Source organism: Carcharodon carcharias, chromosome 10, assembly GCF_017639515.1.
Source record: "Carcharodon carcharias isolate sCarCar2 chromosome 10, sCarCar2.pri, whole genome shotgun sequence".
NCBI lineage: Eukaryota > Metazoa > Chordata > Chondrichthyes > Lamniformes > Lamnidae > Carcharodon > Carcharodon carcharias.
Window position 1 is genome coordinate 144509444 of NC_054476.1, and position 288358 is coordinate 144797801.

The following is a 288358-nucleotide window of genomic DNA, read 5'->3' on the forward strand; positions in this document are numbered from 1 at the left end:
ATACAAGTTGCACTGCAGCAGCTCACCAAAGCCCCTTCGACAGCACCTTCCAAACCCACAACCTCTACCAACTTGAAGGACAAGGGCGGCAGATATATGGGGACACCACCATCTGCAAGTTCCCCTCCAAGCCACTCACCATCCTGACTTGGAAATATATCGCAGTTCCTTCACTGTCGCTGGGTCAAAATCCTGGAACTCCCTCCCTAACAGCACTGTGGATGTACCTACACCACATGGACTGCAGCGGTTCAAGAAGGCATCTCACCTCCACCTTCTCAAGGGCTAACAGGGATGGGCAAAATATGCTGGCCCAGCCAGCGATGAGCACAACCCAAAGACTGATAATAAAATTTACACAATGTAGTGAATTATAGAATATTGAGAATCTCCTGTAGAGCTGCTAGTTGGTGACACAGTGATATATTTAAACAGGAATGTTATAATAAGTAGTGTAGTAGGAATGATTGAGCTGCTTACATACAAGCATGTTCCCCTTTAAGATTATGAAAAGGCAATTGTTCTGCATTCTGGATATCAAGGCGTAGATCAATTTGAGGTCAAGTTGACCTAGTTTCTCATTTTGATGGCTGATTGCAGACGTTAATCAGAGAACATATTGGTTGTTTTACTCACTGGTTGCAATGGTGGGTTTTCACGCTGTATCACCCCAAACTGGCCACATTACTTATGCGTTCCCGAGAAACATGCCATTTCCATGGCAGGCGGGCTCTCATTCGCCCGGCATACCATCACCCCACTACTTCATCACCAGGTGCCATGTTTAAAGTCCAGCCACATGTATACATCTCAGTGCTTCCAGCTCAGAGCTACTGCAGGGAAGATGTTCACGAAAGATGAAAAGACTGTAGCCCCCAGGTTTAATAACGCGTCACTGAATGCCATTTGGACACCGTGGAGTCCCGCCATGATGTCTTCTATCCCCGCTCTGGCTACAGGATGGGCAGCGGCATCACCAATCCAGCATGGCAGGTGGTGGCAGCGGTGGTTGGTTGTCCATCCACTGCAGGTAGAGGATGAATGATCCATGCAGCCAGGGTACGGTAACCATCACATCATTCTAAACTCACACACTCAAGCCCATCACACATTCACTGACATCTCACTCTCTGCGAGCTCAAGGGACACCACCACCGATTCTCTCTCACACATCCTCACATGTCCATCTGGCCTCATCTCCTCTGGAGACTGCCTCCTCAGCCCTCACCATCGTGAGGCCACTTCCACAGATCAACACGTGCCCCCACCCCCACCCTGGGATACCCCCCCTTCCCCAGTACAGCCTTAGCCCTGCAGCAGTTGGACAGCCATCCACACACGGCTGATCTGGTAGGTAGAGACCTGCCCATGAGCCCCCAATAAAAGTGATGTGGTGCTGCCTGTGAAGCCTGGCACTGATGGCCACAAGTGCTAACTGAAGCAAGGTAGGCGTGTGTTCCCGCCAACGTGAGTGGACAATCCAGCGGGGGTGGGGTGGGGTGAGGGATGAATCTGGCAGGCTGGCCTTATAATGATACGCTGATGTATTACAATGAAGTTCCTGATGTCCGATGGTGGAAAATGCAGCCCGCCATTGGCGTGCGGAGCAGATGATTGCAAACTGGTTTCATGCCGTAGTGAAACCGATCGTGCCATATTGTCCGCTCACGCCACCAGTCACGCCTGACGCCAGCGGGCAGGGAAAATCCCAGCCATTGTCGCTGGGGAGGTTTCCTCTGTAGTTCATTGACCCTTATTCCTTTGCGTTTTATTTGAGTTCCTCACATAATTCGCACATAGTGATATCTCTCAGATAATAGCCACAGTAAGTGAATCTCCTATATCCATGTTAGTGGGACTTTGGCAGGGGATAAACCACTCTGCCTGTGGGCTGGGATTGTGTTGCTTGGGCCTGACCCCGCTGGAGTCCGGGGCGGGGGATGGGTCAGTGAGACGGTGCCTTATTTGAATAGGGTGCCGGACATCAAAGGTCATGACGGGAACAGGCCGGTTCTCAGGCAGGTCCAAGGCCTGTCCAGCAAATTGAAGATAAAAGAAATGTGCAATTCTACAGCACCTTTCACTATTTTAGGAATTAATTCCAACCAATGAAGTACTTTTTGAACACCGTTCACCGTTGTAATGTAGGAAACACGGCTTCCAATTTAAGCACAATAAGATTCCAAAACCAGCAACATGACAAGAACCAGATAATCTCTTTTAGTGATTTTGGGTTCAGGGATAAATATTGGTCCCGGGACACTAGGAGACCTCTTCTGCTCTCCAATAGTGAATACATCCGGGTGGGTATCTTTCACATGAAAGATAACCTCTCCAACAGGGCAACATTCCCTCAGTACTGACCCTGCGACAGTGCAGCACTCCCTCATCCAGACCCGCGACCATGCAGCATTCCCTCAGTACTGACCCTACGACAGTGCAGCACTCCCTCTGTATTGACCCTCCGACAGTGCAGCACTCCCTCAGTACTGACCCTGCAACCGTGCAGCGCTCCCTCAGTACTGACCCTATGACAGTGCAGCACTCCCTCAGTACTGACCCTATGACAGTGCAGCACTCCCTCAGTACTGACCCTACGACAGTGCAGCACTCCCTCAGTACTGCATTGTGAATGTTGGACTAGATATTGTGCTCAAGCTTCTGAAGTGGGAATTTGACCCAGGCGCTGAGTGCTCACCTCTGATACATGGCCTAGATGTGCCTGATCCTGAGAGTTGCTCAGCTGTCCTCATTTTGAAGATGTTCTGGCCTCCAGTGGTATATAGGGTCGACTTGACGCCAGGGAGTCAGGAAACTTTCCCCTCACAAACCTGTGCAGGAACTCTCTGCTGTAATGGGGGTCATTGGTCTGTTAAAGGACAGAGCAAAATTATTGTTCAGAGAGATAAAAACAAAAAACTGCGGATGCTGGAAATCCAAAACAAAAACAGAATTACCTGGAAAAACTCAGCAGGTCTGCTATCATCGGCGGAGAAGAAAACAGTTGACATTTCGAGTCCTCATGACCCTTCAACAGAACTCTATTGTAGGATCATGAAGACCCGAAACGTCAACTCTTTTCTTCTCCGCCGATGCTGCCAGACCTGCTGAGTTTTTCCAGGTAATTCTGTTAAAATTATTGTTCATCCAGCTTCCCCTTCAATGAATCTATATTGTTCATCTCAACCGCTCCCTGTGGTCGTGAGTTCCACATTCTCACCACTCTCCGGGTAAAGAGGTTTCTCCTGAATTCCCCATTGGATTTGGTACACTATCTTATATTGATGGCCACCAGTACTGGTCTCTCCCACAAGTAGAAACATCCCTACTTTGACCTTAACAAACCCTTTTATAATCCTCAAACAGGTCACCACTCAGCCTTCTCTTTTCTATGAAAAGAGCCCCAGACTGTTTAATCTTTCCTGATAGTTCTAACCTCTCAGTTCTGGTATCATCCTAATCTTTGCATCTTCTCCAGTGCCTCTACATCCTTTTTATAATAGCGAGATCTGTACTGTGCACAGTGCTCCAAGCATGGTCTAATCAAGCTTTGATAGTCGTGTAACATATCTATTCTGCTTTTCAAGCCAATCCTTCTGGAAATGACCAGAGGGTCCTTGCTTTTTAATGGCTTGATGGAATAATATTGTAACATACTGGAGATATTGTAGTATATTAGAGTGACTATGTTATATTGTCTAGGTTATAGTATACAGTGTTTACATTTACATTTTTCACTACAGAACCACTAATTGTAAGATGATTCCCTGATGCATCATATTTTAAAGGTGGTTTTGGAACAGAGAGACCATTGGTTTGTACATATGCAAATCTTTGAAAGAGCAGGACAGGTTGTGAAGGCTTTAAAAAATCATATGGGATTCTTAGCTTTATTCAGAGGCTTAGGGTACAAAAGCAAGGAAGTTATTCTGTTATCATCGTTGTGGGGCTTAGATGGGTTGGAGGAAGTTGGTCTGGATTTACAGATACTGCTGGAGGCAAGGCTGTTGGTAAACTTTACCTTTCATTGAACATTCTTCTAACTATGTAGTTTTGTTGAAGGAAAATGATATCAACTTAGCACTGTTGAGCTACTATTCCACACCACTTCAGAAAGGTCCAGCTCCACCAAGGCTAAGCACAAGGCTTTACATAGAACTATCTGTCAGCATACTCTGTTGTCATGTGATCCTACATCACTGATGATGTATTCTGTCTATTTACATATTTAGCATTAGTCCTTCATTCTATTTCTCCCCCCAAGTCTCTGAATCCATTAGATGCATTATTTACATTGTCCTACATCTCCCCCTCCGAAGTCTCTATCTTCATCTCTGGTTCAGAGAGATAACTGATGTGGTGTTTCACCAATCTCCCCAATTTTGTTCTCTCAGAGGTTGTATAGGATTCAAGTTCTCCATGTTCTCTTCTGAACTCTGTACAGTAGTATACAAATCATCAGAGACTATTGGTTCTCTGTTTAATTTGTCTTCCTGATCCTCTGGGTAGTTAGTCCGTTCCATTCTTGTAGATATTAGTGTGCTTCTGTTTCTTCTACTATTCCATTTTCAGTCTCTACAAGGTAAAATCATGGATTTTGTGTTTTTTCCAGTATTTGGCCTTTTCAATTCTGGTCACGAATCCAGAATGATTCAGCTGGCTGGAATTCTGGTAAATCGCACTCTCTTTGGTTTTGATTGTAGTTTCTGTTTTGATTTGCACAAACTCATCCATCACCTCCGTTACTCTCTCCATATCTGCTGCTTTGAGACATTGCATAAGTGTGTGTAGAAGAACAGGAAGATGAGTCTGATGGAGCCAGATCTTTCTGGGGAAGTGTGGAATGGTGAATCGGCAGTGTTAGGTTGATATCATGTTTCTTCAACAAAGCTTTTATAGTTCTTACTCCTCTTTCAGCCTCTCCATTAGCTCATGGGTATCTGGTAGACTAGTCATATGGACAAACTGTGGGCCATGGTCTGAAGTGACTAGGCCTAGAATGCCGTGTGTGGCAAAAATTCCTTTTAGTAATTTACTGAATGATTAACTTAGTAATTTACTAATTTGCGGAGCAGGCTCGAGGGACCGAGTGGCCTACTGCTGCTCCTAATTCGTGTGACAGCTTCCGAGATGGGACCACGAAGATGTTTAACCTCAATCCATCTGGAGTAATAGTCAGCAACTATGAGGAATGTCTTCTCTTTGAGCTCGAAAAGATGCATTCCAAAATGTTCTCACGGTCTTAGTGGAAATGAGGATACCGTCAGCCATTCCCATTGCTCCTGGCGATGCAACTCGAAATCATTCACTCTAATGACTCTGAGATGCCGGGCCACCAGACTGAGTCAGAGACTTGGGGGGAGATATAGAATGAAGGGCTAATGCTAAATATGTAAATAGACAGAATACATCATCAGTGATGTAGGATCACATTACAACAGAGTATGCTGACAGATAGTTCTATGTAAAGCCTTGTGCTTAGCCTTGGTGGAGCTGGACCTGATAACGCTCTAGTGTGAACCTTTGTAAATCCCAGGCATCCATGGTGTATCTCTGAAGGATCTTGAGCTTGAGGACTCTGGGTATGACCAATCTCTCATCGTAAATCAGCAGGTCGCCCGTGACACTGATTCGTCTTTGTTGTTCAAAGCATTGTTTATGGATGAGATTATTTGGAATATATTTTGGCCATCCATTTTTGCAGTATTCCAGAATGTTAGCACATTCTTCATCTACTTTTTGGGCCTCCCCAATTTCAGTTAGCCTCTGTTAGTGCTGGTAGAAATTCAGTTGTCAATGAGGTATAGGACTCTACATCCTCAAAAAAATGTATGTCCCACTGTTCAGGCTTTTCAACAAGAATGTGTGACAACGTGTCCGCTGGTGTTTGTTGTTTCCTTGCTCAGGCTCGTCCGTTCATTTCTTGCTTGATGCCAGCTGCCCTGACAGGTACTGAACTTGTGGTCCCTTCACTTGCTGTTCATGGGAAATCTTCTATCTGGTTTTCACATGGCTCTGGTGTTCCTGATTCAAAGTAATTGTTTTAGTCTGCTCGAGAACTCTGAATAGTCCTGGAAGTCCTGTCCTGAATCCTGTCATTTTTCCTTGCTTTCTCAGTTCTTCTACTTTATAGATGAGTTGTAGATTTGTACAAGCTTTTCAGCTTAACAGTAAACACCCTGGGTTGTGGATCATATACTAAGTTTCTGTGATTTCTCTTCCTTTGTACTGTAGTTTAGCAGTCAACTGTCCCTTGACCTTCAGTTGAATAACTCCTGGGCCATGGAGTTGTATGGCTGATGGCTGGAAGAAGTCTTGTTTGAGCAACTAATTCTGTGATGGAAAGAATTGAAACTCCTGCTCCAATGTATATTTTGAAGTTTATTTTCTGTCCGTTGACCTAAATGTCTGCTTTTCAATAGTTCCCATTCGATTCTGTAATTTCTCCCAGTAATGGCACTTCATTGTATCTTTTGTCTTCAACTTCTTGAATGCTACATGATTTTAGTTCTTTCTTTTTACATTTTTATGTTAGTAGCTTTTTGTTGTGATGTACAGATTTAAAATATCCTCCCCTCTAACAAGAATGGCATTCCACGTTTTTGGCTGGACATTCATCTTGCCAACCCAGCCTTTTCCCACCACTGCAAGAACACTCAGTAATAGCAGCTACCATGTCCACTTCACTACTTCCCTGATTTGGATTAGCTGTGCTGCTATAAAATGCACTGTATCAGCTGTTTTTCCACAAGATCTCTTTGTCACCTCAAATGCATATCTGATTTTGTTTTCTCACTTCTGCCTGTCTTGTTAACTGCAAAGCCTTCGCTAGCATCAAACCTTCCCTCAACTACAAAAAATCTCCTCTAATACTCTTACAACAGTACAATTCCAAATTAATTTGTCTTTCAAGGCCCCATATTCACAATTCTCAACTAGTTGATTTAATTGTTAATGAAGGAATCTACGGCCTCTTCCAACCTTTAGGTATGTCTATTGAACTTTACCCTTTCTAGGCTGGTGTTCTGCCTGAGACTAAAATCGGTGTCAAAGGTTTTTATAACCTCTTCGTATGTCGCCAAGTCTTCTTTTATGCCCTGCCTGATTGTTACATCATCTGCACTACTGCCTATGGCGTAGGGAAGGGTACTCACCTGTTCCTTGCTAGGCTTCTCTGCAGGTAAACCTGCAATGCTAATTCTGTCACTTCTTGGCTTGGTTCGGGCCTTCCACATACTTAAGTCACTCTGGTAAAGGTAGGAATTTCTCTGTGGCTTTTCTGCACTCTTGCCTTTCTTTGAGTTCTGTTGGCGAATTTCCCATGCTGTTCTTGTCCCACATTTGTTCCTCTTGTTGCTTTTTCCAGTTGCTAGGCTCAATACTTGGTGCTTTTGGCTTTGTGTATTGCACTGCCACCATCTGTTATCATCGTTGTGGGTCTTAGATGAGTCCTTAGTCAGGATTTATAAAGACTGCTGGAGGCAAGGCTGATGGTAAACATTCAACCCTGCACAGTACAAGGCTTAGCAGTAGCTTTAATTGAAGCGTTCAAAATCATGAAGAGTTTAGATAAAATAACTAAGGAGAAACTGTTTCCAATGGTTGGAGGATCAGTAACCAGAGGGACACAGATTGAAGATAATTGGCAGCAGAACCCAGGGGGCAGAGGGGATACACCTGAGTGATACCAGGAATGAAAGGTTTCAGTTTTGTGATGAGATGAGAGAACAAGAGGAGGAGACGAGGATATTTGTAGGCAACAAGTTGTTGTGATCTGGAATGCGCTGCCTGAAAGGGCGGTCGAAACAGATTCAATAACAACTGTCAAAAAAGAATTGGATAAATTAAAAATTGCAGGGGTGGGGAAAGAGTGAGGTGAAGTGGGACTAAATGGATAGTTCTCTCAAAGGGCCAGCACAGATACGATGGTTTCTTTCTGTGTTAAAAGATTCCAGATATAATTCTAAAGGGTTGCAGAAACTCACCAAAGCTCCGTAGACAGCACCTTCCAAACTCGTGACCTCTACCATCTAGAAGGACAAGGGCAGCAGACACATGAGAATATCAGCATCTGCAAGTCACCCCAAGTCACTCACCATCCTGACTTGGAAATATATCGCCATTCCTCCACTGTTGCTGGGTGAAAATCCTGGAACTCCCTTCCTAACAGCACTGTGGGTGTACCTACACCACAGGGACTGCAGAAGTTCAAGAAGGCAGATCATCACCACCTTCTCAAGGGCAATTAGGGATGGGCAATTGCCCACATACTGGGAATGAGTGGAAAAAACTTTACTGCTATGAGGAGGATTCAGGGAGACTGACAGTGGCAAGGATACACATCTGAGGACATCCCTTGTGACGTTGCTGACGTCAATGAATTAGGAACAGGAGGAGGCCATTCAGCCCCTCCAACTTGTTGCACCAGTTAATCAGTGCACAGCAGATGTGCATCTTAGCTCCATCTGTCCACAGAGGGGAAGGAGCAATACTTTTACTTAGGAATGGCCATGAGACTGGGTTCACATCCACCTCATGGAGTCCAACGAGTTTCACTCTACTTGTTCCAGCTGTGGCTGAGGTGGGGTGAAGAGATTGTGGCATCTCCCAGTGAAGTTGGGGGGTGGGGGTGGTGAAGGGACAGTTCAGGAGCTGGGCAGCAAGCCTCAAGGGAACCCCACAGGCAAATATGGGGTCAAAGAGCAAGCTCAGCTAATGATAGTCTTAAATTTAAAAACTTCAAGTCATTATGAGACTGGATAACTTGAAAATAAAAGCCAACTTGGAGAACTTTGGGTTCTGCAGTCAGAGTGAGGGATTGCCAGGCTGTCCAATGTCCTTGCACAGCTGCTGCATCTCCAATTCGGGCTTAACGGATTGAAAAATGAAATGCAACTATTGGCGAGGGAAAAGGGCCAAAAATGAATTCTCCGAGTAATCACAGGTAAGGAAAGATTTAAGGGAAGAGAGAAAATAGACAATAACATTCCATTCATGTTCTCAGGATGTGCCAAAATGCTTTGCATCAATTTAAAGATTTATTAAGAGTGTTGTCACTGTTATGTAGAAAACTATTTGCACAGTAATCTCCCGCAAATAGCAGTGTGAGAAATGACCAGATAATCTAATTATTGACATACTTTGAGAGATAGCTATTGACCAAGATAATGAGAGGTTTCCCCTCCTCTTCGGATAGTGTCACAGAATCATTTGCACTTGAGATACAGGGCCCTAGTTTAATGTCTCGACTGAAAGACAGCCCTCATGGCAGTACAGCACTGTCTCAGTACAGACCCTCTGACAGTGCAGCATTCCCTTGGTACGGACCCTCTGACAGTGCAGCACTCCCTCGGTACCGACCCTCTGACAGTGCTGCACTCCCTCGGTACCGACCCTCTGACAGTGCTGCAATCCCTCAGTACCGACCCTCTGACAGTGCTGCACTCCCTCGGTACCGACCCTCTGACAGTGCTGCACTCCCTCGGTACCGACCCTCTGACAGTGCAGAGCTCCCTCAGGTCTTACCCTCTGACAGTGCAGAGCTTCCTCAGGTCTTACCCTCTGACATAGAGATCAGAATCTGGGCCATGGCTGACTCCTCAGATTGATCCATAAGGCACCATTCCCTGAAAGTAATGCCATTGTGGAAATATTCCCACTTCAGTCAACTGATAATAAAACAATTTAGTTACTATCTCATGTTCTTCTGTTATCACTTTCCAAATATAACAGTATTAGTGGGTGAATGTTTAACCCATTTGCATAAGATTTATCTCTTTCTTTTTTAACACATGAGGATTCACAACTCCAAAACAGCAGAGTCAGAAATCAGACAACTAACAATTTGTTTATAAATGTCGTATTTCCAGTTTCAGTGAGTGGATCTCACACAAACTTGTATAAATACACACATTCAGTCTTACAACACAACAAACACACCTTTATACTGCATCACTGAGATGTTGTGTTGCTGTGTGCTTTTTGTTCCAGGTGTGTATGCAGTACCTGAAGGACACCAACATGCTGCTTATTGGGGGGTTGATGGTGGCAATAGCAATGGAACACTGGAATCTTCACAAACGCACTGCACTGAGGGTGCTGCTCATTGTCGGAGTCAAACCAGCTCTGTGAGGCTCCGTGAATAATTCATCTGTTGTAAGGAGATGGGCATTGGGTAGGGTGAGGGCCTTTTAGTCATTTGAATTCCCGATTGGATTTATTGGTGACCACCTTTTATTTATGGTGTCTAATTTTGGATTCACACACAAGTGATAGCATTTTTGAGTCTTTCACGGAATGTGGGTGTTGCTGGCTGGGCCAGCATTTATTGCCCAACCCTAATTGCCCTTGAGGAGGTGGTGATGAGCTGCCTTCTTGAACTGCTGCAGTCCATGTGGTGTAGATACACCCAGTGCTGTTAGGGAGGGAGTTCCAGGATTTTGACCCAGCGACAGTGAAGGAACGGCAATAGCAGAGTAGGCTCATTTGATTGATACCTGAGGTAGAGGGGGGCTATCTTATGAGGAAAGGTTGGACCAGCAGGGCCTGTATCCATTGGATTTTAGATGAATGAGAGGTGATCTTGTTGAGACAGATAAGATCTTGAGGGGACTTGACAGGTTGGATGCTGAGAGGATGTTTCTCATTGTGGGAGAGTCTAGAAATAGCGGACACAGTTTAAATTTAAGATGGAGATGAGGGGAATTTTTTTCTCAGGAATCGTGAGTCCTTGGAACTCTGTTCCCCAGAGAGTGGTGGAGACTGGGTGGATGAATATTTTTAAGTTAAAAGTAGATGGATTCTTGACTATGTTAGAGTCATATCTTTAAATGCTTGGGCGGGATTTTCTACACCGGGATCTTCCGATCCCGTCACAAGTCAATGGGCGTCTGGCTGGGGTGCTGCCTCGCCCACAGCGGCAGGTCCCACCCGCAACAGGGCCAGAAAAACCCGGCCTGTATTTTTCTTTTAAAATATGGGAAGACATTGCATTATCTAGAGATTTGGATGTTGACCTGGAGGTTGTTTAAAGGAGGTCACAAGTCTACCTTTGGAGTGGGAGCAAGCCTGCCTTTTTCCAGAAATCCCCTGACCAGCAGAGTACTTGCTGGGAAAGAAGTTTTGTTTGTTTGAACTGCAATCACTTTAATTGATTGGGAGAAAACTGGCAAAGGCTAGTAATTGACTGGAAATCACATGACAGGGACAAGCTTTAAGTTTTGGATCTGTGGTTTTTGAAATCAATGTGTTTTAGGGAATAAGCTGAGAAGAAAGGCTGCCCAGGCTCACTCTCTCCCTGCCTTGCCTGAAATTCCATGTGTGGTTATCAACGAACAGCCAAAGAATCCTTGTCTGTTTATACCTTGTCTGCATTTGGAAAATTGATAAGCTGTGACGAGAAGAATTGATCCAGTTCTATATTCTCCTCCACGCCAAAATTCCATTGGTGAGAATCTCCAAACATCAGGTCCAGTGGCCCATCTTCACACAAGGGGGTTCCAGATCGACAGCATCAAAACCCTGTGAACTTTGGCCTTTATGTTATTAAGCCTATCCTCCATAGCCTTTTGCTGCAGAAACCCTATTTCTTCGTCGTTTGTGTGTATCTGTGTGCATGTGTGTGTGTGTGTGTGTGTGTATAATATATATATATATTCTGGGGAAAGGGGTAGATAGTCATACTTCCAGAGTACAATTGTGTGTAAATCAGTTCTTGCAACTTGTTTCAAAAAAGAAATTTTGTTTATAATAAATCAATCATTCTGAGTTCATTGAAAGAAGCCTGTTTAAAGTCGCTTTCATTCTGGGTCTAACTGTAGCGAAAGTAAACAATTTATACTTTATTCATAAAATATCTGAAAGAACATCACAAAACATTTCTAAATGGCATCACAAAAAGTGCAATCAGATTCAACTTTTACACATGGATCACGAGGTGCATTGGCCATTTGGTGAGTGAATGAAACTTTTACACTCATGGTAAGGCCTGTGAAGTAGTGGGGCTAGATCGACTACGCACTCCTCCTGTCCTGGTCAAAGCAACTAACAAGGGCGTCAAGGGTTATCGGTGGGTGGGCGAAATGTGGAGTTGAGACCACAATCAGATCAACCATGATCTTATTGAATGGCGGAGCAGGCTCGAGGGGCCGAGTGGCCTATTCCTGCTCCTAAATCAAATATTTGTATGTAGTTCCAAGTGAGGATGGTGTGTGGCTTGGAGGGGAACTTGCAGGTGGCGATGCTCCCATGCACCTGCTGCCCTTCCTAATGTCAACCCAATCAAATTGCGTCATACTTTTAAAAGCATCTATCATGTCACCTCCTCATCCTTCTCTTTTCCAGAGAAAAGAGCCCCAGACTGTTCAGTATTTCCATCTTGCAAAGTAAGAAAAGTCTTGCATTTATTTAGTGCCTTCTCACACCCCAAAGTGTGTCAGCCATGGCTCAGTCGGTTGTACTCTTGCTGAAGACAGAAGGTTGTGGGTTCAAGTCCCACTCCAGAACTTAAGCACAAAAATCAAAGCTGACACTCCAATGCACTGCTGTGGGAATGCTGCATGGTCAATGGTGCTGTTTTTTGGATGAGATGTTAAACCAAGGCCCTGACTGCTGTTTCGGAGAAATGTAAAAGATCACATGGCATCTTTTCGAAGAGGAGTTGGTGAGTTCTCCCCAGGGCCAATATTTACCCCTCAAACAACATCAGCAAAACAGGTTATTTGGCCATTATCACATTGCTGTTTGTGAGATCTGGCCACGTGCAAATTAACTACCAGGTGTCTCCTACATAACAGCCGTGATTACATTTCAATAATTGCTCATTGAATGGATAAGGACACGCAAGGACACTCTCGAACTCGGAGTTACATTAAAGCAAGTGGTTATGGTACTGGGCTTGTAACCCCAAGATCAAGAGTTCAAATCTCACAATGGCAAACTATGTAACTTCATCTGAAACAGATGGAAACAGGTTTGTACTCGAAAGAGTTACATCTTCTGGCTTGGCCTGAATAGCCAAGTGGTTATGGTACTGGGTTTGTAACCCCAAGATCAAGAGTTCAAATCTCACAATGGCAAACTATGAAACAATGTAACTTCATCTGAAACAGATGGAAACGGGTTTGTACTCGAAAGAGTTACTTAGCGTTCCCCTGTTCGGACGGAATTCCACATTGGCCCCAAGCCCCGAACCCTCCCTCGGGTGCTGGTGCCCCGCAATATGAGCCGCCTCGGGGACATGCCCTCTGTGCCTTTTAGCACGGCAAAGAGGGGCTTTTTGTATGGACTGCTGCTGCACACCTTCCATTTTCTCGCCCTTGTCCGTCGACCGGACACGCCCTGGCGTGCCTTGTTGCCGTCCGGCGGCGGAGGCCCTCGATGGGAGGCCCTCTACGGAGGTGTCCTCCCCCTTTCTATCGGGGACCTGGGTTGGAGGGTGTTGCATGCAGCAGTCCCTTATAATAAGAGGATGCATAGGTTCACGGACTCTCAGGACACATGCCCTTTTTGCGGTCTTGTGGAGTCCGTGGACCATGTATACATAGGGTGTTGTAGGCTGCACTCCCTTTTTAGTTATTTGAAAAACCTTTTATTGATGTTTTGTTTGCACTTCAGCCCCACGCTCCTGATCTATGGGCACCCGGTGCGGAAGGGGGTCGGGAAGGAGGAGGACCTCCTCGTGAACCTGCTCCTGGGCCTGGCCAAGTTGGCCATTAACAGGTCCAGGCAGCGGGCGATCGACGGGGGAGTCCCGCCCGATTGTTTGTCCCTCTTCCGCGGCTACGTTCGCTGCCGGATGTCCCTGGAGAAGGAGCACGCGGTGTCTGCTGGCACTCTCGAGGCCTTCCGTGCTCGGTGGGCACCGCGGGGACTGGGGTGTTTTGTTGACCCCTTTAATCACATTTTGATTTAAAGTTTGTAAGTTTCCTTTAAACTTTGTTCTTGGTTTTACAGCTGACCTGAATTAGGGGCTGTGCCTGATTTATCCCAATTTTGTTGATTTGGTTTTCATTTAAAAGATTATCAAGAATTCAATATCCCAATTTTGTTGATTTGGTTTTCATTTAAAAGATTATCAAGAATTCAAATCTCACAATGGCAAACTATGAAACAATATAACTTCATCTGAAACAGATGGAAACATGCTTATACTTGAAAGAGGTACTCCCAGCTCCTATATTTGGGTCGAGGAGTTGGGGAAGGAGGTGCTCGACCTGGAGGCACGTCTCCGTCAGCCCGACGCAGACCCGGCCCTGCGGTCGGTGTACGATGAGAAGAAGGGCGCACTGCGGGACCTGCAATTGGTCGGGTCTCGGGGCGCGTTCGTGAGGTCGCGGATCTGTTTCCTTAAGGAGATGGACCGTGGCTCTCCCTTCTTCTACTCACTGGAAAAAAGGCACGGGGTCCGTAAGCAGCTCTTTACGCTGCTGGCCGACGACGGATCACTTGTCTCGGATCCGGAGGGCATCAGGGCCATTGCCCGAGATTACTACACTGCCCTTTTCTCTCCGGATCCGTCCAGTGAGGAAGCTTGCAGAGTTTTGTGGGAGGACCTGCCGCAGGTCGGCCCGGAGTGCGCCGGAAAGCTCGACTCCCCTATAAGTCTGGGGGAACTGACCGGCGCACTCGACGGTCTTTCTAGGGGCAAAACCCCGGGACTAGACGGGCTGACCGTGGAGTTCTTCAGGGCGTTCTGGGACGTCATGGGGAGCGACTTCGCGGGGGTCCTGGGGGAGAGCATTGCTACCGGGGAGATGCCCCTTTCGTGGCGCAGGGCCGTGATTGCCCTGCTACCGAAGAAGGGGGATCTCCGCCTTCTTCAAAACTGGCACCCGGTCTCCCTCCTCAGCACGGACTACAAAATCTTCGCCCGAACCATGTCTTCTTGGCACGGCACCGTGCTGGACCACATGATCCACCCTGACCAGTCCTACACCGACCCGGACCGAACCATTTATGACAACATCCATCTGGTCCGGGACATCATCCACCATTCCCAGAGGGCTGGTCTGTCGAGCGCCTTCCTGTCTCTCGATCAGGAGAAGGCGTTCGACAGGGTGGATCATGAATACTTACTCGGAACTCTGCGAGCTTTCGGGTTCGGGACGCATTTTGTCGCCCGGATCCGACTTCTGTACACTGCCGCGGAGTGTCTAGTGAAGGTTAACGGGTCCCTGACGGCGCCCCTTCGCTTTGGGAGAGGGGTACGTCAGGGCTGCCCCCTGTCTGGCCAGTTGTATTCTATTTGCGTGGAGCCTTTCCTGCGCCTCTTGCGGAGGAGGTTGTCGGGATTGGTTCTGCGCGGGCCGGGCATCGGGGTGGTCCTTTCGGCTTACGCCGATGACGTGCTCCTTATGTTTAGTGACCCGGCTGACCTGCGGAGGATGCGCGAGTGCCAGGAGGTCTACTCTGCCGCTTCTTCTGCCAGGATCAACTGGGGTAAGTGTTCTGGACTCCTGGTCGGTCAGTGGCAGATGGATCCCCTACCCGAGGAGCTCAGGCCTTTCACCTGGAGCAGGACCAGCCTCCTCTACCTGGGGGTCCATCTCTGCCCCGCTGAGGAATCCTGGCCGGCAAACTGGCAGGAACTGGAGACGAAAGTCACCGCTCGCCTGCGGCGCTGGACAGGACTGCTCCGAGTGCTATCTTACCGGGGTCGAGTTCTGGTCATAAACCAGCTGATCGCCGCCATGTTGTGGTATCGGCTGGTCACTTTGACCCCTCCCCCGGACTTTGTCACAAGAATCCAGAGATTGTTAGTCGACTTCTTCTGGGACAAAAGATTGCACTGGGTCGCTGCCGAGGTTCTGAGTCTCCCGCTTAGGGAGGGTGGTCAGGCGCTAGTGTGCCTACGCACACAGGTGGCGACTTTCCGCCTTCAGACCCTGCAGCGATACCTCTACGTTGAGCCTCCTCCTAGATGGTGTGCCCTGATGACGTATTTCTTCCGTCAGGTGCACGGCCTGAATTATGACGTGCAGCTCCTGTTTATAGAACAGCTGGGCCTCGGTGGCTCCTTGCAGGCGTTGCCCGTCTTTTACCAGGACCTGATCAAAGTCTGGAAAGTGGTCGCCTCGCGACGCAGCTCTCCCCCGTCAGGAGTAGCGGCTATCGTCAGAGAGCCGCTGCTCAGGAATCCGCCCCTCCGTCCTTTTCAGTGGTTGGCGGAGAGGAGGGCTGTGGCCGCAGGGGTGACCAGGATCGGGGACGTGCTGGGTGGCGGAGGACTGGGCTGGATGCTCCCGCAGGAGTTGGCGCGACGCGCGTCTGTGAGTGTCCAGGTCGCAGCCGATGCCATCCAAGACCTGAGAACGGTCGTGCTCGGACCCGACGTTATTTTGGGTCTTGAGGTGGCCCAGGTGCGCGGTGGTCTTCCGTCTGAGCGTTCCCCTGTTCGGACGGAATTCCACATTGGCCCCAAGCCCCGAACCCTCCCTCGGGTGCTGGTGCCCCGCAATATGAGCCGCCTCGGGGACATGCCCTCTGTGCCTTTTGGCACAGCAAAGAGGGGCTTTTTGTATGGACTGCTGCTGCACACCTTCCATTTTCTCGCCCTTGTCCGTCGACCGGACACGCCCTGGTGTGCCTTGTTGCCGTCCGGCGGCGGAGGCCCTCGATGGGAGGCCCTCTACGGAGGTGTCCTCCCCCTTTCTATCGGGGACCTGGGTTGGAGGGTGTTGCATGCGGCAGTCCCTTATAATAAGAGGATGCATAGGTTCACGGACTCTCAGGACACATGCCCTTTTTGCGGTCTTGTGGAGTCCGTGGACCATGTATACATAGGGTGTTGTAGGCTGCACTCCCTTTTTAGTTATTTGAAAAACCTTTTATTGATGTTTTGTTTGCACTTCAGCCCCACGCTCCTGATCTATGGGCACCCGGTGCGGAAGGGGGTCGGGAAGGAGGAGGACCTCCTCGTGAACCTGCTCCTGGGCCTGGCCAAGTTGGCCATTAACAGGTCCAGGCAGCGGGCGATCGACGGGGGAGTCCCGCCTGATTGTTTGTCCCTCTTCCGCGGCTACGTTCGCTGCCGGATGTCCCTGGAGAAGGAGCACGCGGTGTCTGCTGGCACTCTCGAGGCCTTCCGTGCTCGGTGGGCACCGCGGGGACTGGGGTGTTTTGTTGACCCCTTTAATCACATTTTGATTTAAAGTTTGTAAGTTTCCTTTAAACTTTGTTCTTGGTTTTACAGCTGACCTGAATTAGGGGCTGTGCCTGATTTATCCCAATTTTGTTGATTTGGTTTTCATTTAAAAGATTATCAAGAGTTCAAATCTCACAATGGCAAACTATGAAACAATGTAACTTCATCTGAAACAGATGGAAACGGGTTTGTACTCGAAAGAGTTACTTAGCGTTCCCCTGTTCGGACGGAATTCCACATTGGCCCCAAGCCCCGAACCCTCCCTCGGGTGCTGGTGCCCCGCAATATGAGCCGCCTCGGGGACATGCCCTCTGTGCCTTTTAGCACGGCAAAGAGGGGCTTTTTGTATGGACTGCTGCTGCACACCTTCCATTTTCTCGCCCTTGTCCGTCGACCGGACACGCCCTGGCGTGCCTTGTTGCCGTCCGGCGGCGGAGGCCCTCGATGGGAGGCCCTCTACGGAGGTGTCCTCCCCCTTTCTATCGGGGACCTGGGTTGGAGGGTGTTGCATGCAGCAGTCCCTTATAATAAGAGGATGCATAGGTTCACGGACTCTCAGGACACATGCCCTTTTTGCGGTCTTGTGGAGTCCGTGGACCATGTATACATAGGGTGTTGTAGGCTGCACTCCCTTTTTAGTTATTTGAAAAACCTTTTATTGATGTTTTGTTTGCACTTCAGCCCCACGCTCCTGATCTATGGGCACCCGGTGCGGAAGGGGGTCGGGAAGGAGGAGGACCTCCTCGTGAACCTGCTCCTGGGCCTGGCCAAGTTGGCCATTAACAGGTCCAGGCAGCGGGCGATCGACGGGGGAGTCCCGCCCGATTGTTTGTCCCTCTTCCGCGGCTACGTTCGCTGCCGGATGTCCCTGGAGAAGGAGCACGCGGTGTCTGCTGGCACTCTCGAGGCCTTCCGTGCTCGGTGGGCACCGCGGGGACTGGGGTGTTTTGTTGACCCCTTTAATCACATTTTGATTTAAAGTTTGTAAGTTTCCTTTAAACTTTGTTCTTGGTTTTACAGCTGACCTGAATTAGGGGCTGTGCCTGATTTATCCCAATTTTGTTGATTTGGTTTTCATTTAAAAGATTATCAAGAATTCAATATCCCAATTTTGTTGATTTGGTTTTCATTTAAAAGATTATCAAGAATTCAAATCTCACAATGGCAAACTATGAAACAATATAACTTCATCTGAAACAGATGGAAACATGCTTATACTTGAAAGAGGTACTCCCAGCTCCTATATTTGGGTCGAGGAGTTGGGGAAGGAGGTGCTCGACCTGGAGGCACGTCTCCGTCAGCCCGACGCAGACCCGGCCCTGCGGTCGGTGTACGATGAGAAGAAGGGCGCACTGCGGGACCTGCAATTGGTCGGGTCTCGGGGCGCGTTCGTGAGGTCGCGGATCTGTTTCCTTAAGGAGATGGACCGTGGCTCCCCCTTCTTCTACTCGCTGGAAAAAAGGCACGGGGTCCGTAAGCAGCTCCTTATGCTGCTGACCGACGACGGATCCCTTGTCTCGGATCCGGAGGGCATCAGGGCCATTGCCCGAGATTACTACACTGCCCTTTTCTCTCCGGATCCGTCCAGTGAGGAAGCTTGCAGAGTTTTGTGGGAGGACCTGCCGCAGGTCGGCCCGGAGTGCGCCGGAAAGCTCGACTCCCCTATAAGTCTGGGGGAGCTGACCGGCGCACTCGACGGTCTTTCTAGGGGCAAAACCCCGGGACTAGACGGGCTGACCGTGGAGTTCTTCAGGGTGTTCTGGGACGTCTTGGGGAGCGACTTCGCGGGGGTCCTGGGGGAGAGCATTGCTACCGGGGAGATGCCCCTTTCGTGGCGCAGGGCCGTGATTGCCCTGCTACCGAAGAAGGGGGATCTCCGCCTTCTTCAAAACTGGCGCCCGGTCTCCCTCCTCAGCACGGACTACAAAATCTTCGTCCGAGCCATGTCTTCTCAGCTCGGCACCGTGCTGGACCACATGATCCACCCTGACCAGTCCTACACCGTCCCGGACCGAACCATTTATGATAATATCCATCTGGTCCGGGACATCATCCACCATTCCCAGAGGGCTGGTCTGTCGAGCGCCTTCCTGTCTCTCGATCAGGAGAAGGCGTTCGACAGGGTGGATCACGAATACTTACTCGGAACTCTGCGAGCTTTCGGGTTCGGGACGCATTTTGTCGCCCGGATCCGACTTCTGTACACTGCCGCGGAGTGTCTAGTGAAGGTTAACGGGTCCCTGACGGCGCCCCTTCGCTTTGGGAGAGGGGTACGTCAGGGCTGCCCCCTGTCTGGCCAGTTGTATTCTATTTGCGTGGAGCCTTTCCTGCGCCTCTTGCGGAGGAGGTTGTCGGGATTGGTTCTGCGCGGGCCGGGCATCGGGGTGGTCCTTTCGGCTTACGCCGATGACGTGCTCCTTATGTTTAGTGACCCGGCTGACCTGCGGAGGATGCGCGAGTGCCAGGAGGTCTACTCTGCCGCTTCTTCTGCCAGGATCAACTGGGGTAAGTGTTCTGGACTCCTGGTCGGTCAGTGGCAGATGGATCCCCTACCCGAGGAGCTCAGGCCTTTCACCTGGAGCAGGACCAGCCTCCTCTACCTGGGGGTCCATCTCTGCCCCGCTGAGGAATCCTGGCCGGCAAACTGGCAGGAACTGGAGATGAAAGTCACCGCTCGCCTGCGGCGCTGGACAGGACTGCTCCGAGTGCTATCTTACCGGGGTCGAGTTCTGGTCATAAACCAGCTGATCGCCGCCATGTTGTGGTATCGGCTGGTCACTTTGACCCCTCCCCCGGACTTTGTCACAAGAATCCAGAGATTGTTAGTCGACTTCTTCTGGGACAAAAGATTGCACTGGGTCGCTGCCGAGGTTCTGAGTCTCCCGCTTAGGGAGGGTGGTCAGGCGCTAGTGTGCCTACGCACACAGGTGGCGACTTTCCGCCTTCAGACCCTGCAGCGATACCTCTACGTTGAGCCTCCTCCTAGATGGTGTGCCCTGATGACGTATTTCTTCCGTCAGGTGCACGGCCTGAATTATGACGTGCAGCTCCTGTTTATAGAACAGCTGGGCCTCAGTGGCTCCTTGCAGGCGTTGCCCGTCTTTTACCAGGACCTGATCAAAGTCTGGAAAGTGGTCGCCTCGCGACGCAGCTCTCCCCCGTCAGGAGTAGCGGCTATCGTCAGAGAGCCGCTGCTCAGGAATCCGCCCCTCCGTCCTTTTCAGTGGTTGGCGGAGAGGAGGGCTGTGGCCGCAGGGGTGACCAGGATTGGGGACGTGCTGGGTGGCGGAGGACTGGGCTGGATGCTCCCGCAGGAGTTGGCGCGACGCGCGTCTGTGAGTGTCCAGGTCGCAGCCGATGCCATCCAAGACCTGAGAACGGTCGTGCTCGGACCCGACGTTATTTTGGGTCTTGAGGTGGCCCAGGTGCGCGGTGGTCTTCCGTCTGAGCGTTCCCCTGTTCGGACGGAATTCCACATTGGCCCCAAGCCCCGAACCCTCCCTCGGGTGCTGGTGCCCCGCAATATGAGCCGCCTCGGGGACATGCCCTCTGTGCCTTTTGGCACAGCAAAGAGGGGCTTTTTGTATGGACTGCTGCTGCACACCTTCCATTTTCTCGCCCTTGTCCGTCGACCGGACACGCCCTGGCGTGCCTTGTTGCCGTCTGGCGGCGGAGGCCCTCGATGGGAGGCCCTCTACGGAGGTGTCCTCCCCCTTTCTATCGGGGACCTGGGTTGGAGGGTGTTGCATGCAGCAGTCCCTTATAATAAGAGGATGCATAGGTTCACGGACTCTCAGGACACATGCCCTTTTTGCGGTCTTGTGGAGTCCGTGGACCATGTATACATAGGGTGTTGTAGGCTGCACTCCCTTTTTAGTTATTTGAAAAACCTTTTATTGATGTTTTGTTTGCACTTCAGCCCCACGCTCCTGATCTATGGGCACCCGGTGCGGAAGGGGGTCGGGAAGGAGGAGGACCTCCTCGTGAACCTGCTCCTGGGCCTGGCCAAGTTGGCCATTAACAGGTCCAGGCAGCGGGCGATCGACGGGGGAGTCCCGCCTGATTGTTTGTCCCTCTTCCGCGGCTACGTTCGCTGCCGGATGTCCCTGGAGAAGGAGCACGCGGTGTCTGCTGGCACTCTCGAGGCCTTCCGTGCTCGGTGGGCACCGCGGGGACCGGGGTGTTTTGTTGACCCCTTTAATCACATTTTGATTTAAAGTTTGTAAGTTTCCTTTAAACTTTGTTCTTGGTTTTACAGCTGACCTGAATTAGGGGCTGTGCCTGATTTATCCCAATTTTGTTGATTTGGTTTTCATTTAAAAGATTATCAAGAGTTCAAATCTCACAATGGCAAACTATGAAACAATGTAACTTCATCTGAAACAGATGGAAACAGGTTTACTCAAAAGAGTATCAAGAATTCAATATCCCAATTTTGTTGATTTGGTTTTCATTTAAAAGATTATCAAGAATTCAAATCTCACAATGGCAAACTATGAAACAATATAACTTCATCTGAAACAGATGGAAACATGCTTGTACTTGAAAGAGGTACTCCCAGCTCCTATATTTGGGTCGAGGAGTTGGGGAAGGAGGTGCTCGACCTGGAGGCACGTCTCCGTCAGCCCGACGCAGACCCGGCCCTGCGGTCGGTGTACGATGAGAAGAAGGGCGCACTGCGGGACCTGCAATTGGTCGGGTCTCGGGGCGCGTTCGTGAGGTCGCGGATCTGTTTCCTTAAGGAGATGGACCGTGGCTCCCCCTTCTTCTACTCGCTGGAAAAAAGGCACGGGGTCCGTAAGCAGCTCCTTATGCTGCTGACCGACGACGGATCCCTTGTCTCGGATCCGGAGGGCATCAGGGCCATCGCCCGAGATTACTACACTGCCCTGTTCTCTCCGGATCCGTCCAGTGAGGAAGCTTGCAGAGTTTTGTGGGAGGACCTGCCGCAGGTTGGCCCGGAGTGCGCCGGAAAGCTCGACTCCCCTATAAGTCTGGGGGAGCTGACCGGCGCACTCGACGGTCTTTCTAGGGGCAAAACCCCGGGACTAGACGGGCTGACCGTGGAGTTCTTCAGGGCGTTCTGGGACGTCTTGGGGAGCTACTTCGCGGGGGTCCTGGGGGAGAGCATTGCTACCGGGGAGATGCCCCTTTCGTGGCGCAGGGCCGTGATTGCCCTGCTGCCGAAGAAGGAGGATCTCCGCCTTCTTAAAAACTGGCGCCCGGTCTCCCTCCTCAGCACGGACTACAAAATCTTCGCCCGAGCCATGTCTTCTCGGCTTGGCACCGTGCTGGACCACATGATCCACCCTGACCAGTCCTACACCGTCCCGGACCGAACCATTTATGATAACATCCATCTGGTCCGGGACATCATCCACCATTCCCAGAGGGCTGGTCTGTCGAGCGCCTTCCTGTCTCTCGATCAGGAGAAGGCGTTCGACAGGGTGGATCACGAATACTTACTCGGAACTCTGCGAGCGTTCGGGTTCGGGACGCATTTTGTCGCCCGGATCCGACTTCTGTACACCGCCACGGAGCGTCTAGTGAAGGTTAACGGGTCCCTGATGGCGCCCCTTCGCTTTGGGAGAGGGGTACGTCAGGGCTGCCCCCCTGTCTGGCCAGTTGTATTCTATTTGCGTGGAGCCTTTCCTGCGCCTCTTGCGGAGGAGGTTGTCGGGATTGGTTCTGCGCGGGCCGGGCATCGGGGTGGTCCTTTCGGCTTACGCCGACGACGTGCTCCTTATGTTTAGTGACCCGGCTGACCTGCGGAGGATGCGCGAGTGCCAGGAGGTCTACTCTGCCGCTTCTTCTGCCAGGATCAACTGGGGTAAATGTTCTGGACTCCTGGTCGGTCAGTGGCAGATGGATCTCCTACCCGAGGAGCTCAGGCCTTTCACCTGGAGCAGGACCAGCCTCCTCTACCTGGGGGTCCATCTCTGCCCTGCTGAGGAATCCTGGCCGGCAAACTGGCAGGAACTGGAGACGAAAGTCACCGCTCGCCTGCGGCACTGGACAGGACTGCTCCGAGTGCTATCTTACCGAGGTCGAGTTCTGGTCATAAACCAGCTGATCGCCGCCATGTTGTGGTATCGGCTGGTCACTTTGACCCCTCCCCCGGACTTTGTCACAAGAATCCAGAGATTGTTAGTCGACTTCTTCTGGGACAAAAGATTGCACTGGGTCGCTGCCGAGGTTCTGAGTCTCCCGCTTAGGGAGGGTGGTCAGGCGCTAGTGTGCCTACGCACACAGGTGGCGACATTCCGCCTTCAGACCCTGCAGCGATACCTCTACGTCGAGCCTCCTCCTAGATGGTGTGACCTGATGACGTATTTCTTCCGTCAGGTGCACGGCCTGAATTATGACGTGCAGCTCCTGTTTATAGAACAGCTGTGCCTCGGTGGCTCCTTGCAGGCGTTGCCCGTCTTTTACCAGGACCTGATCAAAGTCTGGAAAGTGGTCGCCTCGCGACGCAGCTCTCCCCCGTCAGGAGTAGCGGCTATCATCAGAGAGCCGCTGCTCAGGAATTCGCCCCTCCGTCCTTTTCAGTGGTTGGCGGAGAGGAGGGCTGTGGCCGCAGGGGTGACCAGGATTGGGGACGTGCTGGGTGGCGGAGGACTGGGCTGGATGCTCCCGCAGGAGTTGGCGCGACGCGTGTCTGTGAGTGTCCAGGTCGCAGCCGATGCCATCCAAGATCTGAGAACGGTCGTGCTCGGACCCGACGTTATTTTGGGTTTTGAGGTGGCCCAGGTGCGTGGTGGTCTTCCGTCTGAACGTTCCCCTGTTCGGACAGAAGTCCACATTGGCTCCAAGCCCCGAACCCTCCCTCGGGTGCTGGTGCCCCGCAATATGAGCCGCCTCGGGGACATGCCCTCCGTACCTTTTGGCACGGCAAAGAGGGGCTTTTTGTATGGACTGCTGCTGCACACCTTCCATTTTCTTGCCCTTGTCCGTCGACCGGACATGCCCTGGCGTGCCTTGTTGCCGTCCGGCAGCGGAGGCCCCCAATGGGAGGCCCTCTACGGAGGTGTCCTCCCCCTTTCTATCGGGGACCCGGGTTGGAGGGTGTTGCATGCAGCAGTCCCCTATAATAAGAGGATGCATAGGTTCACGGACTCTCAGGACACGTGCCCTTTTTGCGGTCTTGTGGAGTCCGTGGACCATGTATACATAGGGTGTTGTAGGCTGCACTCCCTTTTTAGTTACTTGAAAAACCTTTTATTGATGTTTTGTTTGCACTTCAGCCCCACGCTCCTGATCTATGGGCACCCGGTGCGGAAGGGGGTCGGGAAGGAGGAGGACCTCCTCGTGAACCTGCTCCTGGGCCTGGCCAAGTTGGCCATTAACAGGTCCAGGCAGCGGGCGATCGACGGGGGAGTCCCGCCCGATTGTTTGTCCCTCTTCCGTGGCTACGTTCGCTGCCGGATGTCCCTGGAGAGGGAGCACGCGGTGTCTGCAGGCACTCTCGAGGCCTTCCGTGCTCGGTGGGCACCGCGGGGACTGGGGTGTTTTGTTGACCCCTTTAATCACATTTTGATTTAAAGTTTGTAAGGTTCCTTTAAATTTTTGTCCTTGGTTTTACAGCTGACCTGAATTAGGGGCTGTGCCTGATTTATCCCAATTTTGTTGATTTGGTTTTCATTTAAAAGATTATCAAGAGTTCATTTTCTTAACGATCTCGTGGAGGTAATTGTGGATTCAGTTGTTTTCCTGATACTGAGGAGAGAAGGTGTGTGGTGTTGGTGTTGCTGCTCCTCAGTGTTTCAACTGTTTCTGCTGCTGCCTTTGGGGTTGTTGCTTCTGCTGTGTGCTGCTGCTGCTTCTGCTGCTGCTCCTCCAGTGCTGCCAAAGGAGAGAGAGGGAGAGAAGAGAACAGTTGCTGCTGTTGATACAGGACAGGAAGGCCAGGAGGCCAGGACTGAGTTAAAAAACAACATCCTAGGTGGGTGTCTGAACTGTGTATTTTTGTTTAAGGTGGGGGCAATTAAGGACTGTGTTTTTGTAGGGGGAGGCAAGAAGACTGCCAGAGGAGTTGGGGAAGGAAGAGAGGGAGGGTGTGTGTGTGTGCTGAAACCATCTTTCTGCCACCCCTCCCCCCAACCCAGCCCTTTTCCCAGTAAGGCCAGCAATAGCTGGTGAAGACATCGCCTCCCCCTGCCTGAAGAACATCAGGCCCCCACCCACCGTCCATCCACCATCGAGGACACCCACCAGGACATTTACCTCTTTCCCGCCTGTGCCTCCCTGTCTTTTACACCTCTCCCTCCTCTCCTCTCCTGCCTAAAAGAGGGGAGGTTGTTTCTACCTCTCTCCCCCACCCCCTTTCCTCCCTATATTTCTAAAAAAAAAAATAATATAAAAAGAAAAAAACAAAATGGCCAATCCTTCCCGGGGTGGGCGTGGCTCTGGCCCTAAGGCCAATTCACCATCACCTGTGGCCGGGCCCTCGAGGGCTAATGTGGAGGCGGTTTTGTCACCGGTGGCAGGGCCTCAAAAAAAGAAAACTTATGCGGGGGTGGTTGCTTCTGCGGCTCCAGCTGCTCCCGCTGCCCTGTCACCTTTCCGCCTCCTGACCAGGGCCCTTGGGGTAAAGAGCTATGCTCACCCTGAAATGACAATAGAGGCCTGCGTAAAGGCTATGGCTGGGGTCGTCGGCCCCTCAGCCATTGTCGCGGCCTCTAAAATGTATGGGAAGGCCATATTCTTCTTGAGGTCCGAGCGGGCGGTGCACCTCGCCCTGCAAAAAGGACTCACTGTGGGCGGGACTTTTCTGGCGGTGGACCCCCTTGAGGCCACCGCCCAGAGAATTATTATTTCGAACATCCCGCCTTTTCTATCCAGTGAGCTCCTCCTCCCCCACCTTAATAAATTGGGGGAGGTCAGGTCGGGGGTTGCACCAATCCCGCTCGGCCTCAAAGACTCGGCCCTCCGCCATGTGTACTCCTTCCGGCGCCAGGTATTTGTCCGCTTGGCCCAGGAGGAGTGCCTGGAGGGGGCCTTCGTTATCAATTTTGAGGGGACCGCCTATCGGGTCTTCTGGACCGTGGAGGGCGTGCGGTGCCATGCTTGTAAGGAGGCGGGGCACGTGAGGAAGAACTGCCCCGCCTCCAAGGCTACGAGCCCCACCCAAGCGGCCACGGCTGGCACCGCCCCTCCTCCCCCCGCCACCACTCCATCTCCCTCCCAGCAAGGGGAAGCGACGCCGGCGGCCACTGCCATCTCGGCTGCCGGTGAGGCGGGGGGAGAGCCCCCACGCCGTAAGAAGGCGCAGAGGAAGACCCGCAACCTGGAGGCGGCCCCTGAAACGCCCCAAAACCCCCAAACACCTGCAAGCACCGGCTCGGGGGAAAAGACAACATCCGGCCCCGGCGTCGTGTCCGCGTGTGCTCCCGGGCCCGTGGGTGCTAAGGCGCCGAGTGCTGGGCCTGGCGTCGTCCCTGCGCGTGCTCCCGGGGCCGGCGGGGAAGGGACGCGGGACCCCGAGCCGGGGTATCTAACACCCAAAACCCAGAGGGTGGAGTGTCCGGGAGGGCTGGACAAGGAGGAGGGGGCCTCGGAAATGGAGGTCTCCCTAGCCCCCAGCCTGACCCGGAAGAGACGTCACGCTTCGGAGGAGGAGGTGGGTGATGCCCAAACTGAAGAAGTTGGGTGTGTCCCTTCCCCCGATGAAGAGGTGGTGGCGTCTCCACCAAGTAAAATCTCGCCCTGTCCTCTGGGGGAACTCAAAACCCCTGCACCGACTCCCACCACTATTACCCCTGTCAACCTGCTGCAGTCCCCTGAACAGGGCCCCTCGGGGGTCACTGAAGGCACCTCCCTTGAGGTGGTGCCCGACTCAGAGACCCTCGATACCCCCGAGGTACCTTCTGGCTCATCGGGGGACTGCAACTTTCAAAATTTAAAAAATGTCAACGGGTCATTGGGTGGCGGCGAAAAGGAGGGCCTTCCCGCTCCCTCCCAAACCTTAGCACCGGGCGTCCTAGTTTTAGGTCAGGAGCTTGTCCTGAGCTCCCCGGACGACCCGGTGCCGGGAGGAGAGCGGGCATCAGAACTGCCACTGCCCTCTGACCCAAAACGTTTAGAGGAGACCAGAGAGGACCCCTCTGGCCTTGATCCTGGGGGTGGGATCGAGGTACAGGTGGGGCCAGCTGGCAGCTCCGAATCAGCCCCTGTACTCAATGCGGGGGAGGGGTCGGAAGCTGGAGGCGACGACCTGGAGGAGGACGGGGTGTTCGTGGTGAGCGCTGGAGATTACGCTGAGTCGCTCTCAAGCGAGGCGGTGGATCCCCTGGTGCCCTCCACTGACTCCCCCCTCATCCCCCCAAGGGAACTCCGGGACTTTTTGGCGAGTCATCGCGGTCGCCGAGACAGGGTTCAGTTGGCCTTGGACCGGTGGCATTCTTTTCCGCTGGTGTTCTGGTCCACTCGCGAGGCTCTCAAGTCTCCTGAGTTGGATAGGAACGCGCGGCGGAGGGTCCAAACGTTTCTCGCTGGGCTCCTGAAGGAGAGGAAGGACTAAAAAGTCCTCTTCTTCTTTTTAATGACTTAAGGTGAAGATTTGATGTACCTTTGACAATGAAGACGACTATAGCCAGCCTCAACATCCGCGGCAGCAGGGCCGCACAGCGCAGGTTCCAGAACTTCTCGGTCCTCAGGGACGGGAAGTATGCGTTGTGCTTCCTGCAAGAAACCCATACCGTTCCGGGAGACGAAGCCACGTGGCTCCTGGAGTGGCGAGGGGGGGTCTACATGAGTCACCTAGCCTCCAATTCTGGCGGGGTGGCTATCTTGTTGGCCCCGCATTTTCAGCCGGAGATCTTGGGGGTCAAGGAGCCAGTGCCAGGCCGGTTGCTGCACCTGACTGTGCGTTTGGGGGGGGCGGTGCTTCACTTTGTGAATGTGTACGCTCCCCTGGGCACGCAGCAGCAAGCGAGATTCTTTGAAGAAGTGTCCACTCATCTCAGCTCCATCGACGCTGGCGAGTGCATCGTCCTCGGGGGGGATTTCAATTGCACCCTCGGGGTCCGGGACCGTCACGGTACCCCGCACTGCACGCGAGGTGTGAGTAAGTTGCGGGACCTGGTCAGGTCCTTCGACTTAGTGGACGTCTGGCGAAATCTCCATCCTGACTCCAGCGTGTTCACCTTTGTGTCACCTGGAGTCGGAGCGTCCAGACTCGACCGCCTTTATTTTTCGAAGGCGTACGTGTCCTGCGTTCCGGCTGCTTCTATACAGCAGGTTCCGTGCACGGACCACCGTCTGGTGTGGGCGGAGCTCACTTCGTTCTGCGCTCGGACGGGGTCCGCGTACTGGCATTTTAATAACCTGTTGTTGGAAGACCAGCGGTTCCTGGACTCGTTCCGTCGCTTCTGGGCCGGCTGGAGAAGGAAGCGGGGAGGCTTCCCCTCCTTGAGGCTATGGTGGGACGTGGGCAAGACTCACGTCCGAGTTTTCTGTCAAGAGTACGCGAAGGGGTCGACAAAGAGACGCAAATCCAGGGTCGAGGAGTTGGAGAAGGAGGTGCTCGACCTGGAGGCACGTCTCCGTCAGCCCGACGCGGACCCGGCCCTGCGGTCGGTGTACGATGAGAAGAAGGGCGCGCTGCGGGACCTGCAACTGGTCGGGTCTCGGGGCGCGTTCGTGAGGTCGCGGATCTGTTTCCTTAAGGAGATGGACCGTGGCTCTCCCTTCTTCTACTCACTGGAAAAAAGGCACGGGGTCCGTAAGCAGCTCTTTACGCTGCTGGCCGACGACGGATCACTTGTCTCGGATCCGGAGGGCATCAGGGCCATTGCCCGAGATTACTACACTGCCCTTTTCTCTCCGGATCCGTCCAGTGAGGAAGCTTGCAGAGTTTTGTGGGAGGACCTGCCGCAGGTCGGCCCGGAGTGCGCCGGAAAGCTCGACTCCCCTATAAGTCTGGGGGAGCTGACCGGCGCACTCGACGGTCTTTCTAGGGGCAAAACCCCGGGACTAGACGGGCTGACCGTGGAGTTCTTCAGGGCGTTCTGGGACGTCTTGGGGAGCGACTTCGCGGGGGTCCTGGGGGAGAGCATTGCTACCGGGGAGATGCCCCTTTCGTGGCGCAGGGCCGTGATTGCCCTGCTGCCGAAGAAGGGGGATCTCCGCCTTCTTAAAAACTGGCGCCCGGTCTCCCTCCTCAGCACGGACTACAAAATCTTCGCCCGAGCCATGTCTTCTCGGCTTGGCATCGTGCTGGACCACATGATCCACCCTGACCAGTCCTACACCGTCCCGGACCGAACCATTTATGATAACATCCATCTGGTCCGGGACATCATCCACCATTCCCAGAGGGCTGGTCTGTCGAGCGCCTTCCTGTCTCTCGATCAGGAGAAGGCGTTAGACAGGGTGGATCACGAATACTTACTCGGAACTCTGCGAGCTTTCGGGTTCGGGACGCATTTTGTCGCCCGGATCCGACTTCTGTACACTGCCGCGGAGTGTCTAGTGAAGGTTAACGGGTCCCTGACGGCGCCCCTTCGCTTTGGGAGAGGGGTACGTCAGGGCTGCCCCCTGTCTGGCCAGTTGTATTCTATTTGCGTGGAGCCTTTCCTGCGCCTCTTGCGGAGGAGGTTGTCGGGATTGGTTCTGCGCGGGCCGAGCATCGGGGTGGTCCTTTCGGCTTACGCCGATGACGTGCTCCTTATGTTTAGTGACCCGGCTGACCTGCGGAGGATGCGCGAGTGCCAGGAGGTCTACTCTGCCGCTTCTTCTGCCAGGATCAACTGGGGTAAGTGTTCTGGACTCCTGGTCGGTCAGTGGCAGATGGATCCCCTACCCGAGGAGCTCAGGCCTTTCACCTGGAGCAGGACCAGCCTCCTCTACCTGGGGGTCCATCTCTGCCCCGCTGAGGAATCCTGGCCGGCAAACTGGCAGGAACTGGAGACGAAAGTCACCGCTCGCCTGCGGCGCTGGACAGGACTGCTCCGAGTGCTATCTTACCGGGGTCGAGTTCTGGTCATAAACCAGCTGATCGCCGCCATGTTGTGGTATCGGCTGGTCACTTTGACCCCTCCCCCGGACTTTGTCACAAGAATCCAGAGATTGTTAGTCGACTTCTTCTGGGACAAAAGATTGCACTGGGTCGCTGCCGAGGTTCTGAGTCTCCCGCTTAGGGAGGGTGGTCAGGCGCTAGTGTGCCTACGCACACAGGTGGCGACTTTCCGCCTTCAGACCCTGCAGCGATACCTCTACGTTGAGCCTCCTCCTAGATGGTGTGCCCTGATGACGTATTTCTTCCGTCAGGTGCACGGCCTGAATTATGACGTGCAGCTCCTGTTTATAGAACAGCTGGGCCTCAGTGGCTCCTTGCAGGCGTTGCCCGTCTTTTACCAGGACCTGATCAAAGTCTGGAAAGTGGTCGCCTCGCGACGCAGTTCTCCCCCGTCAGGAGTAGCGGCTATCGTCAGAGAGCCGCTGCTCAGGAATCCGCCCCTCCGTCCTTTTTAGTGGTTGGCGGAGAGGAGGGCTGTGGCCGCAGGGGTGACCAGGATCGGGGACGTGCTGGGTGGCGGAGGACTGGGCTGGATGCTCCCGCAGGAGTTGGCGCGACGCGCGTCTGTGAGTGTCCAGGTCGCAGCCGATGCCATCCAAGACCTGAGAACGGTCGTGCTCGGACCCGACGTTATTTTGGGTCTTGAGGTGGCCCAGGTGCGCGGTGGTCTTCCGTCTGAGCGTTCCCCTGTTCGGACGGAATTCCACATTGGCCCCAAGCCCCGAACCCTCCCTCGGGTGCTGGTGCCCCGCAATATGAGCCGCCTCGGGGACATGCCCTCTGTGCCTTTTGGCACAGCAAAGAGGGGCTTTTTGTATGGACTGCTGCTGCACACCTTCCATTTTCTCGCCCTTGTCCGTCGACCGGACACGCCCTGGCGTGCCTTGTTGCCGTCCGGCGGCGGAGGCCCTCGATGGGATGCCCTCTACGGAGGTGTCCTCCCCCTTTCTATCGGGGACCTGGGTTGGAGGGTGTTGCATGCAGCAGTCCCCTATAATAAGAGGATGCATAGGTTCACGGACTCTCAGGACACATGCCCTTTTTGCGGTCTTGTGGAGTCCGTGGACCATGTATACATAGGGTGTTGTAGGCTGCACTCCCTTTTTAGTTATTTGAAAAACCTTTTATTGATGTTTTGTTTGCACTTCAGCCCCACGCTCCTGATCTACGGGCACCCGGTGCGGAAGGGGGTCGGGAAGGAGGAGGACCTCCTCGTGAACCTGCTCCTGGGCCTGGCCAAATTGGCCATTAACAGGTCCAGGCAGCGGGCGATCGACGGGGGAGTCCCGCCCGATTGTTTGTCCCTCTTCCGCGGCTACGTTCGCTGCCGGATGTCCCTGGAGAAGGAGCACGCGGTGTCTGCTGGCACTCTCGAGGCCTTCCGTGCTCGGTGGGCACCGCGGGGACTGGGGTGTTTTGTTGACCCCTTTAATCACATTTTGATTTAAAGTTTGTAAGTTTCCTTTAAACTTTGTTCTTGGTTTTACAGCTGACCTGAATTAGGGGCTGTGCCTGATTTATCCCAATTTTGTTGATTTGGTTTTCATTTAAAAGATTATCAAGAGTTCATTTTCTTAACGATCTCGTGGAGGTAATTGTGGATTCAGTTGTTTTCCTGATACTGAGGATAGAAGGTGTGTGGTGTTGCTGCTCCTCAGTGTTTCAACTGTTTCTGCTGCTGCCTTTGGGGTTGTTGCTTCTGCTGTGTGCTGCTGCTCCTCCAGTGCTGCCAAAGGAGAGAGAGGGAGAGAAGAGAACAGTTGCTGCTGTTGATACAGGACAGGAAGGCCAGGAGGCCAGGACTGAGTTAAAAAACAACATCCTAGGTGGGTGTCTGAACTGTGTATTTTTGTTTAAGGTGGGGGCAATTAAGGACTGTGTTTTTGTAGGGAGAGGCAAGAAGACTGCCAGAGGAGTTGGGGAAGGAAGAGAGAGAGGGTGTGTGTGTGTGCTGAAACCATCTTTCTGCCACCCCTCCCCCCAACCCAGCCCTTTTCCCAGTAAGGCCAGCAATAGCTGGTGAAGACATCGCCTCCCCCTGCCTGAAGAACATCAGGCCCCCACCCACCGTCCATCCACCATCGAGGACACCCACCTGGACATTTACCTCTTTCCCTCCTGTGCCTCCCTGTCTTTTACTCCTCTCCTCTCCTGCCTAAAAGAGGGGAGGTTCTTTCTACCTCTCTCCCCCACCCCCTTTCCTCCCTATATATATAAAAAAATATATAAAAAGAAAAAAAACAAAATGGCCAATCCTTCCCGGGGTGGGCGTGGCTCTGGCTCTAAGGCCAATTCACCATCGCCTGTGGCCGGGCCCTCGAGGGCTAATGTGGAGGCGGTTTTGTCACCGGTGGCAGGGCCTCAAAAAAAGAAAACTTATGCGGGGGTGGTTGCTTCTGCGGCTCCAGCTGCTCCCGCTGCCCTGTCACCTTTCCGCCTCCTCACCAGGGCCCTTGGGGTAAAGAGCTATGCTCACCCTGAAATGACAATAGAGGCCTGTGTAAAGGCTATGGCTGGGGTCGTCGGCCCCTCAGCCATTGTCGCGGCCTCTAAAATGTATGGGAAGGCCATATTCTTCTTGAGGTCCGAGCGGGCGGTGCACCTCGCCCTGCAAAAAGGACTCACTGTGGGCGGACTTTTCTGGCGGTGGACCCCCTTGAGGCCACCGCCCAGAGAATTATTATTTCGAACGTCCCGCCTATTCTATCCAGTGAGCTCCTCCTCCCCCACCTTAATAAATTGGGGGAGGTCAGGTCGGGGGTTGCACCAATCCCGCTCGGCCTCAAAGACTCGGCCCTCCGCCATGTGTACTCCTTCCGGCGCCAGGTATTTGTCCGCTTGGCCCGGGAGGAGTGCCTGGAGGAGGCCTTCTTTATCAATTTTGAGGGGACCGCCTATCGGGTCTTCTGGACTGTGGAGGGCGTGCGGTGCCATGCTTGTATGGAGGCGGGGCACGTGAGGAAGAACTGCCCCGCCTCCAAGGCCACGAGCCCCACCCAAGCAGCCACGGCTGGCACCGCCCCTCCTCCCCCCGCCACCACTCCATCTCCCTCCCCGCAAGGGGAAGCGACGCCGGCGGCCACTGCCATCTCGGCTGCCGGTGAGGCGGGCGGAGAGCCCCTGCGCCGTAAGAAGGCGCGGAGGAAGACCCGCAACCTGGAGGCGGCCCCTGAAACGCCCCAAAACCCCCAAACACCTGCAAGCACCGGCTCGGGGGAAAAGATATCATCCGGCCCCGGCGTCGTGTCCGCGTGTGCTCCCGGGCCCGTGGGTGCTAAGGCGCCGAGTGCTGGGCCCGGCGTCGTTTCTGCGCGTGCTCCCGGGGCCGGCAGGGAAAAGACGCGGGACCCCGAGCCGGGGTATCTGACACCCAAAACCCAGAGGGTGGAGTGTCCGGGAGGGCTGGACAAGGAGGAGGGGGCCTCGGAAATGGAGGTCTCCCTAGCCCCCAGCCTGACCCGGAAGAGACGTCACGCTTCGGAGGAGGAGGTGGGTGATGCCCAAACTGAAGAAGTTGGGTGTGTCCCTTCCCCCGATGAAGAGGTGGTGGCGTCTCCACCAAGTAAAATCTCACCCTGTCCTCTGGGGGAACTCAAAACCCCTGCACCGACTCCCACCACTGTTACCCCTGTCAACCTGCTGCAGTCCCCTGAACAGGGCCCCTCGGGGGTCACTGAAGGCACCTCCCTTGAGGTGGTGCCCGACTCAGAGACCCTCGATACCCCCGAGGTACCTTCTGGCTCATCGGGGGACTGCAACTTTCAAAATTTAAAAAATGTCAACGGGTCATTGGGTGGCGGCGAAAAGGAGGGCCTTCCCGCTCCCTCCCAAACCTTAGCACCGGGCGTCCTATGTTTAGGTCAGGAGCTTGTCCTGAGCTCCCCGGACGACCCGGTGCCGGGAGGAGAGCGGGCATCAGAACTGCCGCTGCCCTCTGACCCAAAACGTTTAGAGGAGACCAGAGAGGACCCCTCTGGCCTTGATCCTGGGGGTGGGATCGAGGTACAGGTGGGGCCAGCTGGCAGCTCCGAATCAGCCCCTGTACTCAATGCGGGAGAGGGGTCGGAAGCTGGAGGCGACGACCTGGAGGAGGACGGGGTGTCCGTGGTGAGCGCTGGAGATTACGCTGAGTCGCTCTCAAGCGAGGCGGTGGATCCCCTGGTGCCCTCCACTGACTCCCCCCTCATCCCCCCAAGGGAACTCCGGGACTTTTTGGCGAGTCATCGCGGTCGCCGAGACAGGGTTCAGTTGGCCTTGGACCGGTGGCATTCTTTTCCGCTGGTGTTCTGGTCCACTCGCGAGGCTCTCAAGTCTCCTGAGTTGGATAGGAACGCGCGGCGGAGGGTCCAAACGTTTCTCGCTGGGCTCCTGAAGGAGAGGAAGGACTAAAAAGTCCTCTTCTTCTTTTTAATGACTTAAGATTAAGATTTGATGTACCTTTGACAATGAAGATGACTATAGCCAGCCTCAACATCCGCGGCAGCAGGGCCGCACAGCGCAGGTTCCAGAACTTCTCGGTCCTCAGGGACGGGAAGTATGCGTTGTGCTTCCTGCAAGAAACCCATACCGTTCCGGGAGACGAAGCCACGTGGCTCCTGGAGTGGCGAGGGGGGGTCTACATGAGTCACCTAGCCTCCAATTCTGGCGGGGTGGCTATCTTGTTGGCCCCGCATTTTCAGTCGGAGATCTTGGGGGTCAAGGAGCCAGTGCCAGGCCGGTTGCTGCACCTGACTGTGCGTTTGGGGGGGGCGGTGCTTCACTTTGTGAATGTGTACGCTCCCCTGGGCACGCAGCAGCAAGCGAGCTTCTTTGAAGAAGTGTCCACTCATCTCGGCTCCATCGACGCTGGCGAGTGCATCGTCCTCGGGGGGGATTTCAATTGCACCCTCGGGGTCCGGGACCGCCACGGTACCCCGCACTGCACGCGAGGTGTGAGTAAGTTGCGGGACCTGGTCAGGTCCTTCGACTTAGTGGACGTCTGGCGAAATCTCCATCCTGACTCCAGCGTGTTCACCTTTGTGTCACCTGGAGTCGGAGCGTCCAGACTCGACCGCCATTACGTTTCGAAGGCGTACGTGTCCTGCGTTCCGGCTGCTTCTATACAGCAGGTTCCGTGCACGGACCACCGTCTGGTGTGGGCGGAGCTCACTTCGTTCTGCGCTCGGACGGGGTCCGCGTACTGGCATTTTAATAACCTGTTGTTGGAAGACCAACGGTTCCTGGACTCGTTCCGTCGCTTCTGGGCCGGCTGGAGAAGGAAGCGGGGAGGCTTCCCCTCCTTGAGGCTATGGTGGGATGTGGGCAAGACTCACGTCCGAGTTTTCTGTCAAGAGTACGCGAAGGGGTCGACAAAGAGACGCAAATCCAGGGTCGAGGAGTTGGAGAAGGAGGTGCTCGACCTGGAGGCACGTCTCCGTCAGCCCGACGCGGACCCGGCCCTGCGGTCGGTGTACGATGAGAAGAAGGGCGCGCTGCGGGACCTGCAACTGGTCGGGTCTCGGGGCGCGTTCGTGAGGTCGCGGATCTGTTTCCTTAAGGAGATGGACCGTGGCTCTCCCTTCTTCTACTCACTGGAAAAAAGGCACGGGGTCCGTAAGCAGCTCTTTACGCTGCTGGCCGACGACGGATCCCTTGTCTCGGATCCGGAGGGCATCAGGGCCATTGCCCGAGATTACTACACTGCCCTGTTCTCTCCGGATCCGTCCAGTGAGGAAGCTTGCAGAGTTTTGTGGGAGGACCTGCCGCAGGTCGGCCCGGAGTGCGCCGGAAAGCTCGACTCCCCTATAAGTCTGGGGGAGCTGACCGGCGCACTCGACGGTCTTTCTAGGGGCAAAACCCCGGGACTAGACGGGCTGACCGTGGAGTTCTTCAGGGCATTCTGGGACGTCTTGGGGAGCGACTTCGCGGGGGTCCTGGGGGAGAGCATTGCTACCGGGGAGATGCCCCTTTCGTGGCGCAGGGCCGTGATTGCCCTGCTGCAGAAGAAGGGGGATCTCCGCCTTCTTAAAAACTGGCGCCCGGTCTCCCTCCTCAGCACGGACTACAAAATCTTCGCCCGAGCCATGTCTTCTCGGCTCGGCACCGTGCTGGACCACGTGATCCACCCTGACCAGTCCTACACCGTCCCGGACCGAACCATTTATGATAACATCCATCTGGTCCGGGACATCATCCACCATTCCCAGAGGGCTGGTCTGTCGAGCGCCTTCCTGTCTCTCGATCAGGAGAAGGCGTTCGACAGGGTGGATCACGAATACTTACTCGGAACTCTGCGAGCGTTCGGGTTCGGGACGCATTTTGTCGCCCGGATCCGACTTCTGTACACCGCCGCGGAGTGTCTAGTGAAGGTTAACGGGTCCCTGACGGCGCCCCTTCGCTTTGGGAGAGGGGTACGTCAGGGCTGCCCCCTGTCTGGCCAGTTGTATTCTATTTGCGTGGAGCCTTTCCTGTGCCTCTTGCGGAGGAGGTTGTCGGGCTTGGTTCTGCGAGGGCCGGGCATCGGGGTGGTCCTTTCGGCTTACGCCGATGACGTGCTCTTTATGTTTAGTGACCCGGCTGACCTGCGGAGGATGCGCGAGTGCCAGGAGGTCTACTCTGCCGCTTCTTCTGCCAGGATCAACTGGGGTAAATGTTCTGGACTCCTGGTCGGTCAGTGGCAGATGGATCTCCTACCCGAGGAGCTCAGGCCTTTCACCTGGAGCAGGACCAGCCTCCTCTACCTGGGGGTCCATCTCTGCCCCGCTGAGGAATCCTGGCCGGCAAACTGGCAGGAACTGGAGACGAAAGTCACCGCTCGCCTGCGGCGCTGGACAGGACTGCTCCGAGTGCTATCTTACCGAGGTCGAGTTCTGGTCATAAACCAGCTGATCGCCGCCATGTTGTGGTATCGGCTGGTCACTTTGACCCCTCCCCCGGACTTTGTCACAAGACTCCAGAGATTGTTAGTCGACTTCTTCTGGGACAAAAGATTGCACTGGGTCGCTGCCGAGGTTCTGAGTCTCCCGCTTAGGGAGGGTGGTCAGGCGCTAGTGTGCCTACGCACACAGGTGGCGACTTTCCGCCTTCAGACCCTGCAGCGATACCTCTACGTCGAGCCTCCTCCTAGATGGTGTGCCCTGATGACGTATTTCTTCCGTCAGGTGCACGGCCTGAATTATGACGTGCAGCTCCTGTTTATAGAACAGCTGGGCCTCGGTGGCTCCTTGCAGGCGTTGCCCGTCTTTTACCAGGACCTGATCAAAGTTGGAAAGTGGTCGCCTCGCGACGCAGCTCTCCACCGTCAGGAGTAGCGGCTATCGTCAGAGAGCTGCTGCTCAGGAATCCGCCCCTCCGTCCTTTTCAGTGGTTGGCGGAGAGGAGGACTGTGGCCGCAGGGGTGACCAGGATCGGGGACGTGCTGGGTGGCGGAGGACTGGGCTGGATGCTCCCGCAGGAGTTGGCGCGACGCGCGTCTGTGAGTGTCCAGGTCGCAGCCGATGCCATCCAAGACCTGAGAACGGTCGTGCTCGGACCCGACGTTATTTTGGGTCTTGAGGCGGCCCAGGTGCGCGGTGGTCTTCCGTCTGAGCATTCCCCTGTTCGGACGGAATTCCACATTGGCCCCAAGCCCCGAACCCTCCCTCGGGTGCTGGTGCCCCGCAATATGAGCCGCCTCGGGGACATGCCCTCTGTGCCTTTTGGCACGGCAAAGAGGGGCTTTTTGTATGGACTGCTGCTGCACACCTTCCATTTTCTCGCCCTTGTCCGTCGACCGGACACGCCCTGGCGTGCCTTGTTGCCGTCCGGCGGCGGAGGCCCCCGATGGGGGGCCCTCTACGGAGGTGTCCTCCCCCTTTCTATCGGGGACCTGGGTTGGAGGGTGTTGCATGCAGCAGTCCCTTATAATAAGAGGATGCATTGGTTCGCGGTCTTTCAGGACACGTGCCCTTTTTGCGGTCTTGTGGAGTCCGTGGACCATGTATACATAGGGTGTTGTAGGCTGCACTCCCTTTTTAGTTATTTGAAAAACCTTTTATTGATGTTTTGTTTGCACTTCAGCCCCACGCTCCTGATCTATGGGCACCCGGTGCGGAAGGGGGTCGGGAAGGAGGAGGACCTCCTCGTGAACCTGCTCCTGGGCCTGGCCAAGTTGGCCATTAACAGGTCCAGGCAGCGGGCGATCGACGGGGGAGTCCCGCCCGATTGTTTGTCCCTCTTCCGTGACTACGTTCGCTGCCGGATGTCCCTGGAGAAGGAGCACACGGTGTCTGCTGGCACTCTCGAGGCCTTCCGTGCTCGGTGGGCACCTCGGGGACTGGGGTGTTTTGTTGACCCCTTTAATCACATTTTGATTTAAAGTTTGTAAGTTTCCTTTAAACTTTGTTCTTGGTTTTACAGCTGACCTGAATTAGGGGCTGTGCCTGATTTATCCCAATTTTGTTGATTTGGTTTTCATTTAAAAGATTATCAAGAGTTCAAATCTCACAATGGCAGACCATGAAACAATGTACAGATAGCTCTAGTGGAGGTGGGGTGAAATAAGACTAAAAGGGCATAAAAGGTATAGATTTAAAAATAATGGAAATAGATAGGAAAAGAAAAATCTATATAAATTATTGGAAAAAAACAAAAGGGAGGGGGAAGAAACAGAAAGGGGGTGGGGATGGAGGAGCAAGTTCAAGATCTAAAGTTGTTGAACTCAATATTCAGTCCGGAAGGCTGTAAAGTGCCTAGTCGGAAGATGAGGTGCTGTTCCTCCAGTTTGCGTTGCACTTCACTGGAACAATGCAGCAAGCCAAGGACAGACATGTGGGCAAGAGAGCAGGGTGGAGTGCTAAAATGGCAAGCGACAGGTAGGTCTGGGTCATTCTTGCGGACAGACCGAAGGTGTTCTGCAAAGCGGTCGTCCAGTCTGCGTTTGGTCTCTCCAATGTAGAGAAAACCACATTGGGAGCAACGAATGCAGTAGACTAAGTTGGGGGAAATGCAAGTGAAATGCTGCTTCACTTGAAAGGAGTGTTTGGGCCCTTGGACGGTGAGGAGGGAGGAAGTGAAGGGCCAGGTGTTGCATATTTTGCGTATGCATGGGGAGATGCTGTAGGTGGGGGTTGAGGAGTAGGGAGTGATGGAGGAGTGGACCAGGGTGTCACAGAAGGAACGATCCCTACGGAATGCCGCCAGGAGGACTGAAGGGAAGATGTGTTTGGTGGTGGCATCATGCTGGAGTTACAACAAACATTCCCAGGGCAGGTACAGCACGGGTTAGGTACTAATAAAACCCCCTTGACACAGTCCACATCAAACACTCTCAGGGCAGGAACAGCACAGGGTTAGATACAGAGTAAAGCTCCATCTACACTGTCCCCATCAAACACTCCCAGGACAGGTTGAGACATTTTGTGAGCTACAGCTCGGAAGTATAGGCCTGTTACTGAACTTTGACTTCAATAATTGAAAAGTGAATGGATTCAAGAAGTCAAGAGTGAGATGGAAAAACCGATATGAAATACAGAAATAAATGATGGGTATTTTGTTTTAGGAGAGGTGCCTTGTGCCTGAGCAACCTCTTGGACGTCTGTAAGGAGCAGATGACCGAACTGTCTGGGACAGTTCACAGATTGTTAGCCATCAAGAATTGCAGAAGGCATCTGATAAAGTGCTACATGAGAGACTTCTTTATCAAGTTTTGTCAGTGGGTTTCAAAGATGAAATATGACACATTAAGGGTTGGGTTTATCATTCGTCTTGCTGCAGAAGAACGGACTCTATATTGAATACGCCCCACTGTGCCCTTGGCATTCTGCTTTCTGTTCACACTGAAATGTTTGCTCATCACCTCTTGCAATTTGTGTTGTTAAAGTTTATTACCTGATACAAGCCCAAGGACAAAGGACAATTCAAAGGTCACTTCCCACAATATCCATCTCATAAAGCTGCGTAATGCCAGTCAGCTAAATTTATCTGAAAATATTATTACTCCTGGCTCGCCTCCCACCTCCACTCCCCCTAAACCTCAGCTCAACCAAAACTCTGCTGCCCATGTCTTAACGCACCAAGTCATGTTCACCCATGTCCAGATCTCTGAAGGCGGAGGGGCATGTTAGTGGGGTGGTGAAAAAGGCATTTGGACCCTTGCCTTTATCAATCAAGACATAGATTACAAAAGTAGGGAGGTCATGTCGGAGTTGTATAGAACCTTGGTGAGGCCACAGCTGGAGTACAGGGTGCAGTTCTGGTCACCACATTATAGGAAGGATGTGATTGCACTGGAGGGAGTGCAGAGGAGATTCACCAGGATGTTGCCTGGGATGAAACATTTAAGTTATGAAGAGAGGTTGGATAGACTTGGGTTGTTTTCATTGGAGCAGAGAAGACAGAGGAGCGACCTGATCGAGGTGTACAAGATTATGAGGGGCATGGACAGGGTGGATAGGGAGCAGCTGTTCCCCTTAGTTGAAGTGTCAATCACAAGGCGACATAAGTTCAAGGTGAGGGGCAGGAGGTTTAGGAGGGATGTGAGGAAATACTTTTTTACCCAGAGGGTGGTGATGGTCTGGAATGCACTGCCTGGGAAAGTGGTGGAGGCGGGTTGCCTCACATCCTTTAAAAATTACCTGGATGAGCACTTGGCACGTCATAACATTCAAGGCTATGGGCCAAGTGCTGGTTAATGGGGTTAGGTAGGGAGGTCAGGTGTTTCTCACGTGTCGGTGCAGACTCAATGGGCCGAAGGGCCTCTTCTGCACTGTGGGATTCTGTGATTCTGTGATGTGCTTGCTGACCTCCATTGTCACCTGGACGAGCAATGTCTCAATTTCAAAATTCTCATCCTTGTGTTCAAATCCCTCTATGGCTTCCATTATCTCTGTAATCTCCTCCAGACATACAGCACGGGGTTAGATACAGAGTAAAGCTCCCTCTACACTGTCCCCATCAAACACTCCCAGGACAGGTACAGCACGGGGTTAGACACAGAGTAAAGCTCCCTCTACACTGTCCCCATCAAACACTCCCAGGACAGGTACAGCACGGGGTTAGACACAGAGTAAAGCTCCCTCTACACTGTCTCCATCAAACACTCCCAGGACAGGTACAGCACGGGGTTAGACACCGAGTAAAGCTCCCTCTACACTGTCCCCATCAAACACTCCCAGGACAGGTACAGCACGGGGTTAGATACAGAGTAAAGCTCCCTCTACATTGTCCCCATCAAACATTCCCAAGATAGGTACAGCACGGGGTTAGATACAGCGTAAAGCTCCCTCTACATTGTCCCCATCAAACACTCCCAGGACAGGTATAGCAGGGGATTAGATACAGAGTAAATCTCCCTCTACACTGTTCCCATCAAATACTCCCAGGACAGGTACAGCACAGGGTTAGATACAGAGTAAAGCTCCCTCTACACTGTCCCCATCAAACACTCCCAGGACAGGTATAGCAGGGGATTAGATACAGAGTATATCTCCCTCTACACTGTTCCCATCAAACACTCCCAGGACAGGTACAGCACAGGGTTAGATACAGAGTAAAGCTCCGTCTACACTGTCCCCATCAAACACTCCCAGGACAGGTATAGCAGGGGATTAGATACAGAGTAAAGCTCCCTCTACACTGTCCCCATCAAATACTCCCAGGACAGTTACAGCATGGGGTTAGATGCAGAGTAAAGCCCCTTCTACACTTCCAGGTCCTGGAAATTGGGGGTCAATTCATCCACTTAAGGCCTAAGGTGCCCGCGATATTATTGGACCTCAGGCATGGACAATTAGAGGCATCTTGTTAGGTACTGGTGTCACAGCTTGGTGGGGGGGCGGGGGGTGGGGTGTACAGGTGGGTGGCGGGGAGGCAGGGGTGGGGGGTGGTGCGAGGTGTGCTAGCGAGACCATGTGGGGATGACCTGAGTGGGGGAGGAGTTTGTGATAGGAAGTGGGGCTGGGGGAAATCGGAGTGAATAAAGGTGAGGATGACCTCCTTCCTGGAGACTGGTGTTAGTATTTGACCCAGTTCACCAGCTGAGGCCTAAGCAGCGATTTGTACAAGTTGAACCTAACTTCCTTGGTTTGGTACTCTCGGCCTTAAAGCCCTGGGATCGCTGGCAGTCGCCCCAGAGAGTTGCTGAGAGACCCAGGAAAGAATATCCTTCATTCCCCAAAGCCAAGTTTCTCAAAGATACAAATCCACAAGAGCTCAATGATTGGAGCAGGAGTCGGCCTTTCAGCCCCTCAAGACTGCCCTGTTATTCAATAAGATCATGGCTGATCTGGTTGTGGTCTCAGCTCCATTTTCCCGCATGCGCAAACCCCACCCTCCCCACCCTCACCCACCCTGCCTCCCACCGTAACCTTTGACTCCCTTGTCAATGAAAAATCTGTGTAACTCAGCCTTGAATATATTCCCCAGCCACCATTGCTCGGAGAGGAAGAGAATTCCAGAGACTAACGACCCTCTGAGAGAAAAAAAAATCTTCATCTCCGTCTTAATTGGGAGACCCCTTATGCTGAAACTGTGTCCCCTTGTCCTAAATTCCCCCACGATGGGAAACATCCTCTCAGCATCTACCCCATCAAATCCTCTCAGAATATTATATGTTTCAACAATGCCACCTCTCATTTTTCTAAACTCCAATGAGCATAGGCCCAAACTGCTCAATCTTTCCTCATAAGAATAACAAAATAAAGGGTGGAATTTTGAAGGAAGTGCAGGAGCAGAAAGACTTGGGTATGTATGTGCATAGATCATTGAAGATGGCAGGGCAGGTGGAGAGAGCAGTTAATAAAGCATATAGTATCCTGGGCTTTATTAATAGGGGCATAGAGTACAAGACCAGGGAGGTTGTGCTGAATTTATATAAGACACTTGTTAGACCTCAGCTGGAATATTGTGTACAGTTCTGGGCGCCACATTATAGGAAGGATGAGAACACATTGGAGAGGGTGCAGAAGAGGTATACAAGAATGCTCCAGGGATGAGAAGCTTCAGCTATGAGGATAGATTGGAGAAGTTGGGACTGTTTTCCTTGGAGAGGAGAAGGCTAGGAGGAGGCTTGATAGAAGTTTTCAAAATCACGTGGGGGGCTGGACAGTGTGGATGGGGAGAAACTTTTCCTGCTCGTAAAAGGATCAAGAACGAGAGGGCACAGGTTTAAAGTGATTTGCAAAAGAAGCAAATGTGACATGAGAAAAAGCTTTGTCACACAGCGAGTGGTTAAGGTTTGGAACGCAGTGCCTGGAAGTGTGGTGGATGCAGGTTTGACTGAGGCATTCAAGAGGGAATTGGATGATTATTTGAATAGAAACAATATGCAGGGGTACGGGGAAAAGACAGGGGCAATGGCACTAAGTCATAATGCTCATTTGGAGAGCCGGCACAGACATGATGGGCCGAATGGCCTCCTTCCATGTCGTTAAGATTCTGCGATTCAGCACTCGAAGGAAAGAGGGTGATGGCAGGGTCCAGAGACGGGCCAAGGCTGGGAAACGTCACGGGTGGGACAGCAAATTTGGAGAGGCAGCCAAAGGTCCATTGACTTTTGACAGGAATTTCTGGTCCCGCCAGCAAGCCAGACCGGAAAATCCCAGCCCATGGCTCCAAGGATTTGATTCTAAGGAGAGCTTACATAAACCGGACTGGAATTCCTCAGAATATCAAAGGTCCAAAGGTGAATTAGTTGAGGGTTTTGGCATTTTGACAGGAATTGATAGGGTGGATAGGAAGAAACATTTCTCACTGGTAAGGCTGAGTCTAGGACAAGGGCACAGAACCTCACAGTCAGAGCCAGGCCACTCGGGAGAGAGGTTAGGAAACATTTCTTCACATAAAAGGTGGTAGGAGTGTAGGACTCTGTCCCACAGAAAACAGTCGATTCTGGGGCCCAATCATTTTAAAGCCTTTTCCTGCCAAGGGAGTTAGAGGATGTGGATCCAAGACAAGTCATGCACTTAGGATATAGACCAGCTATGAGCAGAGGGTCAAATTCCTGGAACTCCCTCCCTAACAGCACTGTGGATGTACCTACACCACATGGACTGCAGCCGTTCAAGAAGGCAGCTCACCACCACCTTCTCAAGGGCAACTAGGGCAATAAATGCTGGCCTAGCCAGCAATGCCCACATCCCACGAATGAATAATAAAATCTGGGATGTACTGGAATGTTCTGGGCTGTGCTAGCCATCTGGATTTCCCAGAAGTGAAACTTGAAACTGACTGGTACTGGTCCAAACTGGAGTTCCATTTTAAGGTATACAAGACCAGTTTGGACAAGTACCAGACATTTCCCAAGTTTTACTGGTTTTACCTTCTGAGGATACTGGGCTTTTCTGGGCAGTACTGGAGTACACTGGGGCTGTACTGGTGTGTACTGGGCTGTACTGGTGTGTACTGGGTTGTACTGTACTGTGCTGTAGTGTACTGTGCTATACTGGAATGTACTGGGCAATTCTGGGCTATACTGAGAAGGATTTTAAATTGATCAAAAATGTCACATAAAATATTTTTTCAGAAGTCAGTGAGCTCTCAAGGCTTCAAACAAATCTTGCTTTTGAATCTTGTTTTTCAAATTAAGTATCCATTCACTTGCATAGATGCAGTTTGACAGAAAATAATTGGGCCTGATTTTAACTCTGTGTGGGTTACGATCTGACTCAATGGGCGGAATTTCAAGCCATTCCCCATGATGCATTTGATGGCAGGGAGGGTGATTTAATCAGGCCGGACAGTGATGGGTGGGGACCCCATCACCTTCCTGACTCTGCCCAAGTGAATTCGGTGGCTGGGAGGCCCATGCATGTCTTTCCCATCCTTCGCTAATTGAGGCCCTTAAGTGGGCAGTTAATACCCACTTAACATCCAGCCACCTTCGGTCTGTCCACAAGCATGACCAGACCTCCCTGTTGCTTGCCATTTCAACACAGCACCCTGCTCTCCTGCCCACATGTCTGTCCTTGGCCTGCTGCAATGTTCCAGTGAAGCTCAACACAAACTGGAGGAACAGCACCTCATCTTCCGAATAGGCACTTTACAGCCTTCCGGACTTAACATTGAGTTCAACAACTTCAGATCATGACCTCTCTCTTCCATCCCCACCCCCTTTCTGATCCCCCTTTTTCCAATTATTTATAATTTCTTTAACAAGTATTTTTTTCTCTGCCCTCCTATTTTTAAATTTATTTTGATCTATTGTTTTATCTCTACCTTTTAGCCCATCTCGCTCCCTTTCCCCCACCCCACCCGCACTAGGGCCATCTACCACTAGCTTGCTTCCCTTAATGTCCCCATTAGCACATCCTTTAGATAATATCACCACCATCAACACCCCTTTGTCCTTTTGTCTATGACATTTTTGGCAATCTCTTCTCTCACCCCCTTCTACCAGCTTATATGTCATCTCATTTCTATAGTTCTGATGAAGAGTCATATGGACTCGAAACGTTAACTGCATCCCTCTCCACAGATGCTGCCAGACCTGTTGAGCTTTTCCAGGTATTTTTGTTTTTCATCCAGCCGCCGCTGGTATTAGCAGTGGTACCAGCAGTGGGCAAGGGACTCGCTGGGGCAAGTTGGGGTTGCTTGCAGGGTTCTGGGGGCAGTGGGTCGGGGGAGAGGTGGGGTGGAGGGGGGTAGTGGGTGGTGCGTGTTGTCCCTCATTCAAACGCTGTCAGTGCCTGATTAAGGGACCCAGCATCAGGAAGGGAGTGTGGAGGGGGATCCAGCTGCTGAAAGCCATCTGCTGCCCTTGCTGATGAACCCCCTCCACCCCTTCCCCATGATGCCCACCCCATGCTAACCTACCCTCATCAATCGTCTGCGCCTGGGCCCATCAGTAATCCTGAACCTTGGACATGTGTTGTACCAGCAGCATTCAGCACCTCCCTGGTGGTGCTACCAAACAATAAAGAGCTGCCTGTCTCTGATTGGCCAGCAGCTCTTGAGAGGGCGGGATTTCTTCCCCTGGGGTCCTTGATCCAAGTTGACCTGTCAAGTGCCTGAATGCGGTGGGGCTTTGTGAAAAGAGGCAATGTTAAGCCCCCACTGGCTCTCCAACCTCTGGGCAAGACTCCCATCACCTCCATTAAATACCACCGACTGTGTCTGTACATTAACATTCAGTCCATCTGATCATGTGACTGGAATGTTAACTGAATTCCCAGGACAAATATTACCACTGCTCAAGGAGCTGGTGTCCTGACCTGAAAATTACATTTTTGCTTCCTTGAGCTATAAATATGTGTTCAGAGATGAGACTGGGGCTGTGTCTCAATTAAATCTAAAAGTGGTAAGTAGCAAAACTTATGTCAGGCTACCAGCTCCTTGAGCGGTGATAATATATCTGTCCTGGGAATTCAGTTAACATTCCAGTCATATGATCGGATGGACTGAATGTTAATGTACAGACACAGTTGGTGGTATTTAATGCCTTGGGAGTGTTTGATGGGGACAGTGTAGAGGGAGCTGTACTCTGTGTCTAACATTACAGTATCTGCCCTGGGATTCTTTGATCAGCATTACCTGATGACCTTATCGCTCAGTCCAATTACAAAAAAGCACTTAAAACACAGATATTCAAAATTATCACTCGGTTCTTCCATCTCATTCCAGGCTTCTTGAATCCATTCACTTGCCAATTATTGAAGTCTAAGTTCAGTAACAGGCTTATATTTCCAAGCTGTGGTTCACAAAATGTCTCAACATGTCCTGGGAGTGTTTGATGGGGACAGTGTAGAAGTAGCTTTACTCTGTATCTAACCCCATGCTGTACCTGTCCTGGGAGTGTTTGATGGGGACAGTGTAGAGGGAGCTTTACTCTGTATCTAACCCTGTGCTGTACCTGTCCTGGGAGTGTTTGATGGGATGAAAGAAAAGAAAGAAGATCGTTCATTTATATAGCGACTTCCTTTGTGCTAGGTATGACTCCAAGCAGTGGAGAGTTTTCCCCAATTCCTATTCAATTTTGCTTGGGCTCCTTGATGCCACACTCAATCAAATGCTGCCTTAATATCTTCCCTCCCATATGCTTTTCTACTTACCACTTTTAGATTTAATTGAGACACAGCCCCAAAGACAGTCTCATCTCTGAACACATATTTATAGCTCAAGGAAGCAAAAATGTCATTTACGGGTCAGGACACCAGCTCTTTGAGCGGTGGTAATATCTACAGATAAATTCAGCTGACTGATATTAAGCAGTTTTACGAGATAGATATTGTTTGCAAGAGGTGAATTGTCTTACATTCTTTAGTTTGTATCAGGTAATAAACCTTAACAACACAAATTGCAAGAGGTGTGCTTTAATCGCAAGTGATGAGCAAACATTTCAGTGTGAACAGAAAGCAGAACGCCAAGGGCACAGTGGGGCGGGTTTGATACGGAGTCTGTTCTCCTGCAGCAACACCACTGACAAACCTATCCCTTAATGTGACATGTTGCACCTTTGAAACCCACTAACAAAACTTGATAAAGAAGTCTCTCATGCAGCACTTCATCAAGTGCCTTCTGCAATTCTTGATGGCTAACAATCCATGAACTGTCCCAGTCAGTTCAGTCATTCCCTCCTTACAGACGTCTATGAGGTTGCTCAGGCACAAGGCACCTCTCCAAAAGTAAATTACCCATCATTTATTTCTGTATTTCATATTGGTTCTTCCATCTCACTCCAGGCTTCTTAAATCCATTCACTTTCCAATTATTGAAGTCAAAGTTCAGTAACAGGCTTATACTTTCGAGCTGTGGTTCACAAAATGTCTCAACCTGTCCTGGGATTGTTTGATGGGAACAGTGTAGAGGGAGCTTTACTCTGTATCTAACCCCGTGCTGTACCTGTCCTGGGAGTGTTTGACGGGAACAGAGTAGAGAGAGGTTTACTCTGTATTTAACCCATGACGTACCTGTCCTAGGAGTGTTTGATGGGGTCAATGTACAGGGAGCTTTATTCTGTATCCAACTCTTTACTGTACCTGTCCTTGGAGTGATTGATGGGGACAGTATAGAGGGAGTTTTGCTCTGTATCTAATCCGGTGCTTTACCTGCCCTTAGAGTATTTGATGGGAACAGTGTAGAGGGAGCTTAACTCTGCATCTAACCCTATGCTGTACCTGTCCTGGGAGTGTTTGATAGGGACAGTGTAGAGGGAGCTTTACTCTGTATCTAACCCCGTGCTGTACCTGTCCTGGGAGTGTTTGAAGGGGACAGTGTAGAGGGAGCTTTACTCCGTGTCTAACCCTGTGCTATACCTATTCTGGGAGTGTTTGATGGGAACAGTGTAGAGGGAGCTTTACTCTGTATCTAACTCCGTGCTGTACTGTCCTGGGAGTGTTTGATGGGGGACAGTGTAGAGGGAGCTTTACTCTGTATCCAACCCTGTGCTGTACCTGCCCTGGGAGTGTTTGATGGGGACAGTGTAGAGGGAGCTTTACTCTGTATCTAATCCATGCTGTACCTGTCCTGGGAGTGTTTGATGGGGACAGTGTAGAGGGAGCTTTACTCTGTATCTAACCCCATGCTGTACCTGCCCTGGGAGTGTTTGATGGGGACAGTGTTCACCATCTCCTGCCCCTTTTCCAATTTGATCTGTTTTAAGAAGTGTTAAATTTATTATCGCGATTAAATTTAAAAGCATTGAACTTTTTGTATTCTGACGCAAGGTCATTGCCCTGAAACGCTGACTCTGTTTCTCCCCCTGTAGACACTGCCTGACCTGCTGAGTGTTTCCTGCCATTTTTCAATGTTTATTTAAGATTTTCAGCATCCAGGATGTTTTGCCATTGATGTGAATTATTTAATAGGAACTTTAAATCATTTGGGGAAAAAAGCTCTCATTCTGAGCCTGGAATCTTGTTGTGCACTCTTGATGTTTGCACTATTTAACGTTTGACAAGTCTCACTGATTAATGATTGGTCCCTTGCGTGCATTGGAACCACATACCTTGTTTCTGTCATAAGTCAGGGTTACAGTGCTTTGTGCAGAGTCTGTGCTGTCTGCTTCACTGAACATAATTATTGTTTCTCTCCCTCACTGCTGGAATTAACAGCGGCTGTTCTCAATGAGTTACCCAACGGAGACAGGTGAGGCTTGGGTGTTGCCTCGAACACATAATTAAACAGATGGGCACACCACACTGCTCCACGCAACCTTTTTCATTCTTGCGGTGCAGTCCTGTGCAAGACCAGACAGACCCCAGCTGGAGCCGTGTAATCTCCTGGAATAGACCAAAAACTGGATAACTGTTTTTGTTACAACAGTTGTTGATCCTGGGACCAAGAAACAAAAACAATCTGGAAAATATTCCCTGACTTTTTCCTTTATTCTTTCATGGCATGTGAGTGTGCCAGCTGCCACAGTGGGATTTGAACCTCTGCCCTAGAGCTATGGCCTGGATGGCTAGATTACTAGTCCAGTAACATGACCACAATGTCACTGTCTCAAGTCCCGTTCTCATAAATCCTGATTTACGTTACAGTATGCCCACCTCTTGTGTAAAGTGATCTTCATCACAGGCAGGAACAGGCCTGGCTCTCGTTTGAAGCAATTTAGGGAAACAACTTTCAAATCAGCGTTGGTAGAGAGACAATACTCACTGGGAAGGGAATCACCTCCTGATTTCTAATCTAGCCCAGCCCTTAACTTAAATTGTGACTCCTGATCCACCCTGACCGATCCATTTGCAATAATAGACCCACATCAACACAGTCCAGTCACTTCATTATTGTATAAGCATTGGTCAAAATGTCTAGTGTTGATCCCAGTAACTGAATGGGCAGAATTAGGGCAGTGAAACGTGGTGCAGAAAGTGTAAAATGCTGCACATTGAAAGGAGAAATTGCCAACACACCCACTGCACACAGGTTGTTGGAATGGCAAAGCTAAATGAGATCCTGAGCCTTAGTACACAATGCAGGTGAAATCTGACTTTAGGACGGTGCACACCTCAGATAGTAGTGGACTGATCACTCTGCAGCCTTCAACAGTCAGGAACAACTAGCTGAGGTGTATGATGGGCAAACAGTCTGTAACCACCCCACAACCCACGTGCACATATCCAGTGAGCTGCCATGTTTGGGGCCAGTGGAGGATTAAACAGCATCGGTTCCAATGTCGAGTACCTGTCAGCATCAAAACATGCTGCACTCTGGCCAGAACAAACTGGGTCCAATTAGGGGTCAGTATTGGGACCTTTGCTTTTCCTGATATATATAAATGATCTAGATCTTGGTGTGCAGGGGACAATTTCAAAGTTTGAGGATGACACAAAACTTGGGAGAATTGTAAACTGTGCGGAGGACAAAAAGGACATTGACACATTGGTGGAGTGGGCAAATAGGTGGCAGATGAAGTTCAATGTGGAGAAGTGTGAGGTGATAAACTTTGGTACAAAGAACATGGAGAGACACGGCAAAATAAAGGATACTATTCTGAAGGGTGTGCAGGAGCAGAGACCTGGGTGTATATGTACATAAGTCATTAAAGGTGGCAGGACAGGTAGAGAGAGCTGCTTCTAAAGCATACAGTATTCTAGGCTTCATTAATAGGGGCTTAGAGTTCAAGAGCAGGGAGGCTAGGATGAACTTATAAAAGACACTGGTTAGACCTCAGCTGGAGTATTGCATACAGTTTTGAGTGTCACACGATAGGAAGGATGTGAACGCACTGCAGAAAGCGCAGGAGAGGTTTACGCGAATGGTTCCAGGAATGAGAAACTTCAGTTATTAGGGAAGATTGGAGAAGTTTTCCTTGGGGAAGAGAAGGCTAAGAGAAGACTTGATAGAAGTTTTCAAAATCATGAGGGGTCTGGACAGAGTAGATAGGGAGAAACTTTCCGCTCGTAAGTGGATCGAGAACCAGAGGGCACAGTTTTAAAGCGTTTTGCAAAAGAAGCAAATATGAGGCGAGAGAAAACTTTTTCACACAGTGAGTAGCTAGGGTTTGGAATGCACAGCCTGGAAGTGTGACAAAGGCAGGTTCAGTTGAGGTATTCAAGAGGGCATTGGATGATTATTTAAATAGAAACAACGTGCTGGGTTAAAGGCAGGAGATTGGCACTAAGTTAAAATGTTCAGAGAACCAGTGCAGACATGATGGGCCGAATGGCCTCATTCTACACCATAACAATTCTATGATTCTGTGATCCTGGACACCAAGACACAAAGGAGACATTCAACCACAGCCAGCAGCACGGGAGCAGTCCCGGTGCCAGTCCCAGGGTCTGGGGTACAGGAAATGGAACAAACCTGGGGCTATCCAACCAGAAACAGGGGATTTTACAAAAGTTTATGAAATATTGAATGGAAAAGGGCAGTGGGGGGACATTCTGAACCTGACATTACATTGCTATGGCACAGGGCAAGCAGAGAGTGGGGGGGGGGGAGAGGCGGAGCCTATCCTTGGGGGCGGAGCAAGTGGTGGAGTCCCATTAGGGGGCGGGGTTTAAGATGGGGGCGAGGTTTAGCTGGATTCTGGGTCCCTCTTTCCTATCCCCGCCGCTCCTTCGATCCTGCCCCTCCACTGGCCACGCCCACACTATGGCCCCGCCCTGCCCCACCCCAGGCCCCCTCAACTGGCCGCGCCCTCTTCAGAGATGGCGGGCCTTGCCGAAGTTGATTCTGATTCCCCCTCGGCCCCGGCTCTCGGCCGCTCCCGGAGTCCCAGGGCTTGGCTGACTGTGGAGCCGGTCCTGTTCCTGACTATGTTGGCGCTAGCGCTGCAGGGCCCGCTCTCCACCCAGTATATCTTCCAGAGGGTCAGCGCCGAGCTCGGGTTCAACGGCAGTCGGAGCCGAGGCTGCAACAGCTCAGGAGGCGCCGAGGCTCAACTGGAGCAGGTGGGAGAATCAATCAATCAGCAGTTAATCGATTAGAATAATGAATAATCAATACAGAATCATGAATAATCAATACAGAATCATGAATAATCAATACAAAGTCATTAATTCAGAATCATCAATAATCAATATAGAATCATCTTTTAGCAATCAATAAGCATTACAGAATAATCAATATTGAATATATATCAACAGAATAATTAGCATAGAAGAGTAAATGCAGTATAATTAGTAAATAAGAACAGTATAACCCTTGAGTCAATACAACATAATCAATAAGTACAAATAATTCATCAGGAAATGCAGTGTTACATTCTCTGCCAATTTTGCCCCTTAGTCCTGTCTGGATTGAGCTGCATGTGGGAACAGTGCTGAATGAGCACCCCTTCTCGCTTCACCATATAACAGAGGGAAGATCATTGATGAAGCAGCAGGAGATTGTTGGGCCTAGGATGCTGCTGTTCTACTTTATTTTCTAAAAATATACTTTATTTCTAAATTTAAAAAGGAATATTACATAACATTTCAAAGTTGACATTACATAAAGTGCAATACAACTCAATTTCTTCTGATACAGTACGTATGTTGTCACGACTCTCTGTAATATCAAGCCCCACTGTTCCCCGAGCCGCAATAATGTGAAAAGTTTGACCAAACCACCAGATTGCCTCAATTCTACCTAACTGTTTAACTTAGGCTAACAGAATACGAGCACCAGTTTTGTAAAACTTAATAAGTAAATAACTGTTTATTGAACAAACTGTCATTAACCAGTGGCAAAAGAAAGAAATATAAACTCTTAATTTCTAGTTCTATAACCTAAACTCTACCCCTTCTTAAATCCCTATACACACACATACAAGACACATAAGACATACAAAAATATGGATTTTAAGGGTGGAATAAAACAGTTCAATAGCACTAATTCCGCAGTGCAGGATTTGATGGGTTGATTTTGATTTATGTCTTTCAAATTCCTTTCATTTCTTTTTGATGACACGAGATGGTCTTCCAGCACTTTCTGTATTTAGTTCACTGGTTGAGAACTTGCCTTACAATGTCTCTGACAGTGATTTTTCCCTTTGCCTTTTGACAGGGGTTTTCAGAGAGAGAACAGGTTATGGGGAAATGAGAAAAGGCCAGCTAGTTATTATTGTAGGATTACTAGAATCTTACACACAGGAGAGAGAGGATTGAGGTCTTTTTCCTTTCAGGTTATGACCTATTCTGCTGCATTGCTCTCACACAAAACCTGATCAGGAGCCAATTAAAACATTGTTGCCAGGCAGCTGTCTTCACCCAGGACTCCTTTCCAGCACCATCCTGTCTTTCATGGCACAACCTGTTGCGGGATGCAACATTGTATGTATCTCTCAACCTGTTCCAATGGACATATCTTTCAAACTACAGCCATTGTAATTTTAATCCACAGTTCAACAGAAATAAAATGATATGTTCCATTACAGTGGTGCCTCATTACACTCACCATTGCAGGTTATATTTACAATATTTATTTACATTTCATATTAAATATTATCAGGTATATATAGCCTGAGGGGTTTAGCACAGTTTCCAGCCCTTTGGTATACAATGGCAAGTGGGCCTTAAACAGTAGCCTTCCTCCCTTGACCTTCTGTGACAGCTACACCAAGCTTTAGTACAACCCTCAGCACGTAGCATTGGATCTTGGAATGTGCCAGCCTGCAACACTTGGCTGTTGACAGCTCTTTACGCTGGAAGACAAAAGAGCGTCTTTCACCGAGTTGATGGTCCTCCAGCAGCAGTTCATGTTTGTCTCAGTGTGCGTCCCTTGGAACAGCGCATAGAGTACACAGTCCTGTGTCAGATAAATGCACAGGATGAACCTCGACAAAAACCGCTGCGCCTCTCTCCAGATCTGTTTTGCGAAGGCGCATTCCACAAGGAGGTGGACGACAGTCTCTTCCCCACCACAGCCACCTCAAGGGCAACATGCGGAGGGGCTGAGACTCTGGGCTGCTGTTCTATTCCAGAAAGCTTGTGGATGAAGGACAGTACTATAACCAATTTGTTTGTACTTGTATGAGCATTTATTTATAGAGTTACATGTTACAGTCGCCTCCTAACCCGGCCACAGTTTCAGTCTGTTGCTATTTACAGGAGCACAAGTGAATCCCCAGTTAAATCCCACCACCCAGATACAATTAAACACAATTATTTTACAATTCACATTTTCCTGAGGATCTGCAGCAAATGAGGATCTGCAGTGTATAGAGATATCCTGAAGCTGCGAATATTGCCCACTGGGAACTACAACTATCATCCTCTGTGTATGGTATAAATCCAACCAGTAGGAGGCCTCCCCCGATTCCCATTGACTTCAATTTCCTAGGGCTGCTTGATGCCACGCTTGGCCACATGAACTCAAAGGCCAGTGACTCCCTTTTAAGGGAGTCACTGTCAAAATGGAAGCAAGTTTGGAATGGTAATGGATAGATACATATCCTCGGAGGCTAACTGCATTTTGATTGGCCAACACAAGTCCCAGAGCAAAATAATCAAGTTTGGATTGGTTAAGACCAGGTTCTCTTATAGAGCTAAGGATGTTGAGTTAAGATAGGATAGGGAAGATAGAGAGAAACTATTTCCGCTGGTTGGAGAGTCTAAGACTAAGGGGAGAGCGTAAAAATTAGAACCAGACCTTTCAGGAGTGAAACGAGGAAACATTTCTTCACACAAAGGGTGGTAGGAGTTTGGAACTTTCTTCCGCAAATGACAATTGATGCTAAATCAATTGCTAACTTTAAGTCAGACATTGATCGAATTTTGTTAAGCAAAAATATTAAGGATTTGGGGCAAAGGCCCATATATGGAGTATGGAGTTAAGTCACAGATCACCCATGATCTCATTGAATGGAAGAACAGACTCGAGGAGCTGAATGGCCCCCTTCTGTCCTAAGTTCTTATGATTGGTTGAGACCAAAATCTCTTGTGAGGTATGGGCTGTTGTATTAGGATTGGTTGATGCCAAAGATATATTGTACAAGAGCACAAGAATAAAGAAGCAAGAGTAGACCATTCAGCCCCTCAAGCCTGCTCTACCATTCAATATAATCATGGCTCATCTTGGGCTTCAACTCTATTTTCTCGCTCACTCCCCATATGCCTTGATTCCTAGAGAGACCAAAAATCTGCCTATCCCATCCTTAAATGTATTCAACGATGGAGAATCCACAACCCTCTGGGGTACAGAATTCCAAAGATTCACAACTCTGAGTGAAGAAATTTCTCCTCTTCTTAGTCTTAAATGATCGGCCCCTTATCTTGAGACTGTGCTCCCTTGTTTTAGATTCCCCAACCAGCGCAAACAATCTCTCAGCGTCCATCCTTTCAAGCTCCTTCAGAATCTTAAATAAAAAAGAAAATGCTGGAAAAACTCAGCAGGCCTGACAGTATCTTTGGAGAAAGAAACAAAGTTAATGTTTCAAGTCCAGTGATCGCCTCTCATTCTTCTATACTCCAGAAAATGTAAAACCCCTCAACCCAGGAACCAATTTAGTGACCCTTTGCTGTACTGCCTCCATTGCAAGTATATCTTAAATGTGGAGATCAAAACTCTACAGAGCATTCCAGATGTAGTCTCACCAAAACCCTGTACAATCATATCAAAACTTTTTCTTCCTGTACTCCAATCTCCTTGCAATAAAAGCCATTTGCCTTCCTAACTGCTTGCTGCACCTGCATGCTAACTTTCTGCATTTCTTCTATGAATACACTCAGGTCTCTTTGAACATTAACACTTAAAATTTTCACACTTTAAAAAAATATTCTTACATTATCCAGCAGGGTGGAGCTTAAGAAAGCAATTAGGAAAGCAAAGAGGGGATATGAGAAAGCTCTGGCTAGTAAAAGCAGGGAAAATCTCAAGATATTCTATAAGTATATCGATGGGAAGAGGATAACCAGGGAAAGACTAGGGCCCATAAGGGACCAAGGGGGCAATCTGTGGGTGGAGCCAGAGGATATCAGTAGAGTGTTGAACAAATCCTTCACATCCATCTTCACCCAAGAGAATGAGGATGAAGGTATGGAACTCAGGGAGAGAGACTGTGAGGTTCTTGAGCAACTTGATATAGAAAGTGACAAGGTATTGGAGGTGTTGGCAGGCTTAAAAGTGGACAAATCTCCAGGTCCGGATTATTTGTGTTCCAGACTGCTGAGGGAGGCAAGGGAGGAGATCGCAGGGGCTCTGACCCAAATTTTTAATTCCTCTCTGGGAGGTGCCAGAGGACTGGAGAACAGATAATGTGGTTCTGCTATTTAAGAAGGGTTGTAGAGATAAGCCAGGGAACTACAGACCAGTGAGTCTCACTTCAGTGGTAAGGAAACTATTGGAGAAAATTCTGAATGAGAGAATCTATCTCCATTTGGAGAGGCAAGGTTTGATCAGGGATAGTCAGCATGGCTTTGTCAGAGGGAGGTCATGCCTAACAAATTTGATTGAATTTTTTGAGGTGACCAGGTGTGTAGATGAGGGTAGTGCAGTTGATGCGGTTTACATGAATTTCAGCAAAGCCTTTGACAAGGTTCCACATGGGAGACTTATAAAGAAGGCAAAGGCACATGGAATATAGGATAATTTGATAAGGTGGATTCAAAATTGGCTTAGTTGTAGGAGACAGAGGGTGATGACAGAAGGCTGCTTTAGTGACTGGAAGCCAGTGTCCAGTGGCGTACCACAGGGATCTGTGCTGGGTCCCCTATTATTCAACATTTATGTAAACAACATAGATGACTGTGTGGGGGGTAGGATTAGTAAGTTTGTGGATGACACAAAGATTGGCCAGGTGGTTAACAGTGAGGTTGAGTGTCTTGGGCTACATGAAGATATAGACGGGATGGTCAAATGGGCAGATAAGTGACAGATGGAATTTAACCCTGAAAAGTGTGAGGTGATACACTTTGAAAGGAGTAATTTGACAAGGAAGTATTCAATGACACTAGGAAGTTCTGAGGAACAAAGGGACCGTGGCGTGTATGTCCATAGATCTCTGAAGGTGGAGGGGCATGTTAGTGGGGTGGTGAAAAAGGCATATGGGACAATTGCCTTTATCAATCGAGGCATAGATTGCAAAAGTAGGGAGGTCATGTTGGAGTTGTATAGAATCTTGGTGAGGCCACAGCTGGAGTACTGTGTGCAACTCTGGTTGCCACATTATAGGAAGGATGTGATTGCACTGGAGGGGATGCAGAGGAGATTCATCAGGATGTTGCCTGGGATGAAACATTTAAGTTATGAAGAGAGGTTGGATAGTCTTGGGTTGTTTTCGTTGGAGCAGAGAAGACTGAGGAGCGACCTGATCGAGGTGTACAAGATTATGAGGGGCATGGACAGGGTGGATAGGGAGCAGCTGTTTCCCTTAGTTGAAGGGTCAAACGCGAGGGGACACAAGTTCAAGGTGAGGGGCAGGAGGTTTAGGGGGGATGTGAGGAAAAACCTTTTTACCCAGAGGGTGGTGACAGTCTGGAATGCACTGCCTAGGAGGGTGATGGAGGTGGGTTGCCTCACATCCTTTAAAAAGTACCTGGAAGAGCACTTGACATGTCATAACACTCAAGGCTATGAGCCAAGTGCTGGTAAATGGGATTAGGTAGATAGGTCAGGTGTTTCTCACGTCAGTGCAGACTCATTGGGCCGAAGGGCCTTTTCTGCACTGTGTGATTTTGTGATTATCGAAAACCTTTTGAAATTCAGATATACTACATCTACTGTTTCCCCTTTATCTACCCTACTATTATATCTCAAAAAAAACCTCTAATAAATTTGTCAAACAGCATTTCCCCCTTTAGTAAAACCAGGTTGACTTGTTCTAATCATACAGTATTTTTCTAAGCGCAATATTTAAGGCTTTCTTAATGATAGAATCCAGCATTTTCCCAACAACTGTCGTTAGACTAACTGGCCAGTCACTGTTTTCTCTCTCTCTCCTTTCTTGATGAGTGGTGTAACATTTGACAGCTTGATAAGGAAGAATTTCTTCACTCAGAGGGTGGTGAATCTTTATACTTCTCTACCCCAGATGGCTGCGGAAGCTCAAACATTGAGTATGTTCAAGACCGAAATTAATCAATAGATTTCTGGATCCTAATGACATCAAGGGATATGGGAGAAAACAGCTTAAGAGGTAGTTGACCAGCTATGATCTGTTTGAATGGCGGAGCAAACTCAACGGGCCAAATGGCCTACTCCTGCTCCTATTTGCTATGTTCCAATCTAATGGGATCGTTACGAATCTAAGGAATTTTGGAAAATCATAGCCAGCGCATCCACTATCTCTGCAGCTATCCCTTTTAGAACCCTAGGGTGTAGGCCAATAGGTCCTGGGGATTTATTGGATTTTAGTCACTTATCTTACGCCAATACTTTTTCTCTGCTGATATTAATTTCTTTAATTTCCTCACTCATTTTAGCCGCTAGGTTACCTTCTATTTCTGGTATGAAATGTGTATTTTTTTACTGTGAAGACAGGCACAGAATATTTGCTGAATGCCTCTGCCATTTCCTCAATCTCCGTGATAATTTCCCCTGTTGTTCCTGCTAAAGGGCCAACGTTTACTTTAGCTACTCTCTTCCTTTTTATATACATATAAAAACTCTTTTAAACTGTTTTTATATTTCTGGCTAGTTTACTCTCATATTCTGTTTTTCTGCTTTTATCAGCTTTTTGTTGGGTTCCTAAAACACTCCCAATCTTCAGACTTGCTACTGTTTTATGCAACAATGTAAGCCCCTTCTTCTAAAATTTTTTTATTCGTTCATGGGATGTCGGTGTTGCTGGCTAGGCCAACATTTATTGCCCATCCCTAATTTCCCTTGAGAAGGTGGTGGTGAGCTGCCTTTTTGAACCGCTGCAGTCCATGTGGTGTAGGTACACCCACAGTGCTGCTAGGGAGGGAGTTCCAAGATTTTGACCCAATGACAGTGGAGGAACAGCAATATGTTTCCAAGTCATGATAGTGAGTGGCTTGGAGGGGAACTTCCAGGTGGTGGTGTTCCCATCTATCTGCTGCTCTTGTCCTTCTAGATGGTAGTGGTCAGGGGTTTGCAAGGTATTGTCTAAGGAGCCTTGGTGAATTCACACAGTGCACCTTGTGGATGGTACACACTGCTGGTACTTTTTGTCGATGGCGGAGGGAGTGAATGTTTATGGATGTGGTGACAATCAAACGGGCTGCTTTGTCCTGGACGGTGTCAAGCTTTTCCAGGGGATCTTTTACTACATCATTTCTAATTAACCCTTCTTCATTACACAATACTAGAACGAAGATAGTTTTATCCCGAGTGGATTCCACAATGTACTGCTTCAAGAAACTGTCACAAAAGCATTCTACAAACTTCTGGACCATTCTTGCCAATTTGAGTGTCCCAGTCCGTATGAATCATTACATTGCCTTTGTTACAAGCTCCAATAATTTCTTGTTTAATGCTCTGTCCATGAGTATAACTACTGTTAGGTGGCCTATAAACTACACCCACCAATGTTTTCTGACCCTTGGTATTCCTAATTTCCACCCATATTGATTCTACTTCATGACCTTCTGAGGCCAGGTCCTTTCTCACTAATGTCCTTATGATGTCATCCTTTACTATCAGGGTTACCCCCACTTTCTGAAATATTTTCTACCCTGAAATATTTATTTCCCACCCTTAATCACCTTGTAACCATGTTTCTGTAATAGTGATTAGATATAAATCATTTACCTCTATTTGCGTCACTAGTTCATCTATCTTATCGTGGATACTTTGTGCAGTCAGCCAAAGGACCTTTAGTTTCATTTGTTTACTTCTATTCCCTGCAATGACCTTCTTCACTGATGTACACTTTTTCTTAAACTCTCTGTCCCTTCCTGTCCTGCTTGTCTTTATCCACATCGCTGTTCTGCTCTGATGCTGCGACCTTTCTCTTTGGATTTTGTAAATCTCCCTTCACCCAAATCCTCGCTATTCCCCCCACCCTCACCCCCACCCCCACCCCCACCCATTAGATTAAAGCCCGGTCCACAGCCCTAGTTATACAATTGGCCAGGACACTGGTCCCTGCCCAGTGCAAGTGGAGCCCATCCCAACGGAATAGTTCACTCGTCCCTGAGTACTGATGTCAGTGCTCCATGAATCGAAACCCCTTCTTCCCACAATACTCTTTAAGTCGAGTGTTTAATTCGCTAATCTGCTTGACCCTATACCAGTTGGTTCAGGTAACAATCCAGAGATGAATACCTTTCACGTTCTGTGTTTTAATTTGGCCCCCGACTGCTCAAATTCTCTTAGCAGAAAATCACCCTGGTTTTACCTATGTCGTTAGTTCCCACGAGGACGACGACAATTGGATCCTTCCCCTCCCACTCCAAGTTCCTCTCCAACTGTGAGAAGATGTCCTTAACCCTGGCATCGGGCAGGCAATGCAACCTTTGGAGCTCCCAGTCGTAGCTGCAGAGAACAGTATCCATCCTCCTAACTATACTGTCTCCTATCGCTACCACCTTCGTCTTCACTCCCCCAACGTGAATGACATCTTTCACCATGGTGCCATGGCCAGTCTGCTCATCCACCTTGCCGTCCTTTTCCTCATCCACACAAGTGGCAAGGCAAAGTCGCATGTTGGATCCAAAATTGGCTGGGAGGCAGGAAGCAGAGGGTGATGATAGAGGGATGTTTCTGTGACTGGAAGTCTGTTTCTAGTAGGGTTCCGCAGGGCTCGGTGCTGGGGCCCTTGCTGTTTGTGGTGTACAAAAATTATTTGGACTTAAATGTAGGGAATATGATCAAGATGGGGATGCCATTAAATTGGTAGGATGGTAAGTAGTGAGGAGGATAGCTGTAAACTGCAGGAGGATGTCAATGGTTTGGTCAGGTGGGCAGAGCAATGGCAAATGGAATTCAATCTGGAAAAGTGTGAGGTAATGCACTTGGGGAGGGCTAACAAAGCAAGTTAGGACCCTGGGAAGTACTAAAGATCAGAGGGACCTTGGTTAAGGTGGTTAAGAAGGCATATGGGATACTTGTCTTTATTAGCCGAGGCATAGAATACAAGAGCAGGGAGTTTATGCTGGAACTGTATAAAACATATGCCACAACTGGAGTGCTGCATGTAGTTCTGGTCACCACATTATAGGAAGGATGTGAATGGACTGGAGTGGGTGCAGAGGAGATTTACTAGGATGCTGCCTGGGCTGGAGGGTCTGAGCTATGAGGAAAGACTGGATAGGCTGGGGTTGTTTTCCTTGGAGCGGTGAAGGTTGAGAGGGGACCTGATAGAGGTGTATAAGATTATGAGGGGCATAGATAGGGTGGATAGGTAGGCACTTTTTCCATTAGTAGACGGGTCAAGAACCAGTGGCATAGATTTAAGGTAAGAGGTAAAACACTAAGAGTGTGGTTGAGGAGAATTTTTTTCACCCAGAGGGTGGTGGGAGTCTGGAACTCACTGTCTGAAAGGGTGGTTGAGTCAGAAACTCTCATAATATTTAAGATGTGTTTAAATATTCACTTGCATTGCCATAGCCTCCATGGCTATGGGCCAAGTGCTGGAAAATGGGATTAGTGTAGTCAGATCTTTGTTGACCGGCGTGGACACGATGGGCCGAATGGCCTCCTTCAGTACTGTAGACGTCTATGGGATAGCAAGTACCTCATACCAGTTGTGTTGGGATTGGTTGCATTCAAGGATCTACTGTGAGGAATGCCTTGGAAATGATTTTCTTAATTCTCCTCTAGGCAGTCGAGGCGATGACCTCCCACTGGAACCTGTACATTAACCTGGGGGGTTTTGCTGTAGGACTCTTCTCTGTAACGCTGCTCGGACCGTGGAGTGACCGTGTTGGCCGCAAGCCTATCCTAATCTTGCCCAGCATCGGCCTATCGTTGCAGGCAGCGATCTACCTCATTGTCATGTACCAGAAGCTGCCGATCAGCTACTTTCTGATTGGTCGCTTGCTGAGTGGACTTCTGGGGGATTTCAACACCATCCTGGCTGGATGTTTCTCATACATCGCAGACATCAGCGACAAGCAGTCACGCACATTCCGCGTTGCAGTGCTGGAAGCTTGCCTAGGAATCGCAGGAATGTTTGGGAGTATTATCGGAGGCCAATGGAGTAAGGCACAAGGTTACATCAGTCCATTCTGGCTTGTGTTGGCATTGAACTTGGCCACTGTTGCGTACGCCTTCACTTTTGTTCAAGAGTCTGTGACCGTGAAAGAAGCCAGCAAACTGTTCACGACGAAGCATTACAGATCAGTGTACCAGCTATACTCCAGCAGGCAGGAGACTGGTCGAAGGTACCGTCTCTGCCTCTACGCACTCTCCCTCTTTGTTGTCGTGACAGTTCATTTTGGGGTCAAGGACATTCTCATCATCTTTGAGCTGAGCTCCCCACTGTGTTGGCAATCTGATCTGATTGGATACGGTTCAGCAGTCGAACACTTGACCTATCTGAGTAGCCTGCTGGGACTGAAGGTGATGCAACTCTGCCTGGAGGACAGCTGGATTGCAGAGATTGGGCTGGTGTCTAATGTGGCTGGTTTGGTCATCTTCTCAGTGGCAGCGACCAGCTCTGTCATGTTCTCAGGTACGTTGCTGGTTTGGGATCGATGCACTTTTAGTATCAGACTGATTATGTCCTGGCTTGTTCCTAACACACTCTGGGACTTGGCTTCGCTAGCAGGGTTGTGGGGGACAAACCAATCTATTCATTCTTGCACTAGCTGAACGAGTTGGAGAAAAGCAGTGGATATTGGTCCAGACATCTCACCTGGAGATCAATGCTTAGCATGAGCTCTGTTCACTAGCCATCAACTCTCTCTCCCTGGCAACTGCCTGGGTCTGAACCATTTGATCCCAAGATAAGCTTCTGCCATATCTATACAATTGCAGCCATCTTCATAAGATCACCTGCCCCTGTCCCTGCCTGAGCTCAACTGCTGCTGGAACCCTCATCCATCCCCTTATAAGGTCTAGTCTTGACCATTCCCTTGCATTCTGACCAGCCTCTCATCATAAATTTGCACTCATCCAAACTTTGCTGTCCATGTCTAACTCGCACTAAATCCTGTTCACCCATCACTTTGTGCTCTCTGACCGATGTTGGTTCCTGGTGCAACAACGTCTCGATATTAAAATTCTCATTCTTGTTTTCAAATTTCTTCATGGCCTCACACAACCCAATCTTTGTAAACTCTTCCAACCCCACAACCTCTTGAGATATCTGTGCCCTTCCTACATGGGCCTTTTCAGTATCCCTGATTCTATTGTTCCACCACTGAAGCCGTGCCTTCAGCTGTCTGAGCCTAGGCTCTAGAATTCCCTCCCTAAACTTCTCTACCTCTCTTTCCTCCTTTAAAACACTCATTAAAACCGACCACTTTGACCAAGCTTTTCAATACTTGTTTTATTAATCTATTTCTATCAGTAAGTTGCTCTACACTGCAGTCCAGTGATGTTCTGGCACAGAGCTGGTTACTGATGTAACACAGTTCCAGAAGAGTGACGGTGTTCATTGTCATAAAGTTCTAGATTAGTGGTGCTGTTTTAGTACACTAAAATAGTTTAGATTAGAAATGCATAATTTTTTTTTATTCATTCACGCGAATGTGAGCAGCGCTGGTTAGGCCAGCATTTATTGCACATCCCTATTTGCCCTTGAGAAGGCAGTGGTGAGCTGCCTTCTTGAGCCACTGCAGTCCATGTGGTGTAGATAAACCCACAGTGCTGTTAGGAAGGGGGTTCCAGCATTTTGACCCAGCAACAATGAAGGAACGGCGATATATTTCTAAGTCAGGATGGTGAGTGGCTTGGAGAGGAACTTCCAGGTGGTGGTGTTCCCATGTGTCTGCTGCCCTGGTCCTTCAAGATGGTAGCAGTCGTGGGTTTGGAAGGTGCTGTCTAAGGAGGTTTGGTGAGTTTCTGCAGTGCATCTTGTAGGTGGTACACACTGCTGCTGCTGTGCATTGGTGATTGCGGGAGCAAAATTTTGTGGATGGGCTTCCAGTCAAGCAGGTTGCTTTGTCCTGGATAGTGTCAAGCTTCTTGAGTGTTGTGGGAGCTGCACTCATCCAGGCAAGTGGTGAGTATTCCATCACACTCCTGACTTGTGCCTTGTAGATGGTGGACAGACTTTGGGGAGCAGGATTCCTAGCGTCTGATCTGCACTTGTAGCCACAGTAGTTATATGGCTAATCCAGTTCAGTTTCTGGTCAATGGTAATCTCCATGACGTTGATAATGGGGGATTCAGCGATGGTAATGCCGTTGAAGGTCAAGGAGTGATGGTTTGATTCTCACTTGATGGAGATGGTCATTGCCTGGCACTTCTGTGGTACGAATGTTACTTGCCACTTGTCAGCCCAAACCTGGATGTTGCCCAGGCCTTGCTGCATTTGGACATGGACTGCTTCAGTATCTGAGGAGCCATGAATAGTGCTGAACATTGTGCAATCATCAGCGAACATCCCCACTTCTGACTTTATGATGGGGGGGAAGCTCATTGATGAAGCAGCTGAATATGGTTGGCCCTGGGACACCATCCTGAGGAACTCTTGCAGTGATGTCCTGGAGCTGAGATGACTGATCTCCAACAGCTACAGCCATCTTCCTTTGTGTTAGGTATGACTCCAACCAATGGAGAGTTTCCCCCCGATTCCCATTGACTACAGTTTTGCTAAGGCTCCTTGATGCCACATTTAGTCAAATGCGGCCTTGATGTCAAGGGCAGTCACTCTCACCTCATCGCTGGAGTTCAGCTCTTTTGTCCACGTTTGAACCAAGGCTGTAATGAGGTCAAGAGCTGAATGGCCCTGGAGGAACCCAAACTGAGCATCAGTGAGCTGGTTATTGCTAAGCAAGTGCTGCTTGATAGCACAGTTGATGACCCTTCCATTAGTTTACTGATGATGAAGAGTAACTGATGATGCAATAATTGGCTGGTTGGATTTGTCCTGCTTTTTGTGTACAGGACATACCTGGGCAATTTTTCACATAGGCAGGTAGATGCCAGTGTTGTAGCTGTACTGGGACAGCTTCACTGGGGGTGCGGCAAGTTCTGGAGCACAAGTCTTCAGTACTATTCCTAGAATATTGTCAGGGCCCATAGCTTTTGCAGTATCCTGTGCCTTCAGCCATTTCTTGATATCGCATGGAATGGATCGAATTGGCTGAAGACTGGCATCTGTGATGCTGGGGACCTCCGGAGGAGGCCGAGATGTATCATCCACTCGGCACTTCTGGCTGAAGATTGTTGCAAATGCTTCAGCCTTATCTTTTGCACTGCTGTGCTGGGCTCTCCCATCATTGAGGATGGGGATATTTGTGGAGTCTCCTTCTCTAGTGAGTTGTTTAATTGTCAACCACCATTCACGACTGGATGTGTCAGGACTTCAGAGCTTAAATCTGATCCATTGATTGTGGAATTGCTTAGCCCTGTCTATCACTTGCTGCTTACGTGCAAGTAGTCCAGTGTTATAGCTTCAGCAGATTGACACCTTATTTTGAAGTATGCCTGGTGCTGCTCCTGGCACACCCTCCTGCACTCTTCATTGAACCAGGTTTGATCCCCTGGCTTGATGGTAATGGTAGAGTGCGGGATATGTCGGGCCATGAGGCTACAGATTGTGTTCGAGTATAATTCTGCTGCTGATGGCCCACAGTGCCTCATGGATACCTAGCCTTGAGTTGCTAGATCTGCTCGAAATCTATCCCATTTAGCATGGGGTGGTAGTGCCACACAACACGATGGAGGGTATCCTCAATGTGAAGACAGTCTCCACAAGGACTGTGAGGTGGTCACCCCTACTGATACTGTCAATGGACAGATGCCTCTGTGGCAGGCAAGTTGGTGAGGGTGAGGTCAAGTATGTTTTTCCCTCTTGTTGGTTCCCTCACTTCCTGCCGCAGACCCAGTCTAGCAACTATGCCCTGTCGAACTCAGCCAGCTCGGTCAGTAGTGGTGCCACCAAGCCGCTCTTAGTAATGGACATTGAAGTCCCCCACCCAGAGTACATTCTGCACCCTTGCCACCCTCGGTGCTTCCTCCAAGTGGTGTTCAACATGGAGAAGCACTGATTCATCAGCTGAGGGAGGGCGGTACATGGTAATCAGCAGGAGGTTTCCTTGCCCATGTTTGACCTGATGCCATGAGAATTTATGGGGTCCGGAGTCGATGTTGAAGACTCCCAGGGCAACCCCCTCCCGACTGTATACCACTGTGTTGGGTCTGTCCTGCCGATGGGACTAGACATACCCAGGGATGGTGCTGGTGGTGTCTGGGACATGATCTGTAAGATATGATTTTGTGAGGGTGATTATGTCAGGCTTTGGCTTGATTAGTCTGTAGGACAGCTCTCCCAATTTTGGCACAAGTCTCTAGATGTTAATAAGGAGGACTTTGCAGGGTCGACAGGGCTGAGTTTGCAGTTGTTGTTTCCGGTGCCTAGGTTGATGCTGGGTGGTCCGTCCAGTTTCTTTCTTTTGGGACTTTTTAGCGGTTTATTACAACTGAGCAGCTTGCTAGGCCATTTCAGGGGACATTTAAGAGCTAATCACATACCTGTGGGTCTGGAGTGACATGTAGGCCAGGCAAAGGTCATTAGTGAACCAGATGGGTTTTTAGGACAATTGTTAATGGCTTCATGGTCATCTTTAGACTTTTAATGCCAAATTTTTATTGAATTCAAATTTCAAGATCTGCCATGGTGGGATTTAGACACAGATCCCTGGAGCATTACCTTGGGTCTCTACGCCACCACCTCCCCCTAATTTAGTGATATTGCTCTGGATTAATCATGGTGCTCTATAGTATACATTATTCCAGAACAGTTCTAACGGCTATGTATTTCTACAGTGTTGTGCTACCATGCTGATATTATTCTAGATTAAGAGTATTCCAGTGACATTGACCATTGATCCAGTACAGTAATACAATTCTAGATCCGTGTTGAAGAAAGTGAAATCATTTTAGAAAAGTGGATTGGTGTGTTGATAAAATTCTAGCATAAGGTTAATGTTTTAGATTTGTAACATGCAAGTGTAGACACAGAGTTAAGCACAATTATTTTGTTTCAGCTTATGCACTGGCAGTGTGCTAGTGTACTATATTACTGAACATATTTTCTTTCTCCCTCCAGGTTATGGTGTGCGCTTCCTTGCAATGGCCACTACACCAGTGATAAGAGCCAAGTTATCAAAGTTAGCTGATGTGACTGAGCAAGGTAAGCTCAAGAGGGTGCAGTCACTTAGGGAGCCAATCTTTAAAATTTTGTTTTTGAAATTTGGGAACAATATTTCCCCAGTACTGACCCTCCAACAATGCAGCGTTCCCTCAGTATTGACTCTTCGACAATGTGGCTCTCCCTCATTACTGACCCTCTGACAATGCAGCGTTCCCTCTGTATTGACCCTCTGACAATGTGGCACTCCCTCAGTACTGACCCTCCGACAATGCAGCACTCCATCGATACTGACACTCCGACAGTGCAGTGCTCCCTCAGTACTGATCATCCAAAAGTGCAGCGCTCCCTCAGTACTGATCCTCCAACAGTGCAGTACTCCCTCAGTACTGACCCTCCGACAGTGCGGTGTTCCCTCAGTACTGACCCTCCTACAGTGCAGCATTCCCTCAATACTGAACTTCTGACAGCGCAGCACACAGTCAGTACTGACCCTCCGACAATGCAGCACTACCTCAGTACTGACATTCCCACAGTGCAGTGCTCCCTCAGTACTGACGTTCAAACACTGCAGCACTCCCTCAGTATTAACCCTCTGAATTGCAGCACTCACACAGTACTGATCCTCCAGTAATGCAGCACTCCTTCTGAGGTGCAGCACTCTCTGAGTACTGATATTCTGACAGCAAGGCACACAGTCACTACTAACCCTCTGACAGTGCAGTACTACCTCAGTACTGACACTCCAACAGCGCGGTACTCCTTCAGTACTAACCTTCTAACAGTGCAGCACTCCCTCAGTACTGACACTCCAACATTGCAGCACTCCCTTACTACTGACCCTCCAACAGTGTGGCACTCCATCAGCACTGACACTCTGATAGTGCAGCACTCCCTCAGTACTGACCCTCCAACAATGCAGTGGTCACTTAGTACTGACCGTCCGACAGTGTAGAACTCTCTCAATACTGACCATCTGCCAATGCGGCGCTTCCTCAGTACTAACTCTCTGACGGTGCGGCGCCCTCAGAACTGACCCACCTACAGTGCAGGACTCCCTCAGTACTGACTCTCTGACAGTGTGGCACTTCCTCAGTACTGATCTTCTGACAGTGCAGCACTCCCTCAGTACTGACCCACTGTCATTGTGGTACTCCCTCAGTACTGATGCTCCAACACTGCAGCACTCTCTTAGTGCTGACCCACCGACAGTGCAAGACTCTCTCAGTACTGACCCTCCGACAGTGCGGCGCTCCCTCAGTACTGACCCTCCGACAGTGCGGCGCTCCCTCAGTACTGACCCTCCAACAGTGCAGTACTCCCTCAATACTGACCCTCCGACAATGCAGCACACACTCAGTACTGACACTGCCACAGTGCAGTACTCCCTCAGTACTGACCCTCCTACAGTGTTGCACCCCCTCAGTACTGACCCGCTGACAGTGCAGCTCTCCCTCAGTACTGACCCTCCGACAGTGCAGAACTCCCTCAGTACTGACCCTCCGACAATGCAGAACTCCCTCAGTACTGACCTTCCGACAGTGCGGCGCTTCCTCAGTACTGACCCTACTACAGTGTGGCACCCCCTTAGTACTGACCCGCCGATAGTGCAGCACTCCCTCAGTACTGACCCTCCGACAGGGCAACATACACTCAGTACTGACCCTTCGACAGTGCAGCATACACTCAGTACTGACCCTCCGACAATGCAGCTCTACCTCAGTACTGACAATCTCTCAGTGCAGTACTCCCTCAGTACTGACCCTCTGTCAGTGTAGCAGTCCCTCAGTATTGACACTCCAACATTACAGCACTCCCTTACTACTGACCCTCCAAAAGTGTGGCACTCCATCAGCACTGACACTCTGATAGTGCAGCACTCCCTCAGTACTGACCCTCCAACAATGCAGCAGTCACTTAGTACTGACCGTCCGACAGTGTAGAACTCTCTCAATACTGACCATCCGTCAATGCGGCGCTTCCTCAGTACTAACTCTCCGACGGTGCGGCGCCCTCAGAACTGACCCACCTACAGTGCAGTACTCCCTCAGTACTGACCCTCTGTCAGTGTAGCAGTCCCTCAGTATTGACACTCTGACAGTGCAGTACTCCCTCAGTACTGACGCTCAAACACTGCAGTACTCCCTCAGTACTGACGCTCAAACACTGCAGCTCTCCCTCAGTACTGATCCTCTGAAGTGCAGCACTCCCTCGGTACTGACCCGCTGACAGTGCAGCACACACTCAGTACTGACCCACCGACAGTAAGGCACATAGTCACTACTAAGCCTCCGTCAGTGCAGCACTACCTCAGTACTGACCCTCTGTCAGTGTAGCAGTCCCTCAGTATTGACACTCTGACAGTGCAGTACTGCCTCAGTATGGACGCTCAAACACTGCAGCACTCCCTCAGTACTGATCCTCTGACAGTGCAGCAATCCCTCAGTACTGACCCTTCGACAGTGCAGCACTCCCTCAGTACTGATCCTCTGACAGTGCAGCAATCCCTCAGTACTGACTCTCCAACATTGCAGCACTCGCTTACTACTGACCCTCCGACAGTGTGGCACTCCCTCAGCACTGACCCTCTGACAGTGCAGCACACCCTCAGTACTGACCCACCCACAGGGCAGAATTCTCAGTACTGACCCGCCTATAGTGCAGGACTCCCTCAGTACTGACCTCCGACAGTGTGGCGCTCCCTCAGTACTGACTCTCTGACAGTGCGGCGCTCCATCAGTACTGACCCTTCGACACTGCAGCACACACTCAGTACTGACCCTCCGACATTGCAGCACACACTCAGTACTGACACTGCCACAGTGTAGTACTCCCTCAGTACTGACCCTCTGACAGTGCAGCAGTCACTCAGTACTAACCCACTGACAGTGTGGTATTCCCTCAGTACTGAGGCTCCAACACTGCAGCACTCCCTCAGTGCTGACCCTCCGACAGTGTGGCGCTCCCTCAGTACTGACTCTCTGACAATGCAGCAATCCCTCAGTACTGACCCTCTCACAGTGCAGCACTCCCTCAGTACTGACCCTCCAACATTGCAGCAATCCCTTACTACTGACCCTCCGAGATTGGTACTCCCTCAGCACTGACCCTCTGATAGTGCAGCACACCCTCAGTACTGACCCTCCGACAGGGCAACATACACTCAGTACTGACCCTTCGACAGTGCAGCATACACTCAGTACTGACCCTCCGACAATGCAGCTCTACCTCAGTACTGACAATCTCTCAGTGCAGTACTCCCTCAGTACTGACCCTCTGTCAGTGTAGCAGTCCCTCAGTATTGACACTCCAACATTGCAGCACTCCCTTACTACTGACCCTCCAAAAGTGTGGCACTCCATCAGCACTGACACTCTGATAGTGCAGCACTCCCTCAGTACTGACCCTCCAACAATGCAGCAGTCACTTAGTACTGACCGTCCGACAGTGTAGAACTCTCTCAATACTGACCATCCGTCAATGCGGCGCTTCCTCAGTACTAACTCTCCGACGGTGCGGCGCCCTCAGAACTGACCCACCTACAGTGCAGTACTCCCTCAGTACTGACCCTCTGTCAGTGTAGCAGTCCCTCAGTATTGACACTCTGACAGTGCAGTACTCCCTCAGTACTGACGCTCAAACACTGCAGTACTCCCTCAGTACTGACGCTCAAACACTGCAGCTCTCCCTCAGTACTGATCCTCTGAAGTGCAGCACTCCCTCGGTACTGACCCTCTGACAGTGCAGCACACACTCAGTACTGACCCACCGACAGTAAGGCACATAGTCACTACTAAGCCTCCGTCAGTGCAGCACTACCTCAGTACTGACCCTCTGTCAGTGTAGCAGTCCCTCAGTATTGACACTCTGACAGTGCAGTACTGCCTCAGTATGGACGCTCAAACACTGCAGCACTCCCTCAGTACTGATCCTCTGACAGTGCAGCAATCCCTCAGTACTGACTCTCCAACATTGCAGCACTCGCTTACTACTGACCCTCCGACAGTGTGGCACTCCCTCAGCACTGACCCTCTGACAGTGCAGCACACCCTCAGTACTGACCCACCCACAGGGCAGAATTCTCAGTACTGACCCGCCTATAGTGCAGGACTCCCTCAGTACTGACCTCCGACAGTGTGGCGCTCCCTCAGTACTGACTCTCTGACAGTGCGGCGCTCCATCAGTACTGACCCTTCGACACTGCAGCACATACTCAGTACTGACCTTCCGACATTGCAGCACACACTCAGTACTGACACTGCCACAGTGTAGTACTCCCTCAGTACTGACCCTCTGACAGTGCAGCAGTCACTCAGTACTAACCCACTGACAGTGTGGTATTCCCTCAGTACTGAGGCTCCAACACTGCAGCACTCCCTCAGTGCTGACCCTCCGACAGTGTGGCGCTCCCTCAGTACTGACTCTCTGACAATGCAGCAATCCCTCAGTACTGACCCTCTCACAGTGCAGCACTCCCTCAGTACTGACCCTCCAACATTGCAGCAATCCCTTACTACTGACCCTCCGAGATTGGTACTCCCTCAGCACTGACCCTCTGATAGTGCAGCACACCCTCAGTACTGACCCTCTGTCAGTGCGGCGCCTTCAGTACCGACCCGCCTACAGCGCAGGACTCCCTCAGTACTGACCCTCTGACTGTGCAGCACTCCCTCAGTACTGACCTCTGACAGTGCAGCACTCCCTCAGTACTGACCCTCTGACAGAGCGGCGCTCCCTCAGTACTGACCCTCCAACAGTACAGCACCCACTCAGTACTGAGCCTTCGACAATGCAGCACACACTCAGTACTGACACTGCCACAGTGCAAAATTCTCAGTAGTGACCCTCCGACAGTGCAGCGGTCACTCAGTACTGACCCTCCGACGGTGCGGCGCCCTCAGTACTGACCCACCTACAGTGCAGGATTCCCTCAGTACTGACCCTCTGACACTGCAGCACTCACTCAGTGCTGAGCCTGGGACAGTGTGGCACTCCCTCAGCACTGACCCTCTGACAGTGCAGCACACCCTCAGTACTGACCCACCCACAGTGCAGAATTCTCAGTACTGACCCTCTGACAATGCAGCAGTCACTCAGTACTGACCGTCCGACAGGGCAGCACACACTAAGTCCTGACCCTTCGACAGTGCAGCTCACACTCAGTACTGACCCTCTGACAATGCAGCACTACCTCAATACTGACCCTCCGACATCGCAGCGCTCCCACAGTTCTGTTCATCTAATAGTGCAGCACTCCGTCAGTACTGAACCTCCGACAGTGCAGCACACACTCAGTACTGACCCTCCGACAATGCAGCTCTACCTCAGTACTGACACTCCCTCAGTGCAGTACTCCCTCAGTACTGACCCTCTGTCAGTGCAGCAGTCCCTCAGTATTGACCCTCTGACAGTGCATTACTCCCTCAGTACTGATGCTTAAACACTGCAGTACTCCCTCATTACTGATGCTCAAACACTGCAGCACTCCCTCAGTACTGATCCTCTGAAGTGCAGCACTCCCTCGGTACTGACCCTCTGACAGTGCTGCACACACTCAGTACTGACCCTCTGACAGTAAGGCACACAGTCACTACTAAGTCTCCGACAGTGCAGCACTACCTCAGTACTGACACTCTGACAGCGTGGTACTCCATCAGTACTAACCCTCTGACAGTGCAGCAGTCCCTCAGTACTGAACCTCCAACAGTGTGGCACTCCCTCAGTACTGACCCATCCACAGTGCAGAACTCTCAGTACTGACCCTCCGACGGTGCAGCGCCCTCAATCATGACCCGCCTACAGTGTATGACTCCCACAGTACTGTCCCTCCGACAGTGCAGCACACCCTCAGTACTGATCCTCCGACAGTGCGGCGCTCCCTCAGTACTGATCCTCCGACAGTGCTGTGCTCCCCCAGTACTGACCCACCCACAGGGCAGAATTCTCAGTACTGACCCGCCTATAGTGCAGGACTCCCTCAGTACTGACCTCCGACAGTGTGGCGCTCCCTCAGTACTGACTCTCCGACAGTGCGGCGCTCCATCAGTACTGACCCTTCGACACTGCAGCACACACTCAGTACTGACCTTCCGACATTGCAGCACACACTCAGTACTGACACTGCCACAGTGTAGTACTCCCTCAGTACTGACCCTCTGACAGTGCAGCAGTCACTCAGTACTAACCCACTGACAGTGTGGTATTCCCTCAGTACTGAGGCTCCAACACTGCAGCACTCCCTCAGTGCTGACCCTCCGACAGTGTGGCGCTCCCTCAGAACTGACTCTCTGACAATGCAGCAATCCCTCAGTACTGACCCTCTCACAGTGCAGCACTCCCTCAGTACTGACCCTCCAACATTGCAGCAATCCCTTACTACTGACCCTCCGAGATTGGTACTCCCTCAGCACTGACCCTCTGATAGTGCAGCACACCCTCAGTACTGACCCTCTGTCAGTGCGGCGCCTTCAGTACCGACCCGCCTACAGCGCAGGACTCCCTCAGTACTGACCCTCTGACTGTGCAGCACTCCCTCAGTACTGACCTCTGACAGTGCAGCACTCCCTCAGTACTGATCCTCTGACAGAGCGGCGCTCTCTCAGTACTGACCCTCCAACAGTACAGCACCCACTCAGTACTGAGCCTTCGACAATGCAGCACACACTCAGTACTGACACTGCCACAGTGCAAAATTCTCAGTAGTGACCCTCCGACAGTGCAGCGGTCACTCAGTACTGACCCTCCGACGGTGCGGCGCCCTCAGTACTGACCCACCTACAGTGCAGGATTCCCTCAGTACTGACCCTCTGACACTGCAGCACTCACTCAGTGCTGAGCCTCGGACAGTGTGGCACTCCCTCAGCACTGACCCTCTGACAGTGCAGCACACCCTCAGTACTGTCCCACCCACAGTGCAGAATTCTCAGTACTGACCCTCTGACAATGCAGCAGTCACTCAGTACTGACCGTCCGACAGGGCAGCACACACTATGTCCTGACCCTTCGACAGTGCAGCTCACACTCAGTACTGACCCTCTGACAATGCAGCACTACCTCAATACTGACCCTCCGACATCACAGCACTCCCACAGTTCTGTTCATCCAATAGTGCAGCACTCCGTCAGTACTGAACCTCCGACAGTGCAGCACACACTCAGTACTGACCCTCCGACAATGCAGCTCTACCTCAGTACTGACACTCCCTCAGTGCAGTACTCCCTCAGTACTGACCCTCTGTCAGTGCAGCAGTCCCTCAGTATTGACCCTCTGACAGTGCATTACTCCCTCAGTACTGATGCTTAAACACTGCAGTACTCCCTCATTACTGATGCTCAAACACTGCAGCACTCCCTCAGTACTGATCCTCTGAAGTGCAGCACTTCCTCGATACTGACCCTCTGACAGTGCTGCACACACTCAGTACTGACCCTCTGACAGTAAGGCACACAGTCACTACTAAGTCTCCGACAGTGCAGCACTACCTCAGTACTGACACTCTGACAGCGTGGTACTCCATCAGTACTAACCCTCTGACAGTGCAGCAGTCCCTCAGTACTGAACCTCCAACAGTGTGGCACTCCCTCAGCACTGACCCTCTGACAGTGCAGCACACCCTCAGTACTGACCCATCCACAGTGCAGAACTCTCTGTACTGACCCTCCGACGGTGCAGCGCCCTCAATCATGACCCGCCTACAGTGTATGACTCCCACAGTACTGTCCCTCCGACAGTGCTGTGCTCCCTCAGTACTGATCCTCCGACAGTGCGGCGCTCCCTCAGTACTGATCCTCCGACAGTGCTGTGCTCCCTCAGTACTGACCCTCCGACAGTGCGGCGCTCCCTCAGTACTGACCCTCCGACAGTGCGGCGCTCCCTCAGTACTGATCCTCCGACAGTGCTGTGCTCCCTCAGTACTGACCCTCCGACGGTGCAGCGCCCTCAGTCATGACCCGCCCACAGTGCAGCATTCCCTCAGTGCTGACCCTCCGACAGTGCGGCGCTCCCTCAGTACTGATCCTCCGACAGTGCAGTACACACTCAGTACTGACCCTCCGACAGTGCAGGACACCTTCAGTACTTACCCTCCGACAGTGCGTCGCTCCCTAAGTACTGACCCTCCGACAATGCCGCACACACTCAGTACTGTGACTGCCACAGTGCAGTACTCCCAATATAGTGACAGTGCAGCAGTCACTCAGTACTGACCCATTGACAGTGCAGCACATACTCACTACTGACCCTTTGACAGTAAGGCACACAGTCACTACTAACTCTCCGACAGTGCAGCACTACCTCAGTACTGACACTCCGACAGTGCGGTACTCCTTCAGTACTAACCCTCTGACAGTGCAGCAATCCCTCAGTACTGACACTCTGACAGTGCAGCACTCCCTCAGTACTGAACCTTCAACATTGCAGCACTCCCTTACTACTGACCCTCCGACAGTGTGGCACACACTCAGCACTGACCCTCTGACGGTGCAGCACACCCTCTGTATTGACCCACCCACAGTGCAGAATTCTCAGTACTGACCCTCTGACATTGCAGCGGTCACTCAGTACCGACTCTCCGACGGTGCGGCACCCTCAGTACTGACCCGCCTACAGTGCAGTACTCCCTCGGTACTGACTCTCTGACGGTGCGGCACCCTCAATACTGACCCGCCTACAGTGCAGTACTCCCTCGGTACTGACTCTCCGACGGTGCGGCACCCTCAGTACTGACCCGCCTACAGTGCAGTACTCCCTCGGTACTGACCCTCTGACAGTGCGGCGCTCCCTCAGTACTGACCCTCCAACAGTGCAACACACACTCAGTACTAACCCTTCGACAATGCAGCACACACTCAGTACTGACATTGCCACAGTGCTGTACTCCCTCAGTACTGACCCTCTGACAGTGCAGCAGTCACTCAGTACTAACCCACTGACAGTGTGGTACTCCTTCAGTACTGATGCTCCAACACTGCAGCACTCACTCAGTGCTGCCCCTCCGATGGTGCGGCGCTCCCTCAGTACTGACCTTCTGATAATGCAGCACTTCCTCAGTACTGACCCTCCAACAGTGCAGAACTCTCTCAGTACTGACCCTCCGACAATGCAGAACTCCCTCAGTACGGACCTTCCGACAATGCAGCACTTCCTCAGTACTGACCCTCCTACAGTGTGGCACCCCCTCAGTACTGTCCCACTGACAGTGCAGAACTCCTTCAGTACTGACCTCCGACGGTGAGGCGCTCCCTTTGTGCTGACCCTCCGATAGTGCAGCACTCTTCAGTACTGCCAATCTGACAGTGCAGCACTCCCTCAGTACTGACCCTCCGACAATGCAGAACTCTCTCAGTACTGACCCTCCGACAGTGCAGCACTCCCTTAGTACTGCACCGGAGTGTTAACCTAGGCCCTTCTCAATTCCCTGGAGTGGGATTTGACTGCACAGCCCTCTGTCTCAGAGATGGGAGCGTAACCAGCTGAGCCATGGCTAACATTTAACATTGCAGTAACCGTTGGAGCTCTGTCCCCATTGCTGGTATAACTTCCCTGTGCCTGTCCTTAACCTAAGGATTCATGAACCAAACTAGGAAATCAGATGCCAATTGAGCCCACCCACCCTGATCTCTCAAACTAAGCCATTTGCCTGTAAATTGTTCCTGCAACAGGACATGGAGAGCTCTCGAGGGTTTTGGCTCTGTTTTGGAGATGGATGATCATCATTAGCCCTGTCGGGTGTAATGAACATCGTAAATATCTGTAAACACAGTATATAAATAAATATCTGTAAACACAGTATGTAAATAAATGTCTGTAAACACAGGCAATAGTCACCCTTATCCTTGGTTATAAAGTACTTGAAGCATAAAATGTTTTTTAGTAGGTGACACATCATGGGCAAAGGTTGTTTGCTGTGTGTCAGACTGATATATCATTGGCCAGAAGTTTGATTGCCAACTCATAAGGGTCAATGGCTGTGGAGAATCTGTAGCAAGATTTAGGGGGGGAAAGGAAGAGGAGATGACATAGGTACCCAGCCACTTGCGACACTAAGCAGATTGAGGTGGGGGGGGGTGCGGGTTTATATCAGGAATTGGTTTACATGCACCTGACTCCCCCACATTGGAGGAAGCTTTGAGCTCTAGTCAGATGAAGCATTGTCCCAGGCACAACCATCAATGCAACAAAGCCCTAGACTTCACCTGTCACCACTGATTCGATTGGATGGATGGGAGGCCGTGAAGGACCTGTGAGGATTCCGGCATGTGTGGACAGGATACATCCAGGGTCCTACAATCTGTGACACTACCCAGGAGGGGGCAAGGGCAAAGAATGGGTCAGGCACACAGACCAATTGTGATTAGGCAGCATCAAGGGTGTTTTACAAAACCCAATAAGTTGGAGGAGGTGAGGGGAGAGCAGGTGTTGGAGGGCTCCGAGATGCTGCTTGTGTTTGAGGCTTGATTTCAGCAGTGCATTGGGAGCTGCCTGTCAGTTAGCTTTAACTCAGGAAGGATCAGAGATTGCACTGTGCAATAAGAGAGATTCTGGATCACGTTTATGTTTTTAATTCAGATAAGAATTAGCTGTTGTCAAAACTCAAGGTCGTTTCAGCAAAAAGTGGAAGACAGACTCCCCTCCCGCCCCAAGCACATTTATCTTGTGAGTAATGGACCAGCACAAACTGGGAACTTCTCAACTCCCATGGCCAGATTTGCAGAGTTGAAAAGTGCATGAAGAGGTCTGACCGGTGATTGTTATTATCCAGAGGTGGGGGTGGAGGGGCAGGGCAGGGAGGGGTGAGAAGGAGTGGGATTAATTGAATAGCTCTTTCAAAGAGCCAGCAAAGGCATGACAGGCCTCCCTCTGTCCTGTCAGATTCTGAGAGATGCACAGGGATGGTTTCCTATGCGTTCCACCCACTAAAACTGTAAAGATATTTATAAAAGCTATTCCCCAGCAGCTTGCTGTGCCTTTCAGTTAGATCATGGCTGACCTGATCTAAATTCCTTCTACCGCTTACCCCCACATCCCCTGGCCCCCCCAGGTTTCCTTTAATCCCCTTACCAACAAAAAATTATCCATCTCATTTTGATATTTGCTATTGACTGCACTACACGCCCCCCACCCCCCACCACCCCCGGCCATTCAAACTCAAAGCGTTAACAGCTTCTTGGGGAGATGTCTTTGCCCTTTGTGGGAGGATGTGCTTCCGGACATCATCCCTGAACAAACTTTCTAATTTTATAACGTCCCCTGTTGTTCGGAGCTTGCGCACCAGGTGAGATAGTTTTAAATGTTAGGTTGACACATCTTCACTCTGAATCTATGGAGCTGTGCCTCAAGTGACACCTTCAGGAAGAAACAATTGACAAAGAGAATCTGTAACTGATACTGCTGTTCTGTCTCTGTCCAGGAGCGCTGTTTGCCTCAGTGGCTTGTGTGGAGAGTGCCTGCTCATTGGCATCGACAGTTATCTTCAGCTCTTTATATCCTGCAACATTGTACTTCATGAAAGGCTTTGCTTTTCTCTTTGGAGCTGCCATGCTCGTCATTCCAATGGGCATCATTGGGTAAGCAACCTAATCAATCACTGGGTTATTGGGTAGTCAAATTTCATCACTTTCAAGGTCCTCTATGCTGATATGGTTTACCTGTGTAACACCAGGCTAGTGGGTTAACCATGTATCCAGTTGTGTTGTAACCAGCTTCATATGCAGTATTCTCCCTGTTACACCTAGGTTTATAAGTTGCCTTTCCAAGAAAGCACAGGATGCTTTTTATCAGAACCTTTTGTTAAGCAACGATCATCAAGATTCTTATCTGAAATTTGCTACAGTGTTATCAAAGGAAGATCGTTCTGAAAATAGAGCACTGCTGTCAGCAGGTAGCAATAGCCTAGCATGGCGAGGTGCCACCTCCAATACCTAGAAGAGCAATTCCACCCTCGTAGCTTTGTGCACCAGAGATATTGCACATGAGAGGGTGACAGCACAGCCCAGATCAGAAGTTGCAGTCATTATAGCTGAGATCTTGGGAAAGAAGGGAGAGAGAGAGAGAGAGATGGATGGGAGAGGTTTTGGAGTGTGTCCCAGGAGTGGAGCGGTAGAGAGACACAGATGGCAGAAGGGCTTTGTGAACTTGAGTCCACAGTATAAACTGTTGGGCATAGCAGCAAGTTGGCAATGGGTGTGAACATCAAGAACAAAGTTCAGGCTCGTCCCCACCCCCGAGAAGGTTTTTGAAACACTTGTCCAAAAATTCAGTTGGGCCAGCCAATGGGGATATTGTTCCAGGTGAATTCAGACTTCATGGACATTGGGTAACACAAAGGATTAGTAATTCACCTCTGGGACCACAGTTAAAATGCAACATAGTCAAAGGGAATGAATGTTTAGATACTGCAGAGAACTCCCTCTACTCTGTCCCCATCAAACATTCCCAGGACAGGTACAGCAAGGTGTTAGATACAGAGTAAAGCTGCCTCTACACTGTCCCCATCAAACACTCCCAAGACAGGTACAGCACGGGGTTAGATACAGAGTAAAGCTGCCTCTACACTGTCCCCATCAAACACTCCCAAGACAGGTACAGCACAGGTTTAGATACAGAGTAAAGCTCCCTCTACACTGTCCCCATCAAACACTCCCAGAACAGGTACAGCACGGGGTTAGATACAGAATAAAGCCCCTTCCACATTGTCTCCATCAAATACTCCTAGGACAGGTACAGCACGGGGTTAGATACAGAATAAAGCTCCCTCTACATTGACCCCATCAAACACTCCCAGGACAGGTACAGCACGGGGTTAGATACAGAGTAAAGCTCCCTCTACACTGTCCCCATCAAACACTCCCAGGACAGGTACAGCACAGGGTTAGATACAGAGTAAATCTCCCTCTACACTGTCCCCATCAAACACTCCCAGGACAGGTACAGCACACGGTTAGATACAGAGTAAAGCTCCCTCTACCCTGTTCCCATCAAACACTCCCAGGACAGGTACAACACGGGGTTAGATCCTAAGTGCTGATTGCGGAGAATGTGACTTTTAACCAAAGGGTTTGACATTGTCCCTGGCAGGTGTGCCCTGATTTCCTTTACCAATTTGTTTTCTTTTTTAGAACCTTGGGTTGGGGCGAGAGGGAAAGGCCGTACAGCCAATTTGAAGACGGTCCACGAGGTTCCACCGTTGCCATCGATGCCGGTTCCACCGTTGCCATCGACGCTGATTCCTCCTCCAATCAGAATGAACAAATCTGTCAGGATGTGTCCGATTAACCTTGTAATTTTGTAATCAGTGAGCCAATCAGAATGAGTGTGTGCTGTCAGAGTGACCGATATAGCAGTTACAGTGACCTAATCACCCAACGCAGAGTATAGTCTGCTTCACTTGCTGCTCTGTCTGTTGCTGTAAGTTAATCAGTTTGCTTTTCCACGTGGAAGTTCAACCATCTGGAAGCAAGAAGAAGCTTAGAATTGTACAGCACAGATGGAGACCATTCGGCCCACCGTGCCTTTGCTGGCTCTTTGGAAGAGCTATCCAATTAGTCCCAGTCTCCTGTTCTTTCCCCACTTCCCCCTGCAAATTTTGAAAGTTATTGAACCTGCTGCCATTGCCCTTTCAGGCAGCATGTTCCCGATCACCACAACTCACTGCGTAAGTAGTTTTTCCTCAACTGCCTGCTAATTCTTTTGCCGTTTACATTAAATCTGTTTCCCTCCAGTTACCGACCCTCCTGCCACTGGAAGCAGTTCCTCCTTTTAGCACCATCCAAACCTGTCAGTATTTTGCTTTCTAGCCCCACGCTCGTACTATAGTTGGTCATCGTTGTCCATGTAGATTTCCTCTGACTTTCCTTAGGGATGAAAGGAACTGAACCATCTTTGACTTGGGTTACTTGTAAATTGAGCTTCAGACTTATGCGGAGATCCAGAGCTTGAACATTTATACTTAGGCCATTGCAGCTGAATTGTTAATCCTCAGAAATTGCAAAACTAACTTCAAGAATGATCAAAAATTATTACATCGTTATGATTTTTTAAAGTTTTAATTGATTTTAATATCATTGTCCATGCACTCTCACCACATCTTAAAGAGAGGTGGAAGATGTTGATGCATTGTAACAGAAAATGGTTGAAATAAAGTGATGGCTGCTCTGTTTCCCTGTGTCTCATTCTGTGATCAGGTGAGTTACCTGTTAATTCACCGGACACATGCCCACTCCTGGTTGGCAGAGTGAGAGGATGGAAGCAGTGCTTAATTGAGAATGTCCAACAGTGTCGGTCATGGCTCAGAGGCTAGCTGTCAGTCAGAGGGTCGTGGATTCAAGGCACACTCCAGAGGCTTGAGCATAGAATACAAACTGACACTCCATTGCATGTACTGAGGGAGCGCTGCACTGTGAGAGGGTCAGTAATGAGGGAGTACTGCACTGTCGGAGGGTCAGTACTGAGGGAGTGCTGCACTGTCGGAGGGTCAGTACTGAGGGAGTGCTGCACTGTCAGAGGGTCAGTACTGAGGGAGTACTGCACTGTTGGAGGGTCAGTACCAAGGGAGTGCTGCACTGTTGGAGGGTTAATACTGAGGGAGCGCTGTACTTTCGGAGGGTCAGTATTGAGGGAGCGCTGCACTGTTGGACGGTCAGTATTGAAGGAGTGCTGCACTGTTGGAGGGTCAGTACTGAGGGAGTGCTGCACTGTCGGAAGGTTAATACTGAGGGAGCGCTGAACTTTCGGAGGGTCAGTATTGAGGGAGCGCTGCACTGTTGGATGGTCAGTATTGAAGGAGTGCTGCACTGTTGGAGGGACAGTACTGAGGGAGTGCTGCACTGTGAGAGGGTCAGTAATGAGGGAGTACTGCACGGTTGGAGGGTCAGTACCAAGGGAGTGCTGCACTGTCGGAGGGTCAGTACTGAGGGAGTGCTGCACTATCGGAGGGTCAGTACTGAGGGAGTGCTGCACTGTAGGAAGGTCATTACTGAGGGAGTGCTGCACTGTCAGAGGGTCATTACTGAGGGAGTGCTGCACTGTCAGAGGGTCAATACTAAGGAAGCGCCGCACTAATGGACGGTCAGTTCTGAGCAATATCTGCATTGTTGGAGGAGCAGCATTGAGGGAATGCTGCACTGTTGGAGGTGCCATCTTTCGGATTAGATGTTAAACTGAGCCCTATTTGCCCCTGGGGGTTAGCAAGGGAGATTCTGTGGTCAGTAGTTGGAAAAAGAGCAGGAGAGTTCTCCCTGGTGTTCTGTGGCAAATATTTAGCCCTCAAACAACATCATTTAAATAAACAAAAACAAAAACAGAATTACCTGGAAAACCTCACCAGGTCTGGCAGCATCGGCAGAGAAGAAAAGAGTTGACGTTTCGAGTCCTCATGACCCTTCAACAGAACTAGGGTTGACGTTTCGAGTCCTCATGACCCTTCAACAGAACTAGTTGAGTTTTTCCAGGTAATTCTGTTTTTGTTTTTGTTTTGGATTTCCAGCATCCGCAGTTTTTTTTATTTTTATCATTTAAATAAAAACAGATTATTCTTTGTGGGAGCTTGTTGTGCTGCTATGTTTCCTACATTACAACAGTGACTACACTTCAAAACACTTCACTGGCTGATAAACACTTTTGACATGCCCTGAGTCATGAAAGGCACTATAGAAATGCCAAGTCCCTTCTTGTGAGTTGATTTGTGGATGAATATGAACGCTTGTTTTTTTCTGCATTTCACAAGCTGTTGACATGTTGCGAAACTACTCCATAGTCAGCACATTTAAAACAGCAAGAGATTCCTTTAGTTGCTTACAGGAGAAAGGAATAGTGAGGTGAGAAATTTTAGGATTGCTGTTGTGATGGAGATATTTTAATAAAGAGATTGCTTAACAAAATCAATTGCAAACAGATTTATTTAATCTAAATTATACTATTAATAGTTCAGCAGGATCTGCACTGCAGTGTTAGATTGATCACTTTAATATCATACACCTGAGGAAGAATTGGGGAAGGATTGAAGACAATGGGGAGTAAATTCAGGCAGGGTGCAGAATGGGTGTCTGATCAGTACTAAGCCGATTTCTGCCAAGAAGGTTCAGTTAAACTTATCCCCAGAGAGTTCATAAAGGCACAGTGAACATCAACTGCAAAAGAAAATCTACTGGGAGCTTATCCATAGATAAGTACTAAAGTTGCTGAGGTCAAGCCATGACCTTGAATTAGCAGACCAGGGACTGGCATCCAACTCCCCCAAAGGCTGCACTAAGTTATTGCATTAACCGGGGGCGGGGTGGTTGTAAGAGAGGGGAGTAAGGGATGGAGGGACCAAGATCCAGAGACAGGAGAGAGGAGGACAGACAAAGATCCTGTGAAGGATAAAGGGATAACAGAGAACCTGAGAATTGGGAAACCCTGAGGAAGACAAATGAGGCCGAGAGTCTGTTCGGGAGAGGGGGCAGAGAGATGGGGACCCTTTGAGAAGCTATGATCCAATGGGGTGACATAACAAATACAGTAATACAGTCAAGCCCACTCCACCATTCAATCAATCACTGAACCTCAACTCCACTCACCCACCATGTCCTTCAATTCCACTAGAATCCAAAAATTTATCGATCTATGTCCTTATTCAATGACTGAGCATCCACAGCCCTCTTGGGACGGTAGAGAATTCCAAAGATTCATAACCCTTAGTAAAGAAATTTCTCCTCATGTTAGTCCAAAATAACCTCTTCCCTGGTTGGGTTCACATGGTCCTGCGATGGGAGAATGGGAATGGGAAGGGGTGAGACCCTGTGAGGAGGAAAGGGGGTTAAGAACTTGCAAATGGGGGGAGATCCTGTGAGGGAGAGGGAGACTGTGAGGATGAGAGAGTCTGTGGTGGGGAAGAGCAGCTGAATTTGAGGGGGGAGCACCCAAATAAACACTGGTGATAGTGGGAATGGCAAGAAGTAAGGCAAGCATGACCGAGTGTGAATTACTGATTCACCACAATAAAACAAGCACCCTCTCCACTCTCAACCCCTCTAGGTTCAGTCACCCTTTGGGGATTGGCAATGGCATAGATGTGTGTGGGGGTGTCACTGTGGTTACCAGGAGCAGTCTGCACTCAGGATTACCAGCCCCCGCCCCGCGCATGGGTTGCCAGTTCTGTCATCAAAACCAGCCACGCCTGTCACCAGAGCATTTGAGGTTTACCCTGTTCGTCAAAAGTTGGGAAATCCACAGAAATCCCGTTCACATTATTGTCAGAATGAACAAAACAAAAACAAAAAAAAAGAGGCACTGTTGCTTCACTTTCTGATTCAGGCTCTCCAAGGAACACACAGTGCCAGCCTGACATGGAAACAGCTGCCTCCTAAACGTCACACCAACGCTAACCACTGAGGTTCAAGCATCTACTGGCTATTGCTGCCCATGGGCTCATCATTACACACAGCAGTGATGATTTCCATCACCAACGAGATTTGAAGATTGTGTTGCAGAGCAGGAGTCCGAGGGTTGTCCCATGCACGGGAGGCAGGTGAAGGGAGGGTTCGACGGTCGCTAAGGTTACTCGTGGTGTGGCATCACTGCTTTCTTGCCAGTGTCTGCTGGAACGGTCCAGACATTCTGGGAAGAAGTTTGGAGGAACCGCAGAATCTTCTCGATACTGGCGTCTTGGTACTCATGAGACCACCTGCATGGGGCAGAGGAAATAAGCAGGTGAAGCGAGCGCACAAATAAAAAGAGAAACAAAGCCTGACGTGTACAGACAGTAAATGGAGAGGCACTACAAATCCTAATAGGAACAACTGGCCATTCAGCCCATCAAACCCCTTCTGCCATTCAATGAACTTTAACCACCTGGTTTGGCTACAAATCTCTTCATCTCCTTGGCAGCTAAAAAAGACCTATTGATCTTTGATTTATTATAATTAAGCCTCAGAATCTACTGCTTTTTGTAGGACAGAGTTCCACACTTCTACCAGCCTTTGTGTTAGAAAGTTTCCTAACTTTCCTCCCGAGTAGCCTGGTTCTGAGTAGCCCAGTGAAAACATTTCTCTCTCTCTCACTCTCTCTACCCTATCCATTCTTTTCAAAATCCTAAAAAAAACTTCAATCAAATCACCCCTTCGACACTTCAAAACCAGGGGCCATCAATATAAGATAGTCACTGAATCCAATTTAGAATTCAGGAGGAACTTCTGGTGAGAATGTGGGACTCGCTACCACAGGGAGTGGCTGAGGTGAATAGAATGGATCCATTTAAGGGAAAGCTGGATAAACATAAGAGGGAGAAAGGAATATATGTTCTTAGATCAAAGATCAGTCTCAAGGTAAGGGGTCGGCCGTTTAGGGCTGATGGGGAGAAAGCCATGCTCACTTGATGTTGTTGAATTTGAGAATCCCCCTCATGTCCTCGGGCAGAGAATTCAGCTCGGGCCAGGTGAAATTATCAACCACAGGTACTATGTTCTTCTTGGAGTTCATTGCCATGACGATCTCCTTTCAACAAATTCAGAGAAACTTGAGTCAGTCCAAAAATCAGGAATTAGGGCAAGCAGCAATTCAGGGAAATGTTTTTACACATAAAACAAAGCATGTTAACATGGCTACAGTCCTCTTGGTACAGTCACAGCACCTCTGACACACACACATTCTTTCAGCCCTAACATACACTAGGTTTCAGTCAAACAGGACCCTGCACCATAACAGCATGACATTCCCACTTCCCTCATTATATTTCCAGTACAGAAACAGACCATTCAGCCCATCTGGTCTGAACGGGTGTTTATGCTCCATATGAGCCCCCTCCCACACGCTCTTTATGTCACCCCATCAACATAGCTTTCTGTTCCTTTCTCCCTCATGTGCCCAGCCAGCTACCCCTTAAATTTATCCCAATGTCCTCATCACCTGCTACGGGAAACCAGTGAAGGGCAGCGAGCGCCATTCTGACTGAAAAGTGGATGGACACCAGCCAAAGCCATTTCATCAGCAACTCTAATTAACAGAGAGAGAAGATTTTCCTGATCATATCGACAAGATCAGCATCAGTCCAACCACATAGTAACCTTGTGGATTGTATTAGAGATGCAAGCAATTACAACACAGCCTGAGGGGATCACAGTGATTTTAATGTGAAGCTTCAACTCATTGCAAATGCTGAGATATATCTCGTATCGGCTGACCCCCGAACCTGCAGCACACTGAATCACTGGAATACGGGATCCACACACACTGACCCTCACTGGGGCACGGGTTCCACACACACTAACTCTCACTGGAGTACGGGTTCCACACACACTGACTCTCACTGGAGTACGGGTTCCAGACACACTGACTCTCACTGGGGTATGGGTCCCACACACACTGACTCTCACTGGGGTATGGGTCCCACACACCCTGACTCTCACTGGAGTACGGGTTATACACACACTGACCCTCACTGGGGTACAGGCTCCACACACACTGACTCTCACTGGGGTACGGGTTCCACACACACTGACCCTCACTGGGGTACAGGCTCCACACACACTGACTCTCACTGGAGTACGGGTCCCACAAACACTGACTCTCACTGGGGTACGGTTTCCACGCGTACTGACTCTCACTGCAGTACGGGTCCCACACACACTGACTCTCACTGGGGTACGGGTTGCACCCATACTGATTCTCACTGGGGTATGGGTCCCACACGCACTGACTCTCACTGGGGTACGGGTCCCACACACACTGACTCTCACTGGGGTACGGGTTGCACCCATACTGATTCTCACTGGGGTACGGGTCCCACACATACTGATTCTCACTGAGGTATATGTCCCACATACACTGACTCTCGCTGGGGTACGGGTTCCGCACGCACACTGACTCTCACTGAGGTACGGGTTCCACACACACTGACAATCACTGGGGTACAGGTTCCGCACACACTGACTCTCACTGGGGTACGGGTCCCACACACACTAACTCTCTCTGGAGTACGGGTGCCACACACACTGATTCTCACTGAGGTACGTGTCCCACACACACTGTCTCTCACTGGGGTACAGATTCCACATACACTGACTCTCACTGGGGTACAGATTCCACATACACTGACTCTCACAGGGGTAAGGGTTCCACACACACACTGACTCTCACTGGGGTACAGGCTCCACACACACTGACTCTCACTGGAGTACGGGTCCCACACACACTGACTCTCACTGGGGTACGGGTCCCACACACACTGACTCTCACTGGCGTACGGGTCCCACACACACTAACTCTCACTGGGGTATGGGTCCCACACACACTAACTCTCACTGGGGTACATGTCCCACACACAATGACTCTCCCTGGGTTACGGGTTCCACACACACAGTCTCTCACTGGGGTACGGGTTCCACACACACACTGACTCTCACTGAGGTACGGGTTCCACACACACTGACACTCACTGGGGTACAGGCTCCACACACACTGACTCTCACTGGAGTACGGGTCCCACACACACAGACACTCACTGGGGTATGGGTCCCACACACACTGACTCTCACTGGGGTACAGGTTCCACACACACTGACTCTCATTGGGGTACGGGTACCACACACACTGACTCTCACTGAGGTACGTGTCCCACACACACTGACTCTCACTGGGGTACGGGTCCCACACACAGAGACTCTCACTGGAGTACGGGTCCCACACACACAGACACTCACTGGGGTATGGGTCCCACACACACTAACTCTCACTGGGGTAGGGGTCCCACACACACTGACTCTCACTGGGGTACAGGTTCCACACACACTGACTGTCACTGGGGTACAGATTCGACATACACTGACTCTCACTGGGGTGCGGGTCCCACACACACTGACTCTCACTGGGGTACGGGTGCAACACACACTGATTCACACTGGGGTACGGGTCCCACACACACTGACTCTCGTTGGGGTATGGGCCCCAGACACACTGACTCTCACTGGGGTACGGGCCCCAGACTCACTGACTCTCATTGGGGTACAGGTCCCACATACACTGACTCTCACTGGGGTACGGGTCCCACACACACTGACTCTCACTGGGGTACAGATTCCATGTACACTGACTCTCGCTGGTGTACAGGTTCCACACACACACTGACTCTCACTGAGGTACGGGTTCCACACACACTGACACTCACTGGGGTACAGGTTCCACGCATACTGTCTCTCACTGGGGTACGGTTCCCACACACACTGATTCTCACTGAGGTACGTGTCCCACACACACTGTCTCTCACTGGGGTACAGATTCCACATACATTGACTCTCACTGGGGTACGGGTCCCACACACACTGACTCTCACTGGGGTATGGGTCCCACACACACTAACACTCACTGAGGTACCGGTCCCACACACACTGATTCTCACTGAGGTACATGTCCCACACACACTGACACTCACTGGGGTACAGATTCCACATACACTGACACTCACTGGGGTACGGGTTCTGCACACACTAACTGTCTCTGGGGTACGGGTCCCACACACATTCATTCTCACTGAGGTACGTGTCCCACACACACTGTCTCTCACTGGGTTACAGATTCCACATACACTGACTCTTACTGGAGTACGAGACCCACACACACAGACACTCACTGGGGTACAGGTCCCACAAACACTGACTCTCACTGGGGTACGGGTCCCACACACACTGACTCTCACTGGGCTATGGGTCCCACACACACTAACTCTCACTGAGGTACGGGTCCCACACACACTGACTTTCAGTGAGGTACGTGTCCCACAAACACTGACTCTCACTGGAGTACGGGTCCCACACACAGAGACACTCACTGGGGTACGGGTCCCACACACACTGACTCTCATTGGGGTAGGGGTCCCACAAACATTGACACTCACTAGGGTACAGGTTCCACGCATACTGACTCTCACTGGGGTACGGGTCCCACACGCACTGACTCTCACTGGGGTACGGGTCCCACACACACCGACTCTCATTGGGGTAGGGGTCCCACACACACTGACTCTCACTGAGGTACGGGCCCCAGACACACTGACTCTCACTGGGTACGGGTCCCGCACACACTGACTCTCACTGGGGTACAGGTTCCACACGCACTAACTATCTCTGGGGTACGGGTCCCACACACACTGATTTTCACTGAGGTACGTGTCCCACACACACTGTCTCTCACCGGGGTACAGATTCCACATACGTTGACTCTCACTGGGGTACGGGTCCCACACACACTGACTCTCACTGGGGTATGGGTCCCACACACACTAACACTCACTGAGGTACCGGTCCCACACACACTGATTCTCACTGAGGTACATGTCCCACACACACTGACACTCACTGGGGTACAGATTCCACATACACTGACACCCACTGGGGTACGGGTTCTGCACACACTAACTGTCTCTGGGGTACGGGTCCCACACACATTGATTCTCACTGAGGTACGTGTCCCACACACACTGTCCCTCACTGGGTTACAGATTCCACATACACTGACTCTCACTGGAGAACGAGACCCACACACACAGACACTCACTGGGGTACAGGTCCCACACACACTGACTCTCACTGGGGTACGGGTCCCACACACACTGACTCTCACTGGGCTATGGGTCCCACACACACTAACTCTCACTGAGGTACGGGTCCCACACACACTGACTTTCAGTGAGGTACGTGTCCCACACACACTGACTCTCACTGGAGTACGGGTCCCACACACAGAGACACTCACTGGGGTACGGGTCCCACACACACTGACTCTCATTGGGGTAGGGTTCCCACAAACACTGACACTCACTGGGGTACAGGTTCCACGCATACTGACTCTCACTGGAGTACGGGTCCCACACACAGAGACACTCACTGAGGTACGGGTCCCAAATACACTGACTCTCACTGGGGTACAGATTCCATATACACTGACTCTCACTGGGGTACGGGTTCTGCACACACTGACACTCACTGGGGTACGGGTTCCACACACACTGACTCTCATTGGGGTACGGGTCCCACACACACTAACTCTCACTGCGCTATGGGTCCCACACACACTGTCTCTCACTGGGGTACAGATTCCACATACACTGACTCTCACTGGGGTACGGTTTCCACACACACTCTGACTCTCACTGAGGTACGGTTTCCACACACACTGACACTCACTGGGGTACAGGCTCCACGCATACTGACTCTCTCTGGGGTACGGGTTCCACACACATTGATTTTCACTGAGGTACGTGTCCCCCACACACTGTCTCTCACTGGGGTACAGATTCCACATACACTAACTCTCACTGGAGTACGGGTCCCACACACACAGACACTCACTGGGGTACGGGTGCCACACAAACACTGACTCTCACTGGGGTACGGGTTCCACACACACTGACACTCACTGGGGTACAGGCTCCACACATACTGAGTCTCACTGGAGTACAGGTCCCACACACACTGACTCTCAATGGGGTACAGGTCCCACACACACTGACTCTCACAGTAGTACGGGTCCCACACACACTGATTCTCACTGGGGTACGGGTTCCACGCATACTGACTCTCACTGGGGTACGGGTCCCACACACACTGACTCTCACTGGGGTACGGGTCCCACACACACTGACTCTCATTGGGGTATGGGTCCCACACATACTGACTCTCACTGGAGTACAGGTCCCACACACAATGACTCTCACTGGGGTACGGGCTCCAGACACAATGACTCTCATTGGCGTACAGATCCCACACACACTGACTCTCACTGGGGTACGGGTGCCACACACACTGACACTCACTGAGGTACGGGCCCCAGACACACTGACCCTCACTGGAGTACGGGTCCCACACACACTGACTCTCACTGAGGTACGGGTACCACAAACACTGACACTCACTGGGGTACAGGTTCCACGCATACTGACTGTCACTGGGGTACGGGTCCCACACGCACTAACTCTCTCTGGGGTACGGGTCCCACACACACTGATTTTCACTGAGGTAAGTGTCCCACACACACTGACAATCACTGGGGTACAGATTCCACATACACTGACTCTCACTGGGGTACGGGTAGCACACACACACTGACTCTCACTGGGGTACAGGTTCCACACACACTGACACTCACTGGGGTACAGGCTCCACGCACACAGACTCTCACTGGAGTACGGGTCCCACACACACTTACTCTCACTGGGGTACGGGTTCCACGCATACTGACTCTCACTGGGGTACGGGTCCCACACACACTGACTCTCACTGGGGTATGGGTCCCACACACACTAACACTCACTGGTGTACCGGTCCCACACACACTGATTCTCACTGAGGTACAAGTCCCACACACACTGACACTCACTGGGGTACAGATTCCACATACACTGACTGTCACTGGGGTACGGGTTCAGCACACACTAACTCTCTCTGGGGTACGTGTCCCACACACACTGTCTCTCACTGGGGTACAGATTCCACATACACTGACTCTCACTGGAGTACGGGTCCCACACACACTGACTCTCACTGGGGTACGGTTGCCACACACACACTGACTCTCACTGAGATACGGGTTCCACACACACTGACACTCACTGGAGTACAGGCTCCACACACACTGAGTCTCACTGGAGTACGGGTCCCACACACACTGACTCTCACTGGGGTACGGGTCCCAAACACACTGACTCTCACTGGAGTACGGGTCCCACACACACTGACTCTCACTGGGGTATGGGTCCCACACACAGTAACTCTCACTGGGGTATGGGTCCCAGACACACTAACTATCACTGGGGTACATGTCCCACACACACTGACTCTCACTGGGGTACAGATTCCACATACACTGACTCTCGCTGGGGTACGGGTTCCACACACACTTTGACTCTCACTGAGATACGGGTTCCACACACACTGACTCTCTCTGGGGTACAGGTCCCACACACACTGATTCCCACTGAGGTACGTGTCCCACACACACTGTCTCTCACTGGGGTACAGATTCCACAAACACTGACTCTCACTGGGGTACGGGTTCCACACACACACTGACTCTCACTGGGGTACGGGTTCCGCACACACTGACTCTCACTGTAGTACGGGTCCCACACACACAGACACTCACTGGGGTATGGGTCCCACACACACTGACTCTCACTGGGGTACGGGTCCCACACACACTAACTCTCACTGGGCTATGGGTCCCGCACACACTAACTCTCACTGAGGTACGGGTCCAACACACACTGACTCTCACTGGGGTACAGATTCCACATACACTGACTCTCACTGGGGTACGGGTTCTGCACACACTGACACTCACTGGGGTACGGTTTCCACACACACTGACTCTCATTGGGGTACGGGTCCCACACACACTAACTCTCACTGGGCTATGGGTCCCACACACACTAACACTCACTGGGGTACTGGTCCCACACACACTGATTCTCACTGAGGTACGTGTCCCACACACACTGTCTCTCACAGGGGTACAGATTCCACATACACTGACTCTCACTGAGGTACGGGTTCCACACACACTGACACTCACTGGGGTACAGACTCCACACATACTGAGTCTCACTGGAGTACGGGTCCCACACACACTGACTCTCACTGGGGTACGGGTCCCACACACACTGACTCTCACTGGGGTACGGATCCCACACACACTGACTCTCACTGGAGTACGGGTCCCACACACACTGACTCTCACTGGGGTACGGGTTCCACACATACTGACTCTCACTGGGGTACGGGTCCCACATACACTGACTCTCGCTGGGGTAAGGGTTCCACACACACTCTGACTCTCACTGAGGTATGGGTTCCACACACACTGACACTCACTGGGGTACAGGCTCCACGCATACTGACTCTCTCTGGGGTACGGGTTCCACACACATTGATTCTCACTGAGGTACGTGTCCCACACACACTGTCTCTCACTGGGGTACAGATTCCACATACACTGACTCTCACTGGAGTACGGGTCCCACACACACAGACACTCACTGGGGTACGGTTGCCACACATACACTGACTCTCACTGAGGTACAGGTTCCACACACACTGACACTCACTGGGGTACAGGCTCCACACACACTGAGTCTCACTGGATTACGGGTCCCACACACACTGACTCTCACTGGGGTACGGGTCGCACACACACTGACTCTCACTGGAGTACGGGTCCCACACACACTGACTCTCACTGGGGTATGGGTCCCACACACACTAACTCTCACTGGGGTATGGGTCCCAGACACACTAACTATCACTGGAGTACATGTCCCACACACACTGACTCTCACTGGGGTACAGATTCCACATACACTGACTCTCGCTGGGGTACGGGTTCCATACACAATCTGACTCTCACTGAGATACGGGTTCCACACACACTGACACTCACTGGGGTACAGGCGCCACGCATACTGACTCTCTCTGGGGTACAGGTCCCACACACACTGATTCTCACTGAGGTACGTGTCCCACACACACTGTCTCTCACTGGGGTACAGATTCCACAAACACTGACTCTCACTGGGTACGGGTTCCACACACACACTGACTCTCACTGTAGTACGGGTCCCACACACACAGACACTCACTGGGGTATGGGTCCCACACACACAGACACTCACTGGGGTACGGGTTCCACAGGCACTGACTCTCATTGGGATACGGGTCCCACACAGTGACTCTCACTGGGGTACGGGTCCCACACACACTAACTCTCACTGGGCTATGGGTCCCGCACACACTAACTCTCACTGAGGTACGGGTCCCACACACACTGACTCTCACTGGGGTACAGATTCCACATACACTGACTCTCACTGGGGTACGGGTTCTGCACACACTGACACTCACTGGGGTACGGGTTCCACACACACTGACTCTCATTGGGGTACGGGTCCCACACACTCTAACTCTCACTGGGATATGGGTCCCACACACACTAACACTCACTGGGGTACCGGTCCCACACACACTGATTCTCACTGAGGTACATGTCCCACACACACTGTCTCTCACTGGGGTACAGATTCCACATGCACTGACTCTCACTGGGGTACGGGTTCCACACACACACTGACTCTCACTGAGGTACGTGTTCCACACACACTGACACTCACTGGGGTACAGGCTCTACACATACTGAGTCTCACTGGAGTACGGGTCCAACATACACTGACTCTCACTGGGATACAGATTCCACAAACATTGACTCTCACTGGGGTACGGGTTCCACACACACACTGACTCTCACTGGGGTACGGGTACCGCACACACTGACTCTCACTGTAGTACGGGTCCCACACACACAGACACTCACTGGGGCATGGGTCCCACACACACTGACTCTCACTGGGGTATGGGTTCCACAGGCACTGACTCTCATTGGGATACGGGTCCCACACACTGACTCTCACTGGGATACGGGTTCCACACACACTAACTCTCACTGGGCTATGGGTCCCACACACACTAACTCTCACTGAGGTACGGGTCCCACACACACTGACTCTCACTGGGGTACAGATTCCACACACACTGACTCTCACTGGGGTACGGGTTATGCACACACTGACACTCACTGGGGTACGGGTTCCGCACACACACTCTCATTGGGGTACGGGTCCCACACACACTAACTCTCACTGGGCTAGGGGTACCACACACACTAACACTCACTGGGGTACCGGTCCCACACACACTGATTCTCACTGAGGTACGTGTCCCACACACACTGACACTCACTGGGGTACAGATTCCACATGCACTGACTCTCACTGGGGTACGGGTTCTGCACACACTAACTCTCTCTGGGGTACGGGTCCCAAACACATTGATTCTCACTGAGGTACGTGTCCCACACACACTGTCTCTCACTGGGGTACAGATTCCACATACACTGACTCTCACTGGGGTACGGGTTCCACACACACACTGACTCTCACTGAGGTACGGGTTCCACACACACTGACACTCACTGGGGTACAGATTCCACATACACTGACTCTCACTGGAGTACGGGTCCCACACACACAGACACTCACTGGGGTACGGGTGCCACACACACACTGACTCTCACTGAGGTACGGGTTCCACACACACTGACACTCACTGGGGTATGGGTCCCAGACACACTAACTCTCACTGGGGTACATTTCCCACACACACTGACTCTAACTGGGGTACAGATTCCACATACACTGACTCTCGCTGGGGTACGGGTTCCACACACACACTGACTCTCACTGAGGTACGGGTTCCACACACACTGACACTCACTGGGGTACAGGCTCCACACACATTGAGTCTCACTGGAGTACGGGTCCCACACACACTGACTCTCACTGGAGTACGGGTCCCACACACACTGACTCTCACTGGAGTACGGGTCCAACACACACTGACTCTCACTGGGGTACGGGTCCCACACAAAGAGACACTCACTGCGGTACGGGTCCCACACACACTGACTCTCACTGGGGTACGGGTGCAACACACACTGACTCTCACTGGGGTACGGGTCCCACACACACTGACTCTCACTGGGGTACGGGCCCCGCACACACTGACTCTCACTGGGGTACGGGTCCCACACGCACTAACTATCTCTGGGGTGCGGGTCCCACACACACTGATTTTCACTGAGGTACTTGTCCCACACACACTGTCTCTCACTGGGGTACAGATTCCACACACACTGACTCTCACTGGGGTACGGGTCCCTCACACACAGACACTCACTGGGGTACAGGTCCCACACACACTGACTCTCACTGGGGTACGGGTCCCACAGGCGCTGACTCTCATTGGGGTACGGGTCCCACACACTGACTCTCACTGGGCTATGGGTCCCACACACCCTAAATCTCACTGAGGTACGGGTCCCACACATACTGACTCTGACTGAGGTACGTGTCCCACACACACTGACTCTCACTGGGTACGGGTGCCACACACAGAGACACTCACTGGGGTACAGGCCCCAGACACACTGACTCTCACTGGGGTACGGGTCCCACACACACTGACTCTCACTGGGGTACGGGTGCTACACACACTGACTCTCACTGGGGTACAGGCCCCAGACACACTGACTCTCACTGGGGTACGGGTGCCACACACACTGACTCTCATTGGGGTACGGGTCCCACACATACTGACTCTCACTGGGGTACGGGCCCCAGACACACTGACTCTCATTGGGGTACAGGTCCCACACACACTGACTCTCATTGGGGTACGGGTCCCACACACACTGACTCTCACTGGGGTACGGGTCCCACACACACTGACTCTCATTGGGGTACGGGTCCCACACACAGTGACACTCACTGGGGTACGGGTCACACACACACACTGATTCTCACTGAGGTACATGTCCCACACACACTGACTCTCACTGGGGTACAGATTCCACGTACACTGACTCTCGCTGGTGTACAGGTTCCACACACACACTGACTCTCACTGAGGTACGGGTTCCACACACACTGACACTCACTGGGGTACAGGTTCCACGCATACTGTCTCTCGCTGGAGTACGGTTCCCACACACACTGATTCTCACTGAGGTACGTGTCCCACACACACTGTCTCTCACTGGTGTACAGATTCCACATACATTGACTCTCACTGGGGTACAGGCTCCACGCACACTGACTCTCACTGGAGTACGGGTCCCACACACACTGACTCTCACTGGGGTACGGGTTCCACGCATACTGACTCTCACTGGGGTACGGGTCCAACACACACTGCCTCTCACTGGGGTATGGGTCCCAAACACACTAACACTCACTGGGGTACCAGTCCCACACACACTGATTCTCACTGAGGTACATGACCCACACACACTGACACTCACTGGGGTACAGATTCCACATACACTGACTCTCACTGGGGTACGGGTTCTGCACACACTAATTCTCTCTGGGGTACGGGTCCCACACACATTGATTCTCACTGAGGTACGTGTCCCACACCCACTGTCTCTCACTGGGGAACAGATTCCACATACACTGACTCTCACTGGAGTACGGGTCACACACACACAGACACTCACTGGGGTACGGTTGCCACACACACACTGACTCTCACTGAGGTACGGGTTCCACACATACTGACACTCACTGGGGTACAGGCTCCACACACACTGAGTCTCACTGGAGTACGGGTCCCACACACACTGACTCTCACTGGGGTACGGGTCCCACACACACTGACTCTCACTGGAGTACGGGTCCCACACACACTGACTCTCACTGGGGTATGGGTCCCACACACAGTAACTCTCACTGGGGTATGGGTCCCAGACACACTAACTATCACTGGGGTACATGTCCCACACACACTGACTCTCACTGAGATACGGGTTCCACACACACTGACACTCACTGGGGTACAGGCTCCACGCATACTGACTCTCTCTGGGGTACAGGTCCCACACACACTGATTCTCACTGAGGTACGTGTCCCACACACACTGTCTCTCACTGGGGTACAGATTCCACAAACACTGACTCTCACTGGGGAACGGGTTCCACACACACACTGGGGTACGGGTTCCGCACACACAGACACTCACTGGGGTATGGGTCCCACACACACTGACTCTCACTGGGGTACGGGTTCCACAGGCACTGACTCTCATTGGGATACGGGTACAACACACTGACTCTCACTGGGATATGGGTCCCACACACACTAACTCTCACTGGGCAATGGGTCCCACACACACTGACTCTCACTGGGGGACAGATTCCACATACAATGACTCTCACTGGGGTACGGGTTCTGCACACACTGACACTCACTGGGGTACGGGTTCCACACACACTGACTCTCATTGGGGTACGGGTCCCACACACACTAACTCTCACTGCGCTATGGGTCCCACACACACTAACTCTCCCTGGGGTACGGGTCCCACACACATTGATTCTCACTGAGGTACGTGTCCCACACACACTGTCTCTCACTGGGGTACAGATTCCACATACACTGACTCTCACTGGAGTACGGGTCCCACACACACAGACACTCACTGGGGTACGGTTGCCACACACACACTGACTCTCACTGAGGTACGGGTTCCACACACACTGACACTCACTGGGGTACAGGCTCCACACGCACTGAGTCTCACTGGAGTACGGGTCCCACACACACTGACTCTCACTGGGGTACATGTCCCACACACACTGACTCTCACTGGGGTACGGTTGCCACACACACACTGACTCTCACTGAGGTACGGGTTCCACACACACTGACACTCACTGGGGTACAGGCTCCACACGCATTGAGTCTCACTGGAGTACGGGTCCCACACACACTGACTCTCACTGGGGTACATGTCCCACACACACTGACTCTCACTGGGGTACAGATTCCACATTCACTGACTCTCACTGGAGTACGGGTCGCACACACACTGACTCTCACTGGGGTACGGGTCCCACACACACTGACTCTCACTGGAGTACGGGTCCCACACACACTGACTCTCACTGGGGTATGGGTCCCACACACACTAACTCTCACTGGGGTATGGGTCCCAGACACAATCTGACTCTCACTGAGATACGGGTTCCACACACACTGACACTCACTGGGGTACAGGCTCCACGCATACTGACTCTCTCTGGGGTACAGGTCCCACACACACTGATTCTCACTGAGGTACGTGTCCCACACACACTGTCTCTCACTGGGGTACAGATTCCACAAACACTGACTCTCACTGGGGTACGGTTGCCACACACACTGACACTCACTGGGGTACAGGCTCCACACACACTGACTCTCACTGGGGTACGGGTCCCACACACACTGACTCTCACTGGAGTACGGGTCCCACACACACTGACTCTCACTGGGGTATGGGTCCCACACACACTGACTCTCGCTGGGGTACGGGTTCCACACACAATCTGACTCTCCCTGAGATACGGGTTCCACACACACTGACACTCACTGGGGTACAGGCTCCACGAATACTGACTCTCTCTGGGGTACAGGTCCCACACACACTGATTCTCACTGAGGTACGTGTCCCACACACACTGTCTCTCACTGGGGTACAGATTCCACAAACACTGACTCTCACTGGGGTACGGGTTCCACACACACACTGACTCTCACTGGGGTACGGGTTCCGCACACACTGACTCTCACTGTAGTACGGGTCTCACACACACAGACACTCACTGGGGTATGGGTCCCACACACACAGACACTCACTGGGGTACGGGTTCCACAGGCACTGACTCTCATTGGGATACGGGTCCCACACACACTGTCTCTCACTGGTGTACAGATTCCACATACATTGACTCTCACTGGGGTACAGGCTCCACGCACACTGACTCTCACTGGAGTACGGGTCCCACACACACTGACTCTCACTGGGGTACGGGTTCCACGCATACTGACTCTCACTGGGGTACGGGTCCCAAACACACTAACTCTCACTGGGCTATGGGTCCCGCACACACTAACTCTCACTGAGGTACGGGTTCCACACACACTGACGCTCGTTGGGGTACGGGTCCCACACACACTAACTCTCACTGGGCTATGGGTCCCACACACACTAACACTCACTGGGGTACCGGTCCCACACACACTGATTCTCACTGAGGTACATGTCCCACACACACTGTCTCTCACTGGGGTACAGATTCCACATACACTGACTCTCACTGGGGTACGGGTTCCACACACACACTGACTCTCACTGAGGTACGGGTTCCACACACACTGACACTCACTGGGGTACAGGCTCCACACATACTGAGTCTCACTGGAGTACGGGTCCCACATACACTGACTCTCACTGGGCTACGGGTCCCACACACACTGACTCTCACTGGAGTACGGGTCCCACATACACTGACTCTCGCTGGGGTACGGGTTCCACACACACTGACTCTCATTGGGGTACGGGTCCCACACATACTGCCTCTCACTGGAGTACAGGTCCCACACACACTGACTCTCACTGGGGTACGGGCCCCAGACAAAATGACTCTCATTGGGGTACAGGTCCCACACAGACTGACTCTCACTGGGGTAGGGGTCCCACACACACTGACTCTCACTGGGGTACGGGTGCCACACACACTGACACTCACTGAGGTACGGGCCCCAGACACACTGACTCTCACTGGAGTACGGGTCCCGCACACACTGACTCTCACTGGGGTACGGGTTCCACGCATACTGACTCTCACTGGGATACGGTTCCCACACACACTGACTCTCACTGGGGCACGGGTCCCACACACACTAACTCTCACTGGGCTATGGGTCCCGCACACACTAACTCTCACTGAGGTACGGGTCCCACACACACTGACTCTCACTGGGTTACAGATTCCACATACACTGACTCTCACTGGGGTACGGGTTCTGCACACACTGACACTCACTGGGGTACGGGTTCCACACACACTGACTCTCATTGGGGTACGGGTCCCACACACACTAACTCTCACTGCGCTATGGGTGCCACACACACTAACACTCACTGGGGTACCGGTCCCACACACACTGATTCTCACTGAGGTACATGTGCCACACACACTGACACTCACTGGGGTACATATTCCACATACACTGACACTCACTGGGGTACAGGCTCCACGCATACTGACTCTCTCTGGGGTACGCGTTCCACACACATTGATTCTCACTGAGGTACGTGTCCCACACACACTGTCTCTCACTGGGGTACAGATTCCACATACACTGACTCTCACTGGAGTACGGGTCCCACACGCACAGACACTCACTGGGGTACGGGTGCCACACACACACTGACTCTCACTGAGGTACGGGTTCCACACACACTGACACTCACTGGGGTACAGGCTCCACACACACTGAGTCTCACTGGAGTACGGGTCCCACACACACTGACTCTCACTGGGGTACGGGTCCCACACACACTGACTCTCACTGGGGTATGAGTCCCACACACACTAACTCTCACTGGGATATGGGTCCCAGACACACTAACTATCACTGGGGTACATGTCCCACACACACTGACTCTCACTGGGGTACAGATTCCACATACACTGACTCTCGCTGGGGTACAGGTTCCACACACACTCTGACTCTCACTGAGATACGGGTTCCACACACACTGACACTCACTGGGGTAGAGGCTCCACGCATACTGTCTCTCTCTGGGGTACAGGTCCCACACACACTGACTCTCACTGAGGTACGGGTCCCACACACACAGACACTCACTGGGGTATGGGTCCCACACACACTGACTCTCACTGGGGTACGGGTTCCACAGGCACTGACTCTCATTGGGATACGGGTCCCACACACTGACTCTCACTGAGGTACGGGTCCCACACACACTAACTCTTACTGGGCTATGGGTCCCACACACACTGACTCTCACTGGGGTACAGATTCCACATACACTGACTCTCACTGGGGTACGGGTTCTGCACACACTGACACTCACTGGGGTACGGGTTCCACACACAATGACTCTCATTGGGGTACGGGTCCCACACACACTAACACTCACTGGGGTACCGGTCCCACACACACTGATTCTCACTGAGGCACGTGTCCCACACACACTGACACTCACTGGGGTACAGATTCCACATGCACTGACACTCACTGGGGTACGGGTTCTGCACACACTAACTCTCTCTGGGGTACGGGTCCCAAACACATTGATTCTCACTGAGGTACGTGTCCCACACACACTGTCTCTCACTGGGGTACAGATTCCACATACACTGACTCTCACTGGGGTACGGGTTCCACACACACACTGACTCTCACTGAGGTACGGGTTCCACACACACTGACACTCACTGGGGTACAGATTCCACATACACTGACTCTCACTGGAGTACGGGTCCCACACACACAGACACTCACTGGGGTACGGGTGCCACACACACACTGACTCTCACTGAGGTACGGGTTCCACACACACTGACACTCACTGGGGTATGGGTCCCAGACATACTAACTCTCACTGGGGTACATGTCCCACACACACTGACTCTAACTGGGGTACAGATTCCACATACACTGACTCTCGCTGGGGTACGGGTTCCACACACACTCTGACTCTCACTGAGGTACGGGTTCCACACACACTGACACTCACTGGGGTACAGGTTCCACGCATACTGTCTCTCACTGGGGTACAGTTCCCACACACACTGATTCTCACTGAGGTACGTGCCCCACACACACAGTCTCTCACTGGGGTACAGATTCCACATACATTGACTCTCACTGGGGTACAAGCTCCACACACACTGACTCTCACTGGAGTACGGGTCCCACACACACTGACACTCACTGGGGTACGGGTTCCACACACACACTGACTCTCACTGGAGTACGGGTCCCACACACACTGACTCTCACTGGGGTACGGGTCCCACACAAAGAGACACTCACTGGGGTACGGGTCCCACACACACTGACTCTCACTGGGGTACGGGTGCAACACACACTGACTCTCACTGGGGTACGGGTCCCACACACACTGACTCTCACTGGGGTACGGGCCGCAGACACACTGACTCTCACTGGGGTACGGGCCCCAGACACACTGAGTCTCTTTGAGGTACAGGTCCCACACACACTGACTCTCACTGGGGTAAGGCCCCAGACTCACTGACTCTCACTGGAGTACGGGTCCCACACACACTTACTCTCACTGGGGTACGGGTTCCACGCATACTGACTCTCACTGGGGTACGGGTCGCACACACACAGACTCTCACTGGGGTATGGGTCCCACACACACTTATACTCACTGAGGTACCGGTCCCACACACACTGATTCTCACAGAGGTACATGTCCCACACACACTGACACTCACTGGGGTACAGATTCCACATACACTGACACTCACTGGAGTACGGGTCCCACACACACAGACACTCACTGGGCTATGGGTCCCACACACACTAACTCTCACTGAGGTACGGGTCCCACACACACTGACTCTCACTGAGGTACGTGTCCCACACACACTGACTCTCACTGGGGTACGGGTCCCACACACACAGACACTCACTGGGGTATTGGTCCCACACACACTGACTCACACTGGGGTACGGGTACCACACACACTGACTCTCACTGGGCTATGGGTCCCACACACACTAACTCTCACTGAGGTACGGGTCGCACACACACTGATTCTGACTGGGGTACGGGTCCCACACACACTAAATCTCACTGGGCAATGGGTCCCGCACACATTGATTCTCACTGAGGTACGTGTCCCACACACACTGTCTCTCGCTGGGGTACAGATTCCACATACACTGACTCTCACTGGAGTACGGGTCCCACACACACTGACTCTCACTGAGGTACGGGTTCCACACACACTGACACTCACTGGGGTACAGGCTCCACACACACTGACTCTCACTGGAGTACGGGTCCCACACAAACTGACTCTCACTGGGGTATGGGTCCCACACACACTAACTCTCACTGGGGTATGGGTCCCAGACACACTAACTCTCACTGGAGTACGGTTCCCACACACACTGACTCTCACTGGGGAACGGGTCCCACACATACAGACTCTCACTGGGGTACAGATTCCATGTACACTGACTCTCGCTGGTGTACAGGTTCCACACACACACTGACTCTCACTGAGGTACGGGTTCCACACACACTGACACACACTGGGGTACAGGTTCCACGCATACTGTCTCTCACTGGGGTACGGTTCCCAACCACACTGATTCTCACTGAGGTACGTGTCCCACACACACTTTTTCTCACTGGGGTACAGATTCCACATACATTGACTCTCACTGGGGTACAGTCTCCGCACACACTGACTCTCACTGGAGTACGGGTCCCACACACACTTACTCTCACTGGGGTACGGGTTCCACGCATACTGACTCTCACTGGGGTACGGGTGCCACACACACTGACTCTCACTGGGGTATGGGTCCCACACAAACTAACACTCACTGAGGTACCGGTCCCACACACACTGATTCTCACTGAGGTACATGTCCCACACATAATGACACTCACTGGGGTACAGATTCCACATACACTGACACTCACTGGGGTACGGGTTCTGCACACACTAACTGTCTCTGGGGTACGGGGCCCACACACATTGATTCTCACTGAGGTACGTGTCCCACACACACTGTCTCTCACTGGGGTACAGATTCCACATACACTGACTCTCACTGAAGTACGGGTCCCACACACACAGACACTCACTGGGGTACAGGTCCCACACACACTGACTCTCACTGGGGTACGGGTCTCACACACACTGACTCTCACTGGGCTATGGGTCCCACACACACTAACTCTCACTGAGGTACGGGTCCCACACACACTGACTCTCACTGAGGTACGTGTCCCACACACACTGACTCTCAGTGGGCTATGGGTCCCACACACACTAATTCTCACTGAGGTAGGCGTCCCACACACACTGACTCTCACTGAGGTGCGTGTCCCACACACACTGACTCTCACTGGGGTACGGGTCCCACACACACTGACACTCACTGGGGTACGGGTCCCACACACACTGACTCTCACTGGGGTACATGTCCCACACACACTGACTCTCACTGGGGTACAGATTCCACATTCACTGACTCTCACTGGAGTACGGGTCGCACACACACTGACTCTCACTGGGGTACGGGTCCCACACACACTGACTCTCACTGGAGTACGGGTCCCACACACACTGACTCTCACTGGGGTATGGGTCCCACACACACTAACTCTCACTGGGGTATGGGTCCCAGACACAATCTGACTCTCACTGAGATACGGGTTCCATACACACTGACACTCACTGGGGTACAGGCTCCACGCATACTGACTCTCTCTGGGGTACAGGTCCCACACACACTGATTCTCACTGAGGTACGTGTCCCACACACACTGTCTCTCACTGGGGTACAGATTCCACAAACACTGACTCTCACTGGGGTACGGTTGCCACACACACTGACACTCACAGGGGTACAGGCTCCACACACACTGAGTCTCACTGGAGTACGGGTCCCACACACACTGACTCTCACTGGGGTACAGATTCCACACACACTGACTCTCACTGGAGTACGGGTCCCACACACACTGACTCTCACTGGGGTATGGGTCCCACACACACTGACTCTCACTGGAGTACGGGTCCCACACACACTGACTCTCACTGGGGTATGGGTCCCACACACACTAACTCTCACTGGGGTATGGGTCCCAGACACAATCTGACTCTCACTGAGATACGGGTTCCATACACACTGACACTCACTGGGGTACAGGCTCCACGCATACTGACTCTCTCTGGGGTACAGGTCCCACACACACTGATTCTCACTGAGGTACGTGTCCCACACACACTGTCTCTCACTGGGGTACAGATTCCACAAACACTGACTCTCACTGGGGTACGGTTGCCACACACACTGACACTCACTGGGGTACAGGCTCCACACACACTGAGTCTCACTGGAGTACGGGTCCCACACACACTGACTCTCACTGGGGTACAGATTCCACACACACTGACTCTCACTGGAGTACGGGTCCCACACACACTGACTCTCACTGGGGTATGGGTCCCACACACACTCACTCTCGCTGGGGTACGGGTTCCACACACAATCTGACTCTCCCTGAGATAGGGGTTCCACACACACTGACACTCACTGGTGTACAGGCTCCACAAATACTGACTCTCTCTGGGGTACAGGTCCCACACACACTGATTCTCACTGAGGTACGTGTCCCACACACACTGTCTCTCACTGGGGTACAGATTCCACAAACACTGACTCTCACTGGGGTACGGGTTCCGCACACACTGACTCTCACTGTAGTACGGGTCTCACACACACAGACACTCACTGGGGTATGGGTCCCACACACACAGACACTCACTGGGGTACGGGTTCCACAGGCACTGACTCTCATTGGGATACGGGTCCCACACACTGACTCTCACTGGGGTACGGGTCCCACACACACTAACTCTCACTGGGCTATGGGTCCCGCACACACTAACTCTCACTGAGGTACGGGTCCCACACACACTGACTCTCACTGGGGTACGGGTTCCACACACACTGACGCTCGTTGGGGTACGGGTCCCACACACACTAACTCTCACTGGGCTATGGGTCCCACACACACTAACACTCACTGGGGTACCGGTCCCACACACACTGATTCTCACTGAGGTACATGTCCCACACACACTGTCTCTCACTGGGGTACAGATTCCACATACACTGACTCTCACTGGGGTACGGGTTCCACACACACACTGACTCTCACTGAGGTACGGGTTCCACACACACTGACACTCACTGGGGTACAGGCTCCACACATACTGAGTCTCACTGGAGTACGGGTCCCACATACACTGACTCTCACTGGGATACGGGTCCCACACACACTGACTCTCACTGGAGTACGGGTCCCACATACACTGACTCTCGCTGGGGTACGGGTTCCACACACACTGACTCTCATTGGGGTACGGGTCCCACACATACTGCCTCTCACTGGAGTACAGGTCCCACACACACTGACTCTCACTGGGGTACGGGCCCCAGACAAAATGACTCTCATTGGGGTACAGGTCCCACACAGACTGACTCTCACTGGGGTAGGGGTCCCACACACACTGACTCTCACTGGGGTACGGGTGCCACACACACTGACACTCACTGAGGTACGGGCCCCAGACACACTGACTCTCACTGGAGTACGGGTCCCGCACACACTGACTCTCACTGGGGTACGGGTTCCACGCATACTGACTCTCACTGGGATACGGGTCCCACACACACTGACTCTCACTGGGGCACGGGTCCCACACACACTAACTCTCACTGGGCTATGGGTCCCGCACACACTAACTCTCACTGAGGTACGGGTCCCACACACACTGACTCTCACTGGGTTACAGATTCCACATACACTGACTCTCACTGGGGTACGGGTTCTGCACACACTGACACTCACTGGGGTACGGGTTCCACACACACTGACTCTCATTGGGGTACGTGTCCCACACACACTAACTCTCACTGCGCTATGGGTCCCACACACACAGACACTCACTGGGGTACGGGTGCCACACACACACTGACTCTCACTGAGGTACGGGTTCCACACACACTGACACTCACTGGGGTACAGGCTCCACACACACTGAGTCTCACTGGAGTATGGGTCCCACACACACTGACTCTCACTGGGGTACGGGTCCCACACACACTGACTCTCACTGGAGTACGGGTCCCACACACACTGACTCTCACTGGGGTATGAGTCCCACACACACTAACTCTCACTGGGATATGGGTCCCAGACACACTAACTATCACTGGGGTACATGTCCCACACACACTGACTCTCACTGGGGTACAGATTCCACATACACTGACTCTCACTGGGGTACGGGTTCGGCACACACTGACACTCACTGGGGTACGGGTTCCACACACACTGACTCTCATTGGGGTACGTGTCCCACACACACTAACTCTCACTGCGCTATGGGTCCCACACACACTAACACTCACTGGGGTACCGGTCCCACACACACTGATTCTCACTGAGGTACATGTGCCACACACACTGACACTCACTGGGGTACAGATTCCACATACACTGACACTCACTGGGGTACAGGCTCCACGCATACTGACTCTCTCTGGGGTACGCGTTCCACACACATTGATTCTCACTGAGGTACGTGTCCCACACACACTGTCTCTCACTGGGGTACAGATTCCACATACACTGACTCTCACTGGAGTACGGGTCCCACACACACAGACACTCACTGGGGTACGGGTGCCACACACACACTGACTCTCACTGAGGTACGGGTTCCACACACACTGACACTCACTGGGGTACAGGCTCCACACACACTGAGTCTCACTGGAGTATGGGTCCCACACACACTGACTCTCACTGGGGTACGGGTCCCACACACACTGACTCTCACTGGAGTACGGGTCCCACACACACTGACTCTCACTGGGGTATGAGTCCCACACACACTAACTCTCACTGGGATATGGGTCCCAGACACACTAACTATCACTGGGGTACATGTCCCACACACACTGACTCTCACTGGGGTACAGATTCCACATACACTGACTCTCGCTGGGGTATGGGTTCCACACACACTCTGACTCTCACTGAGATACGGGTTCCACACACACTGACACTCACTGGGGTAAAGGCTCCACGCATACTGACTGTCTCTGGGGTACAGGTCCCACACACGCTGATTCTCACTGAGGTACGTTTCCCACACACACTGTCTCTCACTGGGGTACAGATTCCACAAACACTGACTCTCACTGGGGTACAGGTTCCACACACACACTGACTCTCATTGGGGTACGGGTTCCGCACACACTGACTCTCACTGTAGTACGGGTCCCACACACACAGACACTCACTGGGGTATGGGTCCCACACACACTGACTCTCACTGGGGTACGGGTTCCACAGGCACTGACTCTCATTGGGATACGGGTCCCACACACTGACTCTCACTGGGGTACGGGTTCCACACACACTAACTCTCACTGGGCTATGGGTCCCGCACACACTAACTCTCACTGAGGTACGGGTCCCACACACACTGACTCTCACTGGGGTACAGATTCCACATACACTGACTCTCACTGGGGTACGGGTTCTGCACACACTGACACTCACTGGGGTACGGGTTCCACACACAATGACTCTCATTGGGGTACGGGTCCCACACACACTAACACTCACTGGGGTACCGGTCCCACACACACTGATTCTCACTGAGGCACGTGTCCCACACACACTGACACTCACTGGGGTACAGATTCCACATGTACTGACACTCACTGGGGTACGGGTTCTGCACACACTAACTCTCTCTGGGGTACGGGTGCCAAACACATTGATTCTCACTGAGGTACGTGTCCCACACACACTGTCTCTCACTGGGGTACAGATTCCACATACACTGACTCTCACTGGGGTACGGGTTCCACACACACACTGACTCTCACTGAGGTAAGGGTTCCACACACACTGACACTCACTGGGGTACAGATTCCACATACACTGACTCTCACTGGAGTACGGGTCCCACACACACAGACACTCACTGGGGTACGGGTGCCACACACACACAGACTCTCACTGAGGTACGGGTTCCACACACACTGACACTCACTGGGGTATGGGTCCCAGACACACTAACTCTCACTGGGGTACATGTCCCACACACACTAACTCTAACTGGGGTACAGATTCCACATACACTGACTCTCGCTGGGGTACGGGTTCCACACACACTCTGACTCTCACTGAGGTACGGGTTCCACACACACTGACACTCACTGGGGTACAGATTCAATGTACCCTGACTCTCGCTGGTGTACAGGTTCCACACACACACTGACTCTCACTGAGGTACGGGTTCCACACACACTGACACTCACTGGGGTACAGGTTCCACGCATACTGTCTCTCACTGGGGTACAGTTCCCACACGCACTGATTCTCACTGAGGTACGTGCCCCACACACACAGTCTCTCACTGGGGTACAGATTCCACATACATTGACTCTCACTGGGGTACAAGCTCCACACACACTGACTCTCACTGGAGTACGGGTCCCACACACACTGACACTCACTGGGGTACGGGTTCCACACACACACTGACTCTCACTGAGGTACGGGTTCCACACACACTGACACTCACTGGGGTACAGGCTCCATACACATTGAGTCTCACTGGGGTACGGGTCCCACACACACTGACTCTCACTGGGGTACGGGTCCCACACAAAGAGACACTCACTGGGGTACGGGTCCCACACACACTGACTCTCACTGGGGTACGGGTCCCACACACACTGACTCTCACTGGGGTACGGGTCCCACACACACTGACTCTCACTGGGGTATGGGTCCCACACACACTGACTCTCACTGGGGTACAGATTCCATGTACACTGACTCTCGCTGGTGTACAGGTTCCACACACACACTGACTCTCACTGAGGTACGGGTTCCACACACACTGACACTCACTGGGGTACAGGTTCCACGCATACTGTCTCTCACTGGGGTACAGTTCCCACACACACTGATTCTCACTGAGGTACGTGCCCCACACACACTGTCTCTCACTGGGGTACAGATTCCACATACATTGACTCTCACTGGGGTACAAGCTCCACACACACTGACTCTCACTGGAGTACGGGTCCCACACACACTTACTCTCACTGGAGTACGGGTCCCACACACACTTACTCTCACTGGGGTACGGGTTCCACGCATACCGACTCTCACTGGGGTACGGGTCGCACACACACTGACTCTCACTGGGGTATGGGTCCCACACACACTTATACTCACTGAGGTACCGGTCCCACACACACTGATTCTCACAGAGGTACATGTCCCACACACACTGACACTCACTGGGGTACAGATTCCACATACACTGACACTCACTGGAGTACGGGTCCCACACACACAGACACTCACTGGGCTATGGATCCCACACACACTAACTCTCACTGAGGTACGGGTCCCACACACACTGACTCTCACTGAGGTACGTGTCCCACACACACTGACTCTCACTGGGGTACGGGTCGCACACACACAGACACTCACTGGGGTATTGGTCCCACACACACTGACTCTCACTGGGGTACGGGTACCACACACACTGACTCTCACTGGGCTATGGGTCCCACACACACTAACTCTCACTGAGGTACGGGTCGCACACACACTGATTCTGACTGGGGTACGGGTCCCACACACACTAAATCTCACTGGGCAATGGGTCCCGCACACATTGATTCTCACTGAGGTACGTGTCCCACACACACTGTCTCTCACTGGGGTACGGGTTCCACAGGCACTGACTCTCGTTGGGGTACGGGTCCCACACAAACTAACTCTCACTGGGCTATGGGTCCCGCACACACTAACTCTCACTGAGGTACGGGTCCACACACACTGACTCTCACTGGGGTACAGATTCCACATACACTGACTCTCACTGGGGTACGGGTTCTGCACACACTGACACACACTGGGGTACAGGTTCCACGCATACTGTCTCTCACTGGGGTACGGTTCCCAACTACACTGATTCTCACTGAGGTACGTGTCCCACACACACTGTGTCTCACTGGGGTACAGATTCCACATACATTGACTCTCACTGGGGTACAGTCTCCGCACACACTGACTCTCACTGGAGTACGGGTCCCACACACACTTACTCTCACTGGGGTACGGGTTCCACGCATACTGACTCTCACTGGGGTACGGGTCGCACACACACTGACTCTCACTGGGGTATGGGTCCCACACAAACTAACACTCACTGAGGTACCGGTCCCACACACACTGATTCTCACTGAGGTACATGTCCCACACATACTGACACTCACTGGGGTACAGATTCCACATACACTGACACTCACTGGGGTACGGGTTCTGCACACACTAACTGTCTCTGGGGTACGGGGCCCACACACATTGATTCTCACTGAGGTACGTGTCCCGCACACACTGTCTCTCACTGGAGTACAGATTCCACATACACTGACTCTCACTGGAGTACGGGTCCCACACACACAGACACTCACTGGGGTACAGGTCCCACACACACTGACTCTCACTGGGGTACGGGTCTCACACACACTGACTCTCACTGGGCTATGGGTCCCACACACACTAACTCTCACTGAGGTACGGGTCCCACACACACTGACTCTCACTGAGGTACGTGTCCCACACACACTGACTCTCACTGGGCTATGGGTCCCACACACACTAATTCTCACTGAGGTAGGCGTCCCACACACACTGACTCTCACTGTAGTACGGGTCCAACACACACACACACTCACTGGGGTACCGGTCCCACACACATTGATTCTCACTGGGGTACATGTCCCACACACACTGACTCTCACTGGGGTACAGATTCCACATTCACTGACTCTCGCTGGGGTACGGGTTCCACACACACTGACACTCACTGGGGTACAGGCTCCATGCATACTGACTCTCTCTGGGGTACAGGTCCCACACACACTGATTCTCACTAAGGTACGTGTCCCACACACACTGCCTCTCACTGGGGTACAGATTCCACAAACACTGACTCTCACTGGGGTACGGGTTCCACACACACACTGACTCTCACTGAGGTACGGGTTCCACACACACTGACTCTCAATGGGGTACGGGTTCCGCACACACTGACTCTCACTGTAGTACGGGTCCCACACACACAGACACTCACTGGGGTACCGGTCCCACACACATTGATTCTCACTGAGGTACATGTCCCACCCACACTGACACTCACTGGGATACAGATTCCACATACACTGACTCTCACTGGGGTACGGGTTCTGCACACACTAACTCACTCTGGGGTACGGGTCCCACACACATTGATTCTCACTGAGGTACGTGTCCCACACACACAGTCTCTCACTGGGGTACAGATTCCACATACACTGACTCTCCCTGGGGTACAATTTCCACACACACACTGACTCTCACTGAGGTACGGGTTCCACACACACTGACACTCACTGGGGTACAGGCTCCACACACATTGAGTCTCACTGGAGTACGGGTCCCACACACACTGACTCTCACTGGGGTACGGGTCCCACACACACTGACTCTCACTGGAGTACGGGTCCCACACACACTGACTCTCACTGGGGTACGGGTCCCACACACAGAGACACTCACTGGGGTACGGGTCCCACACACACTGACTCTCACTGGGGTACGGGTGCAACACACACTGACTCTCACTGGGGTACGGGTCCCACACACACTGACTCTCACTGGGGTACTGGCCCCAGACACACTGACTCTCACTGGGGTACGGGTCCCACACACACTGACTCTCATTGGGGTACGGGTCCCACACATACTGACTCTCACTGGGGTACATGCCCCAGACACACTGAGTCTCTTTGAGGTACAGGTCCCACACACACTGACTCTCACTGGGGTACGGGCCCCAGACTCACTGACTCTCATTGGGGTACAGGTCCCACATACACTGACTCTCACTGGGGTACGGGTCCCACACACACTGACTCTCACTGGGGTACAGATTCCATGTACACTGACTCTCGCTGGTGTACAGGTTCCACACACACACTGACTCTCACTGAGGTACGGGTTCCACACACACTGACACACACTGGGGTACAGGTTCCACGCATACTGTCTCTCACTGGGGTACGGTTCCCACCCACACTGATTCTCACTGAGGTACGTGTCCCACACACACTGTGTCTCACTGGGGTACAGATTCCACATACATTGACTCTCACTGGGGTACAGGCTCCACACACACTGACTCTCACTGGAGTACGGGTCCCACACACACTTACTCTCACTGGGGTACGGGTTCCACGCATACTGACTCTCACTGGGGTACGTGTCCCACACACACTGTCTCTCACTGGGGTACGGGTTCCACAGGCACTGACTCTCGTTGGGGTACGGGTCCCACACAAACTAACTCTCACTGGGCTATGGGTCCCGCACACACTAACTCTCACTGAGGTACGGGTCCACACACACTGACTCTCACTGGGGTACAGATTCCACATACACTGACTCTCACTGGGGTACGGGTTCTGCACACACTGACACACACTGGGGTACAGGTTCCACGCATACTGTCTCTCACTGGGGCACGGTTCCCAACTACACTGATTCTCACTGAGGTACGTGTCCCACACACACTGTGTCTCACTGGGGTACAGATTCCACATACATTGACTCTCACTGGGGTACAGTCTCCGCACACACTGACTCTCACTGGAGTACGGGTCCCACACACACTTACTCTCACTGGGGTACGGGTTCCACGCATACTGACTCTCACTGGGGTACGGGTCGCACACACACTGACTCTCACTGGGGTATGGGTCCCACACAAACTAACACTCACTGAGGTACCGGTCCCACACACACTGATTCTCACTGAGGTACATGTCCCACACATACTGACACTCACTGGGGTACAGATTCCACATACACTGACACTCACTGGGGTACGGGTTCTGCACACACTAACTGTCTCTGGGGTACGGGGCCCACACACATTGATTCTCACTGAGGTACGTGTCCCGCACACACTGTCTCTCACTGGGGTACAGATTCCACATACACTGACTCTCACTGGAGTACGGGTCCCACACACACAGACACTCACTGGGGTACAGGTCCCACACACACTGACTCTCACTGGGGTACGGGTCTCACACACACTGACTCTCACTGGGCTATGGGGCCCACACACACTAACTCTCACTGAGGTACGGGTCCCACACACACTGACTCTCACTGAGGTACGTGTCCCACACACACTGACTCTCACTGGGCTATGGGTCCCACACACACTAATTCTCACTGAGGTAGGCGTCCCACACACACTGACTCTCACTGTAGTACGGGTCCAACACACACAGACACTCACTGGGGTACCGGTCCCACACACATTGATTCTCACTGGGGTACATGTCCCACACACACTGACTCTCACTGGGGTACAGATTCCACATTCACTGACTCTCGCTGGGGTACGGGTTCCACACACACTGACACTCACTGGGGTACAGGCTCCATGCATACTGACTCTCTCTGGGGTACAGGTCCCACACACACTGATTCTCACTAAGGTACGTGTCCCACACACACTGCCTCTCACTGGGGTACAGATTCCACAAACACTGACTCTCACTGGGGTACGGGTTCCACACACACACTGACTCTCACTGAGGTACGGGTTCCACACACACTGACTCTCAATGGGGTACGGGTTCCGCACACACTGACTCTCACTGTAGTACGGGTCCCACACACACAGACACTCACTGGGGTACCGGTCCCACACACATTGATTCTCACTGAGGTACATGTCCCACCCACACTGACACTCACTGGGATACAGATTCCACATACACTGACTCTCACTGGGGTACGGGTTCTGCACACACTAACTCACTCTGGGGTACGGGTCCCACACACATTGATTCTCACTGAGGTACGTGTCCCACACACACAGTCTCTCACTGGGGTACAGATTCCACATACACTGACTCTCCCTGGGGTACAATTTCCACACACACACTGACTCTCACTGAGGTACGGGTTCCACACACACTGACACTCACTGGGGTACAGGCTCCACACACATTGAGTCTCACTGGAGTACGGGTCCCACACACACTGACTCTCACTGGGGTACGGGTCCCACACACACTGACTCTCACTGGAGTACGGGTCCCACACACACTGACTCTCACTGGGGTACGGGTCCCACACACAGAGACACTCACTGGGGTACGGGTCCCACACACACTGACTCTCACTGGGGTACGGGTGCAACACACACTGACTCTCACTGGGGTACGGGTCCCACACACACTGACTCTCACTGGGGTACTGGCCCCAGACACACTGACTCTCACTGGGGTACGGGTCCCACACACACTGACTCTCATTGGGGTACGGGTCCCACACATACTGACTCTCACTGGGGTACATGCCCCAGACACACTGAGTCTCTTTGAGGTACAGGTCCCACACACACTGACTCTCACTGGGGTACGGGCCCCAGACTCACTGACTCTCATTGGGGTACAGGTCCCACATACACTGACTCTCACTGGGGTACGGGTCCCACACACACTGACTCTCACTGGGGTACAGATTCCATGTACACTGACTCTCGCTGGTGTACAGGTTCCACACACACACTGACTCTCACTGAGGTACGGGTTCCACACACACTGACACACACTGGGGTACAGGTTCCACGCATACTGTCTCTCACTGGGGTACGGTTCCCACCCACACTGATTCTCACTGAGGTACGTGTCCCACACACACTGTGTCTCACTGGGGTACAGATTCCACATACATTGACTCTCACTGGGGTACAGGCTCCACACACACTGACTCTCACTGGAGTACGGGTCCCACACACACTTACTCTCACTGGGGTACGGGTTCCACGCATACTGACTCTCACTGGGGTACGGGTCCCACACACACTGACTCTCACTGGGGTATGGGTCCCACACACACTAACACTCACTGAGGTACCGGTCCCACACACACTGATTCTCACTGAGGTACATGTCCCACACATACTGACACTCACTGGGGTACAGATTCCACATACACTGACACTCACTGGGGTACGGGTTCTGCACACACTAACTGTCTCTGGGGTACGGGGCCCACACACATTGATTCTCACTGAGGTTCGTGTCCCACACACACTGTCTCTCACTGGGGTACAGATTCCACATACACTGACTCTCACTGGAGTACGGGTCCCACACACACAGACACTCACTGGGGTACAGGTCCCACACACACTGACTCACACTGGGGTACGGGTCCCACACACACTGACTCTCACTGGGCTATGGGTCCCACACACACTAACTCTCACTGATGTACGGGTCCCACACACACTGACTCTCACTGAGGTACGTGTCCCACACACACTGACTCTCACTGGGCTATGGGTCCCACACACACTAATTCTCACTGAGGTACGGGTCCCACACACACTGACTCTCACTGAGGTACGTGTCCCACACACACTGACTCTCACTGGGGTACGGGTCCCACACACACTGACTCTCACTGGGGTACGGGTCCCACACACACTGACTCTCACTGGGGTACGGGCCCCAGACACACTGACTCTCACTGGGGTACGGGTCCAACACACACTGATTCTCACTAAGGTACGTGTCCCACACACACTGCCTCTCACTGGGGTATAGATTCCACAAACACTGACTCTCACTGGGGTACGGGTTCCACACACACACTGACTCTCACTGGGGTACCGGTCCCACACACATTGATTCTCACTGAGGTACATGTCCCACCCACACTGACACTCACTGGGGTACAGATTCCACATACACTGACTCTCACTGGGGTACGGGTTCTGCACACACTAACTCCCTCTGGGGTACGGGTCCCACACACATTGATTCTCACTGAGGTATGTGTCCCACACACACAGTCTCTCACTGGGGTACAGATTCCACATACACTGACTCTCCCTGGGGTACAGGTTCCACACACACACTGACTCTCACTGAGGTACGGGTTCCACACACACTGACACTCACTGGGGTACAGGCTCCACACATTGAGTCTCACTGGAGTACGGGTCCCACACACACTGACTCTCACTGGGGTACGGGTCCCACACACACTAACTCTCACTGGAGTACGGGTCCCACACACACTGACTCTCACTGGGGTACGGGTCCCACACACAGAGACACTCACTGGGTACGGGTCCCACACACACTGACTCTCACTGAGGTACGGGTTCCACACACACTGACACACACTGGGGTACAGGTTCCACGCATACTGTCTCTCACTGGGGTACGGTTCCCAACCACACTGATTCTCACTGAGGTACGTGTCCCACACACACTGTGTCTCACTGGGGTACAGATTCCACATACATTGACTCTCACTGGGGTACAGTCTCCGCACACACTGACTCTCACTGGAGTATGGGTCCCACACACACAGACACTCACTGGGGTACCGGTCCCACACACATTGATTCTCACTGAGGTACATGTCCCACCCACACTGACACTCACTGGGGTACAGATTCCACATACACTGACTCTCACTGGGGTACGGGTTCTGCACACACTAACTCACTCTGGGGTACGGGTCCCACACACATTGATTCTCACTGAGGTACGTGTCCCACACACACAGTCTCTCACTGGGGTACAGATTCCACATACACTGACTCTCCCTGGGGTACAATTTCCACACACACACTGACTCTCACTGAGGTACGGGTTCCACACACACTGACACTCACTGGGGTACAGGCTCCACACACATTGAGTCTCACTGGAGTACGGGTCCCACACACACTGACTCTCACTGGGGTACGGGTCCCACACACACTGACTCTCACTGGAGTACGGGTCCCACACACACTGACTCTCACTGGGGTACGGGTCCCACACACAGAGACACTCACTGGGGTACGGGTCCCACACACACTGACTCTCACTGGGGTACGGGTGCAACACACACTGACTCTCACTGGGGTACGGGTCCCACACACACTGACTCTCACTGGGGTACTGGCCCCAGACACACTGACTCTCACTGGGGTACGGGTCCCACACACACTGACTCTCATTGGGGTACGGGTCCCACACATACTGACTCTCACTGGGGTACATGCCCCAGACACACTGAGTCTCTTTGAGGTACAGGTCCCACACACACTGACTCTCACTGGGGTACGGGCCCCAGACTCACTGACTCTCATTGGGGTACAGGTCTCACATACACTGACTCTCACTGGGGTACGGGTCCCACACACACTGACTCTCACTGGGGTACAGATTCCATGTACACTGACTCTCGCTGGTGTACAGGTTCCACACACACACTGACTCTCACTGAGGTACGGGTTCCACACACACTGACACACACTGGGGTACAGCTTCCACGCATACTGTCTCTCACTGGGGTACGGTTCCCACCCACACTGATTCTCACTGAGGTACGTGTCCCACACACACTGTGTCTCACTGGGGTACAGATTCCACATACATTGACTCTCACTGGGGTACAGGCTCCACACACACTGACTCTCACTGGAGTACGGGTCCCACACACACTTACTCTCACTGGGGTACGGGTTCCACGCATACTGACTCTCACTGGGGTACGGGTCCCACACACACTGACTCTCACTGGGGTATGGGTCCCACACACACTAACACTCACTGAGGTACCGGTCCCACACACACTGATTCTCACTGAGGTACATGTCCCACACATACTGACACTCACTGGGGTACAGATTCCACATACACTGACACTCACTGGGGTACGGGTTCTGCACACACTAACTGTCTCTGGGGTACGGGGCCCACACACATTGATTCTCACTGAGGTACGTGTCCCACACACACTGTCTCTCACTGGGGTACAGATTCCACATACACTGACTCTCACTGGAGTACGGGTCCCACACACACAGACACTCACTGGGGTACAGGTCCCACACACACTGACTCACACTGGGGTACGGGTCCCACACACACTGACTCTCACTGGGCTATGGGTCCCACACACACTAACTCTCACTGATGTACGGGTCCCACACACACTGACTCTCACTGAGGTACGTGTCCCACACACACTGACTCTCACTGGGCTATGGGTCCCACACACACTAATTCTCACTGAGGTACGGGTCCCACACACACTGACTCTCACTGAGGTACGTGTCCCACACACACTGACTCTCACTGGGGTACGGGTCCCACACACACTGACTCTCACTGGGGTACGGGTCCCACACACACTGACTCTCACTGGGGTACGGGCCCCAGACACACTGACTCTCACTGGGGTACGGGTCCAACACACACTGATTCTCACTAAGGTACGTGTCCCACACACACTGCCTCTCACTGGGGTATAGATTCCACAAACACTGACTCTCACTGGGGTACGGGTTCCACACACACACTGACTCTCACTGGGGTACCGGTCCCACACACATTGATTCTCACTGAGGTACATGTCCCACCCACACTGACACTCACTGGGGTACAGATTCCACATACACTGACTCTCACTGGGGTACGGGTTCTGCACACACTAACTCCCTCTGGGGTACGGGTCCCACACACATTGATTCTCACTGAGGTATGTGTCCCACACACACAGTCTCTCACTGGGGTACAGATTCCACATACACTGACTCTCCCTGGGGTACAGGTTCCACACACACACTGACTCTCACTGAGGTACGGGTTCCACACACACTGACACTCACTGGGGTACAGGCTCCACACATTGAGTCTCACTGGAGTACGGGTCCCACACACACTGACTCTCACTGGGGTACGGGTCCCACACACACTAACTCTCACTGGAGTACGGGTCCCACACACACTGACTCTCACTGGGGTACGGGTCCCACACACAGAGACACTCACTGGGGTACGGGTCCCACACACACTGACTCTCACTGAGGTACGGGTTCCACACACACTGACACACACTGGGGTACAGGTTCCACGCATACTGTCTCTCACTGGGGTACGGTTCCCAACCACACTGATTCTCACTGAGGTACGTGTCCCACACACACTGTGTCTCACTGGGGTACAGATTCCACATACATTGACTCTCACTGGGGTACAGTCTCCGCACACACTGACTCTCACTGGAGTACGGGTCCCACACACACAGACACTCACTGGGGTACCGGTCCCACACACATTGATTCTCACTGAGGTACATGTCCCACCCACACTGACACTCACTGGGATACAGATTCCACATACACTGACTCTCACTGGGGTACGGGTTCTGCACACACTAACTCACTCTGGGGTACGGGTCCCACACACATTGATTCTCACTGAGGTACGTGTCCCACACACACAGTCTCTCACTGGGGTACAGATTCCACATACACTGACTCTCCCTGGGGTACAATTTCCACACACACACTGACTCTCACTGAGGTACGGGTTCCACACACACTGACACTCACTGGGGTACAGGCTCCACACACATTGAGTCTCACTGGAGTACGGGTCCCACACACACTGACTCTCACTGGGGTACGGGTCCCACACACACTGACTCTCACTGGAGTACGGGTCCCACACACACTGACTCTCACTGGGGTACGGGTCCCACACACAGAGACACTCACTGGGGTACGGGTCCCACACACACTGACTCTCACTGGGGTACGGGTGCAACACACACTGACTCTCACTGGGGTACGGGTCCCACACACACTGACTCTCACTGGGGTACTGGCCCCAGACACACTGACTCTCACTGGGGTACGGGTCCCACACACACTGACTCTCATTGGGGTACGGGTCCCACACATACTGACTCTCACTGGGGTACATGCCCCAGACACACTGAGTCTCTTTGAGGTACAGGTCCCACACACACTGACTCTCACTGGGGTACGGGCCCCAGACTCACTGACTCTCATTGGGGTACAGGTCCCACATACACTGACTCTCACTGGGGTACGGGTCCCACACACACTGACTCTCACTGGGGTACAGATTCCATGTACACTGACTCTCGCTGGTGTACAGGTTCCACACACACACTGACTCTCACTGAGGTATGGGTTCCACACACACTGACACACACTGGGGTACAGCTTCCACGCTTACTGTCTCTCACTGGGGTACGGTTCCCACCCACACTGATTCTCACTGAGGTACGTGTCCCACACACACTGTGTCTCACTGGGGTACAGATTCCACATACATTGACTCTCACTGGGGTACAGGCTCCACACACACTGACTCTCACTGGAGTACGGGTCCCACACACACTTACTCTCACTGGGGTACGGGTTCCACGCATACTGACTCTCACTGGGGTACGGGTCCCACACACACTGACTCTCACTGGGGTATGGGTCCCACACACACTAACACTCACTGAGGTACCGGTCCCACACACACTGATTCTCACTGAGGTACATGTCCCACACATACTGACACTCACTGGGGTACAGATTCCACATACACTGACACTCACTGGGGTACGGGTTCTGCACACACTAACTGTCTCTGGGGTACGGGGCCCACACACATTGATTCTCACTGAGGTACGTGTCCCACACACACTGTCTCTCACTGGGGTACAGATTCCACATACACTGACTCTCACTGGAGTACGGGTCCCACACACACAGACACTCACTGGGGTACAGGTCCCACACACACTGACTCACACTGGGGTACGGGTCCCACACACACTGACTCTCACTGGGCTATGGGTCCCACACACACTAACTCTCACTGATGTACGGGTCCCACACACACTGACTCTCACTGAGGTACGTGTCCCACACACACTGACTCTCACTGGGCTATGGGTCCCACACACACTAATTCTCACTGAGGTACGGGTCCCACACACACTGACTCTCACTGAGGTACGTGTCCCACACACACTGACTCTCACTGGGGTACGGGTCCCACACACACTGACTCTCACTGGGGTACGGGTCCCACACACACTGACTCTCACTGGGGTACGGGCCCCAGACACACTGACTCTCACTGGGGTACGGGTCCAACACACACTGATTCTCACTAAGGTACGTGTCCCACACACACTGCCTCTCACTGGGGTATAGATTCCACAAACACTGACTCTCACTGGGGTACGGGTTCCACACACACACTGACTCTCACTGGGGTACCGGTCCCACACACATTGATTCTCACTGAGGTACATGTCCCACCCACACTGACACTCACTGGGGTACAGATTCCACATACACTGACTCTCACTGGGGTACGGGTTCTGCACACACTAACTCCCTCTGGGGTACGGGTCCCACACACATTGATTCTCACTGAGGTATGTGTCCCACACACACAGTCTCTCACTGGGGTACAGATTCCACATACACTGACTCTCCCTGGGGTACAGGTTCCACACACACACTGACTCTCACTGAGGTACGGGTTCCACACACACTGACACTCACTGGGTACAGGCTCCACACATTGAGTCTCACTGGAGTACGGGTCCCACACACACTGACTCTCACTGGGGTACGGGTCCCACACACACTAACTCTCACTGGAGTACGGGTCCCACACACACTGACTCTCACTGGGGTACGGGTCCCACACACAGAGACACTCACTGGGGTACGGGTCCCACACACACTGACTCTCACTGAGGTACGGGTTCCACACACACTGACACACACTGGGGTACAGGTTCCACGCATACTGTCTCTCACTGGGGTACGGTTCCCAACCACACTGATTCTCACTGAGGTACGTGTCCCACACACACTGTGTCTCACTGGGGTACAGATTCCACATACATTGACTCTCACTGGGGTACAGTCTCCGCACACACTGACTCTCACTGGAGTACGGGTCCCACACACACAGACACTCACTGGGGTACCGGTCCCACACACATTGATTCTCACTGAGGTACATGTCCCACCCACACTGACACTCACTGGGGTACAGATTCCACATACACTGACTCTCACTGGGGTACGGGTTCTGCACACACTAACTCACTCTGGGGTACGGGTCCCACACACATTGATTCTCACTGAGGTACGTGTCCCACACACACAGTCTCTCACTGGGGTACAGATTCCACATACACTGACTCTCCCTGGGGTACAATTTCCACACACACACTGACTCTCACTGAGGTACGGGTTCCACACACACTGACACTCACTGGGGTACAGGCTCCACACACATTGAGTCTCACTGGAGTACGGGTCCCACACACACTGACTCTCACTGGGGTACGGGTCCCACACACACTGACTCTCACTGGAGTACGGGTCCCACACACACTGACTCTCACTGGGGTACGGGTCCCACACACAGAGACACTCACTGGGGTACGGGTCCCACACACACTGACTCTCACTGGGGTACGGGTGCAACACACACTGACTCTCACTGGGGTACGGGTCCCACACACACTGACTCTCACTGGGGTACTGGCCCCAGACACACTGACTCTCACTGGGGTACGGGTCCCACACACACTGACTCTCATTGGGGTACGGGTCCCACACATACTGACTCTCACTGGGGTACATGCCCCAGACACACTGAGTCTCTTTGAGGTACAGGTCCCACACACACTGACTCTCACTGGGGTACGGGCCCCAGACTCACTGACTCTCATTGGGGTACAGGTCCCACATACACTGACTCTCACTGGGGTACGGGTCCCACACACACTGACTCTCACTGGGGTACAGATTCCATGTACACTGACTCTCGCTGGTGTACAGGTTCCACACACACACTGACTCTCACTGAGGTACGGGTTCCACACACACTGACACACACTGGGGTACAGCTTCCACGCTTACTGTCTCTCACTGGGGTACGGTTCCCACCCACACTGATTCTCACTGAGGTACGTGTCCCACACACACTGTGTCTCACTGGGGTACAGATTCCACATACATTGACTCTCACTGGGGTACAGGCTCCACACACACTGACTCTCACTGGAGTACGGGTCCCACACACACTTACTCTCACTGGGGTACGGGTTCCACGCATACTGACTCTCACTGGGGTACGGGTCCCACACACACTGACTCTCACTGGGGTATGGGTCCCACACACACTAACACTCACTGAGGTACCGGTCCCACACACACTGATTCTCACTGAGGTACATGTCCCACACATACTGACACTCACTGGGGTACAGATTCCACATACACTGACACTCACTGGGGTACGGGTTCTGCACACACTAACTGTCTCTGGGGTACGGGGCCCACACACATTGATTCTCACTGAGGTACGTGTCCCACACACACTGTCTCTCACTGGGGTACAGATTCCACATACACTGACTCTCACTGGAGTACGGGTCCCACACACACAGACACTCACTGGGGTACAGGTCCCACACACACTGACTCACACTGGGGTACGGGTCCCACACACACTGACTCTCACTGGGCTATGGGTCCCACACACACTAACTCTCACTGATGTACGGGTCCCACACACACTGACTCTCACTGAGGTACGTGTCCCACACACACTGACTCTCACTGGGCTATGGGTCCCACACACACTAATTCTCACTGAGGTACGGGTCCCACACACACTGACTCTCACTGAGGTACGTGTCCCACACACACTGACTCTCACTGGGGTACGGGTCCCACACACACTGACTCTCACTGGGGTACGGGTCCCACACACACTGACTCTCACTGGGGTACGGGCCCCAGACACACTGACTCTCACTGGGGTACGGGTCCAACACACACTGATTCTCACTAAGGTACGTGTCCCACACACACTGCCTCTCACTGGGGTATAGATTCCACAAACACTGACTCTCACTGGGGTACGGGTTCCACACACACACTGACTCTCACTGGGGTACCGGTCCCACACACATTGATTCTCACTGAGGTACATGTCCCACCCACACTGACACTCACTGGGGTACAGATTCCACATACACTGACTCTCACTGGGGTACGGGTTCTGCACACACTAACTCCCTCTGGGGTACGGGTCCCACACACATTGATTCTCACTGAGGTATGTGTCCCACACACACAGTCTCTCACTGGGGTACAGATTCCACATACACTGACTCTCCCTGGGGTACAGGTTCCACACACACACTGACTCTCACTGAGGTACGGGTTCCACACACACTGACACTCACTGGGGTACAGGCTCCACACATTGAGTCTCACTGGAGTACGGGTCCCACACACACTGACTCTCACTGGGGTACGGGTCCCACACACACTAACTCTCACTGGAGTACGGGTCCCACACACACTGACTCTCACTGGGGTACGGGTCCCACACACAGAGACACTCACTGGGGTACGGGTCCCACACACACTGACTCTCACTGAGGTACGGGTTCCACACACACTGACACACACTGGGGTACAGGTTCCACGCATACTGTCTCTCACTGGGGTACGGTTCCCAACCACACTGATTCTCACTGAGGTACGTGTCCCACACACACTGTGTCTCACTGGGGTACAGATTCCACATACATTGACTCTCACTGGGGTACAGTCTCCGCACACACTGACTCTCACTGGAGTACGGGTCCCACACACACAGACACTCACTGGGGTACCGGTCCCACACACATTGATTCTCACTGAGGTACATGTCCCACCCACACTGACACTCACTGGGGTACAGATTCCACATACACTGACTCTCACTGGGGTACGGGTTCTGCACACACTAACTCACTCTGGGGTACGGGTCCCACACACATTGATTCTCACTGAGGTACGTGTCCCACACACACAGTCTCTCACTGGGGTACAGATTCCACATACACTGACTCTCCCTGGGGTACAATTTCCACACACACACTGACTCTCACTGAGGTACGGGTTCCACACACACTGACACTCACTGGGGTACAGGCTCCACACACATTGAGTCTCACTGGAGTACGGGTCCCACACACACTGACTCTCACTGGGGTACGGGTCCCACACACACTGACTCTCACTGGAGTACGGGTCCCACACACACTGACTCTCACTGGGGTACGGGTCCCACACACAGAGACACTCACTGGGGTACGGGTCCCACACACACTGACTCTCACTGGGGTACGGGTGCAACACACACTGACTCTCACTGGGGTACGGGTCCCACACACACTGACTCTCACTGGGGTACTGGCCCCAGACACACTGACTCTCACTGGGGTACGGGTCCCACACACACTGACTCTCATTGGGGTACGGGTCCCACACATACTGACTCTCACTGGGGTACATGCCCCAGACACACTGAGTCTCTTTGAGGTACAGGTCCCACACACACTGACTCTCACTGGGGTACGGGCCCCAGACTCACTGACTCTCATTGGGGTACAGGTCCCACATACACTGACTCTCACTGGGGTACGGGTCCCACACACACTGACTCTCACTGGGGTACAGATTCCATGTACACTGACTCTCGCTGGTGTACAGGTTCCACACACACACTGACTCTCACTGAGGTACGGGTTCCACACACACTGACACACACTGGGGTACAGCTTCCACGCATACTGTCTCTCACTGGGGTACGGTTCCCACCCACACTGATTCTCACTGAGGTACGTGTCCCACACACACTGTGTCTCACTGGGGTACAGATTCCACATACATTGACTCTCACTGGGGTACAGGCTCCACACACACTGACTCTCACTGGAGTACGGGTCCCACACACACTTACTCTCACTGGGGTACGGGTTCCACGCATACTGACTCTCACTGGGGTACGGGTCCCACACACACTGACTCTCACTGGGGTATGGGTCCCACACACACTAACACTCACTGAGGTACCGGTCCCACACACACTGATTCTCACTGAGGTACATGTCCCACACATACTGACACTCACTGGGGTACAGATTCCACATACACTGACACTCACTGGGGTACGGGTTCTGCACACACTAACTGTCTCTGGGGTACGGGGCCCACACACATTGATTCTCACTGAGGTACGTGTCCCACACACACTGTCTCACACTGGGGTACAGATTCCACATACACTGACTCTCACTGGAGTACGGGTCCCACACACACAGACACTCACTGGGGTACAGGTCCCACACACACTGACTCACACTGGGGTACGGGTCCCACACACACTGACTCTCACTGGGCTATGGGTCCCACACACACTAACTCTCACTGATGTACGGGTCCCACACACACTGACTCTCACTGAGGTACGTGTCCCACACACACTGACTCTCACTGGGCTATGGGTCCCACACACACTAATTCTCACTGAGGTACGGGTCCCACACACACTGACTCTCACTGAGGTACGTGTCCCACACACACTGACTCTCACTGGGGTACGGGTCCCACACACACTGACTCTCACTGGGGTACGGGTCCCACACACACTGACTCTCACTGGGGTATAGATTCCACAAACACTGACTCTCACTGGGGTACGGGTTCCACACACACACTGACTCTCACTGGGGTACCGGTCCCACACACATTGATTCTCACTGAGGTACATGTCCCACCCACACTGACACTCACTGGGGTACAGATTCCACATACACTGACTCTCACTGGGGTACGGGTTCTGCACACACTAACTCCCTCTGGGGTACGGGTCCCACACACATTGATTCTCACTGAGGTATGTGTCCCACACACACAGTCTCTCACTGGGGTACAGATTCCACATACACTGACTCTCCCTGGGGTACAGGTTCCACACACACACTGACTCTCACTGAGGTACGGGTTCCACACACACTGACACTCACTGGGGTACAGGCTCCACACATTGAGTCTCACTGGAGTACGGGTCCCACACACACTGACTCTCACTGGGGTACGGGTCCCACACACACTAACTCTCACTGGAGTACGGGTCCCACACACACTGACTCTCACTGGGGTACGGGTCCCACACACAGAGACACTCACTGGGGTACGGGTCCCACACACACTGACTCTCACTGAGGTACGGGTTCCACACACACTGACACACACTGGGGTACAGGTTCCACGCATACTGTCTCTCACTGGGGTACGGTTCCCAACCACACTGATTCTCACTGAGGTACGTGTCCCACACACACTGTGTCTCACTGGGGTACAGATTCCACATACATTGACTCTCACTGGGGTACAGTCTCCGCACACACTGACTCTCACTGGAGTACGGGTCCCACACACACAGACACTCACTGGGGTACCGGTCCCACACACATTGATTCTCACTGAGGTACATGTCCCACCCACACTGACACTCACTGGGGTACAGATTCCACATACACTGACTCTCACTGGGGTACGGGTTCTGCACACACTAACTCACTCTGGGGTACGGGTCCCACACACATTGATTCTCACTGAGGTACGTGTCCCACACACACAGTCTCTCACTGGGGTACAGATTCCACATACACTGACTCTCCCTGGGGTACAATTTCCACACACACACTGACTCTCACTGAGGTACGGATTCCACACACACTGACACTCACTGGGGTACAGGCTCCACACACATTGAGTCTCACTGGAGTACGGGTCCCACACACACTGACTCTCACTGGGGTACGGGTCCCACACACACTGACTCTCACTGGAGTACGGGTCCCACACACACTGACTCTCACTGGGGTACGGGTCCCACACACAGAGACACTCACTGGGGTACGGGTCCCACACACACTGACTCTCACTGGGGTACGGGTGCAACACACACTGACTCTCACTGGGGTACGGGTCCCACACACACTGACTCTCACTGGGGTACTGGCCCCAGACACACTGACTCTCACTGGGGTACGGGTCCCACACACACTGACTCTCATTGGGGTACGGGTCCCACACATACTGACTCTCACTGGGGTACATGCCCCAGACACACTGAGTCTCTTTGAGGTACAGGTCCCACACACACTGACTCTCACTGGGGTACGGGCCCCAGACTCACTGACTCTCATTGGGGTACAGGTCCCACATACACTGACTCTCACTGGGGTACGGGTCCCACACACACTGACTCTCACTGGGGTACAGATTCCATGTACACTGACTCTCGCTGGTGTACAGGTTCCACACACACACTGACTCTCACTGAGGTACGGGTTCCACACACACTGACACACACTGGGGTACAGCTTCCACGCATACTGTCTCTCACTGGGGTACGGTTCCCACCCACACTGATTCTCACTGAGGTACGTGTCCCACACACACTGTGTCTCACTGGGGTACAGATTCCACATACATTGACTCTCACTGGGGTACAGGCTCCACACACACTGACTCTCACTGGAGTACGGGTCCCACACACACTTACTCTCACTGGGGTACGGGTTCCACGCATACTGACTCTCACTGGGGTACGGGTCCCACACACACTGACTCTCACTGGGGTATGGGTCCCACACACACTAACACTCACTGAGGTACCGGTCCCACACACACTGATTCTCACTGAGGTACATGTCCCACACATACTGACACTCACTGGGGTACAGATTCCACATACACTGACACTCACTGGGGTACGGGTTCTGCACACACTAACTGTCTCTGGGGTACGGGGCCCACACACATTGATTCTCACTGAGGTACGTGTCCCACACACACTGTCTCTCACTGGGGTACAGATTCCACATACACTGACTCTCACTGGAGTACGGGTCCCACACACACAGACACTCACTGGGGTACAGGTCCCACACACACTGACTCACACTGGGGTACGGGTCCCACACACACTGACTCTCACTGGGCTATGGGTCCCACACACACTAACTCTCACTGATGTACGGGTCCCACACACACTGACTCTCACTGAGGTACGTGTCCCACACACACTGACTTTCACTGGGCTATGGGTCCCACACACACTAATTCTCACTGAGGTACGGGTCCCACACACACTGACTCTCACTGAGGTACGTGTCCCACACACACTGACTCTCACTGGGGTACGGGTCCCACACACACTGACTCTCACTGGGGTACGGGTCCCACACACACTGACTCTCACTGGGGTACGGGCCCCAGACACACTGACTCTCACTGGGGTACGGGTCCAACACACACTGATTCTCACTAAGGTACGTGTCCCACACACACTGCCTCTCACTGGGGTATAGATTCCACAAACACTGACTCTCACTGGGGTACGGGTTCCACACACACACTGACTCTCACTGGGGTACCGGTCCCACACACATTGATTCTCACTGAGGTACATGTCCCACCCACACTGACACTCACTGGGGTACAGATTCCACATACACTGACTCTCACTGGGGTACGGGTTCTGCACACACTAACTCCCTCTGGGGTACGGGTCCCACACACATTGATTCTCACTGAGGTATGTGTCCCACACACACAGTCTCTCACTGGGGTACAGATTCCACATACACTGACTCTCCCTGGGGTACAGGTTCCACACACACACTGACTCTCACTGAGGTACGGGTTCCACACACACTGACACTCACTGGGGTACAGGCTCCACACATTGAGTCTCACTGGAGTACGGGTCCCACACACACTGACTCTCACTGGGGTACGGGTCCCACACACACTAACTCTCACTGGAGTACGGGTCCCACACACACTGACTCTCACTGGGGTACGGGTCCCACACACAGAGACACTCACTGGGGTACGGGTCCCACACACACTGACTCTCACTGAGGTACGGGTTCCACACACACTGACACACACTGGGGTACAGGTTCCACGCATACTGTCTCTCACTGGGGTACGGTTCCCAACCACACTGATTCTCACTGAGGTACGTGTCCCACACACACTGTGTCTCACTGGGGTACAGATTCCACATACACTGACTCTCACTGGGGTACAGTCTCCGCACACACTGACTCTCACTGGAGTACGGGTCCCACACACACTTACTCTCACTGGGGTACGGGTTCCACGCATACTGACTCTCACTGGGGTACGGGTCGCACACACACTGACTCTCACTGGGGTATGGGTCCCACACAAACTAACACTCACTGAGGTACCGGTCCCACACACACTGATTCTCACTGAGGTACATGTCCCACACATACTGACACTCACTGGGGTACAGATTCCACATACACTGACACTCACTGGGGTACGGGTTCTGCACACACTAACTGTCTCTGGGGTACGGGGCCCACACACATTGATTCTCACTGAGGTACGTGTCCCGCACACACTGTCTCTCACTGGGGTACAGATTCCACATACACTGACTCTCACTGGAGTACGGGTCCCACACACACAGACACTCACTGGGGTACAGGTCCCACACACACTGACTCTCACTGGGGTACGGGTCTCACACACACTGACTCTCACTGGGCTATGGGTCCCACACACACTGACTCTCACTGGGCTATGGGTCCCACACACACTAATTCTCACTGAGGTAGGCGTCCCACACACACTGACTCTCACTGAGGTACGTGTCCCACACACACTGACTCTCACTGGGGTACGGGTCCCAAACACACAGACACTCACTGGGGTACGGGTCCCACACACACTGACTCTCACTGGGGTACATGTCCCACACACACTGACTCTCACTGGGGTACAGATTCCACATTCACTGACTCTCGCTGGGGTACGGGTTCCACACACACTGACACTCACTGGGGTACAGGCTCCATGCATACTGACTCTCTCTGGGGTACAGGTCCCACACACACTGATTCTCACTAAGGTACGTGTCCCACACACACTGCCTCTCACTGGGGTACAGATTCCACAAACACTGACTCTCACTGGGGTACGGGTTCCACACACACACTGACTCTCACTGAGGTACGGGTTCCACACACACTGACTCTCACTGGGGTACGGGTTCCGCACACACTGACTCTCACTGTAGTACGGGTCCAACACACACAGACACTCACTGGGGTACCGGTCCCACACACATTGATTCTCACTGGGGTACATGTCCCACACACACTGACTCTCACTGGGGTACAGATTCCACAGTCACTGACTCTCGCTGGGGTACGGGTTCCACACACACTGACTCTCACTGGGGTACAGGCTCCATGCATACTGACTCTCTCTGGGGTACAGGTCCCACACACACTGATTCTCACTAAGGTACGTGTCCCACACACACTGCCTCTCACTGGGGTACAGATTCCACAAACACTGACTCTCACTGGGGTACGGGTCCCACACACACTGACTCTCACTGGCGTACAGATTCCATGTACACTGACTCTCGCTGGTGTACAGGTTCCACACACACACTGACTCTCACTGAGGTACGGGTTCCACACACACTGACACACGCTGGGGTACAGGTTCCACGCATACTGTCTCTCACTGGGGTACGGGTCCCACCCACACTGATTCTCACTGAGGTACGTGTCCCACACACACTGTGTCTCACTGGGGTACAGATTCCACATACATTGACTCTCACTGGGGTACAGGCTCCACACACACTGACTCTCACAGGAGTACGGGTCCCACACACACTTACTCTCACTGGGGTACGGGTTCCACGCATACTGACTCTCACTGGGGTACGGGTCCCACACACACTGACTCTCACTGGGGTACAGATTCCACATACACTGACACTCACTGGGGTACGGGTTCTGCACACACTAACTGTCTCTGGGGTACGGGGCCCACACACATTGATTCTCACTGAGGTACGTGTCCCACACACACTGTCTCTCACTGGAGTACAGATTCCACATACACTGACTCTCACTGGAGTACGGGTCCCACACACACAGACACTCACTGGGGTACAGGTCCCACACACACTGACTCTCACTGGGGTACGGGTCCCACACACACTGACTCTCACTGGGCTATGGGTCCCACACACACTAACTCTCACTGAGGTACGGGTCCCACACACACTGACTCTCACTGAGGTACGTGTCCCACACACACTGACTCTCACTGGGCTATGGGTCCCACACACACTAATTCTCACTGAGGTACGGGTCCCACACACACTGACTCTCACTGAGGTACGTGTCCCACACACATTGACTCTCACTGGGGTACGGGTCCCACACACACAGACACTCACTGGGGTACGGGTCCCACACACACTGACTCTCACTGGGGTACGGGTCCCACACACACTGACTCTCACTGGGCTATGGGTTCCACACACACTAACTCTCACTGAGGTACGGGTCGCACACACACTGACTCTCACTGAGGTACGTGTCCCACACACACTGACTCTCACTTGGGTACGCGTCCCACACACAGAGACACTCACTGGGGTATGGCTCCCACACATACTGACTCTCACTGGGGTACGGGTCCCATACACACTGACTCTCATTGGGGTACGGGTCCCACACATACTGACTCTCACTGGGGTACGGGTGCCACACACACTGACACTCACTGAGGTACGGGCCCCAGACACACGGACTCTCACTGGAGTACGGGTCCCGCACACACTGACTCTCACTGGGGTACGGGGTCCACGCATACTGACTCTCACTGGGGTACGGGTCCCACACACACTGACTCTCACTGGCGTACAGATTCCATGTACACTGACTCTCGCTGGTGTACAGGTTCCACACACACACTGACTCTCACTGAGGTACGGGTTCCACACACACTGACACACGCTGGGGTACAGGTTCCACGCATACTGTCTCTCACTGGGGTACGGGTCCCACCCACACTGATGCTCACTGAGGTACGTGTCCCACACACACTGTGTCTCACTGGGGTACAGATTCCACATACATTGACTCTCACTGGGGTACAGGCTCCACACACACTGACTCTCACAGGAGTACGGGTCCCACACACACTTACTCTCACTGGGGTACGGGTTCCACGCATACTGACTCTCACTGGGGTACGGGTCCCACACACACTGACTCTCACTGGGGTACAGATTCCACATACACTGACACTCACTGGGGTACGGGTTCTGCACACACTAACTGTCTCTGGGGTACGGGGCCCACACACATTGATTCTCACTGAGGTACGTGTCCCACACACACTGTCTCTCACTGGAGTACAGATTCCACATACACTGACTCTCACTGGAGTACGGGTCCCACACACACAGACACTCACTGGGGTACAGGTCCCACACACACTGACTCTCACTGGGGTACGGGTCCCACACACACTGACTCTCACTGGGCTATGGGTCCCACACACACTAACTCTCACTGAGGTACGGGTCCCACACACACTGACTCTCACTGAGGTACGTGTCCCACACACACTGACTCTCACTGGGCTATGGGTCCCACACACACTAATTCTCACTGAGGTACGGGTCCCACACACACTGACTCTCACTGAGGTACGTGTCCCACACACATTGACTCTCACTGGGGTACGGGTCCCACACACACAGACACTCACTGGGGTACGGGTCCCACACACACTGACTCTCACTGGGGTACGGGTCCCACACACACTGACTCTCACTGGGCTATGGGTTCCACACACACTAACTCTCACTGAGGTACGGGTCGCACACACACTGACTCTCACTGAGGTACGTGTCCCACACACACTGACTCTCACTTGGGTACGCGTCCCACACACAGAGACACTCACTGGGGTATGGCTCCCACACATACTGACTCTCACTGGGGTACGGGTCCCATACACACTGACTCTCATTGGGGTACGGGTCCCACACATACTGACTCTCACTGGGGTACGGGTGCCACACACACTGACACTCACTGAGGTACGGGCCCCAGACACACGGACTCTCACTGGAGTACGGGTCCCGCACACACTGACTCTCACTGGGGTACGGGGTCCACGCATACTGACTCTCACTGGGGTACGGGTCCCACACACACTGACTCTCATTGGGGTACGGGTCCCACACACACTGACTCTCACTGGGATACGGGTCCCACACACACTAACTCTCACTGGGGTACGGGTACCACAAACACTGACACTCACTGGGGTATAGGTTCCACGCATACTGACTCTCACTGGGGTACGGGTCCCACACGCACTAACTCTCTCTGGGGTACGGGTCCCACACACACTGTCTCTCACTGGGGTACAGATTCCACATACACTGACTCTCACTGGGGTAGGGGTTGCACACACACACTGACTCTCACTGGGGTACGGGTTCCACACACACTGACACTCACTGGGGTACAGGTTCCACGCACACTGACTCTCACTGGGGTAAGGGGTCCACACACACTGACTCTCACTGGAGTATGGGTCCCACACACACAGACACTCACTGGGGTATGGGTCCCACACACACACTGACTCTCACTGGGGTACGGGTCCCACAGGCACTGACTCTCATTGGGGCACGGGTCCCACACACTGACTCTCACTGGGGTATGGGTCCCACACACTGATTCTGACTGGTGTACGGGTCCCACACACACTAAATCTCACTGGGCTATGGGTCCCGCACACATTGATTCTCACTGAGGTACGTGTCCCACACACACTGTCTCTCACTGGGGAACAGATTCCACATACACTGACTCTCACTGGAGTACGGGTCCCACACACACACTGACTCTCACTGAGGTACGGGTTCCACACACACTGACACTCACTGGGGTACAGGCTCCACACACACTGACTCTCACTGGAGTACGGGTCCCACACACACTGACTCTCACTGGGGTATGGGTATCACACACACTAACTCTCACTGGGGTATGGATCCCAGACACACTGACTCTCACTGGGGTACATGTCCCACACACACTGACTCTCACTGGGGTACAGATTCCACATACACTGACTCTCGCTGGGGTACGGGTTCCACACACACTCTGACTCTCACTGAGGTACGGGTTCCACACACACTGACACTCACTGGGGTACAGGCTCCACGCATACTGACTCTCTCTGGGGTACAGGTCCCACACACACTGATTCTCACTGAGGTACGTGTCCCACACACACTGTCTCTCACTGGGGTACAGATTCCACAAACACTGACTCTCACTGGGGTACGGGTTCCACACACACACTGACTCTCACTGAGGTACGGGTTCCACACACACTGACACTCACTGGGGTACAGGCTCCACACACACTGACTTTCACTGGAGTACGGGTCCCACACACACTGACTCTCACTGGGGTATGGGTCCCACACACACTAACTCTCACTGGGGTATGGGTCCCAGAAACACTAACTCTCACTGGGGTACATGTCCCACACACACTGACTCTCACTGGGGTACAGATTCCACATACACTGACTCTCGCTGGGGTACGGGTTCCACACACACTCTGACTCTCACTGAGGTACGGGTTCCACACACACTGACACTCACTGGGGTACAGGCTCCACGCATACTGACTGTCTCTGGGGTACAGGTCCCACACACACAGACACTCACTGGGGTACGGGTCCCACACACACTAACTCTCACTGGGCTATGGGTCCCGCACACACTAACTCTCACTGAGGTACGGGTCCCACACACACTGACTCTCACTGGGGTACAGATTCCACATACACTGACTCTCACTGGGGTACGGCTTCTGCACACACTGACACTCACTGGGGTACGGGTTCCACACACACTGACTCTCATTGGGGTACGGTTCCCACACACACTACCTCTCACTGGGCTATGGGTCCCACACACACTAACACTCACTGGGGTACCGGTCCCACACACATTGATTCTCACTGAGTTACATGTCCCACACACACTGACACTCACTGGGGTACAGATTCCACATACACTGACTCTCACTGGGGTACGGGTTCTGCACACATTGATTCTCACTGAGGTACGTGTCCCACACACACTGACTCTCACTGGAGTACGGGTCCCACACACACTTACTCTCACTGGGGTACGGGTTCCACGCATACTGACTCTCACTGGGGTACGGGTCGCACACACACTGACTCTCACTGGGGTATGGGTCCCACACACACTAACACTCACTGAGGTACCGGTCCCACACACACTGATTCTCACTGAGGTACATGTCCCACACATAGTGACACTCACTGGGGTACAGATTCCACATACACTGACACTCACTGGGGTACGGGTTCTGCACACACTAACTGTCTCTGGGGTACGGGGCCCACACACATTGATTCTCACTGAGGTACGTGTCCCACACACACTGTCTCTCACTGGGGTACAGATTCCACATACACTGACTCTCACTGGAGTACGGGTCCCACACACACAGACACTCACTGGGGTACAGGTCCCACACACACTGACTCACACTGGGGTACGGGTCCCACACACACTGACTCTCACTGGGCTATGGGTCCCACACACACTAACTCTCACTGAGGTACGGGTCCCACACACACTGACTCTCACTGAGGTACGTGTCCCACACACACTGACTCTCACTGGGCTATGGGTCCCACACACACTAATTCTCACTGAGGTACGGGTCCCACACACACTGACTCTCACTGAGGTACGTGTCCCACACACACTGACTCTCACTGGGGTACGGGTCCCACATACACTGACTCTCACTGAGGTACAGGTCCCACACACACTGACTCTCACTGGGGTACAGATTCCACATTCACTGACTCTCGCTGGGGTACGGGTTCCACACACACTGACACTCACTGGGGTACAGGCTCCATGCATACTGACTCTCTCTGGGGTACAGGTCCCACACACACTGATTCTCACTAAGGTACGTGTCCCACACACACTGCCTCTCACTGGGGTACAGATTCCACAAACACTGACTCTCACTGGGGTACGGGTTCCACACATACACTGACTCTCACTGAGGTACGGGTTCCACACACACTGACTCTCACTGGGGTACGGGTTCCGCACACACTGACTCTCACTGTAGTACGGGTCCAACACACACAGACACTCACTGGGGTACCGGTCCCACACACATTGATTCTCACTGGGGTACATGTCCCACACACACTGACTCTCACTGGGGTACAGATTCCACATTCACTGACTCTCGCTGGGGTACGGGTTCCACACACACTGACTCTCACTGGGGTACAGGCTCCATGCATACTGACTCTCTCTGGGGTACAGGTCCCACACACACTGATTCTCACTAAGGTACGTGTCCCACACACACTGCCTCTCACTGGGGTACAGATTCCACAAACACTGACTCTCACTGGGGTACGGGTTCCACACACACACTGACTCTCACTGAGGTACGGGTTCCACACACACTGACTCTCACTGGGGTACGGGTTCCGCACACACTGACTCTCACTGTAGTACGGGTCCCACACACACAGACACTCACTGGGGTACCGGTCCCACACACATTGATTCTCACTGAGGTACATGTCCCACCCACACTGACACTCACTGGGGTACAGATTCCACATACACTGACTCTCGCTGGGGTACGGGTCCCACACACACTGACTCTCATTGGGGTATGGGTCCCACACATACTGACTCTCACTGGGGTACGGGCCCCAGACACGCTGAGTCTCTTTGAGGTACAGGTCCCACACACACTGACTCTCACTGGGGTACGGGCCCCAGACTCACTGACTCTCATTGGGATACAGGTCCCACATACACTGACTCTCACTGGGGTACGGGTCCCACACACACTGACTCTCACTGGCGTACAGATTCCATGTACACTGACTCTCGCTGGTGTACAGGTTCCACACACACACTGACTCTCACTGAGGTACGGGTTCCACACACACTGACACACGCTGGGGTACAGGTTCCACGCATACTGTCTCTCACTGGGGTACGGGTCCCACCCACACTGATTCTCACTGAGGTACGTGTCCCACACACACTGTGTCTCACTGGGGTACAGATTCCACATACATTGACTCTCACTGGGGTACAGGCTCCACACACACTGACTCTCACAGGAGTACGGGTCCCACACACACTTACTCTCACTGGGGTACGGGTTCCACGCATACTGACTCTCACTGGGGTACGGGTCCCACACACACTGACTCTCACTGGGGTACAGATTCCACATACACTGACACTCACTGGGGTACGGGTTCTGCACACACTAACTGTCTCTGGGGTACGGGGCCCACACACATTGATTCTCACTGAGGTACGTGTCCCACACACACTGTCTCTCACTGGAGTACAGATTCCACATACACTGACTCTCACTGGAGTACGGGTCCCACACACACAGACACTCACTGGGGTACAGGTCCCACACACACTGACTCTCACTGGGGTACGGGTCCCACACACACTGACTCTCACTGGGCTATGGGTCCCACACACACTAACTCTCACTGAGGTACGGGTCCCACACACACTGACTCTCACTGAGGTACGTGTCCCACACACACTGACTCTCACTGGGCTATGGGTCCCACACACACTAATTCTCACTGAGGTACGGGTCCCACACACACTGACTCTCACTGAGGTACGTGTCCCACACACATTGACTCTCACTGGGGTACGGGTCCCACACACACAGACACTCACTGGGGTACGGGTCCCACACACACTGACTCTCACTGGGGTACGGGTCCCACACACACTGACTCTCACTGGGCTATGGGTTCCACACACACTAACTCTCACTGAGGTACGGGTCGCACACACACTGACTCTCACTGAGGTACGTGTCCCACACACACTGACTCTCACTTGGGTACGCGTCCCACACACAGAGACACTCACTGGGGTATGGCTCCCACACATACTGACTCTCACTGGGGTACGGGTCCCATACACACTGACTCTCATTGGGGTACGGGTCCCACACATACTGACTCTCACTGGGGTACGGGTGCCACACACACTGACACTCACTGAGGTACGGGCCCCAGACACACGGACTCTCACTGGAGTACGGGTCCCGCACACACTGACTCTCACTGGGGTACGGGGTCCACGCATACTGACTCTCACTGGGGTACGGGTCCCACACACACTGACTCTCACTGGCGTACAGATTCCATGTACACTGACTCTCGCTGGTGTACAGGTTCCACACACACACTGACTCTCACTGAGGTACGGGTTCCACACACACTGACACACGCTGGGGTACAGGTTCCACGCATACTGTCTCTCACTGGGGTACGGGTCCCACCCACACTGATGCTCACTGAGGTACGTGTCCCACACACACTGTGTCTCACTGGGGTACAGATTCCACATACATTGACTCTCACTGGGGTACAGGCTCCACACACACTGACTCTCACAGGAGTACGGGTCCCACACACACTTACTCTCACTGGGGTACGGGTTCCACGCATACTGACTCTCACTGGGGTACGGGTCCCACACACACTGACTCTCACTGGGGTACAGATTCCACATACACTGACACTCACTGGGGTACGGGTTCTGCACACACTAACTGTCTCTGGGGTACGGGGCCCACACACATTGATTCTCACTGAGGTACGTGTCCCACACACACTGTCTCTCACTGGAGTACAGATTCCACATACACTGACTCTCACTGGAGTACGGGTCCCACACACACAGACACTCACTGGGGTACAGGTCCCACACACACTGACTCTCACTGGGGTACGGGTCCCACACACACTGACTCTCACTGGGCTATGGGTCCCACACACACTAACTCTCACTGAGGTACGGGTCCCACACACACTGACTCTCACTGAGGTACGTGTCCCACACACACTGACTCTCACTGGGCTATGGGTCCCACACACACTAATTCTCACTGAGGTACGGGTCCCACACACACTGACTCTCACTGAGGTACGTGTCCCACACACATTGACTCTCACTGGGGTACGGGTCCCACACACACAGACACTCACTGGGGTACGGGTCCCACACACACTGACTCTCACTGGGGTACGGGTCCCACACACACTGACTCTCACTGGGCTATGGGTTCCACACACACTAACTCTCACTGAGGTACGGGTCGCACACACACTGACTCTCACTGAGGTACGTGTCCCACACACACTGACTCTCACTTGGGTACGCGTCCCACACACAGAGACACTCACTGGGGTATGGCTCCCACACATACTGACTCTCACTGGGGTACGGGTCCCATACACACTGACTCTCATTGGGGTACGGGTCCCACACATACTGACTCTCACTGGGGTACGGGTGCCACACACACTGACACTCACTGAGGTACGGGCCCCAGACACACGGACTCTCACTGGAGTACGGGTCCCGCACACACTGACTCTCACTGGGGTACGGGGTCCACGCATACTGACTCTCACTGGGGTACGGGTCCCACACACACTGACTCTCATTGGGGTACGGGTCCCACACACACTGACTCTCACTGGGATACGGGTCCCACACACACTAACTCTCACTGGGGTACGGGTACCACAAACACTGACACTCACTGGGGTATAGGTTCCACGCATACTGACTCTCACTGGGGTACGGGTCCCACACGCACTAACTCTCTCTGGGGTACGGGTCCCACACACACTGTCTCTCACTGGGGTACAGATTCCACATACACTGACTCTCACTGGGGTAGGGGTTGCACACACACACTGACTCTCACTGGGGTACGGGTTCCACACACACTGACACTCACTGGGGTACAGGTTCCACGCACACTGACTCTCACTGGGGTACGGGTTCCACACACACTGACTCTCACTGGAGTATGGGTCCCACACACACAGACACTCACTGGGGTATGGGTCCCACACACACACTGACTCTCACTGGGGTACGGGTCCCACAGGCACTGACTCTCATTGGGGCACGGGTCCCACACACTGACTCTCACTGGGGTATGGGTCCCACACACTGATTCTGACTGGTGTACGGGTCCCACACACACTAAATCTCACTGGGCTATGGGTCCCGCACACATTGATTCTCACTGAGGTACGTGTCCCACACACACTGTCTCTCACTGGGGAACAGATTCCACATACACTGACTCTCACTGGAGTACGGGTCCCACACACACACTGACTCTCACTGAGGTACGGGTTCCACACACACTGACACTCACTGGGGTACAGGCTCCACACACACTGACTCTCACTGGAGTACGGGTCCCACACACACTGACTCTCACTGGGGTATGGGTATCACACACACTAACTCTCACTGGGGTATGGATCCCAGACACACTGACTCTCACTGGGGTACATGTCCCACACACACTGACTCTCACTGGGGTACAGATTCCACATACACTGACTCTCGCTGGGGTACGGGTTCCACACACACTCTGACTCTCACTGAGGTACGGGTTCCACACACACTGACACTCACTGGGGTACAGGCTCCACGCATACTGACTCTCTCTGGGGTACAGGTCCCACACACACTGATTCTCACTGAGGTACGTGTCCCACACACACTGTCTCTCACTGGGGTACAGATTCCACAAACACTGACTCTCACTGGGGTACGGGTTCCACACACACACTGACTCTCACTGAGGTACGGGTTCCACACACACTGACACTCACTGGGGTACAGGCTCCACACACACTGACTTTCACTGGAGTACGGGTCCCACACACACTGACTCTCACTGGGGTATGGGTCCCACACACACTAACTCTCACTGGGGTATGGGTCCCAGAAACACTAACTCTCACTGGGGTACATGTCCCACACACACTGACTCTCACTGGGGTACAGATTCCACATACACTGACTCTCGCTGGGGTACGGGTTCCACACACACTCTGACTCTCACTGAGGTACGGGTTCCACACACACTGACACTCACTGGGGTACAGGCTCCACGCATACTGACTGTCTCTGGGGTACAGGTCCCACACACACTGACACTCACTGGGGTACGGGTCCCACACACACTAACTCTCACTGGGCTATGGGTCCCGCACACACTAACTCTCACTGAGGTACGGGTCCCACACACACTGACTCTCACTGGGGTACAGATTCCACATACACTGACTCTCACTGGGGTACGGCTTCTGCACACACTGACACTCACTGGGGTACGGGTTCCACACACACTGACTCTCATTGGGGTACGGTTCCCACACACACTACCTCTCACTGGGCTATGGGTCCCACACACACTAACACTCACTGGGGTACCGGTCCCACACACATTGATTCTCACTGAGTTACATGTCCCACACACACTGACACTCACTGGGGTACAGATTCCACATACACTGACTCTCACTGGGGTACGGGTTCTGCACACATTGATTCTCACTGAGGTACGTGTCCCACACACACTGACTCTCACTGGAGTACGGGTCCCACACACACTTACTCTCACTGGGGTACGGGTTCCACGCATACTGACTCTCACTGGGGTATGGGTCCCACACACACTAACACTCACTGAGGTACCGGTCCCACACACACTGATTCTCACTGAGGTACATGTCCCACACATAGTGACACTCACTGGGGTACAGATTCCACATACACTGACACTCACTGGGGTACGGGTTCTGCACACACTAACTGTCTCTGGGGTACGGGGCCCACACACATTGATTCTCACTGAGGTACGTGTCCCACACACACTGTCTCTCACTGGGGTACAGATTCCACATACACTGACTCTCACTGGAGTACGGGTCCCACACACACAGACACTCACTGGGGTACAGGTCCCACACACACTGACTCACACTGGGGTACGGGTCCCACACACACTGACTCTCACTGGGCTATGGGTCCCACACACACTAACTCTCACTGAGGTACGGGTCCCACACACACTGACTCTCACTGAGGTACGTGTCCCACACACACTGACTCTCACTGGGCTATGGGTCCCACACACACTAATTCTCACTGAGGTACGGGTCCCACACACACTGACTCTCACTGAGGTACGTGTCCCACACACACTGACTCTCACTGGGGTACGGGTCCCACATACACTGACTCTCACTGGGGTACGGGTCCCACACACACTGACTCTCACTGGGGTACGGGCCCCAGACACACTGACTCTCACTGGGGTACGGGTCCCACACACACTGATTCTCACTAAGGTACGTGTCCCACACACACTGCCTCTCACTGGGGTACAGATTCCACAAACACTGACTCTCACTAGGGTACGGGTTCCACACACACACTGACTCTCACTGAGGTACGGGTTCCACAGACACTGACTCTCACTGGGGTACCGGTCCCACACACATTGATTCTCACTGAGGTACATGTCCCACCCACACTGACACTCACTGGGGTACAGATTCCACATACACTGACTCTCACTGGGGTACGGGTTCTGCACACACTAACTCCCTCTGGGGTACGGGTCCCACACACATTGATTCTCACTGAGGTATGTGTCCCACACACACAGTCTCTCACTGGGGTACAGATTCCACATACACTGACTCTCCCTGGGGTACAGGTTCCACACACACACTGACTCTCACTGAGGTACGGGTTCCACACACACTGACACTCACTGGGGTACAGGCTCCACACATTGAGTCTCACTGGAGTACGGGTACCACACACACTGACTCTCACTGGGGTACGGGTCCCACACACACTAACTCTCACTGGAGTACGGGTCCCACACACACTGACTCTCACTGGGGTACGGGTCCCACACACAGAGACACTCACTGGGGTACGGGTCCCACACACACTGACTCTCACTGGGGTACGGGTGCAACACACACTGACTCTCACTGGGGTACGGGTCCCACACACACTGACTCTCACTGGGGTACGGGCCCCAGACACACTGACACTCACTGGGGTACGGGTCCCACACACACTGACTCTCATTGGGGTATGGGTCCCACACATACTGACTCTCACTGGGGTACGGGCCCCAGACACGCTGAGTCTCTTTGAGGTACAGGTCCCACACACACTGACTCTCACTGGGGTACGGGCCCCAGACTCACTGACTCTCATTGGGGTACAGGTCCCACATACACTGACTCTCACTGGGGTACGGGTCCCACACACACTGACTCTCACTGGCGTACAGATTCCATGTACACTGACTCTCGCTGGTGTACAGGTTCCACACACACACTGACTCTCACTGAGGTACGGGTTCCACACACACTGACACACGCTGGGGTACAGGTTCCACGCATACTGTCTCTCACTGGGGTACGGGTCCCACCCACACTGATTCTCACTGAGGTACGTGTCCCACACACACTGTGTCTCACTGGGGTACAGATTCCACATACATTGACTCTCACTGGGGTACAGGCTCCACACACACTGACTCTCACAGGAGTACGGGTCCCACACACACTTACTCTCACTGGGGTACGGGTGCCACACACACTGACACTCACTGAGGTACGGGCCCCAGACACACGGACTCTCACTGGAGTACGGGTCCCGCACACACTGACTCTCACTGGGGTACGGGGTCCACGCATACTGACTCTCACTGATGGTACGGGTCCCACACACACTGACTCTCATTGTGGTACGGGTCCCACACACACTGACTCTCACTGGGATACGGGTCCCACACACACTAACTCTCACTGGGGTACGGGTACCACAAACACTGACACTCACTGGGGTACAGGTTCCACGCATACTGACTCTCACTGGGGTACGGGTCCCACACGCACTAACTCTCTCTGGGGTACGGGTCCCACACACACTGTCTCTCACTGGGGTACAGATTCCACATACACTGACTCTCACTGGGGTAGGGGTTGCACACACACACTGACTCTCACTGGGGTACGGGTTCCACACACACTGACACTCACTGGGGTACAGGTTCCACGCACACTGACTCTCACTGGGGTACGGGTTCCACACACACTGACTCTCACTGGAGTATGGGTCCCACACACACAGACACTCACTGGGGTATGGGTCCCACACACACACTGACTCTCACTGGGGTACGGGTCCCACAGGCACTGACTCTCATTGGGGCACGGGTCCCACACACTGACTCTCACTGGGGTATGGGTCCCACACACTGATTCTGACTGGTGTACGGGTCCCACACACACTAAATCTCACTGGGCTATGGGTCCCGCACACATTGATTCTCACTGAGGTACGTGTCCCACACACACTGTCTCTCACTGAGGAACAGATTCCACATACACTGACTCTCACTGGAGTACGGGTCCCACACACACACTGACTCTCACTGAGGTACGGGTTCCACACACACTGACACTCACTGGGGTACAGGCTCCACACACACTGACTCTCACTGGAGTACGGGTCCCACACACACTGACTCTCACTGGGGTATGGGTATCACACACACTAACTCTCACTGGGGTATGGATCCCAGACACACTGACTCTCACTGGGGTACATGTCCCACACACACTGACTCTCACTGGGGTACAGATTCCACATACACTGACTCTCGCTGGGGTACGGGTTCCACACACACTCTGACTCTCACTGAGGTACGGGTTCCACACACACTGACACTCACTAGGGTACAGGCTCCACGCATACTGACTCTCTCTGGGGTACAGGTCCCACACACACTGATTCTCACTGAGGTACGTGTCCCACACACACTGTCTCTCACTGGGGTACAGATTCCACAAACACTGACTCTCACTGGGGTACGGGTTCCACACACACACTGACTCTCACTGAGGTACGGGTTCCACACACACTGACACTCACTGGGGTACAGGCTCCACACACACTGACTTTCACTGGAGTACGGGTCCCACACACACTGACTCTCACTGGGGTATGGGTCCCACACACACTAACTCTCACTGGGGTATGGGTCCCAGAAACACTAACTCTCACTGGGGTACATGTCCCACACACACTGACTCTCACTGGGGTACAGATTCCACATACACTGACTCTCGCTGGGGTACGGGTTCCACACACACTCTGACTCTCACTGAGGTACGGGTTCCACACACACTGACACTCACTGGGGTACAGGCTCCACGCATACTGACTGTCTCTGGGGTACAGGTCCCACACACACAGACACTCACTGGGGTACGGGTCCCACACACACTAACTCTCACTGGGCTATGGGTCCCGCACACACTAACTCTCACTGAGGTACGGGTCCCACACACACTGACTCTCACTGGGGTACAGATTCCACATACACTGACTCTCACTGGGGTACGGCTTCTGCACACACTGACACTCACTGGGGTACGGGTTCCACACACACTGACTCTCATTGGGGTACGGTTCCCACACACACTACCTCTCACTGGGCTATGGGTCCCACACACACTAACACTCACTGGGGTACCGGTCCCACACACATTGATTCTCACTGAGTTACATGTCCCACACACACTGACACTCACTGGGGTACAGATTCCACATACACTGACTCTCACTGGGGTACGGGTTCTGCACACATTGATTCTCACTGAGGTACGTGTCCCACACACACTGACTCTCACTGGAGTACGGGTCCCACACACACTTACTCTCACTGGGGTACGGGTTCCACGCATACTGACTCTCACTGGGGTACGGGTCGCACACACACTGACTCTCACTGGGGTATGGGTCCCACACACACTAACACTCACTGAGGTACCGGTCCCACACACACTGATTCTCACTGAGGTACATGTCCCACACATAGTGACACTCACTGGGGTACAGATTCCACATACACTGACACTCACTGGGGTACGGGTTCTGCACACACTAACTGTCTCTGGGGTACGGGGCCCACACACATTGATTCTCACTGAGGTACGTGTCCCACACACACTGTCTCTCACTGGGGTACAGATTCCACATACACTGACTCTCACTGGAGTACGGGTCCCACACACACAGACACTCACTGGGGTACAGGTCCCACACACACTGACTCACACTGGGGTACGGGTCCCACACACACTGACTCTCACTGGGCTATGGGTCCCACACACACTAACTCTCACTGAGGTACGGGTCCCACACACACTGACTCTCACTGAGGTACGTGTCCCACACACACTGACTCTCACTGGGCTATGGGTCCCACACACACTAATTCTCACTGAGGTACGGGTCCCACACACACTGACTCTCACTGAGGTACGTGTCCCACACACACTGACTCTCACTGGGGTACGGGTCCCACATACACTGACTCTCACTGGGGTACGGGTCCCACACACACTGACTCTCACTGGGGTACGGGCCCCAGACACACTGACTCTCACTGGGGTACGGGTCCCACACACACTGATTCTCACTAAGGTACGTGTCCCACACACACTGCCTCTCACTGGGGTACAGATTCCACAAACACTGACTCTCACTAGGGTACGGGTTCCACACACACACTGACTCTCACTGAGGTACGGGTTCCACAGACACTGACTCTCACTGGGGTACCGGTCCCACACACATTGATTCTCACTGAGGTACATGTCCCACCCACACTGACACTCACTGGGGTACAGATTCCACATACACTGACTCTCACTGGGGTACGGGTTCTGCACACACTAACTCCCTCTGGGGTACGGGTCCCACACACATTGATTCTCACTGAGGTATGTGTCCCACACACACAGTCTCTCACTGGGGTACAGATTCCACATACACTGACTCTCCCTGGGGTACAGGTTCCACACACACACTGACTCTCACTGAGGTACGGGTTCCACACACACTGACACTCACTGGGGTACAGGCTCCACACATTGAGTCTCACTGGAGTACGGGTCCCACACACACTGACTCTCACTGGGGTACGGGTCCCACACACACTAACTCTCACTGGAGTACGGGTCCCACACACACTGACTCTCACTGGGGTACGGGTCCCACACACAGAGACACTCACTGGGGTACGGGTCCCACACACACTGACTCTCACTGGGGTACGGGTGCAACACACACTGACTCTCACTGGGGTACGGGTCCCACACACACTGACTCTCACTGGGGTACGGGCCCCAGACACACTGACACTCACTGGGGTACGGGTCCCACACACACTGACTCTCATTGGGGTATGGGTCCCACACATACTGCCTCTCACTGGGGTACGGGCCCCAGACTCACTGACTCTCATTGGGGTACAGGTCCCACATACACTGACTCTCACTGGGGTACGGGTCCCACACACACTGACTCTCACTGGCGTACAGATTCCATGTACACTGACTCTCGCTGGTGTACAGGTTCCACACACACACTGACTCTCACTGAGGTACGGGTTCCACACACACTGACACACGCTGGGGTACAGGTTCCACGCATACTGTCTCTCACTGGGGTACGGGTCCCACCCACACTGATTCTCACTGAGGTACGTGTCCCACACACACTGTGTCTCACTGGGGTACAGATTCCACATACATTGACTCTCACTGGGGTACAGGCTCCACACACACTGACTCTCACAGGAGTACGGGTCCCACACACACTTACTCTCACTGGGGTACGGGTGCCACACACACTGACACTCACTGAGGTACGGGCCCCAGACACACGGACTCTCACTGGAGTACGGGTCCCGCACACACTGACTCTCACTGGGGTACGGGGTCCACGCATACTGACTCTCACTGGGGTACGGGTCCCACACACACTGACTCTCATTGTGGTACGGGTCCCACACACACTGACTCTCACTGGGATACGGGTCCCACACACACTAACTCTCACTGGGGTACGGGTACCACAAACACTGACACTCACTGGGGTACAGGTTCCACGCATACTGACTCTCACTGGGGTACGGGTCCCACACGCACTAACTCTCTCTGGGGTACGGGTCCCACACACACTGTCTCTCACTGGGGTACAGATTCCACATACACTGACTCTCACTGGGGTAGGGGTTGCACACACACACTGACTCTCACTGGGGTACGGGTTCCACACACACTGACACTCACTGGGGTACAGGTTCCACGCACACTGACTCTCACTGGGGTACGGGTTCCACACACACTGACTCTCACTGGAGTATGGGTCCCACACACACAGACACTCACTGGGGTATGGGTCCCACACACACACTGACTCTCACTGGGGTACGGGTCCCACAGGCACTGACTCTCATTGGGGCACGGGTCCCACACACTGACTCTCACTGGGGTATGGGTCCCACACACTGATTCTGACTGGTGTACGGGTCCCACACACACTAAATCTCACTGGGCTATGGGTCCCGCACACATTGATTCTCACTGAGGTACGTGTCCCACACACACTGTCTCTCACTGGGGAACAGATTCCACATACACTGACTCTCACTGGAGTACGGGTCCCACACACACACTGACTCTCACTGAGGTACGGGTTCCACACACACTGACACTCACTGGGGTACAGGCTCCACACACACTGACTCTCACTGGAGTACGGGTCCCACACACACTGACTCTCACTGGGGTATGGGTAGCACACACACTAACTCTCACTGGGGTATGGGTCCCAGACACACTGACTCTCACTGGGGTACATGTCCCACACACACTGACTCTCACTGGGGTACAGATTCCACATACACTGACTCTCGCTGGGGTACGGGTTCCACACACACTCTGACTCTCACTGAGGTACGGGTTCCACACACACTGACACTCACTGGGGTACAGGCTCCACGCATACTGACTCTGTCTGGGGTACAGGTCCCACACACACTGATTCTCACTGAGGTACGTGTCCCACACACACTGTCTCTCACTGGGGTACAGATTCCACAAACACTGACTCTCACTGGGGTACGGGTTCCACACACACACTGACTCTCACTGAGGTACGGGTTCCACACACACTGACACTCACTGGGGTACAGGCTCCACACACACTGACTTTCACTGGAGTACGGGTCCCACACACACTGACTCTCACTGGGGTATGGGTCCCACACACACTAACTCTCACTGGGGTATGGGTCCCAGAAACACTAACTCTCACTGGGGTACATGTCCCACACACACTGACTCTCACTGGGGTACAGATTCCACATACACTGACTCTCGCTGGGGTACGGGTTCCACACACACTCTGACTCTCACTGAGGTACGGGTTCCACACACACTGACACTCACTGGGGTACAGGCTCCACGCATACTGACTGTCTCTGGGGTACAGGTCCCACACACACAGACACTCACTGGGGTACGGGTCCCACACACACTAACTCTCACTGGGCTATGGGTCCCGCACACACTAACTCTCACTGAGGTACAGGTCCCACACACACTGACTCTCACTGGGGTACAGATTCCACATACACTGACTCTCACTGGGGTACGGCTTCTGCACACACTGACACTCACTGGGGTACGGGTTCCACACACACTGACTCTCATTGGGGTACGGTTCCCACACACACTACCTCTCACTGGGCTATGGGTCCCACACACACTAACACTCACTGAGGTACCGGTCCCACACACATTGATTCTCACTGAGTTACATGTCCCACACACACTGACACTCACTGGGGTACAGATTCCACATACACTGACTCTCACTGGGGTACGGGTTCTGCACACATTGATTCTCACTGAGGTACGTGTCCCACACACACTGTCTCTCACTGGGGTACAGATTCCACATACACTGACTCTCACTGGGGTACGGGTTCCACACACACACTGACTCTCACTGGGGTACGGGTCCCACACACACTGACTCTCACTGGGGTACAGATTCCACATACACTGACACTCACTGGGGTACGGGTTCTGCACACACTAACTGTCTCTGGGGTACGGGGCCCACACACATTGATTCTCACTGAGGTACGTGTCCCACACACACTGACTCTCACTGGAGTACAGATTCCACATACACTGACTCTCACTGGAGTACGGGTCCCACACACACAGACACTCACTGGGGTACAGGTCCCACACACACTGACTCTCACTGGGGTACGGGTCCCACACACACTGACTCTCACTGGGCTATGGGTCCCACACACACTAACTCTCACTGAGGTACGGGTCCCACACACACTGACTCTCACTGAGGTACGTGTCCCACACACATTGACTCTCACTGGGGTACGGGTCCCACACACACAGACACTCACTGGGGTACGGGTCCCACACACACTGACTCTCACTGGGGTACGGGTCCCACACACACTGACTCTCACTGGGCTATGGGTTCCACACACACTAACTCTCACTGAGGTACGGGTCGCACACACACTGACTCTCACTGAGGTACGTGTCCCACACACACTGACTCTCACTTGGGTACGGGTCCCACACACAGAGACACTCACTGGGGTATGGCTCCCACACATACTGACTCTCACTGGGCTATGGGTCCCACACACACTAACTCTCACTGAGGTACGGGTTCCACACACACTGACACACACTGGGGTACAGCTTCCACGCATACTGTCTCTCACTGGGGTACGGTTCCCACCCACACTGATTCTCACTGAGGTACGTGTCCCACACACACTGTGTCTCACTGGGGTACAGATTCCACATACATTGACTCTCACTGGGGTACAGGCTCCACACACACTGACTCTCACTGGAGTACGGGTCCCACACACACTTACTCTCACTGGGGTACGGGTTCCACGCATACTGACTCTCACTGGGGTACGGGTCGCACACACACTGACTCTCAATGGGGTATGGGTCCCACACACACTAACACTCACTGAGGTACCGGTCCCACACACACTGATTCTCACTGAGGTACATGTCCCACACATACTGACACTCACTGGGGTACAGATTCCACATACACTGACACTCACTGGGGTACGGGTTCTGCACACACTAACTGTCTCTGGGGTACGGAGTCCACACACATTGATTCTCACTGAGGTACGTGTCCCACACACACTGTCTCTCACTGGGGTACAGATTCCACATACACTAACTCTCACTGAGGTACGGGTCCCACACACACTGACTCTCACTGAGGTACGTGTCCCACACACATTGACTCTCACTGGGGTACGGGTCCCACACACACAGACACTCACTGGGGTACGGGTCCCACACACACTGACTCTCACTGGGGTACGGGTCCCACACACACTGACTCTCACTGGGCTATGGGTTCCACACACACTAACTCTCACTGAGGTACGGGTCGCACACACACTGACTCTCACTGAGGTACGTGTCCCACACACACTGACTCTCACTTGGGTACGGGTCCCACACACAGAGACACTCACTGGGGTATGGCTCCCACACATACTGACTCTCACTGGGCTATGGGTCCCACACACACTAACTCTCACTGAGGTACGGGTTCCACACACACTGACACACACTGGGGTACAGCTTCCACGCATACTGTCTCTCACTGGGGTACGGTTCCCACCCACACTGATTCTCACTGAGGTACGTGTCCCACACACACTGTGTCTCACTGGGGTACAGATTCCACATACATTGACTCTCACTGGGGTACAGGCTCCACACACACTGACTCTCACTGGAGTACGGGTCCCACACACACTTACTCTCACTGGGGTACGGGTTCCACGCATACTGACTCTCACTGGGGTACGGGTCGCACACACACTGACTCTCACTGGGGTATGGGTCCCACACACACTAACACTCACTGAGGTACCGGTCCCACACACACTGATTCTCACTGAGGTACATGTCCCACACATACTGACACACACTGGGGTACAGATTCCACATACACTGACACTCACTGGGGTACGGGTTCTGCACACACTAACTGTCTCTGGGGTACGGAGCCCACACACATTGATTCTCACTGAGGTACGTGTCCCACACACACTGTCTCTCACTGGGGTACAGATTCCACATACACTGACTCTCACTGGAGTACGGGTCCCACACACACAGACACTCACTGGGGTACAGGTCCCACACACACTGACTCACACTGGGGTACGGGTCCCACACACACTGACTCTCACTGGGCTATGGGTCCCACACACACTAACTCTCACTGAGGTACGGGTCCCACACACACTGACTCTCACTGAGGTACGTGTCCCACACACACTGACTCTCACTGGGCTATGGGTCCCACACACACTAATTCTCACTGAGGTACGGGTCCCACACACACTGACTCTCACTGAGGTACGTGTCCCACACACACTGACTCTCACTGGGGTACGGGTCCCACATACACTGACTCTCACTGGGGTACGGGTCCCACACACACTGACTCTCACTGGGGTACGGGCCTCAGACACACTGACTCTCACTGGGGTACGGGTCCCACACACACTGATTCTCACTAAGGTACGTGTCCCACACACACTGCCTCTCACTGGGGTACAGATTCCACAAACACTGACTCTCACTAGGGTACGGGTTCCACACACACACTGACTCTCACTGAGGTACGGGTTCCACAGACACTGACTCTCACTGGGGTACCGGTCCCACACACATTGATTCTCACTGAGGTACATGTCCCACCCACACTGACACTCACTGGGGTACAGATTCCACATACACTGACTCTCACTGGGGTACGGGTTCTGCACACACTAACTCCCTCTGGGGTACGGGTCCCACACACATTGATTCTCACTGAGGTATGTGTCCCACACACACAGACTCTCACTGGGGTACAGATTCCACATACACTGACTCTCCCTGGGGTACAGGTTCCACACACACACTGACTCTCACTGAGGTACGGGTTCCACACACACTGACACTCACTGGGGTACAGGCTCCACACATTGAGTCTCACTGGAGTACGGGTCCCACACACACTGACTCTCACTGGGGTACGGGTCCCACACACACTAACTCTCACTGGAGTACGGGTCCCACACACACTGACTCTCACTGGGGTACGGGTCCCACACACAGAGACACTCACTGGGGTACGGGTCCCACACACACTGACTCTCACTGGGGTACGGGTGCAACACACACTGACTCTCACTGGGGTATGGGTCCCACACACACTGACTCTCACTGGGGTACGGGCCCCAGACACACTGACTCTCACTGGGGTACGGGTCCCACACACACTGACTCTCATTGGGGTATGGGTCCCACACATACTGACTCTCACTGGGGTACGGGCCCCAGACACGCTGAGTCTCTTTGAGGTACAGGTCCCACACACACTGACTCTCACTGGGGTACGGGCCCCAGACTCACTGACTCTCATTGGGGTACAGGTCCCACATACACTGACTCTCACTGGCGTACAGATTCCATGTACACTGACTCTCGCTGGTGTACAGGTTCCACACACACACTGACTCTCACTGAGGTACGGGTTCCACACACACTGACACACGCTGGGGTACAGGTTCCACGCATACTGTCTCTCACTGGGTTACGGGTCCCACCCACACTGATTCTCACTGAGGTACGTGTCCCACACACACTGTGTCTCACTGGGGTACAGATTCCACATACATTGACTCTCACTGGGGTACAGGCTCCACACACACTGACTCTCACAGGAGTACGGGTCCCACACACACTGACTCTCACTGGGGTACAGATTCCACATACACTGACACTCACTGGGGTACGGGTTCTGCACACACTAACTGTCTCTGGGGTACGGGGCCCACACACATTGATTCTCACTGAGGTACGTGTCCCACACACACTGTCTCTCACTGGAGTACAGATTCCACATACACTGACTCTCACTGGAGTACGGGTCCCACACACACAGACACTCACTGGGGTACAGGTCCCACACACACTGACTCTCACTGGGGTACGGGTCCCACACACACTGACTCTCACTGGGCTATGGGTCCCACACACACTAACTCTCACTGAGGTACGGGTCCCACACACACTGACTCTCACTGAGGTACGTGTCCCACACACACTGACTCTCACTGGGCTATGGGTCCCACACACACTAATTCTCACTGAGGTACGGGTCCCAAACACACTGACTCTCACTGAGGTACGTGTCCCACACACATTGACTCTCACTGGGGTACGGGTCCCACACACACAGACACTCACTGGGGTACGGGTCCCACACACACTGACTCTCACTGGGGTACGGGTCCCACACACACTGACTCTCACTGGGCTATGGGTTCCACACACACTAACTCTCACTGAGGTACGGGTCGCACACACACTGACTCTCACTGAGGTACGGGTCGCACACACACTGACTCTCACTGAGGTATGTGTCCCACACACACTGACTCTCACTGGGGTACGGGTCCCATACACACTGACTCTCATTGGGGTACGGGTCCCACACATACTGACTCTCACTGGGGTACGGGTGCCACACACACTGACACTCACTGAGGTACGGGCCCCAGACACACGGACTCTCACTGGAGTACGGGTCCCGCACACACTGACTCTCACTGGGGTACGGGGTCCACGCATACTGACTCTCACTGGGGTACGGGTCCCACACACACTGACTCTCATTGGGGTACGGGTCCCACACACACTGACTCTCACTGGGATACGGGTCCCACACACACTAACTCTCACTGGGGTACGGGTACCACAAACACTGACACTCACTGGGGTACAGGTTCCACGCATACTGACTCTCACTGGGGTACGGGTCCCACACGCACTAACTCTCTCTGGGGTACGGGTCCCATACACACTGTCTCTCACTGGGGTACAGATTCCACATACACTGACTCTCACTGGGGTACGGGTTCTGCACACACTAACTCTCTCTGGGGTACGGGTCGCACACACATTGATTCTCACTGAGGTACATGTCCCACACACACAGTCTCTCACTGGGGTACAGGTTCCACACCTACACTGACTCTCACTGAGGTACGGGTTCCACACACACTGACACTCACTGGGGTACAGGCTCCACACACACTGAGTCTCACTGGAGTACGGGTCCCACACACACTGACTCTCACTGGGGTACGGGTCCCACACACACTGACTCTCACTGGAGTACGGGTCCCACACACTGACTCTCACTGGAGTATGGGTCCCACACACACTGACTCTCACTGGAGTACGGGTCCCACACACACTGACTCTCACTGGGGTACGGGTTCCACGCATACTGACTCTGACTGGGGTACGGGTCCCACATACACTGACTCTCGCTGGGGTACGGGTTCCACACACACACTGACTCTCACTGAGGTACGGGTTCCACACACACTGACACTCACTGGGGTACAGGCTCCACGCATACTAACTCTCACTGGGGTACGGGGCCCACACACACTAACTCTCACTGGGGTACGGGTCGCACACACACTGACTCTCACTGGGGTACAGATTCCACATACACTGACTCTCACTGGAGTACGGGTCCCACACACACAGACACTCACTGGGGTACAGGTCCCACACACACTGACTCTCACTGGGGTACGGGTCCCACACACACTGACTCTCACTGGGCTATGGGTCCCACACACACTAACTCTCACTGAGGTACGGGTCCCACACACACTGACTCTCACTGAGGTACGTGTCCCACACACACTGACTCTCACTGGGCTATGGGTCCCACACACACTAATTCTCACTGAGGTACGGGTCCCACACACACTGACTCTCACTGAGGTACGTGTCCCACACACATTGACTCTCACTGGGGTACGGGTCCCACACACACAGACACTCACTGGGGTACGGGTCCCACACACACTGACTCTCACTGGGGTACGGGTCCCACACACACTGACTCTCACTGGGCTATGGGTTCCACACACACTAACTCTCACTGAGGTACGGGTCGCACACACACTGACTCTCACTGAGGTACGGGTCGCACACACACTGACTCTCACTGAGGTACGTGTCCCACACACACTGACTCTCACTGGGGTACGGGTCCCATACACACTGACTCTCATTGGGGTACGGGTCCCACACATACTGACTCTCACTGGGGTACGGGTGCCACACACACTGACACTCACTGAGGTACGGGCCCCAGACACACGGACTCTCACTGGAGTACGGGTCCCGCACACACTGACTCTCACTGGGGTACGGGGTCCACGCATACTGACTCTCACTGGGGTACGGGTCCCACACACACTGACTCTCATTGGGGTACGGGTCCCACACACACTGACTCTCACTGGGATACGGGTCCCACACACACTAACTCTCACTGGGGTACGGGTACCACAAACACTGACTCTCACTGGGATACGGGTCCCACACACACTAACTCTCACTGGGGTACGGGTCCCACACGCACTAACTCTCTCTGGGGTACGGGTCCCATACACACTGTCTCTCACTGGGGTACAGATTCCACATACACTGACTCTCACTGGGGTACGGGTTCTGCACACACTAACTCTCTCTGGGGTACGGGTCGCACACACATTGATTCTCACTGAGGTACATGTCCCACACACACAGTCTCTCACTGGGGTACGGGTTCCACACATACACTGACTCTCACTGAGGTACGGGTTCCACACACACTGACACTCACTGGGGTACAGGCTCCACACACACTGAGTCTCACTGGAGTACGGGTCCCACACACACTGACTCTCACTGGGGTACGGGTCCCACACACACTGACTCTCACTGGAGTACGGGTCCCACACACTGACTCTCACTGGAGTACGGGTCCCACACACACTGACTCTCACTGGAGTACGGGTCCCACACACACTGACTCTCACTGGGGTACGGGTTCCACGCATACTGACTCTGACTGGGGTACGGGTCCCACATACACTGACTCTCGCTGGGGTACGGGTTCCACACACACACTGACTCTCACTGAGGTACGGGTTCCACACACACTGACACTCACTGGGGTACAGGCTCCACGCATACTAACTCTCACTGGGGTAAGGGTCCCACACACACTAACTCTCACTGGGGTACGGGTCGCACACACACTGACTCTCACTGGGGTACGGGTCCCACACACAGAGACACTCACTGGGGTACGGGTCCCACACATACAGACTCTCACTGGTGTACGGGCCCCAGACACACTGACTCTCATTGGGGTACAGGTCCCACATACACTGACTCTCACTGGGGTACGGGTCCCACACACACTGACTCTCACTGGGGTACGGGTCCCACACACACTGACTCTCATTGGGGTACGGGTCCCACACATACTGACTCTCACTGGGGTAAGGTCCCACGCCTACTGACTCTCACTGGGGTACAGATTCCACATACACTGACTCTCACTTGGGTACGGGTTCTGCACACACTGACACTCACTGGGGTACGGTTTCCACACACACTGACTCTCATTGGGGTACGGGTCGCACACACACTAACTCTCACTGGGCTATGGGTCCCACACACACTAACACTCACTGGGGTACCGGTCCCACACACATTGATTCTCACTGAGTTACATGTCCCACACACACTGACACTCACTGGGGTACAGATTCCACATACACTGACTCTCACTGGGGTACGGGTTCTGCACACACTGACTCTCACTGGGGTATGGGTCCCACACACACTGACTCTCACTGAGGTACGGGCCCCACACACACTGACACTCACTGGGGTACAGATTCCACATACACTGACTCTCACTGGGGTACGGGTTCCATACACACTGACTCTCACTGGGGTATGGGTCCCACACACACTGACTCTCACTGAGGTACGGGCCCCACACACACTGACTCTCACTGTGGTACGGGTCCCACAGGCGCTGACTCTCACTGGGGTATGGGTCCCACACACACTGATTCTCACTGAGGTACGGGTCCCACACACACACTGACTCTCACTGGGGTTCTGGTCCCACACACACTGACTCTCATTGGGGTACGGGTCCCACACACACTGACTCTCTCTGGGGTACGGGTACCACACACACTGACTCTCACTGGGGTACGGGTCCCACACACATTGACTGTTAGTTTAGGGTTAGTCTTAAAAAATATTATTCACAACATTGTTCTGGTTAGGTTTAGTGTTAGGATTGAAATCACTATTGACACATCATTGGCACTGGGCACTTCCTTTTAATCCCTCAGACAGACCAGTCAGAAAGCAAACTCATGAAGTGCTGATTCAAGGAACATCCTTCCTGCCCAATCTCAAGTTCCTCACTGCTTCCACAAATATACACTTTTAATGCAAAAAGATAAAACACTGGGGACATTAGGTTTGGGTATTTGTCAGAGGTCCCGAGATGGATTCAGATGTTCCACTGGTACATTCACTTATCGGGTCCCTGTAAAACTCTTCTGACAATTACAGGACACCAGGTGTTACAGGTCACTCTCTGCTTCCACCTGTCGAACCCGCTGTGTTTTTCCAGAGGGAATCCTCCTTTAGGATTTAGAGAAGAGTTCAGGAGGGGAAGGGCCTTTGCAGATGGGTGGGGGATGGCAGGGATAGATTGGCGGGGAGTATGGCCGGCCAGGGAGGTAAATTAAAATGCAGAGGCCCAGAGAACCTTGCAGTTACCTCGAGCTCCACTCCCACAGGCTGAGGCACATGACTGCAAACTAAGTCCAATCCAACCACCAAACAGAAGACAGCACATGACGAACAACAACTCCAACTCCAACAAGTCCAGTCAAGAGGCGGGAGACAAGGCACGTTCTCTTGGGCCAATGGTTGCTGCTGTTCAGAACAAAAGCAATCATTGGCTAAGTAGTCTGTCAATCGGAATGGCCCACATACCTGATTGGCTTCTTTGGACAATTATAGGTTACTTGAACAATGAACCTGGGCTCTGGTGACGCATCGTCTGCATCCCATCCCCCAGGCCCTGGGTCCCGCACAGGCTGACTGCTGCGCCTTTATGGATAAGGCCCAGGACCCCTTGTAGTTATTGGCTGCTTTGTTAATCTGCCCTGTCCTTGGTCCAATTCTGTCTGTAAGCAGCTGATGCAGCACAGGTTGAACACCGGACACTCTATGGCTCGATGCTGCCCCCAACAGTGTACAGTCGGTATTGTACAAAGGAAATAACAGTTCCTAAGCTCTTATTTTAACAATTAGATGTACATGCGAACCTTTATTTGTGCCTGTTTGTGTTAATTTGGAATATACACGACTGAATAATGACCATAGAGCACAGCTCTGTTTGGCAGTCAATCCATGTTTAAAGACCAATATTCCTTTAAAACCACTAAGATAACTTGCCAAAAATATTGGGGTCAATCATTTTTTATTCATTTATGGGATGTGGACTTCACTGGCTGGGCCAGCATTTATTGCTCATCCCTAATGGCCCTTAAGAAGGTGGTGTTGAGCTGCCTTCTTGAACCACTGTGATCCATGTGGTGTAGGTACACCCACAGTGCTGTTAGGGAGTTCCAGGATTTTGACCCAGTGACAGTGAAGGAACAGTGATATATTTCCAAGTCAGGATCGTGAGTGACTTGGAGGGGAACTTCCAATGGATGATGTTCCCATCTTTCTGCTGCCCTTGTCCTTCTAGATGGTAGTGGTCATGGGTTTGGAAGGTGCTGTCGAAGGAGCCCTGGTGAATTCCTGCAGTGCATCTTGTAGATGGTACACACTGCTGCTACTGTGCGTCATTGGTGGAGGGAGTGAATGTTTGTGGATGTGATGCCAATCAAGGGGGCTGCTTTGTCCTGGATAGTGTCGAGCTCCTTGAGTGTTGTTGGAGCTGCACTCATCCAGGCAAGTGGAGAGTATTCCATCACACTCCTGACTTGTGCCTTGTAGATGGCAGACAGGCTTGGGGGAGTCAGGAGGTGAGTTACTCTCTGCAGGATTCCTAGCCTCTGACCTGCTCTTGTAGACTCCAGTTTTTCTCGGGCTCCTTGATGCCACACTTGGTCAAATGCAGCCTTGATGTCAAGGGCAGTCACTCTCACCTCACCTCAGGAGTTCAGCTCCTCTGTCAATGTTTGAACCAAGGCTGTAATGAGGTCAGGAGCTAAGTGACTCTGGCGGAACCCAAACTGAGTGTCAGTGAGCAGGTTATTGCTTAACAAGTGTCACTTGATAACACTGTTGATGACCCCTTCCAACATTTTACTGATGATCGAGAGTAGACTGATGGGGCAGTAATTGGCCAGGTTTGTCATCCAGCCAGCAATGTGGCAAATTGCCCAGGTATGTCCTGTACACAAAAAACAGGACAAATCCAACCTGGCCAATTACTGCCCCATCATTGAGGATGGGGATATTTGAGGAGCCTCCTCCTCCTGTGAGTTGTTTAATTTATGACTGGATATGGCAGGACTGCAGAGCTTAGATCTGATCTGTTGGTTGTGCAGTCACTTAGCTCTGTCTGTCACTTGCTGCTTATGCTGTTTGGCACACAGGTAGTCCTGTGTTGCAGCTTCACCAGGTTGACAGCAGGTTGACACCTCATTTTTAGATATGCCTGGTGCTGCTCCTGGCATACCCTCCTGTACTCTTTATTGAACTAGGGTTGATCCCTAGCTTGGTGATAATTTTAGAGTGGGGGATATGCAGGGCCATGAGGTTACAGATTGTGTTCGAGTACAATTCTGCTGCTGATGATTTCTTCTCTCGCAGTCTTTCATCCCTCACTCGCCCTGTGCCCAATCTTTCATCCCTCACTTACCCTGTGTACCCAGTCTTTCATCCCTCACTCACCCTGTGTACCCAGTCTTTCATCCCTCACTCACCCTGTGTACCCAGTCTTTCATCCCTCACTCACCCTGTGTACCCAGTCTTTCATCCCTCACTCACCCTGTGTACCCAGTCTTTCATCCCTCACTCACCCTGTGTACCCAGTCTTTCATCCCTCACTCCCCCTGTGTACCCAGTCTTTCATCCCTCACTCCCCCTGTGTACCCAGTCTTTCATCCCTCACTCACCCTGTGTACCCAGGCTTTCATCCCTCACTCACCCTGTGTACCCAGTCTTTCATCCCTCACTCACCTTGTGTACCCAGTCTTTCATCCCTCACTCACCCTGTGTACCCAGTCTTTCATCCCTCACTTACCCTGTGTACCCAGTCTTTCATCCCTCACTCACCCTGAGTACCCAGTCTTTCATCCCTCACTCACCCTGTGTACCCAGTCTTTCATCCCTCTCACCCTGTGTACCCAGTCTTTAATCCCTCACTTACCCTGTGTACCCAGTCTTTCATCCCTCACTTACCCTGTGTACCCAGTCTTTCATCCCTCACTTAACCTGTGTACCCAGTCTTTAATCCCTCACTCACCCTGTGTACCCAGTCTTTCATCCCTCACTCACCCTGTGTACCCAGTCTTTCATCCCTCACTCACCCTGTGTACCCAGTCTTTCATCCCTCACTTACCCTGTGTACCCAGTCTTTCATCCCTCACTTAACCTGTGTACCCAGTCTTTAATCCCTCACTCACCCTGTGTACCCAGTCTTTCATCCCTCACTCACCCTGTGTACCCAGTCTTTCATCCCTCACTCACCCTGTGTACCCAGTCTTTCATCCCTCACTCACCTTGTGTACCCGGTCTTTCATCCCTCACTCACCTTGTGTACCCAGTCTTTCATCCCTCACTCACCCTGTGTACCCAGTCTTTCATCCCTCACTCACCTTGTGTACCCAGTCTTTCATCCCTCACTCACCCTGTGTACCCAGTCTTTCATCCCTCTCACCCTGTGTACCCAGTCTTTCATCCCTCACTTACCCTGTGTACCCAGTCTTTAATCCCTCACTCACCCTGTGTACCCAGTCCTTAATCCCTCACTCACCCTGTGTACCCAGTCTTTCATCCCTCACTCACCCTGTGTACCCAGTCTTTCATCCCTCACTTACCCTGTGTACCCAGTCTTTCATCCCTCACTTAACCTGTGTACCCAGTCTTTAATCCCTCACTCACCCTGTGTACCCAGTCTTTCATCCCTCACTCACCCTGTATACCCAGTCTTTCATCCCTCACTCACCCTGTGTACCCAGTCTTTCATCCCTCACTCACCTTGTGTACCCGGTCTTTCATCCCTCACTCACCTTGTGTACCCAGTCTTTCATCCCTCACTCACCCTGTGTACCCAGTCTTTCATCCCTCACTCACCTTGTGTACCCAGTCTTTCATCCCTCTCACCCTGTGTACCCAGTCTTTCATCCCTCTCACCCTGTGTACCCAGTCTTTCATCCCTCACTTACCCTGTGTACCCAGTCTTTAATCCCTCATTCACCCTGTGTACCCAGTCCTTAATCCCTCACTCACCCTGTGTACCCAGTCTTTCATCCCTCACTCACCCTGTGTACCCAGTCTTTCATCCCTCACTCACCCTGTGTACCCAGTCTTTCATCCCTCACTCACCCTGTGTACCCAGTCTTTCATCCCTCACTCACCTTGTGTACCCGGTCTTTCATCCCTCACTCACCTTGTGTACCCAGTCTTTCATCCCTCACTCACCCTGTGTACCCAGTCTTTCATCCCTCACTCACCTTGTGTACCCAGTCTTTCATCCCTCTCACCCTGTGTACCCAGTCTTTCATCCCTCTCACCCTGTGTACCCAGTCTTTCATCCCTCACTTACCCTGTGTACCCAGTCTTTAATCCCTCATTCACCCTGTGTACCCAGTCCTTAATCCCTCACTCACCCTGTGTACCCAGTCTTTCATCCCTCACTCACCCTGTGTACCCAGTCTTTCATCCCTCACTCACCCTGTGTACCCAGTCTTTCATCCCTCACTCACCCTGTGTACCCAGTCTTTCATCCCTCACTTACCCTGTGTACCCAGTCTTTCATCCCTCACTTAACCTGTGTACCCAGTCTTTAATCCCTCACTCACCCTGTGTACCCAGTCTTTCATCCCTCACTCACCCTGTGTACCCAGTCTTTCATCCCTCACTCACCCTGTGTACCCAGTCTTTCATCCCTCACTTACCCTGTGTACCCAGTCTTTCATCCCTCACTTAACCTGTGTACCCAGTCTTTAATCCCTCACTCACCCTGTGTACCCAGTCTTTCATCCCTCACTCACCCTGTGTACCCAGTCTTTCATCCCTCACTCACCCTGTGTACCCAGTCTTTCATCCCTCACTCACCTTGTGTACCCGGTCTTTCATCCCTCACTCACCTTGTGTACCCAGTCTTTCATCCCTCACTCACCCTGTGTACCCAGTCTTTCATCCCTCACTCACCTTGTGTACCCAGTCTTTCATCCCTCACTCACCCTGTGTACCCAGTCTTTCATCCCTCTCACCCTGTGTACCCAGTCTTTCATCCCTCACTTACCCTGTGTACCCAGTCTTTAATCCCTCACTCACCCTGTGTACCCAGTCCTTAATCCCTCACTCACCCTGTGTACCCAGTCTTTCATCCCTCACTCACCCTGTGTACCCAGTCTTTCATCCCTCACTTACCCTGTGTACCCAGTCTTTCATCCCTCACTTAACCTGTGTACCCAGTCTTTAATCCCTCACTCACCCTGTGTACCCAGTCTTTCATCCCTCACTCACCCTGTATACCCAGTCTTTCATCCCTCACTCACCCTGTGTACCCAGTCTTTCATCCCTCACTCACCTTGTGTACCCGGTCTTTCATCCCTCACTCACCTTGTGTACCCAGTCTTTCATCCCTCACTCACCCTGTGTACCCAGTCTTTCATCCCTCACTCACCTTGTGTACCCAGTCTTTCATCCCTCTCACCCTGTGTACCCAGTCTTTCATCCCTCTCACCCTGTGTACCCAGTCTTTCATCCCTCACTTACCCTGTGTACCCAGTCTTTAATCCCTCATTCACCCTGTGTACCCAGTCCTTAATCCCTCACTCACCCTGTGTACCCAGTCTTTCATCCCTCACTCACCCTGTGTACCCAGTCTTTCATCCCTCACTCACCCTGTGTACCCAGTCTTTCATCCCTCACTCACCCTGTGTACCCAGTCTTTCATCCCTCACTTACCCTGTGTACCCAGTCTTTCATCCCTCACTCACCTTGTGTACCCAGTCTTTCATCCCTCACTCACCCTGTGTACCCAGTCTTTCATCCCTCTCACCCTGTGTACCCAGTCTTTCATCCCTCACTTACCCTGTGTACCCAGTCTTTAATCCCTCACTCACCCTGTGTACCCAGTCCTTAATCCCTCACTCACCCTGTGTACCCAGTCTTTCATCCCTCACTCACCCTGTGTACCCAGTCTTTCATCCCTCACTCACCCTGTGTACCCAGTCTTTCATCCCTCACTCACCCTGTGTACCCAGTCTTTCATCCCTCACTCACCCTGTGTACCCAGTCTTTAATCCCTCACTCACCCTGTGTACCCAGTCTTTCATCTCTGTATCCCCAATGCACCTGTCCAGGGCATTAGCCGAAAGGACCAGAACAAAGTTTTTCGCCTTCTTCACACTTTGACAGAGTTTATCATCAAACTTGCCAGCCTCCAGTTTCTCCACATCGATGAAGACACTGAAACCACGGAGCTGCAGATGAACCTTCAAAAGACTGAGAGACAAACAGGGAGAGAGAGAGAAGAGGGGAGACAGAGAGAGGTAGACAGTGAGAGTAATCATTACCAATGGGGTAGCTATTATACTCATCTCTGATCAAACAGCCGTTTGGATGTGGACAGGTCTTGGTTTATTCTTTCTTGGGGTGTGGGTGTCACTCTCCAGGGAAACATTTATTGCCCATCACTGGTGGCCTGTACAGAAAGTGGTGGTGAGCCACCTTCTGAAATTGCTGCCACAGTAAATGCTCTGATGCAACCAGATTACTCACTGAGTCACCGTGGAGGGCTGCTAAGAGTCACCCACATTGGTGTGGGACTGGAGTCACATAGCGGTCAGACTGAGTAAGGACAGCAGGTTCCCCTCCCTGAAGGACATGAATGAACCAGTTTATGGTCATTTGCACGGAGAGCAGCAATCCCTGTGGGACTGCAAACTCGCACTCTCTGCATGTTGAGCCCAGTCATTTAACCACAACATCACAATGTTTGCTTAGACAGCCGCAGTCACTGAGTTAGAGTGGGCAAGATGAGATCATTGAGAAGCTTGTAAGAAATTCTCTCAACGCAAATCTGTTTATTAGTCCCACGTGCACCAACACCAGGTTTCACGTTTCATCACCTGAACCCCACTAAAAAACAGTGACCACAGGGAGTGTTCTCCTGTCGGGAGTGTGTCCTGTCGGGAGTGTGTCCTGTCCGGAGTGTTCTCCTGTCGGGAGTGTTCTCCTGTCGGGAGTGTTCTCCTGTCGGGAGTGTTCTCCTGACGGGAGTGTGTCCTGTCGGGAGTGTTCTCCTGTCGGGAGTGTTCTCCTGTCGGGAGTGTTCTCCTGTCGGGAATGTTCTCCAATCGGGAGTGTTCTCCTGTCGGGAGTGTGTCCTGTCGGGAGTGTTCTGCTGTCGGGAGTGTTCTCCTGTCGGGAGTGTTCTCCTGTCAGGAGCGTTCAGCTGTCGGGAGTGTTCACCTGTCGGGAGTGTGTCCAGTCGGGAGTGTTCGCCTGTTGGGATAGGGTCCTGTCGGGAGTGTGTCCTGTCGGGAGTGTTCTCCTGTCAGGAGTGTTCTCCTGTCAGGAGTGTTCTCCTGTCAGGAGTGTTCTCCTGTCAGGAGTGTTCTCCTGTCGGGAGTGTGTCCTGTCGGGAGTGTTCTCCTGTCGGGAGTGTTCTCAGGTCGGGAGTATTCTCCTGTCGGGAGTGTGTCCTGTCGGGAGTGTTCACCTGTCGGGAGTGTTCTCCTGTCGGGAGTGTTCTCCTGGCAGGAGTGTGTCCTGTCGGGAGTGTTCTCCTGTCGGGAGTGTGTCCTGTCGGGAGTGTTCTCCTGTCGGGAGTGTGTCCTGTCGGGAGTGTTCTCCTGTCGGGAGTGTTCTCCTGTCGGGAGTGTTCTCCTGTCGGGAGTGTTCTCCTGTCGGGAGTGTGTCCTGTCGGGAGTGTTCTCCTGTCGGGAGTGTGTCCTGTCGGGAGCGTGTCCTGTCGGGAGTGTTCTCCTGTCGGGAGTGTGTCCTGTCGGGAGTGTTCTCCTGTCGGGAGTGTTCTCCTGTCGGGAGTGTTCTGTCGGGAGTGTGTCCTGTCGGGAGTGTGTCCTGTCGGGAGTGTTCTCCTGTCGGGAGTGTGTCCTGTCGGGAGTGTTCTCCTGTCGGGAGTGTGTCCTGTCGGGAGTGTTCTCCTGTCGGGAGTGTTCTCCTGTCGGGAGTGTTCTCCTGTCGGGAGTGTTCTCCTGTCGGGAGTGTGTCCTGTCGGGAGTGTTCTCCTGTCGGGAGTTTGTCCTGTCGGGAGTGTTCTCCTGTCGAGAGTGTTCTCCTGTCGAGAGTGTTCTCCTGTCGGGAGTGTGTCCTGTCGAGAGTGTTCTCCTGTCGGGAATGTGTCCTGTCGGGAGTGTGTCCTGTCGGGAGTGTTCTCCTGTCGAGAGTGTTCTCCTGTCGGGAGTGTGACCTGTCGGGAGTGTGTCCTGTCGGGAGTGTTCTCCTGTCGGGAATGTTCTCCTGTCCGGAGTGTTCTCCTGTCGGGAGTGTGTCCTGTCGGAGGTATTCTCCTGTCGGGAGTGTTCTCCTGTCGAGAGTGTTCTCCTGTCGGGAGTGTGTCCTGTCGGGAGTGTTCTCCTGTCGGGAGTGTGTCCTGTCGGGAGCGTTCTCCTGTCGGGAGCGTTCTCCTGTCGGGAGTGTTCTCCTGTCGAGAGTTTTCTCCTGTCGAGAGTGTTCTCCTGGCGGGAGTGTGTCCTGTCGGGAGTGTTCTCCTGTCGGGAGTGTGTCCTGTCGGAAGTGTTCTCCTGTCGGGAGTGTGTCCTGTCGGGAGTGTGTCCTGTCGGGAATGCTCTCCTGTCGGGAGTGTTCTCCTGTCGGGAGTGTTCTCCTGTCGGGAGTGTGTCCTGTCGGGAGTGTTCTCCTGTCGGGAGTGTTCTGTCGGGAGTGTGTCCTGTCGGGAGTGTGTCCTGTCGGGAGTGTTCTCCTGTCGGGAGTGTGTCCTGTCGGGAGTGTTCTCCTGTCGGGAGTGTTCTCCTGTCGGGAGTGTTCTCCTGTCGGGAGTGTGTCCTGTCGGGAGTGTTCTCCTGTCGGGAGTTTGTCCTGTCGGGAGTGTTCTCCTGTCGAGAGTGTTCTCCTGTCGAGAGTGTTCTCCTGTCGGGAGTGTGTCCTGTCGGGAGTGTTCTCCTGTCGGGAGTGTTCTCCTGTCGGGAGTGTGTCCTGTCGGGAGTGTTCTCCTGTCGGGAGTTTGTCCTGTCGGGAGTGTTCTCCTGTCGAGAGTATTCTCCTGTCGGGAGTGTTCTCCTGTCGGGAGTGTGTTCTGTCGAGAGTGTTCTCCTATCGGGAGTGTGTCCTGTCGGGAGTGTGACCTGTCGGGAGTGTGACCTGTCGGGAGTGTGTCCTGTCGGAAGTATTCTCCTGTCGGGAGTGTTCTCCTGTCGAGAGTGTTCTCCTGTCGAGAGTGTTCTCCTGTCGAGAGTGTTCTCCTGTCGGGAGTGTGTCCTGTCGGGAGTGTGTCCTGTCGGGAGTGTGTCCTGTCGGGAGTGTTCTCCTGTCGGGAGTGTTCTCCTGTCGGGAGTGTTCTCCTGTCGGGAGTGTTCTCCTGTCGGGAGTGTGTCCTGTCGGAAGTGTTCTCCTGTCGGGAGTGTTCTCCTGTCGGGAGTGTACTCCTGTCGGGAGTGTTCTCCTGTCGGGAGTGTTCTCCTGTCGGGAGTGTGTCCTGTCGAGAGTGTTCTCGTATCGGGAGTGTGTCCTGTCGGGAGTGTGACCTGTCGGGAGTGTGTCCTGTCGGGAGTGTGTCCTGTCGGGAGTGTTCTCCTGTCGAGAGTGTTCTCCTGTCGGGAGTGTGACCTGTCGGGAGTGTGTCCTGTCGGGAGTGTTCTCCTGTCGGGAGTGTTCTCCTGTCGGGAGTGTGTCCTGTCGGGAATGTTCTCCTGTCCGGAGTGTTCTCCTGTCGGGAGTGTGTCCTGTCGGAAGTATTCTCCTGTCGGGAGTGTTCTCCTGTCGAGAGTGTTCTCCTGTCGGGAGTGTGTCCTGTCGGGAGTGTTCTCCTGTCGGGAGTGTGTCCTGTCGGGAGTGTTCTCCTGTCGGGAGCGTTCTCCTGTCGGGAGTGTTCTCCTGTCGAGAGTGTTCTCCTGTCGGGAGTGTGTCCTGTCGAGAGTTTTCTCCTGTCGAGAGTGTTCTCCTGGCGGGAGTGTGTCCTGTCGGGAGTGTTCTCCTGTCGGGAGTGTGTCCTGTCGGAAGTGTTCTCCTGTCGGGAGTGTGTCCTGTCGGGAGTGTGTCCTGTCGGGAATGCTCTCCTGTCGGGAGTGTTCTCCTGTCGGGAGTGTTCTCCTGTCGGGAGTGTGTCCTGTCGGGAGTGTTCTCCTGTCGGGAGTGTTCTCCTGTCGAGAGTGTTCTCCTGTCGGGAGTGTGTCCTGTCGGGGGTGTTCTCCTGTCGGGAGTGTTCTCCTGTCGGGAGTGTGTCCTGTCGGGAGTGTTCTCCTGTCGGGAGTGTTCTCCTGTCGGGAATGTTCTCCAGTCGGGAGTGTTCTCCTGTCGGGAGTGTTCTCCTGTCGGGAGTGTTCTCCTGTCAGGTGTGTTCTCCTGTCGGGAGTTTGTCCTGTCGTGAGTGTTCTCCTGTCGGGAGTGTTCTCTTGTCTGGAGTATGTCCTGTCGGGAGTGTGTCCTGTCGGGAGTGTGTCCTGTCGGGAGTGTTCTCCTGTCGGGAGTGTTCTCTTGTCGGGAGTGTTCTCCTGTCGGGAATGTTCTCCTGTCGGAAGTGGGTCCTGTCGGGAGTGGGTCCTGTCGGGAGTGGGTCCTGTCGGGAGTGTTCTCCTGTCGGGAGTGTTCTCCTGTCGGGAGTGTTCTCCTGTCAGGAGGGTGTCCTGTCGGGAGTGTTCTCCTGTCGGGAGTGTTCTCCTGTCAGGAGGGTGTCCTGTCGGGAGTGTTCTCCTGTCGGGAGTGTTCTCCTGTCGGGAGTGTTCTCTTGTCGGGAGTGTTCTCCTGTCGGGAATGTTCTCCTGTCGGAAGTGGGTCCTGTCGGGAGTGGGTCCTGTCGGGAGTGGGTCCTGTCGGGATTGTTCTCCTGTCGGGAGTGTTCTCCTGTCGGGAGTGTTCTCCTGTCAGGAGGGTGTCCTGTCGGGAGTGTTCTCCTGTCGGGAGTGTTCTCCTGTCGGGAGTGTTCTCCTGTCGGGAGTGTGTCCTGTCGGGAGTGTTCTCCTGTCGGGAGTGTTCTCCTGTCGGGAGTGTTCTCCTGTCGGGAGTGTGTCCGGTCGGGAATGTTCTCCTGTCCGGAGTGTTCTCCTGTCGGGAGTGTGTCCTGTCGGGAGTGTTCTCCTGTCGGGACTGTTCTCCTGTCGGGAGTGTGTCCTGTCGGGAGTGTTCTCCTGTCGGGAGTTTGTCCTGTCGGGAGTGTTCTCCTGTCGAGAGTGTTCTCCTGTCGGGAGTGTTCTCCTGTCGGGAGTGTGTTCTGTCGAGAGTGTTCTCCTGTCGGGAGTGTGTCCTGTCGGGAGTGTGACCTGTCGGGAGTGTGACCTGTCGGGAGTGTGTCCTGTCGGAAGTATTCTCCTGTCGGGAGTGTTCTCCTGTCGAGAGTGTTCTCCTGTCGAGAGTGTTCTCCTGTCGAGAGTGTTCTCCTGTCGGGAGTGTGTCCTGTCGGGAGTGTCTCCTGTCGGGAGTGTTCTCCTGTCGGGAGTGTTCTCCTGTCGGGAGTGTTCTCCTGTCGGGAGTGTTCTCCTGTCGGGAGTGTGTCCTGACGGAAGTGTTCTCCTGTCGGGAGTGTTCTCCTGTCGGGAGTGTACTCCTGTCGGGAGTGTTCTCCTGTCGGGAGTGTTCTCCTGTCGGGAGTGTTCTCCTGTCGGGAGTGTGTCCTGTCGAGAGTGTTCTCGTATCGGGAGTGTGTCCTGTCGGGAGTGTGACCTGTCGGGAGTGTGTCCTGACGGGACTGTGTCCTGTCGGAAGTATTCTCCTGTCGGGAGTGTTCTCCTGTCGAGAGTGTTCTCCTGTCAGGAGTGTTCTCCTGTCGGGAGAGTTCTCCTGTCGGGAGAGTTCTCCTGTCGGGAGTGTTCTCCTGTCGGGAGTGTTCTCCTGTCGAGAGAGTTCTCCTGTCGGGAGTGTTCTCCTGTCGGGAGTGAGTCCTGTCGGGGGTGTTCTCCTGTCGGGAGTGTTCTCCTGTTGGGAGTGTTCTCCTGTCGGGAGTGTATCCTGTCGGGAATGTTCTCCAGTCGGGAGTGTTCTCCTGTCGGGAGTGTTCTCCTGTCGGGAGTGTTCTCCTGTCGGGAGTGTGTCCTGTCGGGAGTGTTCTCCTGTCGGGAGTGTTCTCCTGTCGTGAGTGTTCTCCTGTCGGGAGTGTGTCCTGTCGGGAGTGTTCTCCTGTCGGGAGTGTGTCCTGTCGGGAGTGTTCTCCTGTCGGGAGTTTGTCCTGTCGGGAATGTTCTCCTGTCAGGTGTGTTCTCCTGTCGGGAGTTTGTCCTGTCGGGAGTGTTCTCCTGTCGGGAGTGTTCTCTTGTCTGGAGTGTGTCCTGTCGGGAGTGTTCTCCTGTCGGGTGTGTTCTCCTGTCGGGAGTGTTCTCCTGTCGGGAGTGTTCTCCTGTCGGGAGTGTTCTCCTGTAGGGAGTGTTCTCCTGTCGGGAGTGTGTCCTGTCGGGAGTGTTCTCCTGTCGGGAGTGTTCTCCTGTCGGGAGTGTTCTCCTGTCGGGAGTGTGTCCTGTCGAGAGTGTTCTCCTGTCGGGAGTGTGTCCTGTGGGGAGTGTTCTCCTGTCGGGAGTGTGTCCTGTCGAGAGTGTTCTCCTGTCGGGAGTGTGTCCTGTCGGGAGTGTGTCCTGTCGGGAGTGTGTCCTGTCGGGAGTGTTCTCCTGTCGAGAGTGTTCTCCTGTCGGGAGTGTTCTCCTGTCGGGAGTGTTCTCCTGTCGGGAGTGTTCTCCTGTCGGGAGAGTTCTCCTGTCGGGAGTGTTCTCCTGTCGGGAGTGTTCTCCTGTCGGGAGTGTTCTCCTGTCGAGAGAGTTCTCCTGTCGGGAGTGTTCTCCTGTCGGGAGTGAGTCCTGTCGGGGGTGTTCTCCTGTCGGGAGTGTTCTCCTGTCGGGAGTGTTCTCCTGTTGGGAGTGTATCCTGTCGGGAATGTTCTCCAGTCGGGAGTGTTCAACCGTCGGGAGTGTTCTCCTGTCTGGAGTGTTCTCCTGTCGGGAGTGTGTCCTGTCGGGAGTGTTCTCCTGTCGGAAGTGTTCTCCTGTCAGGAGTGTTCTCCTGTCGGGAGTGTGTCCTGTCGGGAGTGTTCTCCTGTCGGGAGTTTGTCCTGTCGGGAATGTTCTCCTGTCAGGTGTGTTTTCCTGTCGGGAGTTTGTCCTGTCGAGAGAGTTCTCCTGTCGGGAGTGTTCTCCTGTCGGGAGTGAGTCCTGTCGGGGGTGTTCTCCTGTCGGGAGTGTTCTCCTGTCGGGAGTGTTCTCCTGTCGGGAGTGTATCCTGTCGGGAATGTTCTCCAGTCGGGAGTGTTCAACCGTCGGGAGTGTTCTCCTGTCTGGAGTGTTCTCCTGTCGGGAGTGTGTCCTGTCGGAAGTGTTCTCCTGTCGGGAGTGTTCTCCTGTCGGGAGTGTGTCCTGTCTGGAGTGTTCTCCTGTCGGGAGTTTGTCCTGTCGGGAATGTTCTCCTGTCAGGTGTGTTCTCCTGTCGGGAGTTTGTCCTGTCGGGAGTGTTCTCCTGTCGGGAGTGTTCTCTTGTCTGGAGCGTGTCCTGTCGGGAGTGTGTCCTGTCGGGAGTGTGTCCTGTCGAGAGTGTTCTCCTGTCGGGAGAGTGTCCTGTTGGGAGTGTTCTCCTGTCGGGAGTGTGTCCTGTCGGGAGTGTTCTCCTGTCGGGAGTGTGTCCTGTCGGGAGTGTGTCCTGTCGGGAGTGTTCTCCTGTCGGGAGTGTTCTCCTGTCGGGAGTGTTCTCCTGTCGGGAGTGTGTCCTGTCGGAAGTATTCTCCTGTCGGGAGTGTTCTCCTGTCGGGAGTGTTCTCCTGTCGGGAGTGTGTCCTGTCGGGAGTGTGTCCTGTCGGGAGTGTTCTCCTGTCGGGAGTGTTCTCCTGTCGGGAGTTTGACCTGTCGGGAGTGTTCTCCAGTCGAGAGTGTTCTCCTGTCGGGAGTGTTCTCCTGTCGGGAGTGTGACCTGTCGGGAGTGTGTCCTGTCGGGAGTGTGTCATGTCGGGAGGGTGTCCAGTCGGGAGTGTTCTCCTGTCGGGAGTGTTCTCCTTTCGGGAGTGTGTCCTGTCGGGAGTGTTCTCCTGTCGGGAGTGTTCTCCTGTCGGGAGTGTTCTCCAGTCGGGAGTGTGTCCTGTCGGGAGTGTTCTCCTGTCGGGAGTTTGTCCTGTCGGGAGTGTTCTCCTGTCGGGACTGTTCTGCTGTCGAGAGTGTTATCCTGTCGGGGGTGTTCTCCTGTCGGGAATGTGTCCTGTCGGGGGTGTTCTCCAGTCGGGAGTGTTCTCCTGTCGGGAGTGTTCTCCTGTCGGGAGTGTGTCCTGTCGGGAATGTTCTCCAGTCGGGAGTGTTCTCCTGTCGGGAGTGTGTCCTGTCGGGAGTGTGTCCTGTCGGGAGTGTGTCCTGTCGGGAGTGTTCTCCTGTCGGGAGTTTGTCCTGTCGGGAATGTTCTCCTGTCAGGAGTGTTCTCCTGTCGGGAGTGTTCTCCTGTCGGGAGTGTTCTCCTGTCGGGAGTGTTCTCTTGTCGGGAGTGTGTCCTGTCGGGAGTGTGTCCTGTCGGGAGTGCTCTCCTGTCGGGAGTGTTCTCCTGTCGGGAGTGTTCTCCTGTCGAGAGTGTTCTCCTGTCGGGAGTGTTCTCCTTTCGGGAGTGTGTCCTGTCGGGAGTGTTCTCCTGTCGGGATTGTTCTCCTGTCGGGAGTGTTCTCCTGTCGGGAGTGTGTCCTGTCGGGAGTGTTCTCCTGTCGGAAGTGTTCTCCTGTCGGGAGTGTGTCCTGTCGGGAGTGTGTCCTGTCGGGAGTGTGTCCTGTCGGGAGTGTGTCCTGTCGGGAGTGTGTCCTGTCGGGAGTGTTCTCCTGTCGGGAGTGTTCTCCTGTCGGGAGTTTGTCCTGGCGGGAGTGTTCTCCTGGCGGGAGTGTTCTCCTGTCGGGATGTGTCCTGTCGAGAGGGTTCTCCTGTCGGGAGTGTGTCCTGTCGGGAGTGTTCTCCTGTCGGGAGTGTTCTCCTGTCGGGAGTGTTCTCCTGTCGAGAGAGTTCTCCTGTCGGGAGTGTTCTCCTGTCGGGAGTGAGTCCTGTCGGGGGTGTTCTCCTGTCGGGAGTGTTCTCCTGTCGGGAGTGTATCCTGTCGGGAATGTTCTCCAGTCGGGAGTGTTCTCCTGTCGGGAGTGTTCTCCTGTCGGGAGTGTTCTCCTGTCGGGAGTGTTCTCCTGTCGGGAGTGTTCTGTCGGGAGTGTGTCCTGTCGGGAGTGTTCTCCTGTCGGGAGTGTTCTCCTGTCGGGAGTGTTCTCCTGTCGGGAGTGTGTCCTGTCGGGAGTGTTCTCCTGTCGGGAGTGTGTCCTGTCGGGAGTGTTCTCCTGTCGGGAGTTTGTCCTGTCGGGAATGTTCTCCTGTCAGGTGTGTTCTCCTGTCGGGAGTTTGTCCTGTCGGGAGTGTTCTCCTGTCGGGAGTGTTCTCTTGTCTGGAGTGTGTCCTGTCGGGAGTGTTCTCCTGTCGGGTGTGTTCTCCTGTCGGGAGTGTTCTCCTGTCGGGAGTGTTCTCCTGTCGGGAGTGTGTCCTGTCGAGAGTGTTCTCCTGTCGGGAGTGTGTCCTGTGGGGAGTGTTCTCCTGTCGGGAGTGTGTCCTGTCGAGAGTGTTCTCCTGTCGGGACTGTGTCCTGTCGGGAGTGTGTCCTGTCGGGAGTGTGTCCTGTCGGGAGTATTCTCCTGTCGAGAGTGTTCTCCTGTCGGGAGTGTTCTCCTGTCGGGAGTGTTCTCCTGTCGGGAGTGTTCTCCTGTCGAGAGTGTTCTCCTGTCGAGAGAGTTCTCCTGTCGGGAGTGTTCTCCTGTCGGGAGTGAGTCCTGTCGGGGGTGTTCTCCTGTCGGGAGTGTTCTCCTGTCGGGAGTGTTCTCCTGTCGGGAGTGTATCCTGTCGGGAATGTTCTCCAGTCGGGAGTGTTCAACCGTCGGCAGTGTTCTCCTGTCTGGAGTGTTCTCCTGTCGGGAGTGTGTCCTGTCGGGAGTGTGTCCTGTCGGGAGTGTTCTCCTGTCGGAAGTGTTCTCCTGTCGGGAGTGTTCTCCTGTCGGGAGTGTGTCCTGTCGGGAGTGTTCTCCTGTCGGGAGTTTGTCCTGTCGGGAATGTTCTCCTGTCAGGTGTGTTTTCCTGTCGGGAGTTTGTCCTGTCGAGAGAGTTCTCCTGTCGGGAGTGTTCTCCTGTCGGGAGTGAGTCCTGTCGGGGGTGTTCTCCTGTCGGGAGTGTTCTCCTGTCGGGAGTGTTCTCCTGTCGGGAGTGTATCCTGTCGGGAATGTTCTCCAGTCGGGAGTGTTCAACCGTCGGGAGTGTTCTCCTGTCTGGAGTGTTCTCCTGTCGGGAGTGTGTCCTGTCGGAAGTGTTCTCCTGTCGGGAGTGTTCTCCTGTCGGGAGTGTGTCCTGTCTGGAGTGTTCTCCTGTCGGGAGTTTGTCCTGTCGGGAATGTTCTCCTGTCAGGTGTGTTCTCCTGTCGGGAGTTTGTCCTGTCGGGAGTGTTCTCCTGTCGGGAGTGTTCTCTTGTCTGGAGCGTGTCCTGTCGGGAGTGTTCTCCTGTCGGGAGTGTTCTCCTGTCGGGAGTGTTCTCCTGTCGGGAGTGTTCTCCTGTCGGGAGTGTTCTCCTGTAGGGAGTGTTCTCCTGTCGGGAGTGTGTCCTGTCGGGAGTGTTCTCCTGTCGGGAGTGTTCTCCTGTCGGGAGTGTTCTCCTGTCGGGAGTGTGTCCTGTCGAGAGTGTTCTCCTGTCGGGAGAGTGTCCTGTTGGGAGTGTTCTCCTGTCGAGAGTGTGTCCTGGCGAGAGTGTTCTCCTGTCGGGAGTGTGTCCTGTCGGGAGTGTTCTCCTGTCGGGAGTTTGTCCTGTCGGGAATGTTCTCCTGTCAGGTGTGTTTTCCTGTCGGGAGTTTGTCCTGTCGAGAGAGTTCTCCTGTCGGGAGTGTTCTCCTGTCGGGAGTGAGTCCTGTCGGGGGTGTTCTCCTGTCGGGAGTGTTCTCCTGTCGGGAGTGTTCTCCTGTCGGGAGTGTATCCTGTCGGGAATGTTCTCCAGTCGGGAGTGTTCAACCGTCGGGAGTGTTCTCCTGTCTGGAGTGTTCTCCTGTCGGGAGTGTGTCCTGTCGGAAGTGTTCTCCTGTCGGGAGTGTTCTCCTGTCGGGAGTGTGTCCTGTCTGGAGTGTTCTCCTGTCGGGAGTTTGTCCTGTCGGGAATGTTCTCCTGTCAGGTGTGTTCTCCTGTCGGGAGTTTGTCCTGTCGGGAGTGTTCTCCTGTCGGGAGTGTTCTCTTGTCTGGAGCGTGTCCTGTCGGGAGTGTTCTCCTGTCGGGAGTGTTCTCCTGTCGGGAGTGTTCTCCTGTCGGGAGTGTTCTCCTGTCGGGAGTGTTCTCCTGTCGGGAGTGTTCTCCTGTAGGGAGTGTTCTCCTGTCGGGAGTGTGTCCTGTCGGGAGTGTTCTCCTGTCGGGAGTGTTCTCCTGTCGGGAGTGTTCTCCTGTCGGGAGTGTGTCCTGTCGAGAGTGTTCTCCTGTCGGGAGAGTGTCCTGTTGGGAGTGTTCTCCTGTCGGGAGTGTGTCCTGTCGAGAGTGTTCTCCTGTCGGGAGTGTGTCCTGTCGAGAGTGTTCTCCTGTCGGGAGTGTGTCCTGTCGGGAGTGTGTCCTGTCGGGAGTGTGTCCTGTCGGGAGTGTTCTCCTGTCGGGAGTGTTCTCCTGTCGGGAGTGTTCTCCTGTCGGGAGTGTGTCCTGTCGGAAGTATTCTCCTGTCGGGAGTGTTCTCCTGTCGGGAGTGTTCTCCTGTCGGGAGTGTGTCCTGTCGGGAGTGTGTCCTGTCGGGAGTGTTCTCCTGTCGGGAGTTTGACCTGTCGGGAGTGTTCTCCAGTCGAGAGTGTTCTCCTGTCGGGAGTGCTCTCCTGTCGGGAGTTTGTCCTGTCGGGAGTGTTCTCCTGTCGAGAGTGTTCTCCTGTCGGGAGTGTTCTCTTGTCGGGAGTGTGTCCTGTCGGGAGTGTGACCTGTCGGGAGTGTGTCCTGTCGGGAGTGTGTCCTGTCGGGAGTGTGTCCAGTCGGGAGTGTTCTCCTGTCGGGAGTGTTCTCCTTTCGGGAGTTTGTCCTGTCGGGAGTGTTCTCCTGTCGGGAGTGTTCTCTTGTCTGGAGTATGTCCTGTCGGGAGTGTGTCCTGTCGGGAGTGTGTCCTGTCGGGAGTGTTCTCCTGTCGGGAGTGTTCTCTTGTCGGGAGTGTTCTCCTGTCGGGAATGTTCTCCTGTCGGAAGTGGGTCCTGTCGGGAGTGGGTCCTGTCGGGAGTGGGTCCTGTCGGGAGTGTTCTCCTGTCGGGAGTGTTCTCCTGTCGGGAGTGTTCTCCTGTCAGGAGGGTGTCCTGTCGGGAGTGTTCTCCTGTCGGGAGTGTTCTCCTGTCAGGAGGGTGTCCTGTCGGGAGTGTTCTCCTGTCAGGAGTGTTCTCCTGTCGGGAGTGTGTCCTGTCGGGAGTGTTCTCCTGTCGGGAGTGTTCTCCTGTCGGGAGTGTTCTCCTGTCGGGAGTGTTCTCCTGTCGGGAGTGTTCTCCTGTCGGGAGTGTTCTCCTGTCGGGAGTGTTCTCCTGTCGGGAGTGTTCTCCTGTCGGGAGTGTGTCCTGTCGGGTGTGTTCTCCTGTCGGGAGTGTTCTCCTGTCGGGAGTGTTCTCCTGTCGGGAGTGTGTCCGGTCGGGAATGTTCTCCTGTCCGGAGCGTTCTCCTGTCGGGAGTGTTCTCCTGTCGGGAATGTTCTCCAGTCGGGAGTGTTCTCCTGTCGGGAGTGTTCTCCTGTCGGGAGTGTTCTCCTGTCAGGTGTGTTCTCCTGTCGGGAGTTTGTCCTGTCGGGAGTGTTCTCCTGTCGGGAGTGTTCTCTTGTCTGGAGTATGTCCTGTCGGGAGTGTGTCCTGTCGGGAGTGTGTCCTGTCGGGAGTGTTCTCCTGTCGGGAGTGTTCTCTTGTCGGGAGTGTTCTCCTGTCGGGAATGTTCTCCTGTCGGAAGTGGGTCCTGTCGGGAGTGGGTCCTGTCGGGAGTGGGTCCTGTCGGGAGTGTTCTCCTGTCGGGAGTGTTCTCCTGTCGGGAGTGTTCTCCTGTCAGGAGGGTGTCCTGTCGGGAGTGTTCTCCTGTCGGGAGTGTTCTCCTGTCAGGAGGGTGTCCTGTCGGGAGTGTTCTCCTGTCAGGAGTGTTCTCCTGTCGGGAGTGTGTCCTGTCGGGAGTGTTCTCCTGTCGGGAGTGTTCTCCTGTCGGGAGTGTGTCCTGTCGGGAGTGTTCTCCTGTCGGGAGTGTTCTCCTGTCGGGAGTGTTCTCCTGTCGGGAGTGTGTCCGGTCGGGAATGTTCTCCTGTCCGGAGTGTTCTCCTGTCGGGAGTGTGTCCTGTCGGGAGTGTTCTCCTGTCGGGAGTGTTCTCCTGTTGGGAGTGTGTCCTGTCGGGAGTGTTCTCCTGTCGGGAGTTTGTCCTGTCGGGAGTGTTCTCCTGTCGGGAGTGTTCTCCTGTCGGGAATGTTCTCCAGTCGGGAGTGTTCTCCTGTCGGGAGTGTTCTCCTGTCGGGAGTGGCCTCCTGTCAGGTGTGTTCTCCTGTCGGGAGTTTGTCCTGTCGGGAGTGTTCTCCTGTCGGGAGTGTTCTCTTGTCTGGAGTATGTCCTGTCGGGAGTGTGTCCTGTCGGGAGTGTTCTCCTGTCGGGAGTGTTCTCTTGTCGGGAGTGTTCTCCTGTCGGGAATGTTCTCCTGTCGGAAGTGGGTCCTGTCGGGAGTGGGTCCTGTCGGGAGTGGGTCCTGTCGGGAGTGTTCTCCTGTCGGGAGTGTTCTCCTGTCGGGAGTGTTCTCCTGTCAGGAGGGTGTCCTGTCGGGAGTGTTCTCCTGTCGGGAGTGTTCTCCTGTCGGGAGTGTGTCCTGTCGGGAGTGTTCTCCTGTCGGGAGTGTTCTCCTGTCAGGTGTGTTCTCCTGTCGGGAGTGTTCTCCTGTCGGGAGTGTGTCCTGTCGGGAGTGTTCTCCTGTCGGGAGTGTTCTCCTGTCGGGAATGTTCTCCAGTCGGGAGTGTTCTCCTGTCGGGAGTGTTCTCCTGTCGGGAGTGTTCTCCTGTCAGGTGTGTTCTCCTGTCGGGAGTTTGTCCTGTCGGGAGTGTTCTCCTGTCGGGAGTGTTCTCTTGTCTGGAGTATGTCCTGTCGGGAGTGTGTCCTGTCGGGAGTGTGTCCTGTCGGGAGTGTTCTCCTGTCGGGAGTGTTCTCTTGTCGGGAGTGTTCTCCTGTCGGGAATGTTCTCCTGTCGGAAGTGGGTCCTGTCGGGAGTGGGTCCTGTCGGGAGTGGGTCCTGTCGGGAGTGTTCTCCTGTCGGGAGTGTTCTCCTGTCGGGAGTGTTCTCCTGTCGGGAGTGTTCTCCTGTCAGGAGGGTGTCCTGTCGGGAGTGTTCTCCTGTCAGGAGGGTGTCCTGTCGGGAGTGTTCTCCTGTCAGGAGTGTTCTCCTGTCGGGAGTGTGTCCTGTCGGGAGTGTTCTCCTGTCGGGAGTGTTCTCCTGTCGGGAGTGTTCTCCTGTCGGGAGTGTTCTCCTGTCGGGAGTGTTCTCCTGTCGGGAGTGTGTCCTGTCGGGAGTGTTCTCCTGTCGGGAGTGTTCTCCTGTCGGGAGTGTTCTCCTGTCGGGAGTGTGTCCGGTCGGGAATGTTCTCCTGTCCGGAGTGTTCTCCTGTCGGGAGTGTGTCCTGTCGGGAGTGTTCTCCTGTCGGGAGTGTTCTCCTGTTGGGAGTGTGTCCTGTCGGGAGTGTTCTCCTGGCGGGAGTTTGTCCTGTCGGGAGTGTTCTCCTGTCGGGAGTGTTCTCCTGTCGGGAATGTTCTCCAGTCGGGAGTGTTCTCCTGTCGGGAGTGTTCTCCTGTCGGGAGTGTCCTCCTGTCAGGTGTGTTCTCCTGTCGGGAGTTTGTCCTGTCGGGAGTGTTCTCCTGTCGGGAGTGTTCTCTTGTCTGGAGTATGTCCTGTCGGGAGTGTGTCCTGTCGGGAGTGTTCTCCTGTCGGGAGTGTTCTCTTGTCGGGAGTGTTCTCCTGTCGGGAATGTTCACCTGTCGGAAGTGGGTCCTGTCGGGAGTGGGTCCTGTCGGGAGTGGGTCCTGTCGGGAGTGTTCTCCTGTCGGGAGTGTTCTCCTGTCGGGAGTGTTCTCCTGTCAGGAGGGTGTCCTGTCGGGAGTGTTCTCCTGTCGGGAGTGTTCTCCTGTCGGGAGTGTGTCCTGTCGGGAGTGTGTCCTGTCGGGAGTGTTCTCCTGTCGGGAGTGTTCTCCTGTCGGGAGTGTTCTCCTGTCGGGAGTGTGTCCGGTCGGGAATGTTCTCCTGTCCGGAGTGTTCTCCTGTCGGGAGTGTGTCCTGTCGGGAGTGTTCTCCTGTCGGGAGTGTTCTCCTGTCGGGAGTGTGTCCTGTCGGGAGTGTTCTCCTGTCGGGAGTTTGTCCTGTCGGGAGTGTTCTCCTGTCGAGAGTGTTCTCCTGTCGGGAGTGTTCTCCTGTCGGGAGTGTGTTCTGTCGAGAGTGTTCTCCTGTCGGGAGTGTGTCCTGTCGGGAGTGTGACCTGTCGGGAGTGTGACCTGTCGGGAGTGTGTCCTGTCGGAAGTATTCTCCTGTCGGAAGTATTCTCCTGTCGGAAGTATTCTCCTGTCGGGAGTGTTCTCCTGTCGGGAGTGTTCTCCTGTCGGGAGTGTTCTCCTGTCGGGAGTGTGTCCTGACGGAAGTGTTCTCCTGTCGGGAGTGTTCTCCTGTCGGGAGTGTACTCCTGTCGGGAGTGTTCTCCTGTCGGGAGTGCTCTCCTGTCGGGAGTGTTCTCCTGTCGGGAGTGTGTCCTGTCGAGAGTGTTCTCGTATCGGGAGTGTGTCCTGTCGGGAGTGTGACCTGTCGGGAGTGTGTCCTGACGAAAGTGTGTCCTGTCGGAAGTATTCTCCTGTCGGGAGTGTTCTCCTGTCGAGAGTGTTCTCCTGTCAGGAGTGTTCTCCTGTCGGGAGAGTTCTCCTGTCGGGAGTGTTCTCCTGTCGAGAGAGTTCTCCTGTCGGGAGTGTTCTCCTGTCGGGAGTGAGTCCTGTCGGGGGTGTTCTCCTGTCGGGAGTGTTCTCCTGTTGGGAGTGTTCTCCTGTCGGGAGTGTATCCTGTCGGGAATGTTCTCCAGTCGGGAGTGTTCTCCTGTCGGGAGTGTTCTCCTGTCGGGAGTGTTCTCCTGTCGGGAGTGTTCTCCTGTCGGGAGTGTTCTCCTGTCGGGAGTGTGTCCTGTCGGGAGTGTTCTCCTGTCGGGAGTGTGTCCTGTCGGGAGTGTTCTCCTGTCGGGAGTTTGTCCTGTCGGGAATGTTCTCCTGTCAGGTGTGTTCTCCTGTCGGGAGTTTGTCCTGTCGGGAGTGTTCTCCTGTCGGGAGTGTTCTCTTGTCTGGAGTGTGTCCTGTCGGGAGTGTTCTCCTGTCGGGTGTGTTCTCCTGTCGGGAGTGTTCTCCTGTCGGGAGTGTTCTCCTGTCGGGAGTGTTCTCCTGTAGGGAGTGTTCTCCTGTCGGGAGTGTGTCCTGTCGGGAGTGTTCTCCTGTCGGGAGTGTTCTCCTGTCGGGAGTGTTCTCCTGTCGGGAGTGTGTCCTGTCGAGAGTGTTCTCCTGTCGGGAGTGTGTCCTGTCGGGAGTGTGTCCTGTCGGGAGTGTGTCCTGTCGGGAGTGTGTCCTGTCGGGAGTGTTCTCCTGTCGAGAGTGTTCTCCTGTCGGGAGTGTTCTCCTGTCGGGAGTGTTCTCCTGTCGGGAGTGTTCTCCTGTCGGGAGTGTTCTCCTGTCGGGAGAGTTCTCCTGTCGGGAGAGTTCTCCTGTCGGGAGTGTTCTCCTGTCGGGAGTGTTCTCCTGTCGGGAGTGTTCTCCTGTCGAGAGAGTTCTCCTGTCGAGAGAGTTCTCCTGTCGGGAGTGTTCTCCTGTCGGGAGTGAGTCCTGTCGGGGGTGTTCTCCTGTCGGGAGTGTTCTCCTGTCGGGAGTGTTCTCCTGTTGGGAGTGTATCCTGTCGGGAATGTTCTCCAGTCGGGAGTGTTCAACCGTCGGGAGTGTTCTCCTGTCTGGAGTGTTCTCCTGTCGGGAGTGTGTCCTGTCGGGAGTGTTCTCCTGTCGGAAGTGTTCTCCTGTCAGGAGTGTTCTCCTGTCGGGAGTGTGTCCTGTCGGGAGTGTTCTCCTGTCGGGAGTTTGTCCTGTCGGGAATGTTCTCCTGTCAGGTGTGTTTTCCTGTCGGGAGTTTGTCCTGTCGAGAGAGTTCTCCTGTCGGGAGTGTTCTCCTGTCGGGAGTGAGTCCTGTCGGGGGTGTTCTCCTGTCGGGAGTGTTCTCCTGTCGGGAGTGTTCTCCTGTCGGGAGTGTATCCTGTCGGGAATGTTCTCCAGTCGGGAGTGTTCAACCGTCGGGAGTGTTCTCCTGTCTGGAGTGTTCTCCTGTCGGGAGTGTGTCCTGTCGGAAGTGTTCTCCTGTCGGGAGTGTTCTCCTGTCGGGAGTGTGTCCTGTCTGGAGTGTTCTCCTGTCGGGAGTTTGTCCTGTCGGGAATGTTCTCCTGTCAGGTGTGTTCTCCTGTCGGGAGTTTGTCCTGTCGGGAGTGTTCTCCTGTCGGGAGTGTTCTCTTGTCTGGAGCGTGTCCTGTCGGGAGTGTTCTCCTGTCGGGAGTGTTCTCCTGTCGGGAGTGTTCTCCTGTCGGGAGTGTTCTCCTGTCGGGAGTGTTCTCCTGTCGGGAGTGTGTCCTGTCGGGAGTGTGTCCTGTCGGGAGTGTTCTCCTGTCGGGAGTGTTCTCCTGTCGGGAGTGTTCTCCTGTCGGGAGTGTGTCCTGTCGAGAGTGTTCTCCTGTCGGGAGAGTGTCCTGTTGGGAGTGTTCTCCTGTCGGGAGTGTGTCCTGTCGAGAGTGTTCTCCTGTCGGGAGTGTGTCCTGTCGGGAGTGTGTCCTGTCGGGAGTGTGTCCTGTCGGGAGTGTTCTCCTGTCGGGAGTGTTCTCCTGTCGGGAGTGTTCTCCGTCCGGAGTGTTCTCCTGTCGGGAGTGTGTCCTGTCGGAAGTATTCTCCTGTCGGGAGTGTTCTCCTGTCGGGAGTGTTCTCCTGTCGGGAGTGTTCTCCTGTTGGGAGTGTATCCTGTCGGGAATGTTCTCCAGTCGGGAGTGTTCAACCGTCGGGAGTGTTCTCCTGTCTGGAGTGTTCTCCTGTCGGGAGTGTGTCCTGTCGGGAGTGTTCTCCTGTCGGAAGTGTTCTCCTGTCAGGAGTGTTCTCCTGTCGGGAGTGTGTCCTGTCGGGAGTGTTCTCCTGTCGGGAGTTTGTCCTGTCGGGAATGTTCTCCTGTCAGGTGTGTTTTCCTGTCGGGAGTTTGTCCTGTCGAGAGAGTTCTCCTGTCGGGAGTGTTCTCCTGTCGGGAGTGAGTCCTGTCGGGGGTGTTCTCCTGTCGGGAGTGTTCTCCTGTCGGGAGTGTTCTCCTGTCGGGAGTGTATCCTGTCGGGAATGTTCTCCAGTCGGGAGTGTTCAACCGTCGGGAGTGTTCTCCTGTCTGCAGTGTTCTCCTGCCGGGAGTGTGTCCTGTCGGAAGTGTTCTCCTGTCGGGTGTGTTCTCCTGTCGGGAGTGTGTCCTGTCTGGAGTGTTCTCCTGTCGGGAGTTTGTCCTGTCGGGAATGTTCTCCTGTCAGGTGTGTTCTCCTGTCGGGAGTTTGTCCTGTCGGGAGTGTTCTCCTGTCGGGAGTGTTCTCTTGTCTGGAGCGTGTCCTGTCGGGAGTGTTCTCCTGTCGGGAGTGTTCTCCTGTCGGGAGTGTTCTCCTGTCGGGAGTGTTCTCCTGTCGGGAGTGTTCTCCTGTCGGGAGTGTGTCCTGTCGGGAGTGTGTCCTGTCGGGAGTGTTCTCCTGTCGGGAGTGTTCTCCTGTCGGGAGTGTTCTCCTGTCGGGAGTGTGTCCTGTCGAGAGTGTTCTCCTGTCGGGAGAGTGTCCTGTTGGGAGTGTTCTCCTGTCGGGAGTGTGTCCTGTCGAGAGTGTTCTCCTGTCGGGAGTGTGTCCTGTCGGGAGTGTGTCCTGTCGGGAGTGTGTCCTGTCGGGAGTGTTCTCCTGTCGGGAGTGTTCTCCTGTCGGGAGTGTTCTCCGTCCGGAGTGTTCTCCTGTCGGGAGTGTGTCCTGTCGGAAGTATTCTCCTGTCGGGAGTGTTCTCCTGTCGGGAGTGTTCTCCTGTCGGGAGTGTGTCCTGTCGGGAGTGTTCTCCTGTCGGGAGTTTGACCTGTCGGGAGTGTTCTCCAGTCGAGAGTGTTCTCCTGTCGGGAGTGTTCTCCTGTCGGGAGTGCTCTCCTGTCGGGAGTTTGTCCTGTCGGGAGTGTTCTCCTGTCGAGAGTGTTCTCCTGTCGGGAGTGTTCTCTTGTCGGGAGTGTGTCCTGTCGGGAGTGTGACCTGTCGGGAGTGTGTCCTGTCGGGAGTGTGTCCTGTCGGGAGTGTGTCCAGTCGGGAGTGTTCTCCTGTCGGGAGTGTTCTCCTTTCGGGAGTGTGTCCTGTCGGGAGTGTTCTCCTGTCGGGAGTGTTCTCCTGTCGGGAGTGTTCTCCTGTCGGGAGTGTGTCCTGTCGAGAGTGTTCTCCTGTCGGGAGTGTTCTCCTGTCGGGAGTGTGTCCTGTCGGGAGTGTGACCTGTCGGGAGTGTGTCCTGTCGGGAGTGTTCTCCTGTCGGGAGTGTGTCCTGTCGGGAGTGTTCTCCTGTCGGGAGTGTTCTCCTGTCGGGAGTGTTCTCCTGTCGGGAGTGTTCTCCTGTCGGGAGTGTGTCCTGTCGGGAGTGTGTCCTGTCGAGAGTGTTCTCCTGTCGGGAGTGTGTCCTGTCGGGAGTGTTCTCCTGTCGGGAGTGTTCTCCTGTCGGGAGTGTTCTCTGTCGGGAGTGTGTCCTGTCGGGAGGTTTCTCCTGTCGGAGTGTTCTCCTGTCGGGAGTGTGTCTCCTGTCGGGAGTGTTCTCCTGTCGGGAGTGTTCTCCTGTCGGGAGTGTTCTCCTGTCGGGAGTGTTCTCCTGTCGGGAGTGTTCTCCTGTCGGGAGTGTTTCTCCTGTCGGGAGTGTTCTCCTGTCGGGAGTGTTCTCCTGTCGGGAGTGTTCTCCTGTCGGGAGGTGTCCTGTCGGAGTGTTCTCCTGTCGGGATGTGTCCTGTCGGGAATGTGTCCTGTCTGAGTGTTCTCCTGTCGGGAGTGTTCTCCTGTCGGAGATGTTCTCCTGTCAGGATGTGTCTCCTGTCGGAGTGTTCCTGTCGGGAGTGTTCTCCTGTCGGGAGTGTTCTCCTGTCGGGAGTGTGTCCTGTCGGGAGTGTCTCCTGTCGGAGTGTCTCCTGTCGGAGAGTGTTATCCTGTCGGGAGTGTTCTCCTGTCGGGAGTGTGTCCTGTCGGGGGTGTTCTCCTGTCGGGAGTGTTCTCCTGTCGGGAGTGTTCTCCTGTCGGGAGTGTGTCCTGTCGGGAGTGTTCTCCTGTCGGGAGTGTTCTCCTGTCGGGAGTGTTCTCCTGTCGGGAGTGTTCTCCTGTCGGGAGTGTTCTCCTGTCAGGAGTGTGTCCTGTCGGGAGTGTGTCCTGTCGGGAGTGTTCTCCTGTCGGGAGTGTTCTCCTGTCGGGAGTGTTCTCCTGTCGGGAGTGTGTCCTGTCGGGAGTGTTCTCCTGTCGGGAGTGTGTCCTGTCGGGAGTGTTCTCCTGTCGGGAGTTTGTCCTGTCGGGAATGTTCTCCTGTCAGGTGTGTTCTCCTGTCGGGAGTTTGTCCTGTCGGGAGTGTTCTCCTGTCGGGAGTGTTCTCTTGTCTGGAGTGTGTCCTGTCGGGAGTGTTCTCCTGTCGGGAGTGTTCTCCTGTCGGGAGTGTTCTCCTGTCGGGAGTGTTCTCCTGTCGGGAGTGTTCTCCTGTCGGGAGTGTTCTCCTGTCGGGAGTGTGTCCTGTCGGGAGTGTTCTCCTGTCGGGAGTGTTCTCCTGTCGGGAGTGTTCTCCTGTCGGGAGTGTTCTCCTGTCGGGAGTGTGTCCTGTCGGGAGTGTTCTCCTGTCGGGAGTGTTCTCCTGTCGGGAGTGTGTCCTGTCGGGAGTGTGTCCTGTCGGGAGTGTTCTCCTGTCGGGAGTGTTCTCCTGTCGGGAGTGTTCTCCTGTCGGGAGTGTTCTCCTGTCGAGAGTGTTCTCCTGTCGGGAGTGTTCTCCTGTCGGGAGTGTTCTCCTGTCGGGAGTGTTCTCCTGTCGGGAGTGTTCTCCTGTCGGGAGTGTTCTCCTGTCGGGAGTGTTCTCCTGTCGGGAGTGTTCTCCTGTCGGGAGTGTTCTCCTGTCGGGAGTGTGTCCTGTCGGGAGTGTTCTCCTGTCGGGAGTGTTCTCCTGTCGGGAGTGTGTCCTGTCGGGAGTGTGTCCTGTCGGGAGTGTTCTCCTGTCGGGAGTTTGTCCTGTCGGGTATGTTCTCCTGTCAGGTGTGTTCTCCTGTCGGGAGTGTTCTCCTGTCGGGAGTGTTCTCCTGTCGGGAGTGTTCTCCTGTCAGGAGTGTTCTCTTGTCTGGAGTGTGTCCTGTCGGTAGTGTGTCCTGTCGGGAGTGTGTCCTGTCGGGAGTTTTCTCCTGTCGGGAGTGTTCTCCTGTCGAGAGTGTTCTCCTGTCGAGAGTGTTCTCCTGTCGGGAGTGTTCGCCTGTCGGGAATGTTCTCCAGTCGGGAGTGTTCTCCAGTCGGGAGTGTTCTCCTGTCGGGAGTGTGTCCTGTCGGGAGTGTGTCCTGTCGGGAATGTTCTCCAGTCGGGAGTGTTCTCCTGTCGGGAGTGTGTCCTGTCGGGAGTGTTCTCCTGTCGGGAGTGTTCTCCTGTCGGGAGTGTTCTCCTGTCGGGAATGTTCTCCTGTCGGGAGTGTGTCCTGTCGGGAGTGTGTCCTGTCGGGAGTGTTCTCCTGTCGGGAGTGTTCTCCTGTCGGGAGTGTGTCCTGTCGGGAGTGTTCTCCTGTCGGGAGTGTTCTCCTGTCGGGAGTGTTCTCCTGTCGGGAGTGTTCTCCTGTCGGGAGTGTTCTCCTGTCGGGAGTGTGTCCTGTCGGAAGGTGTCCTGTCGGGAGTGTCTCCTGTCGGGAGTGTTCTCCTGTCGGGAGTGTTCTCTGTCGGGAGTGTTCTCCTGTCGGGAGTGTGTCCTGTCGGGAGTGTTCTCCTGTCGGGAGTGTGTCCTGTCGGGAGTGTTCTCCTGTCGGGAGTGTTCTCCTGTCGGGAGTGTTCTCCTGTCGGGAGTGTTCTCCTGTCGGGAGTGTTCTCCTGTCGGGAGTGTTCTCCAGTCGGGAGTGTTCTCCTGTCGGGAGTGTTCTCCTGTCGGGAGTGTTCTCCTGTCGGGAGTGTTCTCCTGTCGGGAGTGTTCTCCTGTCGGGAGTGTTCTCCTGTCGGGAGTGTTCTCCTGTCGGGAGTGTGTCTCCTGTCGGGAGTGTTCTCCTGTCGGGAGTGTTCTCCTGTCGGGAGTGTGTCCTGTCGGGAGTGTTCTCCTGTCGGGAGTGTTCTCCTGTCGGGAGTGTTCTCCTGTCGGGAGTGTTCTCCTGTCGGGAGTGTTCTCCTGTCGGGAGTGTGTCCTGTCGGGAGTGTGTCCTGTCGGGAGGGTGTCCTGTCGGGAGTGTTCTCCTGTCGGGAGTGTTCTCCTGTCGGGAGTGTTCTCCTGTCGGGAGTGTTCTCCTGTCGGGAGTGTTCTCCTGTCGGGAGTGTGTCCTGTCGGGAGTGTTCTCCTGTCGGGAGTGTTCTCCTGTCGGGAGTGTTCTCCTGTCGGGAGTGTGTCCTGTCGGGAGTGTTCTCCTGTCGGGAGTGTGTCCTGTCGGGAGTGTTCTCCTGTCGGGAGTGTTCTCCTGTCGGGAGTGTGTCCTGTCGGGAGTGTTCTCCTGTCGGGAGTGTTCTCCTGTCGGGAGTGTTCTCCTGTCCGGAGTGTGTCCTGTCGGGAGTGTTCTCCTGTCGGAAGTGTTCTCCTGTTGGGAAGTGTTCTCCTGTCGGGTGTGTTCTCCTGTCGGGAGTGTGTCCTGTCGGGAGTGTTCTCCTGTCGGGAGTTTGTCCTGTCGGGAATGTTCTCCTGTCAGGAGTTTTCTCCTGTCGGGGAGTGTGTCCTGTCTGGAGTGTGTCCTGTCGGGAGTGTTCTCTTGTCTGGAGTGTGTCCTGTCGGGAGTGTGTCCTGTCGGGAGTGTTCTCCTGTCGGGAGTGTTCTGCTGTCGAGAGTGTTCTCCAGTCGGGAGTGTTCTCCTGGCGGGAGTGTGTCCTGTCGGGGGTGTTCTCCTGTCGGGAGTGTTCTCCTGTCGGGAGTGTTCTCCTGTCGGGAGTGTGTCCTGTCGGGAATGTTCTCCAGTCGGGAGTGTTCTCCTGTCGGGAGTGTGTCCTGTCGGGAGTGTTCTCCTGTCGGGAGTGTGTCCTGTCGGAAGTATTCTCCTGTCGGGAGTGTTCTCCTGTCGGGAGTGTGTCCTGTCGGGAGTGTGTCCTGTCGGGAGTGTTCTCCAGTCGGGAGTGTTCTCCTGTCGGGAGTGTGACCTGTCGGGAGTGTGTCCTGTCGGGAGTGTGTCATGTCGGGAGGGTGTCCAGTCGGGAGTGTTCTCCTGTCGGGAGTGTTCTCCTTTCGGGAGTGTGTCCTGTCGGGAGTGTTCTCCTGTCGGGAGTGTTCTCCTGTCGGGAGTGTTCTCCTGTCGGGAGTGTGTCCTGTCGGGAGTGTGTCCTGTCGAGAGTGTTCTCCTGTCGGGAGTGTTCTCCTGTCGGGAGTGTGTCCTGTCGGGAGTGTGACCTGTCGGGAGTGTGTCCTGTCGGGAGTGTTCTCCTGTCGGGAGTGTGTCCTGTCGGGAATGTTCTCCTGTCGGGAGTGTTCTCCTGTCGGGAGTGTGTCCTGTCGGGAGTGTGTCCTGTCGGGAGTGTGTCCTGTCGGGAGTGTTCCCCTGTCAAGAGTGTTCACCTGTCAAGAGTGTTCACCTGTCGGGAGTGTGTCCTGTCGGGAGTGTGTCCTGTCGGGAGTGTTCTCCTGTCGGGAGTGTGTCCTGTCGGGAGTGTACTCCAGTCGGGAGTGTTCTCCTGTCGGGAGTGTGACCTGTCGGGAGTGTGTCCTGTCGGGAGTGTGTCATGTCGGGAGGGTGTCCAGTCGGGAGTGTTCTCCTGTCGGGAGTGTTCTCCTTTCGGGAGTGTGTCCTGTCGGGAGTGTTCTCCTGTCGGGAGTGTTCTCCTGTCGGGAGTGTTCTCCTGTCGGGAGTGTTCTCCTGGCAGGAGTGTGTCCTGTCGGGAGTGTGTCCTGTCGGGAGTGTTCTCCTGTCGGGAGTGTTCTCCTGTCGGGAGTGTGTCCTGTCGGGAGTGTTCTCCTGTCGGGAGTGTGTCCTGTCGGGAGTGTTCTCCGGTCGGGAGTGTGTCCTGTCGGGAGTGTTCTCCTGTCGGGAGTTTCCTCCTGTCGGGAGTGTGTCCTGTCGGGAGTGTTCTCCTGTCGGGAGTGTGCCCTGTCAGGAGTGTGTCCTGTCGGGAGTGTTCTCCTGTCGGGAGTTTGTCCTGTCGAGAGTGTTCTCCTGTCGGGAGTGTTCTGCTGTCGAGAGTGTTATCCTGTCGGGGGTGTTCTCCTGTCGGGAATGTGTCCTGTCGGGGGTGTTCTCCTGTCGGCGTGTTCTCCTGTCGGGGGTGTTCTCCTGTCGGGAGTGTTCTCCTGTCGGGAGTGTGTCCTGTCGGGAATGTTCTCCAGTCGGGAGTGTTCTCCTGTCGGGAGTGTGTCCTGTCGGGAGTGTGTCCTGTCTGGAGTGTTCTCCTGTCGGGAGTTTGTCCTGTCGGGAATGTTCTCCTGTCAGGAGTGTTCTCCTGTCAGGAGCGTTCTCCTGTCGGGAGTGTTCTCCTGTCGGGAGTGTTCTCTTGTCTGGAGTGTGTCCTGTCGGGAGTGTGTCCTGTCGGGAGTGTTCTCCTGTCGGGAGTGTTCTCCTGTCGGGAGTGTTCTCCTGTCGGGAGTGTGTCCTGTCGGGAATGTTCTCCTGTCGGGAGTGTTCTCCTGTCGGGAGTGTGTCCTGTCGGGAGTGTGTCCTGTCGGGAGTGTTCTCCTGTCGGGAGTTTGTCCTGGTGGGAGTGTTCTCCTGGCGGGAGTGTTCTCCTGTCGGGATGTGTCCTGTCGGGAGTGTTCTCCTGTCGGGAGTGTTCTCCTGTCGGGAGTGTTCTCCTGTCGGGAGTGTTCTCCTGTCTGGAGTGTGTCCTGTCGGGAGTGTGTCCTGTCGGGAGTGTGTCCTGTCGGGAGTTTTCTCCTGTCGGGAGTGTTCTCCTGTCGGAGTGTTCTCCTGTCGGGAGTGTTCTCCTGTCGGGAGTGTGTCCTGTCGGGAGTGTTCTCCTGTCGGGAGTGTTCTCCTGTCGGGAGTGTTCTCCTGTCGGGAGTGTTCTCCTGTCGGGAGTGTTCTCCTGTCGGGAGTGTTCTCCTGTCGGGAGTGTGTCCTGTCGGGAGTGTTCTCCTGTCGGGAGTGTGTCCTGTCGGGAGTGTTCTCCTGTCGGGAGTGTGTCCTGTCGGGAGTGTTCTCCTGTCGGGAGTGTTCTCCTGTCGGAAGTATTCTCCTGTCGGGAGTGTTCTCCTGTCGGGAGTGTGTCCTGTCGGGAGTGTGTCCTGTCGGGAGTGTGTCCTGTCGGGAGTGTTCTCCTGTCGGGAGTGTTCTCCTGTCGGGAGTGTTCTCCTGTCGGGTGTGTTCTCCTGTCGGGAGTGTGTCCTGTCGGGAGTGTGTCTCCTGTCGGGAGTGTTCTCCTGTCGGGAGTGTTCTCCTGTCGGGAGTGTTCTCCTGTCGGGAGTGTTCTCCTGTCGGGAGTGTGTCCTGTCGGGAGTGTTCTCCTGTCGGGAGTGTTTCCTGTCGGAGTGTTCTCCTGTCGGGAGTGTGTCCTGTCGGGAGTGTGTCCTGTCGGGAGTGTTCTCCTGTCGGGAGTGTTCTCCTGTCGGGAGTGTTCTCCTGTCGGGAGTGTGTCCTGTCGGGAGTGTTCTCCTGTCGGGAGTGTTCTCCTGTCGGGAGTGTTCTCCTGTCGGGAGTGTTCTCCTGTCGGGAGTGTGTCCTGTCGGGAGTGTTCTCCTGTCGGGAGTGTTCTCCTGTCGGGAGTGTTCTCCTGTCGGGAGTGTTCTCCTGTCGGGAGTGTTCTCCTGTCGGGAGTGTTCTCCTGTCGGGAGTGTTCTCCTGTCGGGAGTGTTCTCCTGTCTGGAGTGTTCTCCTGTCGGGAGTGTGTCCTGTCGGGAGTGTTCTCCTGTCGGGAGTGTTCTCCTGTCGGGAGTGTTCTCCTGTCGGGAGTGTTCTCCTGTCGGGAGTGTTCTCCTGTCGGGAGTGTTCTCCTGTCGGGAGTGTTCTCCTGTCGGGAGTGTTCTCCTGTCGGGAGTGTGTCCTGTCGGGAGTGTTCTCCTGTCGGGAGTGTGTCCTGTCGGGAATGTTTTCCAGTCGGGAGTGTTCTCCTGTCGGGAGTGTGTCCTGTCGGAGTGTTCTCCTGTCGGGAGTGTGTCCTGTCGGGAGTGTTCTCCTGTCGGGAGTGTTCTCTGTCGGGAGTGTTCTCCTGTCGGGAGTGTTCTCCTGTCGGGAGTGTTCTCCTGTCGGAGTGTTCTCCTGTCGGGAGTGTTCTCCTGTCGGGAGTGTGTCCTGTCGGGAGTGTTCTCCTGTCGGGAGTGTTCTCCTGTCGGGAGTGTTCTCCTGTCGGGAGTGTTCTCCTGTCGGAGTGTTCTCCTGTCGGGAGTGTGTCCTGTCGGGAGTGTTCTCCTGTCGGGAGTGTTCTCCTGTCGGAGTGTTCTCCTGTCGGGAGTGTTCTCCTGTCGGGAGTGTGTCCTGTCGGGAGTGTGTCCCTGTCGGGAGTGTGTCCTGTCGGGAGTGTTCTCCTGTCGGGAGTGTTCTCCTGTCGGGAGTGTTCTCCTGTCGAGAGTGTTCTCCTGTCGGGATGTGTTCTCCTGTCGGGAGTGTTGTCCTGTCGGGAGTGTTCTCCAGTCGGGAGTGTTCTCCTGTCGGGAGTGTTCTCCAGTCGGGAGTGTGTCCAGTCGGGAGTGTTCTCCTGTCGGGAGTGTGTCCTGTCGGGAATGTTCTCCAGTCGGAGTGTTCTCCTGTCGGGAGTGTTCTCCTGTCGGGAGTGTTCTCCTGTCGGGAGTGTTCTCCTGTCGGGAGTGTTCTCCTGTCGGGAGTGTTCTCCTGTCGGAGTGGTCTCTGTCGGAGTGTGTCCTGTCGAGAGTGTGTCCTGTCGGGAGGGTGTCCTGTCGGGAGTGTTCTCCTGTCGGCAGTGTTTCCTGTCGGGAGTGTTCTCCTGTCGGGAGTGTTCTCCTGTCGGGAGTGTGTCCTGTCGGGAGTGTTCTCCTGTCGGGAGTGTTCTCCTGTCGGAGGTGTTGTCCTGTCGGGAGTGTTCTCTTGTCTGGAGTGTGTCCTGTCGGGAGTGTGTCCTGTCGGGAGTGTTCTCCTGTCGGGAGTGTGTCCTGTCGGGAATGTTCTCCTGTCGGGAGTGTTCTCCTGTCGGGAGTGTGTCCTGTCGGGAGTGTTCTCCTGTCGGGAGTGTTCTCCTGTCGGGAGTGTTCTCCTGTCGGGAGTGTGTCCTGTCGGAGTGGTCCTGTCGGGAGGGTGTCCTGTCGGGAGTGTTCTCCTGTCGGCAGTGTTCTCCTGTCGGGAGTGTTCTCCTGTCGGGAGTGTTCTCCTGTCGGGAGTGTTCTCCTGTCGGGAGTGTGTCCTGTCGGGAGTGTTCTCCTGTCGGGAGTGTTCTCCTGTCGAGAGTGTTCTCCTGTCGGGAGTGTTCTCCTGTCGGGAGTGTGTCCTGTCGGGAGTGTTCTCCTGTCGGGAGTGTTCTCCTGTCGGGAGTGTTCTCCAGTCGGGAGTGTTCTCCAGTCGGGAGTGTTCTCCTGTCGGGAGTGTGTCCTGTCGGGAATGTTCTCCAGTCGGGAGTGTTCTCCTGTCGGCAGTGTGTCCTGTCGGGAGTGTTCTCCTGTCGGGAGTGTTCTCCTGTCGGGAGTGTTCTCCTGTCGGGAATGTTCTCCTGTCGGGAGTGTGTCCTGTCGGGAGTGGGTCCTGTCGGGAGGGTGTCCTGTCGGCAGTGTTCTCCTGTCGGCAGTGTTCTCCTGTCGGGAGTGTTCTCCTGTCGGGAGTGTTCTCCTGTCGGGAGTGTTCTGCTGTCGGGAGTGTGTCCTGTCGGGAGGGTTCTCCTGTCGGGAGGGTTCTCCTGTCGGGAGGGTTCTCCTGTCGGGAGTGTGTCCTGTCGGGAGTGTTCTCCTGTCGGGAGTGTGTCCTGTCGGGAATGTTCTCCTGTCCGGAGTGTTCTCCTGTCGGGAGTGTGTCCTGTCGGGAGTGTTCTCCTGTCGGGAGTGTTCTCCTGTCGGGAGTGTTCTCCTGTCCGGAGTGTGTCCTGTCGGGAGTGTTCTCCTGTCGGAAGTGTTCTCCTGTTGGAAGTGTTCTCCTGTCGGGTGTGTTCTCCTGTCGGGAGTGTGTCCTGTCGGGAGTGTTCTCCTGTCGGGAGTTTGTCCTGTCGGGAATGTTCTCCTGTCAGGAGTTTTCTCCTGTCGGGAGTTTGTCCTGTCGAGAGTTTGTCCTGTCGGGAGTGTTCTCTTGTCTGGAGTGTGTCCTGTCGGGAGTGTGTCCTGTCGGGAGTGTTCTCCTGTCGGGAGTGTTCTGCTGTCGAGAGTGTTCTCCAGTCGGGAGTGTTCTCCTGGCGGGAGTGTGTCCTGTCGGGGGTGTTCTCCTGTCGGGAGTGTTCTCCTGTCGGGAGTGTTCTCCTGTCGGGAGTGTGTCCTGTCGGGAATGTTCTCCAGTCGGGAGTGTTCTCCTGTCGGGAGTGTGTCCTGTCGGGAGTGTTCTCCTGTCGGCAGTGTGTCCTGTCGGAAGTATTCTCCTGTCGGGAGTGTTCTCCTGTCGGGAGTGTGTCCTGTCGGGAGTGTTCTCCAGTCGGGAGTGTTCTCCTGTCGGGAGTGTGACCTGTCGGGAGTGTGTCCTGTCGGGAGTGTGTCATGTCGGGAGGGTGTCCAGTCGGGAGTGTTCTCCTGTCGGGAGTGTTCTCCTTTCGGGAGTGTGTCCTGTCGGGAGTGTTCTCCTGTCGGGAGTGTTCTCCTGTCGGGAGTGTTCTCCTGTCGGGAGTGTGTCCTGTCGGGAGTGTGTCCTGTCGAGAGTGTTCTCCTGTCGGGAGTGTTCTCCTGTCGGGAGTGTGTCCTGTCGGGAGTGTGACCTGTCGGGAGTGTGTCCTGTCGGGAGTGTTCCCCTGTCGGGAGTGTGTCCTGTCGGGAATGTTCTCCTGTCGGGAGTGTTCTCCTGTCGGGAGTGTGTCCTGTCGGGAGTGTGTCCTGTCGGGAGTGTGTCCTGTCGGGAGTGTTCCCCTGTCAAGAGTGTTCACCTGTCAAGAGTGTTCACCTGTCGGGAGTGTGTCCTGTCGGGAGTGTGTCCTGTCGGGAGTGTTCTCCTGTCGGGAGTGTGTCCTGTCGGGAGTGTACTCCAGTCGGGAGTGTTCTCCTGTCGGGAGTGTGTCCTGTCGGGAGTGTACTCCAGTCGGGAGTGTTCTCCTGTCGGGAGTGTGACCTGTCGGGAGTGTGTCCTGTCGGGAGTGTGTCCTGTCGGGAGTGTGTCATGTCGGGAGGGTGTCCAGTCGGGAGTGTTCTCCTGTCGGGAGTGTTCTCCTTTCGGGAGTGTGTCCTGTCGGGAGTGTTCTCCTGTCGGGAGTGTTCTCCTGTCGGGAGTGTTCTCCTGTCGGGAGTGTTCTCCTGGCAGGAGTGTGTCCTGTCGGGAGTGTGTCCTGTCGGGAGTGTTCTCCTGTCGGGAGTGTTCTCCTGTCGGGAGTGTGTCCTGTCGGGAGTGTTCTCCTGTCGGGAGTGTGTCCTGTCGGGAGTGTTCTCCGGTCGGGAGTGTGTCCTGTCGGGAGTGTTCTCCTGTCGGGAGTTTCCTCCTGTCGGGAGTGTGTCCTGTCGGGAGTGTTCTCCTGTCGGGAGTGTGCCCTGTCAGGAGTGTGTCCTGTCGCGAGTGTTCTCCTGTCGGGAGTTTGTCCTGTCGAGAGTGTTCTCCTGTCGGGAGTGTTCTGCTGTCGAGAGTGTTATCCTGTCGGGGGTGTTCTCCTGTCGGGAATGTGTCCTGTCGGGGGTGTTCTCCTGTCGGGGGTGTTCTCCTGTCGGGGGTGTTCTCCTGTCGGGAGTGTTCTCCTGTCGGGAGTGTTCTCCTGTCGGGAGTGTGTCCTGTCGGGAATGTTCTCCAGTCGGGAGTGTTGTCCTGTCGGGAGTGTGTCCTGTCGGGAGTGTGTCCTGTCTGGAGTGTTCTCCTGTCGGGAGTTTGTCCTGTCGGGAATGTTCTCCTGTCAGGAGTGTTCTCCTGTCAGGAGCGTTCTCCTGTCGGGAGTGTTCTCCTGTCGGGAGTGTTCTCTTGTCTGGAGTGTGTCCTGTCGGGAGTGTGTGCTGTCGGGAGTGTTCTCCTGTCGGGAGTGTTCTCCTGTCGGGAATGTTCTCCTGTCGGGAGTGGGTCCTGTCGGGAGTGGGTCCTGTCGGGAGGGTGTCCTGTCGGCAGTGTTCTCCTGTCGGCAGTGTTCTCCTGTCGGGAGTGTTCTCCTGTCGGGAGTGTTCTCCTGTCGGGAGTGTTCTCCTGTCGGGAGTGTGTCCTGTCGGGAGGGTTCTCCTGTCGGGAGGGTTCTCCTGTCGGGAGGGTTCTCCTGTCGGGAGTGTGTCCTGTCGGGAGTGTTCTCCTGTCGGGAGTGTGTCCTGTCGGGAATGTTCTCCTGTCCGGAGTGTTCTCCTGTCGGGAGTGTGTCCTGTCGGGAGTGTTCTCCTGTCGGGAGTGTTCTCCTGTCGGGAGTGTTCTCCTGTCCGGAGTGTGTCCTGTCGGGAGTGTTCTCCTGTCGGAAGTGTTCTCCTGTTGGAAGTGTTCTCCTGTCGGGTGTGTTCTCCTGTCGGGAGTGTGTCCTGTCGGGAGTGTTCTCCTGTCGGGAGTTTGTCCTGTCGGGAATGTTCTCCTGTCAGGAGTTTTCTCCTGTCGGGAGTTTGTCCTGTCGGGAGTTTGTCCTGTCGGGAGTGTTCTCTTGTCTGGAGTGTGTCCTGTCGGGAGTGTGTCCTGTCGGGAGTGTTCTCCTGTCGGGAGTGTTCTGCTGTCGAGAGTGTTCTCCAGTCGGGAGTGTTCTCCTGGCGGGAGTGTGTCCTGTCGGGGGTGTTCTCCTGTCGGGAGTGTTCTCCTGTCGGGAGTGTTCTCCTGTCGGGAGTGTGTCCTGTCGGGAATGTTCTCCAGTCGGGAGTGTTCTCCTGTCGGGAGTGTGTCCTGTCGGGAGTGTTCTCCTGTCGGCAGTGTGTCCTGTCGGAAGTATTCTCCTGTCGGGAGTGTTCTCCTGTCGGGAGTGTGTCCTGTCGGGAGTGTGTCCTGTCGGGAGTGTTCTCCTGTCGGGAGTGTGACCTGTCGGGAGTGTGTCCTGTCGGGAGTGTGTCATGTCGGGAGGGTGTCCAGTCGGGAGTGTTCTCCTGTCGGGAGTGTTCTCCTTTCGGGAGTGTGTCCTGTCGGGAGTGTTCTCCTGTCGGGAGTGTTCTCCTGTCGGGAGTGTTCTCCTGTCGGGAGTGTGTCCTGTCGGGAGTGTGTCCTGTCGAGAGTGTTCTCCTGTCGGGAGTGTTCTCCTGTCGGGAGTGTGTCCTGTCGGGAGTGTGACCTGTCGGGAGTGTGTCCTGTCGGGAGTGTTCTCCTGTCGGGAGTGTGTCCTGTCGGGAATGTTCTCCTGTCGGGAGTGTTCTCCTGTCGGGAGTGTGTCCTGTCGGGAGTGTGTCCTGTCGGGAGTGTGTCCTGTCGGGAGTGTTCCCCTGTCAAGAGTGTTCACCTGTCAAGAGTGTTCACCTGTCGGGAGTGTGTCCTGTCGGGAGTGTGTCCTGTCGGGAGTGTTCTCCTGTCGGGAGTGTGTCCTGTCGGGAGTGTACTCCTGTCGGGAGTGTTCTCCTGTCGGGAGTGTGTCCTGTCGGGAGTGTTCTCCAGTCGGGAGTGTTCTCCTGTCGGGAGTGTGACCTGTCGGGAGTGTGTCCTGTCGGGAGTGTGTCCAGTCGGGAGTGTGTCATGTCGGGAGGGTGTCCAGTCGGGAGTGTTCTCCTGTCGGGAGTGTTCTCCTTTCGGGAGTGTGTCCTGTCGGGAGTGTTCTCCTGTCGGGAGTGTTCTCCTGTCGGGAGTGTTCTCCTGTCGGGAGTGTTCTCCTGTCTGGAGTGTGTCCTGTCGGGAGTGTGTCCTGTCGGGAGTGTTCTCCTGTCGGGAGTGTTCTCCTGTCGGGAGTGTGTCCTGTCGGGAGTGTTCTCCTGTCGGGAGTGTGTCCTGTCGGGAGTGTTCTCCGGTCGGGAGTGTGTCCTGTCGGGAGTGTTCTCCTGTCGGGAGTTTCCTCCTGTCGGGAGTGTGTCCTGTCGGGAGTGTTCTCCTGTCGGGAGTGTGCCCTGTCAGGAGTGTGTCCTGTCGGGAGTGTTCTCCTGTCGGGAGTTTGTCCTGTCGAGAGTGTTCTCCTGTCGGGAGTGTTCTGCTGTCGAGAGTGTTATCCTGTCGGGGGTGTTCTCCTGTCGGGAATGTGTCCTGTCGGGGGTGTTCTCCTGTCGGGGGTGTTCTCCTGTCGGGGGTGTTCTCCTGTCGGGAGTGTTCTCCTGTCGGGAGTGTTCTCCTGTCGGGAGTGTGTCCTGTCGGGAATGTTCTCCAGTCGGGAGTGTTCTCCTGTCGGGAGTGTGTCCTGTCGGGAGTGTGTCCTGTCTGGAGTGTTCTCCTGTCGGGAGTTTGTCCTGTCGGGAATGTTCTCCTGTCAGGAGTGTTCTCCTGTCAGGAGCGTTCTCCTGTCGGGAGTGTTCTCCTGTCGGGAGTGTTCTCTTGTCTGGAGTGTGTCCTGTCGGGAGTGTGTGCTGTCGGGAGTGTTCTCCTGTCGGGAGTGTTCTCCTGTCGGGAGTGTTCTCCTGTCGGGAGTGTGTCCTGTCGGGAATGTTCTCCAGTCGGGAGTGTTCTCCTGTCGGGAGTGTGTCCTGTCGGGAGTGTGTCCTGTCGGGAGTGTTCTCCTGTCGGGAGTTTGTCCTGTCGGGTATGTTCTCCTGTCAGGTGTGTTCTCCTGTCGGGAGTGTTCTCCTGTCGGGAGTGTTCTCCTGTCGGGAGTGTTCTCCTGTCAGGAGTGTTCTCTTGTCTGGAGTGTGTCCTGTCGGTAGTGTGTCCTGTCGGGAGTGTGTCCTGTCGGGAGTTTTCTCCTGTCGGGAGTGTTCTCCTGTCGAGAGTGTTCTCCTGTCGGGAGTGTTCTCCTGTCGGGAGTGTGTCCTGTCGGGAGTGTTCTCCTGTCGGGAGTGTTCGCCTGTCGGGAATGTTCTCCAGTCGGGAGTGTTCTCCAGTCGGGAGTGTTCTCCTGTCGGGAGTGTGTCCTGTCGGGAATGTTCTCCAGTCGGGAGTGTTCTCCTGTCGGGAGTGTGTCCTGTCGGGAGTGTTCTCCTGTCGGGAGTGTTCTCCTGTCGGGAGTGTTCTCCTGTCGGGAATGTTCTCCTGTCGGGAGTGTGTCCTGTCGGGAGTGGGTCCTGTCGGGAGGGTGTCCTGTCGGGAGTGTTCTCCTGTCGGCAGTGTTCTCCTGTCGGGAGTGTTCTCCTGTCGGGAGTGTTCTCCTGTCGGGAGTGTTCTCCTGTCGGGAGTGTGTCCTGTCGGGAGGGTTCTCCTGTCGGGAGGGTTCTCCTGTCGGGAGGGTTCTCCTGTCGGGAGTGTGTCCTGTCGGGAGTGTTCTCCTGTCGGGAGTGTGTCCTGTCGGGAATGTTCTCCTGTCCGGAGTGTTCTCCTGTCGGGAGTGTGTCCTGTCGGGAGTGTTCTCCTGTCGGGAGTGTTCTCCTGTCGGGAGTGTTCTCCTGTCGGGAGTGTTCTCCTGTCCGGAGTGTGTCCTGTCGGGAGTGTTCTCCTGTCGGAAGTGTTCTCCTGTCGGAAGTGTTCTCCTGTCGGGTGTGTTCTCCTGTCGGGAGTTTGTCCTGTCGGGAGTGTTCTCCTGTCGGGAGTGTTCTCTTGTCTGGAGCGTGTCCTGTCGGGAGTGTTCTCCTGTCGGGAGTGTTCTCCTGTCGGGAGTGTTCTCCTGTCCGGAGTGTTCTCCTGTCGGGAGTGTTCTCCTGTCGGGAGTGTTCTCCTGTCCGGAGTGTGTCCTGTCGGGAGTGTTCTCCTGTCGGAAGTGTTCTCCTGTCGGAAGTGTTCTCCTGTCGGGTGTGTTCTCCTGTCGGGAGTTTGTCCTGTCGGGAATGTTCTCCTGTCAGGAGTTTTCTCCTGTCGGGAGTTTGTCCTGTCGGGAGTTTGTCCTGTCGGGAGTGTTCTCTTGTCTGGAGTGTGTCCTGTCGGGAGTGTGTCCTGTCGGGAGTGTTCTCCTGTCGGGAGTGTTCTGCTGTCGAGAGTGTTCTCCAGTCGGGAGTGTTCTCCTGGCGGGAGTGTGTCCTGTCGGGGGTGTTCTCCTGTCGGGAGTGTTCTCCTGTCGGGAGTGTTCTCCTGTCGGGAGTGTGTCCTGTCGGGAATGTTCTCCAGTCGGGAGTGTTCTCCTGTCGGGAGTGTGTCCTGTCGGGAGTGTTCTCCTGTCGGGAGTTTGTCCTGTCGGGAATGTTCTCCTGTCGGGAGTGTTCTCCTGTCGGGAGTGTTCTCCTGTCGGGAGTGTTCTCCTGTCGGGAGTGTGTCCTGTCGGGAGTGTTCTCCTGTCGGAAGTGTTCTCCTGTCGGGAGTGTTCTCCTGTCGGGAGTGTGTCCTGTCGGGAGTGTTCTCCTGTCGGGAGTTTGTCCTGTCGGGAATGTTCTCCTGTCAGGAGTGTTCTCCTGTCGGGAGATTGTCCTGTCGGGAGTGTTCTCCTGTCGGGAGTGTTCTCCTGTCGGGAGTGTGTCCTGTCGGGAATGTTCTCCAGTCGGGAGTGTTCTCCTGTCGGGAGTGTGTCCTGTCGGGAGGGTTCTCCTGTCGGGAGTTTGTCCTGTCGGGTATGTTCTCCTGTCGGGAGTGTTCTCCTGTCGGGAGTGTTCTCCTGTCGGGAGTGTTCTCCTGTCGGGAGTGTTCTCTTGTCTAGAGTGTGTCCTGTCGGGAGTGGGTCCTGTCGGGAGTGTTCTCCTGTCGGGAGTGTTCTCCTGTCGAGAGTGTTCTCCTGTCGGGAGTTTTCTCCTGTCGGGAGTGTTCTCCTGTCGGGAGTGTGTCCTGTCGGGAGTGTTCTCCTGTCGGGAGTGTTCTCCTGTCGGGAGTGTTCTCCTGTCGGGAGTGTTCTCTTGTCTAGAGTGTGTCCTGTCGGGAGTGGGTCCTGTCGGGAGTGTGTCCTGTCGGGAGTGTTCTCCTGTCGGGAGTGTGTCCTGTCGGGAATGTTCTCCAGTCGGGAGTGTTCTCCTGTCGGGAGTGTGTCCTGTCGGGAGTGTGTCCTGTCGGGAGTGTGTCCTGTCGGGAGTGTTCTCCTGTCGGGAGTGTCCTCCTGTCGGGAGTGTGTCCTGTCGGGAGTGTGTCCTGTCGGGAGTGTGTCCTGTCGGGAGTGTTCTCCTGTCGGGAGTGTGTCCTGTCGGGAGTGTTCTCCTGTCGGGAGTGTTCTTCTGTCGGGAGTGTTCTCCTGTCGGGAGTGATCTCTTGTCTAGAGTGTGTCCTGTCGGGAGTGGGTCCTGTCGGGAGTGTGTCCTGTCGGGAGTGTTCTCCTGTCGGGAGTGTGTCCTGTCGGGAATGTTCTCCAGTCGGGAGTGTTCTCCTGTCGGGAGTGTGTCCTGTCGGGAGTGTGTCCTGTCGGGAGTGTTCTCCTGTCGGGAGTTTGTCCTGTCGGGAATGTTCTCCTGTCGGGAGTGTCCTCCTGTCGGGAGTGTTCTCCTGTCGGGAGTGTGTCCTGTCGGGAGTGTTCTCCTGTCGGAAGTGTTCTCCAGTCGGGAGTGTTCTCCTGTCGGGAGTGTGTCCTGTCGGGAGTGTTCTCCTGTCGGGAGTTTGTCCTGTCGGGAATGTTCTCCTGTCAGGAGTGTTCTCCTGTCGGGAGATTGTCCTGTCGGGAGTGTTCTCCTGTCGGGAGTGTTCTCCTGTCGGGAGTGTTCTCCTGTCGGGAGTGTGTCCTGTCGGGAATGTTCTCCAGTCGGGAGTGTTCTCCTGTCGGGAGTGTGTCCTGTCGGGAGGGTTCTCCTGTCGGGAGTTTGTCCTGTCGGGTATGTTCTCCTGTCAGGAGTGTTCTCCTGTCGGGAGTGTTCTCCTGTCGGGAGTGTTCTCCTGTCGGGAGTGTTCTCCTGTCGGGAGTGTTCTCCTGTCGGGAGTGTTCTCCTGTCGGGAGTGTTCTCTTGTCTAGAGTGTTCTCTTGTCTAGAGTGGGTCCTGTCGGGAGTGGGTCCTGTCGGGAGTGTTCTCCTGTCGGGAGTGTTCTCCTGTCGAGAGTGTTCTCCTGTCGGGAGTGTTCTCCTGTCGGGAGTGTGTCCTGTCGGGAGTATTCTCCTGTCGGGAGTGTTCTCCTGTCGGGAGTGTTCTCCTGTCGGGAGTGTGTCCTATCGGGAATGTTCTCCAGTCGGGAGTGTTCTCCTGTCGGGAGTGTGTCCTGTCGGGAGTGTTCTCCTGTCGGGAGTGTTCTCCTGTCGGGAGTGTTCTCCTGTCGGGAGTGTTCTCTTGTCTAGAGTGTGTCCTGTCGGGAGTGGGTCCTGTCGGGAGTGTGTCCTGTCGGGAGTGTTCTCCTGTAGGGAGTGTGTCCTGTCGGGAATGTTCTCCAGTCGGGAGTGTTCTCCTGTCGGGAGTGTGTCCTGTCGGGAGTGTGTCCTGTCGGGAGTGTGTCCTGTCGGGAGTGTTCTCCTGTCGGGAGTGTCCTCCTGTCGGGAGTGTGTCCTGTCGGGAGTGTGTCCTGTCGGGAGTGTGTCCTGTCGGGAGTGTTCTCCTGTCGGGAGTGTGTCCTGTCGGGAGTGTTCTCCTGTCGGGAGTGTTCTCCTGTCGGGAGTGTTCTCCTGTCGGGAGTGTTCTCTTGTCTAGAGTGTGTCCTGTCGGGAGTGGGTCCTGTCGGGAGTGTGTCCTGTCGGGAGTGTTCTCCTGTCGGGAATGTTCTCCTGTCAGGAGTGTTCTCCTGTCAGGAGTGTTCTCCTGTCAGGAGCGTTCTCCTGTCGGGAGTGTTCTCCTGTCGGGAGTGTTCTCTTGTCTGGAGTGTGTCCTGTCGGGAGTGTGTGCTGTCGGGAGTGTTCTCCTGTCGGGAGTGTTCTCCTGTCGGGAGTGTTCTCCTGTCGGGAGTGTGTCCTGTCGGGAATGTTCTCCAGTCGGGAGTGTTCTCCTGTCGGGAGTGTGTCCTGTCGGGAGTGTGTCCTGTCGGGAGTGTTCTCCTGTCGGGAGTTTGTCCTGTCGGGTATGTTCTCCTGTCAGGTGTGTTCTCCTGTCGGGAGTGTTCTCCTGTCGGGAGTGTTCTCCAGTCGGGAGTGTTCTCCTGTCGGGAGTGTTTCCTGTCGGGAGTGTGTCCTGTCGGGAGTGTTCTCCTGTCGGGAGTTTGTCCTGTCGGGTATGTTCTCCTGTCAGGTGTGTTCTCCTGTCGGGAGTGTTCTCCTGTCGGGAGTGTTCTCCTGTCGGGAGTGTTCTCCTGTCAGGAGTGTTCTCTTGTCTGGAGTGTGTCCTGTCGGTAGTGTGTCCTGTCGGGAGTGTGTCCTGTCGGGAGTTTTCTCCTGTCGGGAGTGTTCTCCTGTCGAGAGTGTTCTCCTGTCGGGAGTGTTCTCCTGTCGGGAGTGTGTCCTGTCGGGAGTGTTCTCCTGTCGGGAGTGTTCGCCTGTCGGGAATGTTCTCCAGTCGGGAGTGTTCTCCAGTCGGGAGTGTTCTCCTGTCGGGAGTGTGTCCTGTCGGGAATGTTCTCCAGTCGGGAGTGTTCTCCTGTCGGGAGTGTGTCCTGTCGGGAGTGTTCTCCTGTCGGGAGTGTTCTCCTGTCGGGAGTGTTCTCCTGTCGGGAATGTTCTCCTGTCGGGAGTGTGTCCTGTCGGGAGTGGGTCCTGTCGGGAGGGTGTCCTGTCGGGAGTGTTCTCCTGTCGGCAGTGTTCTCCTGTCGGGAGTGTTCTCCTGTCGGGAGTGTTCTCCTGTCGGGAGTGTTCTCCTGTCGGGAGTGTGTCCTGTCGGGAGGGTTCTCCTGTCGGGAGGGTTCTCCTGTCGGGAGGGTTCTCCTGTCGGGAGTGTGTCCTGTCGGGAGTGTTCTCCTGTCGGGAGTGTGTCCTGTCGGGAATGTTCTCCTGTCCGGAGTGTTCTCCTGTCGGGAGTGTGTCCTGTCGGGAGTGTTCTCCTGTCGGGAGTGTTCTCCTGTCGGGAGTGTTCTCCTGTCGGGAGTGTTCTCCTGTCCGGAGTGTTCTCCTGTCGGGAGTGTTCTCCTGTCCGGAGTGTGTCCTGTCGGGAGTGTTCTCCTGTCGGAAGTGTTCTCCTGTCGGAAGTGTTCTCCTGTCGGGTGTGTTCTCCTGTCGGGTGTGTTCTCCTGTCGGGAGTTTGTCCTGTCGGGAATGTTCTCCTGTCAGGAGTTTTCTCCTGTCGGGAGTTTGTCCTGTCGGGAGTTTGTCCTGTCGGGAGTGTTCTCTTGTCTGGAGTGTGTCCTGTCGGGAGTGTGTCCTGTCGGGAGTGTTCTCCTGTCGGGAGTGTTCTGCTGTCGAGAGTGTTCTCCAGTCGGGAGTGTTCTCCTGGCGGGAGTGTGTCCTGTCGGGGGTGTTCTCCTGTCGGGAGTGTTCTCCTGTCGGGAGTGTTCTCCTGTCGGGAGTGTGTCCTGTCGGGAATGTTCTCCAGTCGGGAGTGTTCTCCTGTCGGGAGTGTGTCCTGTCGGGAGTGTTCTCCTGTCGGGAGTTTGTCCTGTCGGGAATGTTCTCCTGTCGGGAGTGTTCTCCTGTCGGGAGTGTTCTCCTGTCGGGAGTGTTCTCCTGTCGGAAGTGTTCTCCTGTCGGGAGTGTTCTCCTGTCGGGAGTGTGTCCTGTCGGGAGTGTTCTCCTGTCGGGAGTTTGTCCTGTCGGGAATGTTCTCCTGTCAGGAGTGTTCTCCTGTCGGGAGATTGTCCTGTCGGGAGTGTTCTCCTGTCGGGAGTGTTCTCCTGTCGGGAGTGTGTCCTGTCGGGAATGTTCTCCAGTCGGGAGTGTTCTCCTGTCGGGAGTGTGTCCTGTCGGGAGGGTTCTCCTGTCGGGAGTTTGTCCTGTCGGGTATGTTCTCCTGTCGGGAGTGTTCTCCTGTCGGGAGTGTTCTCCTGTCGGGAGTGTTCTCCTGTCGGGAGTGTTCTCTTGTCTAGAGTGTGTCCTGTCGGGAGTGGGTCCTGTCGGGAGTGTTCTCCTGTCGGGAGTGTTCTCCTGTCGAGAGTGTTCTCCTGTCGGGAGTTTTCTCCTGTCGGGAGTGTTCTCCTGTCGGGAGTGTGTCCTGTCGGGAGTGTTCTCCTGTCGGGAGTGTTCTCCTGTCGGGAGTGTTCTCCTGTCGGGAGTGTTCTCTTGTCTAGAGTGTGTCCTGTCGGGAGTGGGTCCTGTCGGGAGTGTGTCCTGTCGGGAGTGTTCTCCTGTCGGGAGTGTGTCCTGTCGGGAATGTTCTCCAGTCGGGAGTGTTCTCCTGTCGGGAGTGTGTCCTGTCGGGAGTGTGTCCTGTCGGGAGTGTTCTCCTGTCGGGAGTGTCCTCCTGTCGGGAGTGTGTCCTGTCGGGAGTGTGTCCTGTCGGGAGTGTGTCCTGTCGGGAGTGTTCTCCTGTCGGGAGTGTGTCCTGTCGGGAGTGTTCTCCTGTCGGGAGTGTTCTCCTGTCGGGAGTGTTCTCCTGTCGGGAGTGTTCTCTTGTCTAGAGTGTGTCCTGTCGGGAGTGGGTCCTGTCGGGAGTGTGTCCTGTCGGGAGTGTTCTCCTGTCGGGAGTGTGTCCTGTCGGGAATGTTCTCCAGTCGGGAGTGTTCTCCTGTCGGGAGTGTGTCCTGTCGGGAGTGTGTCCTGTCGGGAGTGTTCTCCTGTCGGGAGTTTGTCCTGTCGGGAATGTTCTCCTGTCGGGAGTGTCCTCCTGTCGGGAGTGTTCTCCTGTCGGGAGTGTGTCCTGTCGGGAGTGTTCTCCTGTCGGAAGTGTTCTCCAGTCGGGAGTGTTCTCCTGTCGGGAGTGTGTCCTGTCGGGAGTGTTCTCCTGTCGGGAGTTTGTCCTGTCGGGAATGTTCTCCTGTCAGGAGCGTTCTCCTGTCGGGAGATTGTCCTGTCGGGAGTGTTCTCCTGTCGGGAGTGTTCTCCTGTCGGGAGTGTTCTCCTGTCGGGAGTGTTCTCCTGTCGGGAGTGTGTCCTGTCGGGAATGTTCTCCAGTCGGGAGTGTTCTCCTGTCGGGAGTGTGTCCTGTCGGAAGGGTTCTCCTGTCGGGAGTTTGTCCTGTCGGGTATGTTCTCCTGTCAGGAGTGTTCTCCTGTCGGGAGTGTTCTCCTGTCGGGAGTGTTCTCCTGTCGGGAGTGTTCTCCTGTCGGGAGTGTTCTCCTGTCGGGAGTGTTCTCCTGTCGGGAGTGTTCTCCTGTCGGGAGTGTTCTCTTGTCTAGAGTGTTCTCTTGTCTAGAGTGGGTCCTGTCGGGAGTGGGTCCTGTCGGGAGTGTTCTCCTGTCGGGAGTGTTCTCCTGTCGAGAGTGTTCTCCTGTCGGGAGTGTTCTCCTGTCGGGAGTGTGTCCTGTCGGGAGTGTTCTCCTGTCGGGAGTGTTCTCCTGTCGGGAGTGTTCTCCTGTCGGGAGTGTGTCCTATCGGGAATGTTCTCCAGTCGGGAGTGTTCTCCTGTCGGGAGTGTGTCCTGTCGGGAGTGTTCTCCTGTCGGGAGTGTTCTCCTGTCGGGAGTGTTCTCCTGTCGGGAGTGTTCTCTTGTCTAGAGTGTGTCCTGTCGGGAGTGGGTCCTGTCGGGAGTGTGTCCTGTCGGGAGTGTTCTCCTGTCGGGAGTGTGTCCTGTCGGGAATGATCTCCAGTCGGGAGTGTTCTCCTGTCGGGAGTGTGTCCTGTCGGGAGTGTGTCCTGTCGGGAGTGTGTCCTGTCGGGAGTGTATCCTGTCGGGAGTGTCCTCCTGTCGGGAGTGTGTCCTGTCGGGAGTGTGTCCTGTCGGGAGTGTGTCCTGTCGGGAGTGTTCTCCTGTCGGGAGTGTGTCCTGTCGGGAGTGTTCTCCTGTCGGGAGTGTTCTCCTGTCGGGAGTGTTCTCCTGTCGGGAGTGTTCTCTTGTCTAGAGTGTGTCCTGTCGGGAGTGGGTCCTGTCGGGAGTGTGTCCTGTCGGGAGTGTTCTCCTGTCGGGAGTGTGTCCTGTCGGGAATGTTCTCCAGTCGGGAGTGTTCTCCTGTCGGGAGTGGGTCCTGTCGGGAGTGTGTCCTGTCGGGAGTGTTCTCCTGTCGGGAGTTTGTCCTGTCGGGAATGTTCTCCTGTCGGGAGTGTCCTCCTGTCGGGAGTGTTCTCCTGTCGGGAGTGTTCTCCTGTCGGGAGTGTGTCCTGTCGGGAGTGTTCTCCTGTCGGAAGTGTTCTCCAGTCGGGAGTGTTCTCCTGTCGGGAGTGTGTCCTGTCGGGAGTGTTCTCCTGTCGGGAGTTTGTCCTGTCGGGAATGTTCTCCTGTCGGGAGTTTGTCCTGTCGGGAATGTTCTCCTGTCAGGAGTGTTCTCCTGTCGGGAGATTGTCCTGTCGGGAGTGTTCTCCTGTCGGGAGTGTTCTCCTGTCGGGAGTGTTCTCCTGTCGGGAGTGTGTCCTGTCGGGAATGTTCTCCAGTCGGGAGTGTTCTCCTGTCGGGAGTGTGTCCTGTCGGGAGGGTTCTCCTGTCGGGAGTTTGTCCTGTCGGGTATGTTCTCCTGTCAGGAGTGTTCTCCTGTCGGGAGTGTTCTCCTGTCGGGAGTGTTCTCCTGTCGGGAGTGTTCTCCTGTCGGGAGTGTTCTCCTGTCGGGAGTGTTCTCCTGTCGGGAGTGTTCTCTTGTCTAGAGTGTTCTCTTGTCTAGAGTGTGTCCTGTCGGGAGTGGGTCCTGTCGGGAGTGTTCTCCTGTCGGGAGTGTTCTCCTGTCGAGAGTGTTCTCCTGTCGGGAGTGTTCTCCTGTCGGGAGTGTGTCCTGTCGGGAGTGTTCTCCTGTCGGGAGTGTTCTCCTGTCGGGAGTGTTCTCCTGTCGGGAGTGTGTCCTATCGGGAATGTTCTCCAGTCGGGAGTGTTCTCCTGTCGGGAGTGTGTCCTGTCGGGAATGATCTCCAGTCGGGAGTGTTCTCCTGTCGGGAGTGTGTCCTGTCGGGAGTGTATCCTGTCGGGAGTGTTCTCCTGTCGGAAGTGTTCTCCTGTCGGGAATGTTCTCCTGTCGGGAATGTTCTCCTGTCGGGAATGTTCTCTTGTCGGGAGTGGGTCCTGTCGGGAGTGGGTCCTGTCGGGAGTGTGTCCTGTCGGGAGTGTTCTCCTGTCGGCAGTGTTCTCCTGTCGGGAGTGTTCTCCTGTCGGGAGTGTTCTCCTGTCGGGAGTGTTCTCCTGTCGGGAGGGTTCTCCTGTCGGGAGGGTTCTCCTGTCGGGAGAGTGTCCTGTCGGGAGTGTTCTCCTGTCGGGAGTGTTCTCCTGTCGGGAGTGTGTCCTGTCGGGAGTGTTCTCCTGTCGGGAGTGTTCTCCTGTCGGGAGTGTTCTCCTGTCGGGAGTGTGTCCTGTCGGGAATGTTCTCCAGTCGGAAGTGTTCTCCTGTCGGAAGTGTTCTCCTGTCGGGAGTGTTCTCCTGTCGGGAGTGTGTCCTGTCGGGAGAGTTCTCCTGTCGGGAGTTTGTCCTGTCGGGAATGTTCTCCTGTCAGGAGTGTTCTCCTGTCGGGAGTTTGTCCTGTCGGGAGTGTTCTCCTGTCGGGAGTGTGTCCTGTCGGGAGAGTTCTCCTGTCGGGAGTTTGTCCTGTCGGGAGTGTTCTCCTGTCGGGAGTGTTCTCCTGTCGGGAGTTTGTCCTGTCGGGAGTGTTCTCCTGTCGGGAGTGTTCTCCTGTCGGGAGTGTGTCCTGTCGGGAATGTTCTCCAGTCGGGAGTGTTCTCCTGTCGGGAGTGTGTCCTGTCGGGAGTGTGTCCTGTCGGGAGTGTTCTCCTGTCGGGAGTTTGTCCTGTCGGGTATGTTCTCCTGTCAGGTGTGTTCTCCTGTCGGGAGTGTTCTCCTGTCGGGAGTGTTCTCCTGTCGGGAGTGTTCTCCTGTCAGGAGTGTTCTCTTATCTGGAGTGTGTCCTGTCGGTAGTGTGTCCTGTCGGGAGTGTGTCCTGTCGGGAGTTTTCTCCTGTCGGGAGTGTTCTCCTGTCGAGAGTGTTCTCCTGTCGGGAGTGTTCTCCTGTCGGGAGTGTGTCCTGTCGGAAGTGTTCTCCTGTCGGGAGTGTTCGCCTGTCGGGAATGTTCTCCAGTCGGGAGTGTTCTCCAGTCGGGAGTGTTCTCCTGTCGGGAGTGTGTCCTGTCGGGAATGTTCTCCAGTCGGGAGTGTTCTCCTGTCGGGAGTGTGTCCTGTCGGGAGTGTTCTCCTGTCGGGAGTGTTCTCCTGTCGGGAGTGTTCTCCTGTCGGGAATGTTCTCCTGTCGGGAGTGTGTCCTGTCGGGAGTGGGTCCTGTCGGGAGGGTGTCCTGTCGGGAGTGTTCTCCTGTCGGCAGTGTTCTCCTGTCGGGAGTGTTCTCCTGTCGGGAGTGTTCTCCTGTCGGGAGTGTTCTCCTGTCGGGAGTGTGTCCTGTCGGGAGGGTTCTCCTGTCGGGAGGGTTCTCCTGTCGGGAGGGTTCTCCTGTCGGGAGGGTTCTCCTGTCGGGAGTGTGTCCTGTCGGGAGTGTTCTCCTGTCGGGAGTGTGTCCTGTCGGGAATGTTCTCCTGTCCGGAATGTTCTCCTGTCGGGAGTGTGTCCTGTCGGGAGTGTTCTCCTGTCGGGAGTGTTCTCCTGTCGGGAGTGTTCTCCTGTCGGGAGTGTTCTCCTGTCCGGAGTGTGTCCTGTCGGGAGTGTTCTCCTGTCGGAAGTGTTCTCCTGTCGGAAGTGTTCTCCTGTCGGGTGTGTTCTCCTGTCGGGAGTTTGTCCTGTCGGGAGTGTTCTCCTGTCGGGAGTGTTCTCTTGTCTGGAGCGTGTCCTGTCGGGAGTGTTCTCCTGTCGGGAGTGTTCTCCTGTCGGGAGTGTTCTCCTGTCGGGAGTGTTCTCCTGTCGGGAGTGTTCTCCTGTCGGGAGTGTTCTCCTGTCCGGAGTGTGTCCTGTCCGGAGTGTTCTCCTGTCGGAAGTGTTCTCCTGTCGGAAGTGTTCTCCTGTCGGGTGTGTTCTCCTGTCGGAAGTTTGTCCTGTCGGGAATGTTCTCCTGTCGAGAGTGTTCTCCAGTCGGGAGTGTTCTCCTGGCGGGAGTGTGTCCTGTCGGGGGTGTTCTCCTGTCGGGAGTGTTCTCCTGTCGGGAGTGTTCTCCTGTCGGGAGTGTGTCCTGTCGGGAATGTTCTCCAGTCGGGAGTGTTCTCCTGTCGGGAGTGTGTCCTGTCGGGAGTGTTCTCCTGTCGGGAGTTTGTCCTGTCGGGAATGTTCTCCTGTCGGGAGTGTTCTCCTGTCGGGAGTGTGTCCTGTCGGGAGTGTGTCCTGTCGGGAGTGTTCTCCTGTCGGGAGTTTGTCCTGTCGGGAATGTTCTCCTGTCGGGAGTGTCCTCCTGTCGGGAGTGTTCTTCTGTCGGGAGTGTGTCCTGTCGGGAGTGTTCTCCTGTCGGAAGTGTTCTCCTGTCGGGAGTGTTCTCCTGTCGGGAGTGTTCTCCTGTCGGGAGTGTTCTCCTGTCGGGAGTGTGTCCTGTCGGGAGTGTTCTCCTGTCGGAAGTGTTCTCCTGTCGGGAGTGTTCTCCTGTCGGGAGTGTGTCCTGTCGGGAGTGTTCTCCTGTTGGGAGTTTGTCCTGTCGGGAATGTTCTCCTGTCAGGAGTGTTCTCCTGTCGGGAGATTGTCCTGTCGGGAGTGTTCTCCTGTCGGGAGTGTTCTCCTGTCGGGAGTGTGTCCTGTCGGGAATGTTCTCCAGTCGGGAGTGTTCTCCTGTCGGGAGTGTGTCCTGTCGGGAGGGTTCTCCTGTCGGGAGTTTGTCCTGTCGGGTATGTTCTCCTGTCGGGAGTGTTCTCCTGTCGGGAGTGTTCTCCTGTCGGGAGTGTTCTCTTGTCTAGAGTGTGTCCTGTCGGGAGTGGGTCCTGTCGGGAGTGTTCTCCTGTCGGGAGTGTTCTCCTGTCGAGAGTGTTCTCCTGTCGGGAGTTTTCTCCTGTCGGGAGTGTTCTCCTGTCGGGAGTGTGTCCTGTCGGGAGTGTTCTCCTGTCGGGAGTGTTCTCCTGTCGGGAGTGTTCTCCTGTCGGGAGTGTTCTCTTGTCTAGAGTGTGTCCTGTCGGGAGTGGGTCCTGTCGGGAGTGTGTCCTGTCGGGAGTGTTCTCCTGTCGGGAGTGTGTCCTGTCGGGAATGTTCTCCAGTCGGGAGTGTTCTCCTGTCGGGAGTGTGTCCTGTCGGGAGTGTGTCCTGTCGGGAGTGTTCTCCTGTCGGGAGTGTGTCCTGTCGGGAGTGTTCTCCTGTCGGGAGTTTGTCCTGTCGGGAATGTTCTCCTGTCGGGAGTGTCCTCCTGTCGGGAGTGTTCTCCTGTCGGGAGTGTGTCCTGTCGGGAGTGTTCTCCTGTCGGAAGTGTTCTCCTGTCGGGAGTGTTCTCCTGTCGGGAGTGTGTCCTGTCGGGAGTGTTCTCCTGTCGGGAGTTTGTCCTGTCGGGAGTGTTCTCCTGTCGGGAGTGTTCTCCTGTCGGGAGTGTTCTGCTGTCGAGAGTGTTCTCCTGACGGGAGTGTGTCCTGTCGGGGGTGTTCTCCTGTCGGGAGTGTTCTCCTGTCGGGAGTGTTCTCTTGTCGGGAGTGTGTCCTGTCGGGAATGATCTCCAGTCGGGAGTGTTCTCCTGTCGGGAGTGTGTCCTGTCGGGAGTGTATCCTGTCGGGAGTGTTCTCCTGTCGGGAGTTTGTCCTGTCGGGAATGTTCTCCTGTCAGGAGTGTTCTCCTGTCGGGAGTTTGTCCTGTTGGGAGTGTTCTCCTGTCGGGAGTGTTCTCTTGTCTGGAGTGTGTCCTGTCGGGAGTGTGTCCTGTCGGGAGTGTTCTCCTGTCGGGAGTGTTCTCCTGTCGAGAGTGTTCTCCTGTCGGGAGTGTTCTCCTGTCGGGAGTGTTCTCCTGTCGGGAGTGTGTCCTGTCGGGAGTGTTCTCCTGTCGAGAGTGTTCTCCTGTCGGGAGTGTTCTCCTGTCAGGAATGTTCTCCTGTCGGGAGTGTGTCCTGTCGGGAGAGGGTCCTGTCGGGAGTGTGTCCTGTCGGGAGTGTTCTCCTGTCGGCAGTGTTCTCCTGTCGGGAGTGTTCTCCTGTCGGGAGTGTTCTCCTGTCGGGAGTGTGTCCTGTCGGGAGCGTGTCCTGTCGGGAGTGTGTCCTGTCGGGAGTGTTCTCCTGTCGGGAGTTTGTCCTGTCGGGAATGTTCTCCTGTCGGGAGTGTCCTCCTGTCGGGAGTGTTCTCCTGTCGGGAGTGTGTCCTGTCGGGAGTGTTCTCCTGTCGGAAGTGTTCTCCTGTCGGGAGTGTTCTCCTGTCGGGAGTGTGTCCTGTCGGGAGTGTTCTCCTGTCGGGAGTTTGTCCTGTCGGGAATGTTCTCCTGTCAGGAGTGTTCTCCTGTCGGGAGATTGTCCTGTCGGGAGTGTTCTCCTGTCGGGAGTGTTCTCCTGTCAGGAGTGTGTCCTGTCGGGAATGTTCTCCAGTCGGGAGTGTTCTCCTGTCGGGAGTGTGTCCTGTCGGGAGGGTTCTCCTGTCGGGAGTTTGTCCTGTCGGGAGTTTGTCCTGTCGGGTATGTTCTCCTGTCAGGAGTGTTCTCCTGTCGGGAGTGTTCTCCTGTCGGGAGTGTTCTCCTGTCGGGAGTGTTCTCCTGTCGGGAGTGTTCTCTTGTCTAGAGTGTGTCCTGTCGGGAGTGGGTCCTGTCGGGAATGATCTCCAGTCGGGAGTGTTCTCCTGTCGGGAGTGTGTCCTGTCGGGAGTGTATCCTGTCGGGAGTGTTCTCCTGTCGGGAGTTTGTCCTATCGGGAATGTTCTCCTGTCAGGAGTGTTCTCCTGTCGGGAGTTTGTCCTGTTGGGAGTGTTCTCCTGTCGGGAGTGTTCTCTTGTCTGGAGTGTGTCCTGTCGGGAGTGTGTCCTGTCGGGAGTGTTCTCCTGTCGGGAGTGTTCTCCTGTCGAGAGTGTTCTCCTGTCGGGAGTGTTCTCCTGTCGGGAGTGTGTCCTGTCGGGAGTGTTCTCCTGTCGGCAGTGTTCTCCTGTCGGGAGTGTTCTCCTGTCAGGAATGTTCTCCTGTCGGGAGTGTGTCCTGTCGGGAGAGGGTCCTGTCGGGAGTGTGTCCTGTCGGGAGTGTTCTCCTGTCGGCAGTGTTCTCCTGTCGGCAGTGTTCTCCTGTCGGGAGTGTTCTCCTGTCGGGAGTGTGTCCTGTCGGGAGTGTGTCCTGTCGGGAGTGTGTCCTGTCGGGAGTGTTCTCCTGTCGGGAGTTTGTCCTGTCGGGAATGTTCTCCTGTCGGGAGTGTCCTCCTGTCGGGAGTGTTCTCCTGTCGGGAGTGTGTCCTGTCGGGAGTGTTCTCCTGTCGGAAGTGTTCTCCTGTCGGGAGTGTTCTCCTGTCGGGAGTGTGTCCTGTCGGGAGTGTTCTCCTGTCGGGAGTTTGTCCTGTCGGGAATGTTCTCCTGTCAGGAGTGTTCTCCTGTCGGGAGATTGTCCTGTCGGGAGTGTTCTCCTGTCGGGAGTGTTCTCCTGTCGGGAGTGTGTCCTGTCGGGAGTGTGTCCTGTCGGGAATGTTCTCCAGTCGGGAGTGTTCTCCTGTCGGGAGTGTGTCCTGTCGGGAGGGTTCTCCTGTCGGGAGTTTGTCCTGTCGGGAGTTTGTCCTGTCGGGTATGTTCTCCTGTCAGGAGTGTTCTCCTGTCGGGAGTGTTCTCCTGTCGGGAGTGTTCTCCTGTCGGGAGTGTTCTCTTGTCTAGAGTGTGTCCTGTCGGGAGTGGGTCCTGTCGGGAGTGTTCTCCTGTCGGGAGTGTTCTCCTGTCGGGAGTGTTCTCCTGTCGGGAGTGTTCTCCTGTCGAGAGTGTTCTCCTGTCGGGAGTGTTCTCCTGTCGGGAGTGTGTCCTGTCGGGAGTGTTCTCCTGTCGGGAGTGTTCTCCTGTCGGGAGTGTTCTCCTGTCGGGAGTGTTCTCCTGTCGGGAGTGTGTCCTATCGGGAATGTTCTCCAGTCGGGAGTGTTCTCCTGTCGGGAGTGTGTCCTGTCGGGAATGATCTCCAGTCGGGAGTGTTCTCTTGTCTAGAGTGTGTCCTGTCGGGAGTGGGTCCTGTCGGGAGTGTTCTCCTGTCGGGAGTGTTCTCCTGTCGAGAGTGTTCTCCTGTCGGGAGTGTTCTCCTGTCGGGAGTGTGTCCTGTCGGGAGTGTTCTCCTGTCGGGAGTGTTCTCCTGTCGGGAGTGTTCTCCTGTCGGGAGTGTTCTCCTGTCGGGAGTGTGTCCTATCGGGAATGTTCTCCAGTCGGGAGTGTTCTCCTGTCGGGAGTGTGTCCTGTCGGGAATGATCTCCAGTCGGGAGTGTTCTCCTGTCGGGAGTGTGTCCTGTCGGGAGTGTATCCTGTCGGGAGTGTTCTCCTGTCGGGAGTGTTCTCCTGTCGGGAGTGTTCTCCTGTCGGGAATGTTCTCCTGTCGGGAATGTTCTCTTGTCGGGAGTGTGTCCTGTCGGGAGTGGGTCCTGTCGGGAGTGTGTCCTGTCGGGAGTGTTCTCCTGTCGGCAGTGTTCTCCTGTCGGGAGTGTTCTCCTGTCGGGAGTGTTCTCCTGTCGGGAGTGTGTCCTGTCGGGAGGGTTCTCCTGTCGGGAGGGTTCTCCTGTCGGGAGGGTTCTCCTGTCGGGAGTGTGTCCTGTCGGGAGTGTTCTCCTGTCGGGAGTGTTCTCCTGTCGGGAGTGTGTCCTGTCGGGAGTGTTCTCCTGTCGGGAGTGTTCTCCTGTCGGGAGTGTTCTCCTGTCGGGAGTGTGTCCTGTCGGGAATGTTCTCCTGTCCGGAGTGTTCTCCTGTCGGGAGTGTGTCCTGTCGGGAGTGTTCTCCTGTCGGGAGTGTTCTCCTTTCGGGAGTGTGTCCTGTCGGGAGTGTTCTCCTGTCGGAAGTGTTCTCCAGTCGGGAGTGTTCTCCTGTCAGGAGTGTGTCCTGTCGGGAGAGTTCTCCTGTCTGGAGTTTGTCCTGTCGGGAATGTTCTCCTGTCAGGAGTGTTCTCCTGTCGGGAGTTTGTCCTGTCGGGAGTGTTCTCCTGTCGGGAGTGTGTCCTGTCGGGAGAGTTCTCCTGTCGGGAGTTTGTCCTGTCGGGAGTGTTCTCCTGTCGGGAGTGTTCTCTTGTCTGGAGTGTGTCCTGTCGGGAGTGTGTCCAGTCGGGAGTGTTCTCCTGTCGGGAGTGTTCTCCTGTCGGGAGTGTTCTCCTGTCGGGAGTGTTCTCCTGTCGGGAGTGTTCTCCTGTCGGGAGTGTTCTCCTGTCGGGAGTGTTCTGCTGTCGAGAGTGTTCTCCTGACGGGAGTGTGTCCTGTCGGGGGTGTTCTCCTGTCGGGAGTGTTCTCCTGTCGGGAGTGTTCTCTTGTCGGGAGTGTGTCCTGTCGGGAATGTTCTCCAGTCGGGAGTGTGTCCTGTCGGGAGTGTATCCTGTCGGGAGTGTTCTCCTGTCGGGTGTTTGTCCTGTCGGGAATGTTCTCCTGTCAGGAGTGTTCTCCTGTCGGGAGTTTGTCCTGTTGGGAGTGTTCTCCTGTCGGGAGTGTTCTCTTGTCTGGAGTGTGTCCTGTCGGGAGTGTGTCCTGTCGGGAGTGTTCTCCTGTCGGGAGTGTTCTCCTGTCGAGAGTGTTCTCCTGTCGGGAGTGTTCTCCTGTCGGGAGTGTGTCCTGTCGGGAGTGTTCTCCTGTCGGCAGTGTTCTCCTGTCGGGAGTGTTCTCCTGTCAGGAATGTTCTCCTGTCGGGAGTGTGTCCTGTCGGGAGAGGGTCCTGTCGGGAGTGTGTCCTGTCGGGAGCGTTCTCCTGTCGGGACGGTTCTCCTGTCGGGAGTGTTCTCCTGTCGGGAGTGTTCTCCTGTCGGGAGTGTTCTCCTGTCGGGAGTGTGTCCTGTCGGGAGTGTTCTCCTGTCGGGAGTGTTCTCCTGTCGGGAGTGTGTCCTGTCGGGAGTGTGTCCTGTTGGGAGTGTGTCCTGTCGGGAATGTTCTCCTGTCCGGAGTGTTCACCTTTCGGGAGTGTGTCCTGTCGGGAGTGTGTCCTGTCGGGAGTGTTCTCCTGTCGGGAGTGTTCTCCTGTCGGGAGTGTTCTCCTGTCGGGAGTGTTCTCCTGTCGGGAGTGTGTCCTGTCGGGAGTGTGTCCTGTCGGGAGTGTGTCCTGTCGGGAGTGTGTCCTGTCGGGTGTGTTCTCCGGTCGGGAGTGTGTCCTGTCGGGAGTGTCCTCCTGTCGGGAGTGTGTCCTGTCGGGAGTGTGTCCTGTCGGGAGTGTGTCCTGTCGGGAGTGTGTCCTCTCGGAAGTATTCTCCTGTCGGGAGGGTTCTCCTGTCGGGAGTGTGTCCTGTCGGGAGTGTTCTCCTGTCGGAAGTGTTCTCCTGTTGTAAGTGTTCTCCTGTCGGGTGTGTTCTCCTGTCGGGAGTGTGTCCTGTCGGGAGTGTTCTCCTGTCGGGAGTTTGTCCTGTCGGGAATGTTCTCCTGTCAGGAGTTTTCTCCTGTCGGGAGATTGTCCTGTCGGGAGTTTGTCCTGTCGGGAGTGTTCTCTTGTCTGGAGTGTGTCCTGTCGGGAGTGTGTCCTGTCGGGAGTGTTCTCCTGTCGGGAGTGTTCTGCTGTTGAGAGTGTTCTCCAGTCGGGAGTGTTCTCCTGGCGGGAGTGTGTCCTGTCGGGGGTGTTCTCCTGTCGGGAGTGTTCTCCTGTCGGGAGTGTTCTCCTGTCGGGAGTGTTCTCCAGTCGGGAGTGTGTCCTGTCGGGAGTGTTCTCCTGTCGGGAGTGTTCTCCTGTCGGGAGTGTGTCCTGTCGGGAGTGTTCTCCTGTCGGGGGTGTGTCCTGTCGGGAGTGTTCTCCTGTCGGGAGTGTGTCCTGTCGGTATTGTTCTCCTGTCGGTAGTGTTCTCCTGTCGGGAGTGTTCTCCTGTCGGGAGTGTGTCCTGTCGGGAGTGTGTCCTGTCGGGAGTGTGTCCTGTCGGGAGTGTGTCCTGTCGGGAGTGTGTCCTGTCGGGAGTGTGTCCTGTCGGGAGTGTGTCCTGTCGGGAGTGTTCTCCTGTCGGGAGTGTTCTCCTGTCGGGAGTGTGTCCTGTCGGGAGTGTGTCCTGTCGGGAGTGTGTCCTGTCGGGAGTGTGTCCTGTCGGGAGTGTTCTCCTGTCGGGAGTGTTCTCCTGTCGGGAGTGTTCTCCTGTCGGGAGTGTGTCCTGTCGGGATTGTTCTCCTGTCGGGATTGTTCTCCTGTCGGGATTGTTCTCCTGTCGGGATTGTTCTCCTGTCGGGATTGTTCTCCTGTCGGGATTGTTCTCCTGTCGGGATTGTGTCCTGTCGGGAGTGTTCTCCTGTCGGGAGTGTTCTCCTGTCGGGTGTGTTCTCCTGTCGGGAGTGTGTCCGGTCGGGAGTGTGTCCTGTCGGGAGTGTTCTCCTGTCGGGAGTGTTCTCCTGTCGGGAGTGTTCTCCTGTCGGGAGTGTTCTCCTGTCGGGAGTGTTCTCCTGTCGGGAGTGTTCTCCAGTCGGGAGTGTGTCCTGTCGGGAGTGTTCTCCTGTCGGGAGTGTTCTCCTGTCGGGAGTGTGTCCTGTCGGGAGTGTTCTCCTGTCGGGGGTGTGTCCTGTCGGGAGTGTTCTCCTGTCGGGAGTGTGTCCTGTCGGGAGTGTTCTCCTGTCGGGAGTGTTCTCCTGTCGGGAGTGTGTCCTGTCGGGAGTGTTCTCCTGTCGGGAGTGTGTCCTGTCGGGAGTGTGTCCTGTCGGGAGTGTGTCCTGTCGGGAGTGTTCTCCTGTCGGGAGTGTTCTCCTGTCGAGAGTGTTCTCCTGTCGGGAGTGTTCTCCTGTCGGGAGTGTGTCCTGTCGGGAGTGTTCTCCTGTCGGTAGTGTGTTCTGTCGGGAGTGTTCTCCTGTCGAGAGTGTTCTCCTGTCGGGAGTGTGTCCTGTCAGGAGTGTTCTCCTGTCGGGAGTGTGTCCTGTCGGGAGTGTGTCCTGTCGGGAGTGTGTCCTGTCGGGAGTGTGTCCTATCGGGAGTGTTCACCTTTCGGGAGTGTTCTCCTGTCGGGAGTGTTCTCCTGTCGGGAGTGTTCTCCTGTCGGGAGTGTGTCCTGTCGGGAGTGTTCACCTGTCGGGAGTGTTCACCTGTCGGGAGTGTGTCCTGTTGGGTGTGTTCTCCTGTCGGGAGTGTGTCCTGTCGGGAGTGTTCTCCTGTCGGGAGTGTGTCCTGTTGGGAGTGTACTCCTGTCGGGAGTGTTTCCTGTCGGGAGTGTGTCCTGTCGGGGGTGCTCTCCTGTCGGGAGTGTTTTCCTGTCGGGACTGTGTCCTGTCGGTAGTGTTCTCCTGTCGGGAGTGTTCTCCTGTCGGCAGTGTGTCCTGTTGGGAGTGTTCACCTGTCGGGAGTGTGTCCTGTTGGGAGTGTTCTCCTGTCGGGAGTGTTCTCCTGTTGGGAGTGTTCTCCTGTCGGGAGTGTGTCCTGTTGGGAGTGTTCTCCTGTTGGGAGTGTTTCCTCTCGGGAGTGTGTCCTGTCGGGGGTGCTCTCCTGTCGGGAGTGTTTTCCTGTCGGGACTGTGTCCTGTCGGTAGTGTTCTCCTGTCGGGAGTGTTCTCCTGTCGGGAGTGTTCTCCTGTCGGGAGTGTGTCCTGTCAGGAGTGTTCTCCTGTCGGGAGTGTGTCCTGTCGGGAGTTTTCTCCTGTCAGGAGTTTTCTCCTGTTGGGCGTGTGTCCTGTTGGGAGTGTTCTCCTGTTGGAAGTGTGTCTTGTCGGGAGTGCTCTCCTGTCGGGTGTGTGACCGGTGACAGAGCATCTAATAGACATTGCTGAGCTGCCTTTAAATGGCTCCTTCCTGTTTTCCAAAATTTAACAGCTCGTCTTGCCAAATGACAGGAACAGGAGACTATTCATTCCTAGAGCTTGTTCAGCCATTCAGCGGGATCATGTCTGACTACGACCTCTCTCCTTTGCCCCATATCCTTTAATATCTTTGGTTAACGAAAATCTGTCAATTTCAGATTAAAAATTTCCATTTGATTTAACCTCAATTAGTGTTTGTGGAAGGGAGTTCCAAACTCCTCCCATCCTTTGTGTGAAGAAGTGTTTCCTCTTTACTGTCTTGAAAGGTCTGCCTCTCATTTCTAGACTCTGCCCCCTAGTCCTAGACTGTCCAACCAGCAGAAATAGTTTCTCAGCTCACCTATCTGTTCCTCTTATTAAATTAACAATCGGAAAGGAGAGAGAGAGAGGGGAAAGTGAGAGAGCTATCGTTTTCCAATTCCAATGCCTGATGATTCTGATTAAGGATGTCCGAGGAACATAGGAACATACAAACATATGAACATACAAATATTTGAATCAGTAGCAGGAATAGGCCATTCGTCCCCTCGAGCCTTCTCTGCTATTCAATAAGATCATGGCAGACCTGGGTGTGGCCTCAGCTCCAGTTTCCTTCCTACCCCCGATAACCTTTGACTCCCTTGTCAATCAAAAATCTAACTCAGCCTTGAATATATTCAATGACTCAGCCTCCACTGCTCTCTGGGGAAGAGAATTCCACAGACCAATGAGCCTCTGAGTGAAAAACATTTCTTCTCATCTCTGTCTCAAATGGGAGACCTCTTATTTTTAAACTGTGTGCCTAGTTCTAGTCTCTCCCATGAAGGGAAACACTCTTTCAGCATCTACCCTCTCCCCTCCGAATCTCATACATTTCAATAATGGAAGGGATCATCATCAGTGCTATCAAGCAGCACTTCCTGAGCAATAACCTGCTCACTGACGCTCAGTTTGGGTTCCACCAGGGCCACTCAGCTGCTGACCTCATTACAGCCTCGGTTCAAACATGGATGAAAGAGCTGAACTTCACACCACACAGGTGCCAGGCAATGACCATCTCCAACAAGAGAGAATCTAACCATCGGCCCATGACGTTCAATGGCATTACCAACACTGAATCCCCCACTATCAACATCCTGGGAGTTACCATTGACCAGAAACTGAACTGGACGAGCCACATAAATACTGTGGCTACAAGAGCAGGTCAGAGGCTAGGAATCCTGCGACGAGTAACTCAACTCCTGACTCCTCAAAGCCTGTCCACCACCTACAAAGCACAAGTCAAGAGTGTGATGGAATACTCTCCACTTGCCTGGATGAGTGCAGCTCCCACAACACTCAAGAAGCTTGACACCTTCCAGGACAAAGCAGCCGCTTGATTGGTGCCCCATCCACAAATATTCACTCCCTCCACCACTGACACACAGTAGCAGCAGTGTGTACCATCTACAAGATGCACTGCAGGAACTCACCAAGATCCTGCAACAGCAACTTCCAAACCTACAACCACTATCATCTAAAAGGACAAGGGGAGCAGATAGATGGGAACACCACCACCTGGAAGTTCCCCTCCAAGTCACTCACCATCCTGACTTGGAAATATATCACTGTTCCTTCACTGGCGCAGGGTCAAAATCCTGGAACTCCCACCCTAACAGCACTGTGGGTGTACCTACACCACAGGGACTGCAGCGGTTCAAGAAGGCAGCTCACCGCCACCTTCTCAAGGGCAACTAGGGATGGGCAATAAATGCTGATCTAGCCCAGGAACGCCCACATCCCATGAATGAATAAAAAATAAGATCTCCTCTCATTCATCTAAACTCCAATCAGGCCCAACCTGTCCAACCATTCCTCATATGGTGACCCCCCACCCCCCCCCATCTCAGGTATCAGTCAAGATTGAGCAGCCAATAACAAACTGACAGATTCATAAGGCCCACCTCCCTGAGGCCCTGTCCACCAGGGCAGTGACGCTGGATTTTGAGAGCACAAACCTGGCCAGCTGTGATCCTGTGGCCCTGCGGTAACTGATGAAAACATCAGGGCTGTCGGAGGGGGGCTGGAGACTGTCCAAGGCAAAACTGGAAGGCAGCAGCTCTGAAAGATAAAAACAGTTTCCCATCACCCATGCTTCAATGGTTAATACTCACCTCAGAGTGAGAAGACCATGGGTCCAAATCCCAGTCCAGAGAATCGAGCACAAAATCCAAAGCAGTACTGAGGGAGTGCTGCACTGTCAGAGGGTCAGTACTGAGGGAGAGCTGCACTGTAGGAGGATCAGTACTGTGGGAGTGCTGCACTATCGGACGGTCAGTACTGAGGGAGTGCTGCACTGTCGGAGGGTCAGTACTGAGGGAGTGCTGCAGTGTCGGACGGTCAGTACTGAGGGAGTGCCGCACTGTTGGAGGGTCAGTACTGAGGGAATGCTGCACTGTTAGTGGGTCAGTACTGAGGGTGTGCTGCACTGTTAGTGTGTCAGTACTGAGAGAGTGCTGCATTGTCGGACTGTCAGTACTGAGGGAGTGCTGCACTGTCGGAGGCTCAGTACTGTGGAAGTGCTGCACAGTTGGAGGGTCAATACAGAGGGAGTGCTGCACTGTCGGAGGGTCAGTACTGAGGGTGTGCTGCACTGTTAGTGGGTCAGTACTGAGGGAGTGCTGCACTGTCGGAGAGTCAATCCTGTGGGAGTGCTGCACTGTCAAAGGTGATGTGTTTCAGAGGAAACACGAAACAAAGCTAAATTTATGGCGGATGGATTATAAGGTGTCAGGGGAGTACTGGAGTAGTTGAGTCTGGAAATGACGAAGGCATGGATGAGGGTTTCAGTGGTGGATGAGCTGAGGCGGGAGCTGATGTCCCCTGGTGGAGTCGTGTGTTACTGACATGCAGTGGAATATTGAGGAGTCAGTGCTGAGAGATTGGGGAATCCCTTGGCTGTATTGTGTTACCTGACTCCTGCTTTACCTCTCCCTGCAGCCAGGATCCTGCTTCGATGAAATCCAATCTCGATCTGACAATCCAATTGCAGCTGCTGGTCTGTCACCTCGGGTAAAGTCCTCTTCCCAATCCCACAGTGCACCAGATTGTAGGTATACTGTCGAAAGCACGGGTCGATGCTGCCCAACCAATCAGCCAGGTTACTGGGATCACAGGTAGAGTAGTTGGCGTAAGTCTTTAATTCGGTCAACTCTCGGACAAATCTTTAAAAGGGAATGAATTTTTATCACTCAAATCAAATCGTTTCAAATGGCAAGTTGGACACAAAGTAAAGTTCCCTCTACACTGTCCCCATCAAACACTCCCAGGACAGGAACAGCACGGGGTTAGATACAGAGTAAAGCTCCCTCCACACTGTCCCCATCAAACACTCCCAGGACAGGTACAGCACGGGGTTAGATACAGAGTAAAGCTCCCTCTACACTGTCCCCATCAAACACTCCCAGGACAGGAACAGCACGGGGTTAGATATAGAGTAAATCTCCCTCTACACTGTCCCCATCAAACACTCCCAGGACAGGAACAGCACGGGGTTAGATATAGAGTAAATCTCCCTCTACACTGTCCCCATCAAACACTCCCAGGACAGGTACAGCACGGGGTTAGATACAGAGTAAAGCTCCCTCTACACTGTCCCCATCAAACACTCCCAGGACAGGTACAGCACGGGGTTAGATACAGAGTAAAGCTCCCTCTACACTGTCCCCACCAAACACCCAGGGCAGGTAGAGCATGGAGTTAGATACAGAGTAAAGCTCCCTCTACACTGTCCCCATCAAACACTCCCAGGATAGGTACAGCATGGGGTTAGATACAGAGTATATCTCCCTCTACAATGTCCGCATCAAACACTCCCAGGACAGGTACAGCACGGGGTTAGATACAGAGTAAAGCTCCCTCTACACTGTCCCCATCAAACACTCCCAGGACAGGTACAGTACAAGTTTAGATACAGAGTAAAGCTACTTCTACACTGTCCCCATCAAAGGGTCACCTTGGGATGTTCTCCCACCTTCTGCGTGTTACGCTGGACAATATTCCCAAATCTTCCCGTAATTCTGAATCAGTAATCATCAGGAGGAGATCCCCATCGACCTGCAGTTCCTGACAAATAGAGAAAACTGATTATAACTTATTGCTACAGGTTAAATGACAGATGTACACACACACTCATACACACACACTCTCATACACACACACACATATATACACACACAGTGACACACACACATACACACATCAACACTCACACATGCTCACACACATACCCTCACACACATAATCACATTCACATACTCACATTCATACACACGCTCACACACTCATCCTCACATACACACACACACACCCTCACACAAATTCATCCACACATGCACACATTCACCCTCACACCAACACACACACCCTCACCCACCCACACACACACACCCTCACACATACACACACACACATAGTGACACACGTAGTAACACACACACACACACACACACACAGTGACACACATACACAAACATACACACTCACCCACCCCCACACACAGATTCACACATAAACACACCAAGGCATATACACAAACACACACACACACTCACGCACAAACTCATCCTCACACACACACGCTCACCCACCCACACACCCCCACACTCACAGACACAGTGACACACACAGCGACACGCATATACACACACACACACTCACACCCACAAACACACACACAAAAACACACACAGTGACACACACACACACACACTCACCCATCCACACACACAGACTCACACTTCCTCACCCAGCCACACACACTCTCCTCCTTATACTCTCACACAGACACGCCCTCACACCTACACACACACACACTCACTCACCCATCCACACACACAGACTCACACTCCCTCACCCACTCACATACACTCTGCTCCTTATACTCTCACACAGACATGCCCTCACACCAACACACACACACACACACACACACACACAATCATGTCTTTGTGTATCTATTCCTATGTATTGGGTGCGAGTGAGTGTGTCTGGGTGTGTTTTAGTATGGAGTTTACAAGCAGAATGCAATGATAAGACAAGGCCATTCGGCCCTTCTCTCGGTTTAGCCATTCCCTGGACCCTGTGATGATGTTCCCCTGCTTACCAAGAATCTCTTGCAGCAGTCCATGAATCCAATCTGTTGGAGCCAGGTTTGAACTTCGCCAGGTTTCCAGTTCGGGACAGTCGGAGAAAGTCGTCGAGGGATCTTTTCTCCCATCAGATGCAGGGCTTTCTTAGCGAGGGTGGAAATGGTGGAGTTGCCAGAGTAACTAACCAATCTCTTCAGACTTTGTGTGGCTCCAATCTCATGGAATATCTGAAACATACCAGAAACACTCACTTAAAATAATCAAAATACAGCTGGGAATCTGAAATAAACATAGAAAAGAAACACAGATAATTCTTCTCTAAAGAGGGCTCATATTGGACTGAAACATTAATTTTGTTTCTCTCTCCAGAGTTAGGATTTTCAAGCACTTTCTGTTTTATTTAAAAGTGAGGGCATGTAGGAGGGGGAGGTGGGGAGAGGGCAGAGAGAGGGGGAGAAGGGAGAGAAGGTGGAGAGAGGAAGAAAGGGGGATGGGGAAAAGAGAGGGGGAGATAGAGAGGTGGGAGAGAGAAAGAGCGGGAGAGAGGTGGGGGTAGGGAGAGGGAGAGAATTGAAGAGAGGGGGAGAAAGGGGGAGAGGGGCAGAGAGAGAAGGAGAGAAAGAGAGAGGACAGGAAGATAGGAAAAGGTGGAGGGGTAGCTCTGTTAATTAAGGCTGGCCTTTGGATATCAGAGGGAGATGACCTTAGTTATAAAGATCAAGATATGGAATCAGTTTGGATGAGAATAAGAAATAGTAAGGGTAGGAAGTCCCTTGTGGGAGTAGTTTATAGGCCCCATAACAGTAACCACATTGTAGGATGGGGTATGCAGGAAGAAATAATGGGAGTTTGTGAGAAAGGTACAGTGATAATTTGGGGTTATTTTAATCTACACATAGATTGGATGAATCAGATTTGAAAGCTAGCCTGGAAGATGAGTTCATTGAGTATTTTTGGGTCAGTTTCTTAAAGCAGCACATTCTACAGCCAAGCAGGGCAAAAGTTATTCTTGATCTAGTAATATGCAATGAGACAGGATTAATTAATGATCTCATAGTAAAGGAGCCCCTAGGTAGCAGTAATCATAACATTATTGAATTTTGGAAGAGAAGGGCGGGTCTAAAACTAGTGTTTTAAACTTAAATAGGGGCAGTTTTGAGGGTATGAAGACAGAGGTGGCTGAAGTGAACTGGGGACTTAGATACGTCAGTAGAGATGCAGTGGCATACTCAGCAAGGTTACATTCCAGTGACAGAGAAAGACTCTAGGAGATAAATGCACCATCCATGGCTAACTAACTAAGTGAAATATAGTATCAAATTGAAAGTAAAAGCATATAATTCCATGAAGATGAGTGGCAGGTCAGAAGATTGGACAGAATATAAAGAACAGCAAAGAATGGCAAAAAAAATAATGAGGATGGAGAAATTAGAGCACAAGAGAAAGCCAGCTAGAAATATAAAACAGATAGTAAGCATTTCTACAAGCATTTAAAAAAGGAAAGATTAACTAAGGTGAGCTTGTTCCTCTAGACAGTGAGAATGGGGAATTAATCATGGAAAATAAGGAAATAGCAGATGAATTGAACAGATATTTTATACCTGTCTTCACTGTAGAGGACGCGAATAACACCCCAGGAATAATTGTGAATTAAGAGAGGGAGGAAATTAAACAATTGCAGTCACCAGGGAAAAGGCACTGAGAAAATTATTAGAACTAAAAAGCTGGCAAATCCCCAGGTTCTCATGGATTTCATCCTGGGGTCTTAAAAGAAATAGCTGCTGAGATAGCAGATGCATTGGCTTTAATTTTCCAAATATCCCTAGATTTGGAAAAGGTCACATTAGATTGGAAAATAACAAATGTAAGTCCTCTATTCAAGAAAGGAGGGAGACAGAAAGCAGGCCAGTTGGCTTAACATCTGTCATAGCGAAATTGCTGGAATCTATTATTTTGGAGGTTATAGCAGGGCACTTAGAAAATCTCAATGCAATCATGGAATGTTGGCATTTATTGCAAGGGCAATGGGATATAAAGTAAGGATTTTTGCTACAGTTGTATATGGTGTTGGTGAGACCACATCTGGAGTACTGTGTACATTTTTGATTTCCTTATTTAAGGATTTAAATGCGTTAGAAGCAGCTCAGAGAAGGTTCACTCGACTAATATCTGGGATGGGAGGGTGGGTTTTCTTATGAGGAAAGTTTAAACAACTTGGCCCCAAATCTGTTGGAGTTTAGAAGAATGAATCTTATTGAAACACATAAGATTCTGAGGGGACTTGACAGGGTGGATACTGAGAGACTGTTTCCCCTTCTGAGAGAGGCTAGATCCAGGGGACACAGTTTAAAAATAAGGCTCGCCCATTTAAGGCAGAGATGAGGAGAAATTTTTTTCTCTCAGAGAATCGTGAGTCTTTAGAGCTCGGAGGGTGGTGGAAGTGGGGTCACTGAATATTTTTAAGGCAGAGGTAGATAGATTTTTGACTGAGAAGGGAATCTAAGGTTATCGGGGTTCGGGGGGGAACGTGGAGTTGAGGCCACAATCAGCTCAGCCATGATCTTATTGAATGGCCAAGGAGGCTCGAGGGGCCTAATGACCTACTCCTGATTCGAATGTGCGTACGTTCATCTCACTCCTCCATTGTCCCTCAATCCCCTCCACAATCCTCTGACTTCTCACTCCCTGCTTCTTATTTCTCCTCCCACTCTCTCTGCATTCCCCCTCTCCTCACTCTCTCGCTCCACACTCTGTCCCTCAGTTGGTACCTGTGTCTTTTTCTGTTTGAGTTTGATACCAGCTTCGACACACAGGTAGAAAGCTGCCATGCACTGAGCCTCAATCCGTGAACTGTCTAACAGCTGCACCAGTCGCTGGAGGTCACAGGCTGTACGTCCCTGTGAGTTGTCTGTGCTGTGCTGCCAATTGTGTGCAAACTCTTCTAGGTGAAGGGAAGCGATGAAAGGCTCCACCAGGTCCAGGGTCCCAGACTTCTCCACCTCCTTCTCGATCTCCTTGTTGGTTGCCAGGACAGTGATGGCCAGACAGGCGTGAAATCGGACCAACTGATCCTTGGAGAAGGCCAGGGGAAAGAGCCAATCGGCAGTTTTCTTCTCGATCATGAGGCGCTGATTGGCGTTTCCGCCATACATGGCACAGTTGGCTAGTGCAATGGAGCAGTGTTGCAGGATGGTGGAATCTCTGCTGCGGCACCAGTACAGGATGGAGTCCAAGCCTCCATTGGTGATGAGCAGGTAGGACGTTTCTTCCGTGTGTTTGAACATGTGCCGCAGGATCCCTGTGACCACTATCGCCAACTGAGCATTATCACGATCCTTGGCCAATTCCAGAATCTCTCCCAGGCCCGTGCGAGCCAATCGGTCCCTGTGAGGAGATACAAATCACAGTAACATCAGCCCGGCAATGAGACAACCAGCCAGGAGCAATATTGAATTATGCACCAATAACAAACGGATATACGAATTAGGAGCAGGATTAGGTCATTCAGCCCCTCAAACCTGCTCCGCCATTCAATAAGATCAAGGCTGATCTGATTGTAACCTCAACCCCGCCTACCCTTAATAACCTTTCACTCCCTTGTTAATCAAGAATCTATCTAGCTCTGCCTTAAAAATATTCAAAGACTTTGCTTACACCACTTATTGAGGAACAGAGTCCCAAAGACTCACAACCCTCAGAGAAAAAATCTCTCCCCACCTCCTCACGTTCTACAATTCTGGCACCAACTGATGCAATAATAAGGATCATTCCTCCTTCACCTCTCATTCCATTTTGATATTTCTGACTTTCATCTGTTATCATTCTATTTACCATAAGATGCTAAGACGTAGGAACAGAAGTAGTCCATTCGACCCATCAAGTCTGCTCTGCCATTCAATGAGATCATGGCTGATCTGATAATCTTCAACTCCACTTTCCTGCCTTTTCCCCGTAACCCTTGAGTCCCTTACTGATTAAAAATCTGTCTATCTCAGCCTTGAATATACTTAATGACCCAGCCTCTACAGCCCTCTGTGGTAAATAATTCCACAGGTTCACTACCCTCTGAGAGAAGAAATTCCTCCTCATCCCTGTCTTAAATGGACGACCCCTTACTGTGAGATTATGCCCTCTGGTCCTAGACTCTCCCACAAGGGGAAACAACCTCTCAGCATCTACCCTGTCAAACGCCCTAAGAATCTTATATGTTTCAATAAGGCCATCTCTCACTCTTCTAAACTCCAATGAGTACAAGCCCAACCTACTCAACCTCTGCTCAGAAGAAAATCCCTCCATACACAGGATCAACCTAGAGAACCTTCTCTGGACTGCCTCCAATGCCAGTATATCTTTCCTTAGATAAGGGGACCAAAACTGTACACAGTATTCCAGTGCTTTGTATAGTTTTAGCAAGACTTCCTTATTTTTATACTCAATTCCCTTTGAAATAGAAACCAACATTCCATTTGCCTTCCCTATTACCTGCTGAACTTGTATGCTAGCTTTTTGCAATTCATGCAAAGGACCCCAAATCCCTCTGTGCTGCCGCTTTTTGAAATCCTTCTCCGTTTAAGTAATATTCAGCTCCTCTATTCTTCCTGCCAAAGTGCATAACCTCACATTTTCCCACATTATAGTCCATCTGCCACATTTTTGCCCGCTCGTGGAGAGGCTCCTCCAGGAGAACAATCAGGGCCTTCTGGGGTTGTGCTCGGACCTGCAAGCCCTCACAGCGGCATTGATCTCAGCTGGTCAGTGCCAGTGTGGGAGATGGTCTGAGCATCAACTTTCGCAGCTCGGTGCCCATCCATCCACGGTGAGCAGGGAGGTCTGAAGCGATCTCACGTCAGTGCAGGAGCTGCCTGTCGTCTCTGCGGGCTACTCTCAGGGCGCTCTGGATGATGGCAGCAGCTCCTCCACCCCTCTGCCAGTGACTGTGGCATCTGATGACACTGTGGTGACTGGGGAGATGCCAGCCGTGGTACTGGCCGCTCCCTCCCAGGCAGGGCCACCGAAGGCTCCACAGGCCAGAGGATGCCCGCCAAGGTCATCGAGGCCAACAGGAGAGGAGAGTGGGAAGGCTGTCTCGGATGCCACTCCCAGCGAGGGGGAGCACCTAGACATAGCACCCGAAAGCGTAAAGTTAAGGCAAATCAGGCACACCACAGGTTTCTCACTGGTGGTCTTATGTTGCTCCGTTATTAGTTCATGACCGCTTGGTGTGATGCGTAACACCTTTGTAATTATTTTTTTTTGTACTTCATTTTGTTAAATCATTAAATTTTACTATGTGTGCATGGTTCAGGGTGACTTCTTACTTCTTTAGCTGGATGGGAACCTGTGATGTTGTGAATGAGTTGCTTGACATTGAGCTTTATTGACAAGGCCCCTAGTTAATGTTCCTATCCAGGCAGATTTTGCAGTTAGTTATCGAGTATTGCGCCTACATCCCAGGCTTGTCCTGGTGGTCCATCTGTGGTGCGCTAGCTAAAGGTTAATTGGATTAAAGCCTCCAGAGTGTCCCTGCCTCCCTGGAGTATGACTGGGTCAGCACCTGTCCCCTCAACATTCTCCTGTGCACGCTCATCCTCAGACTCACTGCTGGACTCATCATGTGCATCTGGAGCAATTGCATCTACATCTTCTTCGTTCATAGCGTTGCCCTTTCCAGCAACAGATTGTGGAGAGTACAGCATGCAACCGCTATCAGCGACACACGATTCTGGATGGCAATCCAATATCACATCTAAATTCTTAAGCACTCCCTCATTGTCCAATTTAATGAGAGGAAGATCAATTTCAGAATCCTTAATTTCTACTTCTGTTCCCATACTTCCAAACCAGTACTCCCTCCTGTCTATTCTCTCTGTCAAAGTATTTTTTGAGTAATTTATATAGCTAACTCGCTGCTTCTTCCTTCTAGCTGAGGTACTCACTGCATAGTTTACCTCACTCAGTCTCTTTTCAATCTGGTAAGGTTCACCAAACCTTGCCTTCAATGGTTCACCTGACACTGGCAACAATACTAACACTTTTTCCCCAGCCACAAAACTATGAGCCTTTGCCCTATTGTCTGCCTTTACCTTCATCACCTGTTGAGATATCTTTAAATGTTTTCTCACTAATTCACACACCTTACTCGATCTCTGTCTGAATTCCGTCACATAATCCAAGAGGTTTGTTTCAGAACTCTGATTCACTAATTTCTCCTGAATCAGTTTAAGTGGTCCCCTCACTTCATGACCATAAATTAACTCAAAAGGATTGAACACTGTCAACTCATCAGGGGCATCCCTAATAGCAAAAACAAGAATGGAATCCCTCGATCCCAATCGTGTGGATAGTCTTGACTCTATGCTCTAATCATAGTCTTTAAAGCCAGATGCCACTTTTCTACAGCACCTTATGATTCAGGGTGATAGGCTGACAACCTAAATTGTTTTATTTCTAAAACAAAAACAGAATTACCTGGAAAAACTCAGCAGGTCTGGCAGCATCGGCGGAGAAGAAAAGAGTTGACGTTTCGAGTCCTCATGACCCTTCGACAGAACTCGAAACGTCAACTCTTTTCTTCTCCGCCGATGCTGCCAGACCTGCTGAGTTTTTCCAGGTAATTCTGTTTTTGTTTTGGATTTCCAGCATCCGCAGTTTTTTTGTTTTTATCATTGTTTTATTTCTAGGCTGTTCATTACTTCTTTAAACGGTTGTGACATAAAATTCGATCCCTGAACTGACTGTATTTCTTTTGGTAATCCATACCTTGTAAAGAATTTGGGTAACTCCTTTGCAATCGCCTTGGCTGTAATTTTCCTTAAAGGAATTGCTTCTGGCAATCTTGTGGACACACCCATGATTGTCAGTAAGTACTGATTTCCACTTTTATCTTAGGGAGGGGTCCTACAGAACCAACTAGGACCCTGTTAAAGGGTTCCTCAAATGCTGGCTTTGGTATTATAGGTGCAGGCTTAATCACTGCCCGAGGCTTTCCTATCACCTGACATGTGTGAAATGTTTGACAGAATTTGACTACATCTTTATGTAGTCCAGACCAATTGAAATGTTTTTGTATCTTAGCTTGAGTTTCCTAATTCCCAAATGCCCAGCCATTGGAATTGCATGAGCCACTCTCAAAATGTTACTCCGGTACCCTGATGGTATTACCACTTGGTGCACTATTACCCACTTTTCATCTGTTGGGACACGAGGCGGTCTCCATTTCCTCATTAACACATTGTTCTTAATGTAATGAAACTCTCGGATGTATTCTGCTTCTGTTTCAGAATAAGCTGTCTGATATAATTTCTTCAAATCTGAATTCTTCTGCTGTAACACCAATAACTTCACTGAACTAAACACTTCAATCTCATTCTCTTTACTTCTCTCCTCCTGAGTAATCTTTTCAAAGAGTAATCCAAACAACTGAATTTCAGCATCCTCCCAGTGTCTTTTAGATTCCTCCTCTTCCTGTTTAAACTTGTGCGTTTGTAAACCTATTACCACACAATCTGGAAACAATCTAGGATGATCATTCTGTAAAACCTCTGTTGCTTGTGTCTCAACAGGCTGCTCTACTACAGTAGGCACTGTTCATATCTGTGATCCAGCTATATAATTCCCTAGAATACACTGAACCCCTGCAATGGTCAATTTCACCGCTACCCCAACAATCACCTCTCCTGTCTTCAAATCACTTTTTAAATTTACCTCACACAAAGAAATAGGTTTGACTTTGCCATGAATTCCTTTAATCAACATTTTGTCCTGCAATAGCCATTCTGAACAAAAAAATAGCTCTATCCCATAACATTAAGGACTGACTAGCCCCAGTATCCCTTCAAATTTTGACATCCTTTCCTGCTGCTCCCTATACACATGGGTATATTTTCCCTTCACATATAAAGTCTTTAAACATCTTTGCAACCTGCTCTTCAGAACTCCCTTGGGTAAATTGTGAACACATTCACACTTCTCTAGCCATCACTGATTCTTCCTGCTCCACCTGTACACAACCCACTGGTTTTCCTTGTCCCTGGATCTCAGGGCCCACAGTACTCTTATTTCCAGAACTTTTCTGAGTTCCAATTACTGCAATCAGTTTCACATTTAACCTCCAACAACTTGGTCTCATGTGTCCAGCCTTATTACAATGGTAACATATCAGTTTCCTCCCTTCAACTCTACTTTCCATTTTTAATAGACTGGCATCCTTCAGCTTGATCCTTATTACTAACATTTTTACCATCAACAGGTTTTCTAAATCTCCAACTTCCCTGCTGATTTCCGTATGACCCTTTTCCTACACTCAACTGTTTTTTACTTTGTCTTTCATCTAAATATGTCTTGATGCTTACTGGAATGCGATTTCTAAATTATTTTGTAATCATAACCTCTCTTACATTCTTAAAAGCCTTATCTAATTTTAACACCCTGAATCATTGATCCCAGATATTTCTTTTTCTCTTGTCAACTCTACATAAGTCTGATTAAGTGTTTTCCTTACAGTTCTAAACTTCAACTGATAAGCTTCAGGGACAAGCTGATAAGCATTTAATATTGCCTTCTTTACTATCTCATAATCTGCAGACTGCTCCTCTGACAAGTTGGCATGTGCATTCATTGCTGTACCTGAAAATGAACGCTGTAACATCATGTCCAAGCATATCTAGGCCAATTCAATTTCATAGCTATCTTTTCAAATGAGGTCAAATATCTTTCAACTCCATCCTCTGTAAATTTATGCACGAGCCACAGATTTTTAGTTAAATCAAATTCCTCAGAGGAATCAAACTCACCATCTGAATCATTATCTCTCCTTTCTCCCTTTATACTAAGTTTCACTTTAGGCAATTTATACTGTCTGGCTTCTTTCTCTCTCTGAAGCTCTCTATCTCTTTCCCTCTCTCTTTCCTCAATTGCAAACTTCTCTCTGAAGTTCAAGTTCAAACATTTCTATCCCCTGTAGTCTTTTCTTTTCCTGCTCCTCTCTTTCCCATTGAAGCTTTTTTTATTTCTAGTTCTTTTAATTTGTCCTTTTCTTTTTCCAGTCTTGACATCTCTATTTCTTTCCCCTTTCTTTCTAACTTTCTAAGTTTTTTTTTCCATTTCTCTTTCTCCCAATTCAATTCTTTTCAGTTCCATTTCTTGTTCAAGTTGAAACTTCTTCATTTGCAACTGAAGTCTTACTACCTCCGGCTGTGACAGGCTAGTTTCAAGTATCCCTTCCTCCAACTTTAAATGTTGGGTAAGTACTTTAACCACGTCAGCCTTATGGAACTCTGCTTTTATTTCTAACTGCACGTTCTCTGCTAATTCTTTCAACTGAGTTTTACTCTGAGATTTCAAATACACCACAGTTACATTTTCCACTACCAGAAAAGCTGTAGCAATTGCCAAATAAATGTTGCAGCCCAGCCACTTTAAAACCTCTCAGCACAAAACTCCTAAGTTCAGCGTTCTTCTTGTACACTTATCCCTTGGATTCATGAACTCCAACCCAATCAAGGAATTTTAATAATCCCACAAAGAGCCCCCAAATTTGTTATGACCACAGCCAGTGTTAATTGCTGTGCAAACCAAATCCCAGAGGGAAATATGGCTTATGGGGCCACAACCTTTTTCTTGTATTCTGAAAGCAAGAAGAAGATGTACCAATCTCAGCAGTAAGAGGTCCAGTAACACTTTTAGATTTTTAAAAATTAAAAGCAAAATTTTTATTAACAAAAAAAGTAAACTTAAGCAAACAAGATCACAGTACACAATTAGGTTAGCCTTACAAAACATTTCCCCAAAAACTCTCTACTTTATATCTCCACTACTTGCTTACCAATGTACTTCTGCAAGATGCAAACATTTTCTTGGCACCTCTGACTCTGCTTTGAAATTCAAACAACCTCTCAACATATAAAAATGCAAATGTTAGATCTAACCTATTTACTTGTGCCTCAACTTAACGCCTTTATCCTTTTTCATGTTTCCAAACCTGATTCCTGTCAACTCTGCATAGCTTGATTAAATCACACACGCACACACACGCGCACACACACACACACACACACAAATACACACATGCACACACACGCACACACACATGCGCACACATGCACACACACACAAACACACACACAAACACACACATGCACACACACACACACACACACGCGCACAACCAGCCTTCTTTACAAAATAACACAATATTCCCCAAAATATTTAAAAAACATCCATTCTCACATGTGGGCAAACCAAATCAGCAATAATACTGTGGTGTGTGGATTCCTGGAGTGTGTACAAGATTTTTTTTAGTCCAGTATGTCGAGGAACTGACTAGGGAACAGGTTATCCTAGATTTGGTTTTGTGCATTGAGAAGGGGCTAAGTAATAATCTTGCTGTGCGGGGTCCTTTAGGGAACAGCAACCATAACATGGTAGAATTCTTCATTAGGTTGGAAAGTGAAGTAGTCCAATCTGAAACTAGGGTCCTTAATCTAAACAAAGGAAACTACGAAAGTATGAGGTGTGAGTTGGCTAAGAGATAGATTGGGGAACTTCATTAAAAGGCATGATGGTGGATAGGCAATGGCTAATATTTAAAAAATGAATGTATGTATTTCAATAGTTATACATTCCTTTCTGCCACAAAAACACAACAGGGAAAGCAGCCCAACCATGGCTAACAAAATAAATTAAGAATAGTATTAGATCCAAAGAGGAGTCATATAAGTTGCTAGAAAAAGCAACAAGCCTGAGGATTGGGAGCAGTTTAGAATTCAGCAAAGGAGGAACAAGAGATTGATTAAGAGGGGAAAAATAGAGTATGAGACTAAACTTGCAAGGAAGATAAAAGCTGACTGTAAAACTTTCTATAAGTATGTAAAAAGAAAAAGATTAGTGAAGATGAATGTAGGTCCCTTTACAGTCCAAAGCTGGAGAATTCATAATGGAGTACAAGGAAATAGCTTCACAGAGGAAGACACAAATAACTTCCCAGAAATGCTCGGGAACCAAGGAACTAGTGAGAAGGAAGAATTGAAGGAAATTAGTATTACTAAAACAATAGTACAGGAGAAATTAATGGAACTGAAAGCCAATAAACCCCAAGGGCCTGATAAACTACATCCCAGGGTGTTAAAGGAGGTGGCCATGGAAATAGTGGATGTGTTGGTTGTCATCTTACAAAATTCTGTAGATTCTGGAACAGTCCCAGCAGATTGGAGGTTGGCAAATGTAACCCCACTATTTAAAAAAGGAGGGAGGGAGAAACCAGTGAATTACAGACCGGTTAGCCTAACCTCAGTAGTTGGTAAAATGCTAGAGTCTATTATAAAGGATGTGATAACAGGACACTTAGAAAATATCAATAGGATTAGACAAAGTCAACATGGGTTTATGAAAGAGAAATCATGGTTGACAAACCTACTGGAGTTTTTTGAGGATGTAACTACCAGGATAGATAAGCGAGAACCAGTGGATGTGGTGTATTTGGATTTTCAGAAAGCTTTTGATAAAGTCCCACATAAGAGGTTAGTGTGCAAAATTAAAGCACATGGGATTGGGGGTAATATATTGGCTTGGATTGAGAATTGGTTAGCAGACAGAAAACTAAGTAGGAATAAATGGGTCTTTTTCAGAGTGGCAGGTGGTGACTAGTTGGGTACTGCAGTGATCAGTGCTTGGGCCCCAGCTATTCACAATATAGATTAATGATTTGGATGAGGGAACCAAATGTAATATTTCCAAGTTTGCTGACAACATGAAACTTAGTGGGAGTGTGAGCAATGAGGAGGGTGTTAAGAGGCTTCAAAACAATTTGGACAAGTTCAGTTAGTGGGCAAATACATAGCAGATGCAGTATGACGTGGATAAGTGTGAAGTTATCCACTTCAGTAGGAAAAACAGAATGGCAGAGTATTATTTAAATGGCAATAGATAGGGAAATGTTGATGTACCAAGGGACCTGAGTGTCCTTGTACACCAGTCACTGAAAGCAAGCATGCAGCTGCAGCAAGCAGTTAGGAAGGCAAATGGTATGTTGGTCTTCATTGCAAGAGGACTTGAATACAGGAGCAAGGATGTCTTACTGCAGCTGTACAGGGCCTTGGTGAGACCACACCTGGAGTATTGTGTGTAGTTTTGGTCTCCTTACTTAAGGTAGAGTATACTTGCCATACAGGGAGTGCAGCAAAGGTTCACCGGACTGATTGCTGGGATGGCACAATTGTCCTTTGGGTAGAGATTAGGCCGACTCGGCCTGTATTCACTGGAGCTTAGAAGGCTAAGAAGGGATCTCATTGAAATGTATAACACCTTGACAGGGTTGGATAGACGATGCAGGATTGATGTTTTCTTTGGCTGGGAGGGGGTCTAGAACAAGGGGTTCACAGTCTCAGGATGTGGGGTAGGCCATTTAGGACTGAGATGAGGAGAAACTTCTTCATTCAGAGGGTGGTGAATCTGTGGAATTCTCTACCACAGGAGGCTGTGGAGGCCAAGTCACTGAATATATTTAAGAAGGAAATATATTTCTGGACTCAAAAAGCATCAAGGGGTATGGGGAGAGAGCGCGGGTATGGCGTTGAGATAGAGGATCAGCCATGATCATATTGAATGGTGGAGCAGGCTCAAAGGGCTGATAGACGTACCTCTACTCCTATTTTCTATGTTTCTATGACTTGGGGAGGTTGAGGGGGAGACTGGGGGAGGTGAGATGGGGAGACTGGGGAGATGAGGGGGAGACTGAGGGTGGTAAGGGGGGAGACTGGGGAAGGTGAGGGTGAGACACAGGGAGGTGAGGGGGGAACTGGGAGAGGTGATCTTGTGTCAGTTCTATGATCCTCTCCCCCCAATTGCCTGGGATTAATGAGCAATCACAATGTTAACTGCCTGGGTGAGTAAGAGTTAATACACACCACATTGCTGCTCTTTACTTCACTCCGGGGGTAGTCAACTTAGATATTTGCCCAAATAAATTTCCCTTGTTTTATTTTCCAGTAATTATATCTCCTTCTCTCTGATGGAAACCATAGCAACTGCCCCTATAATGCACCAATGATGGATGTAGAGACCACCCAGAACAAAAATAAAAATACCTGGAAAAACTCAGCAGGTCTGGCAGCATCTGTGGAAAGGAACACAGTTAACGTTTCGAGTCCGTATGACTCTTCAACAGAACTAAGTAAAAATAGAAGAGAGGTGAAATATAAGCTGGTTTAAGGGTGGGGGGAGGGGGACAGGTAGAGCTGGATAGAGGGCCCGTGATAGGAGGAGATAGCCAAAAGATGTCACAGACAAAAGGACAAAGAGGTGTTGAAGGTGGTGATATTATGTAAGGAATGTGCTAATTAAGGGTAGAAAGCAGGACAAGCAAGTTACAGAGAGCCCTAGGGTTTGGCCTAAATAGCCAAGTGGTTATGGTACTGGGTTTGTAACCCCAAGATCAAGAGTTCAGATCTCACAATGGCAAACTATGAAACAATGTAACTTCATCTGAAACAGATGGAAACAGGTTTGTACTCAAAAGAGTTACAGATAGCCCTAGTTGGGGTGGAAGGGATCAAAGGTAGCCTATTTCAATCCCTTCCTTTCACCCCACCCCCACTAGGGCAATCTGTAACTCTTTCGAGTACAAACCCGTTTCCATCTGTTTCAGATGAAGTTACAGTGTTTCATAGTTTTGTCATTGTGAGATTTGAACTCTTGATCTTGGGGTTACAAACCCAGTACCATAACCACTTGGCTATTTAGGCCAAGCAGGGCTATCTGTAACTTGCTTGACCTGCTTTCTACCCTTAATTAGCACATTCCTTAGATAATATCAACACCTCTTTGTCCTTTTGTCTATGACATCTTTTGGCTATCTCCACCTATCACAGGCCCTCTATCCAGCTCCACCTGTCCCACCACCCCCACCCCACCCCCCAAACCAGCTTATATTTCACCTCTTTTCTATTTTTACTTAGTTCTGTTGAAGAGTCATACGAACTCAAAACGTTAACTGTGTTTCTCTCCGCAGATGCTACCAGACCTGCTGAGTTTTTCCAGGTATTTTTATTTTTGTTTTCGATTTCCAGCATCCGCAGTTTTTTGCTTTTATCTTAGAGACCACCCAGAGTCCAACTCCTTTTCCAATTCTTCATTCTGTCTCCCTGGCATAGGGACAGGAGAAGGCCATTCAGCCCCTCAAGACTCTTCTGTTATTCAGTTAGATCTTGGCTGATTGTGACTTAACTCCATTTACCCACCTTGGTTCTGTGACCCTTAAGACCCTTTGCCCAACAGAAATCTAGCAATATAAAAATAGAAAATGCTGGAAAAAGTCAGCAGGTCCAGCAGCATCTGTGGAGAGAGAAACAGAGTTAAGGTTTTGAGTCCAATATGACTCATCTTTGGAATTCTATCAGACTTCCTTACATTCTGTATTTGTGTTGACATGTGGGGTATTTGGACTCACACAGAAACAAAGTTAGAAGAACTTATCAATATCCTCGCAGGGTCTATTGGAGAGTGTTCCAGAATAGGTCAGGTGGAACAGAAGTCCAGGAATCCAGGCTGGGTTTGGCTCCAAGTGAGACACTAACTCATGGCCACAAATTGATTTTAGAACAAAAGCCAATACTGATTCTCCTCATAAGTTTATCTTACGAACATACAAACATATGAATTAGGAGCAGGGGTAGGCCACTCGGCCCCTCGAGCCTGCTCCGCCCACTCAATAAGATCATGACTGATCTAATTGTAACCTCAACCCCACATTCCCACCTTCCCGCAATAACCTTTCACCCCCTTGCTTATCAAGAATCTATCTAACTCTGCCTTAAAAATATTCAAAGACTCTGCTTCCACCGCCTTTTAAGAGAGTTCCAAAGACTCACAACCCTCCGAGAGAAAAATACTTCTGATCTCTGTCTTAAAAGTGCGACCCCTTATTTTTAAGCAGTGACCCCTAGTTCTAGATTCTCCCACAAGGGGAAACACCCTCTCCACATCCACCCTGTCAAGTCCCCTCAGGATATTAAAGGTTTCAATCAAGGCACCTCTTACTCTTCTAAACTCCAGTGGATACAAGCCTAACCTGTCCAACCTTTCCTCATAAGACAACCCACGCATTCCTGGTATCAAAAATCATAGCGAGGGAGACAGCTGCTCTGTCGCCAGCACTCACAAGAGAAGACAAAGGGGCGATTTGATAGAGGTGTTCAAAATCATGAGGACAGAGGAGATAGGGAGAAACTGTTCCCACTAGCAGAAGCATCAAGAACAGGAGGACATCAATATAAGGTGATTGCCAAAAAAACCAAAAGCAAAATTGAGGAAGGGCTTTTTTGTGCAGCGAGTGGTTAGGATCTGGAACGCCGGGCCTGAGAGGGTGATGGAGCAGATTCCATTGTGGCTTTCAAAAGGGAATTGGATAATTATCTGAAGGCAAAATAGTTTTGCAGGGCTACAGGGAACAGGCTGGGGTGTGGGACTAGCTGAGTTGCTCTCACAGAGGGCCGGCACAGACACAATGGGCCAAATGGCCTCTTTCTGTGCAGTGACCATTCTATGGCTCGAAGCCCCCTCGCCATACCATTTGCCTTCCTAATTGCTGGCTGCATGGTCACAAGGGCACCCAGATCCCTCTGAATGTCAATATTTTCCAGGTCCAATGGGGGGGTTCATTCCATATCACATACCACTGAATCTTCACTGGGTTACACTGAGAGGTAGCATGGGCTCGAGGGGCCGAACGGCCTCCTCCTGTGCCCTGACGATTTAATTATTGCTCTGTTCTTACCTGTTCTCTGCGATGAGGGTTTGCTCCAGCAGTTTGGCTGCCCGGTGTTGGATGGACAGGTTCTGGCACCGGAGCAGCTCCAGCAGCTGATCCAGGACCCCCTCCAGCCGGATCTGGTCGCACAAAGACGAGGCGACCTCCCTGCCGAGACCGGGGAGCAGCCAGGCTTCCTCCACCAGCCGGTAAATCTCATCCAACCAGTCCCGCTTCTCCTCGGGGCTCCCGGCGGCTCTCAGCCCCCCGGCGGCGGCTCTCAGCGCCGGGATCAGCCGCTCGCACGCCTCCTCCGTGCGGGGCTCCGGCTCCGGCTCCGGCTCCGGCTCCAGCTCCCGCTCCGGCTCCGGCTCCGGCTTCCGCTCCCGCTCGCTCAGTTTGTCCGGGCTCCGCATTGCTCACAGGCTCCGGGCGGCAGGCAGGCAGCTGAATACCGAGCCCGGCAGAGGCTCCGCCTGGTCCCGCAATAACATGACATCATCCCTGGGCCAGCAGCAACCTCAGCACCACCTCCACAGGGGCAGGGACGACATCACAAAAACCACACCCAGACAGAGCCCAATACATCCCAAAAGCCCACCCAGGGCGATCCCAACACACCCCAAAATCCCACATCCAGACAGAGCCCAATACATCCCAAAATCCCACATCCAGAGAGATCTCAACACATCCCAAAATCCCACATCCAGCCAGAGCCCAATATATCCCAAAATCCCACCCAGGGCGATCCCAACACATCCCAAAATCCCACATCCAGACATCTTATTGTGTCCACAGACAGTCTATACATGGCCCAGCCAGAACAGAACACATTTTTGTGCCTTTGTTGTTGAATTCGGCAAGATCTGCAACAGTGCAGGGTTCCTCTGGCCATAGGCATTGCGGGGGATGCTGCTTAGTCTGTGGCTCAGTTCCGCATTCACAAGTTGTCGGGCTGATGGTATGTCCCCACTTGCTTAGTGACACCTTTGAACGACCTACACCAGCCCAACATCCAGACAGACCCCAATACATCCCAAAATCCCACATCCAGGGAGATCCCAACACATCCCAAAACCTCAAATACAGAAAGATCCCAACACATCCCAAAATCCCACATCCAGGGAGATCCCAACATATCCCAACATCCTTAAACTTGGGAGATCCCAACATATCTAAAAATTGCAAATCCAGAGAGATTCCAACATATCCCAAAACCAAGAAACCACATCCAGCAGCCCTGGGACAAGGAGCAGGGACATGAAACACATTTCAAAATCTGGGAAATGAACATCGTGCAATCCCCCTTAGGTACAGCGATGGTGTCAGTGGAATGGAGAATTGCAAGTGTTACACCCTTGTTCAAAAAAGGATAAACTCAGAAACTACAGGCCAGTTAGTTTAACCTCGGTGGTGGGAAAGCTTTTAGAAATGATCATCCGGTACAAAATTAACAGTTACTTGGACAAATGTGAATCAATCAAGGAAAGCCGGCAAGAATTTGTAAGCAGGAAATCATGTTTAACAAACTTTTTCTTATTCATTCATGGGATGTGGGCGTCGCTGGCTAGGCCAGCATTTATTGCCCATCTATATTTGCCCCTTGAGAAGGTGCAGTCCATGTGGTGTAGGTACACCCACAATGCTGTTAGGGAGGGAATTCCAGGATTTTAGCCCAGTGACAGTGAAGGAACAGCGATGTATTTCCAAGCCAGGGTGGTGTGTGGATTGGAGGGGAACTTGCAGGTTTTTCCATGTGTCAGCTACCTTTGTCCTTCTAGGTGGTAAAGGTTGTGGGTTTGGAAGATGCTGTCGAAGGAGCCTTGGTGAGTTTCTGTAGTTCATCTTGTCCTTGGTACGCACTGCTGCTACTGTGTGTTGGTGGTGGAGGGAATGAATGCTTGTGGATGGGGCACCAATCAAGCAGGCTGCTTTGACCTGGATGGTGTCAAGCTCCTTGAGTGTTGTAGGAGCTGCTCTCACCCAGGCAAGTGGTGAGTATTCCATCACACTCCTGACCTGTGCCTTGTAGATGGTGGACAGGCTTTAGGCAGTCAGGGAGTGAGTTACTCGTCACAGGATTCCTAGCCTCTGACCTGCTTTTGTAGCCATAGTATTTATATGGCTAATCCAGTTCAGTTTCTGGTCAATGTTAACCCCCAGGATGTTGATAGTGGGGGATTCAGTGATAGTAAAGCCAATGAATGTCAAGGGGCGATGGTTAGATTCTCTCTTGTTGGAGATGACCATTGCCTGGCACTTGTGTGGCATGAATATTACTTGCTACTTATCAGCCCAAGCCTGAATGTTGCCTAGGTCTTACTGCATCTGAGGACTCACGAATGGTGCCGAACATTATGCAATCATCAGCGAACATCCCCACTTCTAACCTTATGATGGAAGGAAGGTCATTGATGACGCAGCTGAAGGTGGTTGGGCTGAGGACACTACCCTGAGAAACTCCTGCAGTGATGTCCTGAGGTTGAAATGATTGACCTCCAGCACCACAATTATCTTTCTTTGTGCTAGGTATGACTCTAACCAGCGAAGAGACCCATCCCCCCCCCCACCCCCGCGCGCCATCCCCACCCCCACCCTTCCCCCGCCACTCCCCGATTCTCTTTGACTCCAGTTTTGCTCGGGCTCCTTGACGCCACCCTCAGTTCAAAGCTGCCTTGATGACAAGAGAAGTCACTCTCACCTCCCCTTTGGATTTCAGTGAGTAAGTGCTGCTTGATAGCACTGTTGATGACCCCTTCTATCAGTTTATTGACTTGACTTAATTAAGTTTTCTGATTAAGTAACAGCAAGGATTGATGAGGGTAATGTGTTTGATGTCATGTACATGGACTTCCAAAAGGAATTTGATAAAGTGCCGCATAATAAGTTTGTCAGCAAAGTCAAAGCCGATGGAATAAAAGGTACAATGGCAGCACTGATAAAATATTGTCTTCAGAGATGGGAAAGAGAGTAGTTGTAAACAGTTGTCTTATGAACTGGAAGGAGGTATAAAGTGTGGTTCCCCGGGGTTTGGTATTAGGATTACTGCTTCTCTTCATCAGTACTCAGAGAAGAGTACACTACTCCATTAGGATTGGCTCCACTTGAGCCGGACTGGGACCAGTGTCCTGGCCAATTGTATAACCAGGGCTGTGGACTAGGCTTTAATCTAATGGGTGGGGGTGGGGGGAATAGCGAGGGTTTTGGTGAAGGGAGATTTACAAAATCCAAAGAGAAAGGTCGCAGCATCAGAGCAGAATAGTGATGTGGATAAAGACAAGCAGGACAGGAAGGGACAGAGAGTTTAAGAAAAATTGTACATCAGTGAAGAAGGTCATTGCAGGGAATAGAAGTAAACAAATGAAACTAAAGGTCCTTTGGCTGACTGCACAAAGTATCCACGATAAGATAGATGAACTAGTGACGCAAATAGAGGTAAATGATTTATATCTAATCGTCATTACAGAAACTTGGTTACAAGGTGATTAATGGTGGGAAATAAATATTCCAGGGTAGAAAACATTTCAGAAAGACAGACAGAACGGCAAAGGAGGAGGGGTAGCCCTGATAGTAAAGGATGACATCATAAGGACATTAGTGAGAAAGGACCTGCCCTCAGATGATCATGAAGTAGAATCAATATGGGTGGAAATTAGGAATAGCAAGAGTCAGAAAACACTGGTGGGTGTGGTTTATAGGCCCCCTAACAGTAGTTATACTGTTGGACAGAGCATTAAACAAGAAATTATTGGAGCTTGTAACAAAGGCAATGTAATAATTGTGGGGGACTTTAATTTTCATATACACTAGGACAATAAAATTGGCAAGAATGGTCTAGAAGGTGAGTTTGTGGAATGTTTTTGTGACAGTTTCTTGGACCAAAACATCTTGGAACCAACTAGGGAAGAAGCTGTCTCAGATCTGGTATTGTGCAATGAAGCAGGGTTAATTAGTAATGTCATAGTAAAAGATCCACTGGGAAATAGTGATCATAATACCATTGAATTCCAGGATAAATTTGAAAGTGACATACTCCAATCACAAACAAGAATATTAAACTTAAACAGAGACAATCACATAGGTTAATTGGGTAAATAGGCTAAAAGGTGTGACTGTAAATGAACAGTGGGAAATATTTAAAGAAACAATTCAAAATGTCCAACAAAAATACGTTCCATTGAAAAACAAAAACTCAGCAAGAAAGATCCATCCATGGCTCACTCAGGAAGTTAAGGATAGTGTTAGATTAAAAGAAGGGGCTTACAATGTTGCAAAAAACAGTAACAAGTCTGAGGATTGGAGTGTTTTAGAAACCAGCAAAGGACTACCAAAAAGTTGATAAAAAGGAAAACATAGAATATGAGAATAAAGTAGCCAGTAATATAAAAACAGATTGTAGGAGCTTTTGTAAGTTTATAAAAAGGAAGAGAGTAGTTAAAGTTAACGTTGGTCCATATGAATCAGAGACAGAAGAAATTGTCATGGGTAATGAGGAAATGACAGAGGCATTGAACAAATACTTTGTGCCCGTCTTCACAGTAGAAGACACAAGTTTCATACCAGAAATAGATGGTAACCTAGGGGCTAAAAAGAGCGAGGAAATTAGTATCAGCAGAGAAAAAGCATTGGAGAAACTTAGGGGACTAGAATCCAAAAAGTCCCCAGGACCTGATGGCCTACACCCTCGAGGTCTAAAAGAGAAAGTTGTAGAGATAGTGGACGCACTAGCTATGATTTTCTAAAACTCCTTCGATTCGGGAACGGTCCCATAGATTCGAAGTTGGCAAATGCTACACCATTTTTCAAGAAAGGAGCGAGAGGGAAAACAGGGAACCTCAGGCCAGTTAGCCTAATATCAGTTGTTAAAATGCTGGAACCTATCATGAAGGAAGTCTTAACAATGCACTTAGAAAAGCACAGTATGATTAGAACAAGTCAACATGGTGTAATAAAGGGAAATCCTGTATGACAAATTTATTTTTTGAGGATGTAACTAAGGTACATAAAAGGGAACCAGTAGATGTAGTTTATGTGGCTTTCCAAAAGGCTTTCAATAAGATGCCACACAAAAGGTTAATAGGCAAGCTAAGGGCTCATGTGTTTGGGGTACTATTTTAGCATGGATAGCGAATTAGTTAGCAGATAGAAAGTAGAGAATGGGCATAAATGGGACTTTTTCAAGTAGGCAGGCAGCAAATAGTGGAGTGTCGTAAGGATCAGTGCTGGGCCTCAGCTATTTACAATCCATATTAATGACTTAGATAAAGAGACAGAGTGTAAAGTATCTAATTTTGCTGATGATGCAAAGCTAGGTGGAAAGGTAAGCTGTGGGGAGGACACAGAGGCTGCAAAGAGATATAGACAGGTTAGGTGAATGGGCAACAAGATAGAAACATAGAAAATAGGAGCAGAAGTAGGCCATTCGGCCCTTCGAGCCTGCTCCACCATTCAATATGATCATGGCTGATCATCCAACTCAATAGCCTGCTCCCGCTTTCTCCCCATATCCTTTGATCCCTTTCGCCCCAAGAGCTGTATCTAACTCCTTGTTGAAAACATACAATGTTTTGGCCTCAACTACTTTCTGTGGTAACAAATTCCAGGCTCACCACTCTCTGGGTGAAGAAATTTCTCCTCACCTCAGTCCTAGATGGTCTACCCCGTATCCTCAGACTGTGACCCCTAATGCTGGACTCCCCCACCATTGGGAACATCCTTCCTGCATCTACCCTGTCTAGTCCTGTCAGAATTTTATAAGTTTCTATGAGATCCCCCCTCATTCTTCTGGACTCCAGCGAATATAATCCTAACCGACGCAATCTCTCCTCATATTTCAGTCCTACCATCCCAGGAATCAGTCTGCACTCCCTCTATAGCAACAACATCCTTCCTCAGATAAGGAGACCAAAACTGCACACAATATTCCAGATGTGGTCCCACCAAGGCTCTGTATAATTGCAGCAAGACATCCCTGTTCCTGTACTCGAATCCTCTCGCTATGAAGGCCAACATACCATTTGCCTTATTTACTGCCTGCTGCACCTGTTTGCTTACCTTCAACAACTGGTGTACGAGGACACCCAGGTCTCATTGCACATTCCTCTCTCTCAATTTATAGCCATTCAGATAATAATCTGCCTTCCTGTTTTTGCTACCAAGTGGATAACCTCACATTTATCCACATGATACTGCATCTGCCATGCATTTGCCCACAACTCAGCTTGTCCAAATCACACTCAATCATCCCTGCATCCTCCTCACAGCTCATCCTCCCACCCAGCTTTGTATCATCTGCACATTTGGAGATATTACATTTAGTTCCCTCATTTAAATCATTAATATATATTGTGAATAGCTGGGGTCCCAGCACCGATCCCTGCGGTACCCCACTAGTCACTGCCTGCCATTTGGAAAAAGACCCGTTTCTTCCTACTCTTTGTTTCCTGTCTGCCATCCAGTTTTCTACCCATTTCAATACACTACCCTCAATCCTATGTGCTTTAATTTTACACGCGACTCTCTCATGTGGGACTTTGTCAAAAGGTTTCTGAAAGTCCAAATAAACCACATCCACTGGCTCCTCCTCATCAACTCTACGAGTTACATCCTTGAAAAATTCCAGTAGATTTGTCAAGCATGATTTCCCTTTCGTAAATCCATGCTGACTCTGTCTGATTCTGCCACTGTTTTCCAAGTGCTCAGCCAATAAATCTTTTATAATGGGCTCTAGAATTTTCCCCACTACCGACATCAGGCTGACTGGTCTATAATTCTGTTTTCCCTCTACCTCCCTTTTTAAATAGTAGGGTTACATTAGCTACCCTCCAATTTGTAGGAACTGTTCCAGAGTCTGCAGAATCTCGGAAGGTGACCATCAATGCATCCACTATTTCTAGGGCCACTTCCTTAAGTACTCTGTGATGTAGATTATCAGGCCCTGGGGATTTATTGGCCTTCAATCTGAACAATTTCCCCAGCATCATTTACTACTAATACTGATTTCTTTCAATTCCTCCCTCTCACTAAACCCTGTGTTCCCCAATATTTCTGGTATTTTATTTGTGTCCTCCTTTGTGGAGACAGAACCAAAGTATGTATTTAGTTGGTCAGTCATTTCTTTGGTCCCCATTATAAATTCCCCTGTTTCTGACTGTAAGGGACCTACATTTGTCTTCACCAATCTTTTTCTCTTCACATACTTATAGAAACTTTTACAGTCAGTTTTTATGTTCCCTGCAAGCTTACTCTCGTACTCTATTTTCCCCTTCTTAATCTCTTAGCCCTCCTTTACTGAATTCTAAACTGCTTCCAATCCTCAGGTCTGTTGTTTTTTCTGGCCAATTTGTATGCCTCTCCCTTGTATCTCATACTATCTCTAATTTCACTTGTAAGCCATGGTTTGGCCACCTTTCCTGTTTTACTTTTGCGCCAGACAGGAATAAACAATTGTTGCAGTTCACCCATGCGGTCTTTGAATGTTTGCCATTGTCTATCCACCATCATCCCTTTAAGTAACATTTCCCAATCCATTATAGCCAACTCGCACCTCATACCACCGTAGTTTTCTTTATTAAGATTCAGGACCCTAGTCTCAGAATTAACTACGTCACTCTCCATCTTGATGAAGAATTCCATCATATTATGATCGCTCATCCCCAAGGGGATGACAACTAGATTGCCAATTATTCCATTCTCATTATACAATACCCAGTCTAGGATGGCCTGTTCTCTAGATGATTCCTCAACGTATTAGTCCAGAAAGCCATCCCATATACTCTCCAGGAATTCCTCCTCTACGGTATTGTTACTAATTTGATTTGCCCAATCTATATGCAGATTAAAGTCACCCAAAATTACAGATGTTCCTTTATTGCATGCGTCTCTAATTTCCTGTTTAGTGCCATTCCTAACATCATCACTACAGTTTGGAGGTTTATATACAACCCCCACTAACATTTTTTCCCCCTTAGTGTTTCTCAGCTCCAACCATACAGATTCCACATTGTTGGAGCTAATATCTTTCCTCACTATTGCGTTCATTTCCTCTTTAACCAGCAATGCAAGTCCATCACCTTTTCCTTTTTGTCTGTCCATCCTAAATACTGAATACCCCTGAAAGTTCAGTTCCCATCCCTGGTCACCCTGCAGCCATGTCTCCGTAATCCCGACTACACCATACCTGTTTACATCTATTTGAATCTAATTCACCCACTTTATTGCGAATTGTCCTTGCATCAAGGCACAAAGCCTTAAGGCTTGTCTTTTTAACATTATTTGTCCCATTCCCACTATTTTTCACTGAGGCTCAGTTTGATTCTTGCCCTTGGTTTCTCTGCCTATCACTTTTCTTATTCCCCTTTCTGTCTTATGTTCTTGTCCTTGATTCCCCTTCCTCTGACTCCTTGCATAGGTTCCCATCCCCATGCCATTTTAGTTTAAACCCTCTCCAACCACTCTAGCAAATATCCCCCCAGGACATCACAAGACGGCAGATGAATTATGATGTAGGGAAGTGTGAAATTATTCACTTGGCTGAAAGAATAGAAGAGCAGAATATTTTCTAAAAGGTGAGAAACTTGTAAGTGTGGAAGTTCAAAGAGACTTGGGTGTGCTCGTACAAGGAATACAAAAAGTTAACACACAGGTATAGCAAGAAATTAGGAAGGCAAATGGCATGTTGGTCTTTATTGCAAGGGGATTGGAGTACAGGAATAAAGAAGTCTCGTGTGAGTTGTACAGGGTTTTGGTGAGACCACAGCAATTTTGATCCCTACATTTAAGAAAGGATATACTTGCATTGGAGGTGGTACAGCGAAGGTTCACTAAATTGTTCCCTGGGATGAGGGGGTTGGCCTATGATGAGAGACTGTGTAATCCAGTTCCTTTGGGGTTTAGAAGAATGAGAGGCAATCTCATTGAAACATACAAAATTCTGAAGGGGTTTGATAGGGTGGACGCTGAGAGATTGTTTCCACTGGTCAGGGTATCTAAAACACGGGGGCACAGTCTCAGGATAAGAGGCCAATCATTTAGGACTGAGATGAGGAGAAATTTCTTCACTCAGAGAGTTGTGAATCTTTGCAATTCTCTATCCCAGAGAGTTGTGGATTCTCCATCATTGAATACATTTAAGGCTGGGATAGGCACATTTTTGGTCTCTCAGAGAATTAAGGGCAATGGGGAGTGGGCCAGAAAATGGAGTTAAGCCCAAGATCAGCCACAGCTGAATTGAATAGCAGAGCAGGTTCAACTGGCTGAATGGTCTAGTCCTGCTCCTATTCCTTGTGTTCTTGTGTGTTCGTCTGTATTGATGAACTTGACTGGGGTATGCAGGGCCAAATATTAAACTTTGCAGATGTCACAAAACTTGGAAGTGTTGTGAACTGTGAGGAGGACAGTGATAGATTTCAAGAGGGTATAGACAGATTGGTTCAATAGGTGGACACATGGAAGATGAGATTTAATGCAGAACAGTATGAAATGATTGATTTTGGAAGGAATAATGAGGAGAGACAATATGAAATGAAAGGTACAATTCTGAAGGGGGTGCAGGAGCAAAGACCTGGGTGTATGTGTGCACAAATCATTGCAGGTAGCAGGACAGATTGAGAAAGTGGTCAGGAATACAGGTTCCTGGGATTTATAAATAGAGGCATAGAGTACAAAAGCAAGGAGATTATGATAAATCTGCAAAAAAACAAGACACTGGGTCAGCCTCAACTGGAGTTTTGTGTCCAGTTTTTGAATACTTCACTTTAGGAAGGATGTGAAGGCATTAGAGGGCGTAATGGTTCCAGGGGTGAGAAACTTCATGTTATGTAGATGGATTGGAGAAGTTGGGGTTGTTTTCCTTGGAGAAGAGAAGGTTGAGAGGAGATTTGATAGAACTGTTCAAAATCATGAAGGATCTGGACAGAGTAGTTAGGGAGAAACTTCTCCTATCGGTGGAAGGGTTGACAATCAGAGGACACGGATTTAAGTTAATTAGAAAAAGGAGCAATGGAAAGATTTTTTTGGGCAGTGAGTATTTAGGATCTGGAATGCACTGCCTGAGAGTGTGGTGGAGGCAGGTTCAATCGTGGCTTTCAAAGGGGAATCATCATTGGAAGAGAAAAAATTGCAACGCTACAGGGAAAAGATGGAAGAGTGGGACTAGGTGAGTTGCTCTTGCAAAGAGGATAGGCTGGGCCAAATGGACTCCTTTTGTGCTGTAACTATTTTAAACACAACCCTAAGCAGGAGCAAGCTGTGCAGCACCTCCACCAGTCATGGGACAAGGAATATCAAACCCAACACCAGGAACAAGGACATTAAATATTACCCAACGTCAAGCACATTGGGTTGGATTTTGAGGTCACCGCATTCTGCTGTCTCAAAACAAGTTGTTCACAAAGATCTAGCAATCTCTGTGGTGTGGATTTCCCTTTTTCTGACGTCAGGTCAGTTTAAATCTGGTGCCAGGTAAAGGGGATCTCCAAACCACAGTGGTGTCAGCAGGCAGGATAATCAACCAATCACTATAGTGTACAATAGACCCCCAAACAGTCAGAGAAAAATAGAAGAGCAGATATGTCGGCAAATTTCAGAGAAGTGTAAAAATAATAGTGGGGGATTTCAACATCCCCAACATTAACTAGGTTATTCATAGTGTGATAGGTTTAAAGGGAGCGGAATTCTTAAAATGCATCCAGGAGAACTTTTTAAGCCAGTATGTAGAAGGTCCTGCACTTAATTTTTGGGAATGAAGCGGGGCTAGTGGTAGAGGTATCAGTGGTGGAGCATTTCGCAGATAGTGATCATAACTCCATTAGATTCAAGGTTGTTTTGGAAAAGGACAAGGATGGGCCAGAAATCAGAGTTCTAAATTGGGGGAAGGCCGATTTTAATAAGATCTGATATGATTTGGCCAGAGTGGACTGGGAGTAGCTACTTTTAGGTAAATCTGCGTCAGAGCAGTGGGACTCATTCAAGAAGGAAATAGGGAGGGTATAGGGCCAACATATTCCAGCAAAGACAAAGGGTGAGACCAACAAATCCAGGGAACCGTGGATGTCAAGGGATAAACAGGATTGGACAAAGAGAAAAAGGGGGGCTTATTGCAGATTCTGAGGGCTCAAAACAGCGCAAACCCTAGAGTGGAATAGAATGTATAGGAGGGAGCTTAAAAAGGAAATTAGGAGAGCAAAAAGGGGCATGAAAAACATTGGCAGGTAAAATAAAGGAAAATCCAAAATTATTTTACAAGTACATTAAGAGCAAGAGGGTAACTAGGGAAAGAGTAGGGCCCATTAAGGACCATAGTGGTAGTTTGTGTGTGGAGCCGGAAGACGTAGGTAGGGTTCTAAATGAATACTTTGTGTCGGTGTTCACAAGTGAGAGGGACGATGTGGGTATGGAAATCAGGCAGAAGGACTGAGATATAATTAAAGAAATTAGAATAGAAAGGAAGGAGGTTCTAAGAGGCCTGGCAGGCTTAAAAATAGATAAATCTCCAGGCCCGAATGAAATGTATCCCAGGCTGTTGAGTGAGGCAACAGGGGTGCTGGCAATAATTTTCAGTACCTCTCTGGCCACAGAGAGATGCCAGAGGACTGGAGGACAGCCAACGTGGTACCATTATTCCAGAAGGGAGGAAGGGATAAACTAGGGAACTACAGGCCAGTCAGTCTAACCTCAGTGGTGGGGAAACTATTGGAAGCAATTCTGAGAGACAGAATTAATCTACACTTGGAGAGGCAGGGATTAATCAAGGACAGTCAGCATGGTTTTGTTAAGGGGAGGTCATGTCTGACCAATTTGATTGAACTTTTCGAAGAGGTGACAAGGTGTGTAGATGAAGGCAATGCATTTGACATAGTCTACTTGGACTTCAGCAAGGCTTTTGATAAGGTCCCGCATGCGAGACTGATAACGAAGGCAAGAGCCCATGGGATCCAAGGCAATTTGGCAAATTGGATCAGAATTGGCTGAGTGGCAGGAAGCAGAGGGTGATGGTAAAGTGATGTTTTTGTGACTGGATACCTGTGTCCAGTGGGGTCCCACAGGGATCGGTGTTGGGCCCCTTGCTGTTTGTGGTGTATATAAACAATTTAGACTTGAACGTAGGAGGGTTGATCAATAAGTTCGCAGATGACATGAAAATTGGTGGGGTGATAAATAGTGAGGAGGACAGCCTTAGACTACAGGAGGATATAGATGGGCTGGTCAGATGGGCTGATCAGTGGCAAGTGGAATTTAATCCAGATAAGTGTGAGGTAATGCACTTGGGCAGGACAAACAATGTATGGGAATACACAATGAATGATAAGACCCTGGGAAGTACCGAGGATCAGAGGGACCTTGGTGTGCATGTCCACCAGTCCCTTAAGGTAGTGGGACAGGTAGATAAGGTGGTTCGGAAGGCACATGGGATACTTGCCTTTATTAGCCGAGGCATAGAATATAAGAGCAAGGAGGTTATGCTGGAGCTGTATAAAACGCTGGTTAGGCCATAGCTAGTGTATTGTGTGCAGTTCTAGGATCTGCATTATAGGAAGGATGTGACTGCACTAGAGAGAGTGCAGAGGAGATTTTCCAGGATGTTGCCTGGGCTGGAGAGTTTTAGTTATGAGGAGAGATTGGATAGACTGGGGTTATTTTCCCTGGAGCAGAGGAGATTGAGGGGGTCATGATTGAGGTGTATAAAATTATGAGGGACATAGATAGGGTAGACAAGAAGGAACTTTTCCCCTTGGTGGAGGGATCAATAACCAGGAGGCAAAGATTTAAGGTAAGGGGCAGGAGGTTTGGAGGGGACGTGAGGAAGAATTTTTTCACCCAGCGGGTGGTGGAAATCTGGAACTCACAGCCTGAAAGGGTGGTGGAGGCAGAAACCCTCATAAAATTTAAGAAGTATTTGGATGTGCACTTGCGATGTCATGGCACACAAGACTATGGACCTAGTGCTGGAAAATGGGATTAGAATAGTTAGGTACTTGTTTGACTGGCACAGAATCGATGGGCCGAAGGGCCTTTTTTTGTTGCTGTAGACTGACTCTATGACTGACGCTGAAGTATTCTCACTGTCAGCAACCCGACAAGTTAAAACCAATCTTCCACTCATAATTTAAATAATCAGATAGCAAAAAAAAATGATTAAGAATAGCTTAAAATAGAAGCTAAAATGTTATAAACAAACATTTCAAAATATTATTTAAAAAATATGGATTTGTTATTACTGTAGAAAAATTTGATGTTCAACAAATATAAAATTAGTTTTAGTGAGGGTGTGAGGCAGTTTATCACAAATGTCACAAGTTAATGCTTAAGTTGATTGCTAATGATTAAGTTAATGCATAAATTTAAGGCACTGCCATGCCTCGAGAAGTTCTGAGTGGCGTTAATGGTCGAATTTCTTTAAAATTTGCTGAGCTGACATATCGACTGGATGACCTTGTTTTTCAACCTGCTGGCAAAAAAAAACAAGACACTGATATCAGACTCAAAGAGGCCACAGTACTACAATTACAACAGGTGCATCTGAGCTAAGGAAGTGGAACTTGAGACTTCTGTAAAAATAGTAAATTCATTAAATTCTGGTAAGTCAGCATTGTGTGAGTGACTTCAAGGTCCGCTGACCATCAAAGGGGGAAGAGATACCATTGGGCGACAATAACTGATGTGGCTGGGGAGAAGTGTGCATTTGGAACAATGACTGAAAATGGGTCTAAGAACTGAGCACATGAAAGGTTTGACTCTCCTCTGCAGCATCAAGTCGGACGGTCTGATCAACCACACAGGAAAAGAAACGTGGCTGAGTCCCCTTTTTGACCGTCGAATATTTTCTCTGCACATTCAGCTTTCGTGAAAAATATCCTACCAGTTTCTCAATTCCAGTTTTATTTTCTTGCAACAGTACAGCCCCAATGCCTATATCACCTGCGTCAACAACCAGTTTAAATTGCTTGGCATAATTGGGTCCTGCCAAAACTGGTGTCGTCATCAATACAGTTTTCAAACTGTTAAATTCCTTCTGACACTCCTGTGTCCATTGAAACATCAATGGAGCAACTACTTGGCTAAAATTTGGCAAAAATTTCTGGTAAAACACACTCATGCCCAGAAATCTCAAAACCTCTCGTGGGAATATCCACGAAAGTTTTGACTTTCACATCTCTTGGAGCCACCTTACCATGTCCAATGATATGGCCTAGATATGTAATTTGCATTTTGCAAATACATTTTTAGCCAAGTTCATCACCAAATTAGCTTCTTGTAGCCAACTAAATAATTCTTCCAGATGTTGTAAATGCTCCTCCCTTGTTTGACTGAAAACTAACAGGTCAACAATATAACAGCACAATTTCTCATTACTTCCTTAAACAGCTGTGACATGGGGCAGTATTTTGCCCTTGACGGGCGGACGGTCCTGACCAACTCGGCGGTGGGCGGGCAGCCGATTGCCGCCGCCAAAACGGGCCGCGCCGCCATTTTGCATGGGCAGCCCAATTCAGGTCCGCCCAGCAGGTTTGCAACTCCCGTGTACAACGGGAAAATTAAATTGGCAGCGGGCATAAAGAGCCGCCAGGCAGCCTCCTTTAGGCTGTTCACCATGGCCAGTCATCGGGATGTGAGGGCAGAGGAGGAGGGGGGCAGGCTGCAGGGTAGGCCAGCTGGGGGCCACCGTACCCCTCAGTTCTCAGATGCCTGCTTTGCTGTCCTTCTCGAAGAGTTGTCCAACCATCGAGATGTCTTGTTTCCGGAGGATGGGAGGAGGAGGGGGCCCCCACCTCACCAGGCAGGAGTGGCAGGAGGTGGCGGAGGCTTTTAGCTCTCATGATGCTGTGCGGCGCGCTGGAGTGCAGTGCCGCAAGCGCTTCAATGATTTGCTGCACTCTGGAAGGGTGAGGACCATGTCAGCCTTGGCCATTTAACCCAGCAGGTAGCTTTAGCCTTTGAGCCCCCCTACCCCCACCCCCGCCACATGTTAGTGTCGTTACTGCATTGGGCATTTGGCGCACTCTAGGTGGGCAAACAGATAGTGACCATGCTTACATCGCCTTAGTAGTTGAGGAGAAGATGGGCTCTCCCTGCAGCATATGTTGGTGTTTGTCACATTTGAGTAGTCTGGGGGCAACCAGTAGGGGAGGCAGCTAGACACATACTCAGATCTCCAACACATGTCTTATTGATGGTGATGAGATGGTGGAAGGGGAACCTCAAGGTGTCATGGCCAAGAGCCACCTGCTGGCCTTGGCGCTGCACCTAGTTGCGCCTCCTTGCCATGGCGCTCAGACCCGTGTGTTATTCAGTGATGGACACCGAATGTGTCCAAGGTGGCTGTTGGGGGAGGGGTTTGGGAGCAGCTGTACTATCTTCTGAGGACTGATCACCAGAAGTGTGGACAGGAACCGCTGGAGGCCTCAGATGGGCCGCTATGGTTGGGATGCGGCGTGCGTGTGTAAAGTACATGAGCGATCAACCCCAATAAATGCTCTTCTATGTTCTGCAGGCAAAAACTGAGAGCAATATCCGGGAACGTCAGCGGACTGGTGGTGGGCATGCCTTGCTGCAGCACCTCGCCGCGTATGAGGAGCAGGCCATGGAGCTGAGGAGAAGGCAGGTGGCCAGGTCGGCAGGTGTTGGCGAGGCTGGGGTGCAGCGGCCAGGTATTTGAGGGCCACAGTCCCATCCACTCAGTCTCCCCACCATTCAAAGCGCTGATGGTTGCTGCAATTGTTAATGCAGCAACACTGCTCAATCACAGACTGATACAGTCAGACGTGTGAGTCATACACAAAGGTCCCTTAGCTCCTTGAGGATGCGCATCTCTAGCACCTTCCAAAGTCGCCTTATCCCATTTGTGACCACTATCCCCATGGATAATTAGCCTAACATGCCATGGCATCGCTGCTGCACATCCAAAGACTTATTGCATCTTAGGAGGGTTTGTATCTCCACTACCCTTTCAGCCAGAGCGTCCCACATTACTCTGTCCAAAAGGTCCTCAGCACCTCACCTGTCAACCTCATGGCACTCAACTTAAATAAATGCCGCCACGTTAGTCATCCCTGCGCCAAGGGGAAATGTTGCATTCTATCCACCCGTTCTATGCCCCTCATAATGGTATGAAGGTCAATAATGTGACCTGTCAATCTCCTGTGCTCCACGGCAAATGTCACAAGTGTATGGAATGTTTCATCACTCCAACTCTCCAGGCCAGCATGCATCCAGGTCAGGAACCTCTGCATTCTCCCCACTCCTATGCCATCCCTGCCATGAAGCGCAGGTCACAACTGAACGCAGAAGTGTAGATGTGGCTTCGACAGCGTTTTCTGCACTTGCAGCATGACCTCCCTTTTCCTACATTCTGTTCCTCGGCTAATAAAGGCAAGTCTGGCTTCGACCTTGTTAAACGCCTTATGTTCCTGTTGTGCTACCTTAACGGGTCTGCCCAGCAAGTCCCTGTAATCGCCGTGATTTCCCATGGTCCTACCATTACTCATGTATTCCCGTACCCTGCTTGTCTTGCCCAAATGCTTAACCGAACACTTATCCACATAACATTCCAAGTGGCATTCCTTAGGCCATCTGACCAGCCTGTCTGTATGCGCGTGCAATGTTTGGGCCGCCTCTTGACTATTTACCACCCCACCAATGTTCATCTCCTTAGGTTCTTGAAGGGTGAGCGACTTATAAGGCTGGGGGGGAAAGGGATAAAAGGTGTTACTGACTGAAACCTAACTGATGCACTGTCCTTGTTGTTAATTTCAGCACCGCATGGCCGCCACCGACACGCCCAGAGCCCCGCCTCCACACCTGAGGGCCAAGACTTGCAACTTGCATCACACCCTTTCAGCGAGCCAGGCACCAGCACAGCAACAAACACTTAGGTGGTGATTATAACGTCGGCTAGTGTCCTGGGGCACAGTGGAGAGGGCACTTCACAATCGCTGGAGGAGATGGCACGGACAGAGAGTGCCGATGGCGCCAGCAGCCGGAGCATTGCAGAAGGCCAGGCACATGCTGAGTCCGGCAGTGATGATGTGCCTCTGGAGATGTCAGCCATGCAGCAGCTGCAGGACAAGCAGCAGGGTGTGCGGGAGCATCTGGCAGGGTTGAATGAGGGTGTGCTTCGGTTAGTCTCTGTGGAGTCCAGGCAGAGTGTCAGTGAACCTCAGTACAAAGCTTCAGGCTTCCTCCATTGAGAGATTGGTGACTCTCATGGAGAGGGGCTTCAATCAGATTAAGAATCTTCTGATTGGGTTACGCTCTGACCTGCAAGCCCTCACAGCCCAAATGGCCACGGGTGGTCATTCCCAATGTGGGAGATGTTCTGGGCACCAAGTGTCGCCGCTCGGTGCCTCTGCATCTGCGGTGAGCAGGGAGGTCCAATGTGACCTCACGTCGGTGCAGCAGCTGCCTGTGGTCACTGTGAGCTCCTCTCCTGGTGCTCTGGATGAGGGCAGCAGCTCCTCCGCCCCTCTGCCAGTGACCATTGCATTCGTTGAGGCTGCAATAACTGGGGAGATGCCAGTTCTGGAACTGGCCACTCCCTCCCAGGCGGGGCCATCACAGGCTCCACTGGCCAGAGGACGGCCGCCAAGGTCATCAAGGCCAACAGGACAGCAGAGTCAGCAGGCTGTCTCACAAGCCACTCCGAGCGATGGGGCAGCACCAAGACATAGCACCTGCTAATGTAAGCATAAGGCACGTTAGACACTCAATGGGTTTGTCACAGGTGATTTTGTGTTGGCTCTAGATTAGGGAATATATCATTATGTACGTCTGAGCGATGTTTGTGTTTTATTTTGGTGGGAATAATGTCCACTTTTCTGACCATGGCTGAGGGTGTTTCCTTTGTGCTGCATTTGTATGTTTCACACACATCTCATGAGTGTTTGAGTGGACATTGATGTTTCTGTACTAAACCCTTAGTTGCAGCTGATAAGGTGGAGGATGTAGCACCTAAGTGCCATGTGTGGAAGCGCCAGGCAATGCTGGTCCTGCTGATCCATGTGGGTGGAGCTAGCTGAAGGTTCTTTGGATTAAATTGTCCCGGGTGTCCCTGCCTCCTTGGTGTAGTAGCGGGTCGGCGTGCTGCCCCTCATCATTGCCCTGGCTTCCTCATCCTCTGACCCACTGCTGGATTCATCATGGGCAGCCTCATCCACTGCGTCAAGGTCTTCATCGTCAACTGTATCCCCCCTTTCCAGCGCAAGATTATGCAGAGCGCAGCATACTACCACTATCACAGAGACGCGATCTGGGGGGTACTGGAGTGCACCCCCTGAGCAGTCCAGGCAATGGAAGCGCATCTTGAGAAGACTGAGGGCTCTCTCCACCACAGCCCTTGTGGTGCCCTGGCTCCTATTGTAGCGCTCCTCAGTTTCTGTTCTTGGATGGCAGAGAGACATCATGAGTCACCTTCTGAGGGGATAGTCACCCAGCAGCCAACCATCCAGCCGAGCCGGAGCACTGAAGAGCCCTGGCACCTGGGAGTGTCTGAGGATGTAGGCATCGTGGGAACTGCCTGGGTACCTTGTACAAACTTGTAGAATCTGCATCTTGTGATCACACACTATCTGCACGTTCATGGAGTGGAAGCCCTTCCTGTTGACGAAGGCACCGGGCTCACCTGCTGGCACCTTGATGGCCATGTGTGTGCAGTTTAATGCACCCTGGACACGGGGTGCACCTCTGGCTCGCTGTATCTGACTTGCCTGGTCGCAGTGGAAGTGGATGAATGTCAATGCCGGCCTGAACAGAGCGTCTGTGACCTACTTGACACAAGTCTGGACAGCTGATTGGGAGACACTGCAAAGATCACCCACCGAGCTCTGGAAGGAGCCAGAGGCATAGAAGTGGAGAGCAACTGTGAGCTTCAGAGCCACTGGCATGGGGTGTCCATCCACGCAGTTAGGGGAGATCTCAGGGCTAATCATCTGACAGATACAGTTGACTGTCTTCCTTGACAGTCAGAGCCTCCTTCGCCACTGCACCTCAGTCATATTGAGGTAGCTGCTTCGCCGCCTGTATACCCTGGCAGCAGGATAGTGGCGTCTTCTGTGGCCCCTTCCACCTTGGACTACCTCTTGGCCCTGCGCCCCTTGTACCTGCGCCTGGCCTCCCAAAGGTGGCTCCCCTGGTGGCTGATTGTCCACTCCTGGCCTCCTCCTTATTCTATCCCTCCCTTCCTCCTCAGGGGAGCTGCCTCCAGTGGAGAGGTCAGAACCCACACCCAGGCTAAATGGAGGCCTCCGGAAAGCTGCAGGCCCGAGAAAGATTACTGTCTGCGGAGTGCTGAGCTGAAGCTTCAAAGTACAGAGAAAGCTATTGGAAATCGATCTGAACGGCTAACATTCACACAGGCAAGTTTAAAACACTTTCTGCATTAAATACTTGAGAAAAACATGAACAACCCCTCTGAACCCACATATCCCACCTGTGGATGAGGTTTGTTAAAAAATCAGTTACCCGCCTGGCCGTTGGGCACAGGCTCCTCAAAATTGGCTTCAATTGCCGAGTTAAGGACCTTAACAAGGCTTTTAATTAATGGTGGGTGCGCAACACGCTGACGTCAGGAAGCTCACGCGACATCAGCCCACGCCATTTTAAGGGCTGACGTGCAGATTCCGCCACCCGCGCATCAGCCAGAAAATTCAGCCCATGGAATTTGAATTCTGGTCGAATTGTGTTTGTTTTGCTAAATCATATCTTGTAAAAAAAAATGTAGTCAACTCTTCCACATTTCTCTTTGATGTAATATTTCTCAAAGGTATCGCTTCAGGAAACCTTGTAGACACATCCATTATTGTCAGCAAGTACTGATTTCCACTTTTAGTCTTAGGGAGGGGTCCAACACAATCAATCATGATCCTAGTAAAAGATTCTTCAAATGCTTGAATTGGAATTAAAGGTACCAGTTTAATCACTGCTTGTGGTTTCCCTATCACCTGACATGTGTGACATATTCTACGGAATTTGACTACATCTCTATGCAATACAGGCCAATAAAAATGTTTTTGTATTTTCGTCCGTTTCTTTCTAATTCCTAAATGCCCCCACCCCCCCCATTGGAATTTGATGAGCTTTTCTTAGTATCTCAGTTCTATATCCAAATGGTATAACAATCTGATGTATTTCCCTCCTGCTTTCATCTGCTGAAACCTGATACGGTCACCACTTTCTCATTAATAAATTACCCTTAAGGTAATAACATTCTGGAATATATTCTGCCTCTGTTTCTGAATAAGCTGTCAGATATAACAGTTTTATTTGTGGATCCTTTTTCTGTAATTCTACCACCTGCCCTGAGCTCAATGGCTCTGCTGCATTCTCTCTCATTCTTTCTTCCTGAATAATCTCATCAAAGACAGTGTCAGCTAGTTGAATATGAAACCTTTTCTCTGCCTTTTAACTTCCTCTTCTTCTTGCTTCAACCTGTGAGCTTGTGATCTTGTTACCACACAATCTGGAAACAATCCAGGATGCTCTTTCTACAACACTGCTGTTTAAAACACCTCTGCAGGCTGCTCAACTACCATAGCCATCACACACATCTGGGACTCAGCTATATCATTATACCTAAAATAAATTGAATGCCTGCAATGGACAATTTTTCCACTACTCTGACAATCGCCTCACCTGTTTCCCACTTACTCTTTAAATTTACCTTCCACAATGGAATAGGTTTCGCATCTCCATGAACCCCACTTATTATCACCTGTTCTTGCAATACTCCCTCTGAACAACAAATATCACCATCCCTTAACATTAAGGATTGACTAGCCCCTGTGTCTCTTAAAATTTTAATATCTTTACCTGCTCCACCCTGTACATACGGAAAGGCTTCCCTTCACATTCAAAATCTTTAAACATTTCTGCAACTTCCTCCTCAGAATTCTCTTGGGTAAATTGTGAATACATTCCCACTTCTTTACCAATCACTGATTCTTCCTGTTTTACCTGTGCTCAAACCATTGGTTTTTCCTGTGCCTGAACCTCAGAACCCACAGTACTTCTACTTCCAGAACTTTTCTGCACCCCAATAATTCAACAGATTTTCCCTGTAATTTGCAACACACTTACTTCATGTGCCCAACTTTATTACAATGAAAACACCTCAATTTTCAAATGTCACTCCTGCCTTCAGCACCTTCCTTTTTAGTCTGAGAAAAAACTTCCTGCAAATTTCCAATAACTCCTTCTCTTCCCTGACTACCCATCTTCCTTTCACCTTCCCATTTTCTATCCTTCTCTGATTTAAAAGGGTGATGATAAAAAGGTTTAGATCTATGAACTAACTCATAATCATCGGCTATCTCTGCTGCTTGTCTTACCGTTTTAACTCTCCGTTCCTCCACATGAGTTTTCACTGCTGAAGGAATTGGATCTTTAAATTCTTCCAAAATAATTACTCCTCTAAGAACTGCATATGTTTTCTCTACCTTTAATGCTCATGACCACCAATCAAAAGTACTTTGTTTTACTCTCTCAAACTCAATATAGGTTTGCCCAGGTTGTTTTCTTATATTCCTAAACTTCCACCTGTATACCTCAGGAACCAACTCATATGCACTCAAAATAGCCTTTTTTTACTACGTCATAATCTGCCAACATTTCTTCTGACACTGAAGCATAAACCTCATGAGCTCTATGCACTAGCCCAGAATGTAACAGCAATGTCCAGTTTTCTTGTGCCATTTCATCTGTTTAGCTATCTTCTCAAACAAAACAAAGAATTACTCCACATTTCTTCAAACTTCAGAAGAGCTTGCACAAATTTAAACATCTCCCCACTGGGTTTTAGGTTGAAGGTTTTTTCATCTTCAGAACTTTCTTCAGTATCTGAGGTTTCTTTTTTAAAATCTAGCCTTTTAAGTTGGTACTCTTTATCTCTTTCCTTCACCCTCTCCTCCATTGCTAACTTTTCCCTCTTGAGATCAAGTTTTCACATTTCCATTTCATTTTGAAATACTCTCTTTTCCTTTTTGCCATTTTTTGCTGCCTCTGGTTCAAGTTTTTTTATTTCCAATTCTTGTTCAATTTCAAGCTTCTTCATTTGTAATTGAAGTCTCACTGCCTCCAGCTGTGACTAATGTCAGGTATCAATTACAACTTTAAATGCTGTACTATCACTTCAACTATGTCTGCTTTCTTTACCTCTACAGGTAACCTCAACTGCAACTTAACCGCCAACTCTGTTAACTTACACTTAGATACCTTTTGTATCCCAATCAGAGTTATATCTTCTATTTCCAAAACTCCTGTTTCCAAATAACTCCTAAAATCCCTAATTAACCTAACTCCCAGTTACACCTCCTTTAAGGCAATGGTCAAAAAGTAGATTTTAAACAGCAAATTAACACAACACCCTGGACAGTGGAATTCAAAATGGCGCTCTCCAGCTTCAGTTTCTGTGGACAGCAGGCTTATGCACAAATACTGGAGGCTTCTCTTATGGTGCCTTCTCTCGACACACAGCCTCATTGTCTTTTGTAGATGTTTCACGCTTTTTAATATGTAAATTCCATTGTTTCCATATGCCTTTGGAACTTTTACCTTCATTATAAAATAAATCTTTTCATGTTGCTACTATTCTCATTAACCACTTTGAAAAAAATCCCCCTTCATCTAACAAAAAATGCAAATTCCCTCTACACCTTACATGTTAAGATCCCAACCATGTCTGCTAATTAGCATATTAAAGACACTTCTACACCTTACTTCTTTTGATAACTTCAACTTGCAGTCTGCTTGGCTACAAAATGTGACTAAATAACACCCTCAGGAAAACACAACGCCATAAACCCGCTTTACAATAAACCAGAAAAATATCCTGAAAATTATTATACTCTCATGATAGTAGGTGGGGATTAAGGAATATAGAGAGAAGGTGAGTAGGTGGGGATTGAGGGCTATGGGAAGAAGGTGAGTAGGTGGGGATTGACGGATATGTGGAGAAGTGGTGTAGCTTGGGATTGACGGATACGGGAGAAGGTGGGTAGGTGGGGACTGAGGGATGTGCAGAGAAGAAGAGTGGGTGGGGACTAAGGGATAGGGGTGAAGGTGGGTAGTTGGAGATTGAGGGATATGGAGTGAAGGTGAGTAGATGGAGATTAAAGGGCATGGGGAGAAGTGGGGTGCAGGTGGGGATTGAGGAATATGAGGAGAATGTGTGGTGTAGGTGGGGATTGAGGGATATGGAGAGAATGTAGGTAGGTGGAGATTGAGGGATATGGAGTGAAGGTGGCTGGATGGGGTTTGAGGGCTATGGGGAGAAGGTGAGAAGGTGGGGATTGAGTGATATGGGGAGGGGGTAGGTTGGTGGGGATTGAGGGATACAGGGGGAAGGTGGGTAGGCGGGGATTGAGAGATATGGGGAGAAGGTGGGTTGGTGGGAATTGAGGAAAATGGAAAAGGTGAGTAGGTGGGGATCGAGGTATACAGGGAGAAGGTGGATAACTGGGGTAAGTGGGGGTTGAGAGATATGGAGAAAAGGTGGGTAGGTGGGGATTGAGGGATATGGGGAGAAGTGGGTAGGTGGGGATTGAGGGATATGGCAAGAAGGTGTGTAGGTGGGGATTGAGGGATATGGGGAGAAGGTGGGTACGTGGGGATTGAGGTATATGGGGGAGGGTGGAGATTGAGGTATATGTGGAGAAGTGGGGTAGGTGGGGGTTGAGGGACATGGGGAGAAGGATAATGGATGGGGGTTGTTGGCTACAGGGAGAAGGTGGGTAGTTGTGGATAGAGGGACATGGGGTGAAGTGGTGTAGGTGGGAATTGAGAGATATGGAGAGAAGGTGGGTAGGTGGGGATTGAGGGATATGGGGAGAAGGTGGGTAGGTGGAGATTGAGGGATATGGAGTGAAGGTGGCTGAGTGGGGTTTGAGGGATATGTGGAGAAAGTGGGTAGTTTGGTTTGAGGGATGCGGGGAGAAGGCGGGTTGGTGACGATTGAGGGATATGTGGAGTAGGTGGGGATTGAGGGATACAGGGAGAAACTGGGAAGGTGGTGGTTGAGGGATACAGGAGGAAGGTAGACAGGTGGAGATTGAGGGATATGGGGAGAATATGGTAGGTGGGGATTGAAGGATATGGGGAGAAGGTGAGCAGATGCAGATGAGGGATATGGAGAGAGGTGGGTAGGTGGGGATTGAGGGAATATGAGAAGTTGGATAGCTGAGAATTGAGGGGTATGGGTAGAAGGTGGGTAGGTGGGGATTGAGGGACACAGGGAGAAGGTGGTCAGCTGGGGATTGAGGGATATATAGAGAAGTGGCGTAGGTGGGGATTGACACATATGTGAAAAAGGTGGATATCTGGGGATTGAGGGATATGGGGAAAGGTGGGTAGGTGAGGATAGAGGTATACAGGGAGAAAGTGGTTAGCTGGGGATTGAGGGATGTGTGCAGAGGTGGTATGGTTGGGGCTTGAGGGATATGGAGTGACTGCGGGTAGGTGGGGATTGAGAAATATGGGGAGAAGGTGCAGAGGATTGAGGGATATGGGAAGAATGCGGGTTGGTGGAGATTGAGGGATATGGGGAAAGGTGGATAGGTGGGGATTGAGGAATATGCGGAGAAGTGGGTAGTTGGGGATTGTGGGATATGGGGAGAATGTGGGTGGGTGCGGATTGAGGGATCTGGAGTGAAGTGGGGTAGGTGGGGATTGAGGGATAGAGGGAGAAGGTGGATAGGTGGGGATTGAGGGATATGGGTAGCAAGTGGGTATGTGGGGATTGAGGGATATGAAGAGAGGGTGGGTAGGAGAAGTGGATAGGTGGGGATAGAGGGATATGGGGAGAAGTGGGGTAGGTGTGGATTGAAGGATATGGGGAGAAGTGGGGTAGTTGGGGATTGAAGGTTATGAGGAGAAGTCGGGTAGGTGGGGATTGAAGGATATGGGGGGAAGTGGGGTAGGTGGAATTGAAGGATATGGGTAGACGGTGGATGGTTGGATTTGAGGGAAATGGAGTGAAGGTAGGTAGGTGGAGATTGAGGATTATGAAGAGAGGGTGGGTAGGTGGGGATGGAGGAATGTGGGGAGAACTGGATTAGATGGGTATTGAGGGATATGTGGAGGTGGGATAGATTGGGATTGAGGGATATGGGGAGAAGTAGGGTTGGTGGAGGTTGAGGGATATGTGGAGAAGTGGGGTAGGTGGGGATTGAGGGGATATGGAGAGAAGCTCGGTAGGTGGGGATTGAGGGATACGGGGAAAAGGTGCATAGGTGGGGATTGAGGGATGTGGAGAGAAGGTGGGTAGGTAGGTGTTGTGGGATATGGGGAGAAGGTTGGGTAGGTGGGTGTTGAGGGATATGGGCAGAAGTGGGGTATGTGGGGATTGAGGGGTATGGAGAGAAGTTGGGTAGGTGGGGGTTGTGGGATATGGTGAGGTGGTAGGTGGGGATTGAGGGATCCTGGGAGAAGGTGGGTAGGTGGGAATGGAGTGATGTGTGAGGAAGTAGGGTAGGTGGGAGTTAAGGGATATGGGCAGAATGTGGGTAGGTGGGTGTTGAGGGATGTGGAGAGAAGGTGGGTAGGTGGGGCTCAAGGAATACAGGAGAAGGTGGGTTTGTGGCGATTGAGGGATATGTGGAGTAGGTGCGGATTGAGGGATACAGGGAGAAGGTGGATAGTTGGAGGGATATCGGGAGAAGTGGAGTAGGTGGGGATTGAGGGATACAGGGAGAAAGTGAGTAGATGGGGGTTGCAGGATATGGGGAGAAGGTGGGTAGGTGGGGATTGAGGGATATGTGGAGAAGTGGCATAGGTAGGTTTGATGGATCTGGGGAGATGGTGGATAGCTGGGGATTGAGGGATATGGAGAAAGGTGAGTAGGTAGGGATTGAGGTATACAGGGAGAAGATGCAGAGGTAGTGATTGAGGGATATGGGGAGAAGGTGGGTAGGTGTGGATTGATGGATAGAGGGAGAAGGTGGATAGGTGGGGATTGAGGGATATGGGTAGTCAATGGGTAGGTGGGATTGAGGGATATGGAGAGAAAGTGGGTATTTGGGGAATGAGGTGTATGGGGAGAAGTGGGTAGGTGGGGATTGAGGACTATGGGGAGAATTGGGGTAGGTGGGGATTGATGGATATGGGGGGAAGGTGAGTAGTTGGGGATGAGGGATACGGGGAGAAGTGGGTAGGTGGGGATTGAGGAATATAGGAAGAAGCGGGGTAGGTGGGGATTGAGGGATATGGGGAGAATGTGGGTGGTTGGGTTTGAGGGGTACAGGGAGAAGGCGGGCTGGTGGTGATTGAGGGAATATGTGGAGAAGGTGGGGATTGAGTTATACGGGGAGAAGGTGGGGAGATGGTGATTGAGGGATACAAGGAGAAGGTGGGTAAGTGGGCATTGAGGGATATGGGGAGAAGTGAGGTAGCTGGGATTGATGGATGTGGGGAGAAGTTAGGTAGATGGGGATTGAGGGATACGGGGAGAAGGTAAGTAGGTTGGGATGAGGGATATGGGGAGAAGGTGGATAGGCAGGGGTTGAGGGATATGGGGAGAAGTATGGTAGGTGGGAATTGAGCGATACGGGATGAAGGTGGGTAGGTGATGATTGAAGTCTATGGGGAGAAGATGTGGATTGAGGGATATGGGGAGAAGGTGGATAGGTGGAGATGGAGTGATATGGGGAGGAAGTGGGTAGGTGGGGATTGAGTGATATGGGGAGCAGGTGAACAGCTGGGGATTGAGGGATATGGGGAGCAGGTGAGTAACTGGGGATTGAGGGATATGGGGAGGTGAGGTAGCTGGGGATTGATGGATGTGGGGAGAAGTTAGGTAGATGGGGATTGAGGGATACGGGGAGAAGGTAAGTAGGTTGGGATGAGGGATATGGGGAGAAGGTGGATAGGCAGGGGTTGAGGGATATGGGGAGAAGTGTGGTAGGTGGGAATTGAGCGATACAGGATGAAGGTGGGTAGTGATGATTGAAGTTTATGGGGAGAAGATGGGGATTGAGGGATATGGGGAGAAGGTGGATAGGTGGAGATTGAGGGATATGGGGAGGAAGTGGGTAGGTGGGGATTGAGTGATATGGGAAGCAGGTGAGTAGCTGGGGATTGAGTGATATGGGGAGAAGGTGGGTTAGTGACAATTGAGAGATACGGGGTGAAGTGGGGTAGGTGGGGATTGAGGAATACAGGGTAACGGTGGGTTTTGAGGGATGGGGAGAAGGTGGGTAGGTGGGGATTGAGGGATATGGGGAAAAAGTAGGTAGGTGGGGATTGAGGTTTATGGTTTATGTCTGTTTTGTCTCACTCTGTCAAACTGAAGAAAGCTTTTATTTTAGTCCTTGAACATAATTTTCTCAGTGAGGTCTAGGGAGTGCAGTAGTTGCATCCTCTTTCATGATTTGACGGTGAAGGAGGCTGTGTTCATAATGCAGTTTGCTATCAACCTGCAAACCCTTCCAACACACACCAATGACAGACGGTAAGAGCAGGAGACATTCCTGGTCAGTCTCATGATGGAAAGAACTTTGGAGCCTCTACAATCACTCTCCATTGCTCCAGACGACTACATGCATGGAAAGGTGCATGTTGCCATAGCAACTGGGACTCCTTGAGGGGCGGCAGCTGGCTAGACGGCCTGTGTGGCTCAGGTTGATGGCTGCGGTGGATTTGGGGCTTGCCTCCTTGCCTTCCCCGTGGTGGAGGTGGTGGTGCTCGGGGTCGGACCTGCTTTTGGGCAAAGTACTGAGGAAGAATCAACTCAGGCATTCTGTTTGGGTTTTATTTGCTCATTTACTGGTTTTCTACATTGATGACATTTCCATATAACAGGTTGGTGAGGCTGTTGTTAATAACAGAGTTAAAGATGCTTGTTGTTCCAGCTGGCGAGATTCCGGTTTCTCCCACATTCTGGGTCCTAGTTTTATTCATGCATTAGCATCTCATCTCTACACTTGAACCAGTATCTGGCGATGGAACGTGGGTAAGAGGGTTGGGCTAAAGCCACTCGCTTAGTCTCCAGGTCCACTCGGTAATATTTATCTGGAATTAGAGAATCAATCAGATCTTCAGTTATTCATTTGAGGTTTGGGGTGTGTTTTCTCAGTGTGTGGGGTCTGTTTCCCAGTGTGTGGGGTGTGTTTCCCAGTGTGTGGGATGTGTTTTCCCAGTGTGGGGTGTGTTTCCCAGAGTTTGGAGTGTTTCCTAGTATTTGGAGTGTGTTTTCCCAGTGTTTGGGTGTGTTTCCTGGAGTTTGGAGTGTTTCCCAGGGTTTGGAGCGTGTTTCCTAGTGTTTGGCATGTGTTTCCCAGGGTTTGGGGTGTGTTTCTCAGGGTTTGCAGGGTGTTTCCCAGTGTTTGGGGTGTGTTTCTCAGTGTTTGGGGTGTGTTTCTCTGTGTTTGGGGTGTTTCCCAGTGTTTGAGGTGTGTTTCTCAGTGTTTGGGGTGTGTTTCTCAGTGTTTGGGGTGTGTTTCTCTGTGTTTGGAGTGTGTTTCCCAGTGTTTGGTGTGTGTTTCCCAGTTTTTGAGGTGTGTTTCTCAGTGTTTGAGGTGTGTTTCTCAGTGTTTGAGGTGTGTTTCTCAGTGATTGGGGTGTGTTTCTCAGTGTTTGTGGTGTGTTTCCCAGTGTTTGAGGTGCGTTTCTCAGTGTTTGGGGTGTGTTTCCCAGTGTTTGAGGTGTGTTTCTCAGTGTTTGGGGTGTGTTTCTCAGTGATTGGGGTGTGTTTCTCTGTGTTTGGAGTGTGTTTCCCAGTCTTTGGTGTGTGTTTCCCAGTGTTTGGGGTGTGTTTTCCCAGGGTTTGCGGAGTGCTTCCCAGTGTTTGGAATGTGTTTCCCAGTGTTTGGGATGTCTTCCCAGGGTTTGGTGTGTGTTTTCCCAGGGTTTGGGGTGTGCTTCCCAGTGAGCGGGCTGAGTTTTCCCAGTGTGTGGGGTGTGTTTCCCAGTGTTTAGGGTGTGTTTCCCAGTGAGTGGGATGCGTTTCCCAGTGTGTGGGGTGTGTTTCCCAGTGCTTGGGGTGTGTTACCCAGTGTTTGGAGTGTGTTTCCCAGGGTTTGCAGTGTTTTGGAGTGTGTTTCCCAGTGTTTGGGATGTGTTTCCAGTGTTTGGAGTGTGTTTCCCAGGGTTTGCAGTGTTTCCAGTGTTTTGGAGTGTGTTTCCCAGTGTTTGGGGTATGTTTCCCAGGGTTTGCAGAGTGTTTCCAGTGTTTTGGAGTGTGTTTCCCAGTGTTTGGGGTGTGTTTCCCAGAGTTTGGAGTGTTTCCCAGGGTTTGGAGCGTGTTTCCTAGTGTTTGGCATGTGTTTCCCAGGGTTTGGGGTGTTTCTCAGGGTTTGCAGGGTGTTTCCCAGTGTTTGGGGTGTGTTTCCCAGTGTTTGGGGTGTGTTTCTCAGTTTTTGAGGTGTGTTTCTCAGTGTTTGGGGTGTGTTTCTCAGTGTTTGGGGTGTGTTTCCCAGTGTTTGAGGTATGTTTCTCAGTGTTTGGGGTGTGTTTCTCAGTGGTTGGGGTGTGTTTCTCAGTGTTTGGGGTGTGTTTCTCTGTGTTTGGGATGTGTTTTCCCAGGGTTGCGGAGTGCTTCCCAGTGTTTGGAATGTGTTTCCCAGTGTTTGGGATGTGCTTCCCAGGGTTTGGGGTGTGTTTTCCCAGGGTTTGGGGTGTGCTTCCCAGTGAGCGGGCTGAGTTTTCCCAGTGTGTGGGATGCATTTCCCAGTGTGTGCGGTGTGTTTCCCAGTGCTTGGGGTGTTTTACCCAGTGTTTGGAGTGTGTTTCCCAGGGCTTGCAGAGTGTTTCCAGTGTTTTGGAGTGTGTTTCCCAGTGTTTGGGGTGTGTTTCTCAGTGTTTGAGGTGTGTTTCTCAGTGTTTGGGGGGTGTTTCTCAGTGTTTGGGGTGTGTTTCTCTGTGTTTGGGGTGTGTTTCCCAGTGTTTGGGGTGTGTTTTCGAAGGGTTTGCGGAGTGCTTCCCAGTGTTTGGAATGTGTTTCCCAGTGTTTGGGATGTGCTTCCCAGTCTTTAAGTTGTGTGTCCCAGTGAGTGGAATGCGTTTCCCAGTGTGAGGGATTTGTTTCCCAGTATGTGGGGGCTGTTTTCCCAGTATTTGGGGTGTGTTTCCCAGTGCTTGGGGTGTGTTACCCAGTGTTTGGAGTGTGTTTCCCAGGGTTTGCCGAGTGTTTCCAATGTTTTGGAGTGTGTTTCCCAGTGTTTGGAGTGTGTTTCCCAGGGTTTGGAGTGTGTTTCCCAGGGTTTGGGGTGTGTTTTCCCAGTGTTTGGGGTGTCTTTCCCAGGGTTTGGAGCGTGTTTCCCAGTGTTTGGAGTGTGTTTCCCAGGGTTTGGGGTGTGCTTCCCAGTGAGCGGGCTGAGTTTTCCCAGTGTTTGGGGTGTGTTTCCCAGGGTTTGGAGCGTGTTTCCCAGTGTTTGGAGTGTGCTTCCCAGGGTTTGGGGTGTGTTTTTCCAGGGTTTGGGATGTGCTTCCCAGTGAACGGGCTGAGTTTTCCCAGTGTGGGGGGTGTGTTTTCCAGTGTTTGGAGTCTGTTTTCCCAGTGTGTGTGGTGTTTTGTCCCAGTGTGTGGGGTGTGTTTCCCAGTGTGTGTGGTGTTTTGTCCCAGTGTGTGGGGTGTGTTTCCCAGTGTGTGGGGTGTGTTTCCCAGAGTGTGAGGTGTGTTTTCCCAGTGTTTGGCTTGTGGTTTCCCAGTGTGTGGGGCCTGTTTTCCCAGGGTTTGGAGTGTGTTTCCCAGTTTGTGTGGTATGTTTCCCAGTGTGTGGGGTGTGTTTTCCCAGGGTTTGTGGTGTGTTTTCCCAGGGTTTGGGTGTGTTTTCCCAGTGTGTGGATTGTGCTTCCCAGGGTTTGTGGTGTGTTTTCTCAGTGTTTGGTGTGTGTTTTCCCAGGGTTTGTGGTGTGTTTTCCCAGGGTTTGGGTGTGTTTTCCCAGTGTGTGGATTGTGCTTCCCAGGGTTTGTGGTGTGTTTTCTCAGTGTCTGGGTGTGTTTTCCCAGTGTGTGGGTGTGTTTTCCCAGTGTGTGGGGTATGTTTCCCAGGGTTTGTGGTGTGTTTTCCCAGTGTTTGGGGTGTGTTTTCCCAGGATTTGTGGTGTGTTTTCCCAGGGTTTGGGTGTGTTTTCCCAGTGTTTGGGGTATGTTTCCCAGGGTTTGTGGTGTGTTTTCCCAGGGTTTGGGTGTGTTTTCCCAGGGTTTGTGGTGTGTTTTCCCAGGGTTTGGGTGTGTTTTCCCAGTGTTTGGTGTGTGTTTTCCCAGGGTTTGTGGTGTGTTTTCCCAGTGTTTGGGGTGTGTTTTCCCAGGGTTTGGGTGTGTTTTCCCAGTGTGTGGATTGTGCTTCACAGGGTTTGTGGTGTGTTTTCTCAGTGTTTGGGTGTGTTTTCCCAGTGTGTGGGTGTGTTTTCCCAGTGTATGGGGTATGTTTCCCAGGGTTTGTGGTGTGTTTTCCCAGTGTTTGGGGTTTGTTTTCCCAGGATTTGTGGTGTGTTTTCCCAGGGTTTGGGTGTGTTTTCCCAGTGTTTGGTGTGTGTTTTCCCAGGGTTTGTAGTGTGTTTTCCCAGTGTTTGGGGTGTGATTTCCCAGTGTGTGTGGTGTGTTTTCCCTGGGTTTGGGTGTGTTTTCCCAGTGTTTGGGGTGTGTGTTCCCAATGTTTGGGGTGTGTTTTCCCAGTGCTTGGGGTGTGTTTTCCCAGTGTTGGGGTGTGTTTTCCCAGTGTCTGGGGTGTGTTTCCCAGTGTGTGTGGTGTGTTTTCCCTGGGTTTGGGTGTGTTTTCCCAGTGTTTGGTGTGTTTTTTTCCCAGTGTGTGAGGTGCATTTCCCAGTGTGTGGGGTCTGTTTTCCCAGTGTTTGGGGTGTGTTTTCCCAGTGTCTGGGGTGTGTTTCCCAGTGTTTGGAGTGTGTTTCCCAGGGTTTGGGGTGTGCTTCCCAGTGAGCGGGCTGAGTTTTCCCAGTGTTTGGGGTGTGTTTCCCAGGGTTTGGAGCGTGTTTCCCAGTGTTTGGAGTGTGTTTCCCAGGGTTTGGGGTGTGTTTTTCCAGGGTTTGGGATGTGCTTCCCAGTGAACGGGCTGAGTTTTCCCAGTGTGGGGGGGGTGTGTTTTCCAGTGTTTGGAGTGTGTTTTCCCAGTGTGTGTGGTGTTTTGTCCCAGTGTGTGGGGTGTGTTTCCCAGTGTGTGTGGTGTTTTGTCCCAGTGTGTGGAGTGTGTTTCCCAGTGTGTGAGGTGTGTTTCCCAGTGTGTGAGGTGTGTTTTCCCAGTGTTTGGCTTGTGGTTTCCCAGTGTGTGGGGCCTGTTTTCCCAGGGTTTGGAGTGTGTTTCCCAGTTTGTGTGGTATGTTTCCCAGTGTGTGGGGTGTGTTTTCCCAGGGTTTGTGGTGTGTTTTCCCAGGGTTTGGGTGTGTTTTCCCAGTGTGTGGGTGTGTTTTCCCAGTGTGTGGGGTATGTTTCCCAGGGTTTGTGGTGTGTTTTCCCAGTGTTTGGGTGTGTTTTCCCAGGATTTGTGGTGTGTTTTCCCAGGGTTTGGGTGTGTTTTCCCAGTGTTTGGGGTATGTTTCCCAGGGTTTGTGGTGTGTTTTCCCAGGGTTTGGGTGTGTTTTCCCAGGGTTTGTGGTGTGTTTTCCCAGGGTTTGGGTGTGTTTTCCCAGGGTTTGTGGTGTGTTTTCCCAGGGTTTGGGTGTGTTTTCCCAGTGTTTGGTGTGTGTTTTCCCAGGGTTTGTGGTGTGTTTTCCCAGTGTTTGGGGTGTGTTTTCCCAGGGTTTGGGTGTGTTTTCCCAGTGTGTGGATTGTGCTTCACAGGGTTTGTGGTGTGTTTTCTCAGTGTTTGGGTGTGTTTTCCCAGTGTGTGGGTGTGTTTTCCCAGTGTATGGGGTATGTTTCCCAGGGTTTGTGGTGTGTTTTCCCAGTGTTTGGGGTGTGTTTTCCCAGGATTTGTGGTGTGTTTTCCCAGGGTTTGGGTGTGTTTTCCCAGTGTTTGGTGTGTGTTTTCCCAGGGTTTGTAGTGTGTTTTCCCAGTGTTTGGGTTGTGATTTCCCAGTGTGTGTGGTGTGTTTTCCCTGGGTTTGGGTGTGTTTTCCCAGTGTTTGGGGTGTGTGTTCCCAATGTTTGGGGTGTGTTTTCCCAGTGCTTGGGGTGTGTTTTCCCAGTGTTGGGGTGTGTTTTCCCAGTGTCTGGGGTGTGTTTCCCAGTGTGTGTGGTGTGTTTTCCCTGGGTTTGGGTATGTTTTCCCAGTGTTTGGTGTGTTTTTTTCCCAGTGTGTGAGGTGCATTTCCCAGTGTGTGGGGTCTGTTTTCCCAGTGTTTGGGGTGTGTTTTCCCAGTGTCTGGGGTGTGTTTCCCAGTGTTTGGAGTGTGTTTCCCAGGGTTTGGGGTGTGCTTCCCAGTGAGCGGGCTGAGTTTTCCCAGTGTTTGGGGTGTGTTTCCCAGGGTTTGGAGCGTGTTTCCCAGTGTTTGGAGCGTGTTTCCCAGGGTTTGGGGTGTGTTTTTCCAGGGTTTGGGATGTGCTTCCCAGTGAACGGGCTGAGTTTTCCCAGTGTGGGGGGGGGGGGTGTTTTCCAGTGTTTGGAGTGTGTTTTCCCAGTGTGTGTGGTGTTTTGTCCCAGTGTGTGGGGTGTGTTTCCCAGTGTGTGTGGTGTTTTGTCCCAGTGTGCGGGGTGTGTTTCCCAGTGTGTGGGGTGTGTTTCCCAGTGTGTGAGGTGTGTTTTCCCAGTGTTTGGCTTGTGGTTTCCCAGTGTGTGGGGCCTGTTTTCCCAGGGTTTGGAGTTTCCCAGTTTGTGTGGTATGTTTCCCAGTGTGTGGGGTGTGTTTTCCCAGGGTTTGTGGTGTGTTTTCCCAGGGTTTGGGTGTGTTTTCCCAGTGTGTGGATTGTGCTTCCCAGGGTTTGTGGTGTGTTTTCTCAGTGTTTGGGTGTGTTTTCCCAGTGTGTGGGTGTGTTTTCCCAGTGTGTGGGGTATGTTTCCCAGGGTTTGTGATGTGTTTTCCAGTGTTTGGGGTGTGTTTTCCCAGGGTTGCGGAGTGCTTCCCAGTGTTTGGAATGTGTTTCCCAGTGTTTGGGATGTGCTTCCCAGGGTTTGGGGTGTGTTTTCCTAGGGTTTGGGGTGTGCTTCCCAGTGAGCGGGCTGAGTTTTCCCAGTGTGTGTGATGCATTTCCCAGTGTGTGGGGTGTGTTTCCCAGTGCTTGGGGTGTGTTACCCAGTGTTTGGAGTGTGTTTTCCAGGGTTTGCAGAGTGTTTCCAGTGTTTTGGAGTGTGTTTCCCAGTGTTTGGGGTGTATTTCTCAGTGTTTGAGGTGTGTTTCTCAGTGTTTGGGGGGTGTTTCTCAGTGTTTGGGGTGTGTTTCTCTGTGTTTGGGGTGTGTTTCCCAGTGTTTGGGGTGTGTTTTCGAAGGGTTTGCGGTGTGCTTCCCAGTGTTTGGAATGTGTTTCCCAGTGTTTGGGATGTGCTTCCCAGTCTTTAGGGTGTGTTTCCCAGTGAGTGGAATGCGTTTCCCAGTGTGAGGGATTTGTTTCCCAGTATGTGGGGGCTGTTTTCCCAGTATTTGGGGTGTGTTTCCCAGTGCTTGGGGTGTGTTACCCAGTGTTTGGAGTGTGTTTCCCAGGGTTTGCCGAGTGTTTCCAATGTTTTGGAGTGTGTTTCCCAGTGTTTGGAGTGTGTTTCCCAGGGTTTGGAGTGTGTTTCCCAGGGTTTGGGGTGTGTTTTCCCAGTGTTTGGGGTGTCTTTCCCAGGGTTTGGAGCGTGTTTCCCAGTGTTTGGAGTGTGTTTCCCAGGGTTTGGGGTGTGCTTCCCAGTGAGCGGGCTGAGTTTTCCCAGTGTTTGGGGTGTGTTTCCCAGGGTTTGGAGCATGTTTCCCAGTGTTTGGAGTGTGCTTCCCAGGGTTTGGGGTGTGTTTTTCCAGGGTTTGGGATGTGCTTCCCAGTGAACGGGCTGAGTTTTCCCAGTGTGGGGGGTGTGTTTTCCAGTGTTTGGAGTGTGTTTTCCCAGTGTGTGTGGTGTTTTGTCCCAGTGTGTGGGGTGTGTTTCCCAGTGTGTGTGGTGTTTTGTCCCGGTGTGTGGGGTGTGTTTCCCAGTGTGTGTGGTGTTTTGTCCCAGTGTGTGGGGTGTGTTTCCCAGTGTGTGGGGTGTGTTTCCCAGTGTGTGAGGTGTGTTTTCCCAGTGTTTGGCTTGTGGTTTCCCAGTGTGTGGGGCCTGTTTTCCCAGGGTTTGGAGTGTGTTTCCCAGTTTGTGTGGTATGTTTCCAGTGTGTGGGGTGTGTTTTCCCAGGGTTTGTGGTGTGTTTTCCCAGGGTTTGGGTGTGTTTTCCCAGTGTGTGGATTGTGCTTCCCAGGGTTTGTGGTGTGCTTTCTCAGTGTTTGGGTGTGTTTTCCCAGTGTGTGGGTGTGTTTTCCCAATGTGTTGGGTATGTTTCCCAGGGTTTGTGGTGAGTTTTCCCAGTGTTTGGGGTGTGTTTTCCCAGGATTTGTGGTGTGTTTTCCCAGGGTTTGGGTGTGTTTTCCCAGTGTTTGGGGTATGTTTCCCAGGGTTTGTGGTGTGTTTTCCCAGGGTTTGGGGTGTGTTTTCCCAGGGTTTGTGGTGTGTTTTCCCAGGGTTTGGGTGTGTTTTCCCAGTGTTTGGTGTGTGTTTTCCCAGGGTTTGTGGTGTGTTTTCCCAGTGTTTGGGGTGTGTTTTCCCAGGGTTTGGGTGTGTTTTCCCAGTGTGTGGATTGTGCTTCCCAGGGTTTGTGGTGTGTTTTCTCAGTGTTTGGGTGTGTTTTCCCAGGATTTGTGGTGTGTTTTCCCAGGGTTTGGGTGTGTTTTCCCAGTGTTTGGTGTGTGTTTTCCCAGGGTTTGTAGTGTGTTTTCCCAGTGTTTGGGGTGTGATTTCCCAGTGTGTGTGGTGTGTTTTCCCTGGGTTTGGGGTGTGTGTTCCCAATGTTTGGGGTGTGTTTTCCCAGTGCTTGGGGTGTGTTTACCCAGTGTTGGGGTGTGTTTTCCCAGTGTCTGGGGTGTGTTTCCCAGTGTGTGTGGTGTGTTTTCCCTGGGTTTGTGTGTGTTTTCCCAGTGTTTGGTGTGTTTTTTTCCCAGTGTGTGAGGTGCATTTCCCAGTGTGTGGGGTCTGTTTTCCCAGTGTTTGGGGTGTGTTTTCCCAGTGTCTGGGGTGTGTTTCCCAGTGTTTGGAGTGTGTTTCCCAGGGTTTGGGGTGTGCTTCCCAGTGAGCGGGCTGAGTTTTCCCAGTGTTTGGGGTGTGTTTCCCAGGGTTTGGAGCGTGTTTCCCAGTGTTTGGAGTGTGTTTCCCAGGGTTTGGGGTGTGTTTTTCCAGGGTTTGGGATGTGCTTCCCAGTGAACGGGCTGAGTTTTCCCAGTGTGGGGAGTGTGTTTTCCCAGTGTGTGTGGTGTTTTGTCCCAGTGTGTGGGGTGTGTTTCCCAGTGTGTGGGGTGTGTTTCCCAGTGTGTGAGGTGTGTTTTCCCAGTGTTTGGCTTGTGGTTTCCCAGTGTGTGGGGCCTGTTTTCCCAGGGTTTGGAGTGTGTTTCCCAGTTTGTGTGGTATGTTTCCCAGTGTGTGGGGTGTGTTTTCCCAGGGTTTGTGGTGTGTTTTCCCAGGGTTTGGGTGTGTTTTCCCAGTGTGTGGATTGTGCTTCCCAGGGTTTGTGGTGTGTTTTCTCAGTGTTTGGTGTGTGTTTTCCCAGGGTTTGTGGTGTGTTTTCCCAGGGTTTGGGTGTGTTTGCCCAGTGTGTGGATTGTGCTTCCCAGGGTTTGTGGTGCGTTTTCTCAGTGTTTGGGTGTGTTTTCCCAGTGTGTGGGTGTGTTTTCCCAGTGTGTGGGGTATGTTTCCCAGGGTTTGTGGTGTGTTTTCCCAGTGTTTGGGGTGTGTTTTCCCAGGATTTGTGGTGTGTTTTCCCAGGGTTCGGGTGTGTTTTCCCAGTGTTTGGGGTATGTTTCCCAGGGTTTGTGGTGTGTTTTCCCAGGGTTTGGGTGTGTTTTCCCAGGGTTTGTGGTGTGTTTTCCCAGGGTTTGGGTGTGTTTTCCCAGTGTTTGGTGTGTGTTTTCCCAGGGTTTGTGGTGTGTTTTCCCAGTGTTTGGGGTGTGTTTTCCCAGGGTTTGGGTGTGTTTTCCCAGTGTGTGGATTGTGCTTCACAGGGTTTGTGGTGTGTTTTCTCAGTGTTTGGGTGTGTTTTCCCAGTGTGTGGGTGTGTTTTCCCAGTGTATGGGGTATGTTTCCCAGGGTTTGTGGTGTGTTTTCCCAGTGTTTGGGGTGTGTTTTTCCCAGGATTTGTGGTGTGTTTTCCCAGGGTTTGGGTGTGTTTTCCCAGTGTTTGGTGTGTGTTTTCCCAGGGTTTGTAGTGTGTTTTCCCAGTGTTTGGGGTGTGATTTCCCAGTGTGTGTGGTGTGTTTTCCCTGGGTTTGGGTGTGTTTTCCCAGTGTTTGGGGTGTGTGTTCCCAATGTTTGGGGTGTGTTTTCCCAGTGCTTGGGGTGTGTTTTCCCAGTGTTGGGGTGTGTTTTCCCAGTGTCTGGGGTGTGTTTCCAGTGTGTGTGGTGTGTTTTCCCTGGGTTTGGGTGTGTTTTCCCAGTGTTTGGTGTGTTTTTTTCCCAGTGTGTGAGGTGCATTTCCAGTGTGTGGGGTCTGTTTTCCCAGTGTTTGGGGTGTGTTTTCCCAGTGTCTGGGGTGTGTTTCCCAGTGTTTGGAGTGTGTTTCCCAGGGTTTGGGGTGTGCTTCCCAGTGAGCGGGCTGAGTTTTCCCAGTGTTTGGGGTGTGTTTCCCAGGGTTTGGAGCGTGTTTCCCAGTGTTTGGAGTGTGTTTCCCAGGGTTTGGGGTGTGTTTTTCCAGGGTTTGGGATGTGCTTCCCAGTGAACGGGCTGAGTTTTCCCAGTGTGGGGGGGTGTGTTTTCCAGTGTTTGGAGTGTGTTTTCCCAGTGTGTGTGGTGTTTTGTCCCAGTGTGTGGGGTGTGTTTCCCAGTGTGTGTGGTGTTTTGTCCCAGTGTGTGGGGTGTGTTTCCCAGTGTGTGGGGTGTGTTTCCCAGTGTGTGAGGTGTGTTTTCCCAGTGTTTGGCTTGTGGTTTCCCAGTGTGTGGGGCCTGTTTTCCCAGGGTTTGGAGTGTGTTTCCCAGTTTGTGTGGTATGTTTCCCAGTGTGTGGGGTGTGTTTTCCCAGGGTTTGTGGTGTGTTTTCCCAGGGTTTGGGTGTGTTTTCCCAGTGTGTGGGTGTGTTTTCCCAGTGTGTGGGGTATGTTTCCCAGGGTTTGTGGTGTGTTTTCCCAGTGTTTGGGGTGTGTTTTCCCAGGATTTGTGGTGTGTTTTCCCAGGGTTTGGGTGTGTTTTCCCAGTGTTTGGGGTATGTTTCCCAGGGTTTGTGGTGTGTTTTCCCAGGGTTTGGGTGTGTTTTCCCAGGGTTTGTGGTGTGTTTTCCCAGGGTTTGGGTGTGTTTTCCCAGTGTTTGGTGTGTGTTTTCCCAGGGTTTGTGGTGTGTTTTCCCAGTGTTTGGGGTGTGTTTTCCCAGGGTTTGGGTGTGTTTTCCCAGTGTGTGGATTGTGCTTCACAGGGTTTGTGGTGTGTTTTCTCAGTGTTTGGGTGTGTTTTCCCAGTGTGTGGGTGTGTTTTCCCAGTGTATGGGGTATGTTTCCCAGGGTTTGTGGTGTGTTTTCCCAGTGTTTGGGGTGTGTTTTCCCAGGATTTGTGGTGTGTTTTCCCAGGGTTTGGGTGTGTTTTCCCAGTGTTTGGTGTGTGTTTTCCCAGGGTTTGTAGTGTGTTTTCCCAGTGTTTGGGGTGTGATTTCCCAGTGTGTGTGGTGTGTTTTCCCTGGGTTTGGGTGTGTTTTCCCAGTGTTTGGGGTGTGTGTTCCCAATGTTTGGGGTGTGTTTTCCCAGTGCTTGGGGTGTGTTTTCCCAGTGTTGGGGTGTGTTTTCCCAGTGTCTGGGGTGTGTTTCCCAGTGTGTGTGGTGTGTTTTCCCTGGGTTTGGGTGTGTTTTCCCAGTGTTTGGTGTGTTTTTTTCCCAGTGTGTGAGGTGCATTTCCCAGTGTGTGGGGTCTGTTTTCCCAGTGTTTGGGGTGTGTTTTCCCAGTGTCTGGGGTGTGTTTCCCAGTGTTTGGAGTGTGTTTCCCAGGGTTTGGGGTGTGCTTCCCAGTGAGCGGGCTGAGTTTTCCCAGTGTTTGGGGTGTGTTTCCCAGGGTTTGGAGCGTGTTTCCCAGTGTTTGGAGTGTGTTTCCCAGGGTTTGGGGTGTGTTTTTCCAGGGTTTGGGATGTGCTTCCCAGTGAACGGGCTGAGTTTTCCCAGTGTGGGGGGGTGTGTTTTCCAGTGTTTGGAGTGTGTTTTCCCAGTGTGTGTGGTGTTTTGTCCCAGTGTGTGGGGTGTGTTTCCCAGTGTGTGTGGTGTTTTGTCCCAGTGTGTGGGGTGTGTTTCCCAGTGTGTGGGGTGTGTTTCCCAGTGTGTGAGGTGTGTTTTCCCAGTGTTTGGCTTGTGGTTTCCCAGTGTGTGGGGCCTGTTTTCCCAGGGTTTGGAGTGTGTTTCCCAGTTTGTGTGGTATGTTTCCCAGTGTGTGGGGTGTGTTTTCCCAGGGTTTGTGGTGTGTTTTCCCAGGGTTTGGGTGTGTTTTCCCAGTGTGTGGGTGTGTTTTCCCAGTGTGTGGGGTTTGTTTCCCAGGGTTTGTGGTGTGTTTTCCCAGTGTTTGGGGTGTGTTTTCCCAGGATTTGTGGTGTGTTTTCCCAGGGTTTGGGTGTGTTTTCCCAGTGTTTGGGGTATGTTTCCCAGGGTTTGTGGTGTGTTTTCCCAGGGTTTGGGTGTGTTTTCCCAGGGTTTGTGGTGTGTTTTCCCAGGGTTTGGGTGTGTTTTCCCAGTGTTTGGTGTGTGTTTTCCCAGGGTTTGTGGTGTGTTTTCCCAGTGTTTGGGGTGTGTTTTCCCAGGGTTTGGGTGTGTTTTCCCAGTGTGTGGATTGTGCTTCACAGGGTTTGTGGTGTGTTTTCTCAGTGTTTGGGTGTGTTTTCCCAGTGTGTGGGTGTGTTTTCCCAGTGTATGGGGTATGTTTCCCAGGGTTTGTGGTGTGTTTTCCCAGTGTTTGGGGTGTGTTTTCCCAGGATTTGTTGTGTGTTTTCCCAGGGTTTGGGTGTGTTTTCCCAGTGTTTGGTGTGTGTTTTCCCAGGGTTTGTAGTGTGTTTTCCCAGTGTTTGGGTTGTGATTTCCCAGTGTGTGTGGTGTGTTTTCCCTGGGTTTGGGTGTGTTTTCCCAGTGTTTGGGGTGTGTGTTCCCAATGTTTGGGGTGTGTTTTCCCAGTGCTTGGGGTGTGTTTTCCCAGTGTTGGGGTGTGTTTTCCCAGTGTCTGGGGTGTGTTTCCCTGTGTGTGGTGTGTTTTCCCTGGGTTTGGGTGTGTTTTCCCAGTGTTTGGTGTGTTTTTTTCCCAGTGTGTGTTGCATTTCCCAGTGTGTGGGGTCTGTTTTCCCAGTGTTTGGGGTGTGTTTTCCCAGTGTCTGGGGTGTGTTTCCCAGTGTTTGGAGTGTGTTTCCCAGGGTTTGGGGTGTGCTTCCCAGTGAGCGGGCTGAGTTTTCCCAGTGTTTGGGGTGTGTTTCCCAGGGTTTGGAGCGTGTTTCCCAGTGTTTGGAGCGTGTTTCCCAGGGTTTGGGGTGAGTTTTTCCAGGGTTTGGGATGTGCTTCCCAGTGAACGGGCTGAGTTTTCCCAGTGTGGGGGGGGGGGGGGGGGGGGTGTTTTCCAGTGTTTGGAGTGTGTTTTCCCCAGTGTGTGTGGTGTTTTGTCCCAGTGTGTGGGGTGTGTTTCCCAGTGTGTGTGGTGTTTTGTCCCAGTGTGTGGGGTGTGTTTCCCAGTGTGTGGGGTGTGTTTCCCAGTGTGTGAGGTGTGTTTTCCCAGTGTTTGGCTTGTGGTTTCCCAGTGTGTGGGGCCTGTTTTCCCAGGGTTTGGAGTGTGTTTCCCAGTTTGTGTGGTATGTTTCCCAGTGTGTGGGGTGTGTTTTCCCAGGGTTTGTGGTGTGTTTTCCCAGGGTTTGGGTGTGTTTTCCCAGTGTGTGGATTGTGCTTCCCAGGGTTTGTGGTGTGTTTTCTCAGTGTTTGGGTGTGTTTTCCCAGTGTGTGGGTGTGTTTTCCCAGTGTGTGGGGTATGTTTCCCAGGGTTTGTGATGTGTTTTCCAGTGTTTGGGGTGTGTTTTCCCAGGGTTGCGGAGTGCTTCCCAGTGTTTGGAATGTGTTTCCCAGTGTTTGGGATGTGCTTCCCAGGGTTTGGGGTGTGTTTTCCTAGGGTTTGGGGTGTGCTTCCCAGTGAGCGGGCTGAGTTTTCCCAGTGTGTGTGATGCATTTCCCAGTGTGTGGGGTGTGTTTCCCAGTGCTTGGGGTGTGTTACCCAGTGTATGGAGTGTGTTTTCCAGGGTTTGCAGAGTGTTTCCAGTGTTTTGGAGTGTGTTTCCCAGTGTTTGGGGTGTGTTTCTCAGTGTTTGAGGTGTGTTTCTCAGTGTTTGGGGGGTGTTTCTCAGTGTTTGGGGTGTGTTTCTCTGTGTTTGGGGTGTGTTTCCCAGTGTTTGGGGTGTGTTTTCGAAGGGTTTGCGGTGTGCTTCCCAGTGTTTGGAATGTGTTTCCCAGTGTTTGGGATGTGCTTCCCAGTCTTTAGGGTGTGTTTCCCAGTGAGTGGAATGCGTTTCCCAGTGTGAGGGATTTGTTTCCCAGTATGTGGGGGCTGTTTTCCCAGTATTTGGGGTGTGTTTCCCAGTGCTTGGGGTGTGTTACCCAGTGTTTGGAGTGTGTTTCCCAGGGTTTGCCGAGTGTTTCCAATGTTTTGGAGTGTGTTTCCCAGTGTTTGGAGTGTGTTTCCCAGGGTTTGGAGTGTGTTTCCCAGGGTTTGGGGTGTGTTTTCCCAGTGTTTGGGGTGTCTTTCCCAGGGTTTGGAGCGTGTTTCCCAGTGTTTGGAGTGTGTTTCCCAGGGTTTGGGGTGTGCTTCCCAGTGAGCGGGCTGAGTTTTCCCAGTGTTTGGGGTGTGTTTCCCAGGGTTTGGAGCATGTTTCCCAGTGTTTGGAGTGTGCTTCCCAGGGTTTGGGGTGTGTTTTTCCAGGGTTTGGGATGTGCTTCCAGTGAACGGGCTGAGTTTTCCCAGTGTGGGGGGGGTGTTTTCCAGTGTTTGGAGTGTGTTTTCCCAGTGTGTGTGGTGTTTTGTCCCAGTGTGTGGGGTGTGTTTCCCAGTGTGTGTGGTGTTTTGTCCCGGTGTGTGGGGTGTGTTTCCCAGTGTGTGTGGTGTTTTGTCCCAGTGTGTGGGGTGTGTTTCCCAGTGTGTGGGGTGTGTTTCCCAGTGTGTGAGGTGTGTTTTCCCAGTGTTTGGCTTGTGGTTTCCCAGTGTGTGGGGCCTGTTTTCCCAGGGTTTGGAGTGTGTTTCCCAGTTTGTGTGGTATGTTTCCCAGTGTGTGGGGTGTGTTTTCCCAGGGTTTGTGGTGTGTTTTCCCAGGGTTTGGGTGTGTTTTCCCAGTGTGTGGATTGTGCTTCCCAGGGTTTGTGGTGTGCTTTCTCAGTGTTTGGGTGTGTTTTCCCAGTGTGTGGGTGTGTTTTCCCAATGTGTTGGGTATGTTTCCCAGGGTTTGTGGTGAGTTTTCCCAGTGTTTGGGGTGTGTTTTCCCAGGATTTGTGGTGTGTTTTCCCAGGGTTTGGGTGTGTTTTCCCAGTGTTTGGGGTATGTTTCCCAGGGTTTGTGGTGTGTTTTCCCAGGGTTTGGGGTGTGTTTTCCCAGGGTTTGTGGTGTGTTTTCCCAGGGTTTGGGTGTGTTTTCCCAGTGTTTGGTGTGTGTTTTCCCAGGGTTTGTGGTGTGTTTTCCCAGTGTTTGGGGTGTGTTTTCCCAGGGTTTGGGTGTGTTTTCCCAGTGTGTGGATTGTGCTTCCCAGGGTTTGTGGTGTGTTTTCTCAGTGTTTGGGTGTGTTTTCCCAGGATTTGTGGTGTGTTTTCCCAGGGTTTGGGTGTGTTTTCCCAGTGTTTGGTGTGTGTTTTCCCAGGGTTTGTAGTGTGTTTTCCCAGTGTTTGGGGTGTGATTTCCCAGTGTGTGTGGTGTGTTTTCCCTGGGTTTGGGGTGTGTTTTCCCAATGTTTGGGGTGTGTTTTCCCAGTGCTTGGGGTGTGTTTACCCAGTGTTGGGGTGTGTTTTCCCAGTGTCTGGGGTGTGTTTCCCAGTGTGTGTGGTGTGTTTTCCCTGGGTTTGTGTGTGTTTTCCCAGTGTTTGGTGTGTTTTTTTCCCAGTGTGTGAGGTGCATTTCCCAGTGTGTGGGGTCTGTTTTCCCAGTGTTTGGGGTGTGTTTTCCCAGTGTCTGGGGTGTGTTTCCCAGTGTTTGGAGTGTGTTTCCCAAGGTTTGGGGTGTGCTTCCCAGTGAGCGGGCTGAGTTTTCCCAGTGTTTGGGGTGTGTTTCCCAGGGTTTGGAGCGTGTTTCCCAGTGTTTGGAGTGTGTTTCCCAGGGTTTGGGGTGTGTTTTTCCAGGGTTTGGGATGTGCTTCCCAGTGAACGGGCTGAGTTTTCCCAGTGTGGGGAGTGTGTTTTCCCAGTGTGTGTGGTGTTTTGTCCCAGTGTGTGGGGTGTGTTTCCCAGTGTGTGTGGTGTTTTGTCCCAGTGTGTGGGGTGTGTTTCCCAGTGTGTGGGGTGTGTTTCCCAGTGTGTGAGGTGTGTTTTCCCAGTGTTTGGCTTGTGGTTTCCCAGTGTGTGGGGCCTGTTTTCCCAGGGTTTGGAGTGTGTTTCCCAGTTTGTGTGGTATGTTGCCCAGTGTGTGGGGTGTGTTTTCCCAGGGTTTGTGGTGTGTTTTCCCAGGGTTTGGGTGTGTTTTCCCAGTGTGTGGATTGTGCTTCCCAGGGTTTGTGGTGTGTTTTCTCAGTGTTTGGGTGTGTTTTCCCAGTGTGTGGGTGTGTTTTCCCAGTGTGTGGGGTATGTTTCCCAGGGTTTGTGGTGTGTTTTCCCAGTGTTTGGGGTGTGTTTTCCCAGGATTTGTGGTGTGTTTTCCCAGGGTTTGGGTGTGTTTTCCCAGTGTTTGGGGTGTGTTTTCCCAGGATTTGTGGTGTGTTTTCCCAGGGTTTGGGTGTGTTTTCCCAGTGTTTGGGGTATGTTTCCCAGGGTTTGTGGTGTGTTTTCCCAGTGTTTGGGGTGTGTTTTCCCAGGGTTTGTGGTGTGTTTTCCCAGGGTTTGGGTGTGTTTTCCCAGTGTTTGGTGTGTGTTTTCCCAGGGTTTGTGGTGTGTTTTCCCAGTGTTTGGGGTGTGTTTTCCCAGGGTTTGGGTGTGTTTTCCCAGTGTGTGGATTGTGCTTCCCAGGGTTTGTGGTGTGTTTTCTCAGTGTTTGGGTGTGTTTTCCCAGGATTTGTGGTGTGTTTTCCCAGGGTTTGGGTGTGTTTTTCCCAGTGTTTGGTGTGTGTTTTCCCAGGGTTTGTAGTGTGTTTTCCCAGTGTTTGGGGTGTGATTTCCCAGTGTGTGTGGTGTGTTTTCCCTGGGTTTGGGGTGTGTGTTCCCAATGTTTGGGGTGTGTTTTCCCAGTGCTTGGGGTGTGTTTTCCCAGTGTTGGGGTGTGTTTTCCCAGTGTCTGGGGTGTGTTTCCCAGTGTGTGTGGTGTGTTTTCCCTGGGTTTGTGTGTGTTTTCCCAGTGTTTGGTGTGTTTTTTTCCCAGTGTGTGAGGTGCATTTCCCAGTGTGTGGGGTCTGTTTTCCCAGTGTTTGGGGTGTGTTTTCCCAGTGTCTGGGGTGTGTTTCCCAGTGTTTGGAGTGTGTTTCCCAGGGTTTGGGGTGTGCTTCCCAGTGAGCGGGCTGAGTTTTCCCAGTGTTTGGGGTGTGTTTCCCAGGGTTTGGAGCGTGTTTCCCAGTGTTTGGAGTGTGTTTCCCAGGGTTTGGGGTGTGTTTTTCCAGGGTTTGGGATGTGCTTCCCAGTGAACGGGCTGAGTTTTCCCAGTGTGGGGGGTGTGTTTTCCAGTGTTTGGAGTGTGTTTTCCCAGTGTGTGTGGTGTTTTGTCCCAGTGTGTGGGGTGTGTTTCCCAGTGTGTGTGGTGTTTTGTCCCAGTGTGTGGGGTGTGTTTCCCAGTGTGTGGGGTGTGTTTCCCAGTGTGTGAGGTGTGTTTTCCCAGTGTTTGGCTTGTGGTTTCCCAGTGTGTGGGGCCTGTTTTCCCAGGGTTTGGAGTGTGTTTCCCAGTTTGTGTGGTATGTTTCCCAGTGTGTGGGGTGTGTTTTCCCAGGGTTTGTGGTGTGTTTTCCCAGGGTTTGGGTGTGTTTTCCCAGTGTGTGGATTGTGCTTCCCAGGGTTTGTGGTGTGTTTTCTCAGTGTTTGGGTGTGTTTTCCAGTGTGTGGGTGTGTTTTCCCAGTGTGTGGGGTATGTTTCCCAGGGTTTGTGGTGTGTTTTCCCAGTGTTTGGGGTGTGTTTTCCCAGGATTTGTGGTGTGTTTTCCCAGGGTTTGGGTGTGTTTTCCCAGTGTTTGGGGAATGTTTCCCAGGGTTTGTGGTGTGTTTTCCCAGTGTTTGGGGTGTGTTTTCCCAGGGTTTGTGGTGTGTTTTTCCCAGTGTTTGGGGTGTGTTTTCCCAGGGTTTGTGGTGTGTTTTCCCAGGGTTTGTGGTGTGTTTTCCCAGTGTTTGGGGTGTGATTTCCCAGTGTGTGTGGTGTGTTTTTCCCTGGGTTTGGGTGTGTTTTTCCCAGTGTTTGGGGTGTGTGTTCCCAATGTTTGGGTGGTGTTTTCCCAGTGCTTGGGGTGTGTTTTCCCAGTGTTGGGGTGTGTTTTCCCAGTGTCTGGGGTGTGTTTCCCAGTGTGTGTGGTGTGTTTTCCCTGGGTATGGGTGTGTTTTCCAGTGTTTGGTGTGTGTTTTCCCAGGGTTTGTGGTGTGTTTTCCCAGTGTTTGGGTGTGTTTTCCCAGGGTTTGGGTGTGTTTTCCCAGTGTGTGGATTGTGCTTCCAGGGTTTGTGGTGTGTTTTCTCAGTGTTTGGGTGTGTTTTCCCAGTGTGTGGGTGTGTTTTCCCAGTGTGTGGGGTATGTTTCCCAGGGTTTGTGATGTGTTTTCCAGTGTTTGGGGTGTGTTTTCCCAGGGTTGCGGAGTGCTTCCCAGTGTTTGGAATGTGTTTCCCAGTGTTTGGGATGTGCTTCCCAGGGTTTGGGGTGTGTTTTCCTAGGGTTTGGGGTGTGCTTCCCAGTGAGCGGGCTGAGTTTTCCCAGTGTGTGGGATGCATTTCCCAGTGTGTGGGGTGTGTTTCCCAGTGTTTGGGGTGTGTTTTCCCAGTGTTTGGGGTGTCTTTCCCAGGGTTTGGAGCGTGTTTCCCAGTATTTGGAGTGTGTTTCCCAGGGTTTGGGGTGTGCTTCCCAGTGAGCGGGCTGAGTTTTCCCAGTGTTTGGGGTGTGTTTCCCAGGGTTTGGAGCGTGTTTCCCAGTGTTTGGAGTGTGCTTCCCAGGGTTTGGGGTGTGTTTTTCCAGGGTTTGCCGAGTGTTTCCAATGTTTTGGAGTGTGTTTCCCAGTGTTTGGAGTGTGTTTCCCAGGGTTTGGAGTGTGTTTCCCAGGGTTTGGGGTGTGTTTTCCCAGTGTTTGGGGTGTCTTTCCCAGGGTTTGGAGCGTGTTTCCCAGTGTTTGGAGTGTGCTTCCCAGGGTTTGGGGTGTGTTTTTCCAGGGTTTGGGATGTGCTTCCCAGTGAACGGGCTGAGTTTTCCCAGTGTGGGGGGTGTGTTTTCCAGTGTTTGGAGTGTGTTTTCCCAGTGTGTGTGGTGTTTTGTCCCAGTGTGTGGGGTGTGTTTCCCAGTGTGTGTGCTGTTTTGTCCCGGTGTGTGGGGTGTGTTTCCCAGTGTGTGTGGTGTTTTGTCCCAGTGTGTGGGGTGTGTTTCCCAGTGTTTGGCTTGTGGTTTCCCAGTGTGTGGGGCCTGTTTTCCCAGGGTTTGGAGTGTGTTTCCCAGTTTGTGTGGTATGTTTCCCAGTGTGTGGGGTGTGTTTTCCCAGGGTTTGTGGTGTGTTTTCCCAGGGTTTGGGTGTGTTTTCCCAGTGTGTGGATTGTGCTTCCCAGGGTTTGTGGTGTGTTTTCTCAGTGTTTGGGTGTGTTTTCCCAGTGTGTGGGTGTGTTTTCCCAGTGTGTGGGGTATGTTTCCCAGGGTTTGTGGTGTGTTTTCCCAGTGTTTGGGGTGTGTTTTCCCAGGATTTGTGGTGTGTTTTCCCAGGGTTTGGGTGTGTTTTCCCAGTGTTTGGGGAATGTTTCCCAGGGTTTGTGGTGTGTTTTCCCAGTGTTTGGGGTGTGTTTTCCCAGGGTTTGTGGTGTGTTTTCCCAGTGTTTGGGGTGTGTTTTCCCAGGGTTTGTGGTGTGTTTTCCCAGGGTTTGTGGTGTGTTTTCCCAGTGTTTGGGGTGTGATTTCCCAGTGTGTGTGGTGTGTTTTCCCTGGGTTTGGGTGTGTTTTCCCAGTGTTTGGGGTGTGTGTTCCCAATGTTTGGGGTGTGTTTTCCCAGTGCTTGGGGTGTGTTTTCCCAGTGTTGGGGTGTGTTTTCCCAGTGTCTGGGGTGTGTTTCCCAGTGTGTGTGGTGTGTTTTCCCTGGGTATGGGTGTGTTTTCCCAGTGTTTGGTGTGTGTTTTCCCAGGGTTTGTGGTGTGTTTTCCCAGTGTTTGGGGTGTGTTTTCCCAGGGTTTGGGTGTGTTTTCCCAGTGTGTGGATTGTGCTTCCCAGGGTTTGTGGTGTGTTTTCTCAGTGTTTGGGTGTGTTTTCCCAGTGTGTGGGTGTGTTTTCCCAGTGTGTGGGGTATGTTTCCCAGGGTTTGTGATGTGTTTTCCAGTGTTTGGGGTGTGTTTTCCCAGGGTTGCGGAGTGCTTCCCAGTGTTTGGAATGTGTTTCCCAGTGTTTGGGATGTGCTTCCCAGGGTTTGGGGTGTGTTTTCCTAGGGTTTGGGGTGTGCTTCCCAGTGAGCGGGCTGAGTTTTCCCAGTGTGTGGGATGCATTTCCCAGTGTGTGGGGTGTGTTTCCCAGTGTTTGGGGTGTGTTACCCAGTGTTTGGAGTGTGTTTTCCAGGGTTTGCAGAGTGTTTCCAGTGTTTTGGAGTGTGTTTCCCAGTGTTTGGGGTGTGTTTCTCAGTGTTTGAGGTGTGTTTCTCAGTGTTTGGGGGGTGTTTCTCAGTGTTTGGGGTGTGTTTCTCTGTGTTTGGGGTGTGTTTCCAGTGTTTGGGGTGTGTTTTCGAAGGGTTTGCGGTGGTGCTTCCCAGTGTTTGGAATGTGTTTCCAGTGTTTGGGATGTGCTTCCCAGTCTTAGGGTGTGTTTCCCAGTGAGTGGAATGCGTTTTCCCAGTGTGAGGGATTTGTTTCCCAGTATGTGGGGGCTGTTTTCCCAGTATTTGGGGTGTGTTTCCCAGTGCTTGGGTGTGTTACCCAGTGTTTGGAGTGTGTTTCCCAGGGTTTGCCGAGTGTTTCCAATGTTTTGGAGTGTGTTTCCCAGTGTTTGGAGTGTGTTTCCCAGGGTTTGGAGTGTGTTTCCCAGGGTTTGGGGTGTGTTTTCCAGTGTTTGGGGTGTCTTTCCCAGGGTTTGGAGCGTGTTTCCCAGTATTTGGAGTGTGTTTCCCAGGGTTTGGGGTGTGCTTCCCAGTGAGCGGGCTGAGTTTTCCCAGTGTTTGGGGTGTGTTTCCCAGGGTTTTGGAGCGTGTTTTCCCAGTGTTTTGGAGTGTGCTTCCCAGGGTTTGGGGTGTGTTTTCCAGGGTTTGGGATGTGCTTCCCAGTGAACGGGCTGAGTTTTCCCAGTGTGGGGGGGTGTGTTTTCCAGGGTTTGGAGTGTGTTTTCCCAGTGTGTGTGGTGTTTTGTCCCAGTGTGTGGGGTGTGTTCCCAGTGTGTGTGGTGTTTTGTCCCGGTGTGTGGGTGTGTTTTCCCAG

The 288358-nt window shown here is 52.3% G+C and overlaps 3 protein-coding genes across 8 annotated transcripts in view; 1 reads left to right on the forward strand and 2 right to left on the reverse strand.

Moving 5' to 3' along the window:
• The first annotated feature begins 51675 nt into the window (after nucleotides 1-51675).
• slc46a1 (solute carrier family 46 member 1) lies at nucleotides 51676-81304 on the forward strand. 2 transcript variants are annotated; one of them, XM_041196608.1, is made up of 5 exons: nucleotides 51676-51952; nucleotides 61707-62559; nucleotides 67108-67191; nucleotides 78557-78713; nucleotides 80265-81304. In XM_041196608.1, exons 1-5 carry the CDS (start codon nucleotides 51710-51712, stop codon nucleotides 80419-80421), a joined length of 1494 nt encoding a protein of 497 aa, XP_041052542.1. In that variant the 5' UTR covers nucleotides 51676-51709; the 3' UTR covers nucleotides 80422-81304. The 2 variants fall into 2 exon arrangements, with proteins under 2 accessions (XP_041052542.1, XP_041052543.1); XM_041196609.1 differs by lacking the exon at nucleotides 78557-78713.
• A 1720-nt stretch (nucleotides 81305-83024) lies between these two features.
• sarm1 (sterile alpha and TIR motif containing 1) lies at nucleotides 83025-240134 on the reverse strand. 2 transcript variants are annotated; one of them, XM_041198446.1, is made up of 9 exons: nucleotides 239691-240134; nucleotides 226690-227305; nucleotides 223936-224148; nucleotides 222805-222896; nucleotides 221760-221995; nucleotides 220790-220892; nucleotides 166382-166571; nucleotides 85496-85617; nucleotides 83025-84808 (listed from the first exon to the last, which is right to left on the reverse strand). In XM_041198446.1, the coding sequence occupies exons 1-9, from the start codon at nucleotides 240077-240079 to the stop codon at nucleotides 84682-84684; spliced, it is 2088 nt and encodes a 695-aa protein (XP_041054380.1). In that variant the 5' UTR covers nucleotides 240080-240134; the 3' UTR covers nucleotides 83025-84681. The 2 variants fall into 2 exon arrangements, with proteins under 2 accessions (XP_041054380.1, XP_041054379.1); XM_041198445.1 differs by having other exon boundaries at nucleotides 222787-222896.
• Nucleotides 240135-267378: 27244 nt separating this feature from the next.
• vtna (vitronectin a) overlaps nucleotides 267379-288358 on the reverse strand; it is a 165643-nt gene continuing 144663 nt past the window's right edge. For all 4 annotated transcript variants that reach the window (XM_041198104.1, XM_041198105.1, XM_041198103.1 and 1 more), the window contains one exon: nucleotides 267379-267656. In XM_041198104.1, coding sequence (XP_041054038.1) covers nucleotides 267538-267656 — 119 coding nt within the window. In that variant the 3' untranslated portion in view covers nucleotides 267379-267537. The remainder of the gene's footprint in view (nucleotides 267657-288358) is intronic.

What these genes read in the sequence shown, in the direction of transcription:
- slc46a1 (XM_041196608.1), top strand. Translation starts at nt 51,710, where the DNA reads ATGGCGGGCCTTGCCGAAGTTGATTCTGATTCCCCCTCGGCCCCGGCT. An exon ending in CAGCTCTGTCATGTTCTCAG is followed by an intron (nt 62,560 to 67,107) that starts GTACGTTGCTGG and finishes TTCTCCCTCCAG; the next exon opens with GTTATGGTGTGCGCTTCCTT. An exon ending in ATTCCAATGGGCATCATTGG is followed by an intron (nt 78,714 to 80,264) that starts GTAAGCAACCTA and finishes TTTCTTTTTTAG; the next exon opens with AACCTTGGGTTGGGGCGAGA.
- sarm1 (XM_041198445.1), bottom strand. Translation starts at nt 240,079, where the DNA reads ATGCGGAGCCCGGACAAACTGAGCGAGCGGGAGCGGAAGCCGGAGCCG. An exon ending in AGGTGGGAGAACATCCCAAG is followed by an intron (nt 221,996 to 222,786) that starts GTGACCCTTTGA and finishes TCCCTTTTAAAG; the next exon opens with ATTTGTCCGAGAGTTGACCG. An exon ending in ACAGGATCACAGCTGGCCAG is followed by an intron (nt 166,572 to 220,789) that starts GTTTGTGCTCTC and finishes TTTGTCTCTCAG; the next exon opens with TCTTTTGAAGGTTCATCTGC.